Source organism: Sus scrofa, chromosome 14 (assembly GCF_000003025.6).
Source record: "Sus scrofa isolate TJ Tabasco breed Duroc chromosome 14, Sscrofa11.1, whole genome shotgun sequence".
In the NCBI taxonomy this organism is placed as follows: domain Eukaryota; kingdom Metazoa; phylum Chordata; class Mammalia; order Artiodactyla; family Suidae; genus Sus; species Sus scrofa.
In genome coordinates this window covers 32,974,598-33,218,390 of record NC_010456.5, presented here as the reverse complement: position 1 = coordinate 33,218,390, position 243,793 = coordinate 32,974,598, and the positions used below count along the sequence as shown (strand labels likewise).

The 243,793-nt window shown below is 44.5% G+C and overlaps 2 protein-coding genes, 1 long non-coding RNA gene and 1 pseudogene across 18 annotated transcripts; 3 read left to right on the top strand and 1 right to left on the bottom strand.

Moving 5' to 3' along the window:
* Positions 750 to 17,032, top strand: PRKAB1 (protein kinase AMP-activated non-catalytic subunit beta 1). 2 transcript variants are annotated; one of them, XM_005670662.3, is made up of 7 exons: positions 750 to 1,300; positions 3,678 to 3,841; positions 5,487 to 5,580; positions 5,865 to 5,979; positions 8,807 to 8,943; positions 14,357 to 14,425; positions 14,645 to 17,032. In XM_005670662.3, exons 1-7 carry the CDS (start codon positions 1,142 to 1,144, stop codon positions 14,720 to 14,722), a joined length of 816 nt encoding a protein of 271 aa, XP_005670719.1. In that variant the 5' UTR covers positions 750 to 1,141; the 3' UTR covers positions 14,723 to 17,032. The 2 variants fall into 2 exon arrangements, with proteins under 2 accessions (XP_005670719.1, NP_001230550.1); NM_001243621.1 differs by having other exon boundaries at positions 765 to 1,300; positions 8,810 to 8,943; positions 14,645 to 15,971.
* Positions 21,719 to 29,868, top strand: LOC110256794. The gene is made up of 2 exons (XR_002338792.1): positions 21,719 to 22,379; positions 24,669 to 29,868. It is a non-coding gene; the product is annotated as an uncharacterized LOC110256794 (long non-coding RNA).
* CIT (citron rho-interacting serine/threonine kinase) lies at positions 22,406 to 208,563 on the bottom strand. Of its 15 annotated transcripts, none has more exons than XM_021073540.1 (48): positions 208,422 to 208,563; positions 207,267 to 207,375; positions 198,953 to 199,094; positions 194,905 to 195,080; positions 189,167 to 189,268; positions 175,338 to 175,480; positions 174,100 to 174,193; positions 167,139 to 167,342; positions 165,510 to 165,663; positions 142,648 to 142,831; positions 121,389 to 121,494; positions 120,300 to 120,443; positions 118,939 to 119,058; positions 113,727 to 113,897; positions 113,415 to 113,465; positions 112,850 to 112,903; positions 108,709 to 108,849; positions 106,797 to 106,922; positions 103,091 to 103,186; positions 97,889 to 98,005; positions 96,871 to 96,980; positions 95,519 to 95,693; positions 91,600 to 91,797; positions 68,679 to 68,732; positions 60,912 to 61,109; positions 59,692 to 59,885; positions 56,785 to 56,920; positions 54,106 to 54,210; positions 49,056 to 49,196; positions 48,250 to 48,357; positions 46,408 to 46,525; positions 45,982 to 46,146; positions 42,852 to 42,989; positions 42,172 to 42,352; positions 40,870 to 40,961; positions 40,262 to 40,366; positions 39,888 to 40,057; positions 38,627 to 38,707; positions 38,346 to 38,481; positions 36,376 to 36,515; positions 35,901 to 35,993; positions 34,335 to 34,443; positions 34,121 to 34,249; positions 33,540 to 33,620; positions 31,888 to 31,966; positions 31,576 to 31,755; positions 25,199 to 25,499; positions 22,406 to 24,394 (listed from the first exon to the last, which is right to left on the bottom strand). In XM_021073540.1, exons 1-48 carry the CDS (start codon positions 208,502 to 208,504, stop codon positions 24,371 to 24,373), a joined length of 6,258 nt encoding a protein of 2,085 aa, XP_020929199.1. In that variant the 5' UTR covers positions 208,505 to 208,563; the 3' UTR covers positions 22,406 to 24,370. The 15 variants fall into 15 exon arrangements, with proteins under 15 accessions (XP_020929199.1, XP_020929200.1, XP_020929202.1 ...); XM_021073541.1 differs by having other exon boundaries at positions 25,199 to 25,502; positions 207,267 to 207,372; positions 208,422 to 208,508; XM_021073543.1 differs by having other exon boundaries at positions 25,199 to 25,502; positions 46,408 to 46,570; positions 208,422 to 208,496.
* LOC100738436 lies at positions 175,589 to 179,704 on the top strand (annotated as a pseudogene).

Below are 243,793 nucleotides of genomic sequence, written 5' to 3'. Positions count from 1 at the left end.
TCTCCTGATTCCCACTTTGATGACCAAGATTCCCCCAAAGTAAGAAGAATCCTGTCTCTTATCTGGAACCTTGTTTTTCTCCTTTTAGACTATAAAATTCCCTTCAATTTCCCCCCAAGGGATGGCACAGTCTTTAAGGGATTAGGCTGCTGTAGCTTCGTTTGCCTGGCAAAGCAATAAAAACTAGCTTTTTTCTCCTTTACTCTGTCTCCGTGTTTCTCCTGCCTTTTATGCACACACCCCCACCCACAAGATACTAGATGTGAGAAATTTCCAGAGAGCTTATGGTCTGTCATTATCTCAAACACCTGCAGGACTACTTGCATCAGAATCACCTGGTGTGCTTATTAAAATGCAGATCCCAGGCCAGAGCTTCAGAATCACAATTCCCAGGAATTAGGGGCAAGTGAATCTGCATCTTAAACAGGCACTCCAGGTGATTCTAACACACTCAAAGGTGTGAGAGCGAGCACATGAAAGATCTTTAAGGAATCGCTTAACTAAATATGCCTTTTAGAACGACCCCTTTGGCTGTAAAGGGAAGAATCAACTTTAAGTGGGCAAAGATAACCAGGGTATCTAACACCATCATTCATCCCAGCGTGGGGAGGACGTCCCACATGGCCGGCGCGCTTCAGCACCCCCTGCCGGCCCTCAGCAGCCTCGTCCCGGGCGGCCGGAGCGGTCAACTGCGACAGCGCTCCCCGAAACCCGCAGGGGCGGTCTGGGGCTAGTAAACGCACGGACGTAGACCGGAAGCGGAAGTGAGGTCCGTTTGCCTGGCGCTCTTCTCAGAGCGCAGCCACCCCCCACCCGGTGGCCCCCGCCGACTTGAGGAAGTGCCGGAAGCGGAAGTTCCTAAGAGGTGGGGGGAGTTGTTGGTTAAGTGTCGGCTTGTCTTTGGAGCTTGGTAGGTTCCCCTTCTCCCCTCGGCTGATTGAGCAGGTAAAGCGCGATTGTGAGACCTCGCCAGCCCTGCCGGCCAAATTCAGGCCGGATCCCAACTTCGAACCCTATTCTGAGGGGTGTGGTACCCGGTGCTCCGACTCTCCCGGGTCCTGGTGGAGGTCCCGGGAGTCCCCGGTCCCTTCTCTGGGCAGAGGCTCGGTCCGGCTTCCCGGTGTCCACGTAAACCCCCGCGATGGGTAATACGAGCAGTGAGCGCGCTGCGCTGGACCGGCAAGGGGGTCACAAGACTCCCCGAAGGGACAGTTCGGGGGGCTCCAAGGATGGGGACCGGCCCAAAATCTTGATGGACAGCCCTGAGGACGCTGACCTCTACCACTCCGAGGAAATTAAGGTAAGGTAATGGGGGTGGAGGGATCCGTTTCTCCTTAATTTCTTTTGAGAGCTACTAGATCCTCCCGCCATATTCCCCTAATGATCAGAAGTCAGAGAGCTGTGATACTTCACACTATGCACTTAAAATCCAGATGGCCCTTTTAGTAACCCAGGAACCTGTGTCGAATTATCGATAAGACAAAGTCACCCCGAGGGAGGAGGATTTCACTTCGTTTAACATCATTAAGGCAAAGGCAGCTCTGGGACAGGTTCAAATCCTTAATTAATTAAGATCGTGGAGTTAGCAGTAATTGAGCTCTAGTCGCTCCTTTTCTCTTAGGTATAATTAATTTCAGAGCTTTGAGAAATCTTTTACCACTTTCATGCACACGGGCGTTTTTTGTAATAGTTTTGCAGTTTATCCTCAATTTTGGAGATAAGGCAGAACACCTGTAAGGTGATAGTAGTGTTCACCAGCTGACCGCAGTTCCCAGAGATCTTTAGTGTTGCCTAAACTTGTGGTTCACGCTTTAGAGCAGGCATAGAAAAGTAATTTGACTTCTGGAGGTCAGTAAGTGAAGTATTAGTCTGAAGGAGGCAGCCAGTTGCTACTCAGCTTCTCTCTCCTGTTGTTTAAATATGACTTAAACTTAATGTTTAATGTTGATGTTTGCCAAAGCAAATGTTTTTGCAGGCCACATTTGGGCATCCTGCCTCAGTCGGCTTGTTAACTCTTAAAAAACTCTGAAGACAAAAATCTTCATTCCTGCTTCAGCTACTTTCCTGCTAAGCATCATGTGGTCTCTTTCTAGAAGGCAGGGCCCAGTCCAAGGACATTTAGTGATTCTAGCAGCTGATAGGTATATGTATACCCTTAAAAAAAAAAAAAAAAAAAAAAAAAATTCCTTAAAGGGCAGTGCAACAAAGTCAGTTTGAAAAAGATGACCCTCCTCCCCCACACACACGCATTCTGTTACCATCCGCTTGCTTGTTAATCATCACTGTCCATTAGGCTAATTGCCTGGTAACTCATCCCTTCTGTACTCAGATTTTTTTTCTCAAATGTTGGGCTGAGTCACGTTATTGTCTTTTGTCCTCACCTGGATCTTGGCTCTGAGGCTGACTCTAAAGAGTCTGCTTTTACTTGGCCCTCCAGCCCGTGGTTTCAACTTGCTTTCTGAATTTGTTGCATTCCATTGCTGTGTGCAAAGTGAACTTTGGGATCCTGTTTCTTCGATGACTAGACATCCCTTCCCCCAAAAGTAATTATGGCCCAAGGGCAGCCATTTAAGACACCCTAAGAATCAAACCATTTTCTTTAAGAAGCACTTGTTCTTCTGCTGTTTTAAAACCTTACAAGAAATGTTTGGCATACGGATACTCTGTAAAGAATGATTTCAAATAATTTCCATTACTACTTCCTCAGAAGTTATGAAATGATGAGGCAGACACATTGGATAGAATGCCGATTAAAAAAAAAAAAGTCATGGATTCTTTTAACTACACTAGTTCACCATTTTGGCTGTGATTAGTTATCACACCCTCAGTGTAAAGTGATTCCAGTCTGTTATTCTTTAATCTGTAGATCTTGTGAAAACTCAAAGAATGCAAGTATCTTCTGTGTGAGCTCAGGTCAGTATTTGAAGCGAAGATACTAGAAGCCTACTTGAGACCTATAAGAGTCTCTCTCAGCTCCTGCTCTCTTCATCTTTGTTTTTGGACTAGGAACAATGTAAGAGACCCAAAACCACATATACTTCACCCAGAGCTAAACAGGTTTATTTGTCTTGTTCCAGAATACCTCGGTTATACACTTCCCACACAAGCAGTTATTTTCTGTAATGAGGGCCAGTCTTTATCTTCTTTGTCCACTTCTCCCTGGTGCCTGGATGGCGCTCAGTGAATAGGTTTCTGCTTCCTTAGAGCCTGGATTTGCCAGTTTTCAAGTTGACAGCTCTGAAACGGTCGTGAGAAATTTTTGTGTACTTCAAAATTTTGCTTAAGGAAGGAAAATAACATTCATTAAGCTGGTCTTGAATTCATTGCTGTCTTCTTGCAAGTGAGTTTTATGATTTCTCCTAGAATGTTGCTGTCGATCTCTAACAACAGCAGTAACAACAGCTAATGATTACTAAGCATTTACCTGGGTCCCCCACTATGCAGAGCATGTTCCGTGAACTGTCTCACTCAGCCTTCACAATGGCCTTCAGAAATAATTATTTTATTATTTCCATTTTGGGGAAACCGAGGCACAGCTGGTCAGGTAATGAGTCAGAATAGGAACCTCAGCAGTGACAGTTTCCTTTCTAGACTGAATCGTCAGTGTTAAGGTAACTCTCTCTTGTAGGGCTATCACTAATGGTTTCCTGGTCCTGAGTAAACGCCTCTGTTTCTAGGCTCCAGAGAAGGAGGAGTTCCTGGCCTGGCAGCATGATCTGGAGGTTAATGATAAAGCCTCTGCCCAGGCTCGGCCAACTGTGTTTCGATGGACGGGGGGTGGAAAGGAAGTTTACTTATCCGGCTCCTTCAACAACTGGAGCAAACTTCCCCTCACACGCAGGTAACTCCCTGGAGCATCTTCATGTATTTGTCTTAACCCGGGATACTCTGATTTCTAAAGGAGCGCCGTGGATGAATAAAAGAAAAAGTTTTGATAAAATAGATGCTGAATGGAAAATAGTCGTGCTTAATAACTCCAGGGTTCAAATCTCACCCCCACAGAGTCTCTAGGTTTAGGGCACACTTAGAAGAAAACAGTGCCCAGTTACGAGCATTTCTGTCTCGCAAACGTCTTTCCCTTCAGATATTCCAGCTCTGTGTCTGTCCAGGCTAAGCGGAGCCTCAGTGTCCCTCTCTCTGAGAGAGGAGTGTTGGGCCAGACAGCTTCTGAGCTTCCTTCTGACTTGGACTCTGTGTATCACTTTTGTTTGAATGTCCTGTGGGCACCATTAGCAAGACTACAGTCAGACCCTTGATCGGGAACCCTGGTGTGGAGTTCCCTTGTGGCTCAGTGGGTTAAAGATGCCGCCTTGTCACTGCTGTGGCTTGGATTGCTGCCGTGGTGCAGGTTTGATCCCTGGCCCCGGAAACTTCCACATGCCTGGTTCCCGACAAGGAACCACCTGCTTTTCCAGGGCTGCCTTTGGTGTAGAAAGGGGCCCCTCAGCCTAGTCACAAGTCAGGGCCAGTAGGAACAAAACATGTTTCCTGGAACCTTTTCTTAGTAGTTAAACAAGTTGCTTTAGAGAATTGTTTGTGTACCCTGTTAAATCAGTCCCCTCTCTGGTGTTAAGCAAACCAACAAAGGGTGAAACTTGGCGGGCAGCCTGCTCTTGGTCCTGTGTTGCCATCTACCTGGGCATTCAGTCTGCCAGGTGGTACTTGGCACAGCAGTTGAAGATGAATGCCTGTGTGTTGACCTTCTGGTGGTAGGAATGTGGGTTCTTGGTATTGGAGCAGAGCGAGCTTTCAAGGAAACCACTTCCATTGCTGCTTCCTGGTAGCTTTTCTCGATTGAGATCATTATACCAAATTATCTAAATTGATTAAAAATGTGGGAGTTCCCGTCTTGGCTCAGTGGTTAACAAACCTGACTAGTAACCATGAGGTGGTGGGTTCGATCCCTGGCCTCGTTCAGTGGGTTAAGGATCAGGCGTTGCTGTGAGCTGTGGTGTAGGTTGCAGACACAGCTTGGATCCCCTGGGGCTGTGGCTGTGGTGTAGGCTGGTGGCTCCAGCTCTGATTCTACTCCTAGCCTGGGAACCTCCATATGCCAAGGGTGTGGCCCTAAAAAAAACAAACAAGAAAATGTTTATTTCTGGAGGGAGTGGGATGAACTGGGAATCTGGGGTTAGTAGATGCAAACTATTGCATTTGGAATGGATAAGCAATGAGATCCTGCTGTGTGGCACTGGGAACTGTATCTAGTCACTTGTGATGGAGCATGATGGAGGATAATGTGAGCAAAAGAATGTGTATGTATATGGGTGTGACTGGGTCACTTTGCTGTACAGTAGAAAATTGACAGCACTGTAAACCAACTATAATGGAAAAAATAAAAATCATTAAAAAAAAAGTTTATTTCTCCTGCAACTGAACTCTCAGTTTTTCATGGAAGTTTTATTTCATTCCAGGGCTGTTTTGGCAAATCAGCCAAGAGGGCAGCCCACTCCATTGACAGCCTCTGCTTCCTTTTTTTCTCACAGCCACAATAATTTTGTCGCCATCCTGGATCTGCCTGAAGGAGAGCATCAGTACAAATTCCTTGTGGATGGTCAGTGGACACACGACCCCTCTGAGGTACCCTCCTTCCCGCCCCCGGTCCTCCAGCTGCCCACATGGTCCCAACAGACCACTGTCCCCTAGAGACAGCTGCCAGGTCCCTTTGGCCTGTTGGTTGAGGTCCCTGCATATGGCTGAGCTAGATAGCTGTGCTAACTGTCAAACTGTTGGCATCCTCGACTGAGACGAGCAGGTCAGCTAGCCAGGAGATGGGACCTTCCAGCCAGGAATTCTCAGTCCCCTGAAGAACACCACCAGCGACCTTCCGTGTTATGATTTCTGCCTGTCTTGTCTCTTCCCAGCCAGTAGTAACCAGCCAGCTTGGCACAGTTAACAACATCATTCAAGTGAAGAAAACTGACTTTGAAGTATTTGATGCTTTAATGGTGGATTCCCAAAAGTGCTCCGATGTATCTGGTATGAACACAGTTATTTTATACCACATGTGTGCAGGTGGGGGCTGTGTAGTTTGGAAATAGGCTTGTTCCTCTTGCTTCTCCCTCTTGAGCTGAAGCTGCCCCACTGGTGAGCGTTCATTGTTCTCTGAAGAGCCACAGGACTAATGCCTAACTCTGTGTCAGGGCAGGGGAAGGGAAATCTAGCCCTGGGGAAGTTGTAAGTCATTCTTGGGTCATCTCCAGGGTTCAGTAGGTCTGCGTGGCCATAGAGAGCAGACAATGGAAATGGAACCAGGGCTTGGTCTCGTGCCAGGGGCAGGTCCATGAGGCTCTGGAGAGTCGCTTTGGACCAGTGAGCAGCCAGCCCTGTGGAAGCCTGCCAGCTCCTTGCCTGCTCTTGGCCAGCTCGGGGCGCCTGGAGAGTTTCCGCCTGACGGGTGGTAGACCTCTCAGTGACCTTGGCTGTCACCTGCATGGTCCCATAGCACCTTGTCAGAGTCCCTTCAGGGGAGAAAGAGGCTCAGCACAGGAAACAGGCTACATGGCCTGCCCTGTGCGATACAGTCCCAGGAAAACTTCCCAATCTTCTGAGCATCATCTTATCATCAAGCTCTCAGTAAATTGCTTTCCATTCAAACCCACAGGAAGAAACTGCTTGGAAACATAATATGGACAGCTCAAGGAGAGGGGTCAGTTGGCCTCTCGAGGGGCAACACCAGCTGCACTGCCCCCTCTTGCAGGGCTTCAAATAGTTCTGGGACCCCATGGGAGGCAGTGAAATGAGCCCCCAAGACTGTGTCTGACCCTTCAAGAAGATGAGTTGAGTTGAGTTCAGTTTACAGGGTGATCCTTCATTGTCACTACCTGGGCTTGGAGTTTCTGCCCCAGGATCTTACTCTCTATTAGCTCAGGAGTCACACCAGTAGATTGGTCACGGGGGTGACAAGTCAGGTTTCTGAACAGGAATTGGAAATCTGAAAACAGCTTTCCTTGCTCTGGATAGCTAAGTCATCTTTTAGAGAAATCATTTCCTTCTTACTCAGTTAGGTGGCAATTAGAGGTTGGAGGCAATGCCCAGACAGCTCTAGATAGCCCTAACTTGCTGCTAGGTAAAATTTTAGGCCTCATACCAAAGCTTTTGGTCAGTTCTCTGCAGCAGAGGTCACCTGGTGAAAGAAAGCTGGTAAACTACCTTCAGCCTCTCCATCCTCTTCTCATGTCTAGACTCCCTTTCTCAAGATACACATTTACTCTTTTTTTCTTTTTTGGCTGGTCTCATGGAATATGGAAGTTTCCAGGCCAGGAATTGAATCTGAGCCACAGCTTCAAACTATGCCACAGCTGTGGCAATGCTAGGTCCTTAACCCATTGTGCCATGGTGAGAACTCCCCATGTTTACTTTTTATTTTTTTTTTCCCCCATTTTTATGCTGCCCCGCAGTATATGGAGTTCCCCAGGCCAGTAATCAGATCCAAGTCACAGTTGCACCAACGCTGGACCCTTAACCCACATTGCCAGGCTGGGGATTGAACTGTGTCCTGGCACTGCAGAGACACTGGTGATCCTGTTGCGCCACAGTGGGAACTCTCCTATATTTACTCTTTTTTTTGCTTTCTAGGGCCGCGCCCACAGCATATGGAGCTTCCCAAACTAGGGGTCTAACTGGAGCCGTAGCCACCAGCCTACACCACAGCCACAGCAACGCTGGGTCTGAGCCACGTCTGCGATCTACACCACTGCTGACAGCAACACTGGATCCTTAACCCACTGAGCGAGGCCAGGGATCGAACCCGAAACCTTATGGTTCCTGGTCGGGTTCATTGACCACTGAGCCATGATGGGAACTCTTCCCATGTTTACTCTTAATGGCTCAGTTTTGAGCACTGAATGCCTTTCTCAGATTCCTTTTGTGTTGGGGCTATGTCATGAGAGGGGAGTCTGGCCCTCTAGAAAATGCCGCGGAAGGAACTGCCAGAGCTAGGCCATCTCTGCTTTATGTGGACAGCACAAATCTTGGGCGGCCAGTGCAGCCCAGGTGTCCTTGGAATAACAGCTTGGTCCCGGCCAGGTGGCCATACATCACTAAGTAAGCGGCTTCTAAGCTTACAAAACACTGCATTTAATATGTCTGTGTAATTGGGATACTCAAGCATGACTTCGAAAGGAGCCTGAGTGACGTTGATGGAAGCAGAAAATCTTCAGAGATCAGGTTTTCAACTTTGTGTTTTAGTTTTGAAATGTGCTTAAGGCCTCTGTAAAAATAGGCTGAGATTTTTTGTTTCGTGGCCACACCTGCATGTGGCAATGGAAGTTCCTGGGCCAGGAATTGAATCTGAACCTCTGGGCCATGGATCGAACCTTCTCCGCACTGACCTGAGCACTGTGCCACAGTGGGAACTCCTAAATAAGCTGTTTTATCTTTGGTTTTATTTTGGCTGGCGGTGCTCCCGACTTGGGCTTAGCCGTGGAAGCCTCACTTGAAGCCTTGAGCTCTTCTTTGCTGTGTTTGCCAGCCTGTTCTGCAGCAAGAGGGAAGCCTTTGCCTGCAGTGACTGTCAGGTCAGGTCGCTGTGAATAGCCTCCTGCGACTCTGACCCACTCCCACAGCTCCTATCTGCCACTAGGGCGTCTGAGTTGACAGCTGAGTTTTATGCCCATCATCCAGATTCCAAAAGGGTTTTCTCATTGCCCTTGCTCTTCACCCCTATAGGGCCAGTATATCTTTCAAGAGATTATAAATCTGTTTTAAGGGAACAAAAGACAAGGAAAGCTAAATGATGCCATAAATTAAGTGAGACAGCTTCTGGAACTCCCAATCTTCAAATTGTCCTGTCACCATCTTCCAGCAGAGCTGTCCAGTTCCCCGCCAGGACCCTACCATCAGGAGCCCTACGTCTGGAAACCAGAGGAGCGGTTTAAAGCCCCACCCATCCTCCCACCACACCTTCTCCAGGTCATCCTGAACAAGGACACAGGCATTTCTGTGAGTACAGACAGCTGCCCAGACTGCCCTCAGTCTTGCTCAGCTACTCCCTTCCGTCCACCTCCTGCAAAGCAGCTGGTGAGAACGTCGGGTGTCACCCATCAGTGTCACCACCTCTGACATGGGAACAGGTTGCCAGCAAGATGTTTCCGGGGTGTGGGTGCTGCCTCCCCCATCCCACAGAGCCTTCTGCACTCTTGTTGTGTTTCGTTCCCTCAGCCCGAGCCCCCTTCCTTTAAATGTCATGACGAACTATATAAGCATCCCATCTCAGAAAGCTGAGTAATGGGATTCCTTCTCTGGCCCCCAATTTTATTTTATTTTTGAGGGCTGCACCCATGTCATATGGAACTTTCCAGGCTAGGGGTCAAATCGGGGCTGCAGATGCCGGCCTATGCCACAGCCACAGCAGCGCGGGATCCAAGCCGTGTTTGCAACCTGCACCAAAGCTCAAAACCATGCTGGATCCTTAACTCACTGATCGAGGCCAGGGATCAAGACCCACGTCCTCATATACTAATCAGGTTTGTTAACCGCTGAGCCATGATGGGAACTCCTGGCCCCCCAATTTTACAACCTAATTTAATCACCAAATTGCCTTCAGAAACATGAGTGCTCCAGGATCAAAACTCAGGTTATCTGGGTAACACATGTTGCCTCTGGGAAACTGGTACTGCTCCTCAAAGGAATTGTGCCTCCTCCTCAATCCGGGCGAGCACCCTGTTACCCCTTGTGGTTCACTTCCCATCCCGTTGACCATGAATTGCCCAGTCCCCCAGCTCTGGGCTGTACGGTGTAACCGTAATTGTCAGAACCTAGATGTTCTTCAATTTTGTCCAAGCCTCCACCTAAAAGGCATGCTCTTAGAAGGTGAGAAAGTAACCACACTTCTGCCCTGGATGCCACACAGAAGTGGGTACACCTGTGCCGAGGCTGGGACCTGGAGGCATACATGGGCAGGCTTTCCCTACCACAGTCACTGTGTGTACCCTAGGGACTTGTGGTTCTTGGGGCACCAGTCCTCCCCCGTGCCCTGTTTTGAGAGTGTCCCCTAAAGACATGATTGACAGATGAGCCAGCTTTTGTCAGACCCTTTTCCTGTTTTGAACTAGCATTTATAAAATGGAGTGGGAGTTCCCATTGTGGCTCAGCAGGTTAAGAACCTGACGTGGTATCCATGAGGATGTGGGTTTTGATCCCTGGCCTCGGTCAGCGGGTTAAGGATTTGGTGTTGCCACAAGGTGCAGCACAGGTCACAGACACAGTTCATGTGGCTGTGGCGTAGGCCAGGAGCTGCAGCTCTGATTCAACCCCTAGCCCAGGAACTCTATATGCCGCAGGTGTGGCCATAAAAGAAGAAAAAATTGGGGAGTATACATTGTGGATTTTTGTGTTCTCGTAAAAAATAGGAAGGTGTGGCAGCACTTTGGCTCCTGTGTGAGCTTTTATGGGTTAATAGCGCCTCTCCCCCTCCCCCAGTTACCTGTTTTTTCTTTTTTCTTTTTTTTAATTTATTTTTTTATATTACTCAATGAATTTATTACATTTCGATCCCAAACCCCCAGCATATCTCCCCACCCCCCAATCTGTCTCATTTGGAAACCATAAGTTTTTCAAAGTCTGTGAGTCAGTATCTGTTCTGCAAAGAAGATCATTGTGTCCTTTTTTCAGATTCCATATGTAAGTGATAGCATTTGAGGTTGGTGTCTCATTGTCTGACTTCACTTAGCGTGATAATTTCTAGGTCCATCCATGTTGCTAAAAATGCCGGTATTTCCTTCCTTTTAATGGCTGAGTAATATTCCATTGTGTATAAGGACCACATCTTCTTGATCCACTTCTCTGTCGATGGACATTTAGGTTGCTTCCATGTCTTGGCTATTGCAAATAGCATTGCAATGAACGTTGGAGTACATGTGTCTTTTTGAGTCATTGGTTTCTCTGGTTAAATGCCCAGGAGTGGTATTGCTGGATCAAATGGTAGTTCTAGTTGTAGTTTTCTGAGGAATCTCCATACTGTTTTCCACAGTGATTGTACCAATTTACAATCCCACCAACAGTGTAATAGGGTTCCTTTTTCTCCACACCCTCTCCAGCACTTATTGACTTTTTGATGATGGCCATTCTGGCTGGTGTAACGCCAAACCTCAGAGTGGTTTTGATTTGCATTTCTCTAATGATGAGTAATGTTGAACATCTTTTCATGTGTTTTTTGGCCATCCGAATGTCTTCTTTGGAGAACTGTCTGTTTAGATCTTCTGCCCATTTTTTGATAGGATTGTTTGTTTTTTTGGTATGGAGCTGCAGACGGTATTTATAAATTTTGGAGATTAATTCCTTGTCAGTCGATTCATTTGCAAAGATTTTCTTCCATTCTATGGGTTGTCTTCTCGTTTTGTTTAGGGTTTACTTTGCTGTGCAGAAAATTTTAAGTTTAATTGAGTCCCATTTGTTTATTTTTGTTTTTATTGTCAATACTCTAAGAGGTGGATCTGAGAAGATGTTGCTGTTGTTTATGTCAGAGAGTGTTTGGCCTATGTTTCCCTCTAAGAGTTTTATAGTATCTGGTTGTAGATCTAGGTCTTTAATCCATTTTGAGGGTTTTTGTGTGTGTGTATGGTGTTAGGGAGTGTTCTAATTTCATTCTTTTCCATGTGGCTGTCCAGTTTTCCCAGCGCCACTTATTGAATAGGCTGTCTTTTCTCCACTGGGTATTCTTGCCTCCTCTGTCATAGATTAGTTGACTGTAGGTGCATGGGTTTAATCCTGGGTTTTCTATCCTGTTCCATTGATCTATATTTCTGTCTTTGTGCCAGTACCATATAGTTTTGATGATTGTTGATTTGTAGTATAGTCTAAAGTCAGGGAGCCTGATTTCTCCAGCTCCATTTTTCTTTTTCAGGATGTCTTTGGCTATTCTGGGTCTTTTGTGCTTCCAAACAAACTTTACAATATTTAATTCGAGGAGTTCCCGTTGTGGCTCAGTGGTTAACAAATCTGACTAGGAACCACGAGGTTGTGTGTTCGATCCCTGGCCTTGCTCAGTGGGTTAAGGATCTGGTGTTGCTGTGAGCTGTGGTGTAGGTTGCAGATGCAGCTTGGATCCCGAATTGCTGTGGCTCTGGCGTAGGCCAGCAGCTACAGCTCCAGTTAGACCCCTAGCCTGGGAACCTCCATATGCCATGGGAGTGGCTCTAGAAAAGGCAAAAAGACCAAAAAAAAAAAAAAAAAAAAAAAAAAATTTGTTTGAGTTCTGTGAAAAATGTCCTTAGTACTTTGATAGGGATTGCATTGAATCTATCGATTGCCTTGGGTAGTATAGTCATTTTGATAATATTGACTCTTCCAGTCCAAGAGCATGGTATATCTTTCCATGTATTGTCTTTGATTTCTTTCATTAGTGTTTTACAGTTTTCAGAACTCAGGTCTTTTGTCCCATTATGTAGGTTTACTCCTAGGTATTTTATTCTTTTGGATATGATGGTAAATGGTGTTGCTTCCCTAATTTCTCTTTCTGATCTTTGATTGTTAGTATATAGAAATGCCATTGATTTTGTATCCTGCAACTTTGCCATATTCTGGTAGAGCCTTCAGGATTCTCTAGGTATAGTATCATGTCATCTGCAAATAGTGATAGTTTTACTTCTTCCTTTCCAATTTGGACTCTTTTATCTCTTTTACTTCTCTGATTGCTGTGGCTAGGACTTCCAAAACTATGTTGAAGAGTAGTGGCAAGAGCAGACATCCTTGTCTTGTTCCTGCTCTCAGTGGGAATTCTTTCAGCTTTTCACCAGTGAGAATGAAGTTAGCTGTGGGTTTGTCATATATGGCCTTTATTGTGTTGAGGTAGATTCCCTCTATGCCCACATTCTGAAGGGTTTTTATCAGAAATGGGTATTCGGTTTTGTCAAAGCCTTTTTCCGCGTCTATTGAGAGGATCTTATGGTTTTTATTCTTCAGTTTGTTAATGTGGTGTATCACACTGATGGATTTGCGGATGTTCAAGAACCCTTGCATCCCTGGGATAAATCCCACTTGATCATGATGTACAATACAATCCTCTTATTGTTGGGTTAAGGTTGTGCTAGTATTTTGTTGGGGATTTTTGCATCTATGATCATAAGTGAAAGTGGCCTGTAATTTTCTTCTTTTGTAGTATCTTTGGTTTTGGTATCAGAGTGATTGATGGTGGCCTCATAGAATGAGTTTGGGAGTGTCCCTTCCTCTGCAATTTTTTGGAATAGTTTCAGAAGGATAGGTGGTAGCTCTTCTCTAAATGTTTGGTAGAATTCACCTGTGAGGCCATCTGGTCTTGGACTTTTGTTTGTTGGAAGTTTTTTAGTCACAGTTTCAATTTCAGTACTTGTGATTGGCCTGTTCATCTTTTCTATTTCATGTTGGTTTAGTCTTGGAAGATTGTATTTTTGTAAGAATTTGTCCATTGCTTCTAGGTTTTCTGTTTTATTGGCATATGGTTGTGTACCGTAGTCTCTCATGATCCTTTGTATTTCTGTGATGTCTGTTGTTACTCCTCCTTTTTCATTTCTAATTTTATTTGAGTCCTCTCTTTTTCTTGATAAGTGTGGCTAAGGGTTTATCAATTTTGTTGATCTTTTCCAACAACCAGCTTTTCATTTCATTGATCTTTTCTGTGGTTTTCTTTTTCTATTTCATTGATTTCTGCTCTGATCTTTATGATTTCTTTCCTTCTGCTAACTTTAGGTCTTGTCTGTTCTCTCTCGAGCTGCTTTAAATGTAAAGTTAGCTTGTTTATTTGAGCTTTTTCTTGTTTACTGAGGTGGGCTTGTATTGCTATCAACTTTCCTCTTAGAATGGCTTTTGCTACATCCCATAGGTTTTGGAGTGTCTTATCTTCGTTGTCATTTGCTTCTAGGTATTTTTTAATTTCCTCTTTGATTTCTTCATTGATCCATTGGTTGTTCAGTAGCATGTCGTTTAGTCTCCACGTTTGTGTTTTTTGCAGTCTTTTTTCTTGTTGTTCATTTCCAGCCAATTACCCATTTGATTCTTGAAGCTCCCCATCTGAGTCTTACAAACATGAACTTGCAGCCCTGCTCAGAAGTGTTGAGTATAGATTATATCATCCTGCTTTCTCTAAAAATGCTTTCATCGGGTGGCTCTTCCTGCCTCTCCAGTAAGAGCACAGAGCCATGGCCCATACCCTAGAGATCAAGATGAAGCCTGGCCAGAGTTGCACACTGGTGCACCCAGCAGGCACCCAAGGAACTCCCCTTAATTGGAGCACCAGGCACGAGCCCTTTCCCTGCCTGACTTAGGAAGAATGGGGCACAAGAGCCTGCCTCGTGTCCTGTGAAAGGCAGTGCTGTGAACCGAGAGTATCTTCCTGATGTCCAGATCCTAAGGGCACCCGTCTGCTTTTGTTGCCCCGCAGTGTGATCCAGCTTTGCTTCCTGAGCCCAACCACGTCATGTTGAACCACCTTTACGCACTATCCATCAAGGTAAGGACGCCTTTGTTGCAGCTGTTTCTTCACTGGTGCTCTGAGGCCCCCTAGCGGTGGGATCACCTGTGGTACTTACCAACCAGCAGCTTCCAGGCCCTGACCCAGACCCACAGGCAGGGCATCTGCTTTTACTAAGCCCTCTAGATGATTCTCATGCTCCCTGCGATTTGAGCCCCCTGACTTAGTCCCACCTTTGATTTCTACCTTCTTCCTCAGGATGGAGTGATGGTGCTCAGCGCGACCCACCGGTACAAGAAAAAATATGTCACTACCTTGTTGTACAAGCCCATATGAAGAGCTGGGAGCTACCCATGGGCTGCAGCCCCAGGCTCCACCCGTGCATGCTTCCCACTAGAAGGAATGGACTGCAGATTTCTCACTTCACACTCTTCATAAGACATTTCATACCCGCCCTTGTCCTACTTGAAGGTTTGTTCCAGACACAGCAGCTCCTGAAGCACCTCAGTCTATAACAGTCCTCTTAGTACCCAGTGCTGGGTCTGGGGACCCATCAAGGCTGAGAAGGGAGTGGGGGAAGCAGGTGCTCTGCAGCCCCCACACCGCAGGGCAGAGGGCAGCAGTGCACGTCTCAGTCAACAGCCTCTGAACTGGTTATGGAGATTTTTCTTAAGCCAAAAATGAACACTAGGCACTTTGCTAGTGAAAATCTGGGAAGCGGGAATGGAGGCCGCACAAAATTTGGGGTCGTATATGTTTGTATTGACTTGTCCCTGCTGAGGCCTGGCCGCAGACCTGGCAGCAAGTTCAGGGTTGGTCCTACCTGTCCTCTGAAATCAAAGCAATAGGCCGTCTTCCAGTTCCTGCTCCAGGGAGGCGTAATTTCTATAGAAATTAGAACCTGTCTGGTTTCCAGATGAAGTTTGACAATTATTTCCTACATTTACGTGCACTAAGTATTTTTGTTTCTGTTTTTAACCAGAGGTGGCTGTGACTATACAGCCTTAGGACAATTTTTAAGTCACCCTGACTAGACTACAGGTCACATGAACTATGCTCAGCAATAATCTGTTCTCAGAGCAGAGTTGGAAAACCACAGATGGATTTATTAAACTGGGAGTTTGTGTAGCTTTGTACTCAAATCATAATGAGGTGACAATGTTACCACGAAAACTTTGGAGGCACCTGATCCTAGCCTGTGCCACCCTGCTTGGGACCTCTGTCCCTTCTCAGCCAGGAAGGCTGTGGCAACTGCTGTTGTTTATTCTGGAAGAAAATTAGAACTGGCAGCAGCCTTCTGAATTTGTGCCAGGAAGACATCCTTTGGACCAAAGTGAATCTCTCCCCACGGCTTGGTTTCCAGGTTGATGCCAGAGACACAGCCATTAGCGAGGCTCCTGTCCCTGAGGGGGCGGAGGCTGCCATCATGCCCTGTGCTCCTGCTGGGAGACAGAGGAACAAGCCCCCTGGCTTCTGGTATTTATTTGGTAAACCTGCGTCCGGGATACCCCTTTTGTTACTGTTTTCAAAACACTGAATTACTGTCACTTTGATGTACAGGTTTCAATAAAGCTTATAAAGATAATGGACGTGCCCTTGGAGGAAGCTTTGATTTCATGCAGTCATTTGGAGAAGAGACCAGAATTCTCCCCAAGGTTTCTCAAGGGCAGTGCTTTGCAACCTTTGTCATGTCTCCACACACAGTGCAGATGGTGCCCTCCCTGTGGCACTCTGGGCTGAGTGCGCATGGCTGAGGGCCGGGCCCTGACCCACCTATTCTGCACACAGAGTTGAGGAGGCTGTAAAATTGAAAAGTGACACGGGAGCTGAGGAGAGGCAGCGGCGAAGGTCCTAGTGTGGGCAGATTGGCTGCAGCCCTGTGTCAGAGGTCTGGCTGCTGCTTGCTCACTGATAAGCACCACAGGGGAGCCTGGGATTCTGACACCCACTTGGATGACACCAGGATGTTTTGGAGTCAGCCTTTCTCACCAGGTAAAAGGGTCTGTCCCTTCTACCAAAAATTGGAAGTTATAATTGCTTCATCCCAGGCATCAGGAAACCTTTGAATAAAATTGAGAAGGAACCTCGAAGGCCTTCTGTCCACTTATGGTAAAGAGCAGCGTAGAAAGTGTTCCCAGCTGGGTAATTAGCCATCTTACCATGAAAACCCAAGTGTTGAGAGAACCCTAGATTTAGGGGCTGGAGGGATTATTTAAGTAGACTGAGGAACTATGTAAAAATCCTTTGCAAAACTGGATAAAACTTTTTTTTTAATGGAAAAAATACAGTTGATAAACAATATCATGTTTGTTTCAGGTGTACAGCATAGGGATTCAATATTTTTGTAGATTGTTTCATTATAGGATATTATAAGGTATTGGATGTAATTCCCTGAGCTATATAGTAAATCCTTGTTGCTCGTCTATTTTAGGTATGATAATTTGTGTCTGTTAATCCTATACCCCTTATTGGGCCCTCCCCCTCCCCTTTGGTAACCATAAGTATGTTTTCTGTGTCTGAATCTGTTTCTCTTTTGTATTTATATTCATTTATATTATCTTTAGATTCCACATATTAGTGATCATATGATAATTCTTTGACTTACCTAGTATAATAATCTCTTAAGTTCATCCATGTTGCTGCAAATGTGATTATTTCATTATTTTTATGGCTGAGTAATATTCTACTGTGTGTTTATGGACATGTGTGTGTGTATGTGTATATATATGTATATACACACACAACCCCCTTAAGGTAGTCACCTGTTGACGGACACTTGGGTTGCTCCCATCTCTTGGCTCTTGTACATAGTGCTGCTATGAACACTGGGTATGTATATCTTTTTGAATTGGTGTTTTCATTTTTCTGGATATATACCCAGTAATGGAATTGCTAGATCAAGTGGCAGTTTAGTTTTCTTGAGGAAACTCCATACTGTTTACCATAGTTGCTTCACCAATTTACAGCCCCAACAGTGCACAAAGCTTCCCTTTTCTCCATATCCTCTTCAACATTTTTTATTTGTAGATTTTTTGATGATGGCCTGTCTGACTAGTATGAGGTACCACCACATTGTGGTTTTGATTTTCATTTCTCTGATAGTGACGTCAAGCATCTTTTAATGTGCCTATTAGCCATCAGTATGTCACCTTTGGGAAAAAATGTCTACTTAAATCTGCCCATTTTAAAAAATTTTTTGGGGGAGGAGTGATGTTTAGGGTTACACCTGTGGCATTTGGACGTTCTCAGGCTAGGGGTCTAATCAGAGCTGCAGCTGCCAGCCTACACCACAGCCACAACAATGCTGGATCCTTAACCCACTGAGTGAGGCCAGGTTTTGAACCCGAGACCTTACAGATGCTAGTTGGGTTCATTACCACTGAACTCCTGGCCATTTTTTTATTGGATTTTTTTTTTTTTTTTGATAGCGGATTGTATGAGCTGTTTGTGTATTTTAGATATTAACCACTTGTTGGTTGCATCATTTGCAAATATTTTCTCCTGTCCTGTAGCATGTCTTCGTTTGTTGAATGGCTTTCTTTGCTGCGCAAAACCTTTTTAAGTTTAATTAGGTCCCATTTGTTTGGTTTTGCTTTCATTTCTTTTCCTTGGGAGAATGGTCAAACATATATTACTATGATTTATGTCAAAGTGTTTCCCCTATATTCTCCTTTAGAAGTTTTATGATATCGTGCTTATATTTAGGTCTTTAAACAATTTTGAATTTATTTTTGTGGATAAGATACTTTTTAGACACAATACACAGCTAAGCCCAAAAATATAGAAGGGGTATGTATATTCAAGCACCAGAATTGTGGAAACTAGGTGTTTTGGGGAGCTGCAGCATAGCCCCTAGCCCCATGGTGGCCTTTTCTGTAACGGGTTAGAGAATCTGGCTGCTGACCAGAGTGAGGGCTCAGAGGGTGCCATTAACCCCAGGCTGCAGCAGGAAACATTTGGAAGCTCTCTCCTGCAAGTGGGCTCCACTGATAAAGTTCAGAAAAAGCCAAGCTGAAAATCCAGTGTAAAAACTAATTTGGAGCCAGTAAACCCTGTAAGAGTCCTCCACAGCCAAGGAGCCATGGGGCACTTGTAAGGAGTTGACTGCCATGGTGGAGGAATGCAGGCAAAACCATGGAACATGTGAGTGTCAGCATTCTCCAAGCTGTCTGTGTGTCTAAAAGATTTGATTTCCTTGGCATTCCCTTTGTGGCTTAGCGGGTTACAAAACCGACGAGTACCGTGAGGATTCGGGTTCGATCCCTGGCCTGGATCAGTGGGTTAAGGATCCAGCATTGCTGTGAGCTGTGGTGTGGGCCAGCAGCTGCAGCTTGGCTGCGACCCCTAGCCAGGGAACTTCCATCCATATGCCACAGTGCAGCCCTAAAAAGCAAAAAAAAAAAAAAAAAAATCAAAAAAACCACCTTGATTTCCTTTAAAAAGCAAGTCCCCTGTGGTCCAGAAGACTGCTCACAGATCCAGGTGAGAGTATTCCCATGAAGCTAAAAATAATGGAGATTATTTCATGCACATGGAAGAGGAACCCTGCTTTGTGCACATTACAGGGGCAAAGGCCTATGTAGCAGTGAGGTGTCCTATGACCCAGGTACATGCTTTCTCGTGGTTGTGGACTGGTTCCATGGTTAAAGCTTAACTCAAATTGCTTTCGAATTTTTGATAAATTTTTCCCTATAGGAATGTATATACGAATGAATTTATGAAGCCAAAGGTAAGGTCTTTAAATTACTAATGTGTAAAATGGATAAATAGTACCATATATGAACATATTGAACCCAGTGATCTAAGGACCCAGGCAAGACCTCTCTCTTCCCTCTGATGCCACTTAAGGGTGCAGATGGTCTCTGTAACACCAGGCCAAAGCCTGGCTTCCTGCCAGAGTCGGCCACTCCCCGACCATCCCCTCTCCCAGAGTGTGGACACTGGACTGAAATTAGGGATGTTGACCCAGTTCAGTCACTCACTAGTGTGACTTTGGGCAAATTGTGTGGCCCCTCAGCCTGATTTCCTGTCCTAAGAAATGGAAAGGGGTCAGACTAACACTAGATGACCCCTAGGGCTCCGTTCATTTTACTTTGGGAGCCTCAAAGCCTTTTACAACATGAACGGGTTATAGCCACAAACAGTAAGGGGCCAGAAAAGGAAAAAGTGCCTGTACCTTAAGCTCAATTAGGAAGCCTCTAAGATGCTGAGGCTTTCAAGGCTGCACACCTAGAACATGAAGCTGCTTCTGTGCATGGCTGAGGTCAGAGATGAAACCATTTTAGGAAAAAGCAAATTACATTTTGCTTGGCTCAGTTCTAGATGAGCATGATTTCATTTCTGAGCATGAACTTGGTTCTCCTCATATGTTTACAAACGTTTTGAGTAAAGTGATGTAGACCCATGCCCTCGGGCCACTCAACCCTCCATCCAGCTTGTTAGCACCTTCTTTGATCGGCAGATTAGTGGAGAAAAGGAACTAGAGCCTTCTGCCCTGGAATGCCAGTTTCTTCAGGATACAGCTGGAAGCTGAACGTACATGCAAGTCACCCCCACTCGTTGTAAAAACATCCACCAGGGTCCTGCTGAGTCGTCACTGCCATGAGTCAAACCCTTGGAGAACCAGCACCCCATCTCTGAGATCAACCACTGGGCTCAACTCATACAACTACCTCTTCTCTTTTTTTGTCCTAAAGACAGATAATGGGCCTGTGCCTGCGTGAGGATGCCAGCCCCCTCTGCTGCCTGCTCTCCCTGCCAGGAGTGAATTTCCCCACTTTATCTGTAAAACTCAACAGCAAGTGAGAACAAAGAGACTGACCGCCCTGGATCAGCTACATTTCCTGTCTCTGCTTCTCTGAAAGGACAGCCTGAGTTGTGAATAGCAGTGAAGTCATTTCCAAAGTTCTTTCCTCCACCTCTCACAACCCCTCCCCTCCAGGCATACAGGAGCTTCACAAATCGACAGACTGGAGAGAAAGCCAAGCCAGATTCCCACTGCCCTGCCCTCCCAGCTTCAGAAAAGCCGCAACATTTGACCAGGCAAGTGATCAAACATTTTCTCACAGAAACACTGGGCCTAGAGCAAGTGTCTGTGCTTTGACATCATAGGCAATATTTAAACTGCCAAGAAAGAATTATGACTAGAACAGGCCAAGCAAGCTTCCTCAACCTTGGCACTGGTGACACTTTGGGCCTGTTATCTCTGTGGAAAGTGGGGTGGGGCTGCCCTCTGTATTATAGGGTATTTAGCAGTATCTCTGGCCTCTACCCACGAAGTGCCAGTTGTGACACAACTGTCGCAAAATGTCTCCAGTCAAGTGTCCTCGACAGAAGGGAGCAGAGTCACCCCTAGTTTAGTCCAATTTAACTGTTGTGTTGACACCAAAAAGCTTAGCTGGTCCCTACCAGTTGGCCTAGCATTATTGCTTCAGACTGAATCTGCATGAATGTTGTCTAAAGGAAACCACATTCAAGAGGCCCAATTCTGAAGACTAACGAGCTGGTCAGTTTTGGTAAACAAATCATCTCTTTCTGGCCCAAGTCTCCAAGTCCTAGTTTCATGATTATGAAATTTGTTTTGCAATCACAGCCTCTTTAGTCACATGAAAATTAAGTTGGAAGAGCAGAAAATGTCAAATTTTGTGCATAAGCAGGAATAGCAGCATGGAAGGTTGGGCCTCAGTTTATGGTGTGGCTGAATAATTTGTTACTGTTTTTGTTTTTGTTTTGAGGTCCTTCCTTAGGGTCCAAAGAACCTCTGTGGCATCTTCCTTTTGGAACCAAATCATATGTACGTTTGCTTTTGAAGTAGTGTGTGGCCACCACGAATCCTCAGAACAATAACTGAATAGTCGTTGGGCATTTAATGGACTTTTTCTAATTTTATAAGGAAAGAATGGTTCCAACATTTTCCTTGTTCATCTTCTGAATGATTTTCATTCTTACAGTTGGCAGATTTTTATCCCCAGTGGTGAAATAGAAAGGAACAGAACAGAATTGCTACAACAATTCCTGTCACAGGCCATGTCGGCCATGACCCTGTGGTCAGATTACATCACTGGAAAATAAAAACTGAAGACCGAAAGCAAAAGGAACCATGAGGAAAAAAATCACCATGAGCCAGAACTCATGTTTTTCTGGCTCAACAAAGTTTACGCCAACAAACTAAAACATCTTAGAAAGTTTACCTTGCAGACTGTAAAAATTCATCTAGTTCAAGAGTATTTACATTTTAAATTACCTCGGTCCAGACTCATCCCTCCAAGGAAATGTATGTCATGAAGTCGCCCTGGCTTGATCTACATGGATGAGAGGGATTTAAAGGTAAGATTTTTTTTTCATTTTCATTGGCTGCCTTACCTGGAGAGCTCGGTCACCTATTCTCCAATAATCCTTTCAGAGTAACCTGCCTTAAGCTTTCCAGTTCTGCAGCCCTGTATAAATTGACCTCAATCACCAGTTAGTTCCTGGTTCGATGGAAGAAAGGACCAAAATTCCACAAGGTTGCACTTGTGGAAGGGAACTGCCAGACCCAGGATTCCAGGAGAGCAGCCTGCCTCCCCTCCCGTGTGGCTCTCCATCCCTCACCCCAGAAAAAGCCCCCCTTCCCCAAAAAGTAAAGTCAGTCCCCATGGCATGCCCACAAGCGTAGGCTGACGATGGCGGTATTTTGGATTTTTATGCTCTTAAGAAGAGGTCATGGCACTAAAGCAGACACTTTTAGATCATTGCTTTATTTTGCTATTTGTTCAACAAAGTTCATTCCTCTCGAGGTGGATCTTGAGTCGTTCCTGGTGTTCCTCATTCCGAATAAAAAAGGTAATGAAGAAAAAGCCTGTACTTTTGGAGACCTAGAATTTTATTGATGCTAAGAAGCTTTTGACTGCAATTTCATGTTCGGATATTTCCTGCTGGCATCTCGGTGGTCACACGGAGCTCCCCACCCTCCAGTGAAGATGGCTGTCCACTACTACCACCGTTGAAACCAAAAGTAAGTGTTGAAAAATGCACCTTTTACGATAAAAAAGTAGAAACCAATTCAATTTCCTTTTTTTTTTTTTTTTTTTACGAATATAAAGTTTCTTGTAAATATGTACAGTCTTTGAGCTAGTTCTAGAGCAGGAAGCATTTCACAAATGAGACACACAATATACACTTTCAGGGCCAAGAAGCCCCTTTCTCATGGAGATCCTAAATGAAATGCCAAGACTGAAACACCAATTTTTAGTGACCTTTCCAAATACTTGTGGACCAAGAGACAGAAAAAACTTCAGCAAACATTCAGTCAGATCTGCCCTGGAGAAGGGAGGGGATGCAGTGTGACCCAAAGACCAAGCAACGCATGAAACACACAGCATGACACGGGTGAAGGGGCATGGGCGTTTCCAACAAGAAAGCACTTAGGTTAAGAGGACGAGCAGGAAGGAGCCAGGACTCGGGCCAGGTGGCAATCTGGAAAGTGATCCGAACGGTGGACACAGGGGGTTGGACCACGTTCACCTGCTGTGGTGGGAACAGGTCTACCTGTCAGCCTACCTAGGATGTGCCTCAGTGGAGCCCAAGAAGCGAGAGAGGCCTTGAAGGAGATTAAAGGCAGAAGTAAGGCCGCTAGGTAGCTTGCCAACTGCAAAGCCTCGGGTTGGTTCTTTCCCAGCTGCCAGGCCCGTGGTGCTGCTGAGGACAGAGGGAAGCAGCGAGGGCCGCGCTGCACCTGGGAGGGTGGCCCAGCCAGGAGAGCTGAGCAGCGGCTTCTTTCTCCAATGTCTGGTCTTAGTCTAGGCCTAGGGGAGGCTTGTTGGGGACATCACAGTTTCCGTGGGGTAGACCCGCCAGGCTGCGTAGGAACAGAGCCATCTGTGGGGAGTCGGCAGGGAAGCGTGCGAGAGGGAGGTGGTGGTTGCTGAAGTCCTTCTCAGGTCGTAAGGCTTGAGCGTTGGGTGGTTCTCTTCAGTGCTACACTGCAGCTTGTGGCCAGTGAGCTGGCAAGTGGTCAGAGGGTCTCGGTTCAGCAGGAGCTATGGGATGGAAGTAGGACAGCGGCAGAGCAGCCCAAAGTGCGGGGCAGCACATGCAGTGAACCGCCATGCAGGACTCCCGGGGTCTCTTCCATCCTGGGGAGGGGGCAGGGAACGGGAGCTGGGTGACCCCGGTCCCCCGGACCCGGAGACCCATGGGTGCTAGGCTCAGAGCGAGTCTATCATGCTTTCCTGGCCAAAGCTACATGGGAAGCAGGGACGGCAGGCTGGGGAGGAAAGCTCCTCACGGTCCCTTGGCCCCAAGTCACTGCCTCCGAGCTGAGGCCCGATGACCTCCATACATTCTCAGCTGGTGGGAGGGGAAGTTGTCAAGGCCATAAGAGGCAATGAGAACGGTAAACATTTGGCTAAGATGTTACCCTGGGTAAAACAGGGCCATCCACGAGGATGGACGGGAATGAGATGGACATTACGTGAGCGCAGGAGGTTCGCCAATCGGCAGGGGCTCTTCAACCATACGTTTCAGTAGCAAAGACCTGATGGTGTAACCTAGCTAAAAATGACTATGATGGGAAATACAGTGCTATTCAAATCTATTAAGAATTCTGTTTTTAAAAACAAAACAAACAAAAAACCCCCCAAAATAACAAAAAATCCAACCAACCCTAGGATCTTAAAGTAGCTATTAATTAGGATTCTAACCACACTGTAGTTAGCCCCCGGTTGGTTTCCTTTGATGAACTGGTACAGGCTCAAGCTAGGTACAAAAGTTTATGAATGCTTTGAAAGAGTAACAAAGTGCAAAGAGGATGACTGCAGGAAGGCGAGCCTCAGCCCCCTGCCCCTCCCGGCCACAGGGTGTCCGCGCTGAGGTGGCGCTGGTGCCTGCCTCGCGCCATGGGCTGGCTGAGCAGATCGGCGCTGGGGTCCCCGTCAGCCGAGTTCCATAGTGTGTTTGGCGTTTTCCTGCAGGTTAAGATGAGGAGTTGGTTTTTCTGGCTGAGATTTATACTGAAGACTGGTCCCAGACCTAGAAGCAAAGTAAGGAAGAAGGGGTTTAGCCATCAGAGGCCAGAACTCGTCATGCTCGCTTCACAGACAGGAAGCCCAGACTGGAGTTGCAGCAGCGGGTCTGGCCTTCCGGTGTTAACAGTGCATGAGTAGCAAAGCCACCCCTCAGGGCCTGCGAAATTCACCAGGAAGTCCCCAGTGCTCTAGAAGTGTTTCTACTGTTCCACACAGCATTTTATCCCTAAGTCAGGGGAGATAAAAAACACTTAAATGGCTTTTCCTTCTCTCTTCAGCAGCAGGGGTGCCAACAATGAAATGCAGATGGCTTTGGGAGAGAGCGATCCAGAACACCACACCCTGGAACCAGTACTGGGAACCTCCCCTCTCACATCCCTCCATCTCCCCAACTGCTACCCTAAAAATTACATAGGTAATACATGCCCAGGATTTAACATTTTCACAAGGTTCAGAGTTCTAGAAGGGAACCACTGGTACCAGTTTCTGAGTAGCCCTCCAGAGAAATTGTTGATGTATGTGTGTGTATTTGTATTTATGTTTGAAGGAGGTAAGGCAGAGAGCCTGGGGGATCGCATGTTAGCAGGTGCATTTGCTTGTACACATAGACCGTCTAGAAACTGTGAGCACCAGTTGCCTCTGGGGAAGGGAACTCTCCCCTTTGGGAGCTGTTGCATTTGGAGGTGCATATGTCATCCATCTGCAGAGGAAGCCTCTTAGGTACTACCTCTTCTTCCTAAACTTGTGAGTCCCCAAAGCCAAATGACAGTCGTAGAGCCCCTTCGTCGTGGCCCCGTGGGGACCTCACCTTGTTGACCTGGGACAGCGGGGTCCTCACAGCCCCCACAGGCAGCCGGCCCCTGCTGCTGTCCTCGAACAGCCGTCCCGGGGAGCGCTCCCGCCGCGTGCTGAGCATCCGGCCTGGGGACTTCTCCCGTTCCAGGGGGCGGCCCGGGGACTTGTCCCTGCGCAGCTCTGTCCGCCCCTCGCGATAGCGGTGGGGTGTGCTTGGCTCTCTTGGGTGGCTGGGGCCTTCGGGGGGCGCCGGGCTGGAGGCCACACGCTTGGTGATGTGCTCGTTGTAGGTCGGCGGGCCTCGCTTGTTAGGGCTGCTGGCAATGGGGGGGAGGGGGGAAAGAGCTGAGAAGTCACAACCCCAAAAGGGCATGTTCTTACCCTGATCCCACCCCTAGTTATGAGGCAAAGAAGGCAAAGGTGACAGCAAAGGGAAAGCACGCTTCCTGGCCTTGACACTGACTTTTTGCTGAGCACCCTCAGTGCTAAGCTCTCCATCACTGCAACCACACCACAAGCAAGGAACAAGCACGGCCCTTGAGGTACGGTCGAGATGCAGACACAGAAAGGCTGAGATTCCAGTACAGGTCACTCTGATGTCCTAGTCCCCAAACTATATCCCCTAGACCTAGGATCTTCCAGAGCCTAGAGGGCACATTTAGAGGTCAAGCTTATACTCATCACTGTCAGCTGCCAAATCCAGCCCATCCCTGGGCCTGTGTTGAGTCACCACTCCTTCCAGGTGGTTCTCCAAGAGCCTTAGTGGCATCCAACGCCCATGTGAGAGGTGTAGGTGTCAGGTCTGCTAGAACTCAGAGACAACGCAGACAAGACAGAGCTGGTTTGCCCCAAAGATTTATGGTTAAAGGCAGTAAGGCCTTTCTGTAGGATCCATCCAACCTTCCACCCAGCCCTGGCCTAGATATTTCAAATGGAGATTTCACCAGACATGGCCCCATCTACTCCTCTGAAGAAGAAAGACCTAGAAATACTAGCAGATCTGAAACACAGCCTTAGGAATCAGTTCCTTCCTACCCTCACCCACCAGGAGCAGAGAAAGTACTCGGGCCCTCGTTATCTGAGCATAATTAGTGCTGGGAATAGGCAGCCTACTTAATTAAAAGGGAAACATTTCATAGACAATGTTACTTGAAGACATATTTTGATTGGTTGGGCTTTATCTTTGAAAAATAGAAGAAATCAGGAAAATTTTATCCTAGATATTTAAAAAATCTAGATTACAATTGCAGTTGCATGCCAATTCTAAGAATGAACCAAGTATGAATCACATAATGATTTATTCTGCTCTAATTTTCTCACCAAAATTGTATGCTAACATGCTAGATGACATCTTTCACCATCAACGTTGGATTTTTTACAGTAAAATCATATAGTCATTTCTTAAATATTTGAGAGTGTTACTGGTTTTCCCAAAGGCCTCGCTCACTCTTTTTTTTTTTTTTTCTTTTTTTTTTTGCTTTTTAGGGCTGCATAGGGAAATTCCTAGGCTAGGGGTCAAATCAGAACTGCAACTGCCAGCCTACACCACAGCTTAGGGCAACGCGAGATCCTTAACCCACTAAGGGAGGACACGGATGGAATCTCCCATCCTCATGGATACTAGTCGGGTTCATTTCTGCTGAGCCACAATGGAAACTCCCCAAAGGCTTCTTTTTGATATTTAAGTCTTTTCCCTTTGGAAGAGACTAAACTTTTTCTTTAGAAGGGACTACAGTTTAAATTATTGCTCTAACTCTAGGGAACCTTTACTTTCTGTTTTCTTTTTTTTTTTTTTTTTTTTTTTTGCTGCACCCAAAGCATGTGGAAGTTCCAGGTCTGGGATTGAGTCCACACCTGCACCACAAAAGAACTTCAGACCCCTGTTTTTGCAGTGTCCATAATGAAAAAGTAAGTAAGCAGCAAAGATGCTGACTCCTCCTGCCCCGGGGCAGGCAGGGAGAGAGGGGGGACTCTCTAGTGCAAGCCTGAGGGCCAAATCCAGACTGGTGCCCGTCTTCATTAAATCCCCCTCTGGGATGCACCATGGCTGCTTTTGCAGTCCAAAAAGAAAGTTGAGAATTGAGCTAGAGACCATGTGACCTGCAACCCCCAAAATAGTTACTATTTACTATTTGAACCTTTACGGAAAAAGTTTGCCAATTCCTGCTGTACACTAAAAACAACTGGTGAGGAGTTCCCATCATGGCTCAGTGGTTAACGACTCCGACTAGGAACCATGAGGTTGTGGGTTCAATCCCTGGCCTCACTCAGTGGGTTAAGGATCTGGTGTTGCCGTGAGCTGTGGTGTGGGTCCCAGATGCGGCTCGGGTCCCGAGTTTCTGTGGCGTTGGCCGGCAGCTACAGCTCTGATTAGACCCCTAACCTGGGAACCTCCATATACCGCGGGTGCAGCACTAAAAAAAAAAAAAAAAATTGGTGAGCAGAGCAGAAATAATTGTCTTAAGTGGACAGTCCATTGTGTGAACAGCTTCCTGTCATACTCTTGCTTTCTCATGCAACCTGAAATGTGGAAATTCCAACAAATGCTCAGAAAGCCAGAACTCTCCTGTGTTGTGTGTGCAGGAGCAGAATTTGAAGTAACTCAAATTTCAACATCTTGAGATCAAGGTTTATCCTTCTCTAGTCAGGTGGCTTTGTGAGAAGAACACACCGACAAATGTCAAGAAGGAGAATTACATTACGCCTATTTGTACTGGAAGAAAAATATTAACTGTGTCCACAGGGGCTGATCATAAAGCAAATGAGAGAGTGCTCACTGCCCAAGGGAAGAAAGATGGTTCAAAGAAGGCCATTCGAGATGTCGGCTTAGATTAATGGGATGAAGGAAAACACTCAGCATTCTAGCCCGCGCGGGCAATCCTCCAGCCCCATTTCTGTTAATAACCAATGATCTACCACATCAACTTAATGCTTCTTGCAAAGAGTTACATTTCCTGCTTGGCTAAACAGACCAAGGCAAAGTGACCTGCAGTGAATCACATTCCACAAAGCTGGCCTTCTACATTCTGGACCTGCCCCAAGCAGTTAGCGGCAGAAAGACAGTTTTATAAGCCTGGAGCCCACTGCAGACTGACTGCTGACTTTCCAAACATGCCTGGCAACAGCATTATTTCTGTCCCTTGTTCATAGGAACTGGAATCATTTTCAACCCCAAAGTAACTCCTTACAAAAGACACCATATCATCTCAAAAGGCAAATGCCTGGCCATCTAACTAGAGAGTGATAAAGAGGAAAAAAATTATGTTCTTGGCATGACTTGGAAATTATTTAAGTAAAATCCAAACATCTTCAGGAGAGGACTTATAGCCCTTTGAGCAGTCACTCTCGAGGCAGGGTCAAGCCGAAAGAGGAGTAGCTGGTTATGAGGCACTTCTGGTTTTCCAGCAAGTTCCTGGGATTAAAATCACACTGACCATACATTTCATACTAGCATTTATATTTCAGCAAAAGAAAGAGTATTCGTAGGACACAGTCTCAGAGCTTAGAAAAGAGTCATCAATTTAATATTCTAAGCGTTTTGTAACATTAGAGTGGGTTCCTCAACTGTGAGGCCCTTGGGAATCAAAACAATGTCGTCTTCATCTGTGTATCTCCAGCCCAGACACAGTGTCTGGCACATGGTACAGAGTCTGCGTAGCTCTTTACAGGGTAGACATATGGGGTTTGTAAAACCAGTCCACAAAATTAAAATCCTAATTAAATATCCCCCTGGGTTAAAGAAGCTCATCTCCTTTGTGGACCGAGATCTTAAAATTACACATCTCAAACTGACACATCCAACAGGCTCCTAGCTCTAGGTGTCAAGACAAAGCCATTCCCACACGCAGCTGGTGGGATAAGAAAAGGGTACAGCCTCCAGGGAGGACACCTCAGCAACATTTGCCCAAATTACAAATGCATATCTGGAGTAGCCCATCAACTCCTTTTCTAGAAAGTTACCCTCCAGATAGATTCCTAAGCATGCAAAATGACCTAAGTACAAAGTCATTTACTATAGGAAAAGATAGGAAATGACCCAAACATCTTTTGATAAAGGAGCAGTTAAATAAGGTGAAGGAATGCTAGGCAGGCATTTCAAAAAGAAGAAGAAATACTTCATGTACTGACATGGACCAACTGGCAAGATACCTTAAGATACAGAAGAGCGTGTACAGGGTCTATCACCTGTATTAAAAAGAATAGGAATTCTTGGAGTTCCTGTCGTGGCCCAGCGGTAATGAATCTAACTAGGAACCATGAGGTTGTGGGTTTGATCCCTGGCCTTGCTCAGTGGGTTAAGGATCTGGTGTTGCTATGAGCTGTGGTATAGGTTGCAGACACGGCTCAGATCTGGCATTGCTGTGGCTGTGGTGTAGGCCGGCAGCTGTAGCTCCGATAAGACCCCTAGCCTGGGAATCTCCATATGCCTCGGGTATGGCCCTAAAAAACAAACAAAAAAAGGATAGGAATTCTCATTGTGGCTCATTGGGTTAAAAACCTGACAAGTATCCATGAGGACGTGGGGTTTGATCCCTGGCCTCACTTAGGTGTTGCTGCGAGCTACTGTGTAGGTCACAGATGCGGCTTGGATCTGGCATTGCTGCGGCTGTGGTGTAGGCCGGCAGCTACACCTCTGATTCCACCCTTAGCCTGGGAACTTCCATATACTGAGGATGTAGCCCTTAAAAGCCAAAAAAAAAAAAAAAAAAAAAAAGGCAAAATTGTCACCATCAACTTTTCAATACTCTGGAAATTAACCAGAATCTTGCAACAATTCAAATACTGTTTATGCAAGAAAGCAGTTCAATCTCAGAATAAGCTTTGTGTTATTTTAACTTGACCTATTCCCACCCCTCTCTCCCCACACCTACAGTGTAACAGCCTTGTAACCACAGTAGCTGTGAAAACCAGCAACCTGGCAGACACTGGAGGGAGCACATCAGGACTGGAGCTCTGCAAAAGCCCCTTCCTCAGAAAATTGTCACTACCTGACCCAAGTGGCTCCTCCTTGGAAAAGACCATGCCCGGGGTCTGTTTTTATTTGACCAGATTCAGGTCTTAAGAGAAAGGCCCTATCTATAGATGTTTATCAAAAAACAATCAGTGGCTGGGAGTTCCCATTGTGGCTCAGTGGAAACAATCTGACTAGTACCTATGACGATGTGGGTTTGATCCCTGACCTTACTCAGTGGGTGGGGGGTGCAGTGTTGTCATGAGCTGTGGCGTAGGTCCAAGCCAGGTCCGGCTGTGGTGTAGGCTGGCAGCTGCAGCTCTGGTTTGACTCCCTAGCCTGGGAACTTCCATATGCCATGGGTGTGGCCCTAAAACAAATAAATAAAAACATCAGTGGCAATTATTTAACAGGGCAAATGCCTGAGGCAGTGAGACCAGCTGGGGAAAACAAGAGGCTGGCCAAAAGACCCAGAAGGAAAACCTGGGAATGAGAGGTCCATGTGGGGTTTTGTTTTGACATGGTCTGGCATGTTCCTGTGGATCTATAAGACCACACCCACAGGTCAGGCTGCACACAAGCCAGCAGGAACCTGAGAACAGCTGATTCTGGGTGCTAAAGGTGTGCCCCCAAACACACACACAATCATTCAGCTAAGGGTGGGTTCAGTGCATTTAAGGAAACCTCTGTCCAGTCCTTTAGCTGAGCACTACCCTAACCAAGCGACACTTCAACAGCTGCACATAACGAAGGATACAGACTTACATAATGAGCCCAGAAGAGCCACTGAACAAAGAGCAACAGCAACATGCCCACCAAGGGGCAAGAGGATCTGATTTTCAGAGTTGCTATATTACATGATTTGAAATGCTCAGTTTTCAATAACAAAAACAATTATAAGACATTCAAAGAAAAAGTGAAGTATAGCCCACACTCCAGGCCTCATTTCTTCTGAAATCCTCCCTGGCCCCCAAGTTCAGGCCATGGGCCCTCCTCTGAGCTCCCACAGTGCCTTCGACTGCCCCAGTCCAGCCTCATCCTTCTGGGCGGAGCTGTAATCACCGGCTGCATGTCTGCCTCATCAGGGACGGGGACACGTCTGGCTTATTTGCAACTGTACCTGCCTCAGCAAGCCTGAGTAGCACAGAGGACCATCTGCTAAAGCAATGGATGCATAATTCACATGCCATTCCAAACACAGCCGCTGAAAATGCCCACCAGAGAAAGCCCAGACATTTCCTTCCACCTTTTATGAGAGGGCATTAAAAAGCTCTCCTAGTGCTTACAAAGGACTGTGTCATTTTAGTGTTATAGATCACAAAGAAATGAGTGGTTTGAGCTTGATGATGGAGAAACTTTCAACCAGTTTAGCAACACTTCCTTCTGCTCTGCCAAAAAGCACTTTGCCCCCTGTACTGAGGAAGACAAGAGTGCGGTACCTGCGGGAGGTGGACGGGCCCCGGTGGTGGTCAGTGCCAGACTCCTTCACGAGGTTTCCTTTGCAGCAAATGATCCTTAATTTATCCTGGTACGAGGATGCCAGGTAAATCGCTCCTGAGGAAATTGCAGGGCCCAGGTAGCGTGGGTTCGGGATTTCCAGATATGCTCGGGCAGGGGTCCTGCAGAGTTCCAGGTGAGAGTTTGCGCGGCTGGTTACCCGCGCTGCTGGGTGGGGTAGGGAGAGACACCGCCCGGCCCCAGCACCCAGCCCCAGCTGCTGAACCTTCTGCAGCCCAGAGAGCAAGGCTTACCCCAGAGAGGAGCGTGCCTGGATCTCAATTACTTCGAGTGAGTTGAAGTGGGTCACAAACAGATAGGGTTCTCTGTAGGCTTCGTGGCCACCATGGAGCGAGAGTGCGGGGCAAGAAAGAGTTAAAAGACAGAACATCAAAATTTGGCTGAAATGCAACCCTGGACCTAGCAACCCCACCTGAAGGACTTGGTCCTCCGTGTGCACCCATGTGCCAACGTAACGGGGCATTTTCAAGTGTACTGACTGCCACGCTGTTGGAGCAGAAGATGGGAACCAGCTAAAAGGTACTACATCGTGGCAGATCAGTTACATAAGTCACGGTGCCTCTGTGGAGTCCTACCCAGCTGTAAAAGGGTGGCAAGAAGCTCTCTACGCCATTGGTAGAAAAGGCGGAAAAACCCAAGGTGCACATTTTTAAATGCTGCAGAAAGTGTGCCCACACTGATTTTTAAAAAGGGAGGGGGTTAGACTATATATATTTTTTAATGTGTCTGTATTTGCATAAAGCACTGGAAGGGTAAGAAGCTCATAAAGGTTTTCTCCCCTCGGGGGCCTGGAGGTGAGACTTCCTAGTACACCTTCATAAACTGTTTAATTGGGTACATTTTCCCAAAGTTTAATTTTAAAAAAAACTGGACTCGGTAGGTCATGAAGTATTTCTGGTCTTTACATTTCTTTCTCTATCCCAGGGTCACTGAAACGCTAGGATATGAGAGTTGGTGTTGGTCTTAAAGGGACAGGAGATTATCATTACTACTCCTTGTGGCAAATGGCTGCTGTGCTGTTAGGCGTGACTCCCCCGGCTCAGGTCCTCGTGGCTTCTCCCTGCCTGGGATCTGGGCTGCCCCTGGAGCCTTACAGTGGGGAAGCCAGAAGGCTCGCTGGCGTTCGGCGTTCATTTTTGCACCCTTCGAGGAAGCCCACCTCCAGCCAGCAGTCCCCGCCAAGCTCCCCGCTGGTGGCTGGCTCCAACTGCCTGCCTTTTGTGAAGCCACTGGGGACTTTCTAGTTGTCCCAGTGCCCCTGCTGTCATCACATGAAGCAAAACTGTCCAGTCAAGCCACAGAATCTCGGGCAGTGATAAGTATTACATCACTAGGTTTTGGAACTTGTTAGGAAGCAACAGATAAATGAAATAGCCTTGAAGGGTATTTCAGCACATTCACTCCGTCACACGTGTGCCTAGTTGTATGTAGGTGTGTGTTTACCCACTGACCCAGCAGCTCCGTTTTTAGGACTTAGGAGCTATGGATGTTATTTAACAATGCACATGTGAATTGTTTATCCCAGCAATGCTTACACTCACAGAAGGAATGGGCAACCTAAGTGCTCTGCCTAATCAGAATCGGCTACAATGACCAGTGTTCAGCCATGCTTGTAGCCCTTGACGTGACCAGGAGCGGTCACCAGGAGCGGTCTCCCTTGTATCGTGACAGCCTAACACACACCTCACTGGGGGCTCTGGCTACACAGTTGTGCACCAAGCGTCAGGGTCTTCACCCTGAACATGTACTCTGGTGACGCTCCATACAGCACTGGGTATCTCGAGTCCCCAGGCACAACGCTGCCGCTCAAAGGACTTCCACCTGCTGTACTGGCCCGGACACCCACTACTGGCAGAGAAGAGTCCTCGCACCCCGCCTCACCTACCAAAGGCCAAAGGTAAGCGACTCCACTTGAGATCGTCTGTGCGGCTCCGTCTTCCATAAGAATCCACGAACACCCCGAATTCTGCAAGGAAGCAGAACCCAGGGCGTCAGCAGGCAGGGGTGGCAATGACACATGCACTGATGGAAGAATAAGGCATCACCCTGGGACCTCCAGCCAGGTGTCGCTGGATGGTAAAAATCAGGACCTCTGCCACATTGGGGGTTTATTAAAGAAAGAGGGTTTGGGGCATGCTGTAGAAAAGAAGGGAGAGCCTTAAGGAGGGAGGAAGGGGGAGAAAGACACCTAGAGATGTGGGAAAAAGAAAGGAAGGAAAAGGAGAGGGAGAAAAGAGAGTGAGGGAGGCCAGAGGAAAGAGCCAGCTGCTCTTGGAGAGGCTGCAACGCTGGACCAGGCTGGAGCCTGGTGGTGGTGGTGGGGAGAACTTGGGGGTCCTGGGGTACCAGACTGACGTCCTTTGTACTCCCAGCGCCAGGACTGGCCTTGCCCGAGGCACACTAGCCACCTCCCCTGACAACATCCAGGGCTTGGTACCAATGGCGCCCCCATCAGCCTCGACTCACCATGGAAGCAGAGCAGGAACTCCTCCCGCTGCCCTGGGCCGTTGACCTGCATGATGGACACGGGGAAACTGTTGGAAGAGGAGGCAAACACGGCAGGTGCCAAGGAGTGGTCATTCTTATCCAGGAATTCTGTAAAAGCAGGCGAGAGGCGGGGCCTCAGGACCAAGAGGGAGCCCGCAGTGGGGCCACGCAGGCGGGGGGACCCCAGCCCTACCCTCGAGGGTATACTGCTTCATGTCAATCTCGTAGAATTTATTGGTTCCGATGAGGATACTGTAGTTGGTGAAGTGGATGCAGCTGCAGGGCTCCGAGGTCTCGATCTCCTGAGGCAGAGGGCAGAGGGCAGATGTGAGTGCAGCTCTCCTGGCTACACCTCAGGCATCCAGCCAGGCCACTGACTTGTCCCTACTGTCCTCACACCAGGCACAGGCGGTCTCTGCACGCCCCTCACAGGGGCCCACCATTCCTTTCCTACCCCTGGGTCCTAGGCAACCTCAGGCTAAGAAGGTCAAGTTGTAGCCAAAAAGCATCAGAAACAGCATTTCAATGCAAAGGTAGCATTCAAAGATTGAGCTTTAAAAACAGGACATTCTACTCAGAGGGAACAGCCTGGAAAAATACAGCAACCATGGTGGGGAGAGGGAGTGCTTTTAGTTTCCTTTCCTTTGCAAGCTTCTGGGTTTCTATTCCTGTCATCCCTACTCGTCTCATCTACCTGAATTATCTGCTTTCCAATTATTTCCACTCATTTTCAGGCCAATCCTAATGGTTTAAGAAACCTAGACATGTTTACTCCAAATGATGACCAGGAATCACAAAGGAGCAGTGATTTCCGAGAATCTTCCCTGAAGCTAACAGTTCAAACTCTAATCAGCATGGTCACCACCACTAAATATTTACTCATCGCCTGCCTAAGTATGAAGAAACTAGTATAACCCAGGGAAACGGTAGGGAAAGTCAGACTTCAGTTCTCATCTCAACTTTGTCACTGAGGATCTCGGCCCCAGCCTGTCATCCTTCTGGAAAGCTGGGGGTGAGCAGCCCTTCCTCTCAGCACAGTTGTGCGTGTGAAACAGCCGCTCAGACTTGGTACCAGCAGGTACTCAGTAAACACACACACTAAGCTGACAACAGCCCACCCAGATGAAAGGGCTTCTCTAACAGGTTGGGACCCTTCTCTCTCCAAACCTCCTTTTACTTTTAAGACTAATCATGAAAGCACCTGAGATAAATCAGGCTTAGGACAGATAGGACATCCCTAGTCTAGGGACGGGACAACCTTCTCTGACAGGCAAATGCACTGATCTAATGGATCCCATCCAGATAGCAGGCAACAGCACAACCTCCTGGGCCCTGAGGAGGACCAGCTCCCCAACTACGTGTCAGAACACAGCCAGCGCTGGCCTTTCCAAAGGTTATTGACAGGAACGTCTTCAATCTCACAGAGATCTTGGTAGGTGCCACCAGGAGCTGCTAGCTCCTTGGAGACCCCCTTCCTTTCTTCTCCAGGTTCAAGTTCAGAAGACGTGCCTCCTCCATCAGCCTACTTCCTCTCTCCCTTTCACAGGAGGCTTGCTGGAGAGGTGACTCACACACGGGAGAGGGAACATGAGAGGAAAAACTAAGGCGGGCAGCCCTGGAGCTTCCTCCAGGAAGAATGGCGCTCTCTGGCTGTCTCTCTAAGGCGATCACAGGCCAAATGGGACCAGGCAATGCTCCTTCCCAAGATAGCACCTCCTCTCTGCTCGCGGAGGGGGAGCAGGCCCTGCCTGGGACTTACTTTCCGAATGCAGTACTTGCTGAGGTTTTCGTTGTAGCGGAGAATGACAACTTTGTTGGGCATGGCTGCGCAGATGCAGAGCCCGCTCTCAATCTGAAAAGCAATTGGGGGGTGGGGGGTGATGGAGAAAGAAAGAAAAAGAGTGTCACCAGGGTGCATACGGACTCCGTGGCCAGAGGAGGAAAAGAACATCAATTTCGAGCAGGGTCTCCCCAGGCTGGCACTCTGGACCCTCGGACAGACCATTCTCTGCGGCCGGGCCCTTCTGTGTGTGTAGGGTGTTTAGAGCATCCCTGGGCTCTCCGCCCCTTAGATGCGGTGGTACAACTGCCAGCTGGGTCTAAAAGCAGCAACAGAAATTTAACCCAGTTTGAGGACAAAACATTTTCAAGGTCGAATCAATGAGCCCCACAGACAGAGGAGTAGTGACTGTTTCAAGAACACTCGCCAGCTGAGGGCCGGTGGCCTCACTCACCTTGCCGGCAGCAAACAAGTGGCAGCCCTTGACAGCTTCGAAGATGTTGGGCGAGATGTCTGGCTGGGCGGGAAGGTGAGACTGTGCCAGGGACTGTTTCACTTTCTTCACGTCCACGAGACACAGGGCCCGCTCCTCTCCTGAGGGGAAAGGGGACAGCTTCGGGGATCAGCGTGAGGCCGCTGAGACAGGGATGGCGGCTCTCGTTCATCCCCAAATGAAAGTCATGCGAGGCCAGGCAGACGGACTGTTTTCCACAAAGTCCCATGAACAGAGATTAGGTCCAAGTTTTAAATCTAAAAGGAACACATCTGGCTTCTTGGTCGAGTCCAGAAGGAAGAAACAAATTCTATAGACAGCAGAGGACATGAACTGTACTTTCAAACATGCTCCCCACCAGGGTCAGGAGAGAATGCGTCGGGGGACAGTGAGGGGCCTCTTTACAAAACAATAGGCATGGACTGTTAGAGTATGTAAGACTGAGGTTCAAGGACACAAGGGAGACCTGAGCCGATGTGGTGCCCCATCCTGGACTTGATCGCAAGCTGGGAAAAAAGTCCTCTGAAGGACATAACCAGAGCCACAGGTAAAAGCCAACTATGGACAGTACATCAGAGAATCGAATTACAGCTACGATTCAATTCCCTGAATTAAAAAATCGTATGTAAAAAATGTATTCTGCATGAGGCTCTAATGGCAGATACTCATTCGTCCAAACGCACAGAATGTACGAGACCAAGAGTGAACCCAAAGGTCAACTGTGGACTTGGGGTGATCATGACAAGTCAGTGTAGGTTCATCACTTGTGACAAATGTCCCACTCTGGTCGGGGTGTCCATGACGGAGGAGGCAGGGGGATACATGGAAATTCTCTGTACCTGTACCTACTGTTCAAGTTTGCTGTGAACCTTAAACTGCTCTCAAGAATAATGTCAAGAGGAGCTCCCGTCATGGCTCAGCAGAAATGAATCTGACTAGCATCCACGAGGACGCAGGTTCAATCCCTGGTCTCACTCAGTGGGATAAGGATCTGGAGTTGCCATGAGCTGTGTAGGTCGAAGACACAGCTCAGATCCTGCATTGCTGTGGCTGTGGCGTAGGCTGGCAGCTGCAACTCCTATTAGACCCCTAGCCTGGGAACCTCCACATGCCACGGGTGCAGCCCGAAAGACAAAAAAAAAGAGAAAAACTCAAGAAGGAAAGAAAAGCAAGCAAGGAAAAAGAAACAGAACAAGCCAGCAGAGAAAAAGAGCTGAAAGACCACGAAAAGCCAGTTCCTGACCATATTATGTCAGCCCCTGAATCCATCGGCCCATGAATGAGAGCTGACCGTGGGTGTTTTGAACATAGAGCCAATGAATTATTGTTTTCCCCTTAAAAATATATATATAGTATCACCAATAGAGAGAGAGGAAAACCCTTTTGCCATGATTACATGAGATAATGTCCTTGTTCTCAAGTGATTTGCTGAAGAAACCAGAGTCACAGTTGTAGCTCTCAGGTAGTTCAAGTGAAAGAGAGAATGTGTGCATGTGTGTGTATGTGAGAGAGTGTGTGTGTGAGAGAGAGTGTATAGGAAGAGAGGGGGGAAACGTGTCAAATGTTAACAAGCAGTGCACGTGGTTGCAGGGTTGTGAGATGAGGGAGAGGTAGGAGGCAGGGGACAACACAGCACAGCAGGCTCTCAGAGGCCACAGCTCCCAGTGGCACTGCCTTGAGGAGACAACGGGTCTGACATGACGTTTCTAGGGCTCGCTCTTCTTCACCGGGCATGATGGAGATGTGGGCGGGGAGGCAGTGTCCCACTGCTATGCGGGACGAGGGAACCCACAGGGACGCAGAGCCAGCACCACCTCTGCTCCAGCCTGTCCCCAGGACGGCCTGCCTTTGTGTCGGACCAGCGTGACCCTCGGCTTTCAAATCATTTCCCTCACAGGTGAGGGAGGAGCCTGCACCCTCGGCCTTCCCACCTGCTATCATGAGGAGCTTCTCTAGGTCCTTGATGATATAAATTTGGAAGACTGCGCCGATTCCGGGGACGTGGGTGAGGGAGTTTTTCAAGACATTCAGCGCGTAGAGCCCCTCCTCTGTGCCCACCAGCACCACCTGCAAGGGCACAAGTCCAGAGGCAGAGTGTGAGCGGGGTCACATCCTTGAAACAGCCCCTGACGGTGAGAGCCACACGGCCGACGCACCCCTTTCTCTCTGGCCCGCAGGTGGTTGTGCCCCGACAGTGCCCCCAAAACATCACCTGGTCACTGAAGGGCAGTGTGCAGTTCATGTCCAGACGGTCATCGCCTTCCAGCTTCAGCAGTGAGTTTCCAAGCAATTTCTTTTCATATATTAAAAAAAACAAAAAAAAAGGGGGGGGGAAAGGGCAACATGGTGAGACAGAACCGTTCAGGCCTAGACTGTCCAGAGAGACAAAAGCAAAAACAGAAGTTTAGTTCCAGGAAAAAGGGACTCCTGGAAACCCTCAGAAGCACACATTAACCTGGCCCCATATATTGATCTGCGCTCAAAAGGCAAGACGTGAACATTGGTAACTCTGGGTCAGGCAGCTGTTCATTATTGTCAGTTGTAACTCAGGCTGGATGCAGAAATACGTGCGTGCAGGAGACAGAGAGATCCTGTGACATAAAACCACCGAAGTGAAGCGATGTCACCTGCCAAGGGTTAATAAGCCCCCAGGAGCTTCCTGCCCCTCCAGGCTGCAGCACAGGTGCAAAGCCCAGTGCCAGCCGCAAACCAACGAGCTCCGTCCCTTTACCTGAACCCACACAGGTGGAAGCTCGTAGAGGAGATAGCCATGGCCGTATTGTACACGTGCGGACATGGATTTCAGTAAAAGCCTCACCCGTGGGACAAGGAGACAGGTCATCAAAACAGGTCTCCTCTGTGAGCAGGAGGCTCATTGTTAGGGATGTTCTGGTTGCTAACACTTAAGAGTGTTTATCAGGAGCTAAGTGTTTGAAAAGAGCTATTGGGATGAGCGCTGTTTGTATCCTGGAATGTTCCAGGAGGAACGGTGCCAATCAAGGTACACCCATGTTTCTAACGTCGGCAGGCTAAGTAGGATTTTAAGCCTGCCTCTGGGAGAGCCAGTCATGTCAAAGCAATGAGCAGGTTATGAAAAGCCCTCCTGAAGTAGGCAGAGCCGTCGGCAGCCTTTTGTGCTGCTTCCTGGCTAACGTGCTTGGAACACAAGCCTTCAGACCAAATACACCCACCCGGGGAAGCAAGAGAGAGGCTTTCCTTGTAAAGACGTCTGCCACTGGGCTGCCATAACTGAGATCTCTCGTACCCCAAGAGCGGGCTACTGGGGCCAACACGCCAGCCCTAGAGAGCTGGGCAGGGAGGACTAGGGAGGCTGGACAAGCTGTCTCAGAGCCTGATCTCCACCAGCACAGAAGCCAGGGCAGGCCATCACCCCTCAGAGAAGGGGCCAGCAGGACTTCCAGCAAGTCAGCCCACTTGCCAAAGACAAGCTCCAGCACCATTTGCATACTCACAGCATCAGCTTCTGCCTTTTCCCTAGACACTCTCCCACCTGCGACAACCGATTCTAAGGCGGTGACCCAGCGCTGTTTGTCAGGAAAGCTGGGCGCTAGCAAGTAGAGGGTTCTCCCGGGCCAACAGGTGGTATGCGGGTGAGACTCCATCTTCAGTACGTATGGGACATCTAGGAGATTCCACAGGGGGCACAAGGTTGGCAGGGAGTTTGCCTGCCCCTTGTGACGGGGGTGATGGCTGAACCACATGAATCCCAGTTACTGCTAAGAAGGGGGAACCGGGTGGGGATCCTATGCCGCCCAATCAGCCCCATGCCCCCTACTGCCCCCCCAACCCCTGGGCGCGGGGGGGGGGGGCGCCTCCCACCACTCACCTGCTTTGGCTGTATTGGCAAGTTCAGAAGCACCAACGGCGCCATGAATAGACACGTCCCCGTCGGGAAGGCACAGCTCAAATTCTTCCACCGGCCTCTGTCCAGCTTGGTGCAAAGAGGAAGGGCAGAAAGAAAAACCAAAGAACAGGAGCAAGAACAAGGGGAGACGAGAGGGAAAGCAGGAGAGAAAGAGAGAGAGACGGAATATATGTGGCAAGAGGCACACGAGAACAGAGGAGGGGAGAGATGTGCAGAGAAGGCGGAGAGGGAAGATAAAAAAAAAAGTAAAGTGTGTCAGATGAGTAGCACAGTCAAATTTCTGATGACGATGCGGATTTATGGGTTAGTTGACTGAGGCAGAAGTTCTCGGAAGGTGTATTAGCAGGTGGAATCTTCAGGGCAGCACCCTGCAGGGTCTTCAGAGGGGAGACCTATAGACGTGAGTATCGTACCAATAACCTTTAGCGGCGTCACTGGGGTTTTAATTTTCACAAATGGAAAATCGTCGAAGGCTTGCAACGCAGTCTGGAAAACAGAGCCTTCACGCCAAGATTGGGAGACCTGGGCCAACCGCGTGCCATGCAGTTCCCCCTGGGTTATTAATTTACCTTCTCTGGCTTCGCTGTCGTAAATGAGGACTTTCGAGCCCTCCAGGACGATGTACTTCCTGTCCCAGCCCTGCTGCCCTCGTTTGTTATTCCTAAAAAGCAGAGACGGAAGAGGACTGTTTGAAGAGTCGAGCAGGAGGAAGGTGGGAGGAGAAGAAGGGGTCCCAGTGAGGAGGATTCTGTTATCAGGAAGGAGCAGCCAGGGAAAGGGAGAAACCCTTCCAGGCTACGGGGCTGGCCTAGGAGATCAACTGATATAAGACACATGAACATCTTATGTCATATGTACGTGGGCATCTCCACAGGAAAATAAAGACCCCAAAGCAGGAGTTCCCATCGTGGCGCAGCGGAAATGAATCCAACTAGGAACCATGGGGTTGCGGGATTGATCCCTGGCCTCGATCAGTGGGTTAAGGATCTGGCATTGCCGTGAGCTGTGGTGTAGGTCACAGACGCGGTTCAGATCCCAAGTTGCTGTGGCTGTGGTGTAGGCCTGTGGCTACAGCTCCGATTAGACCCCTAGCCTGGGAACCTCCATATGCCCCAGGTGTGGCCCTAAAAGGACAAAAGACACACACATATACATACACACACACAAAAAATAAAAACCCCAAAGCAGACAGGCACCAAGTGCTTAGACACTAGTTGAACAAAGAGCAGTAGTTGTGGGAAAGTGACTAAATGTAGGGGAGGCTGGGGGAGGGCAGGGGTTACAGTGTTAACGGGGTCTGTCTGCACAGGTTTCTCCCAGCTGCCCTTGACGTCCTGCTCTGGTGATAAGAACGTTTCTTTCCTTGGAGTTCCTGGCGTGGTGCAGCGGAAATGAATCTGACTAGGAGCCATGAGGTTGCGGGTTTGATCCCTGGCCTGCTCAGTGGGTTAAGGATCCAACATTGCCATGAGCTGTGGTGCAGGCCGAAGATGTGGCTCAGATCCTGTGTGGCTGTGGCTGTGGCGTAGGCCGGCGGCAACAGCTCCGATTCAACTCCTAGCCTGAGAACCTCCATATGCCGCAGGTGCAGCCCTAAAAAGAAAAGACAAAAAAAAAAAAAAAAAAAAAAAAAAAAAGAATGTTTCTTTCCTCCTGGTAGATAGAGGAAGAGCAGCTTTTACACAGCGAGTTTTAGCTGCCACTTTCAGTGAGAGAAAGGCAAGGGCAGAGCGTCCCTCTTGCACCTGCTGCTTTCCAAGTGCCTGTAGCTCAAAAAAGAATCTGTAGCCCATGGCGGCCTCTTCTGGGCTGGTACATTCTGCCACCCTCGGCTGGCCCCCACCCCAGTCCCAGCCACCCTGTGGCGATACCTGGGCACCTTCATCCACCCTTCCAGGTGCAAGCTGCTGCTGGGCTCCTTGGCCTGGAGACCTGGGGAGTTCATTTTGTCACGGCAGAAGGCCTCGGTGAAGTGCGTGGCATATTCGGCTGGCAGGCCACAGGTAGCTGGCAAGCACGTGGAGCACTTGGGGTGACACATGACCTGACATTCTAGGGAAAAGCATTGAACAACCTGAAAACTCATTCGGCTGATCCTGGACCAACCCCTGCCTCCACCAACAACCCCCTGATGGGCCAGTCAGTCTGGTCCTGCCACCCGGGTCATCTCGAACCTTTCCCAGGAGCCAGGGCCCTACAGAGAAGCAGCCAAGGCTTCTACCGGCAGGTGTGTAAAGGACACACGCACATGTTCCCCCTGCAGCAAGCACACAGCCTAAGGCAGGGAGAGACCCGCCCAAGGAAAGGGGGCTGAAGTTCACAAAGCCCGAGGCATTTGGCACTGAGGGTTGGAGACCTGAGCTAAAAATGTGTGTAAACACCCCCTTGAACTGGAGGAAAATAGTGTCCCCTCACTGAAACTAAAAGCTTGAAAGTGAATGCACTCTATGATGAGGAATTGTGAAAAGCAAATCAAACCACGTCCATCGTACAGAATTTTAGGCAGGGATGTGCAGGTGCCCCCCCACTAACGCCCAGCAGCCGTTCTTACCGAGGCACTTGGATGCCTGGCGTCCGAAGTGCACAGTATCCAGACACACAGCACACTTTGTGGCTCGCATGTTCAGTCCTACATTGAATCGGTGAGGAATGTTGTGGTGCATGCGCTCCTTGAGTCGCCGACTGAACTCTGGAGGAAAAGGTGTTTTGAATCATTAGAGTGCTGCAAATGGTGCCAGCCAGAAAGCAAACGAGAGAAACGTCTGCCAATTGTCTCTCTGACCAGGAGCTTGTAGAGAGACTACTGAGAGAACTCTCATGACGCAATGATGAAAACACAACCCAATTAAAAAATGGGCAAAGGATTTGAATAGATCTCTCTCTGAAGATTATAAACAGAGCCAAGAAGCACCGGAAAAGATGCCCAACGTCATTCATCATTAGGGAGACACCAATCAACACAACGACAAGATGCTAGTTCTTGCTCACTGGGTTGTCTAGAATGAAAAATATGGAAAATGTGTGCTGGTAAAGCTGTGGAGAAATGAAGGTCCTCGTGCCCTGCTGGCAGGAGGGCAAAATGGTGTGGCCACTTTGGAATCCAGTTTGGTCCTCCAAGTCAAACACTGAATTACCACATGACCCAGCAAATCCAATCCTAGGTCTATACCTAAGAGAACTGAAAACTTAGGCTGCCACAAAAATCTGTACACAGCTGTTCACAGCAGCACTGTTTATGACAGCCAAAAATCGGAACCAGCCCAAGTGTCCATCAGTGGATTAATACATAAACAAGATGTAATACATAGACAAGAGAAAATTTTTCAGCCATTTAAAAAAGTGAAGTATGCATAAATGCTACAACACAGAATGAATCTCAGAAACATTATACTCCATGAAAGAAACCAGACACAAAAGGTTGTTCTCTAAAAGGGGGAAAGTGGAAGTGACTGCCAATGGGTTTTTGGGGGGGGGGGTAGGACCAAAAATGTTTAAAAATTAGAATGTGATGGTTGCACAACCTTGTGAACCTACTAAAAAAACCCTGATTTATCTACTTCAAGTGAATTAATTGTGTGGTATGTGAATCATATCTCAATAAAGCTGTTAAAAAAACATTAGAGCACATTAGTAACAGATTGTGCAACTATTTTGACGCTGACAGATGTGTCTAGATTTATATGAATCAAATTAAAATTACCATTATCTGGTTATTAGGAATTAGTTTTTATTTAAGAACACATTACTGGTAGGGGATTGTCAATACGATGGCAGAGATGTTTGTGAGCATCAAGAAACATATGCTTCTAAATCAATTGTTTGTAAATATTTTGGTCATAAAAGGGTTGTTTTCCAGATGAGATCATGTATCTAGAGCTTTTCAGAATCCAGTTTAAAAATCACTATTTTGAATTACAGAATTTTCTATTAAATACATAAACTGAAGAATTCTCCATGTCCAGTTCTTTCATAAATAACCTCCTTTTTTAAAAGTCCAACTTTTGGAGTACCCTCATGGTGCAGCAAGTTAAGAATCCTGCATTGTCACTGCTGGGGCTCTGGTTACAGCTGTGGCTCGGGTTCAATCCCTGGCCCAGGAACTTCTGCATGCCACAGGCACAGCTAAACAAACAACCCAACTTTTGAGCCTCAGAGAACTGATTCTTAAATTTATATTCCAGTTAGTTAACATTAATGAGACTGATTTTTTACAAGTTATTTTTCTTTTCTGTGCCGGTGGCATGCAGAAGTTCCTGGGTCAGGGATCAAACCCGCACCCAGCAGTAACCAGGACCACAGCAGTGACAATGCCGGATTCTTAACCCTCTGAGCCACGAGGGAACTCCAAGATTTTTTTTTCCATTTAGAAGACCCCCTTCTCAAGAGTGACCTAACTAGTTAAAAGCAACTTTAAACAGAAAAGCTTAGGATCTAAATTCCTGAATCCAAATCGGATTCTCCATGTAACTCCATCCCTCTTCCTTTATCAGAGTCGCAAGGGATAAATAACATAAATGCACCTTGAAACTGCGAACATGCCACACACACGGAGGAGAGGCTTTGCGTGTTATGAACTACTGAGGAAGTTGCTCTACACAGCCTCACCACAGAACATGGGCCAGAAACAAATCTTTCTTCTGTTACCAGCACCATTTTGATGACTTTAAGGGTGATGCTCTTTGATTCAAAGTGTTATGTAAACACAGGAAACTGAGAGGATATTATCACTGAAGCAAAAAAAGTGACAACAAAATCCCTTGAAGATTTACAGCTAAAGTGGGTTAGATCATCATACCGCGAGGTTATTAAACCACAGCTCCACTCCACTCTCCCTATGACTTTCCCAACCACCTTTCTTGGCTTTTTTTTTTTTTTTTTTAAGCCCTTTCCATCTCTGGATGAACAGAATACTTTTGACACAAAAAAACTCTTCACATAGTTGGTAAACTGGTACAAATTACCAACCTTCAAATTGCGTATAACCTTTAACTGAACGATTCATTTCCCAAAAACTTATCCTACATTCATAGCACCCATAGAGGGGCAGGGTGTTCACTGCAGGGTGTACATAGAAACAAGGAATTAGAAATAATAAATATCCATCAATAAGGGTCTGGGTTAATGGGTGAATCATATACCCTCCCCCCTACCATGGAGTACCACACAGCCCTTTAAAAGTATGGGGCTGATGATCCATGTGTTAATATGAAAACCTCTAAGATCACATTATAACGAAATGAAGAAAGATCTTCTAGGGTGTATAGCATAGTGGGTTATGATACTTACCAAGAAAAAAAGACTGGGGAAAAAAATGTGTTATTTTTCTCATACCCCTTAAATCTATTTTTTTTTGGGGGGGTGGGGGTACTCAAAGCATGTGGACATTTCCCCCGGGCAGGGATTGAACTTGCGGCACAGTGGTGACAATGCCTGATCCTTAACCTGCTGAGCCACAAGGGGAACTCCACATATACCCCTTAAATCTAATTCTGTAAGATGCCTGAATAATACAGACATGCAGTTATGTGTAGTAGCTATGGCTGGAAGACCACACTGGTTGACTCTGAGTAAGGGAACTGGGACAGGAGAAGGCTTACTTCGTACTCTTTATCCCTCAGTATTGGATGACTTGTCATTTTACTCTCTACATTTCGGGACTCCAGCGGCCCTGGCGAACGTACCCTCTGGAGTTGAGGACTCCTTTCTGCGGCTGGACGGCGGGGCGAGCAGGCTCATGGCGCTGGGCTGGTGCTCGGGGGAGCGCACGATGGCGGACATGGCGATCTGCTGCCTGGCGGTGGCCGGAGTGGACGGGTGCGGGTGGTCCGTGGCCTTTCGGTGGGCAGCTGGGAAGAGACCAGCCCAACGCCTACAGGTGAGCGGGGGTTCCCAAGAGGCCCCAACCAAGTGGACCGCCCTGGGGCTGGCCCTTGAAGGCCTGAGACCAAAAGGACACACGTGGTGCCCAACCGGCAACGCGGAGGATGCTGCCACATGTTCAGACCCGGGCTGCCCGGGCCACCCGCGCACTGGCATCTAAGTCTCGCTGCGGGGCTCCGGGGAGCAGACCTGTCTCGCCCCCGCTTTTGTGTAGAGAGCACCCCTACCTTCCTCCCGGGCGGAGCGGAGCTCGATGCGTGTCTTCTGCAGGGCTTCCTCGAGCTCCGCACAGCGAGCTTTCTCCTTCTCCAGAGCCACCTTCAGCTCATTGTACTGCAGAGGAACCTGTGTGGGCAAAGCAGGGTCCTCTTTCCGTCGACTAAATAAACCCTAGCAATGGAAACAGAGATATCTCCTAACTCCTGGAAACTGGCACTGGAAACTAGCTACAGGAACGCTGCCTCGGGAGGAGCCGACCGTGGGAGCCGGGCGCATACTCACTGTAAGCGGACTGGGTAAAAATGGCATGTGAGGGGCAGGCGGGGGACCGGGCCACGGCCCATCCCCGCCGGCTGGAAAAAAAGGGGGGTGCTGGAGGTTTTCACCGAGAGGTTTAAAGATGCTTGAATTGCCACCACCTCTTCCTTTAGTATTCCCAAGGAGAGCCATTTCCTGAGTCTTTACCCTCAAAAAATGGAAGTGGAGGATGGAATCAGGAGAGATGGTTCAGAAATCACTCTTGCCTTGAATTTGTCTCATCATGATGCTTAGTTACAAGACACAGAGGTGAGTGAGTGGTTTAAAAAAAAAAAAAAAGAAGCAAAAAAACCACACAAAAAACCAAAAAACCAAACATGACAGGGGGGCCGGATATTTAGACGATGTCAACACAGGGCTTATGCCAAAAAAAAAAAAAAAAGAAAAAGAGGCAAATGGAACATGGATTATACATGGGAGACAAAAGTAAAACATAGGATGATGGGACTGAAAAAAATTAACAAACCAAAAAATAGACGGAAACACCCTAACTACACCAAGTGCCATAATCAGATAACAGTCCGCTGCTAAAATAAGAGATTCAACATCATCAGCACAAACACACTGAGTCTCAAGACATGCAACAACACCCCTCCCCCAGCCACAGCTTAGCGCCACGCTGCTTCTGACCGCCACCCTCGCCCCTTCCAGAAAGTGAACTTTGGGACTGATGGCCCCCTTCAGCCCTCTCTCTGGCACCCTGGCATCGGAGGCCTTCCATGCACCACTACCTCTGCCACAATGACATCTGAATGCCTTAGCAAGGAAGCTTCCAGCTCATTAGAGACTTTCTGGAACTGAGAACATGTGTCTAAATTACTATGAGGGCTTCGGTGGCTCAGGGAAGCACACTTTGGGCTTATTAAAACTCTTCCCATGGGTACCTGCATATCAGCCTGTCCATGTTTTTCTTTTGGTCATTGTTTTTAATTTGTTTGTTACCATTTTAAAGAGATGAAACAGCTCCCCATGGAGGGTACAGCTACTCAGACACTGGGGGCAGGTCGCTTCAGCTCTCTGGTCCCAGTCTTTTCATGAGCCAATCACAAGAACTGGGCAGATGATGTCTATACGTGACCCGGATACCTCTGACCTCATCCCATCCCCATGACCTCAGAACCTCTGTCTAGAATCCCATACATGTGACTTGTAATCTCTCCAAAGTCCCACATATGTGAGCAGAGAACCCTCTGGAGTCTGGGATGCTGATCTGGGTATAAACCGTTCTCTCTGGTCCCCACCCCAGCTGCGTAGGGGAAAAAAAAAATCACTCCCATCAGAGAGGAAGGCATGGTGGTTTCAAAGGCCGTGAACACAAAGTGGTGCATTACAGACTTGAGAGGGATAGATAACCTCTCTTGAAGAGTTGTTCTCATGATCTCAAAGCCTCTTTTCCAACCCAAAACAAAACAAGGAAATGTGCACTGTGTTTTCTCTGAGGTTCCTAAGATTTTCTATCCCAGTGATCTTTACACAATCCTCAGGACCGAGCAAAACTGCCAGCTCCCCGCTTTTCAAACCCTCTGACCCACCTTTTTCTTCTTAGCAGGTTGGTCCATTTTGGCTTGCAGAAAATCGATGAGTTTGGTTTGTTGAGAAATAGTGCCTTCCATTTTCACCTTTTCATGAGAATAGAGAACCTAAAATTTGTGAAAACAAAAAGCACCTCAGGCACCGAAAGAAGTATATTTTAAACTTGGTACTTTAGAAAAAAATAAAGTCATTAAAAAAAAAGTCATTACAATACTAACCTATGAAAAATTCAATTTAAGCCACAGTGGGTCAATATATATTTACTTAGTCCTAATTTTATTGCCCACCACCCCCCCCCAAAAAAAAGACAGACTGAAGTATGGATAGACATGTGAAAAAGTAAAAAGAGCAAATGATAAGGAACAGAATCTAGAGGGTGATCACTAAAGAAATCTTCCAGGAGTTCCTGTCGTGGCTCAGTGGTTAACGAATCTGACTAGGAACCATGAGGTTGCGGGTTCAATCCCTGGCCTTGGTTAAGGATCCGGCATTGCCGTGAGCTGTGGTGTAGGTCGCAGACACGGGCTCAGATCCTGTGTTGCTGTGGCTATAGTGTAGGCCAGCAGCTACAGCTCCGATTCGACCCCTAGCCTGGGAACCACTATATGCCACGGGAGTGGCCCTAGAAAAGGCAAAAAAAAAAATCTTCCAGCATCTCTGAATGTTTGAAAAATTTCATAATAAAATATTGAGGGGAAAAAAAAGCACAACAGGAAAATACAGCCCCTCTGACCAGGCAGCTCTTAGCCATCATGCACTACCACTGCAGACCGTTTTCCCATAAGTTCCCATTGCTGGTTCTCACCTGGATGTTTTCTAGCTGATATTCCAGATCACTCCTTTCTGTCTTCAGCAGGTCAGCCCGATCAAGAGCTTCTTGCAGCCCTTGAGTCAGACGGAAAATATGATTCTTCTGCAGGTCCATCTGCTGCTGCAGTTTGGCTTGCTGGTGGGGAGAGAGTGGAGAGAGGCTTCAGACCACACACCATGCAATGGGCTCCCACCTGGTCCCTGTTACAGACTCACTTTTCAGACATGGCAGCAAAAGCTCAGCTCATTCAAGAATGACCAATTGGGAGTTCTTGTTGTGGCTCAGAGGTAACAACCTCACTAGCATCCACGAGGACTCGTGTTCGAACCCTGACCTCGCTCAGTGAATTAAGGATCCAACATTGCTGGGAGCTGTGGTGTAGGTCACAGACACGGCTCAGACCTAGCGTTGTTGTAGCTGTGGTGTAGGCCAGTGGCTACTGCTCCGATTCCACCCCTATCCTAGGAACTTCCATATGCCTCAAGTGCAGCCCTAAAAAGCAAGAAAAAATAAAAATAAAAAAAAAAAGAAAGAGCAGCTGTCTTAATAAGACACTGCTTGCTTTCATCCAACCCCTGCGGTACAGTCTAACCACAACAGAAGTGATCCAAATACACCCCCACTGCTGGCCTACACCCTCTGCAGACTTAAGGACAGGAAGCTGGTACAGAACCATAAACATCACCATGGGAGTTTCCCACAAGGCTGGGGCCAACCTCAGTGCTCGATGTCCCAGCGGGTCGAAGCCTACTGAACACCTTGGAACCCGCTGAAACCTCGCCGTCTTATTTCTCTTCTCTCCATCTGGATTTGTCCTTCCATTTCTACTCCTCACCTGCCTTTCCTCTTGAGAGGCAGCTGATTCCCTGAGGCGTCATAGAGTCGTGGAAAAGAACCTGGGCTTTAGAAGGTTTCAGACCCTGGTTCCAAGCCTGACTTTAACCCTTGTCAGTCACATGACCGGGGGCAGTTCATACTGCCCTTCAGCCCCTCAGGCTCTTCATCGGTCAGTGGGGGTAGTGCCTCCCTTTGCCAGGTGAGAGACGAGCGTAGCGCCCAGCAGACAGCAGATGCTCGATGAATTTTGGCGCTCCCTTCATTGTGCTTCTTTCCTCCCTCAGTCCAGTTCAGGTGCGCCCCCCCTTCTCCATTTGCCTTTCCTGCCCAAACCTATTCCAACAGCCTCTCCCCATCCATCCTTCATAAAGTGAGAGATACTAACCTACCATCACCTGCCCTGTGTGCATGGCCTGGAATTTCTGAATCAAACCACAGAACCCTCGAAAATACAGAGAAAGAAAAAAAGAGAGGAAACAGCTAAGATAACCTCTTACAGGGAGCAACCCTTCCCCTGGAGCATGAGTGATTACTCCTGCAAATTACCCTCTTTAGTTTCCTTCTACTATTTTAGGACAACAGTAATTACTAGGCAGGAAGCAGAGAAACAAGTGCTAGGGACAAGAATCTGTTTGGTGACAGCCAGGCCCAAAATATTTCTCTAGAACAAACACATCAACTGTCCATTAGCTTTCCAAGAAATAGGCTGCTTATTTACTATAATAAAAAACAAGAGGGACATTTGTGCTCAATGAAATGTTTTACTTCCCAGAGAGCGATAAAGGGAGGCTATTCCCGGTCAGTATTAGACAGAAAGAAGGGCTCTAAACATGCACGTAGAGCCCAAATCCACCAATTTTATGAGGGTGACAGGAAACTGCGAGGAAGCACAGAACTAGATGACAGAACCAGAACATGAAACAACCCTGGTAGCTGGCTCAAAACCAACAAGAGGATAGTTGCTATATATATATATGTGTGTATATATATATATATATTTTTTTTTTTCCTAGCCACACCCAGGGCATGCGGAAGTTCCTGGGCCAGGGATTGAACCTGTGCCACATCAGCAACCCTGAGCCACTGCAGTGACAACACTGGATCCTCAACCCACTGAGCTACAAGGGAACTCCTGGTATATATTTTTTTTAAACTTCAACGAGCAGTTCCCGTCGTGGCTCAGCAGAAAGGAATGTGACTAGCATCCGTGAGGACTCGGATTTGCTCCCTGGCCTCGCTCAGTGGGTGAAGGATCCAGCATTGCTGTGAGCTGTGGTATAGGTCACAGATGGGGCTCGGATCCTGTGTTGCTGTGGCTGTGGTGTAGGCCGGCGGCTACAGCTCTAATTTGATCCCTAGTCTGGGAACCTCCATATGCCACAGGAGTGGCCATAAAAAGACAAAACAAAACAAAACAAAAAACAAACCTTCAACTAAATAAAGATTTTTAAAAAACCACACAGAAACTCAGAAGTTCCTGTCATGGCTCAGTGGTAACAAACCTGACCAGTATCCATGAGGATGCAGGTTCGATCCCTGGCCTTGCTCAGTGGGTTAAGGATCTGGCGTTGCCATGAACTGTGGTGTAGGTCGCAGAGGTGACTTGGATCCTGCATTGCTGTGGCTGTGATATAGGCCAGCAGCTACAGCTCCGATTGGACCCCTAGCCTGGGAACTTCCATATGCCAAGGGTGCAGCCCTAAAAAGATAATAATATCTCCCCACACACACATATATGTATATCTCCAATATTGGTTGGAAATATCAGACTACTCCCAGTTTTCAAGCGTTTTGATGGAAAAGAATCAATAAAAGAATCAATAGTTGGAAGTTACAGGCTTTGGTTCAAGATATGGAAGGGGGTTTTAAGAATTAGAGTTGCCAGAAAAATGAGCTGGGATTTCCAAAGTCACTGGTGAGTATTGGGGCTGGGGTTCAAAGAAGCTCATGGGTGAGGAATGTCAAGGAAGGGGTCTCTACCTTGGACAGGGGATTCCTGTGATAGGATTCCCAAATGGACTTTGGGCTCTAGCACTACTTCCAACAGACTAACCGTGCCTGTGAAGTGTTGAGTTGAAAAAGCTGCTGAGGCCATTTCAAGCCCGAGAGAAAAGACTTGGGGAGAAAGAGCTGCTAGTGAAGTCAGCCAGGGGCCGAGAGAGAGGGGACAGTGGTGGGGATGTGGACCAAGTGACACACAAGCATTCTTTCCAGCTCTGATAAGGCTCTGACTCTGGCCTCATTTCCAAGAACCTGTACCTCATGGGAGGGACTGGCGGGCTGAGCCCCCGTCACCGCCTATGACTGCCCACTGCCCACCACAAGCAAGGACCCCAGCCACGCTCTGGACCATAAAGGGCATTCTTTGTTTCCTAATGGTTTTGGCTGTCGGTGAGACTGGCCTTGAACTCCGGGTCAGCCAGACGTCTGTGCCCAAAAAGCCCTCTGTGGGGTGTAGACTGAGAAACTGGAGATGTTCCCAGGTAGTTTTAGAAGTGAGAACCGGGGTTGGGGGGGACTGAATCAGGACTCCAGCCTTCTATTCCTAGCCTGGCCGCTGACTCACCAGGTAACCTGGGACCAAAAGCTGGCAGGGCCAAATCCCCTTCCTGAGAAGGAAAAGAGGACAGGCCAGATCTCTGATTATTTCTGCTCTTCCTGTTCCTGATGTGGGCTTCAAGGGAGGGCACTGCCTATTCATTCTGGACGAAGGACCACTGTGCTCTATTTGACCACCAGGGAGATTTTAAAATTTCTATTATAATATTCTTAGTACCCCCTTTGGTCAACTTTCCACTCGTGTGTGTGTAATCGAATTTATTTTTTTAAAAAATTTTATTTCAGTTAGCTATACATAAATTTACCACTTTAATCATTGTTAATCAGATAGTTTAGTGGCATTAAGGACTTTCACATAGCAACACCACCATCCATCTCCAGAACTTTCCCAAACTCCCACCCATAACTTTCACTTATTTATTTTTTTAGGGCCAAACCCATGGCATATGGAGGTTCCCAGGCTAGGGGTTGAACTGGAGCTGCAGCTGCCAGCCTATACCACAGCCACAGCAATGCCATATCAGAGCTATGTCTGTGACCTACACCACAGCTCACAGCAATGCCAGATCCTTAACCCACTGAGCAAGGCCAGGGATCGAACCCACATCCTTATGGAAGCTAGTCAGATTCATTTCTGCTGAGCCACAATGGGAACTCCCACCCATATCTTTTTAAAGCCTCATTCTAGGAAATATTTTTCACCTGCAAAATTTTCACCACACTTTTCCAACTTAATAGCATAGAATAATATTTCTACTAGCAGAGACCCTTAGAAAGAGTTTGGTAAAACCTTAATTCACCAGAACAGATAATCTGGTTAATTCCACTGTGGGTTAGACAGAACCCTCTTTTGGAGTCCAACTTCTCGTTAAATATGTAAAGTGCATTTATCCTGAGAGGTTAATTCTCATGAACAATCACTGAATTATCGGTGATTCGATATCCAGGGCTTTGGCTGGCAGGGGGAAATGTACTAATATTTAGTACAGCAGAAATTAACACTGTAAATCAAGGATACTCCAATAAAAATAAAGTGGACTGAAACAGAATAAATAAATAAATAGAGATTTTCAGAACTCTGTTAAAAGGTACAGGAAATAACTAGGAATGGGTTGGTTCAGGAGATCAATGTGAGCTTTTCATTTTGTGTCTCCAAAGCCAGGCATAATTTTTTTTTAATTGAATTAACTGCATGTTTAAAAGTCTTCATGAGATTTGGCGCTCAGCTTAATCTGATCAGGTCTCTGCCCTGTGCCTGAAGCTCATTTGCAAGGATGTTCTATCAGCATGCAAACTTAATATCCTTTGGATATGAACTCTAAAAAACAATCTCACTCAATATCCATTGGCCCACACATTTCATAAATTTCTACGTGGCACACACACCTGCTTTGTGCCTGACACTCGAGCACCACAAGTGCTCAAGGCGGGGGGAACCCATAATAACAAATAGGCCCCCTGGTCTTCATGACACATTCTTGTAACGTGTTCAACACCTTCAAGGAAGTTCCAGTGACCGTCTTGCTCTCCCTTGAAAAGCCCCATTCTGAAATCTGAAAGTCTTAATCTGGACCTGCCCATGTGAACACAACAAATTTTCACTAACGTGCCACCACCTGGCTTAACTTACTGGGTGTTTTGCACTCACCTCTTCCAGAAGCCTTTGTTTGAGCTCTCGTTCCGTCTCCAGCTTCTGCTGTAAACTTCGGGCATTCATTTCAAGCATGGCGTGTTTCTTCTCCAGGTCATTGAGCTGGACATTTGGAAAAATTGGCCGTGATCCCACATTTAGGAATGTTAGATGCTGACGACTTTTGCAAATACCCACAAACTTTCACAGGTAAAGGAGAATCAAGTTCTAAAGGTCAGGACATAAACATTGGTTTGTAAATGGATATCACAAATGTCCATGTCACGGATAAGCCTTGTGTAGGTTATTCCATGAGGATAATATTTCTAAGGGGTGGGTCACATAGACAGCAGTGACAGATTCTAGGAGGATGACTTCAAGAATTTATTCATCTGGTGTACTTTGGCTGAATTAAATAATCATAGGCTGAATGCTTACTACTCGCACAGGATAATGTCAGGGGCTTTGGGATCAAAGGATAGAAAAGCCCCCTCAATGATCCAACAAGTCACAAAGGCAGAGGGTGGCCCATAACTAGACATGCACACGAATGGTGACGGCGTTGCCAGGTGACAATTTTGCTACGAGGTGTGGAGAAGAAAATATTCATCCTGAGTGACCAGTCATTAAAGAGATGAAGGGATGAGAAGGTCTGGAGTCTTAAAGGACTGGTAGAACTTGGGTATGGAGGACTGTAAGAACAGTCGGAAAAAAGGTATCATTCGAGCTAAACACAAAAGGGTTCATTCATCTCTAAGTAATATATTTATTTTCCTCATTTTTTTTTAACAACAAAAAAAAGTCAATCCCAAGAAATGCAGGAATATTCCTCTAGCCTTGAATCCGATAAGTTAATTTCTATGAAATTCTGGTAAGAAAATCATGCTGGCTGTCCATAAAGATTTATGTTCATCACAATGTTATTTATAATGGCAAAAAAAAAAAACTGGAAGAAGCTCAAAGCTGCAACACAAGTGGAATGATTAAAATAGATGCCGCTGTGTAATTGATGTTTCTAGAACTACATGTTCAAAATATATTCACTAATCTGAGAAAAGCCTCTGATTGTGTGATGTTTAAAGAAAAAGAGATGTAAAGCTGTTTATACAGTAAGAACCTAAGTTTATAAATAAATAAATATACACACACACATATATTTTTAAACCTATCATGCAAAGAAAAGACTACAAATACATTCACCAACATTAACAGTGATGACAGATTACCAGTCATTTTTTTCCTTTGCTTTTCTGTAGTTTCTCTGTCTTCCACAATGACTGCAAATAATCATTTTTATCATCACGACATTACAAAGAGCTACACAAAATTAAGAGGTCAGATTACTACTTTATATTATGTGTGTGTGAAAAAGCACGTAGGTTACTTATTTATTTTTTGCTTTTTAGGGCCGCACCCACAGCACATGGAGGTTCCCAGGCTAGGGGTACAATCGGAGCTAGAGCTGCCGGCCTATGCCACAGCCATGGCAACACCAGATCCAAGCCGCGTCTGCGACCTACATCACAGCTCACGGCAACACCAGATCCTTAACCTACTGAGCGAGGCCAGGGATCGAACCTGCAACCTCATAGTTTCTAGTTGGATTCATTTCTGCTGCACCGCAACGGGAACTCCAAAAAGCACGTGGGTTATGAGTCTGTGTGTACATACAAGGAATTTCTCTGATCTTCACTTCTGTTATCTATAACACTGAAGCACCTACTCTAAATCTCTTATAAGATTATTAGATACAAATCTCCCTAGGAGTTCCCTTGTGGCACAGCAGGATGAAGATCTGGCGTTGTCCCTGCAGCTGCTGGGGTTGATGCTGTGGTGCAGGTTCGATCCCTGGTCCAGCAACTTCCACATGCTCAGGTGCAGCCAAAACAAAACAAAACTCTCCCAACCCTGATGCATGGTTTTGTAAAGGTGGCGCAGCAAGCGGACAAGGACAGTAAGGGCATATATCTGGCGCAAGATGCTGAGGACCTGCACCTTCCTCAGATCCCATCCTGTGGACTGAAAACTCTAGAGGCTGAGGGGCTCCCTGTCACTGCAGCAGTGGAGCGAGCTTGGTCCTCACCACCCCGCACTTTCACAGATGCTCGACATTCACGAAAGCATCTGCATACCAAATGCCAGCAAGCAAGAGCCCCATGCACCCAGAGCTAAACGTGGACCTCAGGGCCAGTAGATGTTAAGAAATCACTGACCAGGAGGGAGGGGACATGGACAGAGGGTTTGGGGTGGGTAGATACAGACTGTTACATTTAGAACGGATGGGTGATGGGGCCCTGCTGTACAGCACAGGAAACTGTGTCCATTCTCTTGGGCTAGAACATCAGAAAGATGGAAAAAAAAAAAACAACAAAAAAAAAACCAACGTGTGTATGGGTGAGCGGCTGGGTCACTTTGCTGTACAGCAGAAATTGAAGGAACATTGTAAATTAACTATACTTTAATTTAAAAAAAAATTTTTTTTAAATCACTGACCAACTGTGAGACCCCAGGACCCACCACACACCACTGCCAACCAAAGGTGTCCCATGAGAAAGCACAGCTGTTGTGACTTGATGAGCAAATGCAGGTTTATGAAATGTGGTGACCACGGATCACATCTGAATCTGCATCAGGTGTACCTGTGAGAAAAAGGATGTACAAACGTTTACCTAAGAGGAGGAAGGGACAGGTGCTGACCTTGTCGGAGAGGCTCTCAGCTTTCAGCTTCTGTTCCTTGAGAGCCTGCTGCAGGGCCAGAATCTCGGCCTTGTGCTCCTTGACCGCCAGCTCCACCACCTGGCGAGACTCGGTGATCCGCTGATCAGCCCTCGCCCTGTAGGGAAGCACAGGCTGCTTTCAGAAGCCCCACCACACAGACCTGGATGAAGGGAGCTGGGCCGGTTCGGATCCCGAGCAACAGACTGTGGGCTGGAGAGAGGCCCAACCCTGGCTCTTTGTTCCAAATGACGTCCTGTTCTCTGACTGTGTACAGAGGGAAGATCTGACCCACTTTTGGCCCTGGGTAAAAATATGCTTAGCAGGTCAAGTTTCTGCATCTGTGGTCTTGGAAAGGCTGAAGGGGACAAGGCATTTCTCCAGATGCAGCTGGGCTGAATAGGCTGGGTCGAGACTGTTACAGCCCGTATGGGAGTGACGATGGAATGGAATCCCGCTGAAGGAACACGGGGTGCAGGGGACATGGGAGACCACCCTGAGCAAACACTTCCACTCCTTAAAGTATATACAAGAAGTGAAGGGAGTTACCACTGTGACTCAGCAGTAACGAACTCGACTAATATAATGAGGAGGCAGGTTTGATCCCTGGCCTCACTCAGTGGGTTAAGGATCTGATGTTGCCATGAGCTGTGGTGTAGGTTGCAGATGCAGCTTGGATCCTGCGTTGCTGTGGCTCTGGTGTAGGCCGGCAGCTACAGCTCCAATTCTACCCCTAGCCTGGGAACCTCCATGTGCCACAGATGTGGCGCTAAAAACCAAAAAATAAATAAAAGTGTTGGGGGGGGGTGCTCCTCGGGAAGTTCAAACTTCAGTGTGATGAATGAGCCTGCCAATAAGGCTAGAGAGTAGAAAATCTGGAAGCCAGCCAGAAGGCTCACTTCCCCTCCCCCACTGGGGCCATATGTTTTGCTGCTTCCAGCCCTGGGCTTGGGTGGTTTCCTCCACTGGCAACCCTCCCCTTCCTTATCCCACAAACCAACTCTTCCTCAGGCCAACAGAAAACCTGCCCCAATTTTCCCCTCAGAAGTAACCTCTCCTCATTCCACACCCAAAGCATAAATGTCCTTCCCGCCTGGCACAGCCCACTCATCTTAGGTGATAAATAGTTCAATGCATGGTTTCTCTCCTCTGCTAGACTCTTAGCCTCTTGAAGACGAGAATCAAGAATTATATTATTCTCATCTCAGACCCCACATACTACCCAAACAGAGGGGGTGGGGAGGGCACGACTGCTCCTGAAAGCATACCTGAAATGTCCCCCTGAGCACAGCCCATAATTACATGTTCCAAGTGGGGCTGTGTATTTCTTGATGCTACAGTGGATTCTGAGGGACTCAAGAAACAGCTGAAACAGGAGCTGGACTTGAGGGTGGGAGGGAGGGAGTCTGTGTCAAAGCAAAGCGGCCAGAACAGTGACTGAGAATGGGGGGGTGGGGAGGGGGCAAGAGCCCAGAAGGAAACGGCAACGGGAGGTCTGAAATCAGCAGCCCCCTCATGTTGCCAAATACCTGAATGGGAAAATGTGCCAAAGGGGAATATGTCTACCAGTTGCTCTTAAAATTTATAGGTTCTCTCTGCTTCCAGCCTTCTCTGGATTCACTGATTTAGCATAGATTCTATACCCAAGACAATAATGAGTGTCCTATGGTCAAGCCAATGAGGGAAATACCTAAATGAGCCTGCTAGAGTCCAGAAAATGACACATATTTCCACGTAGAGTTTGTCTTGCTTACGGAAGTCAGAGTATGGCAGGAAGGAAGGTTTCAGAGGAAGGTGTTATTAGCGGGGGTATGGACGATGGATAGGATTCAGCTGGGCAGACAAGAAGCCTTGGGGTATTACTAGCCCATAGGGTGGCTCTGCGTCAAACTAAGAAAGGCACGTGTTCATCAGGACCATTTACTTTTATCTGTCGTCAACTGCTGTCATAATAAACTGGTTCTGTTAGAACAAAACATTTTCCTGCCATGAGCTGTTCAACTGTCATAATAAATCTTCAACTCTCTGATGTCTTCTGTGTAAACAGCACCCCAGCGCTATGTGGTACACAACCTGCACGACTGTGACCCTGGCAGGAAGGGAATTCGATGCTAGAAGAGCTGGGAAAGGCAGAGGAAAGATGCACCTGAACTTGTGATTGTTATTTCCTACCAAGAAGGGGAAAAAAATTAAAAATAAACTATTCTTATAGAGCAGCTGTTCTCAACTGGGGGCAACTTTGCCCCACCCCAACCCAGGGGACACTGGGCAATATCTGGAGACATTTTTGGTTATCACAATGTGAGGAGGAAGCAGCTACTGGGATTTAGTGGGTCTAATCCAGGGATGCTGCTCAACCTCCTAAAATGAACAGATCAGACTGACAAGAAAGGACGATCCAGCCCGCACTGTCCATATGCCAAGTGGACCAGCCTGGTGTGGAGAGAAGACTTGCACCGCACATGACCAGGAGCAAAATGGTGATGGTTCTGCTATGTGGTCACAATAAGAAATTTGAGCAACGAGTGTCTCAAAGAAAGCACTGAGCAAAAACAAAAACCCAATAAACAATTAAACATTAGTTTAAAAAAAAAAAAAAAGAAAGAAAAGAAAAGAAAGCAAGCAGTGAGCTATTCACCCTACTGACTCCAAGGCCTCTTCTTGAGGTAATGGGTCACCATTCCTGCCAACTGGTGCTGTCTGTCTTTACAACAGGGATGACCAACCCATCCTGGTTTGCACAAGGGTCTCCCATTTTAACACTGGAAGTCTTATGGCCCACGACACTCCTGGACAAGCTGGGACAACTGGTCACCCCTGTTGGTGACTCTGGAGTGGCTCCTGCTGCCATCACCTGCCACTGGTTTTCCCATCAACAGGAAGTCCCACCTGCTCTGCTTCTCAGTGTCCAGCATCCTCTGCAGCTCTCGAACCCGACACTCAAACTGGGACTTCTCGTCACCAAGAACGCTCCTCCATGCCTCCCACTGCCTCTCCTTCTCCAGCAGCTCATCGTTCAGGGCCTCCAGATCCATGACCTGCTCCTCCAGCATCGTGCACGTGGTCTTCAGAGCCTCCATCGTCTGCAAATCAGGACCATTGAGCTGTGCCTCGCAGAGGACGAGGGCTTCCTGGATATTGCTTTTGTCTGACTGGTTTCCGAAAAGCACACGTTTCTAACTACAGTCTGAAACACAGATTATCTTTCTCTCTGACAGATTGAGAGGACCAGACAAGAAGAGATGAAAGGCCACCACCTTATAGAAAGAGCCCAGAGGAAGGCCAGGAAAAAAGAGACCACACTTAAAAATAAAGTGGCCCACAGAAGCATTCTATTCTATTTTGAATGGTTTTAAATCAAAATTAAGAATGACTACACAGGAGTTCCCTTCGTGGCTCAGCGGCTCAGCAGTTAACAAGCTGATTAGTATCCATGAGGACACGGGTTCGATCCCTGGCCTTGCTAGTGTGGTAAGGATCCGGCGTTGCCATGAGCTGTGGTGTAGGTCACAGATGTGGCTCGGATCTGGTGTTGCTGTGGTTGTGACATAGGCCGCAACTGTAGCTCTGATTAGATCCCTAGCCTGGGAACCTCCATATACCATAGGTGTGGCCCTTTAAAAACAAAAAAGAATGACTACACACTTCTAAAAACCATATTTAGGAATTCTCTGGTGGCGCAGCAGGTTAAGGGGTTGCCACTACACCAGCTGGGTCACTGCTGTGGTGTGGATTTGATACCTAGCCCAGGAACTTCTGCATGCTGTTGGCACGGCCTAAATAAAAACCATTTTTTTAAACACATAAGCCTTCGAAACACAGACAGGATTATAAAGAAGCGCCATTGTTCTGGACAGGCTCAGTCTTAGGAGAGAAGTAACAGACAACGCAAAAATCTAAAGAAGCAGAGTTCCCTTGTGGCTCAGTGAGTTAAGGAACTGGCACTCTCACTGCAGCAGCTTGGGTCGCTGCTGCAGCACAGGTTCAACCCCTGGCCTGGGAACTTCCATATGCTGCAGGTGCTGCAAAAAAAAAAAAAAAAAGAAAGAAAGAATCTAAAGGGGCTCCAGGTTTTTTGGGGGGGCTCTGACATGATTTACGATGCTTACTTGCTTCTGGCTGGTGAGCTGCATTTCCCTCTCTGTGATCTCGCGGCGGAGGTGGTCCACTTCACTTCTCAGCTGTACAATCTCGTCGTTGGCACCCGAGGCCTCGTCGAGTTGTTTGGACAAGTAGAAGTTTTGGTTGTTGAGCTCGGCATTGTCCTCCGTCAGCTGGTTGAGCTGCTCCTCCAGGTCTGTGATTACCTGACAGAGGATAGGAGTTGGTGACGACGTCCAGCACGGTGGTTCTCAAGGCGAAGTGGCTTCTAGAGCCATCAACAGCTGAACCCACAAGACACGGACAGTCATCATGCAGGTCCCATTGCCCATCCAACTCCCTGGAGTCAAACCCGAGCTCCCACACCCGCCCCCTCAGTGCTCAAACGCACATCTGCTGTGGGAGAAAAAAAGAAACATCTCTGGTTCTTTCTAACACAGGATTCATCAGGAAAATATGGCGAGAGCAAATCCATCAAAAGTGACTGCCACGTGGAAGGGGCAACTTTCTTTTTTATTACTGAATGAATTCATTACTTTTGTAGTTGTACAATGATCATCACAATCCAATTTTATAGGATTTCCATCCCACAACCCCAGCGCATCCCCCCACCCCCCAAACTGTCTCCTTTGGAGACCGTAAGTTTTTCAAAGTCTGGGAGTCAGTATCTGTTCTGCAAAGAAGTTCATTCTGTCCTTTTTGCAGATTCCACATGTCAGTGAAAGCATTTGATGTTGGTGTCTCATTGTATGCCTGAGAAAGGGGCAACTTTAAATGAGATCAAGTTCATGGACAATGACAGAAGGTGGAAAATGCAAACTGAGGAAAGAGGGACAGTAAAGAGACTGGCATCCCAATCAGCTAATTAAGCTAAAAATACTCAGCACACCGTCTATAAGACAGGATCATTAGAGATAGTCTTAGAAAGCCAAATAAAGTTCTTATCAAGGAAGACTGAGTGAAGGACACTAAGAGTTATTTTAATAGTATCTCGAGCAATCCATTTAATTTTGTGCAACAAAAGAGCAAAAAAAAAAAAAAATTTAAGGGATACTCAGAGTAATCCTCAACATATCATACTATATGAAGGCATCACTTTAAATGGCTCTTATTATACAGTCAAGCTATCAGAAAATGGGAAGGCATGTATAGGAAATTGTCGTTTTACTGAGAGATTTAATCTGGTTTGCTAAATTATTTCACTGCTCAATGGCAGAATGACTTCAATTTCAGTGCATTTAAGCTTTCCTGTTCTCTTTGCTGAGCTTTAGAACCAGCGCTGGCAGAGAGCTTTATATAGAATACTTTAGAAGTTTAAGGGCAATTTTCTAATAATAGTTGGAATGAGACACACAGGCAGTAAATTAAATTTTATGTAACAAAAAGGAGTAAATTAAAAGGCAATGCCTCTGAGCCTACAGTTACTAATTGTTTCCCATTTTTCAAACCAAGAGAAGACTGAGTTTCTGAAACATTGCCACTGTTTCCATGACTAATTCCCTATTTGAACCCCCTTTGATTATCAATTAAAAAAGAGAAATCTTCCGGGCACACAGAATTAAAGAACATCAATTAAGTAGATCTGTTCAATGTGGCTTAGAAAACACAGCTTTTCATTTTGTTAACTGAGCTGATGAGCTTTTAATGCAGTAAGTGGTCTAGTAATTTGTATTTTAATATCAAAAGCCATGGTAATTCCTAATGTACTTGTTTGAGGAATGCTCTCAACTACAGGACGGGGAATAAAGATTATCTGCTCAGGTTCTTGGCTAAAATTCCTTCTTGATCGGGGAGAAAAAAATAAAGGAAACAACTGCAAGTCCATCATTCCTAGCAGGCAGCTCTGCTTCATGGGGGTCCCTGTATGGTGACCTGGTTCAATCTCCTGAAAGCAGAAACAATAGATAACGATGCCCAGCAGTTCAAAGGGTCTCTTTCCTATAAGGAGTAAACCCATTTCTTTTTTAAAATTTTTTTAATTTTTATTTTTTGCTTTTTAGGGCTGCACCTGTGGCACATGGAGGTTCCCAGGCTAGGGGTCGAATCAGAGCTACAGCTACAGCTGCCGGCCTACACCCCAGCCACAGCAACACCTGATCCATCCTCATGGATACTAATCAGATTCTTAACCCGCTAAGCCGTAGTGGGAACTCCAGTAAACCCATTTCTTAGGACAGTTTACCTCCTGGACTGCACATGCCTCCACCTTCTACCTCTGCCCCAAAGGAAAACAAGACTTGATGAGGCAAACTGGCCCTGGAAGCCGTGCTATAAAAATGGGTTCTGGAATCCCAAATGAGCCTCCTGGAACTTTGCTGGGCTAGTCTCTCCATCTGTGACCTGAGGTAAATACTATATTGACCACTTCCCTTGATACTGTTTTCATGTTGTGGATTTTTCTTGCATGCTGTTCTATTTTAATGCATTGTGTGACATATAAGGGATAAAAAGTAGTGACCAAGATGTTGAGGCATCCATATTCTCTCTTGAAGAGCAAAAAGACCTCAGAAAATCTATCCACATAAGGCTACATACACCACCGAAATCATTTGCTTGCCATTCAAAGACATATGTAAGCCTTTGGGCTCCTACTCCTTTTCTTTGAATCATGAAGAAAAATGCAATTCGTGATAAGCCCATTTCTGCCACCTCATCTCCTCCCAAAATTAGATGATAAATTGCGAAAAAGGAAACGCGCAGAAAAAGCCAGTGAGGTGCCAAGATTATTACACTCCCTTCAGCTGAAATGGGGCCATTGGATTTGAAAGGGTCCTTCTGTTTCCTTGCTGTCATCCCGTTTTCAGGGGGTCTCCTGTCTCTGATTTCTATTTACAGGGTGTGACGTTTAGCTCTGTATTTTGCCATCATTTCTCTTTGCCTGTTTGACAAGAGGAGGATTGTGTGTTTGCATGAAGCATCCTAGGCCTCATTAAAGCAAGTTAACTCATTCAGACATTTTATATCTTCTTTCTGCCCAAGCCATAACTCGTTTAGCTTGTGACTGTTTCAAGTTGCTGGAAATGTGTATTATGTGTTAGACACACCCACCCACACACAGATATTGAACTGACTCGAGACACAGCCAGTAAATCAATGATCTCCATGGTTTGGAGGGGAAAAGTATAATAATGGGCAATCTGTGATTTGGCAGCAGGTTATAGGCAAGGAAAATCTTAGGTCTCCTTTGTGTTCAGGGACATATTCTCTTCACACGGAAGGCAAATGATTTGTTTTCTATCCTAGGAGTCTGTTAACCTTTCAACGGTAAGGAAAGAAGGTAGGAAAGATATACACTGAAAGGCTGATTCCATCTTAGTGGCAAAAAGATGAATGAGAGAGCTTCATAATGCAAGGGCCAGCAGAACTCTCACACATGCTGTTTTTCTAGATAAGAGATCTTGTTACAATTCTCACAGAAAAGAGGGATACAAAAAAATACCTACTCTCAGGGTCCAAAAAAAATTTTTTTTTAAAAAATCTCTTTTAGGGGCTATCTGTGGCTTTCCATGCAAACCTCATGGTTTGGAGATAGATAAATGTTACCTCTTACACCTGACTGGGAGGCCAGCAAAGGGAACATTACCTGGTAACTGGGGGTGAAGACACCAGCCAGACAGTGAGCATCAGGCTAAAAAGACATAGGGCTGCTGGCCTATTTTAATGCCTCATTCCTTCTTGAAGGCAGCTATTTGCATATTATTTATTTTTAATCTTATAGCTGACAGATTGATTCATAATTAAAACCGAGTCATATGTTTGCCTACCAACTTCTCTCCAAAACAGACTTAGGTAGGGTTGTAGGTGCCAGATTGAATCAAATCTTTTTTTAAAATCTCTTCAAAATAGAGAAATGGTCCGAGCTTGAAAATCTTACTGCTCGTGAGCTTTTGAAAAGCTGCGAACGGGGAGCCCCATCAATTGAGCTATTACAGGAGTTCCACCAGTAACGAAGATGACGTTTCTCAGCACCAATGAGAAAGGAACATCGATCACCTTCGTTGCAAGTGTCTGTAAAGCAGCCTTTGAACCTGAAAAGATATAACTGAGATCTGCTATTGCTGCCAAAAGCTGTTCTATGGATAAGCAATGAGGTCCTGTTGTAGAGCACAGAGAACTATATTCAATCTCTGGATAGACCATGATGGAAGATGATATGGGAAAAAGAATGTATGTATATGTATAACTGGATCACTTTGGTGTACAGCAGAAATTGGCACAACCATGTAAATCAAATATATTTTAATTTTTAAAAAAGTTGAAACTCTCATTTATAAAAAAAAAGTGGTACTTTCCCAACTTTTATAAGGAGCAGAACCATTTTCTAAACAAGATTCTGTTGTAAATCCAATATAATGAAATAAGAGTAGTAATCTAACACCATTTAGCACTTTCTATGGACCAGGCCCTGTATGAACACTGATGCATCATCTAATTCTTGCAGGAACCCATCATCAGGTAGGTATATATTACCAGTTTCTGATTCTATGACTCAGTGATTCCCGGGTTTTACTATTTCTGAAATCTGAGTGTGTACTAGAACTAAGCAGCCCCTTCTCTTCCCTCATCCAGCCCCCGAAGAGCATCTACGAAATGAATGATGCATTTTACAATCACTGGTGTACTGGAATTGAGGACACATGATGTTGCCCCCATTTTATAGGCAAAGAAATGGAGGCTCAGGAGTATGACATCACATATCGGGGCCAATTGAGAATCTGAACCCAGTCTACCTGACTACAGAGCACACGGTCTGGACCATCAAGCCACCCAGCTGCCCTCGCTGAAATGGGTGGGGATCACTTTCTTGGGCTCCCCTCCACTGGGAAAGGCCCCCAAAGGCTTCTCCATGGAATGCGAAAGTAAGTCAAGGAAGGATTAGAAGCCACTCTGTTCTAGAAAAAGCAAATTTGAGGGATAAAGGGAATATCAGAGCCACATAAATAAGTAACCAAATGGGAGTTCCATTGTGGCTAGCGGTAAAGAACTGACTAGGATCCATGAGAATGTGGGTTCGATCCCTGGCCTCGATCAGTGGGTTAAGGATCCAGCACTGCTCGAGGTCACTGACGTAGCTTGGATCTTGCATTGCTATGGCTACGGCTGTGACCGGCAGCTGTAGCTCTAATTCACCCCTAGCCTGGGAATTCCCATATGCCAAGGGTGAGGCCCTGACAAAGCAAAAAAAAAAAAAAAGAAAAGAAAGAAAGAAACCAATTTGTTCTACGCACTGGCATATTCTATTAACACTAAACTTCTGATTTTAAAAATGGGGGAAGAGTTCCTGCTGTGACACAGTGGGACTGGTAACATTTCTGCAGCACCAGGACTCAGGTTCGAGCGCCAGCCCAGCATAGTGGGTAAAAAGATCTGGCATTGCTGTGCCTGCAGCATAGTTTGCAACTGTGGCTTGGATCTGATTCTTGACCTGGAACTCCATATGCTACAGGGTGGCCAAAGAAGAAAAAAAAAGTATAAAAAATAAACCAAGGGAGTTCCCGTCGTGGTGCAGTGGGTTAACGAATCCAACTAGGAGCCATGAGGCTGCGGGTTCGATCCCTGCCCTTGCTCAGTGGGTTAACGATCCGGCGTTGCCGTGAGCTGTGGTGTAGGTCACAGATGCGGCTCGGATCCTGTGTCACTGTGGCTCTGGTGTAGGCCGGTGGCTACAGCTCCGATTAGACCCCTAGCCTGTGAACCTCCCATATGCCGCAGGAGTGGCCCAAGAAATGGCAAAAAGACAAAAAAAAAAGCCAAAATTAAAAAAGAAATGTGAGAAGGGTAGATTACAAAGGCACATAAGGAGCTCATGACGGTGATGACTATGTTATTTTGATTGTTTTGGTGGTTTCACAGATATGCACACAATTTCAAAATTCGCAAGGTTATATTATTATACTCCAATTATCCCTCAATAAAGCTGTTTAAAAAAAAAGACTTAAAAAAAAGCCTCCAGATGAATGGAACAGGATTGCTGATGTACACATTTAAAATGCATCCAAGTTTATTTTAGGAAAAACAGTAAAGTTAAAAAAAAAATCATACTGCTAAAATGATCTATATTTCATTCAGTGATCATTTAGGAGCATGTATGTAACATAAGCAAATAACTCTTGTGTAAAATAAGAAACCAAGACAATAAGAAACTGCTAAGTAAAGCAAGAGAGTGCATGAACAGAATACATCAATTCCTCAAGGAAGCGGGGGAGAGTGGAGGAAATCAACAGATACTCCTAAGGCAGGCTCACCCAGATCCAGCCATTGGCATCGGAAAATACGAACCTAAATTCCACCTGCCAGGTACTTCCTAGAGTCAAACAGAGGCACGTCCCAGGACCTAGCCACACCATATACACTGATGGTATATGCTCATCAGAGAAAAGGGTTTATAGCCGCCAAAGGATCTGCACGAGAGTCTATCTTAAGAGTTTTACTCCTACTAGAAACAATCCAAATGTCCATCAACAGGAGAATGGATAAATAAAGTTCGGTTCCATACATAGACTGGAAACACGACACCGTAAAAAAAAAAGAACAAAATCTTGACGGATGCGACAACATGGATGAACCTCCCAGACAATTTAAGGAACAAAAAGGCTAAACCCAAAGACTACATCCTCTATGATCCCATTTACATGAAGTTCAAGTACCCCTGGGCCAAGGATGCTGGCAGGAATAAGACAGGAGAGGGTCCTCTGGGAGCTGAACTGTTCTCTGTCTTGAGCTCTGCTATGGTTACACAAGTTGTCTCTACATGTACAAGTTCATTGAATTTTACCCTTCACATTAGTTACACTTCATGCACTTTATGCATTTCTACCTAAATGAAGTGGGGAGAGCATATGCCAGCAGGACTTAATGTCCCGGGTATAACGGGTCAAGAGGAAAGAAGGGTTCATTACAGAAAATAAAGTATGTATATAGGTGGTGGTGGGGGGTGTTTCTGGAAATTCACAGATGCACAGGATAGAAATGGAGCCCAGGTCACTGAGAAGTGACTAAGGAGCTAATAAAGCCATGAAAGGATCCGAGAAAGGAGGTAGAACTGTGAATAGGGACAACATCCCCACCTTCTGAAAGGGGTCTATTTTAATCCTTCACTCTGATCAAAATAGACTTTGAGTTTCCACTGATCTTACCCTATTACATAACCTCTGAAGAATCCTCCTAGAATTGACTTCTTTCAATATAAATAACGTCTCCCAGAGAGTCCCAGATTCTGAATTTGCATGATGGAAAGCCGGATTGTGCCTGTTACAAAGTTAACATTTCTAGATTTCCTGGGAGAAGAACTTGTTGGTCATCCCTCTCTGGAGAGGTAGCAGGCTGGAAACATCTCACACCTGCAACTGCCCTTATTGTCCTGGGCCACGCTTGGGCAGAACCTTCGATACTGGAGGAGGGGAGCTCCCTTGGGACTTTTGTTGTAGCTGCTGAGACCTATGAGTGGTTCCACAGTGAGGATTATTTTGACCATTCCAACAAGCCTTCCCCAAACATGAAGGAGGGTTAACTTTAAAAACAAAACAAAAACAAAAAAACAAAAAAAACAAAATAAATAAATAAATAAATAAAAACAAACAAACAAACAAAAACTGTCAGGAAACCAAGACCTTGTAGTTATCTGAGGCTCCAAAATGCCCAGTTTGATCACTTTAACTCTGCCTCAAGCTGAAAGTTGGTATCAGAAATCAGTTGAGGCTATTATAAAGAGATGTCCCTCTTTCCTTCTCAGTGTTAGTTTCACATTATTCTCATCAACTTTGGTTAATACTCACAGTACAGCTGTTACGAAGGGCATCAAATTTGCGCTGGATTTCATCTCTATGTGCCTAAAAGGGAAGAAGTTGATTATAAATTTTTCATAGGGTGGAATACAATTCTACGTGCTATGGGCCAAATAAAGAAACTGGCTGTTTGCCTTAAAAAGCCAAGGATGCTGGCTGCAGCTGCCCCACCATTTTTTTTCCCCAAAGAAAGAAATAATTAAGTCATACCCAACATGAGAAGTTATAGGAATGCACAATGCTATATTCACAACAATTAGGGTAGACAATACATCATACCTATACAAGTGTACTTAACATTCAGATTAAAACCTAAGGATGAGCAGAGGAAAAGAAAAAAAATGCAGGATGAAGTTTTTACTCTCCTTTATATGTCTTAATCCCCATTCTTAACCTTTTCCTCTTCCCTCCAACTGGTCACCCCCATCCCAGCCTACTCCCAAGACAGACAGACAGACACACACACACCACAGCAACAACAGCCAAGACAAAGTAGAGACTTTTTTTTTAATCCAAAGCTGCTGAGATTCAGAAACCCTGCGTAAATATTCAAGCAAATATAAAGGCTTTCTCCAAGGCAGAGGTGCATTAATTCAGTTGAAAAGGACAGTTTGAGTACCTACTACAAGGCAGACACATGGCAAGATATGGCATGTATGGTCTACACCTTTATTCTGGTGCAGCTGAACAGAAAATAAACAAGAGTGTGTGATTACACTATGAAGGAAAAGAAACAATGCCTGGCAAAAAAGAATAAGGGGGGAAAAAGGAACTTCCTTAGGTGGGGTAGTCAAGGAGGGCTTCTCTGAAGAGGTGACATTTAAACTGAAACTGGCAGGATGATGAGTAGACAGCATGCAAACAACAGAAAAGAGCAGAGGGAGCAGCATCTGCAAAAATTTTAAGGCAAGAAAGGGTTTGATGCATTTGGGGAACAAAAAAAGGACCTGAGTGGCTAGAACAGATTTTAACACTTCGAGCTGTGACCCAAGAGTGAAGATGCCAAGTAGGATTTCTTTGTTTTGTTTTGTTTGTTTCTTTGCTTTTTGCTTTTTAAGCAGCACCTGTGGCATATGGAGGTTCCCAGGCTAGGGGTTAAATTGGAGCTGTATCTGCCAGCCTACACCACAGCCAGAGCAATGTCAGATCAGAGCCATGTCTACAACCTACACCACAGCTATGGACAACACTGGATCTTTAACCCACTGAGTGAGGCCATGAATCGAACCCACATCCTCATGGATACTAGTCAGGTTCGTAACCTGCTGAGCCATAATGGAATTCCCTCTTTGGTTTATTTTGTCCAATGAAATTGAATAAAAAGGACGGATTAGAAAACATCAGAATGTACCTTAGATAGTAAAGGCAAGCACTGTTGTTGGAAACTCGTCTCAGATACATAATTGAACAAGTTTAAGTTGCTATCACTTGAAAGACTTAGCACAATTTTTAAACATTAAGAATAAAGGTACTGCTAATGACACAATGACATGTTTATGTCTATTTGATTCTGAAGTCATACATAGGCTATAAGATGCATCCTGATTAGCTACCCTAAAAATCAATAATAGGGAGACTGGGACAAGGTGGCAGAATAGAAGGGCTTAAGCTCACCTTCTCTCATGAAAACACCAAAATTACAACTAATTGTTGAACAACCATCAACAAAATAGACTAGAAACTATCAAAAAAAGATATCCTGCACCCAAGGGTTAAGAAGAAGCCACATCCAGATGGTAGGAGGGGTGCTTTCACAATATTGACAGTAAAGGTGATCCAAGATCTTAGGAAAATAACTGGAGGCAAAGATTGTTAAGTTACAAGAAATGTTATACAAAGAAATAGAGAAAATTTAAAGACTACACAAGCAGAGATTCAGAATACAATAACCAAAATAAAAAATTCACTTGAAGGAACCAATAGCAGATTACAGGAGACAGAAGACTAAGTAAGGTGGAAGACAAACTGGTGGAAATCAGTGATGTGGAAGAGAGTAAAGAAAAAAGAATGAAAAGAAATAATGACAGTCTAAGAAACTTCTGGGACAACTTAAAATGCACCAACATTCACATTATAGGGGTGCCAGAAGGAAAAAGAGGGAAAGGGCTAGAGAAAATATATGAAGAGCTAATAGTAGAAAACTTTCATAACATGGAGAAGGAATTACTCACTTAAATCCAGGAAGCACAACAAATACCATATAAAATAAACTCAAGGAGGAACACTGTGAGACACATATTAATCAAACTGACCAAAATTAAGGACAAAGAGAAAATACTGAAAGCAGCTAGGGAAAAGCAACAAATAACATACAAGGAAACCCCAAAAAGGTTATCAGCTGATCTTTCAGCAGAAACTCTGCAGCCCAGAAGGGAGTGGCATGATTAAAGTAATGAAAGGAAAAAACCACCAACCAAAAATACCCTAACCAGCAAGACACTCATTCAGATTTGAAGGAGAAATCAAAGCTTTGTAGACAAGCCCAAAGCTTAGAGAATTCAGCACCACAAAGCCAGTTTTACAACAAATGCTAAAGGAAGTTCTCTAGGTGGAAAAGAAATGGGCCACAACTAGGAAAAAGAAAATGACATATGAGAAGGCTCACTGGTAAAGGCAAACATACAGTAAATACAGGAAATCAAACATAAACAAATACAATACTGAAACCAGCAATCGTGAGAAGAGGAGGGTACAAATGCAGAATGCTGGAAATGCATTTGCAAGTAAGAGATCAGCAACTTAAAACAATCCTGTATATATATATACAGACTCCTACAACAAAACTTCATGGTAACTACAAACCAAAATAGATACACACACAAATAATAAAAAGCAATCCTAAAACAACTCTAAAGACAGTCATCAAACACAGGAGAAGAGAACAAGAGAAGGGAAGAAAAAAGACCAATAAAAACAAATCCAAAACAATTAATAAATGGCAATAAGAACAAACATATTAACAATAACCTTAAATGTAAATGGAATAAATGCTCCAACTAAAAGACATAGACTGGCTGGATGGATACCAAAAAAGACTCATATACATGTTGTCTATAAGAGACCTCCTTCAGTTCTAGAGACACATACAAAGTGAGAGGATGAAAGAAGATATTCCATGCAAACAGAAATAAAAAGAAAGCTGGAGTAGCAACACTCATATCAGACAAAATAGACTTTTAAAACAAATAATGTTACAAGAGACAAAGAAGGACATTACATAATAATCAAAGGATCAATCCAAGAAGAAGATTTAAAAACTGTAAATATACATGCACCCAACACAGGCACACCTCAGTATATAAAGCAACTGCTAACAGTCTTAAAAGGAGAATTGACAATAACACAGTAATGGTGGAGGACTTCAATATCCCACTTACAGCAATGTACAGGTCATCCAGACAGAAAATCAACCAAGAGTCAAGCCTGAAATGATGCATCAGACCAGATGGACTTAATAGATATTACAGAATATTCCATCCAAAAGCAGCGGAATACTCATTCTTCTCAAGGGCTCACAAAACATTCTCTAGAATAGATCACATTCTGGGCCACAAATCAAGACTTTGTAAATTTAAGAAAACTGAAATCTTATCAAACATCTTGTCCAACCACAAGCCTATAAGATTAGAAATCAATGACAAGAAAAAACTGCAAAAAACACAACACATGGAGACTAATCAACATGCTACTAAACAACCAATGGATCACTGAAGAAATCAAAGAGGAAATTAAAAATACTTAAAGACAAATGCTAACCAGGACACAATGATCCAAAACCTATCAGATGCAGCAAAAGCAGTTCTAAGAGGGAAATTTATAGCAATACAAGCCTACCTGAAGAGACAAGAAAAATCTCAAATAAACAATCTAATCTTACACCTAAAGCAACTAGAGAAAAAGAGGAAAAAAAAGTTAATAGAAGGAAAGAAATCGTAAAGATCAGCGCAGAAATAAATGGCAATATAAACAAAGAAAACAATAGAAAAGATCAATGAAACTAAAAGCTGGTTCTTTGAAAAGATCAGCAAATTGATAAACCCTTAGCCAGACTCATCAAGACAAAAAGAGAGAGGACTCAAATCAATAAAATTAGAAATGAAAAGAGGTTATAAAGGACATCATAGATATGCAAGGGATAAGAGACTACTTCAAGCAACTATATGCCAAGAAAATGACAACCTAGAAGAAATGGACAAATTCGTAGACAGGTACAATCTTCTAAGACTTAACCAGGAAGAAATAGAAAAGATGAATGGACCAATCACAAGTACTGAAATTGAAACTGTGACTTAAAAACTTCCAACAAACAGAAGTCCAGGCTTTGCAGGCAAATTCTACCAAACATTCAGAGAAAGGTCAACTCCTATGCTTCTGAAACTCTTCTAAAAAACTCCCAATCTCCCTCCATGAAACCACCATCACCCTGACACCAAAACCAGACAAAGATATCACCAAAAGAAAGAAAGAAAATTACAGCCCATATCAATGACGAACACAGACACAAAAATCCTCAATGAAATCTTTTAAACTTTTAATAAAGGATCATACATCATGATCAAATGGGATTTATCCCAGAGATGCAAGGATTCTTCAATATATGCAAATAAACCAGTGGGATACATCACATTCACAAATTAAAGAATAAAAACCACATGATCATATCATTTGATGCAGAAAAAGCTTTTGACAAAATCCAACACCTATTTCTGATTAAAAAAACAAACAAACAAACAAACAAAACCTCCAGAAAGTGGGCATAGAGGGAAACTACATCATCATAATAAAGGCCATATGTGACAAACCCAAGCTAAAATTATTCTCAGTGTTGAAAGCTGAAAGAATTCACAGTAAGATCAGGAACAAGACAAGGATGTCCACTTTTGCCACTTTAATTCAACATGGTTTGGAAGTCCTAGCCACAGAAATCAGAGAAGAAAAAGAAATAAAAGGAATCCAAATTGGAACGGAAGAATTAAAACTATCACGGTTTGCAGATGACATGATACTATACATAGAAAATTCTGCAGATGCTACCAGAAAACTGTTAGATCATCAGTGGAATTGGTAGAGCTACAGAATATAAAATTAATACACAGAAATCTATTTCATTTCTATATACTAACAATGAAAGATCAATAAGAAATTAGGAAGATATCAGAGTTCCCACTGTGGCTCAGTGGTTAGCAAATCCGACTAGGAACCATGAGGTTGAGGGATCGATCCCTGGCCTTGCTCAGTGGGTTAAGGATCTGGCATTACAGTGAGCTGTGATATAGGTCACAGACGCAGCTCAGATCCTGCATTGCTGTGGCTCTGGCATAGGCTGGCAGCTACAGCTCTGATTAGACCCCTAGCCTGGGAACCTCCATATGCCATGGGAGTGGCTCAAGAAATGGAAAAAAGACAAAAAAAAAAAAAAAAAAAGAAAGAAATTAGGGATACAATACTATTTACCATCACATCAAAAGGAATAAAACACCTAGGAATACACTTACGTAGAAAGAAACAAACAAAACCTGTACTCTGAAAACTATAAAACTCAATATTGTCAAAATGACTACCCAAGGCAATCTACAGATTCAATACAATCCCTATCAAATTACCAATAGCATTTTTTCACAGAACTAGAATACAAAATTTTAAAATTTGTTTGGAAACAAAAGACCTGAATAGTCAAAGCAATCCTGAGAAAGAAAAATGGAGCTTCAGGAATCAGGTTCCCTGACTTCAGACTAGACTACAAAGCTAAAGTCATCAAAACAGTATGGTACTGGCACAAAAAAAAACAGAAATACAGACCAATGGAACAGGACAGAAAGCCCAGAAACAAACCCATGCACCTATGTTCAACTAATCTATGACAAAGGAGGCAAGAATATACAATGGAGAAAAGACAGCCTCTTCAATATGTGGTGCTGGGAAAACTGGACAAGTACATGCAAAAGAATGAAATTAGAACATTCTGTAAAACCATACACAAAAATAAACTCAAAATGGATTAGAGACCTAAATGTAAGACCAGATACTATAAAACTCTTAGAGGAAAACACAGGCAGAACAGTCTCTGACATATACTGTAGCAATATCTTCTCAGATCTACCTCCTAAAGAAAATAAAAACAAATATAAAGAAATAGGACCTAATTAAACTTAAAAGTTTTTGCACAGCAAAAGAAACCATAAACAAAACAAAAAGACAACACACAGACTGGGAGAAAATATTATTTGCAAGTGAAGCAACTGACAAGGGATTAATCTCCAAAATATAGAAACACCTCCCAAAGCTCAATACCAAAAAAATAAGCAACCCAATCAAAAAATGGGCAGAAGGTCTAAACAGACATTTCTTGAAAGGAGACAAACAGATGGCCAAAAAAACACATAAAGCACATGAAAAGATGCTCAACATCACTAATAATTAGAAAAATGCATATCAAAACTACTATGACGAACCACCTTATACCAGTCAGAAGGGCCATCATCAAAAAGTCTACAAACAATAAATGCTGAAGAGGGTACAGAGAAAAGAGAATCCTCTTTCAATGTTGGTGGGAATCTAAATTGGTGTAACCACTATGGAAAACAGTATGGCAGTTCCTCAAAAATCTAAACACAAAACTACCATATGAGCCAGCAATCCCACTCCCCTGGGCATCTATCTGGAGAAAACCATAATTTGAAAAGATACATGCACCCCAATGTTTACTGCAGCAATTTAAAACAGACAAAACATGGAAGCACAAAACATGGAAGCATATGCATGGAAGTATATATATACAATGGAATATTAGCCATAAAAAGAATGAAATAATGCCATTTAGAGCAACATAGATGGACCTAGAAATTATCGTACTAAGTGAAGTTAGATAATGAAAGACAAATATCACATGGTATCACTTATATGTGGAATCTTTAAAAGGGATACAAATGAATTTATTTGCACAACAGAAACAAACTCACAGACTTTAAGAAACTTACGGTTACCAAAGGGAACAGGTTGTGGGGGAGGGCAGAATGGACTTGGGGTTTGGGATTGGCACATGTGCATTGGAATGACTGGCCAACAGGAACCTGCTGTACAGCACAGAGAACTCTACCCAATATTCTGTGATAATCTATTTGGGAAAAGAATCTAAAAGAGAATGTGCATATATGTATACCAGTCAGAATGGCCATCATCAAAAAGTCTACAAACAATAAGTGCTGAAGAGGGTGCAGAGAAAAGGGAATCCTCTTTCACTATTGGTGGGAATCTAAACTGGTGCAACCACTATGGAAAACAGTATGGAGGTTCCTCAAAAATCTAAACACACACCAAGTACCATATGATCTAGCAATCCCACTCCTGGGCATCTATCCTGAATCACCTTTTTATACAGCATAAATTATCACTCTCTTGTAAATCAACTATACTTCAATGAAACTTTTTTTTTTTTTTAACTTTTTAGGGCCACACTTGAGGCATATGGAAGTTCCCAGGCTAGGGGTCAAATTGGAGCTGCTGCTGCTGGCCTATGCCACAGTCACAGCACTATAGGATCCTTAACCCACTGAGTGGGACTGGTGATAGAACGTGAATCTTCATGAATACTAGTCTCATTCTTAACCCATTGCTCCACAACAGTAACTCCCAATAATAAAAGACTTTTTAATGAAAAAAAAAAAGAAAAAAACTCAATGAAATACAGTATAAATGTTCCCTTTCATTAGACTGCAAGGTAAAATGTATTCTTTTGTGGGTTGTTGCCACATGAATTTTGAACACCACTGGCTAAAGCACAGCCAAAGGGGGAAAATGATGATGCCCAGGATGATAATAAAGTGTCAGACCTGGAACAAGAAACTTGATGGCCCAGAAAAGAGTTTGGGTATCATTCAAAAATGCAATTAACTGAAGGCCAAAAGAGACTTTAAGATGCAGAGTGACATGATCTGGGTGTCATTTTGTGGATGCTGTAGGAAAAATAGATCAAAACAGGACAAATGTAGAAGGACATTAGAAGGACATGAGAAAACCACTGAGGAGGTTGTTGCTGTCCTTCAAGGAAGAGAGGATAGTGGCTTGTAGTAGGATGATGTTAAATGATGGAAGTGGATCAAGGTGGGATCTCTTTTGGAAGCAAAGTACTAAGACCTGATGATGGACAGGGGGGCTGAGAAACAGGATAAAATAGAAAAAAGTCAAAGAGAAAAGAAGGATGCATTAACGGACTTTTGATTTGAGAGAAAGTGGATTACAGCACCATTTGCTTAGCTATGAAAGCTCAAAGAAGAATGCAGTTTGGGGCAGAGGAAAGTGTCCTCTTTAAAAAAAAAAATTATACATGGATATTAGTCTCCAACAAAGGGCTATATGACAAGTTAAAAAATTCAGCACCTAATTTAGCTGTGATGTATTCTATAACATGTCTATTTTGCCATAAATTAATAGTATAAGTTTATAACAGCAGATTAGACACTGCAGGACAAAAAATGATTACAGAACTTGAAGTCATAGCAACAGATACTATTCAAAATGAAATAAAGGAAAAAAAAGACTTAAAAAATGAACAGAGCATCAATGGACCATGAGATAACTCAGAGGAGCCTGATATCATGTAATCAGAATCCCTGAAGGGGGGTAAGATTGAGAGAGGAAAAAACATTTGAAGAAATAATGACGACAAATTCTCCAAAGTCAATGAAAAAATAAATCCATAGATAACATAAAGTTCAATAAGCCCTTAGCATAGGAAACATGAAGGAAATTAAGCTAAATCACATCATAATCAAAGTGCTTGAAAACAATAATAAAGAGAAAAAGCTTAAAACCCAGCCAGAGAAAAAGACAAATTACATACAGAGAAAACAAAGAAAAGAAAGATTTCTCACTGGGGCATTTAGGGGAGAATAAGCTAGAAGACAATGGAGCAACATCTTTCCAGTACTAAAAGGAAAACAAAAACAAAAACTTGTCAACCTAGAATTCTATACCCAGCAGAAATATCTTTCAAAAATAAAGGTGAAATAAAGACCTTTTTCAGATACACAAAAGCTGAAGGAATTTGCCACCTGCACACCTGTACTATAAGTAATGTTAAAACAAGTCTTCACTGAATCACTTTGCTGTACAGCAGAAATTGGCAGAACACTATAAATCAAGTATACTTTAATAATAACAAAAAAGAAGTCTTTCAGATAGAAGAAAATGACAGCCAGAGACTTAAATCTACACAAAAGAATGAAGAGGACTGGAAAAAAATGGTAAAACAAAACAAAAATTGGCAACTGCATAGACTTACCAACAGGTTCATAAATCAAGAGCTCTCACTTAGGACAAGATGGCGGAGGAGTAGGGGGACACGCTCGCCCTCTCCCACAAACACAACAAAAAAAGCACATCTACAGAAGAAATGACTCGCACAGAACAACAACCAATCGCTGGCAGAGGAACCTAAACTCCAATAACGGCAAGAAGTTCGTGACATTATTGGGCAGAACGGGAGAAAAGAGGAGAGTGAGAGAAGGTGAATCCGAGCGGGACGGGCGCTCCCGAAAGGGAACTGCGGAGGAGAAAGGGATCCCGCACCCTGGAAAGTCTCCTACCGGGGGAAAGATCAAACGAACCGGAGGAATCTCCAGATGCAGAGAAGAGTGTAGCAGTAAGTCGGAGTACGGAAAAAAGATCAAGAACCCAACGGACCATCTGAACTACGGGCACAGTCAGCAAAAATTGAGACGCCTGGGTGGGGGCTGGGCACCGAATCCTCGGCTCCAGAGGTTAGTCCCCGGGAAAGGGCCGGGGGACGCCTGGGTGGGGGCTGGGCACCGAGACCTCAGCTCTGAAGGTTGGTCCCCGAGAGGGGGCCGGGGGACGCCTGGGTTGGGGCTGGGCACCGAGACCTCGCCTCCGAAGGTTAGTCCCCAAGAAAGGGCCGGGGGACGCCTGGTGGGGGGGGCTGGGCACCGAGACCTCAGCTCCAGAGATTAGTCCCTGGGCTAGGGGGGCGGGGAAGAGCGGAAACTGCTTGGGAGGTCTCTAAACCATTTGACGGGGCAGAGACTGCCTGGGAGACTAGAAAACAAAGCTGTCGCAGAGGAAGGGAGCAATACTCTAGGGGCGGGGAAGTGGAAAGCCGCCTCAGAGGGAACCTGGGAGAAGAGCCTGGTCTGCGCCCGTGCTGGGGAGGGGAGAGAAGAAGGGGTGGGTCCCCATAGAATCCCCCCCACGCCACAGCAAGCTTACAGGCCCGCTAGCTAGCAGAAAGCTGTGCTTCCCAGTGCATTCCCTCCCCCCACCCCCGCCACCCCCTATGCTCTCGCCGAACCTGGGGCTGCCTGCCATCCAGGAGGGCTGGCCTCAACAATTGCCTGAAGCCTACCACCGCAGGGGCTCTCCCTGCACAGGCCTGCTTGCCCTTTGGAGGGGCTACACTTCCACAGAGCAGCACCAAACACCACCAGCCCCCTAGAAAAGGCCTGCAGCCCAGAAAAGCTAGAACAAGCCTAGCCAGGCCGTGAATAGATCGACCTAATTCTCCCACGGTTTTTCTGAGACGGGCTCCCCCGGGGAGGAGCCTCTTGAGTCTCCAAGGGCCTTGCTACACGCCCAAGACCCCAGGGGGTGCTAAGACCTAGTGGACCAGCTGCATAGGACTGCCAGCTCCAGGCAGGACCCCCTGCAGCCCAGAAAAGCTGCAACAAGCCTGGCCGAATCGGGAAAAGATCTCAGACGGTCTTTCTGAGTCGGGCTGTCCTGGGGAGGAGCCTCTTGAGTCTCCAAGGGCCCTGCTACCCGCCCAAGACCCCAAGGGGTGCTGAGACCTAGTGGACCAGCTGCATAGGACTGCCAGCTCCAGTCAGGACCCCCTGCAGCCCAGAAAAGCTGCAACAAGCCTGGCCGAATTGGGAAAAGATCTCAGACGGTCTTTCTGAGTCGGGCTGTCCTGGGGAGGAGCCTCTTGAGTCTCCAAGGGCCCTGCTACCCGCCCAAGACCCCAGGGGGTGCTGAGACCTAGTGGACCAGCTGCATAGGACTGCCAGCTCCAGGCAGGACCCCCTGCAGCCCAGAAAAGCTGCAACAAGCCTGGCCGAATCGGGAAAAGATCTCAGACGGTCTTTCTGAGTCGGGCTGTCCTGGGAGGAGCCTCTTGAGTCTCCAAGGGCCCTGCTACCCGCCCAAGACCCCAGGGGGTGCTGAGACCTAGTGGACCAGCTGCATAGGACTGCCAGCTCCAGGCAGGACCCCCTGCAGCCCAGAAAAGCTGCAACAAGCCTGGCCGAATCGGGAAAAGATCTCAGACGGTCTTTCTGAGTCGGGCTGTCCTGGGGAGGAGCCTCTTGAGTCTCCAAGGGCCCTGCTACCCGCCCAAGACCCCAAGGGGTGCTGAGACCTAGTGGACCAGCTGCATAGGACTGCCAGCTCCAGTCAGGACCCCCTGCAGCCCAGAAAAGCTGCAACAAGCCTGGCCGAATTGGGAAAAGATCTCAGACGGTCTTTCTGAGTCGGGCTGTCCTGGGGAGGAGCCTCTTGAGTCTCCAAGGGCCCTGCTACCCGCCCAAGACCCCAGGGGGTGCTGAGACCTAGTGGACCAGCTGCATAGGACTGCCAGCTCCAGGCAGGACCCCCTGCAGCCCAGAAAAGCTGCAACAAGCCTGGCCGAATTGGGAAAAGATCTCAGACGGTCTTTCTGAGTCGGGCTGTTCTGGGGAGGAGCCTCTTGAGTCTCCAAAGGCCCTGCTACCCGCCCAAGACCCCAAGGGGTGCTGAGACCTAGTGGACCAGCTGCATAGGACTGCCAGCTCCAGGCAGGACCCCCTGCAGCCCAGAAAAGCTGCAACAAGCCTGGCCGAATCGGGAAAAGATCTCAGACGGTCTTTCTGAGTCGGGCTGCCCTGGGGAGGAGCCTCTTGAGTCTCCAAGGGCCCTGCTACCCGCCCAAGACCCCAGGGGGTGCTGAGAACCAAGTGAAATCTGCTACCATCGTGGGGTGGACCTCCCAGTCCTGTCTGCCCTCAGGAAGTCCTCCTTTGCTTCAAAGAAACACTGTTAGTCCCATCAACACTCCAGAAAAGCCACACTGCCTCAAAAAAAGATTGACCAACAAAGACAGCCCTCAGGAAATATTCCAGGGCAGTGACAAGGCAAACACTACCCGATAACGGAGAGTACAACTCCCTCAGGAGAAAGAAGACAACAAGCAAGATGAAGAAGCTGAGAAACCACCCCCAGTCAAACCAACAGGAGAACTCACCTAAAACAGTCAACAATGAAACTGATCTCTGCAGTCTGACAGACCTGGAGTTCAAAAGAGAAATAGTGAAAATACTGAAGGAATTAAGAGAAGATATGAACAGCAATGCAGATACCCTCAGAAAGGAGCTAGAAAATATAAGGAGGAGCCAAGAAAAACTAGAACATTCATTTGCAGAGATGCAAACTGAACTAGGGGCAGTAAAAACCAGAATGAATAATGCAGAAGAACGAATCAGTGATATGGAAGATAGAATAATGGAAATCACTCAATCTGGTCAACAGACAGAAAACCGAATCAAAAAACTGGAAAGCAATATAAGAGACCTATGGGATAATATAAAACGGGCCAATCTACGCATAATAGGAATTCCAGAAGGAGTAGAAAAAGATAAAGGAATGGAAAATATATTTGAAGAAATTATCGCTGGAAACTTCCCAAATCTAAAGGATACTGGATTCAAGATACAAGAAGCACAGAGGGCCCCAAACAAACTGAACCCAAACAGACCCACACCAAGACACATCATAATAAAAATGGCAAAAGTTAGTGATAAAGAGAGGATCCTAAAGGCAGCAAGAGAAAAACAGAATGTTACCTACAAGGGAACCCCCATAAGAATATCAGCTGATTTCTCTACAGAAACACTACAGGCCAGGAGGGAATGGCAAGAGATATTTAAAGTGCTCAAAGGAAAAAATATGCAACCTAGAATACTTTATCCAGCAAGAATATCATTTAAAATAGAAGGGGAAATAAAAATTTTTCCCAACAAACAAAAACTTAAAGAATACAGCAACACAAAACCCAGGTTAAAGGAAATATTGAAAGGGCTTCTCTAAACCAAAAAGAAAGGAAGGAAAGGGAAGAAAAAAGAAAAGAAAAAAAAAAAAAAAAGAAGAAGAAGAAGAAGAGGAAGAACTAGGACTGAGGAAGATACAATCAGAGAGCAGTCACTCAAATAAGCCAGCATACAGATTTAATCATGAACATGCTTCAAACAAAATAAAATTAAAAAGAAAAAAATAAAAGAGTCATCAAAACCATAAAATGTGGGCAAGGGATGTTAGGAGGTAAATAATCCTTTTTGTTTGTATGTATGTCTCTCTTCTTAATTTTAATATAATAATGAAGTGTTTGAACTTACAGGACCATCAGGCTAAAACACACAATTATGGGAAGGGGTTAGCATACTTAAAAAACAGGGCAACCACAAGCCAAAACCAAATATTGCATTTGCAAAAAATGAAAAAAAAAAAATACACTCAAGCAGATAATAACAGGAGACCATCCAACCAAAAAAAAAAAGAAAAAAAAAAAAGAAGAATGGAGAACCATAGAATCAACTGGAACACGAGGATCAAATGGCAATAAATAATCATCTATCAATTATCACCTTAAATGTCAATGGACTGAATGCCCCAATCAAAAGACACAGAGTGGCTGAGTGGATAAAACGGCAAAAACCTTCAATATGCTGCCTACAAGAAACTCACCTTAGGACAAAAGATACATATAGATTGAAAGTGAAAGGCTGGGGAAAAGTATTTCATGCCAATAGACATGACAGAAAAGCAGGAGTTGCAACGCTCATATCAGACAAAATAGACTTTAAAACAAAAGACATAAAGAAAGACAAAGAAGGACACTATTTAATGATTAAGGGATCCATCCAAGGAGAGGATGTTACTATCATCAACATATATGCCCCAAACATAGGAGCACCCAGATACATACAACAAATATTAACAGACATAAAGGGAGATATTGATGAGAATACAATCATAGTAGGAGACCTAAATACCCCCCTCACATCAATGGACAGATCCTCTAGACAGAAAACCAATAAAGCAACAGAGATCCTAAAGGAAACAATAGAAAAGTTAGACTTAATTGATATCTTCAGGACACTACATCCAAAAAAATCAGAATACACATTCTTCTCAAATGCTCATGGAACATTCTCAAGAATCGACCACATATTGGGACATAAAGCGAATCTCAATAAATTTAGGAGCATAGAAATTATCTCAAGTATCTTCTCTGACCACAATGCCATGAAATTAGAAATCAACCATGGGAAAAGGAAAGAGAAAAAACCTACTCCATGGAGACTAAACAACATGCTACTAAAAAACCAATGGGTCAATGAGGAAATCAAGAAGGAAATTAAAAACTATCTTGAAACAAATGATAATGAAGACACAACCTCTCAAAATCTATGGGATGCTGCGAAAGCAGTGCTCAGAGGGAAATTTATAGCAATCCAGGCCTTTCTCAAAAAAGAAGAAAGATCCCAAATTGACAACTTAACCCTCCACCTAAATGAATTAGAAAAAGAAGAACAAAGAAGTCCTAAAGTCAGCAGAAGGAAGGAAATTGTAAAGATCAAAGAAGAAATCAATAAAATAGAGACTCAAAAAACAATAGAGAAAATTAATAAAACCAAGAGCTGGTTCTTTGAAAAGGTGAACAAAATTGATAAACCCCTGGCCAGACTCACTAAAAAGAGGAGAGAAAGAACCCAAATCACCAAAATTATAAATGAAAAAGGAGAAATCACAACGGATACAGCAGAAATTCAAAAAACCATAAGAGAATACTATGAACAACTATATGGCAATAAGTTTGACAATCTGGAAGAAATGGACAATTTTCTAGAATCTTACAGCCTGCCAAAACTGAATCAAGCAGAAGCAGACCAACTGAACAGACCAATCACTAGAAATGAAATTGAAGAGGTCATAAAATCACTCCCTACAAATAAAAGCCCAGGACCAGATGGCTTCACAGGTGAATTCTATCAAACATATAAAGAGGAATTGGTGCCCATCCTCCTTAAACTCTTTCAAAAGGTTGAAGAAGAAGGAATACTCCCAAAGACATTCTATGAGGCCACCATCACCCTCATTCCAAAACCAGGCAGAGATACCACCAAAAAAGAAAACTATCGCCCAATATCATTGATGAATATAGATGCAAAACTTCTCAACAAAATCTTAGCCAACCGAATCCAACAACATATCAAAAAAATTATACACCATGACCAGGTTGGGTTCATCCCAGGTTCACAAGGATGGTTCAACATACGCAAATCAATCAACATCATACACCACATTAACAAGAAAAAAGTCAAAAATCATATGATCATCTCAATAGATGCAGAAAAAGCATTTGACAAAGTTCAACATCCATTCATGATCAAGACCCTCGCCAAAGTGGGTATAGAGGGAACATTCCTGAATATAATCAAAGCCATTTATGATAAACCCACAGCAAATATAATCCTCAATGGGGAAAAACTGAAAGCCTTCTCACTCAAATCTGGAACAAGACAGGGATGCCCACTCTCACCACTGCTCTTCAACATAGTTTTGGAAGTCTTAGCCACAGCAATTAGACAAACAAAAGAAATCAAAGGCATCCATATAGGAAGAGAAGAGATCAAACTGTCACTGTATGCAGATGACATGATTCTATACCTAGAAAACCCTAAGGACTCAACCCCAAAACTCCTTGAACTGATTAATAAATTCAGCAAAGTGGCAGGATATAAGATTAACATTCAGAAGTCAGTTGCATTTCTGTATACCAGCAATGAAGCATTAGAAAAGGAATACAAAAATACGATACCTTTTAAAATTGTACCTCACAAAATCAAATACCTCGGAATACACCTAACCAAAGAGGTAAAGGACCTATATGCCGAGAACTATAAAACCTTAATCAAAGAAATCAAAGAAGATGTAAAAAAATGGAAAGATATTCCATGTTCCTGGATTGGAAAAATCAATATTGTGAAAATGGCCATCCTACCCAAAGCAATCTACAGATTCAATGCAATCCCTATCAAATTACCCATGACATTTTTCACAGAACTAGAACAAACAATCCAAACATTTATATGGAACAACAAAAGACCCAGAATCGCCAAAGCAATCCTGAGAAACAAAAACCAAGCAGGAGGCATAACTCTCCCAGACTTCAAGAAATACTACAAAGCCACAGTCATCAAAACAGTGTGGTACTGGTATCAAAACAGACAGACAGACCAATGGAACAGAATAGAGAATCTGGAAATTAACCCTGACACCTATGGTCAATTAATCTTTGACAAGGGAGGCAAGAACATCAAATGGGAAAAGGAAACTCTATTCAGCAAGCATTGCTGGGAAACCTGGACAGCTGCATGCAAAGCAATGAAACTAGAACACACCCTCACACCATGCACAAAAATAAACTCCAAATGGCTGAAAGACTTAAATATACGACAGGACACCATCAAACTCCTAGAAGAAAACATAGGCAAAACACTCTCTGACATCAACATCATGAATATTTTCTCAGGTCAGTCTCCCAAAGCAATAGAAATTAGAGCAAAAATAAACCCATGGGACCTCATCAAACTGAAAAGCTTTTGCACAGCAAAGGAAACCCAAAAGAAAACAAAAAGACAACTTACAGAATGGGAGAAAATAGTTTCAAATGATGCAACTGACAAGGGCTTAATCTCTAGAATATACAAGCAACTTATACAACTCAACAGCAAAAAAACCAATCAATCAATGGAAAAATGGGCAAAAGACCTGAATAGACATTTCTCCAAAGAAGATATACAGATGGCCAACAAACACATGAAAAAATGCTCAACATCGCTGATTATAAGAGAAATGCAAATCAAAACTACCATGAGATACCACCTCACACCAGTCAGAATGGCCATCATTCATAAATCCACAAATAACAAGTGCTGGAGGGGCTGTGGAGAAAAGGGAACCCTCCTGCACTGCTGGTGGGAATGTAAACTGGTACAGCCACTATGGAGAACAGTTTGGAGATACCTTAGAAATCTATACATAGAACTTCCATATGACCCTGCAATCCCACTCTTGGGCATCTATCCGGACAAAGCTCTACTTAAAAGAGACACGTGCACCCGCATGTTCATTGCAGCACTATTCACAATAGCCAGGACATGGAAACAATCCAAATGTCCATCGACAGAGGATTGGATTCGGAAGATGTGGTATATATACACGATGGAATACTACTCAGCCATAAAAAAGGATGACATCATGCCATTTGCAGCAACATGGATGGAACTAGAGAATCTCATACTGAGTGAAATGAGCCAGAAAGACAAAGACAAATACCATATGACATCACTTATAACTGGAATCTAATATCCAGCACAAATGAACATCTCCTCAGAAAAGAAAATCAATCATGGACTTGGAGAAGAGACTTGTGGTTGCCTGATGGGAGGGGGAGGGAGTGGGAGGGATCGGGAGCTTGGGCTTATCAGTCACAACGTAGAATAGATTTATAAGGAGATCCCGCTGAATAGCATTGAGAACTATGTCTAGATACTCATGTTGCAACAGAAGAAATGGTGGGGGAAAAACTGTAATTGCAATGTATACATGTAAGGATAACCTGACCCCCTTGCTGTACAGTGGGAAAATAAAATTAAAAAAAAAAAAAAAAAAAAAAAAAAAAAAAAAAAAAAAAAAAGAGCTCTCACTTAGAATCAACTTCTCAAACAATTAGCCCCTATTTTCACGGACTAATATAATTTTTCCCCAAACTCAATCTGCTTTTTGCCTAACAACAATATAAGAGATTTATTAATTTAATGGGGTGAGAATACTATTTATCCAAAGTTGGAATGTAGCTCTTTGCACTACTGGTGAACCTCCTCTGTTAGCAATCTAGAGGAAGAATACAGAATTGTAATATATAAAGGTAAAAAAACAAATAAGACAAGCTTTGGAGTCTATCAAGTAGTAATTAGGTACAGAAGCCACAGGGAATAAATATTTACACCTTTATTTATTGAGGACCCCAAAGGGTTTCTGTTTATGTGAATTATATCTATCTGTATTGACCACATTACAAATTAAAACATCTTTTCAAATATTTTCTTTATTTTTAAATGAAAGTATTGCAGAGTCCAGTTATGGCACAGCAGGTTAAGGATACAGTGCTGTTACTGCAGCAGTTCCTGGTGGCTGCTGTAGCTCAGGTTTGATCCCTGGCCCAGAAACTTCTACATGCTGCAGATGTGGCCAATCAATCAATCAATCAATGCACTGCTTTTGCACAATCGGTGCAAATGTTAACACAATGAAAAAGGCCACACGACAGCTAAATATTATTATGAAAATAATCTTGGGGACCCCCATGGAGCCAGAGACCCCAACCTGAGAATCACTGACCTAGGGACTGGGTGGCAAGAGGCAGAATGGACGGACTGCAGCCCAGAAACCAGAGAGGTGTGCTCTTTTGGGGGTACTTGTCTTCTTTAATTTTAAGGAAAGTTGTAAGAGGAGAAGAAAAGAAAATTATTGCACAGCCTTAGTAAGAGAAAATACCTGGAGAGGTAAGAAGAGGAAACCAGTATTTGCGTGTCTGACCCCCTTCTGGGATTCTAGGACACAGGCTTCTGCACATGCATCCCTTTCCCCTGGAAGGCAGGTACTAAGCAGACTTCACCTGAGGGGACCCAGTTTCACATCCTGCCTATCATGCCAGCGGCTTACTAATTAAATACGACAATTGATGTTTCTATAAAAGAAAAAAAGGAGAGTGTGTGTGTTTGTCCACAAGCGCGCATGCACATTTACTGATGAGTTTATTAACAAATCAAAGAGGATCCCATCATCTTTGCTATGCTGGGAGACTCCCTTTCATGAGTCTCTGGCTTCTGACTCTTGATTCTTCAGCTTTAGTCATTTAACCACATGGGTAAAAGAACGTAAGGGTAGGAACACACATGTTCGTGGGGCCACGCCTCTACCTGATGGCCCCATTCAGAGTAACGCTCCCATCCTACCACACATCTATGTGCAGTCAAGTGTGCAAGTTCAGATCTTCTTCCTGAGATGATGGGATTGTGTGGAGCCTTAAATTTCAAGTCCAGGGGGAAAATTCTCTCTTCCGCCAATTAGCCCTGAAGCCTTTTAAAGCGTGGCTTTTTGTTTAAATTTGACTATCCAGTAGTTCTCTACCTTGATTCAATCTCAGCTTTCAATGGCCAGTGAATTTCAATGCAAATGCAATCCACAGGATGGGTAAATGGAGCATGGAAAATAAAGAAAGTCCAGCTAGGTGGTGGCCAGAGGTGGCCCCTGCCACACTCCTTCAATGGAGAGACTCCATTAAACTGCGTGGCTTCTAGTTTGGCCCAGGGGCAGAAGCCAAACAGGATAACTGCTCCCTTCCCAGGTGAGAAAATGGCCACCTCTTAGAACTAAAGCAGTAATAATGGAGCTCCCTGGGGGCTCAGCAGATTAAGGCTCCAGCATTAATGTGTGGCCTAGGTTCAATCCCAGGCTCAGGAATTTCCACAGGCCATGGATGGGGCCACAATAAATAAAGCAGTAATAGCCCATAGCCCATGTGACTACTGCCTTTTATTGTTAAAAACAGCCTGCTGTGAAGCACACAAACCTCCTCGGAAATCATTTTAGATCCAGCTGAATGAATTTGATTGACGCTTAAATTGTTCTGAACTTGGGCCAGAACAATGAGAGAGGGAGGGTCAGAGTCCTGCATCTGTGACAATTTTCTCCCCCCACCCCCGACCCCACCCTGTTCTGTCTCTCAGAAAACACATCCTTCAGAACAAATTCAACAAAGCCATTCAGGCAACAGCCACCTGTGGTCCATCACCAAGTTTATGGGACATAATCAAGAGGAGGGGAGAGAAAAAACCCACAGTTTTCAAACTGAGCTGAAGCACATGATTCGGGGTTTGGAATCCTGCATGATGGGCTTACAAACAGTTGGGTTTTTAAATTTTTACTTATTTATTTTTATGGCCGCACCTGGGGCACATGGAAGTTCCTGGGCCAGGGATCGAATCCAAGCAGCAACTGCAACCTTTGCCAAAGCTGTGGCAATGCCAGATCCTTTAACCCACTGCCCCAGGCCTGGGATCGAACCCAAGCCTCTGTAGCAGACCACGCCACCGCCGTGAGATTCTTAACCCACCGCACCACAGCAAGAACGCCACAGTTGTTTGACCAGGGGTACTATTCTACCACCATTATGAACAAGCTCGATATCCCAAGTAATCTTCATCGCTGAGACTGTAGAGGCCTAGTTTCAAGACCTAGAGAGATTTGTTTCTTTCTTTCTTTTTTTAAGAAGATGCTCAGAGGCAGTGATCTCATCCGACTAAATTAAGTCGTGACTTGCTGCTGAGCAGGCGGCCAGCAGCCATTAGGTACATCACATTCCCACCAGCAGCAAGGCAGCACTTAAAGACTCATTTCCTCACAGATAAACAGCAGTAACACACGCTCTATTGTATACCTTCCTCCTTCCAAACGGCACGGTGAGAAGCACGGCCACCACCTCCCTCCCTCCCAATTCCAGCAGAGCAGAGAGAATACCACGTCCTTCCCCTCCACTCCAAAGTACAAAGATTTGAGCAATTACAGGCCAAGCCCCTGGGGGAGAAAAAGCTAAAGACACAGCACTAGGCGCCTGGCGAGGGCTCATTAAGTATGGATTAAGTGACTGACGTTTCCTCTTTCCTTCAGAGCTGGGGTGGTTGGGGGGTGGGGATGTTAACAGACAATGCATTAAATATAATAAGTGGCTGGATTGTGGGTGTCTTCTAGCAGCTAAGAAATGCTGTCTGGCCAGCTTTCTCCCCATCCACCCAACTCCAGAAAGCCTATGAGCTTTCTTGGCTTGTACTCTCACATATTCATTTTATTCCTACTCCATTTTCTTCTGCTATGGCTTCTTTTAACTTGCTATTTTATCCTGTTACATTGTTTTGTATTTTTCCAAACTGTTTCCAAGCGATTTTGAAACAAGGCAGAATATAAACAAAGACTTAACGTAACTATTTTTTTTCCATACCAGCTATTGTGGGCACGTGGCATCCTTTAATGAGCGTTTTCATAGAGAAAACAACGGAAACTAAGGTTGCAATCTATATCTGAACTTGGCATAAGTCCTGGAAAATCTAGGATGTGCAAGCATCTTCTTCATAGGAGTTAATCTGTATCCCCAGCATCCTGGAAGCCCCTGCATCCTGGACTGGTCCAGAAGGACACTGGCATTCTCAAATCATGTTCCCAATTTGGTCCCCAAACCCAACAATGAGAAATAACCTCTAAGAAAGAAATTAGTCTGAAAAAATATATACACATATGTATACATAGATACATACACACACACACACACACGTGCACATGCATCACCTTTAAACAGGGTGAGCCATAAGAACAAACATGCATGATCATCTGCAGAAGTAACCCTATTCTAAGAGATGTTCAGTGTTTAGAGATATTCACTGATGGAAATGGGGACAACATCCAAAATGAATCAGAATAAATGCGGTACCCACTTAGGTACCTTATTCGAAGAGGCTCTGAACCCAATCAGCTGCATTGTGCCCTGCCCACGGAAGAGGGTACCCTGACCAGCAGGCCTGAGTGTGCCCATCCGCTTGGCAGGTACGGTATGTTACCATTAGAATGTACGCAATTGGTTTATACTGGCCATTAAACTCATTCAGCTTTCTATCCCTAGAGTCCAGGCCACAGCACAGCCTTCCAAGAGAAATGGGATTTCTAAGTAGTCTTCTCTGAAGGGGGAGAAATGTCAAGATTAGCCACCCAGAGTATCCTGGTGTACCTGGAGGTTTCATTTCCTAGTGGAAAGCCAGTACACTGGCATTTTATTTGTAAAATCCATGTAGTTCTGTTAGCCTGGGTCAGTCCCCATGAGAAGATTCGATTGTGGGAAACTGCCAAACAAATTCACCTGTTTAGACTTGCAGAAAGAACTAAGGTCTCAACCCAGGGGACACCCACCACCAACGATCTACCTTTGGAGAACACTCTTTCACTTGAGTAAACCAGTCTCTCTCAAGCTAGACTCCCTTTAGAGAAACTAGCTCTCATTCAAGTAGGAGCACTTGCACCCAGAACCTACCAAATATATACACAAGACCTGAAACAGAGTCTATTGCTACATTAAAAAAAAAAAAAAAAAAAAAAAAGTAGTTCAAAAAAAAAGGAGGAGTTCCCGTTGTGGTGAAGCAGAAACAAATCCAACTAGGAACCATGAGGTTGCGGGTTCAATCCCTAGCCTCGCTCAGTGTGCGGATCCAGTGTGAGGATCCAGTGTGCCGTGAGCTGTGGTATAGGTCGCAGACTCAGCTTGGATCTGGCACTGCTGTGGCTGTGGCATAGGTCAGCAGCTGTAGCTCAGATTCGACCCCTAGCCTGGGAACCTCCATATGCCACAGGTGTGGCCCTAAAAAAAGACAAAAGACAGAAGAAAAAAAAAAGGAGCACAAATGAACTTAACCAAAACAAAAATATGGCAGAAAGATTACTGCAAGATATAAGATCATAATTTTTTTTAAATCATCATTGAAAACTAAAATAGAAGACCCAGGTAAATGGACTTCATTTAAGCTGAAATTTACAATATAATTTACAATATAATGATGATTATTATAAATAAAGGAGGAACTTTTCAAGATCCTTACAAACACTCAGCTATTACCCGGGTGATCTAGTTTACTAATTCCAGTGAAGCAGTGGCCTGTATAAGCCACCTGTCTGCCCATTAAGCATCTCTATGGCTAGTTTTTTTCCTCTGGGCATTTCTGAGAGTGAGCAGATGCCCTCAGGTCCACACTTATCCTACCGTGAGCGCCTGGATCTCTTCTTCTGCTTCCGCTGTTGTCTCTTCCAGCTCTGTCTTTGCCTGGCGTAGCTGGCTCTCCAGGGCTGCCCGGGCTGCCTGTAGGGCTGTCAGCTGGGACTCACGTTCTTGCAGGGAGAGCTGCAGCTCTGTGAGCTGGCGCTTGAGCTCCAGCTTCTGCTCTTCATGCTCCAGACTGACCTGAGGGAGAGAGAGAGAGAGATGCCTGAAGACCTTAACTAAAGAGAAAGCCAAGACTCAACCTGCCCTGCAACCTGTGTCTTTTTTGTTTTTCTCCTTTTTATAGCCATACTGCGGTATACAGAAGTTCTCAGGCTAGGGGTCAAATCGGAGCTGCAGCTGAGGCCTATGCCACAGCCACGGCAACTGGGCTCCAAGCTGCATCTGCAATCCACACCACAACTTGTGGCAACACCAGATCCTTATCCCACTGAGTGAGGCCAGGGATCGAACCCAAATCCTCATGGATACCAGTCAGGTTCTTAACTTGCTGAGCCACAACAGGAACTCCCTCAATCTGTCTCTTAAATTTGGTCGTGGAATCAAATTCTCAGTGCTCAGCTGAGAAGGCAAAGACTGCAGTAAAATAGCTCTGGCTTCTACAAATTTCAAAAATCAACAGGAGTGAGAACATGTAAGCATATATACGATGTATATTCAAACCATACCTTCCTTTCGTATATTCAAATGCTTGGGAAAGCGTGGAAGAAAAACCACACAGCAAGAATCCCCTATGAAAACTATGACAATTATTCTTATTAAAAGAACATGTAAAAGTAAACAGATAAATAATGTATTTGTAACCAGGAAACTTTTACAGTGGGAACACAAATGGAACAAGACACTGAATTCTACTTATTCTAAAAGTCTTGCTCTGACTTGTTCTCATTAGATAACCTGAATTAATGTCACATTGTGAACGAAGTATTCTTCCCTCCGTCAGCCCATCAATCCACCTATCTACTCAACATTTTCATCCATTCAAGAGAAATTTACTTGGCAAATTCTGTGTGAAAAGAAACACGGATACAAAAGAGAGTTTCTGCCTTCAAGGTGGGGAGAAAAATAACAACCGACCATCACATTGTGGTCAAGTGCAATGGCCAGGATGCACAGGGACAAAGTGGGAACACAGCAGAGGTCGAGGGGGTCACTGTGGATCTGTGTAGTGAAGAATCCAGATACCAAACAAGCAGATAAAGAGGGGAAAGAAAACCCCAAGCAGAGGAAGCCAGATGCCCAAGGTGTGGAGATGTGGGAGATAGTGCCATACCTGCCAATAGAGCCAACACTGACAAGCTGTCCTGGGGAACAGACCTCGTGTCAGATGCAGGGATACCAACCAAGCAAGGAAGAGATGCTCGCTGCCCTTGGAACGTTGTCCACAGGGAAAGCCAAGGGATATGAGCTAAACACGAAAGGCCACAAGGGCCAAAGATGATACCTGTCCAGCTACAGGTGGTCAGAGTAGGCTCCCTAGCAAAGGTGACACCCAAGTCCCAAAGGCCACAGGCATGAAGATGACAAAGACTTACAAGAGATTTAGCCTAGAGAAACACCAGGATGTAGTGGTTACTCAAAGTGGGGTGGGAAACAGAGGACAGAGAGGAGTCCTGTGTTTCTGGGCAAGTGAGTTTCACAGAGAGAGAGACCACTGGCCACGACCAGGAGCACGAGGGGCAGGGCCAGTCTGAGGGGAAGAATAAGCAGTTCAGTGTGGACATGCTGAACTGGAGCTGCAAGGGCAACAGCCAAGCGGGGATGTCTAACGCCTCCGGGGACCACAGGTCAGGAACTCAAGGCACAGGTCAGGGCTGGAATTCAAGGGACAGGTCAAGGACTCAAGGGACAGTCCTAGGCAGCTGAGGCCAAGGCTGTGATCTCTCCCTAGTGAGGATGATGATAGCGACGAGGGCTGTGACAGTGGTGACGGTGACGATGTGACAGCAGCAGATAGAACACTCACATACAGCATGCCAGGCCCTGTTCTCACTCATTTCATTTCCCCAGCAACCCAACAAGGATGGTACGACTGTGACCTCCACCTTACAGACAAGCCATTCGGGAACTACGCGGATATCACTGAGCTACAAAGTGACAGGGCTTACTACTTATTAAGCTGTACACCTGAAACTAACACAACATTGTAAATTAAGCATCTTATTAAAACGCCAGCAGTCAGAGCAGGCTGTGACTCTGCCAGCAGGCTTTGACAACGCCCAGTGCCACTTGGCAAAATCGTGAGAGGCCAGTGGCATCACCATCATGTGTCAGGCGGAAGGTGGGGAGCAAGATGCCGTTCAACACAAGGAGAACCCAGGAGCCCACCCCGCACACTCTGCTAGAAGAGAGCTAACCCTGCACGTGGGGCGGGGTGGGGGCAGAGGGGAAGCCCAGGACCCTTGTGGGTGAATCAAATCAGAGGCTGAGGCCTCTCTCCTCAACCTCAATAGCAGCAGGTGGCAAAGAGAAGGCAGATCTGCCTGGTTGGATTTAAAGTCCTGGAACATGCATAGCCCTGAGCCTCTATGGTAGTAGCATCCTAAATTTTTCCCACCACCCCTGCGGGTTGGGGGAGCAGGGGGAGCTGGATATACTGACTGCAGAACAAAGCATCATGCTTTCCCTGGGGCAGATTAATGCCCAGATAAGCTCCAGCTGCAGGGCAGACGCGGTAAGAGAGACATTTCTGCGAAGGCAAAGCAAAAGACAGCCAGCCAATGTTCCCACGCTCAAAGAAATCTGAGTTATTTACACTTGCACTCGCAAGGCTGACACTAGGGGAGGTGCTGTTAAACTTACCAACAAGTAAAAATATAGCCTGGATAATTAAAGTTCAACTGCCACCGAAGGCTTCTGGACAATCTAGAAACACTGGTCATCAAACTCCAGAAGTATAAGCATCACCCAGGGCACTTATTAAAAATAAAAATCCCTGCTCCTCACCTCCCCACCCCCACCCAACACCACTCAAAAAAGCTGAGGGGCTGGAGTTCCCATCGTGGCACAGTGGTTAATGAATCCGACTAGGAACCATGAGGTTGTGGGTTCTATCCCTGCCCTTGCTCAGTGGGTTAACGATCCGGCGTTGCCATGAGTTGTGGTGTAGGTCGCAGTCATGGCTCAGATATGGCGTTGCTGTGGTTCTGGCGTAGGCTGGTGGCTACAGCTCCGACTGGACCCCTAGCCTGGGAACCTCCGTGTGCTGCGGGAGCAGCCCAAGAAATGGCAAAAAGACAAAAAAAAAAAAAAAAAAAAAAAAAAGCTGAGGGGTAACAAGAACCTGCTGTATACCGCTGGGAACCCTAGTCAGTATTCTATAGTAACCTGAAAAAGAATGCATATGTGTATATGTATAACCAAGTCCCCTGGCTGTACACCTGAAACTAACACAACATTGTAAAGCAACCATACTCCAATTAAAAAAAAAACAAAAACAAACAAACAAAAAAAACTCTGAGGGAGGAAGTCGCCCAACAAACTGCATTTCAATACACAGGTCGGGTGGTCCTAACAGAAGGGTCCAAGCCCTGGCAACTCCAGTCCTTTGCAGAAGTGGCCTCATTTTAATGCTCTAGTACAAACTAAGCCAAACCTAAACGTCAGAATTGCCAGGGTTTAGTCCTCAGACTGCTGTCTGCTTAACAGTCTTTGCCTGAAGAGAGACCACCGGCTCTTGGAAGAATCCATCACAAACATTTGAGCCCTGTGTCTCCACACCCAGCCCAGAAGTCTCACTTCCACCGACCACTGTCCTGAACTCTGGTCCAGCCTGCACTCTTCACCGCCACACACCACAGCTCTTGCGTGAGTACTGGTCTGTGTTTGACTCCCGGCTGGTTTGGGGTCCTGGGGTCTTCCAACAAACACCCTCGCGAGGTCACCCCCACCCCATGCTCACCTCCCTCAGCCGGGTCTCCAGCTCCAGCAGGCGGTTCTTGTCGCTGTGGTCCTGGTGGCTGATTTTTTCCAGCTGCTCCTCCAGCTTCCGGTTCTGGGCCTCCAACTTCCCAGCCTGCGTCTCCAGGTAAAACTTCTGTTGCCTGAGTTCTGAGATCATCTCTTCCTGGGCCTTCCTGGTGGGGGTGGTGGGAGGAGGCAAGCAAAATCACAGTCTCATTAGAAGTGAGCACACTCCCCACCCCCACCACAAAAGACAGGCAGAAACAGGACGAGAGGCGTGACTTAGGGAGTGAACCACACACATTCCCAGGTTAGTGCTGTCCTGACCCAGCCTCGGGTGGGTGACCTCACTGCTCAAAGCCCTTCGACAATGGGATTAAGGATGGTCAAGGGGGATGCACAAGATACTGTCATTTCATTCCTTTGGCAGACCTTTTCATTTTTTACTGTATAGGAGACCAGAGTGGGGCCTCCTGAGAGTACAAGAGATGGGCCCTGGGGGAGAGACGATGACGGGGAGGAAGAAAGCTTTTCCTTCTCCTTCTCTGTTGACTTTGCTCTGCTCTCCACCAGACAGCTCAGAAGTATCAACAACTGGAATGAATCAGACTGAAAAGCAGCCTACCCAGCTGGTTTAAACTAAAATGGGAAGAGTTCCCGTTGTAGCTGGGCAGGTTAAGAACCCAACATAATCGATATGAGGATGCAGATTCAAACCCTGACCTCGCTCAGTGGGTTAAGGATCAAGCATTGCTGCAGCTGTGGCTTAGGTTGCAACTGTAGCTTGAATCTGATCCCTGGCCCGGGAACTCCATATGCCGCGAGGCAACTCCAAAAAAGGGAAAAAATAAATAAATAAACTTAGATGGGAATGTTTAAGATGATCTCTGTGGGGGCACATTCAAGGGAAAAAAATCTTGGAGACTGTCATTCTTTGGGGGTAAAGAATAAGATCAAAGTGCTCCTGGAATATGGGAGAGTTCTTGCTGAACCCCAAAACTCACCCTTAGGACCTAACTTAACTGCAAAAGGGACGGGCTGATTGCGGGAGGCGAGGCTGGGGACTGAGGAAGGCAATTCTCCAAAAGCAAACTATAAATAACCTCATTAGAGAGAGCAAAACACTCTGTAATCTGATGGTAATTGGAAGCCTTTAAGAAAAGCCAGCACAGAAGACACGGCAGAGTGAGACCACTTCAGAGAGGGCAGAATTAAATAAGTATACAGGGGCTGGGCCAAACTAACCAAGTTACAAAACCCGCTGCAGCTCCATCAGATAAAGAACAGAATTCATGCCCCAGGAGAGAAGATAAATCTAAATGGGCACTCAGTTAGCTTCTTAACACTTACATGTTCCTCTGGGTGAAGAGGCTGCTGTTGGCTGCCAGTTTATTGGCTTCTGACAATTCCACTATCCTCTGCTCCAGGGATCTGATCTTGGAATCCATGGCATTGATCATCTGTAACAGGGGATTTTTGATGAAAACTCGCACACAGATAGTTCTACCAGAATGAGAGTGATGTGGGCCACAGGGGCTGGGGTAAGGGGGAGTGGCACCGTCTGGCCAGAGACTCAACTAGCCAGCACCCTGAGAATCATAGACCTTCCTGCTCCACAGACAGCACCCGTTTGTTTTCTCCAATGGAGACGGCACATCCCCACACTAGCCAAGTGGCCTGTGGGAATATCCTGTGGCAATATTCTATGAGTAAACAGGTCTTGTCAAGCCTCCAAGTCATCTGCCTGTGACATGGTCCTGCAGCAGCCTGTAAAACTTGAATCTGCAAGTTGGCTTTTTCTCATCACCCACGGGCTGTGGTTTTTGAGTGATTCCTGCTCACCCAGCCAGTCCTGTCCTGGATTCTCCACATCAAAGCTTCTCCAACTTAATGAATCTTAAGAATTGGCTGGGAGGGGGAAGGCATTGCTGCTTAAAAATATCACTTCCCAGGACCCTCCTTTAGAGATTCTAATGGGAAAAGTCTCAGTAGGGACTGAGATAACAAGCAGATTAACAAGCATGAGAGGGCAAACTTTCAAGTTGCAAGTGTCTGAAACATCTGCCTATGTGGATTAGAAAGGAAATGAGATTCATGGGGCAGGCTGGGGCCACTGGGCATTTTGAAAGCCAGTGTTCTAGCTGACGGCAGATGGCAGATCAGCACAAGTCCTAAAAGAAGGTGATGAAAGGTAAAAGCAGCCACCTCGAGTTGCTTTTAGGAGAGGAAGGGGTTCCAGAGAGAGCTTTCTGCTGGCAATAAACTCCAAAGGATAAAACAGAACATTGGATACATCTCCCATGTGTGAGTCCTGGCCTGCTGCACAGACCCTCTGCTGAAAACGGGCTTTGTGATGCCTTCTACCTACCGCCTTCTGCTCGCTGAGAATTTTGCCCTTCTCGTGGGCCTCCTCTTCGTGTCTCTGCATCAGATTCTCCAGAGTCTCCTTATCGGCGAGGTCTTTCTTTATCTGGTTGTCCAACACCTGCATGAAACAAAAGAAGTTAGTGCCCTGAGTGTAGAAGATGACCCACTGGGAAAATATAGGAGAGAAGGGAAAAGGCAGTGGGGAAGCCAAGCTCTCCCAACTTGGGGGCAAAGAGAGGGAGTGGGAGTCTTTCTGTGTGCCCGGATGAGATTGAGACGTCAAGTATGACCATCAAATGGCAAGTAAGCTGGTACACTTGAACTAAGAACTTATTTTAAAATCAGCAGCCAAAAAGACCCTAGAGGTATATCCAAAGTGGAGGTGGACTCCGAAATGAGAGGGAGGGAAAAAGATCTCTAAAGATCTCATAATTTGCAGCTATTACCTAGGGGCAATGTTATTGCAGTCAATGCTCCAGTAGTTTTCAAAACATCGCTTGCTCTTTAATTTGTACAAGATTAATCTCGTTATCTCCGGGTGGTGCGTGGAGAGACAGACACTGAAGACCGAGGAAATCTATGTGACCAAGGCTGATGTTGAGAAACAGCCAGGGACGAGAGGATGCTGCCCACCAATAAAATAGGTGGGGAGTCAATAGATTGAAAAGACAGCATAAAGGAAAGAAAAAAATAAACTGCTTCTTTCCTCTGTTCTTTCCTCTGATCCAGCTGGAAAAAAAGTAGCTGGGAAGAGAACCCTTTCCCAGGGGAAGAGAAATCATGTGTTCTCCGTGCTGAGAATGCCACCGTGAGCACCTACTGTTCCCAAGAGGAAAAAATAAACCAGTATTGGTGTCACCATCCACCAGCTTGATCTAATGTTCTGCAAGGGACACACACAAGCCCGACCAGTTGCCAAAACAGCCAGCAAAAAAGGGAGGAAGGAAGGAGAGGCAACACTATAACTTGCCAAGACTTTGACCACAACCCTGTGTTTCTCATCGCTCTGCTTCTCTGAATGACACCGCCTGCACCCAATACTGGGGACAGAGCACAAAGAATTGGGGTCACAGATGGGAACTGAAACCTCCTCTCCCACACTGTCTATTGTGAAAGGCCCTGTGTAGCTCTTGGAGACATCGTCCCTGAAAAGAGCTGGTCAGCAGGGTGGGGGTCCACATGATAAAGAAAGGAAAAAGTGCATTTCAAAGAGGGCTTTAAACTAGAACTGACTGATGAAAAAGAGAAAAAAAAAAAACAAAACAGGGCAAGAGTTGGTGGAAAAGAATAAGAGGTGGAAGACAGGGTCACAGGAGGAGGGAAGAACCTCAACAGGGTAAATGGCTCATTCTCCTGGACGCCAGGGCGCAATTCTAAAATTATGAGCAAGCAAAGGACAGAATCTGGGGTATGACCACAATTATCAAAAAGACCTTACAGAGGATGGAACAGGAACACAAAGCAGAGGAGACTAAAAAGAAATGGTTTCATAAAGACACCAGGAGGGAGGGCAGAAGAAAACAGATTTCTCCCTAACATTCTCTAATCTATAAAGCCAAGCTCTTTCCATCTAGAAGGTAGCAGAGACCACATGATGTCTAGACTAGGAATGCTTTACTTTTATGAGATGCTAAAGCAATGAAGCATGTTTTCAGGATGACTTTGCGCAAAACAAGACCTCCACTTTGACAGTGATGGCTACCAACATGGGTGAGTGTGAGCCAGAAGGAAAAAGCCTTTATCAAGAAAGTATGCATCTCAAGGGAGTTCCCTTGATGGCTCAGCAGTTAACAAACCTGACTAGGATCCATGAGGATTGCTGGTTTGATCCCCGGCCTCGCTTAGTAGGTTAAGGATCCAATGTTGCTATGAGTTATGGTGTAGTTCACAGACACAGCTTGGATCCTGCAATGCTGTGGCATAGGCCAGCAGCTGTAGCTTCAATTCAACCCCTAGGCTGGGAACTTCCATATGCCACGGGTGCGGCCCTAAAAAGCAAAACAAACAAACAAAAAGTATGCATCTCAGAGTTCAGTGGGTTAAGGATCCAGCATTGCCACTGCTGTGGCTCAGGTTTGATCGCTAGCCTGGGAACTTCTACATGTCATGGACGTGGCCAAAAAAAAAAAAAAGAGAGAGAGAGAGAACATAGCCATCTTCACTTTGTGTTAAAATGGCAGAAAGATGAATGAGAAAATGCATGGGAAGGAAGTAAGAAATTTATCTGAGAGATTCTGCTGTAGATATTTATATCAATTTAAGATAAAACATAGCTTTTTAACAGCAAAATCAGTATAGTCACCCAAATTACAGAATTAATCCGCAAGGGTTATTTTCATCATGCAAAGGGGCCAGTGAACTATAGTATACATTCTCATAATTTTCTGAAAGTTAGTTTATTTCAAAGATAAAAGTCTGGAAGCCAGTAAGAACTCAAACCAAAAGGATTAGTAGGTAAAGATTAAAATGCACTAAAATAGGAGATCATGCTAAAACATTGTGAGGTCCCTTCTGGGTTATTTTAATGTGTTTCTTCTTTCTTTCTTTGGCCACATCACGGCATACAGAAGTTCCTGGGCCAGGGACTAAACTCAAGCCACAGCAGTGACAATGCCAGATCCTTAACCTGCTGAGCCACCAGAGAACTCCTTTCTTATATTTCTTTCAACGAAAAAATAACAAAAGTAACACCAGGGTAAAAGAAAGAGGGTGCCAGGGTAGTGGTGGAGCTGATACTGTGGGAACACATACATGTGTGTTCTCCAAAAAGAAGAGCCAACTCTTTGAGAATAACAACCAAACCAATAACACGATCTTCACAAAAATTAAAAGCCTCCTTCAATGTTTGACTTGGAAGGGAAAAAGACAATACTTGTGATCTAATGACCCATATCTGATTCTCAAGAACATTAAGAATGAGTTAAAGATTTTGTCCAAAACTAGAATAAAATGTATCATGATTTTAAAAGAAATACTTAGGCTGGCAGTCATTTCTGATCACCAAACATATTACAATAACTTAAATGAAATAATAATTTTAATAAGTGAAATAATAATTTATTATTTTGTATTGTGGGCTGGATTATTTACGCTAGCCTGTCTATGAAAAATGATGTAAAATGCTGGTTAGAATATGGAAAACATTTTCCCAAAAGCACCTAAAAGTTGGCAAGAGAGTAAGAAATAACAGGCTAAAATCTAGGTGAGGGCGGAAACCCAAAGAGATAAGGGCAAAAAACTGTTCTGAACTTGAGCCATTGCTGAACCAAATAAACTTGAGCTTTATTTTTAATCACCTCAAAGAGTAAGAAGACAGAGAAGTCAAAGCCCAGGGCCACCCCAAGGTGGGCACATATATTCAAGGCCTCAAAATATTCATGTTATTAATTTGCCAAGGAAAATGGGCAGCTGACCAGGTACACACAAAAGAGAGATACCATGAAAAAAAACCAAGAGAAACAACAGAGCTGAAACAGACAAGCAGATACTTCAGATATTGGAGTCATCAGATATAGATCATAAAACAACTATATTAATGTGTTTAAAGAAGCAGAAGAAAAGTTTCAAATGAATGCATGTAATAGAAAGTTATTGTCCTAAACAATCTAGTAAATTTAGGAAAGAACCAAATAGAATTTAAAGAAATAAATAAATACAGTAACTGAAACTTAAAACTCAGTGGATGGGTTTAACAGATGACACAGGTAAAAGTAGTACACTGAAAAATCAGTCAGGTGAGTTCCCATTGTGGCACGGCATAAACGAATCCAACTAGGAACCATGAGATTGTGAATTCAATCCCTGGTCTCACTCAGTGGGTTAAGGATCCGGTGTTGCCGTGAGCTGTGGTTTAGGTCGCAGACGCAGCTCAGATCTGGCATTGCTGTGGCTCTGGCGTAGGCCAGCAACAACAGCTCTGATTAGACCCCTAGCCTGGGAACCCCCATATGCCTCAGGTGCTGCCCTATAAAGACAAAAGACAAACAAATTAAAAAAATTAAAAAATTAAAAATCAATCAGAACTTTGCCAGAACATAGCATCAAAAGACAAGGAAATGGAAAATACAGAACAGATTTGTGGTAATCTAAAACATGCCTAATCAAATTCTCACAAAGCAAGGAAAGACAGAAGGGGAAGAGACAATATTCGAGATAGAATGACCAATAATTTTCAAGAAGAGTTTAAAAAATATATACATATTCAAAAGTCCAATGTATCTCAAGTAGGATAAATAAAAATAACTCCACAACTAGACACATTACAGTAAAGCCAGAAACTTAAAGACAAAACGAAGTTTTAAAAGGAGTCAAAGAAAAAAGAAAGCTTGCTTTCGGAGTTCCACAGTTCGTGGCGCAGTGGTTAACGAATCCAACTAGGAACCATGAGGTTGTGGGTTCGATCCCTGGCCTTGCTCAGTGGGTTAAGGATCCAGTGTTGCCATGAGCTGTGGTGTAGGTTGCAGACGTGGCTCGGAACCTGCATTGCTGTGGCTGTGGCATAGGCCGGTGACTATAGCTCTGATTAGACCCCTTAGCCTGGGAACCTCCATATGCTGTGGGAAGCAGCCCTAGAAAAGGCAAAAAGACAAAAAAAGAAAAAAAGAAAGTTTGCTTTCAAAGAAAGCAACAGTTAGACTGACAGCTGAGCATCAACAGCAATAATAAAAGCCAAACGTCAATGGAATATCTTCAAGGAGTGCTATAGAAATAACCACTAACCTAGAATTCTATCCCCAGTCAAAATATCTTTCAAGAATGAAGATGAAATAGAGACATTTTCAGACACACAAAACACAGAGCCTGGCAGCAGCAGATCTTCACTAAAGAGAGTCCTCAAGGAAATACTTTAAACAAAGGAAAAGAATCCCAGGTCTGAGATGCAGGAAAGAAATTAAAGGCAAAGAAAGTGGTCAATCTGTCTCAGTCTAAATTATCATGGACTGAATGATAGCAGATCAAAAATTGATTGATGGAACTGAGATACATGATGACCTAATTTTTAAAAATAAACTATTTTTGAACTTCTGATATCCCACTCACCACCATGAATAACACCTCAAAACCTCCCAATCTGGCCTTTGGACAGCATTTATCCCAGACAGTCCTTCATTCTAACAAGAAGTGGCCCTAAGGGTCCAGGAGGAGAGAGGAGCTATGTGGTACTGTAGGAGGAAGGGCAGGGAAGATTACAAAGTGTCTTTACTTTAATTTTTTCCTCATAGTGCTGTTCTTTCTGTTTCAGGTGCACCTCCAGGTGCTGGGCTGAGACCTGAGCTTCCCGGTGCTTCTCCTCCAGCTCCTAGATGCAAAAGAGCAGATGGTCAGGTGCACAAGGGAGGGACAAAGGCAACACGTGTAAGACATTCACAGGAAACATGACTCTGGCACAGGCACCACAGGCGACTAGCCCTTAAGGCTCTTGGGAAAGAAACCACCCCAGAGCCTTGGCCCTGGGCTTTCCAAGTTCCAAGTATTCACACTCATGCACACACAGCTGGTGGGCTGGGATCAGAAATCTGTCAGTGTGACAGGCCAAACAAAGGCAGCTCTTCATTTCTGCCTAGAGAAAGAAGAGTAGCCAGGCAATGCAATTTGGAAATTCAGTACAGCACAAAGCCCTGGACAACTGTCATGAGCCTCAGGCCATTTCCACAGCTATGACAGCCTTAAATGAGGAAAGTAATTTCAATTCATTTTAAGTTTAAAGTTAATTTCTTCTCCTTTTCCTTTTTTTCTTTTTAGCGCCACATCTGCAGCATATGGAAGTTCCCAGGCTAAGGGTCAAATTGAAGTTGCAGCTGCCGGCCTATCCCCATAGCCACAGCAATGAGGGATCTAAGCCACATCTGCGACCTGCACCACAGCTCACGGCAAAGCCAGATCCTTAACCTACTGAGCGAGGCCAGGGATCAACCCACATTCTCATGGATACTAGCTGGGTTCTTAACCCACTGAGCCACCATGGGAACTCCTAAAATTAATATATTAAATGATAAATATTTTTTAATATTTTCCCCATGAACAAAATGATTGCTCAAGAACCCTAGCTAAGAAGGAAAACTAACATAACAATTCAAACACTTTGAGTTTTGAATGATTATTTTAACTGACTGGTGGTAAGATGGAGGATATGAATATCTGGAGATGTTCATATGATGTCATGTTTATAAGATATAAATCTAATGGGAACACAGCAAAACACAAAATTCACTAAAAATGACATAAATATGGATACATACATATGGAAGACAGAAAGAGAATTTGGAGTAATATAAATAGCTCAAAGGTAATGTTCTTTTCGTTCTCTTATTAAGATTTCTGCCTTTAAAACCAAATTGTAATTCACTTGAAAATTATACCAAATCATTTGCCAAAATGTTATAAAACTGATCTTATAAAAGGCACCGTTCACCTCGCGGAAACTGTCTCGAAGTGCAGATATCCGCATCTGTATTAATTCTTATGAATCTGGACCCATTAGTTAATTACTAATATCAAAATTCATTACTCCAAGTTTTCATCTCATCACACTGTCATGAAATTTTTCTTTGTGATGGAAGTGATTATGAGAATTTTGAAGAATGAGGAAATTATATAGGATATGTGCCTAAAATGGGGAAAAATACTTTGAGATTCACAGGCACATAAAATGCTACTGACTAAGCTTTTGAAATTCTCAAGTCTGCAAGCACTGACTTCGCTTTGGGGGCCGGTAAAGTATTCAATGCTAAGACCAGGTGCACAAGATCTAGTGCAGTCTAACAGATGTGATCTGGAAAAGTTGAATATAAACAGGATTTTAATTGATAAAAACATACTTAAGGCCTGGATGTACATTAAACGATCCCCGGCAATGAGTTCTCTTATCAAAGCAAAAGACTCTGTTACAATGAGAATCCAATTATCTGTTTTGAAAGTTCTTCTCCGAAAAGCAAATATTTTAATGCAAATGACATTTTGGGATCTGTTTCCAAGCATCATCATCACAGGATGGTATTAAGGATCCCTCTTTGCCCCCAGATATGTCACAGCCTAAGCAAAAGGTTCTTGAGCAAAAGGCACCTTCCAATAAATGCAGTCACAACCACAAAGGTGCTCGGAGAGAGGGGGCAAGATACAATCCTGGACAAATCGGCCTACTTTTTCCCTTTATGTGAGAAAGCAGTTGATAATCATCTTTTCTTTTCCGTCCTCCCAAGATAGCACAGGAATGGAAATCAATCGCAAAACAAGTCAAAACCTCAGATATCTGAAATTGACAACTTTAAGACCAAATTTCCGGTCTAAATATTCGAGTGGGAGTTCACAACATATGGAACAGAGAACTCTACGCTCCCATGTTTTAATTGCAAGTGAACCTTTGGAAGCAGACCTTCTAAAACCTTACTGCTAGGCAGTTTGGCATTTTTTGTTGTTGTTGTCATTTTTTAAAACGTTATCTTTTCTGTACATGTTGGATCAGACTCTCGAGTCCTGTGATGCAAACACTGCTCTTCGCTGCTCTCTTTCCAGCTCCTAGAACAGTGCCTGGCACATAGTAGAAGCTCATTAAATATTTGTTGAATGAATGAATGAACACATCACCATTAAACAGAGAAACACTTTGCAACCACAAGAGACTTAACCACGTCGTTTGCACCGAGCAAGTGGGGAGCGGTGGTGGGATTCTCGGCGGGGATTCGTTTTACTCACGGTAAAATTCACACACTTGACAATCGCCAAGAGAAACTTGGATGATGGAACAAGAGGACAGAAAAGACTAACAGTCACATTTGCCTTTGACTGCAGACGTAGGTATGAGGACTGTGTGTCAAAGCAAAACAAGTTAACCGATTTCTCTTTTCACCTGTTGGTTCAAGAGTATCCATATGCTTATCAATCTATACAAATGTAGAAATGTAAAGTTTTGAAGGGTTGAGGTGGTTTTTTTTTTTTTTTTTTTTTTTGGTATTAAGTATAGGCCTCTAAGCTGGGCACTATTAGGTTTGCATCGTTGCTGGTGACTCATTTTGCAGAAGTGATGCAGAGAGAGAGAGCAAGAGAGAGAGAGCAAGATAATGGGAGCTGGGAAGTGCCTCACTCACCACCTCGCCTCCTTCTGGTGGAGAGAGACTGCCGACTACCCCTGAGTCTCTCCTGGGGCTGAGGAAGGAAGGCGCTATGAGCCAGCTCCCCAAAGCGGTATCCAGTTCTTGGCTTTGGGAATGAAATCCTTTAGAGGGTCATTTGCCTTCCACCCTGGCAGGGGCAAAACTTCCCCACATCTGCAAGTACCACCCAACCTTCCTTGATGAGGTTACTTTGGTCATCAGAGCCAAAAACAGAAGCACTGTGATTACAAACCCAAAAAAATGTCCATCTGCTACATCTAAGGAAACTGAAAATAATAATAATAATAACCAACTGTAGCAGAGAAAGTGAGTGGGTGAACATGGATTGATGACAAATACTACTCTGAGAAAAACAACTCTGCGTGACTAATTCCTTTCCTCAGCAAAAGTAAGAAGCTAAGTGTCAGTCTTAGGGCCTGAATCCCTACCCCTTTTTTGAATGGGCATTTGCAAAGTTAAGCGGCTATACAGAACTCTGCTGATGGAAGTACCTAAATGTTCCCGTAAAAATGTATCGAAAATGACAGAGTGTGCGCGTTTGTATTTTAAAAAGTCAGGCAGACGCAAACAGAGCAAAAAAATTATACTGATGGATCTGTTACCAGTGCCAAAATGTCCAACCTTTGGTTCTTCGGGCTAGTCTCTGCTGTGATGTCCACTAAAACCACTTCCTCTTAATTCACCTGCTCGGCGAGGACCTCCCCTGTGACAGTGGTGGATGCTTTTTTTTTTGACCCCCTTCCCTCTGCCACCTCTAACCTGTTGTCTTTGAACTTGTCAACTGTGGTTCCTGCTCACCAGAATTTTATCAGCCATCTGCTGGATCTGTTGGGACTTTGTCTGGATGTCATCCTTCAGTCTGTTTTCTCTACGCTCCATGGTCTCTAGCCTCTTTACCTTGTTCTCCAGAGAATGGCGGCGTTCCTGCAGATCGTGAATCAATCAGAGAGTTTTAATGGGGTAACTGCTACGGGCACAGCGCCTGCACCGAGGGAAGGCACCCTCAGGAGGCGGAGGCTCGAGGCGGGAAGAGGCACCCAAAGCAATAGCGAGGAAAAGACGGTTCTATACTCCAAGTCGGGCTCGCTTGTGTAGGTTACAAGAGTGCATTCATTCATTCAAATATTTACCAAGCGCCTACTATCTGCAAAGTACCACACTAGGCATCACGGAAAATACAGAGAGGAAGCCGAGAATCCCTGCTCTTGGAAAAGGTAAGAGAAACACAAGTGAACATAATCTAGGTTAAGAGGGGGCAGAGCCGTGAAGCCAGCAGACACAGAGGGCAGTGGGAGGCTGAGGACAGGAAGGGCAGGTGACAGGAGGAGTCATAGGGAGGTGAGCTTGGGAGGGGTCGGGGAGGGCAGGAGAGGAGGGCGGGAGGCCTTTCAAACCACAGCAGGGGCATTACCAGCAACTGAGAGGTGGTCAAGACAGTTTAGGCCCCATGTGGAACACTGAGGGGCAACAGGGTAAGGTACATCGGGGGAGGAGCAGGGGAAAAGTGGAAAGAGGAGCACGTGGGGGTCAAATGGCTGAGAGGCTCAGGCTGGGGTGGGGGTCCCTAAGTATAGGGATGCCCTGGCAGGTTTGAGATGAGGAGCCTGCAGTTGAGGTCCACGAGTCTGACATGGTTTGAGCGAGGAGGAGGAGACCAGAAGCAGAAATCCAAGAAACTACTCCATGTGCTCAGCTTAGAGGAAGAGGCCTTAACTATGGGGAGGCCCTCAAAAGTGGCCAGCAGGGGATGAATGCGAGACAGCTTGAGTATATTCACAGGGCTGAGTGACTCGTGGAAGGGCACGGACCAAGGAGAAGCAGGTGACATAGAGGCTGCAGGCCTGGGGTGAGGAGATGAAGGACAGTGGCCCTGACTGGCATAAGGGGAAGATATTGAGTTCATTCTAGATCTGACACAACCATTTGGACACCCAGTCAAGATGTCAGGAGATTGTGGGTGAGTGCGGCCCCAAAGAGACATGGGCAGGTAGGTTCAATGCCAGCACGGTGACAGGGAGAAGCAGAAGGCCTGGGACAGGGGGATGGGTAAGTCAACTATGGCACATCCAGTCCATGGAACAGTCACCCAACCATCAGGGGGAGGCGGAGAGGAGTAAAGGCAAAACATCACTTTTTATTCTAGATGCTTCAGTGCTAAGTTTTTTTGGTTTTGTTTGGTTTTGTTTTTTTTGCAGTGAGAAGACACTCGTGTGTTTCCTGTATAATTATATAACTGTTTCAACAACAACAACAACAAAGAATTGGAGGGAGAGAAGAGGCCCCAAAATATCCATCTGGGAGTTATCCACATGCACAGGTCACAGCTGAAGCCTTGAAAATTAACACGTTATTAACACTGTGGGGGGAAAGGCAAGGAAAAACAAGGGGACAGACAGAAGAACAAGGAAACCTCAGGGATGGCGTCACAGTTCATCGAGATGAACAGGAATCCTTCCACAGCAGTGAGCAGGACGGAGGAAAACAAACAGGAAGGAAAGGTCTTTATCCAAAAAGCATCTTTCTACTCGGAGCTGCTGTGACAAATCTTTCTCCCCTTTGGGGAAAACGTTCCTGAGCCTCTCGGGTTTCAAAGGGATTTGCGGAAGGGAAGGCGGTTTGGTCAAACGCGAGCAGAGGGTGGTTCCGTAGTTTCTGCCCCTCGGCATCGCCACCAGGGTCTGTCCGCCGGGGCCAGAGGGCCCCTGCTCACCTCGGCTTCCACCAGCTTCTTTCTGATGCCTTCGGACGAGTCCTCGCGGTTATGCAGCTTCTCCAGCTCCCGCTCCGCCCGTTCCTTTGCCTGGCGGATGTTCTGCAGTAGCTCAGTGGCCTCGGTGCTGGCTTTCACGGCCTGAGGGAGAAGGATTGGGGGACAGCAGGCCAAGTTTATCCATGGAAAATGATGGGGACCGTCTCCCAGATAGAAAAAAATTGGGTCATGATGCATGGACAGATTATATCCATTTCCAAAATATATAAACATTCATTTTATTCTGTATTTTGTCTGTTCTAAGGTGCACTTACTTTTTCAACATCACTGAATTTGGAAAGCATCCTTCAATTAAAATTGACAGTGCTGGAGTTCCCGTGGTAGCTCAGTGGAAATGAACCCAACTAGTATCCACCAGGATGTGGGTTCAATCCTGGGCCTCGCTGAGTGGGTTAAGAATCCAGCATTACCGCAAGTTGCAGTGTGGGTTGCAGACGTGGCTCAGATCTGGTGTTGCTGTGGCTGGGGTGTAGGCCAGCAGCTGCAGCTCCAATTTAGCCCCTATCCTGGGTACTTCCATATGCCACAGGTGCAACCATTAAAAAAACAAACCAAAAAACCCCTGAGTTCTCTTGAGGGCAATGGGTTCAGGATCCAGTGCTATCCCTGGAGTGGCTTGGGTCACTGATATGGCTCAGGTACAATCCCTGGCCCAGGAACTTTCATACGCCATGGGCACAGCAAAAAAACAAAAAGCAAAAGACACCAAAAACCAAAAAACAGTGAACACTTTTTACGTTCATTTTTTTTTGTGTGTCTTAACTATACTGCAGCTTCTAGCATCACAAGAAAGATGTGAATGTAAGAAACCAACAACCTTACATTTGTTTGCTTTAAATTATATATATATATATACACACACACACACACACACACATATATATATATATATATATATATCTTCTTTGGCTGCACCTGCAGCATGCAGAAATTCCCAGGATAGGAATAGAACCTGTGCTACAGCTTCAACATGAGCCACAGCAGTGACAATGCTAGGTCCTTAACCTGCTGTGCCAGCAGGAAACTCTAGCAGATTTTGGTGGTTTTTGTTTTTTGGTTTTTTTTTTTTTTTTTGGTAAATATTAATTTAAAAAGTAAAAACTGCAAGGGAACCCCAACTTCAAGACCTGCACTGTCCAACATGGGAGCCATTCACCACCATATGTGCCCAGGGAGCAGCTTGAAATGTGGCTGGTGTGAGTGGGGAATTTTTAACTTTATTTAAGTTTATTCCTTTAAAAACAAGCAGTGAAATGTTTTCCTATCAAGACATGCTGCAACGCTATTTTGTAAATACTGAACTAATTATCATTCAGAGAATTTCACGTTTTTTGCCTTTTTTAATGTGGCTACTAGAAAACTTAAAATGACATCTGTGGCTGAGATGCGTGGGTTGGATCCCTCTTCTTTTGGAGAGCATAGCTCTAGATGAAGACATGAATCCTCACCTAAACTGCTAGCTGAAAGAGGGCAGTGGAGGCTTTCAGTAGTGAGCTCAACAACAGGAAAGAAGTGGACAGATGAATGGATACAGAAAATGTGGAATATACATGCAATGGAATATTATGCAGCCTCTGAAAAGGAAATCCTGTCACACCCTACAATGTGGATGAACCTCAAGCACATTATGCTAAGGCAGTCACAAAAGAACAAATACTCCCTGATTCTATCCACGAGAAGAATCTAAAGCAGTCAAAAACACAGAAACAAAGTAGATCAGCAGGGGCAGATCTATTACAAATAGGATGGATAAACAACAAGGTCCTACTGTATAGCACAGGAAATTCAAATCCTGTGATAGTTCATTGAAAAAGACACATGCACCCCTATGTTCCTCGCAGCACTATTCACAATAGCCAAGACATGGAAACAACCTAAATGTCCATTGACAGATTAATGGATTAAGAAGAGGTTGTATATATACAAAATGGAATACTACTCAGCCATAAAAAAGAACACAATAATGCCATTTGCAGCAACATGGATGGAACTAGAGACTCTCATACTAAGTGAAGTAAGTCAGAAAGAGAAAGACAAATACCATGATATCACTTATGCCTGGAATCTAATATATGGCACAAATGAACCTATCTACAGAAAAGAAACAAATTCATGGACATGGAGAACAGACTTGTGGTTACCGAAGGGGAGGGGGAAAGTGGGATGAACTGGAAGTTTGGGGTTAGTAGACGCAAACTATTGCATTCGGAGTGGATAAGCAATGAGATCCTACTGTATAGCATGGGGAATTGTAACTAATCACTTATGGTGGAACATGACAGAGGATAATCTGAGAAAAAGAGAGTGTGTGTGTATGTGTGTGTGTGTGTATGAATGACTGGGTCGCTTTGCTGTACAGCAGAAATTGACAGAACAATGTAAATTAACTATACCAGAAAAAATAAAACCCTAAAAATCCTGTGATAAACCATAATGGAAAGAATGTATGTAGAGCGTTCCCGTCATGGTGCAGCGGCAATGAATCTGACCAGGAACCATGAGGTTGCAGGTTTGATCCCTGGCCTCGCTCAGTGGGTTAAGGATCTGGCGTTGCCATGAGCTGTGGTGTAGGTCATAGACACAGCTCGGATCCTGCATTGCTGTGGCTGTGGTGTAGGCTGGCAGCGGTAGTTCCAATTTAACCCCTAGCCTGGGGTCACCCATATGCTGAGGGTGTGGCCCTAAAAAGCCAAAAAAAAAAAAAAACAATGTTATGTATATATGTATGCGTGTATGTGTGTGTGTGTATATGTATATATATGAAACACTTTGCTATACAGCAGAAATTAACACAACACTGTAACTCAACTATACCTGCATAAAGTAAATTTAAAAAAAAAAAGAAAGGCAGTTACCAAGGGCAGGGGTTGGGGAGAGGAATTAGTGTTTAGCACGTTTTGAGGGATGACCAAAGTTCCAGAGATCTGTCTACACAACAACATGAATATACCTGACACTAAGCAACAGGACACTCAAAATAGTGAAGACGGTAAATTCCATGTTAACAGTAATCTCATGTTTTTAATACCACAATTTTAAAAAGAATAAGGAGAAGGAAGAAGGAGCTCTACTAAACACATTAACAAACATTCTTTTTTTTTTTGTCTTTTTTTGGGGAGAGGGTACCTGTGGCATATGGAGGTTCCCAGGCTAGGGGTTGAATCGTAGCTATGGCTTCCAGCCTATGCCACAGTCACAGCAATGCAGCATCCGAGCCGCATCCGCGAGCTATACCACAGTTCACAGCAATGCCGGATCCTTAACCCACTTAGCAAGGCCAGGGATTGAACCTGAAACCTCATGGTTCCTGGTCAGATTTGTTTTCGCAGCGCCACGACGGGAACTCCCCATTCACAAACATTCTTGACATGAAAGGCATGTCTCAGAACCACACTCATTCTGGCCTTTTTTTTTTTTTTTTTGGCTGTGTCCCTGGCATATAAAAGTTCCCAGGCCAGGGATCAAACTCGAACAACACCTGTAGCCAGAGCCACAGCAGTGACAACACCGGATCCTTAACCTACTAAGCCACCAGAGATCTCCTCATTCTGGCCCTTTCTTTAGCGTTTCCCTGTTCACCTAAAGGAAGGGCCAGTAGCACAAACCCTGCAGGATGCTCTAAACCCACCCTACCCCACCCCACAACCACCTGAGGACTCCTGGCTCCTCCAGGCTCCCAATGCACAGGTTCTTAACTGAAAGCCTCCTGGGTCGTGACCAACACAGGCTTCTCCTGTGCAAAGTGAAGCCAGCCTCGTGGGTTCTGTCATATCACGATTAGAACTTTGACTAGAGAGGCTCACACAGCTCTCTCTCTCTCTTTTTTTTTTTTTTTTTTTAAACAAACACCACTGAGACATCTCAGAAGGAGAAAGCATATTCAGAACGCTGATGTTTTCAGGTAATAGCTCACTCCCCTTCATTTTCCTCGGTGCTGGGGGACTAATTCTGTTTCTCTGATCTTTCAAGCTCCAGGACAAGGCAAGGTAAAGTATTTGGAAATGGGAGGTAAAGTCCCGCACCATCACTTCCCCCCATCACCATCCCACCCCCGTGCCGCAAAAACCACCCTCGGGCTTACCTTTTCCAGCTTCTCTTGGAGCTCTTGAATTTTTAGCTGCTGCTCTGCATTGATCTATAATTAAAATCCCAGAAAATAAAGCAAAAGGCAAATTGGCATTAAGGTCTTGCTGTATTAACTGCAGTGCTATTTTCTTGAGGTTTCTGTGGCATCTTTTTGTTTTGTTTCCCAGTACCTACTGAAGGAGAGGAAGAACAGTAGCCTATCAGAGAAGTCTCTCACTGTCTCACTGACCTGGGCAAATCTCCACGTGGACTGTTTCTCTAGAACCAGCAACACATATACAGAGGGCAGAAAGTTACCCACCTAATACCTTTGAACAATAACAATTTCCACATGTGTTTTACTAAGTATCTGGATTTATGTATTACTGTGAGCAGGCATGACTGAAAAAATAAGGTGTTCTTTTATTACTTTTAGAACCATAGCTGAAGCTAAGGTGGTCATTTAGAGATTGACCATCAACAGAGTGTTCTCTCTGTATTGCAAGAATATTCTTCACCCAACGAGAGGACCATTTAAGGGACTGTCTACCAAAAATCATGATACCAATCATAGAAAATACCTTTTCCAGTTTGGAATATTCTCCCACTTCAGGCTTCCCTTGATCTTTAGCCTGTAATTTAAAAGATACAACATTATTTGGAAAATTTCCAGAACCTCCAAATCTTTTGAGACAGCACTAGCGGCTGTACTTTCTGTGGGCAAAATAATGAGGATGATGATCAAACTTATCTTCTCTAACCAAGACCAGGAGCCTGGCAGGGCCCCCCATTATCTCCCAAATATATATTCATGAAGTTAGTGTTTCCTTTACTACTGCTAAGATTATCCATGATTCTACCTCCAAAACCCCCTCCCAACGGGGGCTGGCTACCTTCATCAGTTTATGCTGGCATTCCGTTGCTTTGCGCTTGAACTCTTCAGCCGCCAGCCGGGACTCTCTCAGCTCCGATTCGTAGAGATCACTCCGTCTTCTTGCAGAAACGAGGTCCTCTTCCAACTGATTCATCATCAACCTCATTTCTTCCACTTGAGCCTGGTACTCCTGAAGAGTAGCCAACGGGAGGAAGGGTGACCCTTAGAACTCCAGAAAGGGAAGACGGGAAGGGAAGATGGAAAAACATGGACCACAGAGGGAAGACACATGGGAGAGAGATGGGCAGAGACTAGACCTAGAGAAAAGGCAAGTGGAAAGATGGGGATACGGGAGAGGTGTGTGGAGGACAAGGAGGGGAGAAAAGACTATTCAATCTTTACACTGTTTTCATGTAGATCATACCTCACTAGCAACACCACCTGGAACACAGGTGCCTAGGTACAGCAAGACCCTCTGGGAGAATAATGCTGGACAAGAAGCACAGAACCGTAAGGCCTTTCTAACACAAGAGAGCTGGAAGGGATGTACTTTCAACAACCCGGATAAACTGCTTACACATAGCTTTCCTCCAAGGGTAATCATTTATATGGATTTGTCCTTTAGAAGTCATGTGCGCCTAACACAATTAGATATGGTACTAGTTTTAAAATTAACCTTTCAGACGGCACAAGGGGGTAATTGGAAAGCTCAGTGGAGAGACTCTTGGAAGGTGAAACTCATCATGTCAGTTTCTCACCATTAATTTTTCTGGGCCCCAAAGTGAATGATGAACTTAATGTTGCTCTTGAGATGCAAGTCACCCTGAAATTTGGAAGAGTCAGAAAACACTGTCTCTGGTCAAAACAACTTGTGAGAAAGACTCCAAAGGAAGAATTAGCTTGTTTCCTTGAGCAAAGCCTTTAAAGTGATCCAATACAGCCCAACTTTTTCCAAAGTAAATTTCTAAAATATTTGCAATGAGGTGTTCCAAAAGTGTATTTACCAGAGGAAATGGGCAAGGGTTCTGAGAACTTTGGGGCCAAGTATGAAAATATTCTGTTAGCAAAAGTAGAGCTTATGCATATGGAGGATTATGAATAAGCAAAGTGTAACCAATCCAAGCTGGTGGGGATGGGTGGCGGATATAAAAGGAAAAGAATAAAGAGCTGAATCAAGACAGTCTCTGAACGTCACAACATACATTGAACATCTTTAACATCTGTTCTCCTAGGAAATGACTAAAGAGGGACCAACTGAGCAAGGAGATGTGTTTAACCAATAAAAAGTCTTTTTTTTTTTTGTATTTTTAGGGCCACACCCGAGGCACATGGAGGTTCCCAGGCTAGGGGTCTAATCGGAGCTGTAGCCACCGGTCTACGCCACAGACACACGGGATCCCGAGCCTCGTGTGCGACCTACACCACAGCTCACGGCAATGCCGGATCCTTAACCCACTGAGCAAAGCCAGGGATAGAACCGGCAACCTCAAGGTTTCTAGTTGGATTTGTTTCCACTGTGCCACAATGGGAATTCTTTTTTTTTTTTTTTTTTTAAGTAATAGAGTGTAAAGTAAGCCTTTCGTGCCATGGTAACAGGCAATCCCCCACCCCCACCCCATGCACATTAAAGGGGAAGTGATGTTCATTTGAAAATGGATAGTTTTCATGGAAGCACATCTCACTCTGTATCACTGGTAGAGAGAAAGGGAGAAAAAATGACCACAGAAGACAGCATGGTCTCATTCCACTCCCTCCTGCCCCAAAGCACGCAGGGGTCCCTTGGTATCCACAGGGGATTGGTTCCAGGACCAAATTCATCCTGCAGTTGGTGGAATCCACGGATTCACAACCCGTGGATACAGACGGAGAGCCAGCTATCTTGTTATTGAAGGTCAATCCTACAAGTCACGGGGCACCAGGTTTTTCAGGATGATGCGCACTAAGTGGGTGGCGCTGGATTATATAGCCAAAGGTCTTTAGAACCTACTCAACAATTATCTGAGCTCACAGAGTGGAACATGAGCTGATTATCTGAATTGGTATATCCTTTACCTGGGGTTTTTCTAGACCCCTCGGTCAGGGTTGTATTATGACTTATTATGACTTTCATGATTCTGGGTGTTGCGCCTTCCTGAGCCCCTTCCTCCATAAAAATAATAATAATAATAATAATGATAACATATATATATTTACACATTAAAAATTGTTTTACAACAGCACTCATAAAAAGATAGAAACACTATGTAGAAAGACAGTTTCCTTTACCTAAAAGCTCCATTTCTTGTCTTCTGATTTTATAGTTTAAAAAAAAATCCCAAGTACCATGGGCACCCCCCCTCCCCCGCACAAACACCAAACTGTGGAGGAAGCAAAGAGGTGGGAGGAAATCTTGGTCGTCTTTAATCCTCGAGCTCCCTCTTCTGACTTTAACTTGTGTTGGTGAGAAGGGGATGTAATTTTTGTATTTTGTCAAGAGCACCCAGGAAGAGGAAGCAGAGAATCAGGTGACATCTCCGACAGCAATATGAACTCCGGGGGTGGGGGGGGCACCCCGCCTGCTGTGAGCATCAAAGAGAATTCTACCTCATTTGTTGACCCCTGTTACTATGCTGAATAATTTGAGGAAATCCTATATATCCAAGAGCTCAAATCCCTGCTTCAGGAAGAATCTGAGAGAAGGTAATCACATCTGTTTCTAAGGATGGCTAAGAAGGAGCTGTTCCCATCTCAGTGGGAGCGACCTGTGGATTAGAGCTGACTAGGATCAGAATGGGAAACCGTGAACAGCTCTTCAGTCACACCCCAAGTCATGCTTCCAAAAGCAGCTTCAAGATTTTCTGGGAAGGAGGTATCAGACATGGTGCTGTTCAGTCAGAAATCCTGAATCAAAGACGTCTTCTGTGTTACCCCAATGTCTATTTCCCATCCTGGGGGGCGCGTAGGGGAGGGGAATCGGCCACTGCTACCAAGGGCTCAGGAATCAAGCCATCCTGTGAATCTCTTAGGTATTTATCTTAAACCAAATCCAAACATACCATGTGGGGTTAGCAAAGTAGAAGCAAAATGTTTAAAATAAATCAAGAAATATCAGTCCAGAAATTTGCTTTGAGGAAGAGTGGAGGAATGAATGGCAAAACTGGGAGGAACTGAGGGGCTACAAAAACCACAATAAGAGTTTGCTGCAAGTATTAAATGCTTTTTCCTGGACTTCGAACATTCTGCTCTCATCAGACCTACCGAGAGTCGCTTCAATAAACGCTTCTTCCAATGAGAAATAAAATTTCTGAAACAGAGAAATTTTCTACCCCCCCCCCCAATGGAACTTGGAGTGGTCACTAAATCTGAAACTCCACAAGGATGCCAACTGTGGGATGAATCATAAAGGACATTTCTTTGAACTCAACCACCAGCAAATACCTTTTCAAAATGTTCTGATAATTCTGTTTCTATGGAATTTCATGGACACCAGCTGCTCCCTCTGGTGGCCAAGCAGAGCTTTCATTTCCCCAGCATGTCACCAAACGCCAATTTCCAAACACACTCAACTAATGGGAGAGAAAGAATCCTACTTCTTGAAACTTTTAGGTTGAACAACTGTGTTGATAAAAGGGGCAATGAGTCAACTGTCAAAAAAGATTTTTCAAATGGTAGGTGTGACCTCCAAAAATCTCTAAGTTAGCATGATTGTCCAGAAACCTGACAACTGGATTGCACCATTTCCTAAACACGTTTATTTAGGACATTTTGATCGAGCCCGAGGATACTAATCAATGATTTTTAAAAATATTAAGGCAATAATGAGATTATGTCAACAAAACATCCAAAACAACCATTCTCTTCTTTAAAGAATAACTAACGAATCAAATTATTTGCTGCAGTTTCTTGCATCAGCACCACCCAGATGGCTAAGTTTGGTGCTACTCAGAGATAAAAATGTTCATTTCCATCACTGTTTCCATTAGATTTTCTGAAGTGAATGAGAGTTGCCTGGCAGCTGCTAATTCAGCTCTCCAATTGCTCATTGCATTCTCTTCATTAAAGTTCTATTTACAGTTTCTTCAAAGTACAAAAAAAAAAAAAAAAAAATCCAGGCTAAAAAGGAAACAATGAATCGAAATAAAAATGAACCATCTAGAAAGAAAACCCTTTTAGAAAGAGGATTTTTAAAAAAAGAGAGAGAGTAGGCTTTTTAAAGGTCCGGATTCTCTTTTCAGAACATGCAGGGGACAGCTTTCTGTTAGTCAGATTTGCCATGTTAATTCTGACTGAGCCTTAACTGCTCAGACCCTTCTCCTAGAATATTCCTTTAGAGAATTAAAACCATGAATTATCCTGGCATCTCCCAAAAACTTCAAGTGCATCTGAAAAGCTATGAAAACATTAAAATTGTTTTATTTACTTTTTCTTTTTAGGGCTACACTTGCAGCATATGAAAGTTCCCAGGCTAGGGGTCAAATCGGAGCTGCAGCTGCCAGCCTACACCACAGCCACAGCAACATGGAATCCAAGCTGTGTCTGTGACCTACACCACAGTTCACGGCAACACTGGATCCTTAACTCACTGAGTGAGGCCAGGGATCAAACCCACATCCTCATGGATACTAGTCAGGTTCGTTACTGCTGAGCCACGATGGGAACTCCCTAATATTGTTTTTTTAAATGGTCTGAAGCAGAGGTTGGCAAATCGTGGAAAGCCAGAGAAGAAGCAATTTCCACCTTGCAGGTCCTACGGTCTCTGTCATATGTACTTACCTCTGCCATTGCAGCATGACAAGCAACCAACGACAAGACCTAAATGAATGGCATGGCTGTGTTCTACTAAAATTTTATTTATAAACACTGAAAATCAAATTCTATGTAACTTCTCACACATCATGAAATCTTCTTTTGCATTTCCCCCCAACCATTTAAATATGCAAAAACCATTCTGAGCTTGTGGCCACAGAAAACAGGTGGCTGGCCCCCACAGGCTGCAGTGTGCCCACCCTGGCCCTAAACCCACACCTGAAATTGAAAAGAGTTGTCGTTATAAGGTGCAGGCTTCAAAAGGAGCTAGAACAAGGACTCTGCCATTTATATAAATCATGGGGAATCTAAAAGTTCCAAATGACCTACATACCTCTCTCTCGCACTCTCTCTCCTCACCATCCCCCTCTCTCCATCCCTCAAATATACCTCTCCTAAAACGAGAGGTCCGAGCTGGTTCCCTGCTCCTGGGCAGGGAGTCCTACCTGCTCTTTGATTTCTTGGAGCTTCCGGCTCTGCTCTCTGATATCGTGGAGAAGCTGCAGTGCTTTGTCGTCCTCCTGGGACACCTCCATCCGAGCTTGCTCCAAACTTCGCTTTAAGCTCTGTGGAAAGCAAAAATTTTAATAGGAATGCCCTGTGGACCCTGCTCTGTCTGAAAAGATTCGTTAAGGGAGCCACAAGCCGTTTCGAAGACACCAAGGCAGTTTCGGGTGACGGACCAAAGTCGACAACTTCCGGTGGGTCGAAGATGCCGGTTTTCTTCCTGTAAAACCCCCCCATTGGGTTCAAGAAACATCATCTCAAACCTTGTGACCTTACGGATCCAGCCTGAAACTGCATCCACCTGTTTCCTAACTACCCGAACAGATACTTACTTGTATGTTCAGGACTAAAACTAGTTAAGATCCCTTATCCATTAAACCACCCTTGTGGTGGCTACAACATCTTTTCTGGAATATCAGTTATTTGAGAACTGTCAAGTATACATGCCCCTTTCAAAGGAGCAATGACTTCATTCTCTGCCCTGCTATCACTTAAGACTCCAAACCATCTATTTCCACCTCCTGGCTTAAGTTTCCTGGACACCTTTCATCCATAAGGTTCCCTCAACGCTTCAGTGGCACTGAAATCTATATCTGAAATACATAGCTGAATAACTTCACCCACCACTGAAAGGCAGCCAAATCTGGAATGGAAACATAGCAGTTATTCTTAATCAGCCACGTTCTATAGATCTCCTCTCCTTTGTGAAGGAAAAAAAAAAAAAACCTTGAAAAATGTGTGATTCAACTTCTTAAGACTGCTTAAGTGGGTACATTAAAAAACACCTGAATGAAAGTTTTGAACAAGACAATGGAGAAGACAGTCTACTCTTGTGAGAGAAAAAAAACAAAAAAACAAAAACGGCACACAGTAAATAATGACAGGGGGTCTGGGTTTCCACGGCTGAGTTTTCTTGTTGCTACGCTAGCTCTAGGCAGTGGAAAATTGATTTGGGGCTGATTCAAAAGACATTTTCTTGCGCTTATCAGGGAGCTGGGTTCTGGAGGCTGAATGTGTTGGATACGATGGAGACCAGAGAGGTTGGGATGGGAGAGGCTGGGAGCCCTTTGAGACTCTCTGCCCAGCCCCAGGCTCTGCAGCCTACCTGGGGCCCACTCTCATTCCTGGGCCCTGTGGCCAGGCTCACACTACTCTGCCAATCACAGACCGTGCCTCCGCTTGCTCCCTGTATGCTCTTGCCCTAGCTGTGACGTGCCTCATGACGCTGTCATGGAACAGGATGAGACACACACGACAGGAAGTGCCACCTCCGAGGGAAGGGGACTTGGGGAAGGCTCACACTGCATTCTGTGATGTAGGTAGCAAGGTCCTGCTCCAGGAGGGATCTCTGAGTCTCAGAGGCCTTCAGCTCCACCTCCTTCTGACTAAGCACAGCCTCCACCTCTGACACTCTCCGATGTAACCGGGTCATTTCCTGCTCCATCTGAAATAAACACATCGACACGTTAAAAAGGCCCGGGGTGGGGGTGGGGAGGGGGGTGTTTCTTTAGGAGCAGTCAAATCTCAGGAGGCCTCCGAGACCATCTGGTGGCCCGGGCTGGCACTAAGTCGCCACAGGTTGGGGTGGAAATACCATGGTTTCTTCGCCCGGGAGCACACAGGTCTTCTTAAGGACAGTCACCAATGCTAAGTCACTCCTCTCATACAAGGCTGGGTTCACACTCGATCACTTCTCTAACCCAGTGAGCAAGGAAGCCACCATCATCTTTTTTTTTTTTTCACCTGTTTGCTTTTTTTGTTTGTTTTTTTGGTTGGGTTGGGTTTTTTTTTTTTTTTTTTTTTGCAGACGTCACTTTAATTTTATCCCAAATCCATCTTGATCCCCCCCATCTCCTTGCAAAGAGCTAGCAGACAAATCCAGGACAGGGCAAGGAGATAAAGTATTCGTCTGCACTCTTAGGAGTCCCAGGCAAGTAGTGGCTCTTGGGAGCTTCCAGAGAGCTGCCCCTGGGCAGGAACAGTGAGCGTTAAGAGACGTTGAGCATAATCAACACAGTGGCCGCAGAGACATAAGCAGGAGTTTTTAAAGGACTAGGAAGAGAGACTTCACATCACTCAGAGCAGGTGGGCTGCATCTGGGCCACAGGTGAGGACCAGTGCCACCTGCCGGAAGACGCAGACGTCTGACTGGGTCATGCTGAGGAACGGGCCGTTTTACATCCAGGGCCTCCTCTGGTTAAGATTTAAAGGATTTACGGCAGCATCAAGGCCCGAATTCATCTCCCTCTGAGCTGCCGGAGGAGGCGCGACTTCGGCGAGGGAAGGTTCAGGTGGCTGGACGCCAGCAGCGGCCCCGGGTGGATCCCTTGGCATATATTGACGGGAGGATCCTGCAGCAAGGAAGGATGCCGGCTGTGGAAATAAATACCTTGTGACACTTGTCCTGGGAGTCTTGCAGCTCTTTGCTTTTGATGAGAAGTTTCTTTTCCATGGAGCTAGTCTTGGCAGGGGAGTCCAGACTTGACACAACAGACCTGGAAGGGAGAAAACCAATGTCAGGGTGACCGATGGGCATGCCCGAAAAGCTGCATTCGGAAATGGCGGCAGAGACCACGGACCTGCTGAAGTCCCTGGCCGTCAACAGAGCTGGACCCAGCAGCTCCTAAAGACATAAAGGCCACAAGGCAGAGGCAGAGAGGACCAAGAACTGTGGGAGCGGGTTGACCAGGGCACTGATTCAGCCCTCTGAGCTTCAGTTTCCATTTCTAAGGATAGAAGGATAATCTAGGGGCCCATGAGGACAGGAGTGCATAAGCATTAAACACAGGGCATGGTGCCTAAGAGGCTTTGTTCACTTACTCAATGGATGTGTACGTGTGCCTACTCTGTTCCAGAAACTGTTCCAGGCACTGGAACACTGGTGGTCCAGAGAGATGTGGTCCCTGCCCTCCTGGAGCTGACATTCACAGATACACAGAATGCAACAGGCAGACACATAAACTAACAGGTTACAGACGATGCCAAAGAAGGAAAGCAAGCGACCTGCTGAAGGAAGATGGAACAGGGTCTGCTTCCAGCTCAGGCAATGGGGGAGGGCGTCTCTGAGTGGTGCCAGCTGAGCTGTCACCTGAAGGATGAGCAGGTGCTGGCCCTCCAAAGTTCTGAAAAGAAACCAGCTCCAGGGAGGGGGAAATAAGGGATACCTGTCCTGATGCAGGACGGCACTAACAGAGCAAGTGCCCAGCCGCTGTTACTAGTTAACGAGACTGACCAAAATGTTGTTTATTCCATCCCCGAGCTGGCCAGTTTGGCTCTATTTCATTTTTACAAAAACAGATAACGCTTATTATGTCAGCCAAATGAGGTCCCTCTCTCAGAATGTCCACGTCCTCCTCTCTGGAACCCGTTGATCTGCTACCTGACCTGGCACAGGGAACTTTTTAGACGTGATTAAGGATTCTGAGATGGAGCACTTCTCCTGGATTACCTAGGTCAGCCCCATGTAACTACAAGGGTCCTTTTTAAGAAGGAAGCGGAGGAAGGGAGGAGATAAAGTGACAGAGGTGGGGTTGGAGTCGGAGAGAGAGATTTAACGACATAGGAAAGGGCCAGGAGCCAAGGAAATGGGGGCAGCTTCCAGAAGCAGGAAAAGGCAAGGAAACTTATTCTCCCAGAGGCTCCTAGGAGTGCAGCCTCATTCACCTTGCTTTCAGCCCAGTAAGACCCATCTTGGACATGTGACCTCCACAGCTCTAAGGCAATAAGTTTGTGTCGTTGTGAGCCACTAAATTTGTGGTCACTTGTTACAGCAGTCATAGGAAACAGCCATCAAAGGTCCTTATGCATGGAGGTCCCACTGCTGCCCCACTGTCTGTCTCCATTGCCTTGATAACAGGTTGCAGAAGCTGGTTGTCAAAGAGCACTGGTGTCTTACCAAGAAGGCAAAGTTCTACTTCCCGCTGCCCCAAACGACTTCCCTGCCTAAAAGAAGTCAGTTCCCTGCAGCAACTCAGAAGATCTCTCTCCCCGCAGCTTCCAGCCCAGTGACAAGGGCTGGGGTGACAGTGCTGGCTCGCTATACCCCCAGTGATAGCCCCCTCCACACACACATTAGGGCAGCCAAGTAAGTCGACATCCAGACTCCTACAGCTCTATTCAAAATCTGACTCTGCCACTCATTCGACCTGAGAACTCTTGGAACCCCGGTTTCCTCATCTGTAAAATGGAGATTTCCTGTTGTGGCTCAGCAGAAACAAACAGGGCTAGTACCCATGAGGATGCAGGTTCGATCCCTGGCCTTGCTCAGTGGGTTAAGGATCAGGCATTGCTGCAAGCTGGGCAAAGGCCAGCAGCCATGGCGCTGATTCAACCCCTGGTCTGGGAACTTCCATACACTGCAGGTACAGCCCTAAAAAGACAAAAACAAAACAAACCAAAAAACGGGGATAATTCTCAATCTACTTTTAAGAGTTCTTCTGAGGATTTAGTAAGATAATCTATGGAAAGCCCTGATATCGCAGTGCCCGGCACATCTTGCAGGTTCATCAATGTGGTTTTTATCATCACTACCCTTGCAACAGCATGAACAGCACATGCCTCAAAAGGCTAAAGCATTTGATTATAAGAGTAAAACTCCAGGGACTGAATTTGCTCCATGCTGTTATTCACATTAGAACAAATGTTGATTATTCAAAGAAATGGGCCATGGGGATTGAAATCCATAAATTATTTTTTTTAATAGCTGCACCTGGGGCATATGGAAGTTCCCAGGCTAGGGGTCAAATCGGAGCTACAGCTGCTGGCTTATGCCACAGCTATGCCAGATCCAAGCTGCATCTGCTGCCTATAGAGCAATGCTGGATCCTTAACCTGCTTAGCGAGACCAGGGATCGAACCTGTGTCCTCATGGATACTAGTCGGGTTGATTACTGCTGAGCCACGAAGGGAATATCTCAACTTTTTTTTTAATCTCACTTTGGGCTAAGAATTTTAACAAAATTCTACATCTCTCACTAGTCTGTTTTATACCTCAGTTTAGTCAAAACACAAACACGTGCTTTTTCAAAAAACTAGAGATGAAATGGGTTGCTTGGCATGGCCGTCATTATTCCCTTTATTCCTGACATCACTTGGGGGAGATGGGTGGTGTAGAGAAGACCAGACCCCTCCCCCCAACCAGGGTCCTCGGTCCTTCAGGAATCAGGAGTCACCTGCAGTGACATGAGTCAGGGGTGACAAGCTGGGCCTTGTCTCTCCAGGCTCAGGCACAGAATGGGCACCCTTAGGGGAGAAGGGTTATGTGTATGCATGACAACGGATGTGGCTCCAAAATTTGATGACATGGGAGGGCAGGCTCCAGAGGTGCCTGAAGTGAGTTCCTGTGTACAAAGCTGATTGCTCATTCACCTCCAAAAGTCATTTCTAGGTCACCTGTTAATGGGGCCCAGAATCAGGGAGATGTGCAGCCCCAACCTGCAGGCACTTGCAGGAGACCATACTCCAGCCCCTCCCCCTCCTCCCAGGTCTGACTCCCTCATTCTGCTATTCTGATACTCAACTAATGCTCACTGTTTGGAAGTTCTAACTACAGCGACTAAGGGCTCTTCAGAATAAAGGTGCTAAAGAAATCTTTAATAAAAATGACATCTTAAACAAAAACTATGATGGAGTTCCCATTGTGGCTCAGCGGTAACGAATCCAACTAGTATCCATGAGGACTCGGTTCAATCTCTGGCCCCGCACAGTGGGTTAAGGATCTGGCATTGCCGTGAGCTCTGGTGTAGGTCACAGACATGGCTCAGATCTGGCATTGCTGTGGCTGTGGTGTAGGCTAGTGGCTACAGATCCGATTCAACCCCTAGCCTGGGAACCTCCATATGCTGCAGGTGCAGCCCCAAAAAAGTCAAAAAAAAAAAAAGAAAGAAAAAAAGAGAGAGAAAGGGAGCACAAAAAACCCTGTAACCGGCTGTAACAATAAAGCTGTAGGTGATTAGCAGGAGTCACAGTAAAGAATATTTCTGTTGACCCTGAAATGGGACAGAGTGTACTCACTAAAGAAAGAGTTGCCAGAATTTTCTTTGTTCTTAAAATTCACACACTTCAACAAATACAGGTAAATTTTGTTATATGGTGTTTTACTTTATTACATTTCACAGATACTGGGTTGTTTTTTGTTGTTGTTGTTTCTAACAGACAGCAGGTTTGTGGCAACCCTTCGTCAAACAAGTCTATTGGCGCCATTTTTCTGATAGTATTTGCTCACTTCCGGTCTCTGTATCACATGTTAGCAACCCTCACAATACTCCAAACTTTTTGATGATTACTTTGTAGTTGTTTGGTGGCACCACAAACTGCACCCATATAATACAGTGAACTTAATAAACAGTGTATGTGTTCTGACGGCTCCTCCTCCTACCATTCCCTCTCTCTCTCCCTCTCCCTAGGCCTCACAACAATACTGAAATGAGGCTAATTAATAACTATATAATAGCCGCTAAGTGTTCAAGTCAAAAGAAGAGTCACAGGTCGATCACTTTAAACCAAAAGCTAGAAAGGATTAAGCTCAGTGAGGAAGGAATGTTAAAAGCCCAGAAAGGCTTAAAGCTAGGCTTCTTGGGCCAGATAGCCGAGTTGTGAATGCAAAGGAAGAGTTCTTAAAGGAAATTAAAAGTGCTACTTCAGTAAACACATGAATGATAAAAGAAAGCAAAACAAACCTAACGCTGATCTGAAGCAAGTTTGAGTGGTCTGGATAGATGAAACCAGCCATAACACTCCCTTCAGCCAAAACCTAATCCAGAGCAAGGCCCTACCTCTCTTCAATTCTATGAAGGCAGGTGCAGAAGCTGCACAAGAAAAGTTTGAAGTTAGGAGAGGTTGGTTTGTGAGGTTTAAGCAAGGAAGTCATGTCTCCATGATATAAAGGTATAAGCTGCAGCAATTTATCCAGAAATCCAAGATAATTAAGTTAAAATAATTAAGCAACAGATCTTTAATGTAGACAAAACAGCCTTATACTGGAAGAAGATATCATCCAGGACCTTCATAACTAGAGTAAAGAAGCCAATGTCTGGCTTCCAAGGACAGGCTGACTCTCTTGTTAGGGGCTAACGCAGTTGGTGAAGCTGCTGATGAAGCTAATGCAGCTGGTGACTAAGCTGAAGCCAATGCTCATGTCCCATTCCCAAAATCCTAGGGTGCTAAAGAATTATGCTAAATCTACTCTGCTGTGCTCTATAAATGGAAGAGCAAAGCCTGCATGATAGCACATGTGTTTACAACATGGTTTTCTGCATATTTAAACATACTGTTGAGAGAGACCTACTGCTCAGAAAAAGATTCCTTTCAAGTTCTCACTGCACCTGGTCACCTAAAAGCTCCTGATGGAGATGGACAACAAACTTAATGTTTGCATGCCTGCTAACACAACATCCATTCTGCAGGAGTCATTTCTACTTTCAAGTCTTACAATTGAAAGGGAAAAAAAAAAAATTTCCTAAAGCTATAGCTGCCACAGAGAGTGACTCCCCTGATGGATCTGGGCAAAGTCAACTGAAAAATCTTCTGGAAAAGATTCACCATTCTAGATGCCATTACGAACATTTCATGGGAAGATTTAACGGGAGTTTGGAAGAAGCTGATTCCAAGTTTCACGGATGACAGGAAGGGGTTCGAGACTTCAGTGGAGGAAATAACCACAGATGTGAGGAAACAGCAAGAGAACTAGAGTGGAGCCTGGAGTTGTGACTGAGTTGCTCCAATCTCATGATAAAACTTTAACGGATGAGGAGTTGCTTCTTATGGATGAGCAAAAAAAGTGGTTTCCTGAGGTGGAATCTACTCTTGGTGAAGATGCTCTAAAGACTATTGAGATGACAACGGTGAGATGGCAACACAGGATTTAGAACATTACATTAACTTAGTCCATAAAGGAGCAGCAGGGTGTGAGTGGATTGACTCCAGTTTTGAAAGAAGTTCTATTGTGGGTAAAACACCACCAAATAGCATTGCCTGCTACAGAGAAATTGGTTGTGAAAGAAGAGTCAATCAATGTAGAAAGCTTCTTTGGGGAGTTCTCACTGTGGCTCAGTGGAAATGAATCTGACTAGCATCCATGAAGACACAGGTTCAATCCCTGGCCTTGCTCAGTGGGTTGAGGATCTGGCATTGCTGAGAGCTGTGCTGTAGGTCACAGACACAGCTTAGATCTGGCATTGCTGAGGCTGTGGCGTAGGCCAGTGGCTACAGTTTCAATTCAACCCCTAGCCTAGCAACCTCCATATGCTGCAGGTTCGGCCCTAAAAAAAAGAAAGCAAGCTTCATTGTTGTCTTATTTTAAGAAATTGCCACAGCCACCCCAACCTTCAACAGTCAACAGCTATCAGTACAGAGGCAAGACCCTCCACCAGCAAAAACACTACAACTCACCGAAGGTTCAGACAATGGTCAGCATTTTTTAGCAATAAAGTCTTTTTTATATATTTTTTTCCTTTTTAACGGCCATACCTATGGCTTATGGAAGTTCCTGGGCTGGGGGTCAAATCAGAGGTGCTGCTGCCACCCTATGCCACAGCCACACTGGATCTGAGATGCAGTTCTGAGCTGTGTCACAGCTTGGGGCAACACGGGATCCTTAACCCACTGAGCAAGGCCAGGGATCGAACCCACATCCTCAGGGAGACTGCATCAGGTTCTTAACCCATTGAACCACAATGGGAACTCTGATGAAGTATTTTTTAATTAAGGAATGTACACTGTTGAGAATAATGCTGTTGCACACTTAACAGACTGTGGTATAGCATGAACATAACTTTTATATGGCACTGGGAAACCAAAAATTTTGTGTGACTTGCTTTACTGCAATAGTCACCTTACTGCAGCGAATACTACAGTATCTCTAAGGTATGCCTATAATGTTTGACCCACTCCTACAAATAAGTTTAAGATGGATGGGCATGTAGGAAGGAAGACAGACATTTATCCCTTATTTATATATATAGAAGAACATAAAAGCCCTGTGATCCCATGAGAGGTACTTGTAAACCAGTGGTCCTGGACCAGGGGCAATTTTGGCAATGTCGGAAGACTTTTTTGATTTTCATGGGAGTGCTATTAACATCTGGTGGGTAAAGGCCCGAGATTCTGCTCAACAATCCTACATCCACAGGACAATCCCCCATGAAAAGAATTATCCAGCCCAACATGTCAATAGCACCAAGTTACAAAACTCCACTGTGGAGGCTATAAAGTTAAGGAAGCCACAATTTGTTTCCTCAAAGAAGTAGCAAGGTAGGAGAGAGAATTAATGCCAACACCTCTGTCATAAATAATAGTACGATGATAATTTACTGAGCACCAGGTCAGGCACCGTGCCAGGTACTTCAGGGGTTACCTCATTGACCGCCCACCAGCCCAGCCCAGCCATCTCTGAGGTGGGTGTGTTACTCTCCTGTAGCACTGAGGCCAAGGAAGAGCTTACTTACCCTATGGCCTCAGCATTCCCTACCCAACCGCATCATGATGACCAGGGTGCAGGTGTGGGGAGCAGAGCTGGGCTTTGCTTCCAAGTTGGGCTCCGCAACTGTGGGAATCCCAATTCTGCTAGTTCTTGGCTGGACGGCCTCAGACAAACCCAAGAAAAGTGCCACAGACACTCGGAGAAACAAAGTCAAAGAGAACTGGCAAAAAGGATGGTACAGGGAAAGGGAGCTTCTATCTAGGACTAGCTGCTTGCAACACCGGGTGTTGGACTCCAAGCCCAAGCTGGGGACAGCCTGGGTACCCAAGAACATCCACACACCAGGTCAGTCCACAGCTACCCCCAGAAACAGCTCGACCCACACCCAAGAGCAACTCTTCCTCCATCGCTTGGTGACTTGGGGGGAGGGGGGTGCTATATTAAAAGAGGAAACAGTACAGATTTTAGAGGCCCAGGCTGGTTCACACTCTGGGCTCGATGAGATGCAGTACAATGAGGATGCTAATAAAAGAACATGCAGCCTGCCCACACATTGCTTGCCTACTCCTCCTGGCCACATCTCTGACACACAGCCAGTTGTCCCCATGGAGAGAAAAGGCACTTGTGAGCAGCGGGTGCATGCAGCCACCCACCCACACACAGCAGTGCTGTCTCTTCTAGCATGAAGCCAAGTTTGGGTTTTCCTTTTTTCCCCTAGCTTCTATTTTCCTGAAAAATTTACTCTGAAATTCAACATCTCTTCCCCATACACACATCTGCTTTATAATTAGAGAGGCCCAGAGAGTATTAATAGAGGTAATGGCAGAGGACACAGAGGGAGGGCTGGGCTGGGTCATTACCCCTGCAGCAGAAAGAAGGTTTTCTTAAAACGTGTTAGATGTGACCTAAAAACTGTTTTACCTGTACCTTCAACATTTAAGGGAAAATGACAGAACGCGGTTTTCTTGATGGCTATAAATAAATCCCCTAACTGGGAAAAAAATTTTTCCTTAATAGCGCTGTCAATAGAACACTTTGGATCAAAAGAGAATACAGTCTACTTCCAACCTAAAGAAAGTGTCTGTGTGTGGTGGTCTCTCTGATCACTACTGCAGTAATCAAGATCATGCTTAAGCATCAAGCCATTCATTTGTTTCCTGAGGAAAGGGATCCCAAGTGTGCAAGACTTGCCTCCAAATTGCTGATCACACAGATCACAAATCACAAATATTCTTGAGATAACCAAGAACGGATACTGAAGGCTAAAAATGATGGAATCAAAATTAGCTCAGCTGAGGGCTCTACCTCCAATTGTGGCCAACGGCACTAAAAATACACGCAAGTGCAAGATGTAATATGGTGCAAAAAATAAAACACTCATCAGCATTCTGCTCCAAAAATATATTGGCTTTTAAGATTGAGCACTCTGAAATTTATGAACTAACTTGATAAGCCTGTTTAAAGACACACGTCAGTGTCCATTACGAACACCTGGAAATGCAGTTGTCCTCCCAACCCTTTCTCCACAGTTTCACTTTCTGTGGTTTCAGTTACCCACGGTCAACAGTGGCCCAAAAATATTAAATGGAAAATTCTACAGGTAAACCACTTAGAAGTTTTCAACTGAGCCCTGTTCTGGATAGTGGGACGAAATCTCGCGCCACCCCGATCTGTTCCACCTGGGGCCTGATTCATCTCTTTATCCCGAGTACCTACACGTTGCACACCACCTGCTAGCCGCCTCAGTTGTCGAAATATACTTTGTAACAGCCCCAAAGCCCAAAAGTAGTGATGCAGCAATTCTGTTTGCCTCTTACGATACCTTTTTTTTTTTTTTTTTTTTTTTTTTTGCTTTTTAGGGCCAAACCCACACCATATGGAGGTTCCCAGGCTAGGGGTCAAATCAGGCATAGCAACACAGAATCCAAACTGTGTCTGTGACCTACACCACAGCTCATGGCAATGCCAGATCTTTAACCCACTGAGTGAGGCCATGGTCCTAGTCGGATCTATTTCCACAGCACCACAACGGGAACTCCTACACCTAATTTATAAATTAAGCTTTATTGTAGGTTGTATATAGGTATAAGAAAAATGTATATAGAGAGAGTTCGGTACCATAGGCAGTTTCGGGCATCCATTGAGGGTCTTGGAAAGTACCCCCAGCGGGTAAGGGGGTCCACTGCATCAAAAGACCACTCTCCTGGAGTTCCCTGGTAGCTCAGAGGGTTAAGGAGCCAACGTTGCTGCTGCTGTGACTCAAGTCACTGTGGTGGCACGGGTTTGACCTCTGGCCTGGGAACTTTGACATGCTGCAGGCAAAGCCAAAAAAAAAAAAAAAAAAAATACCGCTCTCCTAAAAAGCTTCCAAATCTAGCTAGCTTTGGGGCAGCCCCTCGCCAATCGACATCAACACTATGTTCTCTCCCTCACACACACAGAGCAGTGGTCTTCAGCTGGATTTGAGCATTTGCTTTGGAATGAGTCAAGAATCATTTTCAAAAAAAATTTTTTATTGTTATTTCTCCAATACAATTTTTTGTCTACTGTACAGCATGGTGACCCAGTTACACATATATGTATACATTCTTTTTTCTCCCATTATCATGCTCCATCATAAGTGACTAGAAGAATCTCTTTTTTTTTTTTTTTTTCTTTGCCTTTTAGGGCTATACCCGCTGCCTATGAAGTTATCAGGCTAATGGTTGAATCAGAGCTACAGCTGCTGGCCTACACCACAGCCACAGCACTGCAGGATCCAAGCCAAGTCTTCGACCTACACTGCAGTTCATGGCAACCACATCCTTAACCCATTGAGTGAGGCCAGGGATTGAACCTGCATCCTCATGAATACTAGTTGGGTTAGTTTCTACCGTGCCACAACAGGAACTCCAAGAATCATTTCTTAAAAATCGCACTATCCTGGGTCACTTTGCTGTACAGCAGAAATTGACAGACCATTGACTATAACAAAAATTTTTTTTTTAATTTGAGCTCTAAAAATAAATGAAAATAAAAATCATGTTACCAAAGTATAGTTATGTGATTTCTAATACAGCCCCACCTCTAAGGCAGTGCTAGCTTTGCAGGTCCATTGCATTGACAGACCTCTGCCTCCTACCTGGATGGCTGCAGTGACCTGACTTATCTTCCTGAATCCAACTCTCAACATCCTGCTCGTCACCACACAATGCTCAGTGGGCCTCTCTGTACCATGAGAACCAGACCAGCCACGTCCCTAACTCAAAATCCTGCAAAGGCTTCCTGCTCATTGCAGAAAAGAGCAGAATCCAAGACTAAAGCCCCTGCCGACCTGCTCTTGGATGACGTTCCCTGTACAACCCAGAGCTTGGGCTACTCCAACATGCTCTCTGTTTACTAGACACCCAAGGGCTAGTCATTACCAGCCACTCCCCACCCGGATTCTGATTTTTCTTTCTTTCTTTCTTTCTTTTTTTTTTTTTTTTTTTTTTTGCTTTATAGGACCGCATGCTTGGGAAATAGAAGTTCCTGGGCTAGGGGTTGAATCAGAGCTACAGCTGCCGGCCTACGCCACAGCCACAGCGATGCCAGATTCGAGCCACGTCTGTGACCTACACCACAGCTGAAGGTAATGCCCGATCCTTAACCCAGGAATCAAACCCACAACCTCATGGATCCTGGTTGGGTTCGTTAACTGCTGCACCACGATGGGAATTCCTGGGTTCTGATTTCTTCAGAGTCCTTCTTACCATCTGAAAAATTCTTACCCATGAACTTACTTTCCTGTCTCCCTGCACAGAATGCTAGCTCCTTGAGAGCAGGGACCTTACCAGTCTCACTCAGTTATGCCATAAGGCCTAGGACTACATGTTTGTTGAACAAACGACTGAATGAAGTGCGGAGCAATTCTGTGCCCTAGTCAGTCTCAGTTAAAAGGCCACAGTGGGACAAAGACACCCAAAATGAGAAGCACACTCGGAGTTCCCATTGTGGCTCAGTAGTTAGCTAACCCAACTAGGAGGTGGGTTTGATTCCTGGCCTCGCTCAGTGGGTTAAGGATCCGGCGTTGCCGTGAGCTGTGGTGTAGGTCGCAGACGAGGCATGGATCCCAAGTTGCTGTGGCTGTGGCATAGGCCAGAGGCTACAGTTCCAATTGGACCCCTAGCCTGGGAACATCCATAGGCCACAGGTGCGGCCCTAAAAAGAAAAACAAAAAAATCAACAGTGCACTGAATTAATGCTGGCTTGAGAAAGCCCTCTAGTCCTTGAGCGGGAGGTACCCAACATTGGTTTTGGGATGGCCATGTCACAGTAACACACATGCAGTCCCATACACGGGATGCTCCAGCGCTGGAGGGTGGGTGGGAGGGTGTGACCTCCAGGGCAAACACAGTGCACGTCCTCCTCCCTCAGCACCGATTCCGGATCCCGCAGGGGCTGAGTCCTACTTGGGGTGTGTTTTATGGAAGGTGCAGGTTTAATCAACACATCACAGACTCCACTCTAAGTAGTAAGACTGGATGGAGAGAGAAGGACCTGTGTCAGGGGCCTGATTCTCTCAATGGGTAGAAACCAGCAGGATGTCTTTACAGAGTAGAGCAGGGAAGAAAGGAGACTCAAAAGCAGCCCAAGGCCCATCTTCATCCCTAAACAACAATAATAGGAAATGAGTACTCACTCTGTTCCAGGCACGAACAACCCATGCTCCATGTGTCCCCACAGCAAACCCAGCAGGTAGGCACAAACAACCCCCACTTCATACATTACAGAACTGATGCCAAGAAGTTAAATACCTGTTCAAAGAGGGGGGGGGAGGGGAGTAGCCTAGATTTCAAACTACATCAACCTGATCCCAAGGCCTAGACTTGCCATGAGTGTACAACAGTCCATCCCCAAAATTAAGAGTGCTTCCATATGCCGTGCGAGTGGCCCTAGAAAAGGCAAAAAGACCGAAAAAAAAAAAAAAAAAAAAACAGTGCTTCTATTGGAGTTCCTGTTGGATTGGTAGGTTAAGAACCCGACGTAGTCTCCATGAGGATGCGGGTTCAATCCTTGGCCTTGCTCAGTGAGTAAAGGATCCAGCATTGCCGCAAGCTGCAGCATAAGTAACAGGTGCAGTTTGGATCTGGTGTTGCTGGGGCTGTGGCATAGGCCTCAGCTGCAACTCCGATTCAACCCCTAGCCTGGGAACTTCCATATGCATCAGGTTGAAAAAAAAAAAAAAATGCATCTAGCAGCTCTAAAGTCAAAAGCTGGAAAAGTTGGCCATCCTCTGCCATGTATGGCGTGTGAATTTAAGAAGATAAACCAAGCTTCTTGACTGGTTACCTTGATCAGTTTCCTTAATGGTACTACTGTGGGTTACCCCTGGGATAAACGAGCATGTTTGTCAAGCCCTTATAATGTTCCCAGTACCACGAATTCACCTTTGTTATTGGGTTAGTGTGTCAATTCTGCAGAGTCTGGTAAAGGCAGGACTGTTAGATGCAGGGTGGTATAGTGGTCCTGGAGGCAGCCTATGGGTCTAAGACAGACCTGTTATGACCTGCAAAACCTCAGGAAAATGACTTGCCCTTGCTGAGCCTCAGTGTCCTCCTCTATAAAATGGGGAGAAGAGCAGCCGCCTCAGAGAGTTATGGTGAGAGTGAGGACTGAAGGAGAATGCATGAGATGAGGCATTCGGCACAGCTCTGGGCACAGCGGAAGTGCTCAAAGATGACAGCCTCCATTAGAAGCTGTAAACTGCAGGAGAACTGGCATAACCCATGGCCACTTCTGTCTAATTCAATTTGACAAATGTTCGCTGAAGACCTGCCAGAGGCAAGGGTACTGTTTAACGTACAAGGTCCCCTTCTCCTCGATGAGCACTAGGCAGCCTGGCCAGGTATAGAGGACAAGCAGGAGGGATGAGTGAAAAGGTAGGCTGGGGTCCCAGCATACCAGGCTTGAATGCCAAGCTCGGAAGTGGTCATTAATTCCATGCACGTCGTGATGCTATTAAAGGTCTGAGCAGGAGAATGACATCATCCAACTTGTGCTTTGGAAGAATTCCACTCTCTGTGGAGAATGGATGAGACTGGGGAAAACCGGAGGCATATGCATCAGTCAGGAGGCTACTGCAATAGTCCAAGCAAAACTCAATGAGGGGTGGCAGAGAAGACAGAGAAACGGGCAGAGGTGCAAGGGTCATCCTAGAGGCAAGACTTAGAAAACTTGGTAACAGCTGAGAGGGTGGGGGAGATGAAAAAGAGTTTAAGATGACTCCGTTTTCTTGCCTAGAAAGGTGGACAGAGGGGTGGTTTCTTAAGTGAACTGAGGAAAACAAAACTGGCACCCAGTGGCTAAGAGAAGGGAGTGTGCCTATGCTAGAACAAGGGACAGGGATGGTGAGAACTGGTAGGATATTCTGGTGAGGATGAACCAGGCACACTGGGAGGAAGGCCTTGGGCAAATGAGAGTTAAAGTCCAGGGACTGAAAGAGATCACCCAGAAGAGGCTAAAAAGGCAATGAGGGAGTTCCCATTGTGGCTCAGTGGTTATGAACCTGACTCGTATCCACAAGGACGCAGGTTCCATACCTGGCCTCACTCAGTGGGTTAAGGATCCAGCACTGCTATGAGCTGTGGTGTAGGTTGCAGATGTGGCTTGGATCCCAAGTTGCTGTGGCTATAGTGTATGCTGGCAGCTGCAGCTCCAATTTGATCCCTAGCCTGGGAACCTCCACATGGTGCAGCTGCAGCCTTAAAAGGAAAAAAAAAAAAAGAGAGAGAGACAATTAGGGTGGAACTGCAGGGGATGGTGCAACATCTCAACACTTCAAGGGCCTGAAACAGAAGAGAACAGCCATAGGAGAGAGAGAACTGCAGTCACAGAGGGAGGATGGAAAACCAAGTTCCCACAATGTAGAAAGAAGGAAAGTAGAAAGTTTCAAGACAAATATGGTGACTCATGGGGTCATGTGTCAAGACGGAGACCACTCAACTCAGTGGTGGGGTGGAATCCATGGCTTCTGAGTCAGCACTTTCAATAGAGTTGGAGAGGTTGAAAAAGAAGCACTGAATGTAGGCTCTTCTTTCATGAAGTTCGTCAGAGAAAGGAAGGCGAGAGAGAGGTCAGGAGATGCAAGACAAGTCAGACAGAGAGAACGGGGAGAAATTCACTTAGGGGAAGGACAGGTGCCAAACTGGCACCGAGATTGGGAACATACAGCACCATTTAGTCAATTACTGTCTTCTTAAGGGATCCGAGGCAACCATGCAAATCAGCATGTGTAGGCCAGCAAAATACGCACTTGACAGATCTTTTGGAGCCGATTCTTCGGGATTGGGCTGGGATGGTTTGGATCAGATTTCCTCAAGGTATCTTTAAAGACGAATGAGAAGGCGGCAGAATGGGCCTGCCAGGCCCGAGAGGCAAGCACGCACAGTCTAAATAGAGAACAGAATGAGGCAAGAACAAGATGTGCTTGACTAAGAGAAGGGAGAAGCTAAGCAAGAAAAGAAAACACAACGCACAGAGGCGAGTGTTAGGTGCCTGGTCAGCATGACCATGGAGTGGAAACAGCACGGAGTACTTGAGGGCAGGGACCAGGGGCAGGAGCTGGTGACAGTTTGGGAACTTACTTGGGAGGTACAGAGAACCAGAGTAGCCTCTGCTACTGCTCAGACTGTCAAAACACAGGTGAGGCTGTTTGCCATAGGGATCTGGAGGTGTATGTGTAATGACAAATAGCCTTGGGATGGAGGTGGAAAGGAAAGGAGTTTTTAAGGGACGACTCCCCCCCGCCACCTCCACAAGTATTTCAACATCTCATGCAGCTTTACATTAAAAAACAAAACAAAATCCAATCCAAAAAAATGGCCTGAAGATCTAAATAAACATTTCTCCCAAGACACACAGATGGCCACGAAACACATGAAAAGATGCTCCACATCACTAATTATTAGAGAAATGCAAAGCAAAACTACCATGAAGTACCACCTCATACCAGACAGAATGGCCATCATCAAAAAGTCTACAAACAATAAATGCTAGAGAGGATGTAGAGTAAATGGAACCCTCCGGTACTGCTGGTGGGAACGTAAGTTGGTGCAACCACTATGAAGGACATCACAGAGGTTCCTCAAAAAACCGAAACTAGAACTACCATGTGATCCAGCAATCCCACTCCTGGGCATCCATCCAGAGAAAACCATAATTCGAAAAGACACAGGCACCCCAGTGTGCACTGCAGCGCTATTCACAATAGCCAAGACATGGAAGCAACCTAAATGTTCATTGACAGAAGAACAAGAAGATGTAGTCCACATATAAAAGGAATACTACTCAGCCATAAAAAAGGACAAAAATAATGTCATTGTCAACTACATGGACCTAGAGATTATAATACAGAGTGAAGTCAGACAAATATTGTATGATATCACTTATATGTGAAACCTAATAAAAATGATACACAAGAACTTATTTATAAAACAGAAACAAACTCAAGAGATTTCAAAACCAATCTTATGGTTACCATAGGAGAAACCGTTGTGGTGGGGGGAGAAGAACTAGGAGGATGGGAATAACATAAGCACTACTGTATAAAATAGATAATTAACAAGAACCTACTGTGCAGCACAGGGAAACCTACTCAATAGTTTGTACTCACCTATATGGGAAAATAAGAATGGAAATGTGTATAACTGATTTGTTCTGCTACACACTTGAAACTAATACAACATTATAAATCAACTATATGCCAATAAAAATTTTTTAAAAGAAGTGGGGGAGTTCCTGCTGTGGCACAGCAGAAACAAATCTGACTAGGAACCATGAGGTCGTGGGTTCAATCCCTGGCCTGGACCAGTGGGTAATGCCATGAGCTGTAGTGTAGGCTGGCAGCTGTACCTCTGATTAGGCCCCTAGCCTGGGAACCTCCATATGCCACGGGTGCAGCCCTAAAAAGCAAAAAAAAACAACAACAACAACAACAAAAAAAAGTGGGACTGATTAGAGAGTTCAGGCCATCGTCCACCAGAATAAACCCTCTTAGAATGGATGGAGGGAGGCAGCTGAACTACAAAACCTAGATGCAAACACACACAGATCACAGTCTGGTCAACCAACTGGGAGCTGTAGCCATAAAAACGATTTGGATTGATTTACCCAATGCTTATTGAGCAGCTTGTCTAAGATCGGCTTGAAGGGAGAGTGGAGAGCAAGGTCATTGCAACCCCTGTCCTTGCCAAGCTTCCACTCAAGCACATAAGAACTCTCAGGGACAGAGTGTGCAGGCATGTGTTAATGTGTGTAGGTACACGCACACAAAGGTGAGAATCGCTAAACAGAGGAAAGAGGGAGGAGTCAGAAACACCCAAGAGCTACTCAATAAACTGGCAGAGACTGAAGATAAAAAACCCAGCTTTTCCACCGCCCATCAGCCTAGCTCACCACGGCCCACAACGCGCCTCTGCTTCTGACAAAGCACCTCTGCTTCTGACATAGCACAAGAACCTAGGGGATCCACATAAATGTCCCCATCTCGCCCATCTGTGGCACAGCACAGTGGCTAAGAGACCCTGGAGCACCCCCCCTCCCCCCCCCGCCCAGGCCCCAGGTTCAAGAACCAGCTGAACCTCTGGAAGCTGTGTGACCTTGGGCCAGTTGCTTCCTTTCTCTGCATCTGAGTTTGCTCACATGCAAAATGGAAACGAGGACAGGACCCTCCTTGTGGGCTGTTGTGCAGTTTAAATGAGTTAACTTGTAATAAAATGACTGCAACAGAGCCTGGTGCAGAGTTAACCTGTAATAAAATGACTGCAACAGAGCCTGGTGCTGAGTCGGTACCCTGGAAGGATAAGCATGTGCCTCTCCATTGACCCGAATCTACTTTTACGAAGCCAGGGCAAATATTCGACTTTCCATTAGTCCTCTTATAAGCTCAGTTCCAACACAAGTATTTTCTGAGGGTCTCCAATGTCTCGTGCTCCAGGAGAGCCAGCCAGGATGAGTAAGACCTAGTCCTGCCTCTGAGATCACAGAGGTTCCAAACAAGATCATCCCTGTACTTGGCAAGAACTGGGAATTGGCATTACCCATGAAGTGGCCCCACAGTAGATTTTTTGCCTTTACTCTCCCGGCTCTCCCAAAGCAGTTGGATAACCAGTGTGTACGTGATATTCTGCAGTCAAGGAAGGTGTTTGCTTTGGGTCCCATGAAGTATTTCACATCTAAGGCTTTGACTCTTTCAGCTTGATGGGAATGGAACCCATTCTGGGACTGGGCCTTCTAATTCTGCCCCCCCCCCCCGCCCGAGTCCATTCCACCCCAACCTTTCACCTCCAGGTATTTGGCAACTGCAATATTAATGTGGGGGGGATCAAGGTGTTCAAGCATCTCTAGCAGAAAATGCGCAAGGTCTGGGAAGCTGGGTTTCTGGTCTCGAATGACTTTGGACTATTTAATTATTACCGAGTTATTTCCCTATCTTCTTCACACATACAGAAGGACACCATGTGTATAGAGACCAGTGTATCAGTAATAACAAAAACAATAATAGTGGATATTCAGTGCAACTTTTCCATGTGCCCGGGATTAGATCAAGTGTGTTGCATATTTCGCATAATCCTCCCAAAGCCCTAAGAGGGAAGTATCATCATACCTCACTTTGCATATGAGGAAACTGACATGCAAAGAGGCCCCAGTGGAGCAAGGAAGAGGCACCAGAAACTTGTTCTCTAAAAATCTGGAAAGGCATTGGCAGAGCCATTTTTTACTCTTCCACAGTGTTTGGATGGCTGGCTCCAAAAATAAATTTTTAGATCCACCCAAAAGGAAAGGAAAAAGCCCTGAGTCAAAAGAGAAAGCCCCCATCCTAAAAATAGCCTATTCAGACACTGTCATCCCACAGATGCCAGGCTCGATGAGATCCTATTGGTCCTCTAAGATTCTCAACTTCTCCAAAAGCATAACACCAGCACGTGTAAAAAAGAACACAAAATATAAAGCCTACCGGCTTTTTCCTTATAGAGTTTATACTGAAGGTCTGCAGAAAGGCAGTGCTTCTAGGAAGGACCTAGAAAAATGTACCCCCTGCTGACAGAGGGAGGGCTGGGATCCATTCTATCTTTAACACACTGATTTCTGTAACTACCCCACCACTGTAAAATTCAAGTAGAGAGAGGCTCATAGAAACACCCAGGGATTCAGAGGTTGGGGATATGGTTTGGGTTGCTGTTGGTTAAAAAGAAATAGGTACAAGATACACATTCTCCAGCACTGACTTTGTAGTAATTCTACCCCAAAGATAACCAAAACCTCTTCTGTAGACTCTCTTAGGCTTCAACGCAGGCTGCAAATCCCACTGCACCTCAGACATAGAATCCTGAGTTCAAGATTCTCGTTCAACCTAAAGCAATGATGCATTCAATAGCTGGCTTAAAAATAGTCTGGGGTCCCCAAAGAAGGGTGCCCAAAAGTGTTAAGTGATGGTAAAATTCAAATTATCCTCACTGCCAGAGTCTCTGTGAAAATGCCTCTTTCATTCAGCTCCCTCTCTGAACATTTCATTCAATTGACTGGTAACAGATCTGGGGTCAATTTTTCCCAATGCAGTATAGCAGCGCCTGCAGTTTCCTCAGTGATGTGAAGAGTGAGTAACAGCACAAGCAATCAACGTGTGTAAATAAAAACCTGTGATGGTGAAACAGGGAGGGGAAAAGGAGAAAACTCAGGAAGAAATGCCAGGTCCCTGGTGGCAGTGGTGACACCCTCAGAAAAGGCCTCCCCACACACCTCCAAATGAATTTGCCAACTATAGGTGACAAAACTGCAGGGACTTCTGAGTAATTTATCACTGTCTTTTCTATGGCATTTCTAAATGATGATGATCCAGGGTCACCTACATCCAACAGGTAGGGTGAATTTCTAAAATGATGCTTTAAGTTTCACCTGTAGTGCTTGCCCCTGGCAGAATAAACCAATCCAACAGCAAGTTCATGTTATAAAATATGAAATGAAAGATCTTTCAGATTCCAACCCCAAATTATCATGGGAAGGGCATGAAAGTGCCCCCCTCCCCGAGAAAAAACAGGAATACTTCAATTCCATCTTCCAGATAAGAATTATACAGTTTTGCTTGGGCATGCACTTTTTAAAATTGAGAATCTTATTAAGCATTCTGTGGGGGCATGAAGAGAAGCTCATTTCATGCTCTAGAGATCTATTTTGAACTACCAAAGGTGATATAGCATAGCTTCAACTACAGTGAGCAATATAAACACAATCTGGGGGAAACAATCAGGTGTAAATTAAATCAACAAATATTTATCGAGTGCCTGGGCCTCGGTACAGAGATGGCCCTGTCAGAGAGCTCCCTTCACTGAGCTTTCTGTGAGGAACAGAAAGAGGCAATTACAGTCTTCCTGAAAAATAAGCAATTAATGGCACGCTGCTTCAGATTAATTGCAATCCCCGAGATCCCCCACATCATTCTGCCTTGGCCTCTGAAATCTAAACCCCCTCAAGTCTTTCCTGGTTTTTCAGATCACTGATCAGAACCCCAAGCAAGCTTTCATTCTGACCCAGCGAGCCCACTACGAACCAGGACTAGAACTCTCCATGCACCTCCATCCGGTCCAATGGGTGACCTTCAGTGTGCTGTGTGTGTCAAGGTTAAGCTGCCCACTAACCATACACCCTTTCCCATCAGGCCTCCAATCCTGCCCAGCTCGTCAATGCCAGTGCCAAACCTCCCAGCCCTGCTGGGCCATTTCAAACCCATCCGATGGCACATTCAACAGCTAGGTAGCTTTCTGCCTCTCCTCCCATCATCCAGATTGCTTTGGGGTTGCAGGACCAATGAGCCAGAGAGGTATAGCCAAGGTTACCCAAATCCAACCCCTGATTTTAATCCCAGCCCCCAGGAGGGAGGAAAGAAGGGTCACCTCAGTATCTTCCATCATCATCAGCTCTCTCAAATTCTACTGCAGCCCACAACCATCCCTCTGATTAAGTGCCCAGTTGCCCACAATAGTCTGCAATCTTTTCAGGAACATTACTGTCAAAATAGCACCCATGGGGAGGCACCATCCAAGAACCCAGATGACATCCCTTTAAATCGATGTCTGAGCTACCAGCACAACAAATCAGGAATAAATGCTGCCAAGGAGAAAATCCAATTTTGATTGTTGTCTAAGTGGGCAGCGACTAATCACCCACCATTAACCCAAGAGCCTCTAAGGAAGGAAGCTGGGGCATCAGGGGAGTAACACGGCCAGTCTAAACCTTCCCAGGGAACTCACACCTCCAAACGCAGAATGTCACCCGATCGTGACAAGAAGCAAGACACTGAGCTCCTGTATCCACGGAGGCTACTGCATTTCAGAGAAATTCCAGGAGGCTGGAAGCCAGTACCCCCAACCCCCATCAAGTCCCAAGTGCCATAGCAAGGCGTTCTTCATTAGCTTTTTCAAGAATCGAGAAAGACCGAGCATGGGAAGGGGTTTACAGTCATGTTTATACTTCCATTTTCCAGTATCCTGGTTTGTTTGCTTTTTCCCTGTGAAGCTCAGTTTCTGTGAATCAATGACTCGGTTACATCACACTCCCTCCCGGTGGCTCACGGTAACGGGGCTCTCTCTGGCCGCCAGCGCTTCGCCAGCTCAGAAGCTCCGCTGCCAGATCCCCGGTCTTGCAGCCGACTTCCAGCCAAGCCGGGTACCATCTCTTGGTTAGAGCTCTGGTGCCGCCACTTGCAGCTCAGCTAATCCCATGGGGAATCTTTAGCAGATGAAGAACGGATTTTAGGCTTCTTTTAATACTGCCAAGATAGCAACCTTCATCCACCCACCTGAGCGATGGATGGATATATAGATGGGTAAATAGACTGACAGCTCATCTCAACCCTGCATATCTCTCCTTTCACCAAGGATCTGCACTGCAAGGTATCCCCCACTACCTTCTCCCTGATAAAGAAGACCAAAGACTGAAAAACTAACCCAAAGTACCTGATTGACAATTATGACGCTACAGACGGGAAGAGGGACATTCAACACAGCAAAATGAGAATATGAGCACTCTACCCCACCAGAGCCCAATCAGGTAAATTGCTTTCCGAATGAGAGCTGATTAACAGCGTCCCTCCACCACACACCCCCCACCCCCACCCCACGCCACCCCACCACCACCACCACCACCACCACCACCTTTGGGCTCTGTATGCTTTGCATCAATGCAGGTCCCCCAGAAAAGTCAAATTTTCACTTACTCAGATCTACCAAGAATTCCCAGTGCCTTGCTATAGGAAAACCCCACAAACGGCAGTTCTTCGCCCGAGAAACCCGAGGGGTTCAGCTGGCACGGAGAGGATGAAACCCACGAATTCTTCTCTGGTTCATCAAAATTGGAGGTGTCATCATCAGACTTGAGGGTGGGAACGAAGGGGGGAGGAGCTGGTTAAAGAAAAACAAGAAGAAGGGGTGGGGGGTTGGGGGGGAGAGAGAAAAAAATTCAGACGGATTCCACACTGTTGCGGAGAAGAAAATCGTCTCACTCCTTCAGCGTTCCCGATGGCACTGCAGCGCTTGCTTTCAATCTAGCTCACACACAGGCAGACCCAGCCTCGCTCGGGCTCTTCCAGCAACAAGAGATTAACCCCTTCTCTGCCAACATGGCCACCAACCTGCAGACCGGCTTGCCTTCCCAGCTGGGGTAAACTGAAGGGTCAACTCAAACAGGTCACTTGGTAGAACGAGAGAGCACTTGGGGACTCATTCTAGCAAGCCACCCCTTCCTGATATTTCCAGAACACTGCTACAGAGCACCAGCGGGCTCGTGCCAGCATGCTTGATGACCTAAACCTATTTATTTCCTCTTCCTGATGAGTGCAAATTACTAATGTGTAGTGCTCATCATTGGGACAAGGTGGTATTTCTACATTTCGTGGATTAATGGGAGGGAGAAGGAGCCGGTCAGAAGATTCAGGAGGCATGTAACTCGTGTTAGGACAGCACTGCAGTCTAGCCCATTCATCTCTGGATGAGTATACTTGGAGCTCTTATGAACCACTTTTTTTTTTTTCAGTTCATCATCCCTCCTCCCCACCTCTATCATGCCCCCTGAATCCACCGCAGTTTAATCAGCATAATGAAACACCGGCCAGATAAAGTTCTTCCCGATGATGTACGGCACCCCTGCGTGCTGATGGTGTAGATGGCCAGCTGCGTCCTACCTCATTAAGGCATGACTCCGGCCAGGGACGCCTTACATCTTCTCCACTTCCTGCGGACCTACTAAGCTCTCTTGCTCAGGGAGGTGGACACCTGCCCAGCAGTCACCAGGAGGCTGCCCATTGTGGTGGGCTCCCGGGGGTTTAGCCGGCCAGAAGCGTTACCATGGCTGCGGGCTGAGGCGTCTGTGGCGGGCGGCCGGGGGTGAGCGGGCCAGCTGGGCATCACATCCCCCGCAGTGCAGGCTTCATGCTCCCCACTTTGTGTGTGCGTGCTCTGGCTCTAACCCCACCTGGCCGCCTGCGTGGCAGGGGCCAATGCTGATCTGAGTGACAGAGCAGCATGAGTCACGGCCAGAGCCCTCCTGAGCGCCCCCTAGGCCCACTGTCACAGCCCTTCTCAGCCCAGGCTTCCTTTTAACTCCTTGTGTGCCAGACCGAGCTATGTGCCAGCTTAGGAGCAGCAGTTTGTTTTCAGCTTACAGACTCCAAAGAATCTGGCTGTTTCCAAAGTTCCCCAATGACAACAACAACATCGGAAGCAGCAGGCAGCTTTGGGAAGGAAATGGAGCGGTGAAGGGATGCGGTGCGGGGAGGAGATGAAGCCAGAATAAGGAGGTCTGGCAGCTCCCAGGAAAATGCAAAAAGAACATTCTCAGAGCTTCAGGTGCACCGAGATGTGGCACAAGGTTGAAAATGTAAAATATGCACTTCCAGAAAATTATCAAACACCTCCAAGATTTTAAGAGAATTTGTATCTTCCCCGTTAACTATCAGAATCTACTTGCTTAAACACTTTAAAAATTAGTTGATGGAAAGAAAAATTACCTTGACTGTTTCAGCCCACCTCTCATGTGTACTTCCATTAACACGGGCTCAAATCCAATCAGATTTCAATTACCCAATACCTTTATTTCAGAAGGAAAACAAAAAACAACAACAAAAAAAACAGCCTACTTCTTAGTGGAAATTACTTTTCTTAAGGATAAAAAAGAGGTTTTCCATCCCCAAATAAGGAAACTCAGATACTGAGGAAATATATGGAGAGAACTTTGCAGATGAGATTCATATGGACACACCACGCTTAGGTGCACATACTTGGACTAAGTGGGTTCAAATCCCAGCTCCACCACTTACTAGCACTGTGACCTTGGGAAAGTTCCTTAACCTCTCTGAGCCTCAGTTTCAGGAGATTTGTTTAAAGCTCCCAGCATCCCTTTCAGAGATAATCTCCTCAAAGGGATGCTGGGAGGTTTAAATGAAAAAGCATGTATATACATTGTTTATTAGCATAGTTCTTAGTATAGAGCAAACACTCCCTAAAGACTACCTGCTATTATTAATGCTCACATGAGACAGATGTTTACAGCAGACCCTGTAGGTAGAAGGCTAGTGAGATGCAACAGAATCTGTGGTGAGTATTCTACTTTCCCACACAAGGCACAGACACACTCACGTGGATATTTGTGTTAATCATACCATTTCATTCCTAGCAGAAGTTTAATTCCCTTTCCACTATACACTAATTTATCTTTAGGAGACTGAAATAGAATTCCATGTCTGAGAGAGGAGTGTGATTAATACAGGGGCAGGAGCCACCCTCTGTAAAATAATTACGACTGAGAAATTCCGTACTATAAAATAAGATCCCTCTTTAAAATTCCCTCACGCTGTAGGCTAGCTTGTGTGGTCGAGATTAGAAAAGGGGCCAGGTCATCTTCAATAAGAGGGAGGAGAAGTCAACATGAAATACCCCACCTGGTAATGGGTAGGAGAGTCACTGGACAGATGAAAAGCTGGGAATGCCAGCCTCTAGACAGGTAGTTGGGTACAAAAGAAGGGCTTCTTAGGGCCACACCTGGGCAAGGAAAAGAGCCACAGCCTCAAGTCTAAGAGAAGAAGGGGAACTGGAAATAGGCAACCCACCAGAAAGTGATGGATGCTCATCCTTGCCTCAAGCCCTTTAGGAAGAAAGAAATACGGTAGCTATTAAAACTGTGGCCTCGGAGTTCTCTTGTGGTACAGCAGGTTAAGGATCTGGCATTGATAGTATGGTGGCTTAGGTCACAGCCATGGTGTAGGTTTGATTCCTGGCCCTCAAACCTTCATAAGCCCTAGGCTTGGCAAAAAAAAAAACAAAACAAAAACAAACCAGCTGTAGCTTCAGGGAGTTCCTTGGGGGCTCAGTGGGTTAAGAATCTGGCATTATCACTGCTGTAGCTCTGGTTACAGCTGTGGTATAGGTTTGATCCCTGGCCAAGAGCTTCCCTATGCCACAGATAGAGCCAAAAGAAAGGAAGAAAGAAAGAAAATAAATGAATAACTGTAGCCCAGAGCACAAAAGATTCTTTCTCTCCCTCCCTACCTCTCTCTCTCTCATACATACATACATACACTCCCAGCTAGAAATAAGTTCACAATTTTAAAAAGTAGGAGTTCCCGTCGTGGCACAGTGGTTAACGAATCCGACTAGGAACCATGAGGTTTCAGGTTCGGTCCCTGCCCTTGCTCAGTGGGTTAACGATCCGGTGTTGCTGTGAGCTGTGGTGTAGGTTGCAGACACGGCTCAGATCCCGCATTGCTGTGGCTCTGGCGTAGGCCGGTGGCTACAGCTCCGATTCAACCCCTAGCCTGCGAACCTCCATATGCCGCGGGAGCGGCCCAAGAAATAGCAACAACAACAACAACAAAAGACAAAAAGACAAAAAAAAAAAAAAAATTACAATTTAAAAAAGTAAAAACCAACAACTACACGTAACAAGGCAAAAGAAACCACCCAAACTACCATGAAAGAACATCAGTAGATACAAGAAGTGGGAGAATGAGCCTCCCCAAAAAAACTGCAGATAGGAGAACAATCTAAAGTGGATGGAGTTCCCATTGTGGCTCAGTGGTAACAAATGCAACTAGAATCTATGAGGACATGGGTTCAAATCCTGTCCTTGCTCAGTGGGTTAAGGATCCAGGATTGCCATGAACTGTGGTGTAGACTGCAGATGTGGCTTGGATCCCGTGTTGCTGTGGCTGTGGAGTAGGCCAGCAGTTACAGCCCCAATTTGTCCCCCAGCATGGAAACTTCCACATGCCCTGAGTGCGGATCTAAAAAACAAAAAAATTAAATAAAATGGACCGTGAGATAAATTTTCACTTATTATCAAGATAAATGAGTAGAAATTCTAATAAAAGAACAAGATATTCTGAAGAAAAGACAAAGCACCGAACTGAAACAAAGTGAAATTTTAAAAATGAAAAGTATGGGAGTTCCCATAGCGGCACAGCGAAACAAATACAACTAGCATCCATGAGGATGTGGGTTTGATCCCTGGCCTCACTCAGTGGGTCGGGAATCCAGTGCTGCCATGAGCTGGGGTATAGGTCGCAGACGAGGCTTAGATCCTGAGTTGCTGTGGCTGTGGCGTAGGCTGGCAACCATAGCTCCAATTTGACCCCTAGCCTGGGAACTTCCATTTGCCGAGGGTGTGGCCCTTAATAAAAAAGCAAAAAATAAAATAAAAATGAAAAGTATGACGGCTGAATTTATAAGTCAAAACTCACTGGAAGAGTTAAATAGATTAGACACATCTGAAGAGAAAACTAGTGAACTAGCAGTTAAGACCAGAGGAAATCACATAGAAGAAAGCTTTACAAGGTGTGATCTGTAGACTGGTAGCATTAGCATAACTAGGGAGTTGGTTAGAAATGCAGACTCTTAGGCTCTACACCATGCTCACGGAATAGCACCTGCATTCTGACAAGATGCCCAGTGTTTGTCAGCATCAGTTGGAGAAGGGCTCATGAAGAATGCAGTACACGCAAAGAGGAGACAAAGGATGAGAATGTCCAATGCACATCTAGTAGGAGTACCAGAAAGAGAAGAGAAAACTAGTTCAAAATCTGGATGCCACATTTTATTTTATTTATTTATTTATTTTTTGCTTTTTAAGGCCACACCTGAGGCATATTGGAAGCTCCTAGGCTAGGGGTTAAATCAGAGCTACAGCTGCCAGCCTACACCACAACCACAGCAACTGAGGATCCGAGCCACGTCTGTGGCCTACACCACAGCTCACGGCAATGCAGGATCCTTAACCCACTGAATGAGACCAGTGATCAAACCTGCGTGCTCATGGACACTAGTCAGATTTGTTTCTGCTGCGCCACAATGGGAACTCACCAGATGCCGCATTTTGAAGGAACTCACTGTATAATCTAAAAACTACCAAATACGTGACCACACCTGTCTTGAGGGATTAATTCTTTTTCTTGTACCATATGGAAAAAGTTTCTCTCTGTCTGACCTTTTTTTTCTTTTTTGTTTTGGCCACTCCCACAGCATGCAGAAGTTCCAGGGACAGGGATCGAACCCAAGTCACAGCAGTGACAATTCCAAATCCTTAGCCATTAGGCCACTAGGGAACTCCAAAAAGTCCCTTTTTTGATCCTCATAAATACACACACTCACACGTTTGCTTTAAAAAGGTATTAGCAGGTCACTGAAATCATAGGATTTGTATCTATGGTGATAAGAGGTACACACTGCACCTAAGAACATAGTATAGGGCCAAGTACATAGTAGGTGCATAATAAACATGTGCTGAATAGACAGATGAGTGATTGACTAGAAAATGGCTCTTGCAAAGAAAGCACCTGGCATGACAGAGGCTACCAAGAAGTTCCTGGATGTTTGAGTTAAATGGAGATTGTTCTGTCTGAAAAATATGTTAATGAGTGCCTATATTAATATTTTCTGATAGAGCGTAATGAAATCACCATCTCACCACCCCCCACATCCCCATTACATTCAATAACAACAAATGAGAAGTCATACATTATGATCTCTTCATTGGTAAAAGCTACTAAAAACAACAACAATAAAAACACCTTTCCCTATACATATTTTAAATAAATGTAGCCTATGCTTGAGGTCACATCAGTGCATATTCTCCTTATGGCAGGGACTACACAAGTATGTTCTGGAGGGCTTTTCTCCTCCGCCCCTTCTAAGATCAATGGCAGAACAAGGCTTTCAGAAACAAAGAACTATTTTAAGAACTGTAGTTAATCTTGCTCCCATAAATTCTCTCCTTGTTTTAATTCTGACATTCATTAGAAGCTTTTTTAGGGGGGAAAATGTATTGCCTTTAAAAATATTCACACAAAAAAGAAAAAAAAAGAAAAACAAGGGAAGGAAAGGCAAATGGATTCGTCCTCTCAGCTCTACTTCTAGCACGCTTCACTGAGTCCCATTTATCCTATTCAAACCTTTAACTTTTCAGCTTGCCAGACAAACATTAATATTAAAAACACCAAAGATTCTAATTTTGGTCTCATGTTTATCATCTGCTTTCCACACTGGAGGAGAAGCTCCAGGAGGCGAAAGACGATGCTGTATCCACCTAACACCTGGAATAGTACCTGTCTGTCCTGATTCAAGGTTTCCTATCTATTTTGTGAAAGGAACAAATGAAGAGCAAGCAGCTGATTTCTTAGACCTAATGGGCTATTTCGTGCCATATACCACTTTAGGAAACTCGGAGTACCCCATTTAGTCATGAAGAATGGGAACATTAAAAACCAAAACAAAAACCTGAATAGAGATGGGGCTCATAAAACTCCTATGACTTTTCATCATCACTATGGAATATGGACACTGAGGCTGAGTAGTGTGTGGCCCAGGGAGAAGGTAAGTAACAGACAACATAGAGTCAGAAAGGGCAAAGGCACATAAATTTTGTGTAATGATATCATGAATCAGGACGGTGCCTGGAACATAGTGGGCATTCAATGATATTAAATTAAAAGGATTTTCAACTTCAATCTATCTACCATGATGTCCCATGCCTTAAAAAAAAAAAAAAAAAAATACAAAAAAAAGTACTCTAATGATTAGAAGCTATGTTCAAATCTAAAACTACCCCAAAATTAGCTGTCTACCAGTTCCTCAAGATCTGAGGCACCAGTGGGATCCCACTTATCTACATGATGAAGACAGAACAGCAAAATAAGTGAAGAGGAGGCTCTTTGTGTCTTTTAGAGACAAGATGAGGGTGTGAAAAGTGGAGAGTACATCAATAGAGTGATGGCCGTCATGGGGATTCAGTGGGTTTTGTGTGTGTTCCTGTAGGAAAAGCGTCATGGAGGTGATTGACTCTCAAGAGTTAGTTAAAACGTGTCTTTGTGGACTGGAGTGGGCATGAGTGGTCCTTTAGGGAAGCCAGGGAATGGCAGCCCAAGAAAGCTGTGAGTAACGAGGCTGGGAAGCAAACGACACTGAAAACCTGGCTGGACCTTGAAGTGGGGGCATTGACAGAGGATTATTAGAGAGAGTTTTAGAGTGCTGGGCTGGTGTCCGTGCCAGAGACAGATAACGATCGCTTCAACGGTGATGGCTGGAAGAGGTTGATGCTAGAAACCTCTAACAGACAAGTCTATAATAGTTAACATGACAAATTCTATACTAAGAAAGTGATAACAGAAACACAGAGGATGTGGATTAACAGGAGACATGGCAAAAACCTGACAACTGACACAAGAGTAGAGATTTTAGGAATATCAATGACCAACTCTTATGATAAGAACAACTCTGAGAAAAAAAGGTTGTGGTAAAAGAAGAGCAAGATAGCCAATATCAGAGACCTCATGGGAATGAACCAAGAAATAAATTAGGGGATAGGCAAGTAGAGCTAGCTACTAAATACACATAAATAATTCATTCCATGTGAATAGATTATATCCTCCAGAGACTCAAGGAAGTTCCCTACTTTCTCCCCTCCAAGTAGGAAAGGATCGATTGTAACTTGTCCACACAACACACTGTATACAAAATGCAAAAAGAAGACAAATCAGATCCAGTTTTCAATTTACTTAAGTAAATAAAAAAATTATCCATCTTTGCTTCCCAAAAGAGGTCATAAAAAGACTTTAAGGGAATGTCATTTGGCTGGTGATCAATTTTTACAATGGTGTCTTCAAAGTAAATGCATAAGGCAGTTAGCGTTACTGAAGGATGCTTCAATCAATCAATTTCAAGGATGCTGGGACCTGACTGCCAAAAGCTACGGAGATTTCCTCTCTGGTGGCAGATACAAGATCTCCATGGAGTTGTGTGCTCCACCTGAGCCTCACCATTCTCAAAAGCCATGTTCCTACAGGCTGCTTAGTATCAAGTTTTTTGGAAACCACCAGACCAGAAAATAGGAGAAGATCTCAATAGATCTTTTTCCAAAGATGACATACAAATAGCCAAGAGGCACATGAAAAGATGCTCCCCATCACTGATTATTAAAGAAATGCAAATCAAAACTACAGTGAGGTACCACCTCACACCAGTCAGAATGGCCATCACAAAGTCTACAAATAACAAATGCTGGAGAGGATCTGGAGAAAATGGAACCTTCCCTCACTATTGGTGGGAATGCAAAATGGTGTAGCCACTATGGAGAACAGAAGTAGAGGGTTCTGAGGAAACTAAAAACAGAACTACCATATGATCCAGCAATCCCACTCCTGGACATCTATCTGAATAAAACTACAATTCAAAAAGAGATATGCACCCCAATGTTCACAGCAGCACTATTCACAACAGCCAAGACTCAGAGACAACCTAAATGGCTATCGACAAGTGAACAGATAAAGAAGATGTGGTATGTATATACAATGGAATATTACTTGGCCATAAAAAGAACAATGGATGCTCATTACCTCAAAGTGTGGTGATGCTTTCCCAGGCATACACATATGTCAAAACTTAAAGTGGACACTTGAAATGTATGTGCTTATTGCAGATCTATTACTTCTCAAGAAAGCTGCTTCTAACCAACATTTTACCCCCAGTCTTTTCTTCTTTTCTAAGAAGCTTTCACTCAGGCTCCTTCATTCCATGAATGAAAACATCTAGTCTCACCCCTTGACTCACTCCTCACCCAGGAAGAAGGAGTTAGATAATCTGAGTCATCAAAGTGGGACATTCATCTGGCTGTTATACTAGAAGACAGGGTCACCATGCCCTGAAAGCAAGAACTGGCTTCAGCGTTCCCTATGTTACTGTCTACATCCAGACTCAGGAGGCACTCGGCCAGCTGACAGCTCTTGTCCTCCTTATCCATCAAGCCTAATGCGGCAAGGCCCCCCCATCCATGAGAGAAGGCCCACCATTTTCCTTGGGTGAATAAATTCACTGGGGCCCCACGTTAAAAGGTTTTTGAAGAGTTCCCGTCATGGCTCAGCAGTTAGAGAACCCAACTAACATCCATGAAGACATGGGTTCAATCCCTGGCCTTGCTCAGTGGGTTAAGGATCCATTGTTGCCAAGAGCTGTGGTATAGGTTGCAGATGCAGCTCAGATCCAGTGTGGCTGTGGCTGTGGTGTAGGCTGGTAGATGTAGCTCTGATTCGATCCCTAGCCTGGGAACCTCCATATACCACAGGTGTGGCCCTAAAAGACAAAAGACCAAAATTAAATTAATTAATTAATTAATTAACTTAAAAAATGGTTTTTGAGCGCTCCCCCTGCCAAGAGTAAAGTGGCTATTTGGGTCTCTCTGTGGCTATGGGTTCTTTGTGTGTTGTTAGAATTTTTTTTTTTTTTGCCATTTCTTGGGCTGCTCCAGTGGCATATGGAGGTTCCCAGGCTAGGGGTCAAATCGGAGCTGTAGCTGCCAGCCTACGCCAGAGCCACAGCAACGCAGGATCCGAGCCACGTCTGCAACCTACACCACAGCTCACGGCAATGCCGGATCGTTAACCCACTGAGCAAGGGCAGGGACCAAACCCGCAACCTCATGGTTCCCAGTCGGATTCGTTAACCACTGCGCCACGACAGGAACTCCCTGTTGTTAGAATTTTGAAGGACAGGAGCGGCAGGTCTCGGCCCCCAACTTGCCGATGTTGTGGTTCAATGTCATCATTTTCTTTCAATCCCCAGGGACCAGTGGAGTCGGCCACACTTCTTTTCTGAAGTGAAGACGCTGAAATTCACTTCCAAACCCTCGGTCACCTGGACCCCTACTCTTCATCCTTCAGCTCTCCATCTCTTGTGAATCCTGCCATTTGCCTTCTTTAGTTCTACCCAAGCCTTGCCCTCAGAAAATGAGCCTAAGTGCAATCGCCGCCCTTCACAGAACTGACTAGAAAGGCCACTGCTGAATGGAGTCCCAGATGTTTAACCTAATTGCGAATCTTTGGCCAAATCATTTCCATGTTTGCTGGAAAACCTTCCAAACAAGTGAGAATCGAAAGGTTGAGGACTCCAATTCATGGGCTCTCTGACAAACCCCTTCCCTATTTCCCATCTTCTCCCAGGAAAGGCATGAATGTGCTTCACTTAGAAATGATTTTCTGGGGGTTCCCTGGTGGCTTAGTGGGTTAATGATTCAGCATTTCACTGCTGTAGCGCTGGTTACTGTTGTGGTGCAGGTTCAATCCCTGGCCTGGGAACTTTTGCATGCCTCTGATGAGGCCAAAAAAAAAGGAAGGAAAGAAAAGAAAGACAATCTTCTGAAACGGGATTTAGCACTGCACCATTGACTTATGCTGACACACCGCAAGAAGCAGTCAACCAGAGACCTTCAGGACACAAATTAGAGCGGTGTGGCCCACCACAATACAAGGGGTCTCACTGGGGGGAACCCACCCTTGAAATTCCTCAGGGCTCAGTACCAGAAAATTGAGTCTTTTCTGAGCACACCACTCTGGATTTTTTTTTTTTTTTTTTTTCTTCATGGAATTGTAGTTCTTAAAACTGTTCATATTCTCCTTTTGCTTTGGCCAGTAGGAGGCTGAGGATCCTCAATCGTCCCCATCTAGCAATTTAACAGGAACATGTTCATTTTCACCTTTAGACCTGATTATTTCCTGACTCTGATACTCCCTTCACCCAGATTCCTCCATTTATTTGTTTTTATCATTTGAATATTGCAATTATCTCCTACGAAAGCTACCTCAATTTATCTTGGAGTAAAATAGACTATCACATATTTTTAAAGTCTCTGGAGGTGGCTTCTAAATTCAAACTAGAGAGGGAATCCTGTAATCCTAATCCATAAGTATTTAGCTCTTTTTATCCTATTTTCTCCTTCCCATAACTTACTCTTAAAAAACAAACAGGATTTCTTGTGGTGGCTCAGCAGACTAAGAACCTGACTAATATCCATGAGGATGTGGGGTTCGATTCTTGGCCTTGGCTCAGTGGGTTAAGGATCCAGCACTGCCCGTAAGCTGTGGTATAAATCGCAGACATGGCTCAGATCCAGCATTGCTGTGGCTGTGGTATAGGCTGGCAGCTGCAGCTCTGATACAACCCCTAGCCCAGGAACATCCATATACCACAGGTGTGGCTGTAAAAAGAAAAAAACAAACAAACAAACAAAAAACCCAAACAACAACAACGAAAAGGAGCAACCTTCAACAGACACATAAATGTTTACGTGGGTATCTCTTAGACTGTAAGAGCTACTGATGACATGTCTTCATTATTCCTCTTTGAGGTTTCAGCAGGTGATGCCCACATGCTCTTGGTCTAGTCAGTCAAGTTTCTGCCATCACTATACCACCCCTCTGCCCTTCTACCTTCTTCTCCCCTATGCTGATCCCCCAAACACCCCAAGCTCCCCTTCTTCACTTACTCCAGCCCCTATAGTGACTGGATGGGTGTCCAACAAGGAGATACACTTAAAGGCCAACCAATGCTCATGGAGAAGTACATCCACCATCTTCCTCGAACCAGCTAAGAAAATAAAACCTGGCCAGGTACCTGCTCAAATAATAGACAGCCCCAAAAATGCAGACATTAAAAAGGCCCCCAAACCAAAACACACACACAGACACAAATGTGCAAGTTACTAAGATAATGCTTTCTCAAAGCAGAACACCAAAATAAATAAAATATTCATGTCAAAACCATAAGGGGTTTTCTATTGAGTACAGAGAACTGCTCATCAGAAATCAATGTCAGGACAGCCAATTCAAAGCATAAACATGGTGCAGTTGTACAAAGACTTCTTCTTCATTTATTTCAGTGATGCAGGAAACCAGCCCGACAATAAAAACTCCTGAATTCTTGGGAGGCAGTATAATGATGCCATTACCAGCACCGACTATGCTAGTATTTATGTCAGTGTATAGAATATTCTGGAAAGTTATACAAGAAACTGACAAGAACGATTTACTTTAAGGAGAGACACTGGGCATGAGGTGGGAAGGGGACATTTTTCACTGTTTAACCTTCTGTGTTGCTTAAACTTTTTTTTTTTAAACCACAGACTGTACTGACTGCTTTTTCAAATAAATTTGAAAAAGCCAAGTGAACTTGGAGTCAGGCAGGCCCAAGTTAGCCTCCTGCCACCACTGCCACCTACTGTGTCCATGACCTCTGCCAAGTGGCTTCACCTCTTAAGCCTCAGTATCCTCCTCTGTACTGTGAGACCAAATACAGTATCTGCCTCACAGTGGTTTTCAGAGGTGTAAATAAGACAATAATATGCATACTGTGCCTTGCAGAGCCCCAGGCACACAGTAGGTACTCAATAAAGGGCACTGTCATATAATAAACACCTCAAAAGTGTTAGTGAAGGAAATGTAATCCATCCTTAATTAAAAGTAAATACAGTTATATGCATTATCTTATAATAACCTATAATGGAATATCATCTGCAAAAATACTCAGTCACTATGCTGGACACCTGAAACCAATACCACTATAGTATACATCCACTATACTTCAATTTTATTTTATTTTATTTTATTTGTCTTTTTGCCATTCTTGGGCCACTCCTGTGGCATATGGAGGTTCCCAGGCAAGGGGTCGAATCAGCTGTAGCCACCGGCCTACACCACAGCTCACAGCAACATCGGATCCTTAACCCAATGAGCAAGGCCAGGGATTGAACCCACAACCTTGTGGTTCCTAGTCAGATTTGTTAACCACTGAGCCACGACGGGAACTCTCCTACACTTCAATTTTAAAAAGTGAATATGAAGTTCCCGTTGTGGCTCAGTGGTAATGAACCCGACTAGCATCCAGGAGGAAGAGGGTTGGATCCCTGGCCTCGATAAGTTGACTAAGGATCCAGCGTTGCTGTGAGCTACAGTGTAGGTCACAGATATGGCCTGGATCTGTAGTTGCTGGGGCTGGGGTGTAGGTTGGCAGCTGCAGCTCCAATTCGAGCCCTAGCCTGGTAACTTCCCTATGCTGCATATGTGGCCGTAAAAAGTAAAAAAAAAAAAAAAAAAAAAAAAAAAAAGTACATATGGGACGGGTTGGTGGGCTGGGTATGGGGGATAGGGGAGAAGTCACATAAAGGCCTTTTTTTTACAACTACCTGTGTGCTCTCAGCAGGTAAGAGATTAACTTGAACTACCCCCCCCCTTTTTTTTTTCTTTTTAGGGTCGCACCTGCAACATATGGAGGTTCCCAGGCTGGGGGTAGAATCAGAGCTGTAGCTGCTGGCCTACAACACAGCCACAGCAAGGCCAGATCCTTAACCCACTGAGTGGGGCCGGGAATCAACCCCCCATCCTCATGGACACTGGTGGGGTTCATTACCCCTGAGCTACAATGGGAACTCCTAAATCACCATCTTGAAAGATATGAATGAGCTAAAGTCCATCTGAAAGAAATGCTTACAATTTCTCAAAAGCGGAGCCAGCAATCTAGCATTTCCAGGCAGTTGCATCTCCCCATGGAAGTCCTTAGCCAGAAAGCTGTCTCTCCTGACCCTGAGCCCAGAGGACCAAACAAGGAGGGCCATACAAAGTCGAGCGAGAAACTCTTAGGCTGACAGACCTCATTTTCTCCTCTTACAGGACGTCACAAATGCTACACACAGGCGTCTTCTTCCTAGGGATCTTATTAGAGTGCAGCTTCTGACTCAGGTCTGGGGCGGAGGGTGGGGGGAGCCTGTATCTCTGCATCTCTAACAAGGTCTCAAGTGATGTCGATGATGCTGATGCTGTTGGTCCATGGACCACACCTGACGCAGCAAGGTCCCACCCACCCCAGACCTTGGTTCCACTGCTTGTTAGCAAGGGCAGTCCTGAGGGACTCTGGTTATTCTAATCTCCTCTCTCCTGGCAACAATCTGACCAGTTCTCCTAAAACAAGTTCTCAACTAGGAGCAGCTATGCCTCCCCCTCCCAAGGGACCCTGGGCAAATGTCTAGAGACATTTGGGGTTGTCACAGGGGAAAGAGTGCTACTGGCATCTGTGGGCAAAGGCCAGGGGTGCTGCTAAACATCCTGTAATTCACACAGCAGTCCTCAAGCAAGTAATAAGTCAATCCTAAATGTCAATGGTGCCAAGGCTGAGAAACCACGTAACCTCGAATAAACAAAACATGAATCAGGTCCTCTCAATTCACCTTAGGACTATAAATCATGATTTTGGAAATGGGTCATTGATCCAACAGCACCCTTTCGCAAGCTAGATCTGAGGCAGGGGAGGGGGATAAATCAATGGAAGGAACGGGATGCTGCATATGGAGAAGGGGTCACTGGGTCATGGCCCACCTTCTGTTTAAGATTAAGCATATGTGAGAAAAACTATGGCTACCCAAGGGAAAGGGGGTGGGGAAGGGATAAATTAGGAGTTTGGGATTAGCAGATACACACTATATAAAATAGGTAAACAACAAGTCCTACTGTACAACACAGGGAACTATATTCACTATCCTGTAATAAACTATAACGAAAAAGAATATGTATAACCAAATCACTTTGCTGTACACCAGAAACTAACACGACGCTGTACATTAAGTATACGTCAACCAAAAAAAATTGCTTAGAAGACAACTATAAAAAGATCAAGTATATGTGGTTAAGTGGCCAGTGGCTAACTTACTAAGCATTAAACTTTCTACCATTTTGAGGTATGGCAATTCAAAGAGGACTACAGCTCTACATAAGCAAGGGACCGAGAGCTTAGACTGTAGGTTTTTCCCTGAAGGCAGGGTTGGGTCCAAATTTGCTCATCAAGAGAGCTTCAGCACCTAACACAGCACTTAGCATTTTGTATATACTCAAATATCATGATGAATCTTAAAGACTCAAAACGACCCCCAGGGAATTCCCGTTGTGGCAGAGCGGAAACAAATCCAACTAGTATCCATGAGAATAAGAGTTCGATCCCCGGCCTCACTCAGTGAGTTAAGGATCCAACATTGCCATGAGCTGTGGTGTAGGTCACAGACAAGGCTTGGATCCCACATTGCTGTGGCTGTGGTGTAGGCCGGCAGCTGCAGCTCCAATCTGACCCCAAGCCAGGGAAAATTCCATGTGCCTCAGGTATGGCCCTAGAAAGACAAAAAAAACAAAACAAAAACCTCCAATTCCAAATGTGCTTGAATAGACAAAGAGATGCAGAGATTAAGCAGTGGTTTGCTACTTGTCAGCATCACAGACATTATGGACAACAATTACTTATGCTGAGGTGTGCATGGTATTGTAGAGAGAGCATGAGCTCTAGGAATCACCCAGACCTCAACCCAAATCTAGACTCTCTCTCTCACGTGCTGAAACAAGTTACCTCAGTGCCCTTCTCTGTAGAATGGGTACAATAATCCTTACTCTGAATTGTTTTGAAGTAACATAGAGTAATAAACTTAAATATCTGGTGGTCGGAACAGATATATCCTATGAGACTACGGGACTAGAGCAAAGAGTCACTGAGTCTCGTGGTGCTGATTTCTACACACAATAATGTGTAAAAATTTCACCTGAGGCTAGGAAGCCAAAGAATCCCTTCCCTTTTTTTTAAATTTTATTTTTATTAGAGTATGGTTGATTTACAGTGTTGTGTCAATTTTTGCTGTACAGCATAGTGACCAAGTCTTACGCACACACACACATATATATATCTATGTTCTTTTTCTCATACTATCTTCCATCATGTTCTACCCCAAGAGATTGGATATAGTTCCCTGTGCTATAGGACCTCACTGCTTATCCATTCTGAATTTAACAGTTTGCATCTCATTGCAGCACTATTCACAATAGCCAAGACATGCAAACAACCTAAATGTCCACTGACAGATGAATGGATTAAGAAGATGTGGTAGGAGTTCCTGTTGTGGCGCAGTGGTTAACAAATCCAACTAGGAACCATGAGGTTGCGTGTTCGGTCCCTGCCCTTGCTCAGTGGGTTAACGATCCGGCGTTGCCGTGAGCTGTGGTGTAGGTTGCAGACGCGGCTCGGATCCCGCGTTGCTGTGGCTCTGGCGTAGGCCGGTGGCTACAGCTCCGATTCGACCCCTAGCCTGGGAACCTCCATATGCCGCAGGAGCGGCCCAAGAAACAGCAACAACAACAACAAAGACAAAAAGACCAAAAAAAAAAAAAAAAAGAAGATGTGGTACATATGTACAATGGAATACTACTCAGCCATAAAAAAGGACAAAATAATGTCATTTGCAGCAACTAGAGATTCTCCTGGTAAGTGAAGAAAGGCAGAAAGAGAAAGGCAAATGCCATATGACATCATTTATATGTGGAATCTAAAATATGGCACAAATGCGAGTTTCCATGGTGGTTCAGTGGTTAACGAATCCGACTAGGAACCATAAGGTTTCAGGTTTGACCCGTGGCCTTGCTCAGTGAGTTAAGGATCTGGTGTTGCCATGAGCTGTGGTGTAGGTTGCAGACGTGGTTCGGATCCCCCGTTGCTGTGGCTCTGGCGTAGGCTGGTGGCTACAGTTATGATAGACCCCTAGCCTGGGAACCTCCATATACCACAAGTACAGCCCTAGAAAAGACAAATAAAAATAAAAAAATAAAATATGGCACAAATGATCCTATTTACAAAAGAGAACCCCTTTCCTTTAAACCAAAGGCTAGCATCCCTCAGGTTTATGGAGCAGTCACAGGACTGTGCAACTGTGGATTCACCATCAGGGCCAAATAGTGCACAATGATCAATGACAGAGACCTTTTGGCAGGGGGCTATTTCAGGGCTGAGGGGCATGGGACCACCACTGAGTCACGACCAGATCGAAATGAAATGTACTCTCTGCCAACAAATGCCGAGGACCTGGACACTGAGGATAACTTTGAAAGAACCATGCCTTTCTGAGAAGAGTAAAAGGAAGACGATTCAAGAGGAGATGCCCTGTCATGAGCAAGAGACAAAATTCTCTAGAGCATTAGCCACAGATGTTCTACGAAACAGTTCCTAATGGAGCACTCTCATTATGCATTTCTCACTGTTAAGACATGGCAGTCTTGGATGAGAGGGGCATGCATGCTGGTTCTGGTGACATCCCTGTGCCTTCAGGGTAAGTTGTTTTACAAGATGTGAGTAGAAGGGCATAGCAAACAGTAAAACTGTCCCATTTACAGGACCAGGTTTGTAATGCCAGGAAATGTAGGCCTAATCCCAAAGGCATGAAAGAGGAGGGTGTGGACTAGCTTCAGCTTTCCAGAAGCCCAGATAATCAGGCGGGCAGGGGGTGAGCATGGGGGGTACGATCAGACTCCTGCCCAGTATCTGAAACACCACTAGAATCACATAGTCCAGGGCAGCTAGTACACTTAAGAAGCCCCCTGCTGGGAAGAACCCAACTAGTATCCATGAGGATACAGTCTGATCCCTGGCCTCACTCAGTGGGTTAAAGGATCTGGCATTGCTGTGGCTGTGGTGTAGGCTGGTAGCCGCAGGTCCAATTTGACTCCTAGGCCATGAACTTCCATATGCCATGGGTGCAGCCATAAAAAATAAAAGTAAAAAGAAGCCCCCTACTGAAACTTGGGAAGCAGCCTTGAAATAATGACAGTAAGAAGCAGCTAAAAATTCAAACTTCTTTCTGATCATGTGAGGCTGGTAATCAGGGTGAAAGGTACACGGTGACCCATGAGTGTGGCAGGAACTCAGCAGAGAGCTCTTGATTTGCTGGGAGAATCAACATTCCTGAACCAGGTCAGATTCCTGGGTCGTGGGGTGTTGCTCACAGCAGCTCCCAGGGGCAGGATCCAGGAAGGCACAGATGCTCCATCTGACTTCAGGGGTCAAAGCCAAGGCATGTCCCAGTTTCTCTCCCAATTCTGTCACTTATAAATTTGTTCAGACCCTTCTTAAATTACATGTAGATTCTGCCAGGCCAACCTCTTGAGATAATGAGTTTCAGAAGATTATTACCTGCTGTGTTAAGGAGTATTTCCTTTCATGGGTTACAACAAGAAAAAAGAAGAATGAGGGGTGAAATAGCAGAAAGACTAACAGTGCTTTCATCAAGGGACAATCCTATGCATAGAAAGTGGAAATATTCAATAGCTTGGAACCACAAGGCATTTGAGCAGCAACCATGAACTTGGGAAACCTAATGACTTCAAGTGCTTTGGTTGATGAAAATCACTCAATGTGTATTTATGAAGAACAGGACTGGACAAAGGCATAATTTCTGTTAGCATTACCTAGTTAGAAAATAGCTCAAATAGCATGGAGCCCAGCAATGTTTTCAATCACAGAATCCAGAGTTGATTGCAAATACACAGGGATCAGAGGTTGGTGAAAAAGAGGAAAATCTGCTAGGAGCCACTGAGGTTAACACCATAGCTCCCTATGTAGTCGAGGACACCTTGGAGCCTTGAGGAAAAAGCCCTACTAGTCCTCAGTGGAGATCCCACCCACTGTCTGAGCTACACCAGGGGTCTGGGTCATGATTAGACCCCTCAAAGACAAACATTCTAATTGCAGTGTGGTATCCTGGATTGATTCCTGGAACAGAAAAGGGACCTGAGTGGAGAAACTGGTGAAATCAGAATAAAGTATGAAGTTTAATTAATAGCAATGCACCAATACTCTCCTTATTTTGACAAGTGCGACACTGTTATGTAAGATGCTAACATTCAAGGAAACTGGAAGAAGGATAAATGGGAACTCTCTGTCCTATTTTTGCAACTTTTCTACAAATCTGCTATTATTCCAAAGTAAGATGTTTATGAAAATTAAAAGAAAAAAGAATTTTTTAGGCAAATGTATTTCATGACTCTTCAGAACCTCTCCATTGGGAGTTGGAAAATAAAAAGCATCAAGAGTTTCTGTTAGTTTTAGAATCAGGATTCAGGACAAAAGATATGAAAAGACAAAGACATACAAATGACCAACAGGGGTATGAAAAAGTGCTCAACATCACTAATCATGAAAATGAAAAATCAGAACCACCTCGAGCTATCACCTCACACCTGTTAGGATGGCTATCATCAAAAAGACAAAGTCGTCAGTGTTGGTGAAGATATGGAGAAAAGAGTATCTTTGTCCATGGTTGGTAAGAAGATAAATTGGTCCAGCCACTATGGAAAAGCACAGAGGTTGCTCAAAAAACTAAAAATGGAACTACCATGTGATCTAGGAATCCCTCTTCTGGGTATACACCCGAAGAAAATAAAATCAGTACCTCCAAGAGCCATCTGTGCTCCCACATTCATGGCAGCTTTATCCGCAGTAGCAAAGACATGGAAAAAACCTAAGTTCTGTCAATGGATGAATGGATATTTATACATATGTGATGGAGTATCACTCAGACTTAAAAAAAAAAGAGTAAAAATTCTGCCATTTGCAACAATGTGGAGGAAGCTGGAGGTCATGCTGCTAAGGAAAATAGGATGGGCACGGAAAGAAAAAAATGACATGACCTCACTTACATGTGGAATCTCAAATACAAAGAAGCACAGAATAGAAAATGGTAACCAGGGATGGGGAGATGGGAGGAAATGGGGAGATGCTGCTCAAAGAGGAAAAGTGGGATGATGAGTAAGTCCTAGAGATCTAATGTACAGTATGGTGACTATGCCTAATACTGTATGGAGCACTGAAAATACGTTAAGAGAGTAGATTTCAGGTGCTCTCACGAAAGAAGGAAAGAAAAAACTGTAATTGCAATGTATACATGTAAGGATAACCTGACCCCCTTGCTGTACAGTGGGAAAATAAAAAAAATTAAAAAAAAAAAAGGTAGGAATGAAAGGAAGAGAGGGAGGAAGAAAGCAGGGAGGAAAGAAGGAAGGAGGGAGGAAACTCTGTGAGATGAAGGTGTTAATTAGTTTGTCTATAGTAGTCATTCCCCCATGTGTATCAAATCATCACAGTATACACCTTAAATATATACAATTTTCTTTTCTTTTCTTTTTGCTTTTTTTAGGGCCACACCTGCAGCACATGGAGGTTCCCAGGCTAGGGGTATAAGCAGAGCTGTTGCTGCCGGCCTATGCCGAGCCGCGTCTTCGACCTACACCATAGCTCACCGCAACACCAGATCCTTAACCCACTCAGGGAGGCCAGAGATAGAACCTGCAACTTCATGGTTCCTAGTCGCATTCATTTCCACTGTGCCACAATGGGAACTCCTGTACAACTTTCATTTTAAAAAATAAATTTAAAAAAGGAATCAGGGAGTTCCCGTCGTGGCGCAGTGGTTAACGAATCCGACTAGGAACCATGAGGTTGTGGGTTCGGTCCCTGCCCTTGCTCAGTGGGTTAACGATCCGGCGTTGCCGTGAGCTGTGGTGTAGGTTGCAGACGCGGCTCGGATCCCGCGTTGCTGTGGCTCTGGCGTAGGCCGGTGGCTACAGCTCCGATTCAACCCCTAGCCTGGGAACCTCCATATGCCGCAGGAGCGGCCCAAGAAATAGCAACAACAACAACAAAAAAAAAGACAAAAAAAGACAAAAAAAAAAAAAAGGAATCAGGATTCAGCTAGGTGAGTAGAATTCCCTGCTATGACTTGGGTGTGGGAGGGGAGAAACATGTTAAAAATAAGGAAAAACTAAGTGGATATTTATTAGCATACAGAAAAGTTAAGCAGAGGCGCCGAAGACGCAGCGAGTCAAGGGTGAAGGCAGCAAGTATGAAGATGACCAAGGATGTAGTAACCCATCACAGGGTCATCTCATCCCCAGGATAAACATGACCTTCCAAAACACCAGCCTCGGGATGGACAGCACAGGCCACAGTCTACCCCAACATGTACCCTCCCCGGGCAGTACGTGATTTACACAACAGTACTTAGCCTTGGAAGCTCAATAAGCCTAAAACTTACAAACTGCCTGAGAAGAAAAGACTAAAACAAAAATCTGGGAATTCTGACACAAGACCAAAAGCAACATCAAGTTTTACCAAAACACAAAATAAAGTTACTCGGGCAATTAACCACCATTCACTGACTGACCTGAGTAGAGATATCTTGTTACATGTAATCAGCAAGGGCACACATAAAAAAATTCATTATTCAAGATGATCACAGAGATAAAAAGGTAATGCAAGAAAAGATTCAGTATTTGAGCAGCACTGAAAAGAAATTGTACAAATCTTTCCAAAACTAAAAAAGGAAGGAGTTCCCTTTGTGGCTCAGTGGAAATGCATCTGACTAGTATCCATGAGGAGGCAGGTTCTATCCCTGGCTTTGCTCAGTGGGTTCAGGATCCAGTGTTGCTGTGAGCTGTGGTGGTCACAAATGCACCTCGGATCTGGACTAGCTGTGGCTGTGGCACAGATTGGCAGCTACAGCTCCAAATCGACCCTTAGCTTGGGAACTTCCACATGCCACTGGTGTGGTCCCAAAAAGAGGAAAAAGAAAAAAAAAAAAAAAAAAGGCAAAAAAAGAAAACCACACTAAAAACATATTGTTGGTTAAAAGCTCTGAACTTTAGAGTTCCCATACTGGCTCAGTGCTAACGAAGCCAACTTTTATCCACAAGGACGCAGGTTGGATCCCTGGCCTTACTCAGTGGCTTAAGGATCTGGTGTTGCCTTGAGCTCTGGTGTAGGTCACAGATGAGGCTCAGATCCAGCATTACCCTGGCTGTGGTATAGCTCAGCAGCTGCAGCTCCAATTTGACTCCTAGCCTGGGAACTTCCATGCCATGTGTGCGAACACACACTCACATACTCAAAGTTCTAAACCTTGGAGGTTTGGGGGTTGATACCTAAAGATTTGAAAAACAGTAATCTGGCGCTGAGAAGAAAAACATTAACTGCTAGGAGAGATTTAAGGAAATACGGCTTCCTTAAATATTTTGGCAGGGGCTTAGAGGAAACCCTCGAAATGGCTTTGAGCTGGAAATACTGGATCTTAATCCAACCTGTACATTCCAACGGAAGGTGCAAGAGGTTATAATTACAAGACTGCTCCAACTAGAACTCTGGTTTGGACACCCAGAAATGGATACCATTTCCCTACCTCACCTCATCACCAAAAATAAAGCATACACTCGACCAGGCCAAATGGCTCAAATCTACACTTAAAATCACTCAGTCAGGTCATCAGACCACATTCAATCAACAACGCATCCAAGAATAAAAAAGGTTAAAAGAAAAAAAAAAAATCACCAATTTGTAAAAAACCAAGCATTTTGGTTTTGCTGATAATAAATCAGGGCTTTGTTTTCTAATGAATTTAGTTCACACTAATTGATAACAAAGCCATGTCTGGGCACATGCATTATAGATTTTACAAGCTTGTGAGCAAAGACAAATATCTTAGAGGGAAACAAACAAATGCAGCAAGGCATTTACGGCTTTAGCGCAGGCTTGGTCATTAGCAGAGGAAGCCTGGCACTTCGCCTAATATCTGAGTCTTTTTCCTCATCTGTGAATGAAATACCTGGGCCTACTTTTCTACTGACAAGAAATTCTGTCAAATCAAGTGACAAGTTTCAAACTCTATCCACCTGTACCTCTATTGTACAGAGAGATAATATTCCAAAGGCCACACACAGTGTTTGATAGATGACCCAGTTCCATGCAAACAATGTTGAAGTACAAATATTACTAGAAACATTACCCTTTTCTAGTCCTATAGGTAATTAAAACCCTTATTTACATAATTTATACCAGCTCCTGTGAGCCAGGATACTTTCAGATCATTCTCAAGTGTTTCTTAATCCCAACACCAGAACCGAAGGCACACGGCTCTACTTACAGTTACGAATGTTATTCCAGTCGATTTTAGAGAAGAAAGGATGACAGCAAAGGCCTTCAAACTTCAGTCTCTCTTTCTGGCCACACAATAAACTTTGGATCAGATCAAGCAATTCACTGCTAACTTTGGGGTCATCTGGAAACTTCAAAAACCGCTATTCCAAAAAATAAAAGGGAATAAAATAAAATAATTATTCCCTTAACAAATTCAGCTTCTCCTGTCTCAAAGTTAAAAGAGGATTTTTCTCATATATAAGATTTTGGTGGGTTTTTTTTGTTGTTTTTTTTTTCCAAGAAGGACGTTTTGTGCACTTTTAACTTTGGACCAAAGGCATGTTCCCAAAATAAAGGGCCTGTTCACATCAATAGGCCTAGCTCGGTTGCAAGGGTTCAATATCCTTCATGACCTGATCCCTGCTCCTCTCTTCCATCTCATCCAGCTCTGCTCCCCACCTCGCCGATCTCTGCTATCCAACAATGATGAGCTATTTAAAGCTTCCTGAACAAATCACACTGTTCTCTCTGCCCAGATGGCCCTTCTCAACCCAATCCCCTCTTCCCTCCCTTCCTCTCAGACCCTCCTTCATGCTCCCTCTGCACCCTGCTTTTGCACGTACATGGTGTATTTTGATTTCCACGTGATGATGGAGAAAGAAGGCAGAAAGGGTCTTTCTCCTCCTTGCCCATTATTCCAAACCTGGTACCTAACAGTGCCTGAGATTGGCTCATTACTGAATGAATGGATGGAAATAAAGGAGACAAGTGAGCCACAGGCATTATCTCAGGGGAAACTTGAACTCAGAAAGAGATGCAAGAATAACAAATAATCTAGATATGTATTAAGACTATAAAATACGTATTATACATAGAAAAATGCATGTTAAGCATCCCAGGAAGATGAAATTGGGTAAGATACAAAAACTTGTGAAATAAATTCTTTCCTTCTGGTTGAAACTAAAACATGGGTATTTATCATGCCCTTAAGAAATGGGCTTAATGTAGTGGCAAATATAGCTATTAGAAAATAAGTTTCACTCTATGTATCTATTACTCTATTTCTAATCCATAACATCACTGAATTTTACTACCACTTAGTGCCACTAGCTGTGGCACTAAGTGGTAGTAAGAAGCAGTACAGCATAGTATTAAGAGAACAGATTTCAAAGCCAAATTGCCTGTGCTATTTTGGGTAAGTTACTTAACCACTCTGTGCTTTGGTTTCCTCATCTGCAAAATGAAAATAATAATGTCCAACTCACAAGACTGAGGATTAGCCAAGTTAATGAACTATTTTCATCAGTTCTAAGACTCTCATTTTACTCACATTTAACAGCACTGAAATCAAAACATATTTTATAATCAATGAAATACTGTTAATTGGCAGCAGTTTCTCCTTTTTAATGGTACATAAAGGTGATGGAATGGGCTTACAATTACTGGCAGCTGGGAGTCAATATAATACAATTAATAAAGCATTTAGAAGCATTTTTTTGGCACAAAGTGAGTGCTATAGAAAGTATTTGCTATTGTTATGCCCCAGAATTGCTGGTTTACATTACAAACGTCCATTCACACAATTTTTAAATGACATTTCCCAATGTTACTTCAAAATCTAATAATGGCTCCTTACCTGGAAATTCATGATGTTATTGAAGGTTCTGGCTGAGGTTCCCTCAGTGAATGGGGACCTTCCATAAACCATCTCATAAGCAATAACTCCCACTGACCACCAATCACAGTCTAGGCCATAGGCACCTTTTCCATCCCCATTCATCACAGTCAGCACTTCAGGGGCCATGTAATCTGGGGTCCCAACCGGGAGTTTGGCATTCACCTGGAAACCCATAAATAAAAGGAGCAAATTTTCAATTATCCTCAAATAGATTGCCAAGAACCACAATTCAGACATAAGCTGATTTGCCACTGATTACTATTCTCCCAGGCACTTGAACCTTCTGTCAAGTGGCACAGCATCAGGAAATGCAAATGATTTACTAAAAAAAAAAAAAAAAGCACATAATATAATTCAAAGGCAAAGAGGCCAGAGTTGTTGATGTAGACCATTTGGCTACACAAATGAGAGCTGGATATATTCCTGGAACAGAAGGGGTCTGTCCTGATAAACCTTACTGACATGAAAACTGGACTTGTCTTAGGAAAACAGCAAAATGATAACAATATCTAACAATGAATCTAAAAGATCAATCTACCCCTTATTTAAAAAAACTGAGAGTTAGCTGGCAACACAATATTGCAAACATGTGTCGAGGTATCTGCAGTTTAAACATCTGGAGTCAACATCCCTGCTTTGGCCCACCCACAGGGCAACAAGTGCTAAGTAACTTCTACCATAGATCAAATGTTGATGAGTTCACTTTCCTCACTCCAACTCCTGTTCCTGTGGGTGTGTCCCACACACACACTGTTCAGGAACAAAGAGCCCTCCAATCCTATGATGCGTAAGCACCTGACCTTGACAAAGAAGGATCAGGACAAAGTAGGAGGTCTTTTCATAAAGCTAGATATATTCCCGTTAAAAAACTGTCCTTATTTCTGAGAATTTGTCCTTCTGACTGGTTTAGTGTTTAAACATCCTTTGTTTCTTGAAATGAGGCTGATGAAAGAGGTATGTTTTTTGCCCCTCACCTCCATTCCTTACTCCATAGTAAGCTGGCAAACTTGGTCTTCAACATTGTCTTGAAGTTTTATTGAGCTATGAAATTTGAAGTCTAAGGATCACCTCTGTAACCTTTTTCCCATCAAAACAAAGACAGCCTGAGGCTAGTCACTTACTGGGTTGATCAGTTGTCCAAAGAGCCTACATCTCAAAAGGCTTCCCTTACATCAGGAGCCACATGGTACAAAAGAACACTCCCTCTCCATTAAAGAGTACTAAGTGCCCATAAGTGAACTGAGAGATTTTACATGCATGGCCGCCCATCTTTAAGCCTGGGCTTTATAACAAAAAGTCAGTTTGCTTTGCTTTGATTTGATTGGAGACTGAGAAGAAAGTGCATGTTTAGAAGATGCTAGGAGGTCTTCTTTCCCCAGAGATAAAAACCCAAGCTCTTCCAGCCTGTCATTTCAATATTGTTAGAGGAAACTAACTCATTCTCCCTACTCCCTCTCTTTTCATCCCTTCCCTCATGTCCGCCACAGGCTTTTCTCCATCCCTAAACCCAGAAAGCAGCGCGATCCTGTTACCCTTAACACCAGCCATCGCTTTGGGCAACAGGACTTCCACTGCAGCACACACTTGGGAAAGCTAGATGGTCACACCACCCAAGAAACCCAGAGTACTTATTGATGGACAAAAGTGAGGAGAATGGAGAGCATATCTGGTGTCAGTCAGGACATCTTAAGCTTGAGGAACTAATAATAGCTTACGTCAAGGGGGAGGGAGCCTTGATGTTGGGAAGCCTGAGCCAAGACTTCTGTCTTTTAATGTGTGTGCAAAAAAACAAAAACTCAATACTAACAATGAATAATAAATATTTTTTAAATATCAGAAGAAGAAAAACTGTAGCATGTTGGTTTGCCTACGTATTAGTAATGCCAACTGGATCGATGATTAAATATTTACCTTTTATGTCTAGTTATTTTGCAGAACCATTAATACACAATCCTCAAAATGCATGGTTGGTGCTTAATGGGTTTTATTTTATCATCACACTAGATTGTTCGGGAATATTCAGTTCTCCTTCCTGGCAGTTCCCAGGGCTTGGTCACTTAGTCATGTTTATCAGCATGACCCAGCAAAAGACATCAACTGTCAATGCCTCATTTTTCAAACTAATGATTAGACTTAGCCCAGAGAATCAGATAGCTCCCCAACTAATTTTTGCCAACTAATTTTAGCAGGTAATTGCCCATATTTATGTCTAATAGTGTTTTTAAAGGGGCCCGTACATTATTTATTTATTTATTTTTGTCTTTTTAGTGCCACATCCACAGCATATGGAGGTTCCCAGGCTAGGAGTCAAATCAGAGCTGTAGCCACTGGCCTACGCCACAGCCACTGCAATGCAGGATCTGAGCTTCGTCTGCGACCTACACCACAGCTCATGGCAATGCCAGATCCTTAACCCACTGAGCGAGGCCAGGGATCGAACCAGCATCCTCATGGATACTAATCAGGTTTGTTAGCGCTGAGCCAAAATAGGAACTCCAACAAAGACATTTAATGACAATTAATGACTACCAAGTTTCTATTAGCTACTGACCTCTAAGTACATTTAAACTTGTTCAACACGCAATCTCGCACATCTTGATAAGGATCTTACAAGAGACCTGTATTCTCCTCTGAATTCTCCAAGAAACAATTCACAGCCAGCTAATCTGGGTAAGATATTAAAAGTGGGAACATGTACTAGAGGTGCCCAGCCTGCCTGCAAAACACAACCTAACAAGGCCCCAATTTTACTAAACTTGAGTTAATCTTCACTGTATTGACAGGGAAGAAAATATACCAGTTCAGGTGGACACAAAAATAAAATGACTAGGCGACAGAGAAGACGGTCACATCTGGGGAGAAAGAGGGTTTAAAAAAAAAAAAAAAGAAAGAAAGAAAAGGATTAACTAGCAGATTCCTTTACAAAATCTAATCGATTCTTTTATAAACAGATGAGAAGGTAAGAAAACCAGCCTTCCTTCTCCCAACATCCTTCCCATAAAATGCTTATACATAAAACTATTTCAACCTAACTTTCCTGCCTAGCCGCCCAAGGCATAAACATACAGTTGCAGAAACAAGAGGGAAAAAATATTCACTACGTTCTTGTTGGAAAAGTAATAAAATCTTTTCACTCCTACATAAATCTCAAAAAGGGTTATCTCCTATGGGTCTCCAACTGGTAAATGGTAGTGATTATCACTTAACATGCTATAATGCTCTTCATTTATAATCTCCTTACAAATGCTTTCATGAGAGCTGAGTGAGACAGGTTGGAACTGTTAACTGTTTGCCATTCTTTGAGATTTTAACAAGGTAAAGTGGATGAAACCTCAGCTCAACATGCAAACCCCCAAACAGTATGGTCCACCTGTGTTTCTTGGTGCAAACACTCCAAAGCAACATTCTAGCTAACAAGCTTCAGTAAAGACAATGGAGGATGGAAAACTCGGCAGATCTAAGCTTCACAAATACACAAAATACACAGACAATATGTGGCAGTGGTATGGAAAGGGATGAATGGATTGGGGGTAACATACAATAATTTCAGCAAGTGTGAATTATATTTTATATACTATACTATATATACAGTATATTTATAATATGTGTATATATATCCACATTATATTTTTGAGTACAAAAAACTTTTAAAACCTACTTTAGACCTATAAAATATTCTTTTTACAGAAAACACATTTCACCTACCACCGCTGATCAAAAAATCCAAAAAAAAAAAAAAAAAAGGTAATTTTATATTCATACTTGACTTGATCTAGACTGCCAAGTATTGCTCTTTTTATAACAAAAGGGCCTTTGCTTAAATTCCTTCTCATCTATTTGTCACATTCTGGCCCTAAGAGCCCAAGGTTGGTGGTGGTGGTGGGGGAACAATTTCTCCAGGGGGTAGGACTGAGTGCCATTGCTTACCTGACCAAAATAATCAGGGGTGACCACTGAGCTGCAAATTAACCCGAGTGCCTCCAGGAGGTTCCCCGCCTGAAGTGAAGGTTGCTACAATTAGAAGAACTGAAAAGGGCAAGTTGCAGCAAGGGAAGAAATTTGAAATGAATGGAAGTCCTGTGTCTCCAGCAAGGACTCTGAAGGTGACTCCAGAGGCAGAGGTAGGGCCTTCCTCTTCATTCCCATTTATTTACCAAGCAGCGACTTTGGATGTTATTGAGCTTTCCAAGTAGATTTTCTTATCGAAAACACATATTGCCGGCTTTAATAAACAGGTTTTCCAACACTTCTCAATCTATGGCACTGGTTCTCCCCCAGGGGTGATTCTGTTCCCCAGGGAAGAGTTAGCCCTGAATGGAGATGATTTTTGGCTGTCACCACTGGAGAGGAGGGTGCTACTGGAATCTAGTGGGTAGAGGCCAGGGATGCAGCTAAACTTTCCCCAACACACAGGACAGCCCTCCACCACAAAAAATTCTCTGGACCAAAATGTCAATGGCGCTATGTATCCTGCTTCATTTTATTTCTAGATGCCTGAGTTTGTTAAGGTCGCTAATGAAATGTATAGGTTTTTGAAGCCTAGATGATAAAACTTCGCATGATTTGACTTTTCCTGTGCTTTATTCCATTAAATTCAATACCTAAGTTTTGAGAGTTCCCGTCGTGGCGCAGTGGTTAACGAATCCAACTAAGAACCATGAGGTTGTGGGTTCGATCCCTGGCCTTGCTCAGGGGGTTAAGGATCCAGTGTTGCCATGAGCCGTGGAGTAGGCTGCAGACATGGCTCGGATCCAGCATTGCTGTGGCTCTGGCATAGGCCGGTGGCTACAGCTCTGACTCGACCCCTGGCCTGGGAACCTCCATATGCTGTGGGAGCAGCCCAAGAAATGGCAAAAAAGACAAAAAAAAAAATTTCAATACCTAAGTTTTCATGCTGAATTGTACATCATTTTTAAGACATAAAATGGTTTGATGCTGAGAGTTCCCGTTGTGGTGCCGTGGAAACAAATCTGACTAGTGACCATGAGGTTGCGAGTTCAATCCCTGGCCTTGCTCAGTGGGTTAAGGATCTGGCGTTGCTGTGAGCTATGGTATAGGTCGCAGATGCAGCTTGGATCCTACATTGCTGTGGCTGTGGTGTGGGCCAGCAGCTGCAGCTCTGATTCAACCCCTAGCCAGGGAACTTCCATAAGCTGCAAGTGCAGCCCTAAAAAGCAAAAAAAAACACCCCAAAACTTTTGATTCTATGATCTAATTACTAATATCAATGATCAAATGGAATAGATTATAAGAACATAATGGGGTGCAGGGGCCAGGGGTAAGGCTGGAAAACTCTGGACTTAGATAACATAGGCAGCCTGTTTTTTCCAAAAGCCTGAACTCCAATCCAAGTAAGTTGTCACAGGGAGGCCAAACGCTAGAATGCAAAAAGTTAACACAACCTCGAGCCTTTTCCTAGCATCAACCTAGTAATACCCACCTTTCTTCCAAGAAACTTAATGGCAAAAATAAATAAATAATAAAGCAATTTATAAATTGCTCTTTTTTTTTTTTTTGGTCTTTTTGCCATTTCTTGGGCCGCTCCCGCAGCATATGGAGTTTCCCAGGCTAGGGGTTGAACCGGAGCTGTAGCCACCGGCATACACCAGAGCCACAGCAACATGGGATCCGAGACACGTCTGCAACCTACACCACGGCTCACGGCAACGCCAGATCCCAACCCACTGAGCAAGGCCAGGGATTGAACCTGCAACCTCATGGTTCTTAGTCGGATTCATTAACCACTGCGCCACAACGGGAACTCCTATGTATTGCTCTTTATGAGGACTAAACTCTCAGAGCAAGGAAGCATTCTGAAGATCAACCCCTCTAACCTCTCAATTTGTGCATTTTAACTAAAATCAGTATTTTCTAGAGAAAGAATGAAAGGCCAAGTTCCTAAGGATATGTCCAGGTCACCAAGTGATTTAGCTGATAAATGAGTCTCAAAATCTACGTTGATTATTTTCTAAGACCTACCATTTTTTGCATAGTTGACTTGAAAATTTACATTTTAGCACGTACCAACTTTATTAGATTTTGGAATCTAATTTTCTTTTACTTTGTCATCATTTTCCTCAAGTATTCCCACTCTCGATCTCAATAGCTACCCTCTTGCCTTCCTATTAGCATGGGGAATACAGCTTAATTTTTACCAAAGGTCCAGGACTTAGAATTGACATTTTGAGCACTTGGTTCTTAATGCTTAATGCTTCATTCAAATGCTCTGGTGATTACTTTCAATTTCACTGCATGGGAAATAGAGAATTTGGGATAAATAAGGTTACATTTCATCGAAATACTTAAAGTAAAAAAGACAATGTAATAGAATACAATCTATAACAAGCCAGGAAAATGAAGGGAAACACAAAAATAAGCATTGTTCCCTTATTTTTAACCAAACAATAAGAATGTTCCTAAAAATGTTTTGTACGGTATCAACAGGTATTTAACATAAAAGGGTACCAGGTCAAGTAAGTCTGGAAAATAGTTCTGTCACCATCACCACCCAAGCCACAGAGAAATCACTGCACATCCTGGCAGATGAAGGCTACAAAACATCATTCAACTTTTATCCCATACTTTCCAAACTTATCTTGCTTTTTGGTGGAGGGGGCCGTACCCATGGCATATGGAAGTTCCCAAGCTAGGGGTGGAATCGGAGATGCAGCTGCCAACCTACACCACAGCCACAGCAATGCAGGATCTGAGCCACATCTGTGACCTACACCAAAGCTCGTGGCAATACTGGATCCTCAATTCACTGAGCGAGGCCAGGGATTGAACCCAAGTCCTCCTGGATTCTAGTCAGGTTTCTAACCCACTGACCCACACAGGAGCTCCATACTTTCCAAACTTGAGGACCACAGAACACTCTGCAGTATAACCTCTATTAAGCTCTCTTATTCTATTTTGTTACCATCTTATTTGAGTTCATCTTAGCAGCTGATCCAAAGTCCACCAGCTTGATGTGTCCCGTTCGGTCGATGAGAATGTTCTCAGGCTTGATGTCTCTGTAAGAAAATCCAGTCCACAAATCAGTGTCGTCAGCTCTGCATCAATCATCAAGCAGCTGCTAACCTACGATATTGATTCAGCCAAAAATCTTAGGGGCTGTAGTTCTGCTATATAGACCTCCCTACCAATAGACCCACATAATAAGCATTTTGCAAAACGAATTTCAGTAAAAGGAGGAAAGAGGAAGAAAAGAAGGGAGGGAGGGGAGAGAGGAAGAGAGAGGAAAGAAGGAAGGATGAAAGGAAGGAAGGGAGGGGGGGAAGGGAAGCAGATAAGGAAATGGAATGAATACATGTTATCAGATGGATTATTTCTCCTAGAGACACACATTAGCATTAGGAAAACAAAGGCCAAAAGCAGCTAGGAGATTTGCCCAAAGTCATCCATCTAGTCAATGGAAAAACTTAGATGCCATTCGGGATTTTGGGGTTCCCAGTCTAACCATCATTCCATTCCCACAACATTCCCAGATGTGCATAAAACACCAGATGAGTAAAGATGTAAAGAAACACTTTTCAGCAGAGGATTTGGGGGAACATCGTTGTAAATTACCAATGGCCGGGGTCAGAGGTTCAACTGCATGGTTTTCTGTTCCTACTTGGGGTTATGCCATTTCCTCACACATATCACAGTCAGCTTTCTACCACAGCATCCAAAGAATCCAGGCAAGAGTTCCCGGTCTTGTTAACTACATTAACAGATCTTACTAGGCAACTTGAGACCATTACAGTTTTAGATCTGTTTCACTGTTGAATAGGTTAGCTGAAATATCTGCCATTTTAGAAAATTTGCTTTCAGCCAATTATGGTGAAGACTGATTAAAAACTGGATAAAATGGAGTTCCTGCTGTGGTACAACATGATCAGTGGCATTTCTGGAACCCTGGGACGCAGGTTTGATCCCTGGCACAGCACAGTGGGTTAAAGGATCTGGCATTGCTGCAGCTGTGATGTACGTCAAAACTGTGGCTTGGATCTGACCCCTGGCCCAGGAGCTCCACGTGCCACCAGGCGGAAAAAAAAAAAAAAAAAAAAAAAAAAATTGAATGAAGCATTATTTTGATGCCAAAATCAGTTATTTTAGGAAACTTGAGATGAGAACATATAAATTCTGAGTAAACTACCAAAGATTCTCACTTACCGATGTACATATCCCATCTGATGAACGCTGTGAACAGCCAAAATCATTTCAGCTAGGTAAAACTGTATCATATTTTCATCTAATTGGTCCTCATATCTATTCAAAAGTGACAGCAAATCCCCTCCAGGCTGATATTCCATGACCTGTATAGAAATGCCAAAGCCATTAATTCTTCATACACCCAAAAAAGGGGAATATTTTCAATTAGATTCTCGAACACTGTGTTATAATTACGATGTCTCCACAAAGCGATGAAGATGTGCAAGATGTATTGTAAGTCATGTAGGATAAGGTCCCTGCCCTAAGGAAATGACATCCGTTACCCAAGAGAGCCAGTGTCATGAAACATGAATCTCAGACGCCATGTGCAATGTTCACGAGGCAAGCTTGAAAAGGTGAATTAAATCCACCCACTCGCCCACCCACCCAAGTTGACACCCCAGCCACTCCCTAGGATTAGGTAGAGAGCAGAGATGGAAATTCCTAGAGGGCAACAAACCCTCTTGCATCCTTTCTGCATTTCCCTCAGCACCCAGCAGAATACAGGAGCTGGGCAATAAAGGAGATACAATCTTTCCCTTTATTAGTCAGCCTGGAGGATGCGACTAGAGATTCTCATACTAAGTGAAGTCGAAAAGAAAAAGACAAGTACCATATGATATCACTTATATGTAGAATCTAAAATTTGACACAAATGACCCTATCTACAAAACAGAAACAGATTCACAGACATAGAGAACAGACCTGTGGTTGCCAAGGGAGAAGGGAATGGACTTAGAGTTTAGGGTTACTAGATGCAAACTATTCCATTTAGAATGAATAAGCAATGAGGTCCTGCTGTATAACACAGGGAACTATATCCCATCTCCTGGGATAGAACATGATGGAAAATAATATGAGAAGAAGAATGTATGTATATGTATGACTAGGTCACTATGCTGTACAACAGAAATTGACACAACACTGTAAATCAACTCAACTCTAATAAAAATTCAAAATTCAAAAAAAATAGTCAATGTGGAAGGCAACCTGACCATCTCTGTTAAAAATGTCACTATGTAGAGTTCCCTGGTAGCTCAGCAGGTTAAGGATCCTGAGTTGTCACTCATGTGGCATCAGTTCGATACCTGGCCCTGGAACTTCCACCTGCCTTGAGGGTGGCCAAAAATAAAGCCTCAGGTTAAATGTCTGATTAGCCAAAGACATTTTTCACCCAAGAAACTGAAATCCTTCCTCCTTCTGATAATAACCAGCTCTTATAGTCCTGAGTCAACACGGGGCTTCAAGGCTTCAAACCTCAGCCTGGTGACCTCCCCTCTCTGCCTTTCCGTTCACCCTCTGTAACATGGGGAGAAGATCATCTCAGAAGGTCCTCCTTTCCCTTCTCTGCCTTCACTACACAATCCTTTCCACTCTGGCAGAGAGAAGCTAGGGTCGATTTTGATCATCTTTGCAACCATGTGAACCCTTTCTGAGCTCCCCTCCTGTCCTTTGCTCTGACTTCCAATTTTATGAGATGCACTATAAATGCCTTTTAAGTTGTCTCAAACTCTTTCTGAAAAAAAGCTAAGATCCAATTTTTGTTTTAAAGTCTTTTACATAGAAAAGAAACCTGTGGTTGCCAAGGGGGAAGAGGGAAGGAGTGGAGTTTGGGGTTAATAGATGCAACTATTACATTTCGAATGGTAAGCAATGAGGTCCTGCTGTACAGCACAGGGAACTATATCCAATCACTTGTGATAGAACATAATGGAAGATAATATGAGAAAGGGAATGTGCATATATATATGTATGTAAACATATACATATTTATAGGTGTGTATATTTATATATGTATATATATGTATGACTAGATCACTTTGCCGTACAGCAGAAATTGATACAACATTGTAAATCAACTATGTTCTAATAAAAGTTTAAAAATCTAAAAAAAAGTATATCTTCTAAAAAATTATAAATCTCAGCATTCCTGCTGTGGTACAATGGGAGCAGCGGTATCTCTGCTGACAGGATGCAGGTTTGATCCCCAGCCCAGCACAGTGGGTTAAGGATCCATTGTTGCCCCAGCTGCTGCATAGGTCACAACTGTAGCTCAGATTTGAAACCTGGCCCAGGAACTCCATATACTGTGGGGCAACCAAAGAAAGAAAAGAAAAAAGAAAAAAAAAAAAAAAACTAAATCTCTCAAACCACTGCATTCCAAAAGCCAATTCTGGGATGAGAATTCTCTCCATCCTCCTCCAAACTCCTGTTTGCTTTCAGTCCAGAATTAGAACGCCCTAGTCAAGTCAGACATGGAGTATCTACACATATCCCTAGAGGCCCCAGACTTCCAGAAAGACTCTGCCCAGCACCAGGTCAACCCCCACACCAGGGACCCCAGGAGGGACCGGTGACCAGCATGTCCTTCCCAAGGGTCCTTTATCACCTGGCATCTTATATGTAGCAGATACTCAGCCAGATACTGGATAAAGGGAAGACTAAGGTTCCATTTGCACTGCAATTGCTGGGGAAAAGAAAAAAAACTGATCTATGAACAAGAAGAGCAACACTTAAAAGGGGCAGCAGCTAAAATGCAGGCTTTATTTCCCCAAAATTCTGGGCAGCTACTTGTCCCAGTCCTTGAAGAGCCTACAGGAGCCACCTGGTTGCCTGTAGCTTACTCCCACATCACAACCTGGTTCTCCACAGGCCCTGGGTACGTGGGTGAATGCTTATTTTTTTACATTCTGTTTTAAATATCTGTTACCATTAAAAAGGTCCTAAATATCCACATCCAAAAAAATTTCTCAGGTAATAACAGAAGTATTCACGCTTTTCAAACTGAAAAGCCTTGAAATAAGAACAATGCATATTTATGATGACACATTGCAGTTATAAATTTTCTAATTGGGCTCTATTTTAAAAAATGTGAAAAAATAAATGGCTTGCAAGTTTAAGGCTGAGAAAGTCAAACAAAGACCAGCTGCTGGCAACCTGTTAAGCGCTCACAAATGGACCACTATTTAGTACTCAACAGCGACTCCTAAATATTCTATTTGTAATGACCAGTAAAAAATTGTTCAGAAAATAAGAACCATCTCTTAGAAAGGCAGAAAGATGGGTCGTCTTTGCTCCTATTCAAAAGACACAAATTCCCGAGCTGAAAATCCCTGCCCAAACTAGATTAGACTTTTCTACTGATCAAACATTCTTCAAAGGACCTGATTAAGAAAATAAGCAAGGTCCACCCCAGAAGGTAAGGCGGCTCTCAGGGTCTCTTTCTCCTCTTTCGGCTGCGCTCAGCAACAGACCGCCACCCTGGGCTGGGTGATCCATGAGCAGAGGAAGGGGGCCTGCTTTGTGTTCCATGCACACATGAAGCACCAAAAAGGCAGCACGCATCTGCGTGAGGTAGACTTCGCCAAGCAATGCAGCTACATCAAGGGCATCGTGAAGGACATCATCCACGACCCAAGCTGCAGCGCACCTCTAGCCAAGGTGGTCTTCTGGAACCCGTACTTTTTAAGAAGTAGATGGAGCTATTCATCGCTGCCGAGGGGATCCACACCTGCCAGTTCGTGGCAAGAAGGCCCAGCTCAACATCGGCAATGTGCTCCCAGTGGGCACCATGCCCAAGGGCACCATGGTGTGTTGTCTGGAGGAGAAGCCTGGTGATGGGGGAAAGCTGGCCAGGGCCTCCAGGAACTATGCCACCATCATCTCCCACAGCCCAGAGACAAAGAAGACCTGTGTGAAGCTGACCTCAAGCTCTAAGAAGGTCATCTCCTTGGACTGTGGTCGATGTGGTGGCTGGAGGTGGCCGCATTGACAAGTCCACCTGAAGGCCGGCCATGCCTACAAGTATAAGGCCAAGAGGAATTGCTGGCCATGCGTGCAGGGTGTGGCCATGAGACCTGTGGACCATCCCTTTGGAGGTGGCAACCACCAGCACATTGGTAAACCTTCTACCATCCTCAGAGATGCCCCTGCTGGCCGGAAAGTGGGTCTCAGTGCTGCCCTCTGGACCGAGCATCCAAAGATCTAAATAAATATAAAGAACCAAGAGACTTTCAAAACACACTTTTGGATTTTTAAAAATGGTACCAAATCAAGAGGCTCCAAAAGCATCATCAAGTCACAAACTAAGAGTTTTCAAGTTTTTGTACCAGATGACATGCTGTAAACCAAAGACCAGGGTCCGCAGAATAGGATGAACAAATGAGACCAAAGTCACCACCCAGACTAGGCCAGATATTCACAGCATGTGGATTTGCCCAAAACAGTGACTCCACCATGGTCAACTCATCTACAAAAAGGAGGCAGGAATATACAGGAAGAAAAGACAGTCTCTTAAATAAGTGGTGCTGGGAAAGCTGAACAGTTACGTGTAAAGGAATGAAATCAGAACACTCTCGGAGTTGCACTGTGGCACAATGGAGAGGAATCCAACCAGTATCCATGAGGATATGGGTTTGATCCCTGGCCTCATTCAGTGGGTTAAGTATCCGGCATTGTCATGAGCTGTGGTGTAGGTCACAGATGTGGCTCAGATCTGGCATTGCTGTGGCTGAGGCATAGGCCTGTAGCTGCAGCTCCAATTCAACCCCTAGCCTGGGAACTTCCATATGCTGTGGGTACAGCCCTAAAGAGGAAAAAAACGAAAACACAAACAAAAAAAACCTAACACCATACCCAAAAAGAAACTCAAAATAGATTAAAGACCTAAAATACAAGACCAGGTACTATAAAACTCTTAGAGAAAAACACAGGCTGAACATTCCCTGACAAACCGTGGCTATGTTGTCTCAGATCAATCTCCCAGATTAATGAATGATAAAAACAAAAATAAACAAGGGGACCAAATTAAACTGAAAATTTTTTGCACAGCAAAGGAAACCATAAACAAAATGAAAAGACAACCCACAGAATGGGAGAAAATATTTGCAAATGAATTGACAAACAAGTGCTTAATCTCCAAAATATACAAACAACTCTTACAGCTCAATATCAAAAAGAAATGGGCAGAAGATCTAAATAGACATTTCTTAAAAGGAGACATAGAGATGGCCAACAAACATGTAAAACACATTAAAAGATGCTCAACATCACCAATAATTAGAGAAATGCAATCAAAACTACTATGAAGTACCACCTTAACACCAGCCAGAACAGCCATCATCAAAAACTCTACTAACAGGAGTTCCCATCATGGCTCAGTGGTTAACGAACCTGACTAGTATCCATGAGCACATGGTTCAATCCCTGGCCTTGCTCAGTGGGTTGGGGATCCAGCGTCGCCATGAGCTGTGGTGTAGGTAGAAGACGTGGCTTGAATCCTGAGTTGCTGTGGCTGTGGTGTAGGCTGGCAACTACAGCTCCAATTTGACCCCTAACCTGGGAACCTCCATGTGCTGTAGGTACAGCCCTAAAAAGACAAAAGACAAAAACAAACAAACAAATAAAACCACCTCTACTAACAATAAAAGCTGGAGAGGGTATGGAGAAAAAAGGGAACCCTCTTACACTGTTGGTGGGAATGTAAATTGGTGCAATCACTATGAAAAACAGTATGGAGGTTACTCGAAAAAACTAAACTCAGAACTACCATATGATCCAACAATCCCACTCCAGGGCATCTATTCAGAGAAAACTATAATTCAAAAATATATATGGGAGTTCCCGTCGTGGCACAGTGGTTAACGAATCCGACTAGGAACCATGAGGTTGTGGGTTCGGTCCCTGCCCTTGCTCAGTGGGTTAACGATCCGGCGTTGCCGTGAGCTGTGGTGTAGGTCGCAGACGCGGCTCGGATCCCGCGTTGCTGTGGCTCTGTCGTAGGCCGGTGGCTATAGCTCCGATTCAACCCCTAGCCTGGGAACCTCCATGTGCCGCGGGAGCGGCCCAAGAAATGGCAACAACAGCAACAACGACAGACAAAAAGACAAAAAGACAAAAAAAAAAAAAAAAAAAAATATATATATATATATATATATATATATATATATGTACCCTGATGTTCACTGCAGCACTATTTACAATAGCCAAGACATAGAAGCCACCTAAATGTCCATCAACAAAGGAATGGATAAAGAAGATGTGGTACATATACATAATGGGATATTACTCAGCCATAAAAAAGAATGAAATAATACCATTTGCAGCAATATGGATGGAAATAGAAATGATCATACTATGAAGTTAGTCCCATTGTGGCACATCGGCAACAAATTCGACTAGTTTCCATGAGGTTGTGGGTTCAATTCCTGGCCTCCCTCAGTGGGTCAGGTATCCAGCGTTGCTGTTAACTGTGGTATAGGTTGCAGACGTGGCTTGGACCCTGGCATTGCTATGGCTGTGGTATAGGCCAGGAGCTGCAGCTCCAATTTGACGCTAGCTTGGGAATACGCCTCGGGTAAGGCCTTAAAAAGCAAAAACTAAAATTAAATATAAAAAAAAAGATAAATATTATGTGATATCACTTTTATGTGGAATCTAAAAAAATAATAATAAGGATACAAATGAACTTATTTGCAAAACAGAATCATAGAGTTTGAAAACAAATGTATGGTTACCAAAAGGGACAGGTGGGCAGGAGGGACAGACTGGGGGTTTGGGATTGGCATATGCAAACTGTTCTATATGGCGAATGGGGACCTGCTTTATACTACAGAGAACTCTATCCAATATACTGTGATAATCTATGTGGGAAAAAAATCTGAAAGAGAACAGATATGTGTATATGCATACCTGAATTACTTTGTTGTACAGGAGATATCATCACAACATTGTAAATTAACTCTACTTCAGTAAGAATTGAAATGAAAGCAAAAAAAAGTGATTCCATCCCTGACTTTCTCTATTCAGAGATGCCCCGGCACTGATTCCCCCTGGAAATGTGGCTTCTCACCAAGAAGACTGCCAAGTCCTCTAAGGCAGGGCTTCTCTAATCTGTCTGTACCCTACCATCACCTAGGGAAGCATTTTTTGTAATGGATAAAACACATTCATCCATATAAATATTTGAGTGCCTATTATGTGCCAGGTACTAGTCTAGTTACTAGGAAAAGAGCAGTGACTAAAACAAAGATCCCGCCTTCATGGAACTCTAAATTCTAGCAGAATGAAAAAGAAATGGAGGGAGTTCCCATCATGGCGCAGTGGTTAACAAATCCGGAGAGTTCCCATCGTGGCGCAGTGGTTAACGAATCCGACTAGGAACCATGAGGTTGCGGGTTCGATCCTGCCCTTGCTCAGTGGGTTAACGATTAAGCATTGCCGTGAGCTGTGGTGTAGGTCGCAGACACGGCTCGGATCCTGCGTTGCTGTGGCTCTGGCGTAGGCTGGCAGTTACAGCTCCTATTAGACCCCTAGCCTGGGAACCCCCATATGCCGCAGAAGCGGCCCAAGAAATGGCAAAAAAAAAAAAGACAAAAAAAAGAAAAAGAAATGGCAAAAAAAAAAAAAAAAAAGTTTAGCAGTAGGAAAGGATAAAGTACATCTCCTTCTCATCCCAACCATTCAGAGCTTTGCTAAAAAGGTGGATTCCAGGAGTTCCCTAGTGGCACAGTGGGTTAAGGATCTGGCCTTGTCACTGCAACAACTTGGGTCCTGCTATAATGCAGTTCCATCCTTGGTCTGTGAACTTCCACATGCCATGGGCACAGCAAGAAAAAAAAAAAAAAGAAGTGGATTCCAGGGACCAACCTCAGACTTCATGGATCAAGCTCCATGGGTAGGATCCAGGAATATGCATTTTTAAGGAGCTGCTGGGGCAATTCTGATGCAGCCAACCCAGCACTGAATTGAGACCTGATGCTGATGAGGGTAGGGGGTGCAGCATGGGGTCCCTGCTCAAACCAAATGAAAACTTTCTTCAGCAGTGCCACCCTGGTCTGAAACCTGGCTTTAAGACAGTCCTCCCGTCTGCTGCTTACATTTTTCTAATGACGACCTTTCTGCCTATCAAACATCACTGACGACAAAGGGCTGGAGCATAACCCGTCCATCAGCACTGAAGCAGTGATGTTCCTTCCATCCTTGCAAGGACGGACGGGAGATGTCCCTGCAGGTCACCCAGAGAGTGATCACTACAGCATGATAATCAGAGGCCAGGGAGAAAGAGGGACAGAAAGAGCCCTACAGTGAAACAGCCCTAAACAATGTGACAACCCTGCGGATGGCAGAGAAAGCACAGCAGCTGACAGACAAGCCTGGCTTGGAGCTATAACGGACTTGCTCTTTTAAAGCAAAGATGTTCCGGCCAACAGAGACAGACCCTTCTGATGGCAGCAGCTGCAGATGCTAATTAAAGGGCAAATCTTACATGTGTTCGGTTGGGAAGGAGCAGCAGCTTCTCCGTTGGTGTTTGCATCTATACCCCAAGGGCTGGGATGGCAAGTCCCATCAGTTGTGTTGTGTTTGAAACAAAGGACAAACGTGGGGGGGGGCGGTGTATGCAAGTGTATGTACATACATAGACATGCATGTTTCTGTGTACATGTATGCATGTGGGGGTAGATATGCAATAGTTCTTTATTTAGCATTCTATTCCAATTTGCATACCAGTGTCATTAGAGGCGTACTATTCTCGCCATCTCTTAGAAATGTGTCCTTGAAATGCTCAGCATGACTGCAAAGTGCCATGACAACATAAGGATGCTACTGGCATTGTCACCCACTCTGCCCAGTGTCCTTGATCTTTGGCACAGGGGAGGGGAAGAAGGGGATGGATGGTCTGAGCAGAGTGGCCCCTGGCAGAAACCTTAAATTCTTCTTCCTCAAGGGTAAGATGACCAAGAGAAAAAGAGGGAAGGCCCCTTCTTTCAGAAAATTTGAATCCCAGTCTGATTCATCGTTCTATTCAAAAAAATCCTCTCTGAGTATCCAATCACCCAGAGTCTTGACAAGAAACAGCACACTCAAACAAGGGAAGTGAGGACAATAATTGAGGAAAAGGCTATCTGCAGAGGTGTGGGCGAGGTTAAACACATGAATGCAGGGCGGTGACGTCCCCCAGAGCTAGTAACAGCAGGGGAGTTGGTACCATTCATTGGCCTGGGAGGGCAAGGAAAGGAGTCTCAGAGTGTACACAATTACTGGAGAAATAAACAGAAGAGCAGTAACCAGAACCAGCCACAGCTACGGGCAGTGGTTCTCAAAGACGGGTCTGCAGACCCACAAGAGCAGCATCACCTGGAAACAGGTTAGAAATGCAAATTCTTGGGACCCACCCCAGGCCTACCGGATCAGCCACTCTGAAAGCAGGGCCAGGCCAAGCGGGACCATCTAACTTAACTGTAGCCCCTAAAATGGTGAAACTCTCAATGTACTCACTTGAAATAGAGCTCAAAAGACCAACACACAAAACAACTACTTCAAGGCACCGAGAATTCAAAAGAAACCCCTGAGGCGATAGCACATTCAGCAACTGAATTGGGGTCAACAAGACATATGAATATCTCATTTCACCAATGAGGAAACTGAAGCCAGAAAAGTCCAATGACTTCAAAAAGACCAGGCAAGGGAACAGGAATAAAACAAGAACCTGTATTCTAAGTAACAGCTCCCTTCTGATGGGCAGCTGGCTTGTGAGGCAGCAACGCCGGTGAGTTTTGAAACGCGCCTGCAAACTAGATCATCTTACCCAAGGGATCCAAACAGCACATGTCTCGCTGTCACAATGCTCATAAGCTGCCATATTTCACTAAAGTAAAACAAACAATGACTTGGTACCCGTTAACTCTCTCCCACTCCCAACAACAATGTAGGCCGCTGATCACACAGGCTACGAGGTCTCTACCTGCAAACAGTCCACCTCCAAATTGCTCCAACAGGGAAAGGGAACTGGCCACCAAATTGCCCAACTGTGAGTTGAAAGCCAGACAGGAAATACAAAGAACTAATCCCAAGCAGGACATGAGAACAAACCTTGGCCATGTTGGAGATGGTTTTAGGTCTGACAGTATAAACATAGTAAAGGAGAGGAGAGGTGGAGCTGGGGGGACCTGGCTTCTAGCCCCCTCTATTCCCTACAAAACTAGCTGTTTTCACCTCTCTGCCAGACTTGAACTGGTCCCCCAAATCCCATCTTCCCTTCTCTCATGGGAGTAAGAATTCTAGCTGTGGAGTTCCTGCCATGGTGCAGTGAGTTAAGAATTCAACTGCTGCAGCTCAGGTCACTACAGAGGCAAGGGTTCAATCCCTGGCCCAGAGCAGTGAGTCAAGGGATCTGGCGTTGCTGCAGTTGCACTGTAAGGTCACAGCTGCGGCTCAGATTCAGTCCCAGGCATGGGAACTTCCATATGCCGCAGGTGTGGACAAAAAAAGCAAAACAAAATGAATTCTCCCTGCATACAGGCCACACAGCTGAATGATACAGATGTGGACGAACGTGACGAAGCTCAGAGCAACAAGATGTGAGAGGAAGTGATGTGTCCCACTTCCACAGCACTGTGTGAATTTGCTTGCTCTGCCTTCCCACTCTTCTCTCCTCCCAGCCATGCAGAACCAAGATGAGAAATGGCCCAACTTTAGGCATGTCAAATGGGACAATGGCCTCAGCTATGGAAAGCCACAGGATGGACATAGCACATACAATAGGGTTGCCCCGCCAGCCTGAACTGCATTTGGGGGTCTCTATGTTACGTGACCTAAGCCTGTACCTTAACTACTATACATTCCTGTGTAACTGGGGGAAAAAACAATGGGAATGAACAGAGGGAAGCCCAGGTGAAGTCACAGAAGGGAAAGGAGACTCGTGGGTCAGTAACAGGCTCGGGGTAAGGGCAGGCTGAAAAGATCCACAGTCTGAAAAACATCAACACAATGCCAGGAAGCTTTAAGAAATCTCACAAAGAAGTTAGACGCACAAATACTACAAGCGGCAAGCTGTAGGATAAAGTCTTCTTTATAGAGATCAGCTCCTTCATGGAGGGACACTAGTGAAGCCATATGTTAAAAAGAACTGAACAGATTTCATTGTGAACCAGATCAGCAAAGCAGGGCTTCCATGGGCTACCTGCCAGAATATGGTACCTGACTCGCCTTGTTATATAGAACCAGATGTTAAGACGAAGTTCGCTGCAATTTTCTGTAGCAAAAAAACTCATTGGTATGTAACTATGAAGGGGAAATTTTTAACCATCAAAACTCTAAAGGAGGAGTTCCCATCATGGCTCAACAGGCTAAGAACCCAACATAGTATCCACAAGGACAATTATTCAATCCCTGGAGCCACTCAGTATTAAGGACACAGCATTGCTGCAAGCTGCAGCATACGGCGCAGATGTGGCTCAAACCCAGCATTGCTTGTTGTTGTGGTGTAGGCCTACAACTGCAGCTCCGATTTAACCCCTAGCCTGGGAACTTCCATACGCCACAGGTGGAGCCCTAAAATATATAGATAGATAGATAGATATTCAAAAGGATTCAACTTCAATTTCCTGGCACTAAAATCTAAATTTTAAAAATCTCACTGGTTCTATCTTCAATTATATACTTTGGAAAGTGAAACTCACACTGTTAATATAATACGCATCCATTAACACAATAAGCCCTAGTATATGCAAACCCAGTTCCTATGGAATTAATCATGCAATCACTCAATCAATGTTTCTTAAGCACTAACCTGGGGAGGCTCTACTGGAAGCAAGGGAGACATAACCGCGCCCTCATGGAGGGAGTAGCCTGGGGGAGGGCACCACACCTACTGGAGAAAAGGGACATGCTGCCAGGAACACACCACAGAGGGGCGCCCCTCCCACGAGCAGAGGGGTCCAGGAGGGGATTCTGTAAGAAATAACATGGGACCCAAGCCAGAAGGAGAAAAGGGAGCTATCCAGGTAAACAGGGGAGGGTGTGGAGAAAGGTTGGAAGCAAGTTCGGAGAACCAAAGCTAGTGCACCACGGATGTGAAGTGAAAGGAGAGCCAGGGTGAGCAGCCAGGCTGGGGGCATGGGAGCAAGAGGCCTGGTGAACCACATGGAAGAGTCTGGACTTCATCCAGGGGGCAGCACGAAGTCCTGGAGGGTTTTAGCAGCAGGATGATCCCTGGGGGGAAAGCAAGAGAGGCGGCAGGGAGGACACTTAGAAGGTTATTGCAGGGCTGAGTGCAAAGGAAGATGGCAGCCTGAACCGACACAGTCTAAACAGGACTGGAGACAAAGGAGCACTTTGAGAAACATACAGGAAAAGTCTCTCTTTTTTTAAAGAGAGACTTTTAATTTTCATTTATTCATTTTTGTTTTTTTAGGGCCACTCCTGCAGCATATGGAGGTTCCCAGTCTGGGGGTCGAATTGGAGGCACAGCCATTGGCCTACGCCACAGCCACCGACAATGCCAGATCCGAGCCACATCCTCAACCTACACCACAACTTGTGGCAGTGGCCAGTAGAAATTCAGGACAAATAGGAATCCGTCCCTCGCTTATCCTTTTCTCTTCCATGAGCCTCTCTAAAAGTTTTTCAAGGTAAGAGGACAGTCTTGTTTCAAAGGCTGAATCTGGAACGGAAATTGTTTCTAAGATACCTTTATTTTGCATTTTTTCTTTTTCTTTTTATGCCACACCTGCGGCATATGGAAGTTCCTAGGCTAGGGGTCAAATTGCAGCTCAGCTGCCGGCCTATGCCACCCACAGCCACAGCAACTCAGGGTCCAAGCCACATCTTCGACCTACATGGCAACTCACAGCAACTCTTTATTCTTAACCCACTGAGTGAGGCCAAGGATCGAACCCACATCCTCACAGACACTGTGTCAGGTTCTTAACCCACTGAGCCACAATGGGAACTCCTACCTTTTTTTTTTTTTTCCAACTTTAGGAATTGAAACCCCCAAGAACCTAAATAAGGCCTCTAAATGCATGTTAGCATCCTATAAGTTAAGCTAGACACAGCCTAAGGGAAACCATGGCACCGCTCGAAAGAATAAGGTGAATCTGCATGCACGGACGTGGAACGGTATCAGGGACAAATCACTGAAAGACAAAAAGCAAGCAGAAGAGCAGAGCAGACAATGATACACCGTATTTCTAAAACAAACTGTATACATATGTTACACGAATAGACAGAGGAATGTTTTTCCCCACAAGGCGTGGTTAAGGGTCAAAAAGGACATACCTAACCACTAACATTTGTTTCCCTGGGGAAAGGATTAGAAAGAAAGGCAGAGAATCTTCCATTCTATTGCATACCATTTCTGCAATGTGTGCAGTATCTCACTTTTTAAAATTTAAAACATGATGCTGTTCAAGGTACTATCAGACTATTCCCAAATAAGTGACTTTTCCTTATTGCCCTTTGATCCACCACATCCAGCCATAAATGGGGTTGTTTCTAAACAGATGAGCCCTTCCATCTTTAGGACAAGGACACGCAGACACGTGAGCATCAGGAAAGCATGAGGATGAATGAAAGGGGTCAGGCTGCATGGACAAGAACCACATTCATGGGAGTTCCCGTTGTGGCGCAGTGGTTAACGAATCCGACTAGGAACCATGAGGTTGCGGGTTCGGTCCCTGCCCTTGCTCAGTGGGTTAACGATCCGGCGTTGCCGTGAGCTGTGGTGTAGGTTGCAGACGCGGCTCGGATCCCGCATTGCTGTGGCTCTGGCGTAGGCCGGTGGCTACAGCTCCGATTCGACCCCTAGCCTGGGAACCTCCATATGCCGTGGGAGCGGCCCAAGAAATAGCAACAACAACAACAAAAGACAAAAAAAAAAAAAAAAAAAAAAAGAATGGCAACAAAAAAAAAAAAAAAAAAAAAAAAAGAACCACATTCAATTCTACCGCCGTGCTACCCGAGTCACACAACATCACACTGATTCTAGAAAGATGGATAGAAAGACTCACCAGATAAAGGTTATGTTTGTCCTGAAAGGCATACTGTAACTGGGGGATCCAAGGGCTTGTGCTCCGGGATAAGATGTTCTGTTCTTCCTCAAAAAATGAAACCTGGGGGAGGGGGGGAGAAATAAACAGTTTAGACAATTATAACATAAAGAACTAAATGTGAGGGGGAGCAATGCCCTTTGCTCTCTCTTTAAGCCTCAACTGATAATTTCTAGTTTGGTTTTTTTTTTTTAAGCCATCATTTAGCCCCACATCCCACCAATTTCACACGTACACCTACTTCACTCACCATTTTTTCCAGATCCATATATTCTGTGTCTGGTTATTTGCTTACTATCTTCCTTTAAAGTCAACTTACTTCTTTCAAATCTATCTATCTTTCTCTTCACCTTTCTTTCCTCAACATTTCAGTCCTCAAGCCATTAGATGGAGAAGAACCCTAGAGCAGGGCATCTGAGTCCACTAAGGGGAGGGGGCAAAAGCAAAGACTGTAGCTTGGATGCACATGGGTGCATAAAATAAGCAAAAAAAAATTATTAAGGGTGATAGAGGAGAAAGTTACAAACATGATGTGAAAAGTAGAATGAACCCTGTGAGGCTGGATTGGACTTGAAGGCGGTGGTGTGAAGACACAGTGTGAACATGTAGAGATAAATACAGAAAGAAAGATTTAACTATGTGTGTGTAGGTATACTGCATACATGTACAAGTATTCTCTGGCTCTGGCCACTGAAAGGGCCAACAACAACTGAAAGGGAGCAACAACATCCCAATACCAATGAGAGCACCTAGTACCCTGATCTTGGCCTCTAAATACCATTTTCCACTTTAAAAAAAACAAAAACAAAAACAAAAAAACAACCCACAGGGTTCCATGGAGAAATGATTGATTGCAGGGCTGGGGCAGGTCATGTACAAGAGCCTGAACATCTTATTGTATCAAAAAGCAACACAGAACTCAGAGGAGGAATATCCCCTGCCCCGAAAAAAAGGCAACCTAAAGAGGTTCTCATTGGCCAAATTAAGGACAATCTGAGATCTGAGTATAAAAATATATAAAGACGGGAATGGACTGTAACTGACAGGAAAATGCAAGTCAATACAGATATAAATAAATGAATGGATTGCAAGTTTTATGAGAAACAGATATTTCCATAGTTTGAAAATAGCTTCTTCCAAGATGTTTGTAGTTACAAAGGAGAGAGGAGTAATTCCATAATGGAAAAGCATGGCAAATACCAAAGTGACATCCTCAGGAATGTGACAATCTGAAATTGAGACTCACCTGTTGGAATGCAGTGAGAGGAATAGAGCATCTTATCTGTGATGTTCTGGCCTGAACCTGAATCGCAGCATGAGCAACATCAGACAAATCTATACCTTACAAAATAAATGGCTTACAACCTTCAGAATCGCCAAGGTCATAAGAGTCCACAAAAAACTAAGAGACTGTTTCAGATTGAAAAAGAGCAAAGGGGAGTTCCCATCGTGGCACAGCAGAAACAAATCTGACTAGGAACTATGAGGTTGCAGGTTCGGTCCCTGGCCTCGCTCAGTGGGTTAAGGATCCAGTGTTGCCATGAGCTGTGGTGTAGGTCGCAGACGAGGCTCGGATCTGGCATTGCTGTGGTTGTGGTGTAGGCCGGCAGCTATAGTTCCCATTAGACCCTAGCCTGGGAACCTCCATATGCCGCGGGTATGGCCCTAAAAATGAAAAAGAGCAAAGGGACAGGACAACTAAATGCCATGTGTGATTCTGAAATGCATCCTGTTGCTCTAAGACCATGGAACCAATGGTGAACATTGAGTGGGGCTGAGGATTAGATGGTGGCAATTTATCATGGTTAATTTTCTGACTTTTATTTTCTTTTTCAGGGCCACACCTGTGGCATATGGGAGCCCCCAGGCTAGGGGTCGAATCAGAGCTGCAACTGTCAGCCTACACCATAGCCATACCAGATCAGAGCCACATCTGTGACCTACACTGCAGCTTGCAGCAACGCCAGATCCTTAACCCACTGAGCAAGACCAGGGATCAAACCCATGTCCTCATGGATACTAGTCAGTTCCCGCAGTGGCTCAGCAAGTTAAGGACTCGATGTTGTCTCTGTGAGGATGCAGACTTGATTCCTGGCCTCGTTCAATAGCTTAAGGATCTGGTGTTGCCATAAGCTGTGGCATGGGTCACAGCTGCAGCCCCAATTGGACCACTGGCTTGGGAACATCCATACACCACAAGTGTGGCCATAAAAAGAATGAATGAATAAATCAATCAATCAATAAATCTTCCATTTAGTTCCAACAACACCATCCTATGTTTTGATATATCAGTTAATATTAAACTATAAAAGGTTTTCTTTTGTTCTTTTTTCTTTTCTTTTTTTTTTTTGTCTTTTTGCCATTTCTTGGGCCACTCCTGCGGCATATGGAGGTTCCCAGGCCAGGGGTTGAATCGGATCTGTAGCTGCCGGCCTACACCAGGGCCACAGCAATGCGGGATCCGAGCCACATCTACATCCTACACCACAGCTCACGGCAACGCCAGATCCCCAACCCACTGAGCAAGGCCAGGGGTCAAACCCACAACCTCATCGTTCCTAGTTGGATTTGTTAACCACTGAGCCACGACAGGAACTCCTAAACTATAAAATGTTTTAAAAGAGTTCTGTCCAGGAATTCCCTAGTAGTCTAGCCATTAAGGAGCCAGTGTCGTCATTGTTGTTATTCAGGTCACTGCTGTGTTGCAAGTTCAGTCCCTGGCCCAGGGAACTTCAACATGCCTCAGGTGTAGCCAAAAATAAAAAAATAACAACAAAAAAAAAATTCTGTCTATATTACTACTTAAAATCATCATGTACACTGCCAGTTAAATATCTAACACGTTTTGGGAAACACCAACCCACCATCCGTAATCCACTGCACCAGATCCACTGATCCTTCTCTTTTCCTGGAGCGTAAAAAGTGTCCCATGAAGGCTGGCTGAACTAAAGGGTCTACACCTTCACCTGCTTACCATAGACTCCTCGTCTGAACTCTGAAGCTCCCATTAAAACATACGGTCCCTGGGGACCTCTTCTGGTTCTCACAGAGCTCTGGGAGGGTGTGCTGACTCCTCTTGGGTGGTAGATCCTGTTTGTAGGATGCTACCTCTTCTCACCTCCACTATGGCACTTTCTTCTACTCATTCCCTGTGCTGACTTCTCTCTCCTCATGCCCTTAAATTCCCAAGCTTCACCGTGCCTGTTAAGGAGTAGGTGGGTGGCTTTAATTAGTTCCTGAGTGTGTGTGTGTGTGTGTGTGTGTGTGTGTGTGTGTGTGTGTGTGTGTGTGTGTGTGTGTGATTTTTAAAACCCTCCCCACCTCCAGTCACACAGGGGTCACCTCAAGTCACTCCCCTGGAGGAGGGCACACCTTTGAGTGTCTCTGCTGCTTGCCTGCAGTATGGCATATGTTGGATTAGCTTCCTTTTTTTTTTTTTAATTTTTACCGCCACACTCACAGCATAAGGCAGTTCCTGGGCCAGGAATTGAATCTGAGCCACAGCTAGGGCAATGCTGGGTCCTTTAAACCAATGTGCCACACCAGGGATCGAACCCACACCTCCACAGCAACCTGAGCCACTGCACCACAGTGGGGACTCCTAGATTAGTTTCTTTTTATATGCACCATTTTCCACCTGAAACATAAGCAGCAAGAGGCTACATCTAATGCCTCTTCCGAGGACCTAGAAACTCCACAGATGCAACAGGAGCTCAGCAGGTATGGTCTGATGACAGGTGGTTCTCAGGGGTTGGGAGGCTGAGTGAGCCTCTTCCACCTGCTCCTCTGAATGGTCTGCCACGTCTTGGCCTTTATCATCTCTGGGAAGTTGCTCACATTTCCTTCCTGGATGCAGGCCTCAGTGTTCTTGGATTCTGACAAGCAGCTTCCTGCCCCTGGCTGCTTCTCTGACTGAAGGCCACGGCAATTCACTGAAGTGCTCAGACTCTGACCCCGACCTCCTCCTTCCAAAAGCCCACATGACCCCTCACCGTCACACAGACTAAACCTCGATGCCAAACAACAGTTCTTGGGGGAAGTGGGGACTTACTCTTGAATGGGTACAGGGCTTCTGCTTGGAAAGATGAAAAAGTTCTGAAGGCAGACAGTGGTGGTGGTGGCACAGCATTGTGAATATACTTCATGCCACTGAACCAACACACTTAAAAGTGGTCAGGATGTATTCCTTACCACACTAACCAAAACAGGAGTCTTTTGGTTTACGGGGTTTTATTTTTGGTCACACCTGTGGCATGCAGATGTTCCTAGACCAGGGATCAAACCTGTGCCACAGCAGTGACCCGAGCCACAGCAGTGACAATGCTGGATCCCTAACCTCTAGGCCACCAGGAAACTCCCAAAAAGGGTTCTTGAGGTTGAGGGTCACCAATCACCCCCTTGCCATTCAAATATCACCTTTCTCCCCATTTCCCAGCCTTTCCGTCCTAAAACGTTAAAAAAAAAACAAAAAAAAAAAATCCGCAAACAAACAAAACCACATCTGCATAGCATTCCCAGTTTCAAACCTCGAGAATGGGCCACATTTTCACCTGGCACATTCTCTTCACTCCTCTCTGCTCTGAACCCACATTCCCTCTCAGCAGCATGAACCTTCCCTAACTGCCTTGGGCTCACCCACTCCATCATCCACAAACTTGCTAACTGCTCCCTCTTCTGTGATGCTAAACAGATAAGCGTCTGCTTTATGGATCTGCATCCCTCCTCCACTTTCCAAGCTTATTGTGAATCCCTGAAACAACAGCCACAGAGATTTGATTTCCTGTACAGGCTTCCCACGGAGCAGGCTGCAAGGCCGAGCACATGATGTGCACTCCCACTTGGGTAACTAACGAACTGCTCTCTGAAAGCCCAGGCTGACGGCAGTCACTCTAGAAACACAGACAATGAATCAATACGTCTGTAGCAACAGCCTTGTTTCAAAGGGAGAAAAACACCACAGACAGAAAGGTAACTTCTCACCTGCTCTCAAACCAGCGGCTCCCTAGCCACAGAACCATCTCATTTCTCCAGAAGCCTGGTGTAAAATCAAATACATGGGCCCCCAACACAAATATGTAAGACAGGTGCCGGAGTTCCCACTGTGGCTCAGAGCTAACAAACCCCACTAATATCCGTGAGGATGTGGGTTCGATCCCTGGCCTCACCCAGTGGGTTAAGGATCCAGCGTTACTATGAACTGCAGTGTAGGTCGCAGAAGCAGCTTGGATCTGGTGCTGCTGTTGCATAGGCCTGCAGCTACAGCTCCGATTTGACCCTTAGCCTGGGAACTTCCATATGTCGCAGCTACAGCCCTAAAAAGAAAAAAGGAAAAAAAAAAAAAAAAAAAGATGGGTGCCAAAGCAAAGGCTATTTAACTCAGCCCCCTCCCCCCACACACACACATCTCTGAAGCCCTAGCCAATGGTTATGAAAGATCATCTCAGATTCATCAGCGAAAAGGCCAAGCTGGTACTGGATAATACACAACTATCGAATCATGACCGAGCAACCAAAGGGAGCTTGTCAATCTTCAAAATTAGTCAAAATCAGTTCAAGACCTTCCAGGCTGTGCCATCAGAATTAGCCAGAGACACGGAGGAAGACTGGCTCCATCCCAGAGGTCGGGTCCGCAAATGATCATCTCGACAGTGAACATGCTGGTGCACAAAGGGAAAAGCCGTGATGGTAAATGCTCCTACCTGCTCCTGGGCCAACAAGGCCTTCTTCTTCATGACTTTCATGGCATAGATGTCCCCGGTCGCCTTCTCTCGGACCACTTGCACTTCGGCAAAGTGACCGCAACCCACGAGACTTCTCACTTCGAAGTCCTTTGCTGAAGGCTGGAGCTCCTGCAACTCAGCTATGACATCAGCATCTGCAAAAGACATTGAGAGTGACCCCTCTGGATCAATAATGTGCTTCAAACACACGCACCTGTATGAAGGTGAAGAGGAAGGAGGAAAGGAGTGCTGTTATGTCTTCCCTCACTGTCAAGAGACATGTAGTCCCTTTCTTCTTGTCGTGAATAATTATAAAATCAGCACAAAAGTGTTTTTCTATGTTAAGTTAAAATTAAGGGCTCCAGAAATTCGAGAGCACAGTTTCCATGGCAGCTATGATTTGAATCCTGTAGACGTAGCAAAGAGGGAAAGGAGAACAGAAATCATGCTTGTCGTCCTCCTCTCTGAAGGCTGCCGGGCAGTGTTTGGTCCAACGTGCTTATTGGCGTGTAGATGGGTTTATAACAGGACGTGGGCAACAGGATCCCCATCTCAGCTGACTTTGGAGCTGACATCCAGATCATTCCATTCTGACTACGTGTGTCCTGCTCAGTTTAATCCCACTAGCCCAGGTCTTATCTCCCTTGGATGGTGTCAGTCAATACCTTCCTTTCCTCATTCTGTAGCACCACAAAAGGGAAAAAAAAAGAAAAGCCTGAGCCCAAGGAACCAAATACAGCCTCGACCTTGGCCCTGAAAAGGTGACATTCACTCATCTGGATGGGCTTGCAACTATCTTCTTCTCTCAGCAAACAGTCTCATTCCTTTTCCAAGTGCAATTTCTTGGGTCATGGCTTCACGTGTTCTGACTGCTTTAACAAAATACCATCAACCAAGTGGCTTTAAACCACAGGCATTTATTTCTCAAAGTTCTGGAGGCTGGGAAGGCCAGTAGACCAAGATCTGGTGAGAACCTGCCTCCTGGCTGACAGGCAGCCACCTTCTCCCTGCGTCCTCATGTGGCAGAAGGAAAGGGAGCCCTGGTCACTCTTCCTCTTCTCCTAAAGGCACTAATTCCATCAGGGGGGCCCATCTTTAGGGATTCATCTAAATCGAGTTATCGGAAGTCCCTGGTGGTTCCGCAGGTTAAGGATCCAATGTTGTCACTGCTGGGGCTCAGGTTCAATCCCTGGCCCAGAAACTCACATGCCATGGGCACTTAGAAACTCTTTTTAAAAATTGAATTATCTCGCAAAAGGTCCACCTTCAAACACCACCACACTGGGAGTTAGAGCCTGCACATATGAATTCGGGGAATTGGGAGGAGATACAAACATTTAGTTCACAAATCTTCAGTGTTTAAAGTACGGACTAAATGGATGGCGAATTTGGAATCCAACATTCATTTATTAATAACACTAAGCTGGGGCACCACTGGATGTGCAACGACTCTAATGATCTAAAGGAAAGAGGGGAACATCCATGACTGACCCACCGACTGAAACTGTGAGTCATCAGGAAACTGCATCATATATGGGGTCACACTCCAAAGGGAGACGAGGGAAACACATCATCAAAATTACCCTGGAGGAGTTCTTGCTGTGGGGTAACGGGATCAGTGGCATCTCTGAAATGCCAGGCTCAGGTTCCATCCCCAGCCTGGCCCAGAGGGTTAAAGGATCCAGAGTTGCCGAACCTACAGCACAGGTTGCAACCATGACTTGGATCTGATCCCTGGCCTGGGAACTCCATATGCTGTGGGGTGGTCAGGAAAAAAAACAAAAAACAAAACAAACAAACAAACAAAAAACCTGGAAAAGCCCTCAGAAAGTGCCATGTTTAAGATCAAAACATGTGAAATCCCACATGTTGGAGCAATCACTGTCTCTGTGACTGGGCACCAGATAAAGGTGGGAGCAACAGTCTAGAGTTACATTTGCTTGGCAAGTTCTTCACACGGTGAGAGGAACAGAGTCAGGGAAAGGCCATTTCACAACTGCAGTCATTTAGTAGCCAATCGATGAATTAGCCAACGCGGTCTTAATTGCTGTCACCTATACCCTTTGTTGCGCAGGTGAAGTTGAATTCACCTGCATCAAAAGCACATACGATGAATTCCACTGCACTGACTGCACTGCTTACTTCAACTACTCATCCTAAAAGCCCCTGCTTTTGGTGCCTTGGGAAATCAGGCAAGAGTGGTACGTGGATCTGCATGAATTCATCGTGGCCAATGCAAAGAACAAAATAAATCTAGAGTGCCTTCACAGAGAATTCCATGCAAAAGCAAAATGGAAAGCTGCACGGTATTTCCCCTGTGCCCTGACATCACAGTGCCAACCCCAGTCTTTCTTTCCTGTCCTCTTCCAAGCTTCTTTCAGATCAAGTACTTGGGTTTTGAATTATTAATTCCCCAAACATGCTGGCTTGCAACTTTCAGGGTTGAGCCTGATTTTATTACTGCTGGCACACAAGGCCATTCTCTCCTGGTTCTGTGAGGCCTTGGGCCCCCACGCTGCTTACAGCATTCTCCAGCTTAATAATTCTGGGTCTGTCACTGGCAACCACAGGGCATCTCAATCATAAAACAGAACCACTTGCAGGCAAAAACACCACGATGCTCTCAGAATCCTAAGAGACCATTCCACATCACCATGTTGTACAATATACATTGACGTATATTGGGACTTCCTGTTGTGGCTCAGTGGGTTAAGAACCCAACTAGTATCCATGAGGATTTGAGTTTGATCACTGGCATCACTCAGCAGGTCAAGGATCTGGTATTAGTCACAAGCTGAGGCACAGGTTGTAGATCTGGCTTGGATCTTGCGTTGCTATGGCTATGGTGTAGGCCAGCAGCTGCAGCTCCGATTCAACCCCTACCCTGGGAACTTTCAAATGTCCCAGGTGCCACCCTAAAAAAAAAAAAAAAGACAATGACGTATATTGGTTTTATCTACTCAAAACTTCCAGCTCCTTTGGGCAACTGCACATCCCCTATTCCATGCTGTCCTGGTGACCACAGTGCCCTGGACCTCTAGGCACCAAGATAAGGCCAGTCACAATACTTCACACCCTTGCCCTGTGACTGGTCAAGGGTGGGCAAATGACCTAAAGCAGAGCCAATGAGAACCTCCCCTGGGACTGCATGAATACAGACAGTGGAGGACGCATACCAGGCAGAATAGTGTGCCAGTCTCCAAAGATGGTGCCCAATTCAAGCCCTTTGCAGTTGCCTGGCACATGGAATCTGGGGAGCTGTGACAACCAAAATGCCTCCAGATACAGCCAAATGTCACTGGGGGACAAAATCACGATTGCTAGAAAATCACTGGTGTAAGGTTAAAAAATATGAAACTGGAGAACCAGCAGCCAACTTCCCACCATGAAGTCAAGCAGAGTCAAGAACAAGGTGCAGGCAGGGCCAATGTACCGCTCTCACAGTCCTAAGGCACTTTGCTTTGCCAGCGTCTTGCTCCATAAAACAAATGGCCACTTGGTATAAAGATGAATACAATGCAGAATCATTATACATTATTATTATTATACCCACATTTTTCTTATGATTTTAAAATAAATAAAAATCAAGTTCAGCTATGTATAATAAATTCAAATCAAATTAAATATGGTGGGCGCTATGCACTGCATTTACAATGCCTAATGAATAAGCAGCCTTGAGTGAGGGTAAGGATGGGAGCAGACGTTATTTAAGACCCTGGACAAGCCAGGCCTAAAGTTTGGCCCATCCCTGGACTTTCACAGTTTCATGACCTCGCCCAAAAAAAATGCACCTTCTGGCCTAAGCTAGTATGACTTGAGTTTCTGGCACTGGCAACCAAGAAGCCTTGACTTACCCCATCTCCCAACAACAAGTGGAACTTGACCTTACAGTTGCATCTGTCTAAGAGCAGGCTTCTTACCCACTCCCACCAAACATGAACACATCATCCGACCCTCCCCACTGGAAGTCCTGTATTCTTCCAATTCTAAGCCAGACAGTTTTCAAAAAAAAGTTCCACACACTTACACTTCTGGACAAAGCTGCTCACGTGCTTAATCTTCATCAGAGCCGGCTGACTGCATTCTTTAAAGAGAACAAAGAGGGCATCTAATATCCCTTCTCGGGAAAGAGGAGACATCTGTTGTTGAGTCATGAAGGGTGGTTTCCCCTAAAAACAGCAAACAGCAGATGGAGACATTGTCAATAATGAAAAGCTTTGATCAATAACATCCACGCAGAGCAAATTGCAAGCCACCAGCTCAACTAACTGCTCACGACACATGCTAACAGCACAATTTGGTGGCTTCATTGTCTAAAGTGACATCCACTGAGCTGTCACGTGTATGATGCCATCACTGTGGGCTTCTTCTCCTGGCACCTGGGGAGAACTTCGCTGGCACATGCTGAGTAAGAAAAGGTCCTTCTTTCTGTATGGTCTGAGGCTCGAAGGAACATATACTCTCGACCCTGCTGGTCTGGACAAGTCTCAGTGTCCTTGCAGCAGGACATGAGAACCGCTTCCTTCCTCTGGTCCCAGAGATTTGCTAACATAATTTCAGTGTCTTTCATTCACTCAAACAACCTAGGGTCGTGTGAATGGAGCGACTGCACTAAGCTGAATTTATTCATGCTCTCCAGCAACAGCTGCAAACTGGCAGACTGTCTCTAGCCCACAGACATGTTATGTTTGGCCTGTGGTATTTAAAATAATTTGAGTTATCTGCCAATATTGAAAAATCAGGAGATTTCACACACAAAAAAATGTGGAGGATGGGGGGGTGGGGGGATTTCTGGCTTCTCATGAAACACTGGCAGATCTGGCAACACTGCCTCCACGTTCCAGCCTGGAGATGCTGAGCAGAGCTGGGAAACACTGCCCCTCGGGGTAGTGAGTGTGTTCTGCACTGCACTGCAGATCTGACTCGTAGCTCTTCCACCTGGCCCACTTTATTCCTTTCACTTGCTGCCTGGCCCTCAAAGATGAGTTTGCTACCCCCTGTCTAGAGCAATGATTCCCATGTGCCAGGCCGTGGATTGTGCGGAGGTCTCTCTGCAAAGCTGGCCGCCAATGGTTCCTCCAACTCTGAAGGTACTTGCCACTGCACCCTTCAAGAGCTTCAATCTATTTGCTCTCTCCGTGAATCTGTGCTGTTGCAGTGACTCATTTCCACCAACAGAACATGACATGACTGACCCTCTGTCAGGTTAAGTTAGAGCCCTTAAGTAGTCTGGCAGCTTCTACTTCCACCTTTTTTTTTTGGCTGGCCCACTGCCTGTTTTTACAAATAAAACTTTATTGGCACACAGCCACACCTATTGCCACACTGTCTATGGCTGCTTTTGTGCTACAATGGCAGAGTTGAGTAGTTGCAGCAGAAACATAGAGCCTATGGAGTCTAAGATACTTACGATTTATGGGAAAAAAATCACAAAGCCAGGGTTACATTGAATGAATACTGAAAGACCTTATAAAGTGAGGTCAGTGAAAGAACTCTGAGGTGTCCCAGCCAGCAGTCAGCACCCAGATGTTCCAGGCCCAGCCAAGCTCCCAACTCAATATGGCCCCTTGGGTGATTCCAGCTAATGTCACAGGGTGGACCAGAACCAACACCTAGGTGAACTCAGCCAACCCACAGAATCATAAAAAATAAATCACTGTTGCTTTTAACTGTGTGAGTGATTCCTTACCCAACACTGGATAACAGAAACAGACTAGCTACATGTGAATACCCTGGAGAACTTAAAAAAACAAAAACAAAAACAGGTTCTCAACTTTACACTAGTCAGAATGGCCATCATTAATAAGTCTACAAATAACAAATGCTGGAGAGGGTGTGGAGAAAAGGGAACCCTCCTACAGTGGGATGGGAATGTAAATTGGTACAAACCACTATGGGAAACAGTATGGAGGTACCTCAGAAAACCAAATATAGAACTACAACATGATCCAGCAATTCCATTCCTGGACATTCATCCAGACAGAACTTCCATTAAAAAAGATACATGCAGAGTTCCCATCATGGCTCAGCAGTTAATGAACCCGACTAGCATCCATGAGGACACAGGTTCGATCCCTGGCCTCACTCAGTGGGTTATGAGCTGTGGTGTAGGTCGCAGACGCGGCTCAGATCTGGCGTTGCTGCGGCTGTGGCATAGGCTGGCTCCAATTTGACCCCTAGCATGGGAACCTCCATATGCCATGGGTGTGGCCCTAAAAAAAAAAAAAAAAAATACATGCACCCCTATGTTCATTGCAGCACTAGTCACAATAGCCAAGATATAGAAACAACCTCAATGTCCATGGATAGATGCATAGATTAAGAAGATGTAGTATATATACACAATGGAATACTATGCAGCCATAAAAAAGAACAAAATAATGTCATTTGCAGCAATATGGGTGGAAACTAGAGACTCTCATACTAAGTGAAGTCAGTCAGAAAGAGAAAGATAAATACCGTATGCTACCACTTATGTCTGGAATCTAATATATGGCACAAATGAACCTATCTATAGAAAATAAACAAACTCACGGACATGGAGAACAGATTTGTGCTGGCCAAGGCGGAGGGGAAAGGAAGGAGATGGACTGGGAGTTTGGAGTTGGTAGATGCAAACTATTGCATTTGGAGTGGATAAGAAATGAGATCCTGCTGTGTAGCTCAGGGAACTATAACTAATCACTTGTGATGGAACATGATGGAGGATAATGTGAGAATAAGAATGTACACATGTATAACTGGGTCACTTTGCTCCACAGCAGAAACTTTCTTTTTTTTTTTAGGGCCACACTCACAGCCTATGGAAGCTCCCAGGCCAGGGGTTGAATTAGAGCCGTAGCTGCCAGCCTACACCATAGCCACAGCAATGCAGAATCTGAGTCTCATCTGAGATCTACACCACAGTTCAAGGCAATGCCCGATCCGTAACCCAGTGAGTGAGGCCAGGGATCAAACCTGTGTCCTTATGGATACTGCACCACAATAGGAACTCCCTTGCACAGCAGAAATTGACAGAACATTGTAAATCAACTATACTTGAAAAAAAATAATAATAAACAGGTTCTCGGGCTCTAACCCCAATCTACTGAATTAGAATTCCCCGGTTTCTAGCTTAGAATATGTTTTACTGGAGTTCCCATTGTGGCGCAGTGGTTAACAAATCCGACTGGGAACCATGAGGTTGCGGGTTCGATCCCTGCCCTTGCTCAGTGGGTTAAGGATCTGGCATTGCCGTGAGTTGTGGTATAGGTTGCAGACATGGCTCGGATCCCGCGTTGCTGTGGATCTGGTGTAGGCCAGCAGCTACAGCTCCGATTAGACCCCTAGCCTGGGAACCTCCATGCGCTGTGGATGCGGCCCTAAAATGGCAAAAAGACAAAAAAAATAAAATAAAATAAAAAAGGCGTACTTTAAAAAAAAAAAAAAAAAAAGAATATGTTTTACTAACAAGGCGCCCAAGAGAGTCAAACCTCAACCAGGCTTGTAAAGCACTGGGTCAAAAAAGGCCATCATATCTGTCACTTTAGAGTTCTGCCATTAGCTGGAAAAATAAGATTTTTTGTTTCTTCTGTTCTTTGATGAATTTAGTGCACACAGCAGTTCCCAAATACAGTACTGAGTCTTAACAAAGTTTTCAAGGCTGCCATGAAATGGGAAAAAAAATGACCATCACATGATGACACTTTTACAAAGCTAAGAGTATTCAAATTGTCAAATGATCCTTTATCCTGAAAAGATGTCCTTCCTCTCACGGTGTTTCTTAAAATGTCCTTTGTTTATGAAATCAAAGGACCATAAGATAATAGTTTTCACTTTTTTTCCTTCTTGTTTTTTTATATCCCTTACTTGGCAAAAGATAAATCTGGCAAACCTAGGTTGGCCCAGCAAGTTTGTAAAACTTTGCTGGCTTGAAAGTCTAAAGGCCTGCCAACCACTCACGGGAAACACGGTTAAATAGAAACGAAGACCCTGTCCAAAGTACTTACCTGAATGGAAAACAAAAATCACTCCTCTCTATTTAAACTTCATTAAAATGACATTGGGTGAGGAAAAAATCAGTATCCTTACCTGTTCATATAAGGCAAATGTTAGGTGTATGCTATGCTTGTAACTAATAGCCTTCCTAGGGGTTGGGAGGAGCTCATTAGTAAAATAAAGATGAACTCAGGATTTACCCACAATCCTTGCTATTATAATGACATTTAAACATAAAATACACTTAATAAACTCTGACACATTCTGGCAATGTCACCCAGCAGTTACATGTCCACAGAGCAAAAATGGAATGTGGCTTTGCCATTTACAAGCTGCATGTTTCTGACCTATCTTTGCCTTGCTCCCTATCCACACATTATAAACCCTTAATAAAGTTATTAGTTGGAAGGGTTTTGGTGTAAAATGATAAAGGGGCTAAAAAGTGGTAGCACTCCAGTCATCTGAGGTGGAAAAGAGATTACTCATTAGTAAAAATATCCTATGACTTAAAACGGTGACATTTAAGCTTTCAGTCCATCTCCATTCTGTTCTGTTTGAACATCTCCAATACCAGCATCTTGGGAAAAATGTCCTCAAGAACATATTAGTAATGAAACTAACACAACACTGTAAGTCGACTGTACTTCAATTTAAAAAAAAAAAAAAAAAAAAAAGAGTTCCCGTTGTGGCTCAGCAGGTTAAGAACCCAACTAGTATCCATGAGGATGCAGATTCAATCCCTGGCCTCGATCAGTGAGTTAAAAGGTCCAGCATTGCCATGAGCTGTGGTGTAGGTCACAACTATGGCTCAAATCCCATGTTGCTGTGGCTGTGGTATAAGACAGCAGCTACAGCTCCAATTAGACCCCTAGCCTGGGAACTTACGTATGCCGCAGATGCAGCCATAAAAGTAAAAAAAAAAAAAAGAATGTATTAGCATTTACCATCATACAGGTATTCTACAAAAATATTTTCTTAAATATAACTACTGCTAAGTGAACATAAATGCCTTATTACTCTAATACTATTTCTACACTTATTATCAGTAACAGTAACCATTTATAAAGGGCTTACCAAGAACTGGGCAAAGAACTAAGTACTTTACAGGGATTATCTCATTTAATTCTTGCAATTCTGTAAATTAGGTGCCATAACTTCTATTATAAAGAATGACGAATGGTTTCAGAGAGGGCAACTGACTCACCCAAGGTAACACAGCAAGTGCTGGGATCAGGATGCAAACCTTAATCCTCACCACTATCTACACTGTCCCTTTGACTTGTGAATACATAAAGTCAAACAAGAATTTCTGTATCAACGGTGTTCCATCTACATCAGAAACAAAAGAATTAAAAAGCTACTTGGAAATAATCTCACAACATTAAGTTTTAATATTCTTGGGGTGATGGAAATGTCCTTTATTTTGAGAGGAATGTGGGTTTCACAGATGTGGTATTTATCAAAACTTTTTTTTTTTTTTTTAATTTAAAACATCCTTTCAAGTTCCTGTTGTGGCGCTGGGGAAACTTACCTGACTAGTATCCATGAAGACACAGGTTCAATCCCTGGCCTCGCTCAGTGGGTTAAGGATCTGGCATTGGAGATCCCGTCGTGGCGCAGTGGTTAACGAATCCGACTAGGAACCATGAGGTTGCGGGTTCGGTCCCTGCCCTTGCTCAGTGGGTTAACGATCCGGCGTTGCCGTGAGCTGTGGTGTAGGTTGCAGACGCAGCTCGGATCCCACGTTGCTGTGGCTCTGGCGTAGGCCGGTGGCTACAGCTCTGATTCAACCCCTAGCCTGGGAACCTCCATATGCCGCAGGAGCGGCCCAAGAAATAGCAACAACAACAACAACAAAAAAAAGACAAAAGACAAAAAAAAAAAAAAAGGATCTGGCATTGCCACGAGCTGTGGCGTAGGCTGGCAACTGCAGTTCCAATTCAACCCCTAGCCTGGGAACTTCCATATACCCATCCATGGCCCTAAAAAGCAATAAATAAATAAAACAAACAAACATGGCTTGAATGAAAAAGAAATAGGATTACACCTACAGAAATTCTGGTCCATACAGTAGTCTTTGTTCATTTACTTTCTTTTCTTTAATAAAAGAACAAACTTTATACTGAAGTGTAAAGTGTGTGAAATCATAAAAACGGGTCTCCCTGCAGGAGGAAGGGATAAAGGGGAGTCTGGAATTAACACATACACACTACCACATACAATTCCCACTATGTCTCAGCATGTTAAGGATCCAGCATTGTCCCTGAAGCAGCTCAGGTCCAATCCTAGCCTGGTGCAGTATGCAAAGCATCCAGCATTGCCATAGCTGTGGCATAAGTCACAGCTGTGACCCAGAATCAATCCCTGGCTATATGCCACAGGTGCAGCCCGGTGTGGGCGGAGATTATCAATAAGGACTCACTCTATAGCACAGGGAACTATACCCAATATTTTGTAATAACCTATATGGGACAAAAATCTGCAAAAGAATATATATGTATTATTTCAGCAAGTGGTGCTGGGAAAACTGGACAGCTGCACGTAAATCAATGAAACTGGAACACGCCCTCACACCATGCACAAAAACTCAAAAATGGCTTAAAGACTTAAATATAAGACAAAACACCATCAAACTCCTAGAAGAGAACATAGGCAAAACATTCTCTCACATCAACCTTACAAATGGTTTCTCAGGTCAGTCTCCCAAAGCAACAGAAATAAAAGCAAAAATAAAACAATGGGACCTAATCAAACTGACAAGCTTTTGCACAGCAAAGGAAACCGTAAAAAAAAAAAAAAAAAAAGACAACTTACAGAATGGGAGAAAATAGTTTCAAAGGATGCAAATGACAAGGGCTTCATCTCTAAAATATACAAACAACTTAGACAACTCAACAGCAAAAAAGCCAACAACCCAATTGAAAAATGGGCAAAAGACCTGAATAGACATTTCTCCAAAGAAGATATACACATGGCCAACAAGCATATGAAAAAATGCTCAACGTCACTTATTATTAGAGAAATGCAAATCAAAACCACTATGAGGTACCACCTCACACTAGTCAAAATGGCCGTCATTAGTAGGTCCACAAATAACAAATGCTGGAGAGGGTGTAGGGAAAAGAGAACCCTCCTGCACTGTTGGTGGGAATGTAAATTGGTACCACCACTATGGAGAACAGTATGGAGGTACCTTAGAAAACTATACACAGAACTACCATATGACCCAGCAATCCCACTCTTGGGCATACATCTGGACAAAATTTCCCTTGAAAAAGACACATGCACCCACATGTTCATTGCAGCACTATTCACAATAGCCAGGACATAGAGACAACCCAAATGTCCATCGACAGATGACTGGATCAGGAAGATGTGGATACACAATGGATACACAATGGAACACTACTCGGTCATAAAAAAGAATGAAATAATGCCATTTGCAGCAACGTGGTTGAAGCTAGAGACTCTCATACTGAGTGGAGTTAAGTCAGAAAGAGAACGACAAATACCATATGATATCACTCATATCTGGAATCTAATATACGGCACAAATGAACCTTTCCACAGTAGAGAAAATCAGGGACATGGAGAACAGACTTGGGGTTGCCAAGGGGGAGAGGGAGGGAGTGGGATGGACTGGGAATTTGGGGTTAATAGATGCAAACTACTGCCTTTGGAACAGATAAGCAATGAGATCCTGCTGTATAGCACTGGGAACTATATCTAGTCACTTATGATAGAGCATGATAATGTCAAAATAAAGAATGTATACATCTATGTGTGACTAGGTCACCTTGCTGTACAGTAGAAAATTGAAAGAACACTGTAAACCAGCTATAATGGAAAAAATTAAAACCATTATTAAAAAAAGAATATATGTGTTAGATATATGATATATATGTATGACTGAATCACTCTGTTGTACATCCGAAATTACTACAACATTATAAACCGACTATAACTCAATAAAATAAATTAATAAGGAAATTTTTTTTAAAAAGTTTTAAAGGAATTCCCCAGTGGCACAACTGGTTAAGAATCTGGTATTATCACCACTGTGGCTCGGGTCGCTGCTATAGTGTGAGTTCAATCCCTGGCCCTGGGAACTGACCCATGTCATGGGCATGCCCCCCCCCAAAAAAAATTTTTGTTTTTAAAAAGTCTCCCTTCAAGGGCAAGTTTAGCTACCTACTCCTGTCTGCACAATAGCTCCTTTTACCAATACTATCATTGCATCTAAAACACCAAAAAGGGATTTCACCTAGATTAGCTTCAGTCCTATAATAAAAGCAAAGCTGAGTAACAAAGAGGTTCCAAGGAAACACACACGGGTGAGCAAAGTTAGCAAGCCAGCCTGTTACCTGGAAGAAAAGATTCAGCCTGGAGGCCCTGCTGGCAATGGGTTCAGCAGCTCCGGCATCCAGCGGATTCCGTGCTCCATACTTGAACTTCAACATCTCCCCACTGCTGCTGAAGGGAGATAAGAGGTTAATTGCACTACCACTGTGTGCAGAAGCGTGAGCAATCCTGGTCTCCTGGGAGAAAGCAGGAAGAGGGAGGTGAAAAATCAGCCACCACTTGGGTCTGAAGAAGCTCAGTCTAGACATTGAGTTTAAAAATCAGATGTTTATTCACTGTAACAAGAGTGAAGCTGTAACACTTCCAGCAAAGTGCATTTATTATCCGCCCCCCTCAGAACGTAAGCTCCACCAGAGCACGGACATTTACCCTCATAGAGTGGGGACATACAGAACGCTGCACATAGACGCTGGCAAATAGTTACTAAATAAATGACTGAGAAATAAGCAAATTACGTAATACAGGTATGTTGAAAGGTGTTAAGTACTACGGGGCTCAAAAAAACAAATGAGTAAGATGAGGTTCCTGACGCCTGGGTGTGTTTTTAACAGTGTAGTCAAGGTAACCACTGAGAAGGTAACACCTGAGCCAAAACCTGAAGAGAGTAAGCAGCAAGCCTTACGCTATCCGGGGTAAGAAAAGCATCCCAAGCAGAGGAACCACCATAAGGACCTGGCCTTCTCCAACAATAGCTGGGAGACCAGACGAGCTGGAGCGGAGTGAGCGAGGCGGGAAGAAGGAGGTAATGAACGAAGAGCATGAAGACACTAAAGTAAATTTAGGTCACACATTGTAAGGAGCTGCGGGCCTCCATTAGTAGTACTGCCAGGAGGCAGGGCAGAACCAACACAGGACCCCATCCAGCTGAAGAAAGGAAAAATTCTGGCCCCAGGTCTGCCTGGACGACCCTTCCGGCTGGGTGGAGGTGAAAGCGTACACCGCCAGCCAGGAAAGATCCTCCGGGCCCCCGGCAGCACCCCTCCCCCCACCCGCTCCCACTCCTCCCCCGGCAGCCCTGGGAGGGCGGGACCGCCACCCTTCCTGCTCCGAGAGGCAAAGCCGAGTCTGGGTGGGTGGAGGAGACCCTTCTCCTGTTATTGCCGAGCGGGGTGGGGGGGGAATTGGACGTTGAGGGGAGGGTGGGAAACCAGACTCACGCTCCGCGAACCCCGCCAGTCTGCTCTGCACAGCACTCAGCCCTGCGCCTCCCGCCGCTGAGTTTAAACCCGGGGAACCGCATGGGCGGGCCCCAAGCATTTCCAGACCAATCAGCGTTTCCGCTCCTATGATGGACAGTGGTACCTCAAGCAGGCCCTGCCCAAGTCCTGAAAAGGACTAAGGAAGTGAAAGGGAGAGCCAATCAAATTGTTCCTTCCTTTGACTCATGACCAATAGGAAACGGGGTGGGAAAACCCGGCAGGGCAGGTCTTGGAAGTTTGAAATTGGCGGTTAAGCAGAAGGATGCAAGGTTTGGGGTTGCTTCTGTTTGTTCCTGGGATCTCCGGGGAGCTCGCCGGCGCTGCTTTCGTGAACACTCGCGAGGAGAAAGCAGCCAGGTCGCTCCGTCCGGTCGTTTTGGTCCTCATCCTGGCTAAAGTACTTGTTACTTTGGTAAACCAACTGGTTTTCTGCTACAGCTGAAGCAGCAGATGTTTTGAGTTTGACATTCCTCCTGCCTCAATGACTGGCTGTCCTGCAACAAACACGTGAAAGTATTGAGACTGATAGGACATTTAAAAATAAAAACTAGGAGTTCCCTTGTGAAGAAGCAGGTAAGAATCCAACGTTGTCACTGCAGGGGCTCCTGTCGATGCTGTGGCACGGGTTGGATCCCTGGCCTGACAACTTCCACATGCAGTGGGCACAGCTAAATAAATAAATTAATTTTAAAAATAAAATAAAGACTAGACTTAAACAGTCGGTTCACTATAGAGGAAATCCAAAAGACCAACCAACTTATGAAGATGTACTCAACATCATTTGTAATCAGGAAATAAGAAAAATAAAACCACGAAGAGATACAGTAACAGATTGGGGTGGAGGTCTGACAGTGTTTGCAAAGATGTGGAGCTACCCCCATTCGTACATAGCTGATGGGAGTATAAATCACTACAGCCTCCAGAGAAATTCTCCTGGGTTCCTCCATCCTGCTGCTCTCTGCCTAGGTGCCCCTTCCTAATAGTCTCTTGTTTTGTCAGAAAAAAAAAAGAAAAAATCAGTGCAGCCTCTTTGAAAAAGAGTTTGCCACTATTTGCTAAAGTTAATGATATGCACATTCTATGACACTCTTGGGTGTACACCTTAGAGAAACTCCTAGTTATGTACACCAGAGACGTTTATGAGTATGTACAAATAGTACTGTACAACATTGTAGAAAAAAGCTGGAACACAAATATCCACTAGCAAAAAAAGGATAATTTTTTATATTGCAGTGTTTTCAAATAGCAATGAAAGGGGACCAACTACGGCTGAACACAATAACAAAATGAGTTTCCAAAACAATGCTGAGTGAGGGAAGCAAAACAATAGAATAAAGTATGTTTTCAGTAATATAAATTTCAAAAGCAGACAATGCAAAAGAACATATTTAGAGAAGGATGTACATACAGGTGATAAAATCATAAAGAAAGCAAAAATCAAGATAGTGGTTACCTAGAGTTGGAATGGCAACCTTTCAGGATACTGCTATGATCTAATTCTTAGCTTGGCTGGTAATGATCTGCTTTTTTTGTTTGTTTGTTTGTTTTATAAATAGTAAATTTTGTGTATATTCTATTTATGCGCATGTTTTAAATTTGAAAAATTTGAAAGGGAGGTGGTCCTTTCTATACTTGTGGCCCATGGAAGTTCCCAGGCTGGGAGTAGAATCATAACTACAGCTGCCAGCCTACACCACAGCCACAGTGATGTGGGATCTGAACCAAGTCTGCAACCTACACCAGAGCTCTTGGCAATGCCGGATCCCTGACCCACTGATCTAGGCCAGGGATCAATCCCGCATGCTCATCGATACTAGCTGGATTCATTTCCGCTGTGCCACAGCAGGAATCCTTATACTTTTCTAATGCCTGCACTAGATATAACTGGAAATGCGTTATCACATGCAGAACTCGCATGTGCACATCAGTACAAAACCAAAGCCACAGCCTTGCTTAATATACTTCTTTTTTTCCCCAAAAACACAACTTGCTATTCATTCCTAGGACACAAATGATAGCTACTATTTATCAAGCTTCTCCCCCCGCCTTTTGATAGGCAAGAAACAGATTTATTAATAGGACGCTTGCGAGAGATGCAAATGGGCAGGCAAAGAAGGCTCTGCCCCCAGGATCCAGTGGGCTACAGTTTTATTATCTAAGGAGCTCCCCCCCTTTTTTTAAATCAAGAACTTATCTCAATCTTTACCTTAAAGCTGAGAGGCAAGAACTATAATTCACATTTTACAGACAGGAAAACAGCCTGAGAGAGAGGGAATAATCTTGAGTTGCTCAGCTCTAAGTGGTGAAGCTGGGTTTGGAACTTCTGGACTACCTGACTCCATATCCTTTCCCCTGTACAAAACCTGCTTTCTCAGAAAATGTTATAAATTCCCCCAGCATCTGCTTTTGTCACGGTGGAAGGGCTCACCCAGTCTAGGAAAATGTATAAAAATAAATACTTCAAATGTCATGAGAGGGTTAACCAAAGGTTGGGGATGGCAAGATGATTGTAGCCGCTGTTGACCTGATATAAAAAACCTCAGGGAGTTCCCACTGTGGCTCAGTGGATTAAGAACCCAACTAGTATCCATGACGATGCAAGTTTTCTCCCTGACCTTACTCAGTGGGTTAAGGATCCGATGATGCTGTAAGCTGTGGTTTTAGGTCACAGATAAGGCTTGGATCTGGCTGTGGTGTAGACTAGCAGCTGTAGCTCCGATTCAACCCCTAGCCTGGGAACTTCCACATGCTGCAGGTGCTGCCCTAAAAAGACAAAAAAAAAAAAAAAAAAAAAAGAATCTCAGAAAGGTGTACATGTGGATCTAGTCAATGCTTCTGGACTAGACTTTTCTAGTCCAGCCAAACCTATTAGTTCCCAGGTATCAGAAAGAGAAGTCTTTACCAGAACCCTGGGAATCGTTCATCCGAAATTAGAATACAGTGTTAACAGCACCATTTTGCAGTGCCCTGAAGCCTGCCTACTAATTTCCCATTAGAACAATTGCTAGCTTCTGCAAATCCTTTGTGAGACAGAAACAGGGAATACGCAATTAATAAAATGAATGAAGAAACATAAAGCAAAAATCACATTCACTCCACCAATTTTCTTTCAGAAGTAGTAACTGCACAAAAGTGTATGAGGAAAGAGGATCAGGAGGGACCAAGAGCAATGTGCCTATACTAAAAAGATAAGACACTGCCAAATAGGAATTCCCGCTGTGGCGCAGTGGGCTAATGATCCATCTTGTTTCCGTGGCTTTGCCTGTTCCATCCCTGGCCCAGCACAGTGGGTTAAGGGAATGACGTTGCCAGAGCTGTAGCTTAGGTCCCAGCTCCAGCTCAGATTCAGTCTCTGGCCCAGGAGTATACCACAGGTGCGTACAAAAAAGGAAAAAAAAAAAAAAAAAAAAGAGGAGACTGCCAAATAGGATTAACTGTGGTTAAATCTAGGCTGACAGGAAAGCTGAGACCTTCTGTCTGTTCTTGCACAAAATTAAACCATTACCAGTTCTATGCAGAACATGAATCAATGATGATTATTGTGTTGGAGATGCTGGAAGAACAGCCTCATAACTGAGTCATAATGAAGGATATTATGATGTTTTTTGCATTCAATCATTCATTTATTCAAAAAAAAGGGAAAAAACAAACCATGTTTTGTGCCAAGCACTGAAGGTACCAAAAAGAAAAGGACACCCTCCTTGTCTGTTTTTGAAAAGCCCATGACAGTGGAGAGGTGGGGCTGCAGGCAAATGACTATGAAACTCTGTGATAAATTCCTGCAGCAATGGAGACTATAGTGGGCTGTGGCAACCAAGACAGAGGCTGACAAGTGGTATGTCACCGCAAATACCCAAATTGTGAAGATGAAAGCAATGTGATTGCCCTCAGAGTGTTCAATTGGGAGAAAACACAAGCAGAGATCAAGGCACCATAAAGAGACAGGAGGGATGACTGCAAGACTCCAATTAGACTTAGTGGAACATCAAGAATTGTAATAAACAAGGTGCTACTGTAGAACAGAGGGAACTATATTTAATATTCTTTAATAATCCATAATGGAAAAGCATATGAAAAAGAATGTACATATAGGTATAACTGAATCCCTTTTCTGTACACCAGAAACTAAGATGACATTGGAAATGACATTGTATACTTCAATAAAATAAATTTTAAAAAGAATTGTACATACCATCCCCCAGAAGGACAGAAAAAGCATCTGAGAAGCTAACCCCATTCTAGATATAAAGGGACAAAGTTATTTTGGTCTCTCTGACAAGAAAGAGTTCCTCAAGCTATTTTGGCTGTGGGTAACTTCTAAGTAATGCTTCTAGAAAGCACCATTAGCTGAGTGCTTTCTAAGAGCAAGCAATCCCATATTATCTGTTTCCCAGAGATGCGTGCCCATCACTGGTAGGAGAGACACTTTCAGGTCACAAACAAATGTCATTTATTTTTTAAATTATGCACGTTCCTGTGTTTTAGGAAGAAGTGTAGCTAGTCTATCACACCGGGAGTTGTAGGATATTTAGCAGTATCTTGGCTCACAGCCAATAGATGCCCCACCCATTAGCATACGCTCCCAGTGATGACACCCAAAAACGTCTCCAGACATTGCCAAATGACCCCTGGAAAGCAAAGCTGCCCTGAATTGAGAACCACCTGTTAGAAATTTATGATGTGAAAACGTCCATTGAATACATGAAATATATTTTATTTAAACAGAGCTCCCAAACAAGTCAAAACACATCCTAAATGTTTTGAAAATTTTAACTGATTGTCCGTACTTTTATTCTGACACCATTACGTTCCAGAAGTTTTCTCCAAGTCTGAATGAATGAGTTCTTTTCTATGGGATTTCCCCCCTCTTCTTTGACCTTAGACAAAGCATCTAACAAGGAAAGAATACATTTTCAAAATTCAATTAAATGGCAATTAGCCTTTCTGTCATTTAATCCTAGACATTTTTCTACAATGCTAGGGCTTCTCAGTTCATTGTGTTTCTTCAAAAATGTCATAAACTGTAAAATATACCTCTAATCCTTCAGCCCACTGATTTCAGGAGTGTTTTATAACCTCCACTCCACTTATAATACAAAAATTCAGACACATTATTCACAACAACTGCTTTCTAAGGACAGCTAGGAAAAAAATGTCATTAAATCCCTACAGTGCGCAAGGGAATTAAAATAAAAACCACAGACTAGGAGAAAATATCTGGAAAAGATATATCTGAAAAAAGATTATTCAAAATATGGAAAGAACTCTTAAAACTCAGCAGTAAGCAAACGAACAATTTGATCTAAAAAAGGGCCAAAGATGAGTTCCCATCGTGGCTCAGCGGAAACTAATCTGACTAGCATCCATGAGGACGCAGGTTCGATCTCTGGCCTTGCTCAGTGCCTTAAGGATCCCAAGTTGCTGTGGCTGTGGTATAGGCTGGCAGATGTTGCTCCAATTTGACCCCTAGCCTGGGAAACTCAATATGCTGCGGGTACAGCCCAAAAAGACAAAATAAAATAAAATAAAATAGAAGTGGGCCAAAGAGGAGTTCCTATTGTGGCTCAGCAGTAACAAACCCAACTATCCATGAGGATGCGGGTTCAATATCTGGCCCTGCTCAGTGGGTTAAGGATCCAGTGTTGTCCTGAGATGCAGTGTAGGTCACAGATGCGGCTTGGATCTTGTGTTGCTATGGCTCTTGCTGTGGCTGTGGCTCTTGCTGTGGCTGTGACCAGCAGCTGCAGCTCTGATTCAACCCCTAGTCTAGGACCTCCCATATGCTGTGGGTGTGACCCTAAAAAGACAAAAAAAAAAAAAAAAAATGGGCCAAAGATCTTCAGAGACAGCTCATCAAAGAAGATATATGAGCAGGAAATAGGTATATGAAAAGACACTCCACATCACACATCTTCAGGAAAATGCAATGCAAATTAGAATGAGATATCACTACACATCCATTAGAATGGCCAAAACCCAGAACACAGACAACATCAAATGCTGATAAGGATGTGGAGAAATAGGAATTCTTCTTCCTCGCTGGTGGGAATGCAAAATGGTACATCTACTTTGCAAGATAGTTTGAAGGTTTCTTACAGAACTAAACATATACCATATGATCCATCAATCACAGTCCCTAGTATTTACTCAAAGAATCCGAACACTTATGTCCATACAATGAATGTCAATCTCTCAAAATTAATGCAAGCATATACTTATTAGATAAACTGTCTCACAACTTGACTGAGCTACAAGAAGACAAGTACCTGGTTCTAGAAATATAATTAAATACATCCCATATCTTTCATCTGGGTTTTTCTTAGGTCTCCACATAATAATAATCTTATTATTTTATTTGACTCTCTACCTTTTTTGTCAACCTAATACTTATTTTTTAATTCATCGCATATGCACACATCTCAGGCACATCTCTAGCTGTGTGGGGGCAATCTTCAGTATCTTGCATTGTGCCTGGTCCTTGGGAGGCCTTTGAGAAATTTATATTCTCTGAATTAATGTGTGAATACATGAATAAATACATGTATACATTTGGTAAAGTGCTAGATTTAAAGTTCAGGTGAAAAAGACACTCATGTAAGTTTTACCTTTAAAAATTTACTTTTTTTTTTTTAATGGCCACATCCATGGTATATGGAAGTTCCCAGACCAAGGATAGAATCCAAGTCACAGCTGCTGCAACATGGAAACTTTAACCCACTGCCCCTGGCCAGTGATTAAGCCTGCTCCTTCACAACAACCCCAGCTGCTGCAGTCGGATTTTTAACCCACTGTGCCACAGCAGAACGCCTACCCTTAAAGGTTTTGACTGTGGATGGCTTTGAATCAGGTTGAACATGAAATGATTATCTAAAATCAACCATCATGGAAGAAGAATAAGAAAACACTGGAAGTCAATAAAAGCCATTTTAGAAACAAATAGAAAATATAGGAATTAAAGTGATTTGATTTATATGTTACAAACTATTGTATTTAGAATGGATAAGCAATGAGGTCCTGCTGTACAGCACAGGGAATTATATCCAATCCCTTGTGATAGAACATGATAGAAGATAATAAGAGAAAAAGAATGTCATATATATATATGACTTGGGTCACTGTGCTGTACCACTGAAATTGACAGAACATTGCAAATCAACTATACTTTAATTTAAAAAATTGAAAAAAAATCTGTCTCCTGATTTATACGTCAATTCTATCCCAAAAAATTAAGTTGAGAGTAATTTGATTATTTCTTTAGGAGGAGGACTAGAAAGGCCTCACCAGACTTCATTCATTCAGTCAACAAATATTTTTACTGAGTACCTACTGTATGTGGTGCTATTTTAGGTGTTGGGGAGACACCCAAAAATCCTTGACCTCAGGGAGTTCATGTTCCAGTAGGCAGAGAAAGACATAAGCAAGATGTGCTATGGAGAAAAATAACCCAGAAAAGGGAAGAGTTGCAATTTTAATGTGCTCAGAAACAACTTTATTGAGAGGGCAACATTCAAATAAAGACTCCAAATTTGGGAGAAATCCAAGCAAACAACTGGGGTAAGAGCATTCCAGGCAGCAGGATCAGCGAGGACAAAGGCCCCTGGCTGAGAGGGCGTTTGGAGCATTGGAGAAACAGTAAGGAGGCCATTGTATGAGTTTCCTGTTGCTGCTATAACAAATGACTACAAACTTAGTAGCTTAAAAACAATACAAATTTATTATCTTACAGTTCCGGGGGTCAGAAAGATGACAGAGGTCTCACAGTACTAAGATCAAGGTCTTGGCAGGTCTGACTATTTCTGGAGGCTGCCTGGAAGAATTCTTACTTCGCCTTTTTCAGCTTTTCAAAGCTAGCTATATACTTTGATCCATGGCTCTTTTCTCCATCTTCAAAGCCAGCAATGTAGACGTAGCATCTTCTCAAATCTTCTGCTCTCTCCCTCCCTCTCTCCTTTATTTGTCATATTTCTGTCTCCCTCTCTACCTCCTGCTTCCCTTTTATAAGGGCCTTGAACTTACATTGGACTCACCCAAATAACTCCTCCAGCGCAAAAGCCTTAATTTAATCACATCTGCAAGTCCCTCTGGCAATGTAAGATAACACCCACAAGTTGGATGGATGAGAATTAGCCTGTGGATCTCTTTTGGGGCCCACTATTGGGCTTACCAGAACCAGCCAGGTTGCAGAAGAATTCAGGCAGGCAAGGAGAGTAGGAAATGAGGCCAAAGATGTTCCTTTTTTATTTCTTATTTTTATTTATTTTTTTTTAGGGCCACACCCTCAGCACATGGAGGTTCCCAGGCTAGGGGTCCAATTGGAGCTATAGCTGCTGGCCTATGCCACAGCCACAGTGATGAGGGATCCAAGCCGCATTTGCAATCTATAGCACAGCTCACGGCAACACCAATCCCTAACCCACTGAGTGAGGCCAGGGATCGAACCTGCAACCCCATGGTTCCTAGTGGGATTCATTTCTGCTCTGCCACAACGGGAACTCTAAAGATGCTCCTTTTTAATGCCTAAAGCTTATTCATTAAAAAGAACTGTCTTTGCAATTTCATTCTTTAAAACTCACTGGGTTGGCCTTTTCCACAGACTAATACTGGGTTGCACTTTTCTACTCCTTCTGCTGTCAGAGTGCTTTGTGATGTTCTCTTTATTTCTCAAATTCTATTAATGTAAAAACACTTGGGGAGACCGCAATATAAATTATGTCAGCTCTCCATGTGTGGGTGCTGAAGAAGCCTGTCCAATTCTGAAGAGTGAACCCAGCTGGGAAGACTTTGGGAAAAAAGGAAACACAGAACATGAGATGAGGAGAAAGGGGTGTATTTTGTTGTTCCTTAGCATCGCTGTTCAGAAAAGCCCAAGATCTCAATTTCAGGCTTGTGTCCATTGGGGAAGACACTGTTCAGTCTTGCCCCTGGTATCCACTGCCTTTTTTTTTTTTTTCCTTCTTCTTCTTTTTTTTTTTTTTTTTCTTTTTTCACAGCTGCACCTGTAGCACATAGAAGTTCGCAGACTAGGGGTTGAATTGGAGCTGCCACTGCAGGCCTATACCTCGGCCACAGCAATGCAAGATCTGAGCCACCTCTGCTACCTACACCACAACTGCAGCAATGCTGGATCCTTAAGCCACTGAGCGAGGCCAGGGACTGAACCCATATCCTCATGGATACTAGTCAGGTTCTTAACCTACGGAGCCACAATGGAAACTCCACCACTGTCCTTTATGTCTTAATGGATTTGCCTACTCTAATACCTCATATAAGTGGAATTATGCAGTATTTATCCTTTTGTGTCTGGTTATTTCTCTTAGCATGATGCATTCAAGGTTCATCCATGTTGTTATATGAACCAGCATTTCATTCATTTTTTTGTGGCTGAATAATAATCCATGGTATGGATAGACCAACAAAATGTGGTCCATTCATCTGCTGATGGTCCTTTGGGTTATTTCCATCTTTTGGCTATTATGAATACTGCTGCTATGAACGTTGGTGTACACATAGCTGTTTGAGTCCTTGCTTTCAGTTCTTTTGTGTATATACCTAGGAGAGGAATTGCTGGATCATGTCATAATTCTATATTGAAGTTTTTGAAAAAACTTGCGTAATTGTTTTCCACAGCAGTTACTCCATTTTACATTCCCACCAACAATGTATCAGGACTCCAATTTCTCCACATCTTCACCAGCACTTGTTATTTTCTGTGCTTTTTTTAAATTTTATTTTATTTTATTTTATTTTATTTTTTGCCATTTCTTGGGCTGCTCCTGTGGCATATGGAATTTCCCAGGCTAGGGGTCTAATCAGAGCTGTAGCTGCCAGCCTATGCCACAGCCACAGCAACACCAGATCCGAGCTGCGTCTGCGACCTACACCACAGCTTACGGCAACGCCGGATCGTTAACCCACTGAGCAAGGGCAGGGACCGAACCCGCAACCTCATGGTTCCTAGTCGGATTCGTTAACCACTGCGCCACAACGGGAACTCCATGTGCTTTTTTTTTTTTTTTTTTTTTTTTTTTTTATATAAGAGCCATTTATGGGCATGAAGTGGTATCTCATTGGGCCTATTTATATTTATTTAGCAATAGAAAATGTTCATATGAAACTCAGGCATTTCTCCAAGTCACATTCATTCCACGCAATCTAGTAAACACCTATACTTCGTTTCCAATAACCTTTAGCCTCTCACCTTGGGGACTACCTCCTTCCATCAGTGGATTCCTCATCTTTCAAGCCCCTAAGGCACCACTGAGCTCTGCACTTGCCGCTCCGAAGCCAAAGCGCCATCTACTGGTAGAATTAGTCATTGTTCGGTGCAGCCCCCATTTTCACGCTTGTCTGTCTTAAGGCAACACTGCTTGATTATATTTTATATACCTGTTGATGTCTATTTGGTATTACCATGAAAGCAGAAAGCCAAAAACGATTCATAAAAGGATGCTTTTACAAAAATTGTATAGATGGGCTTTCTCCTCAAAAGACAATGCCTTCTCCAGTGTCCTCTTAATTGCACCCCTTCCTAAAATAGGAACAATAGAAAGGCAGCTGACATTTTAAATGCAAATGGTTTGTTGAATAATCTGTCCAAAAAAGAAACAAGTTTATTTTTTTCCAATCTCTTCCATCAAGCATTCTCTATCAAAACTCTGTTTTCCACCCTTGAGAGGCATCCCTAGCAAACACCATAACTTTCCATTTTCTTCAAGTTTTCACAGTTTCTAATCCTTCACCTCCATCCTCCCCAGAATAGGTGGGGCTTTGGAGTGGGGGAGGGAGAGTGGTCTGCTCCTTGGGCTGTTCCCTTTCCCTCCTTCTTCCTTTGAAACTCTTCTGCTGTTCAGAACAGAGACTAGAATTTAGGGGGAAAGTTTCCACCCCTACACAATTTTCTGACATAGAAAGTGGGTCCCTACTTGGATTTTTCCAACTACTTTCCCCCAGCTTACACCCTAGTGAAGTTCTAAGGTGTCTACTGACTTCATATGTACATACCCCACCCAACATCAAGAGTTCAAGCTGCTTCATTATGACCCTCTCTCTGCATTTCCACCTTCATACCCAAGCCATCTCCCTCCCATTTTTCTCCCTTTCCTTAGAGATCATAAGAAGTATTTCTAAGAAGTCTTGCTCTTAGAAAAGGAGATAATGTTATCATTAGACATAACTGAAAACCTAAAAAAACTGAGACTCAACTAAGAAACCATTAGAGCCAACAAGAATGCCGAAAAATAGCCCAATATAAGATGAACATTCAGAAAAATCAATAGCTTTCCATTAAACCAGCAGCAACCATTGAGCTAATGTTAAGAAGAAAAGGATCAATTCCAGTAACAACAAAATATCAAGTTCCTAGAAATAAGCTGAGAAAGAAAGAGCAGAGGCCAGACAAACTACAATGCTTGATTACAGACATAAAAATAATACTTAAGAAAATGAAGAACGGAGTTCCTGTTGTGGCTCAGCAGAAACGAAACCAACTAGTATCCATAAGGACATGGGTTCAATCCCTGGCCTCACTCAGTGGGTCTAGGATCCAGCATTTCTATGAGCTGCGGTATAGGTCCCAGACAGGGCTCAGATCCTGTTTTGCTGTGGCTGTGGTGTAGGCTGGCAGCTGCAGCTCCAGTTGGACCCCTAACCTGGGAAATTCCATATGCCACCAAAGCAGCCCTAAAAAGCAAAAGAAAGAAAGGTTAGAAAGAAAGAGAGAAAGAGAGAGAAAGAAGGAGAGAGAGAAAGAAAGAGAGAAAAAGAAAGAAAGAGAGAGAGAAAGAAAAAGAAAGAAAGAGAAAGAAAGGAAGGAAGGAAGGAAGGAAGAAAGAAAGAAAGAAAGAAAGAAAGAAAGAAAGAAAGACAGACAGACAGACAGACAGACAGACAGACAGGCAGGCATGGTGCATTCCCAAATTGGAAGCATCAACGTTATAAGAATTCCTTTTCTTCGCAAATTAAACATAAAATGCAGGACAAATAAATTGCAGTCTATTCACACCATGAACTCCTACCCAACAATAAGAATGAATGAACAGGAGTTCCCGTCGTGGCGCAGTGGTTAATGAATCCAACTAGGAACCTTGAGGTTGTGGGTTCAATCCCTGGCCTTGCTCAGTGGGTTAAGGATCTGGTGTTGCCGTGAGCTGTGGTGTAGGTTGCAGATGCGGCTGGGATCCCAAGCTGCTGTGGTTCTGGCGTAGGCCAGCGGCTACAGCTCCGATTAGACCCCTAGCCTGGGAACCTCCATATCCTGCAGGAACAGCCCTAGAAAAGGCAAAAAAAAAAAAAAAGAATGAATGAACAATTGATATAGCAACATGGAGAAATCCTAAAACCATTATGCTGAGTGAAGGAAACCAGAGTTAAGCACATACCTTATGACTGTATTTATGTAAAATTCTAGAAAGAGGAAACATTGATGGCAGATGGAATTGGGAATGGGGGGGGGTGAGGATTAATTGCAAAAGGGCATGAGGGACTTTTCCAAGGCTATAAAGAATGTTCTATATCATGATGGCACTGGTGGTTACATGGTGTATGCATTTGTCAAAACTCATTTAAACGTATTCTGAAATTAGGTATATTTATTGTGTGAAAATTATACCCCAATAAATTTGAAAAAGATGAAATGCAATTCTAATTGAAATGCAATTTTTAAAAACCCAACTTTAAGGTTTTGGGGAGAGGTGTGGCAGAGGCCCAAGACACTGAAAGTAAAATTCTTTGGAAAAAATAAATGCATGAGGCCAGCTAAGAAAAAAGCTTAAGTTCAGAGAGCCCATCAGCAAATCAACTGACCATCCTGGTCACCATGGGAACAAGATGCCTCCAACTCCTCCACATTACCCTCCATCATTAAGAAAGCTTCCTCCATGGGAAAGAAAAGGAAGAGTCTCAGCCATTGCTTTATCTCCACTTCTCCCCCCACACAACCTAGAGTGAGGCTACAGATAGCATAGGAGTCGGTTCCCTTTTACAGATGAGGAGGACCCCAATTGTTTTCTTCTGTCTTTGGAACAGGCTAGTCCATGAAGCTTTTTTTTTTTTCTTTTTTGTCTTCAGCTTTGAGTCCTAGATGTCTCTTCCAGAGTCATCCTATTACAAAGAATCATCCTATTACAAAGGGCCAGCAAGAGGTTCAAATCCCTTTAACTTTGTTTTTCTTTTTTAGCCACCCTGCAGCATATGGAGCTCCCGGGCCAGGGATCAGATGGGAGCCACAGTTGTAGCAATGCTGGATCCCTTATCCAACTCTGAGACCAGGCCAGGGATCCAACCTGCTTTCTGGCACTGCAGAGATGCTGACGATCCTGTTGCACCACAGCGGGAACTCCTCCAATCCCTTTAGAATGCTCCCTTTATCATGGAGGGCTCCAAGAATATATTATTTCATGGCACAAAAACGAGGACACCTATAAACCAAAATAAATTCTAGGGTTTTAAGAGGGGACATGTGCAAACATCAGATGGTAGATGCCAGTACACACTAAGCAGGAGAAGGAGAACAGTGATGAATTGATTTTGCCAACTCCCACGGTTTGCTGTTATTTAGGATAAAACACTTGAGAGAGGAAAACAACGGATTAATGCATCAACATCCTTTGTGTTCACTGCAGATGAAAGTATGACAGTGCTTTAATGTGACCAATTTTCCTGAGCATGAAGATTTTCCACGACCATTAAAACATTTCTCTTTCGATTGGTATGCTTGGTGGTTTATTTTTAGAAATGAAATTTCTCGTTAAGAGGTGATGTGGTTTGAAGATGATCACTCTTCCGAGCTAGTTTTCTCTCTGCTCCCCATTAGAAGGGTCTAAAAAGCTGACTTTGGAAATAAAGGCTTTGTGCCTCCAGGAGCACGTTTCCCAGCTCACTTCCCTTTGCCAAGTAAAAAGCATTTCTAGCACTAATAAAAAGGTGATATGCCTGAGATTCTCTATTGGATTTAACTCTGTGTAGCTAAGATTCTGGGAGGAATAAGAAATCATTACCATGTGAGATTTATTGGAAATATTCATGGCAGCCAATCAATGACAAATTGACTCAATATTTCCATGGTAACTGATGTATAGTTTTTTTGTTTTGTTTTGTTTTGTTTTCTGAATCATTGCAGTGTCTCTCTATTCATTGTTAGTCAATAAAATGAGACCAACACTATTAGGTGCCTTCCACACCTGGTGCAAATTAAGTGGAGCATATCACTCAGGTCTGTCTTATTAGTTGCCTAATGCTGTGTAACACTATTGCCACAAACTTAGTGGCACCAAACAACACAGACTTGTTATTTCAGGGTTTATGAGTCAGGTGTCCAGGCACACTGACCCAGATCCTCTCCAAAGCTACAATTGAGATTTTGGTGGGGGGAAGTGGTCTCACATCAAGGTCTGACTGGGGAGGGATTTGCATTTAAATTCATGTAGTTGCTGGCAGTATTCAATTCCTTCAAGCTGTAGCTACAACTTCTTGTTGGCTGTCAGTGAAGGTCACCTTCAGTTTCTTGTCATGTCCATAGAACTCACATGATGGTAGCTTGCTTCCTCAGTGCTAGCAAGGGAGAGGGTCTCAGAGCAAGACAGATTATAATTCCACGTAACAATTGCAGACATGACAGCCCATCACTTTTTAAAAAAAGTTTTATTGAAGTATAGTTGATTTAGAGTATTTTTATAATTTCTGCTATACAACAAAGTGATTCAGTTATACACACATCCATTCTTTTTTGGAAGATTAGGCAAAGTTCCCAGTGCTGTACAGTAGGTCCCCACTGGCCAACCATTCTACAAACCCATTGCTTTTGCCATATTCAAGTCACAGGTCCCATCCACACTCAAGGATAGGGGATCATAGTAGGACATGAACACCAGGAAGCCCAGGTCATAGGAGTGACCTTAGAGTCTGTCTTCCACATTGTCCAAATTGGCTGCCAACATCACCTTATGGATGACTTGGTTTAAATGGGGACGGCTCCATTGCCGTGACTGACAGTTGGACCATCTTCTGCCATAACTCTTTTAATTCAAGAATAGCCTTCACTGGAGTTCCCGTCATAGCTCAGTGTTTAATGAATCCGACTAGGAACCATGAGGCTGTGGGTTTGATCCCTGGCCTTGCTCAGTGGGTTAAGGATCCCGAGTTGCCATGAACTGTGGTGTAGGTTACAGACGTGGTGTAGGTTACAGACGTGGCTCGGGTCCTGCGTTGCTGTGGCTCTGGCGTAGGCCAGTGGCTACAGCTCTGATTCAACCCCTAGCCTAGGAACCTCCATATGCTGTGAGAGCAGCCCAATAAATGGCAAAAGACAAAAAAAAAAAAAAAAGAATAGCCTTCACCAAATCAAACTATAATGAGGTACCACTTCACATCTGTCAGAATGGCCATCATGAAAAAGTCTGCAAATAAGTGCTGGAGAGGGCGTGGGAAAAAGGGAACCCTCCTATACTGTTGGTGGGAATGTAAATTGGTACAGCCCCTGTGGAAAACAGTATGGAGGTTGCTTAAAAGACTAAAAATAGAGATGATCCATGTGATGCAGCAATCCCACTCCTGGGCATATATCTGGAGAAAACTATAATTTGAAAAAATACATTCACCCCCCAATGTTTACAGCAGCACTATTCACAATAGCCAAGACATGGAGGCAACCTGAATGTCCACTGACAGATAATGGATAAAGAAAATGTGGTATATATCTATACAATTGAATATTAGCCATAAAAAAGAATGAAATAATGCCATTTGCTGCAACATGGATGGACCTAGGGATTGTCATACTGAATGATGTTAAGTCAGACAAAGACAAATAAATGATATCACTTAGATGTGAAATCTAATAAAAATGATACAAAGAACTTATTTATGAAATAGAATTTATTTGTGAATAGAACTTTACAGACATAGGAAACAAACTTATGGTTACCAAAGGGAAAGGGGGTGGGGAAGAGATAAATTAGGAATTTGGGATATATACAAACTACTATATATAAAATAGATAAACAACAAGGCCCTACTGTATAGCACAGGGAACTATATTTACCATCCTATAATAAACCATAGTGGAAAAGAATATATATATATATGTGCATGTGTATATATTTCTGAATATATATAACTGGATATATATGTGTATGTATACATACATGTATATATAAACTGAGTCACTTTGCCATACACGAGAAACTAATACAACATTGTAAATCAACTATACTTCAAGTTAAAAAAAAAAGAATAGCATTTATCACACAAATGAAGGCAATCTCAGGTGATTCCTCATCTTCTTACCTGCTCCTTCTTTTCCCTTCTCTTGTCTACCTCCCCTCCAAATACTGAGACCCCACACGGCTACTCTCCTGGGCCCATTTCCTTGAGTGCCCTGCTTGGATAGCCCCCAGTGAGGACACACCTATCTGAGAATGTAACTCTGTGTACATGGAAGTCTCCACCATCAGCACTATTATTGACACAGTTGCTCAGTGCCTCAACCACGCAAAGCACAGTGTCAGCCATGAAAGATATGCAAAGAATAAGGAGGCATGGCCTCCGGTGGGGACCTGCTGTACAGCATAGAAAACTCTACCTAATATTCTGTGATAACCTGTGTGGGAGAAGAATCTGAAAGAGAATGGATATGTGTATCTGTACGACTGAATCACTTTGTCATACTGCAGAAATTATCACAACCTTGTAAATCAACTATACTTCCATAAAACTTAAAAAAAAGAGAGAGCGAGAAGGAGTTCCTATTGTGGCTCAGTGGTAATGAACCTGACTAGTATCCATGAGGACATAGGTTCGATCCCTGGCCTTGTTCAGTGGGTTAAGGATCTGGTGCTGCCGTGAGCTGCAGTGTAGCTCACAGATGTGGCTTGGATCTGGCACTGCTGTCGTTGCGGCGTAAGCCAGCAGCTGCAGCTCCAATTCAGCCCCTACCCTGGGAACTTCCATATGCTACAGGTGGAGCCCTAAAAAGAAAAAAAAAAAGAAAGAGACAGGAAAAAAAAGAGGCATAGCCTCAAGATGTAAGGCATAGGCTTACAATCCAGATGTAATCTCACCTACGAATTTACCCAAGAGTGGCTAAGGGACCACAAACCTAAAGGGCAGAGCGGATGGCTCTTGTCCACTGTGTCTGAGTCACTAAACAATGAGCATGAGGTATTTGTGTCATCAAGAATGACAACAAATTTACAAGTTGTCTCCAACTCAGAGCATAGCTAGGAGTCGAGAGTAAATCTCTGTTATCCTACAGAATAAGTATCCCAAGTATCCTTTGTGAAACCCCATTCCTTGCACATCTTCTCAACCAGAAGTTTTAGACAAGAATGCCCTGGAGTTCCCTGGTGACTTAGCGGGCTAAGGATCCAGTGTTGTCACTGTTGTAGCTTGGATTGCTCATGTGGCAAGTGTGCCATCCCTGGGCCAGGAACTTGCGCATACTGGAGACAAGACCAAAAAAAAAAAAAAAATTCTCCAAGCTTTCCTTCAGGGTTGCATTTGTACATGGTATCAGCCAATCAGTTTATCCCATACCTTTCCCTAGAGTGATCAGTAGGGGCAACCCCAACAAAGCCAATGACACATAAGGAGAGGTTTATTTATGGTCTCTAGGAAAGAAAATGCCCTCTCTCTCACTCTTTCTTTAAAATTTTTTTTTATTAGAGTATAGTTGATTTACAATGTTGTGCCAATTTCTGCTGTACAGGAAATCTTTTTTTTATTTGAAATATAGTGATTTACAATGTGTTAATTTCTGCTATACAGCAAAGTAATTCAGCTATATATATATATATATATATATACATACACATATACACCCACACATTCTTTTGTTGTTGTTGTTCCAACTTTTAATTTTCCATAATTGGTCCTTACAAATGCCAACATTGATACGCCTGTTAAATTTTTCATCACAAATATCAGCTACCTTTTCAAAAGAACTAAAGAGATGTGACTGATTTTTTTTTTTTTTGGCTGCACCCTGGCATAAGGAAGTTCCCAAGCTAGGGGTCGAATCGGAGCTGCAGCTGCCGGCCTAAGCCACAGCCACAGCAATGCCAGATCTAGGTTGCCTCTACGACCTACACCACAGCTCATGACAATGCTGGATCCTTAACCCACTGAGCAGGACCCTGGATCGAAACTGCATCCTCATGGATACTAGCTGAGTTTGTTACTGCTGAGCCACGACGGGAAATCCCTACATATTCTTTTTTATATTCTTTTCCATTATGGTTTATGTCAGGATATTGAATATAGTTCCCTGTACTATACATTAGGACCTTGTTGTCTGTCCATGCTATATGTGAAAATGCTTCTCTTGAGGAAGTTTCCAGAAGAGTCTCTTCCCTTGTAACAGTGCTATCCAATAGGAATAGAATGTGAGATTTATGTATAATTTTCAACATTCTAGTAGCCACATTTTAAAAATTAAAAAGAAAAAAGTGAAATTAACTTTAATGATACACCTCCATTTAACCCAACATATCAAAAATATTATCATTTCAATATGTAATCCATCTACAATTTACTGATATTTTACATTTTTTTCATTCCAGATCTTTAAAACTGATGAATTTACATTTATGGCCCATTTCAGTGTGTGCTAGCTGCCATTCTCAAGAGCCATACGTGCCTAGTGGCTACTGGTCAGTGTCACCTTGGACAGGACAATGTGAGGGTGTGAAATCATTATTTTTTTTTCCCAGGCCAGGGGTCAAATCAGAGCTACAGCTGCCAGCCTAGCCACAGCCATAGCAATGTGGGATTTGAGCCAAATTGTTTGCAACCTACACCACAGCTCACAGCAATGCTGGATCCTTAGCCTGCGGAGGGAGGCCGGGGATCAAACCTTCATCCACACAGATACCAGTCGGATTTGGTTCCACTGAGCCGCAACAGGAACTCCCAAGGATGTGAAATTAGATCTGTGCCTATTTTGATATCGTAGGTTGAGCTTAGGCTAAAACTGATAACAGCAAAGGAAGAGAATTGGAAATAAACTGGGACCTTGGTGACCTCCTTGTAGTCACCAGAGCAAGCATCACTGGAAATCAGCATGACCTCAGACGTTTCAGTTCTGTGAGCCAATAAGTTTCCTTCAGTAGTGAAATGAATTCAAGCTGAACTTTCTGTCACTTCTCAGCAAATGCATCTCAACAGAGGGTAATAAAATAAACGATCTACTTTGTGCCAACATGGAAGCATGGACAGGAAGCATAAAGTTTTCGAAGGTTTCTCCCTTTTAGCAGCTTGGCCACAGCAGGGTTTCTCAGCCTTGGCACTTTGACCCATGGGATTGGATAATTCTTTTTTTAAATTTTTTTCCCTTTTTGGCCATACTCACGGCATAGGAAAGTTCCCAGGTCAGAGGTCAGCCCTGCATCACAGGGGTTCCTGTTGTGGCTCAGCCAGTTATGAACATGACTAGCATCCATAAGGATGTGGGTTTGATCCCTGGCCTCACTCAGTGGGTTAAGAATCTAGCACTGCCATGAGCTTCGGTGTAGGTCGAAGACTTGGCTCAGATCTGGCATTGCTGTGCCTGTGGCATAGGCCAGCAGCTGCAGCTTCAATTCCATCCCAAGCCTGGGAACTTCCATATGCCACAGGTATGCCTGTAAAAGGAAAAAAACAAAACAAAACAAAACAACAACAACAACAACAACAAAAAACCCTACATCACCGCAGTGACCTGAGCCACAGGAGTGAAAATGCTGGACTCTTAACTCACTGAGCTACAAGGGAACTCCTGGCTAATTCTTTATTATGAGGATCTGTAGGATGCTTACCAACATCCCTGGCCTCTACTCCCTAGATGACAGCAGAACCCTCTACCTTCAGTTGTGACAAATGAAAATGTCTCCAATTATTGCCATATGTCCTCAGTTGAGAGCTACAGAGCTAGAGAGGGGATTTGTCATAAATCTGGAAGAAGTGGGATGTATTTATGTGGGAAAAGCATTTCTGGTGGTGGTAATGACATGAATAAAGGAACCAGGGAGAGAAAACAAAAGGCTCACGAAGAAATCAATCAAGTCATCACTGCTGAGTCCCAGCTGTGGCTGCCAACAACAATCAGAGCATTAAATTTTATCTGGAAAGTCATTTTTTAAAAAAATCTATCATACATTGTTAGCAGAAGCCTAAAACAGCACAAACCTTTTCGGAGGGCAATTTGGCGATATCCATAAAAATGAAAAATGTTTTTACCCTTTGTCCCAGCAATTCTTCCTTTAGGAATTTATTCTACAGAAAAAAAAAAAACCTTTATCTAATAGAAGACAACAATAATAATAATAACTGAAAAAGACAAATGACCATTAATTGGTACATGGCTAATTTAATTATGGTAGAGCCACACAGTTGAATACTATGTATCCTTTTTTTGGGGGGGGGTGTCTCACCTGCAGCATATGGAAGTTCCCAGGCTGGGGGCTGAATCGGAGCTGCAGCTGCTTGTCTAAGCCACAACTATAGCAATCGGAGATCCACGCTGCATCTGCAATCTACACCACAGCTCAGGACACAGCTGGATCCTTAACCTACTGAGCAAGGTCAGGAATCAAACCTGCATCCTCATGGATACTAGTAGGTTTCGTAACCCTCTGAGCCACAAGGGGAACTCCCCTATGCATCCATCTTTAAGAACTGATTCTATATGCACAAAGAAAAATGTCCAAGATCCCTTGCTAGATTAAAAAAACAAAACAAAACAAAACAAAAAAAAAACCTAGGATAGAAATCAGGAGTTCCTGTAGTGGCTCAGAGAGTTAATAACCTGGCATAGTGTTTGTGAGGATGCAGGTTCAATCCCTGGCCTCACTCAGTGGGTTAAGGATCCAGTGTTGCCGCAAGTTGTGGCATAGGTCACGGATGCAGCTCCTATCTGGCATTCATGTAGCTGTGGCATAGCTGGTGGCTACATCTCCAACAAAACCCCTAGCCCGGGAACTTCCGTATGACTCAGGTGAAGCTGTAAAAAGAAAAAAGAAAGAAACAGTATGTATAGATAATCCCATACAAATAACAAGAGTATCTCAGCTGCTTGGGAAAAATGAGGAAAATACATACAAACCTTAACAGTGCTTATTATGGGGAGAACGCATTCTGTGAGAGGGGAAAGAAGTGACAGTTATACCTTCAGTATTGTTTTTTAAAAAAAGTTCGGGGAGTTCCCCTGGTGGCTCAACAGGTTATGAACCCGACAGGTATCCATGAAGACTCGGGTTAGGTCCCTGACCTCGCTCAGTGGGTTAAGGACCCAGTGTTGCTGTGAGCTGTATTGTAGGCTGGCAGCTGCAGCTCTGATTCATCCCCTAGCCTGGGAACCTCCATATGCTGAGGGTTCAGCCCTAAAAAGAAAAAAAAATTCAACCACGTGAATTTGAAGATCTAATTGGCTGGTTTCAACAACTCAGGAATCAGACAGCATCCCACTTAGCAACTAGAAGGGCTCTCCTAGCAGTTGTACAAGTTCAACATGGAAGGTTTTATAGAAAGAAAGGTGGGGCAAGGTAGCTATTAGCAGCAGAAAATAAAGGATTATTTTCAGGCCAGGATATCTTTTTGGAGACAGCTAAGGACATTAGCATACTGATTGCCTCCTCAGCCTCCGGGGTGGGGGTAGGGGAATGGAGAGGGATCAAGTGACCAATTACCTCATTGGGGCTGACCAGAAAGTTCCAAATGGGTTAAGATTGCAGATCTGATGAGGGTCAAAACTGCAGTCAGATCAGGTATTAAATCTATGTTTGGTTAGCACAGGCTTAAGCACACGTGATGCCATTTAGGGCCAGTGCTTTTCTCTTTAACTATATGTATTCTATTTGTAATAATATGGAGAAATCTTTTTTATACTTAATGTCAAAAATTATCTTCCACCCCAATCCCAGCCCCTGGCACTGCTTCCATAAAATAAGACCTAATTTTCTTTGGTAAAAACCTTTAGACTTTTTTTTTTTTTTTTTTTTTTTTTGCTGTTTAGCACAAAACATAAAACATACCCACAGTATATGGAAGTTCCCAGGCTAGGGGTCCAATCAGAGCTGCAGCTGCCAGCCTACACCACAGCCACAACACCACCAGATCTGAGTCATGTCTACGACCTAAACTGTGGCTCACAGCAATGCCAGATCCTTAACCCACTGAGCAGGGCCAGGCATTGAACCCATATCCTCATGGATACTAGTTAGGTGCATTTCCACTGAGCCACCAAGGGAACTCCTAGATGCATCTTGTAGGATGGGTCCAGTTGTGTGCTGGTAAATGTTTAAGAACTAGCTAGAGCAGGGAGTGTGTTGATTTACAGTGTTAGCCAATTTCTGTGGTGTAAATACTACAATCGCTGCCCATCTCAAGCTACCACGATTTCACTGAAAGTGCAACTTAAAAAAAAGTATGCAATTATGTCTTTGAAGCCTGAGAAAACCAGCTCTAGTGCCTACTCCAGCCATTCTTGGCAAATAATTGGATATCGGGCTGCTTTCTCTTTTAAGAGTCAGAGCACTATCAGCCATCCACTGAGCTTTTATCTTTTTGAGTGGGATAGACAAGTTGAGAGCCAGAACTGAGTTATTCCAGACTGTTGAGGGGAATTTATGTTGTGATGAGGAACTAAGGCAGACTAAGGAAGGAGGAATGGGATGGAGGAGAGGAGGCTGATATTTAGAGAGGAAATTCTAGCAGAACTAAGATGTTTGAAGGGAATTGCTGTGAAGTTTGCCACATGCTCTGCAATGTCACCTTCTTCCACACCTTCTCCAAAAAACCTTCAGTACAACTTGATCACTCTTTCCTATATGGCAGACTGGAACTAGTTTCCTAGGATTGCATTTAAGTTCTGAATGCTGCCTCAGAGTGGGCCCAGGGTGAGAGCTGTGGTTATGTTGTGGGCCTTGCCACATCTAGGTTATACATTTCCTGGTCATGCTTGATTATTTTTAATAATAAGCATGCATTATTCGAGTTGTGAGCAAAAATATTTTTTCAAATTACCTGCACCTGAGAATGTGGAGTTAAGAGTTATTTTCTTACCTGACTCAGTAGAACATGACGTAGAGACCTTTGCCCATGCAGGAGAGAATCGGATCCTGGAATGGAATAGGAACCAGTTGGGCCTATTTAGAGGAGTGTTTTGTTGTAGAAAATAATCTCCCTAAAACTTCTTGTGTCCTTCCATTGTGCTTTTATTACAACCCTTTGGCAGGACCTCAAACATGCTAATAAGCCTCCCAAACAGCTCTATAAAGAGAAGACATCTGTGCAAATTTGCCCCATGGCCCACGTTCCTGAGATCATGCTGATCCTGTGGACGAGAAGCCTGGATGGAAGGCAATCAAGTCTCTGGCATGTTCCTCCAATGAGGTGCAAATACGGATTCCTATTATTGGCAAGATCCAGGGCCTGGACGAAGAAACTGATAGAGAGAGAGACAGAAAAAGAGGAGAAAAGCACATCTTGATACCTAGCTATAGGTATACATTTGCTGGCTTTGGGCACTTGCTTTCTTTGTCTTACCTCTCAAGTCCACCGTCTTATCTGCTCCCAGTGATGGAAACTCCTGGGGCTGGCACTCACCAAACCCCTGGAAGAGAGGGTGCCCAAGTTTGCTGCAAAGGCACAGGACTTTTGCTGTCTGCCCCATCAGTGTATTTTCTAGCTTCCAATCAGCACCCAGTCGTGACCACTTCCCTTCTTTTTGGCTTCTGAACTTTCTGCCCTTCTAGCCTCTGCATGCCAGGCTAGGTGGACACACAGCCTTGCTTGGGTCCCCAGCTGCAGCTGCAGGGTTCCATCTAATGCTTGCCACCCAGTTCACAACCCTGGCCTAAGCTCCCTGCCTGTGACTTCCAACACTCCAGATCCCCAGCCCAGCACTAAAGGCAAGGTCACTGCCAAGGCTAAGCCATTAATATGTATCCCCTAACTCTCAAATTTTCTGTTGACCTAATTTGTTCATTGAAAAGGGGCAGTTGAAGTCAGTAATTAGGAGTGAAAAAGCACAAGCTTGGCTTGCATGGACACATAGAATGCAATGTGACTTGTGCCCCCTGGAGGAAAATTCCAGCACTGCAGCCCATGTGAATGATTTCCCCCTCCCTTTCCTCAGGGTTGTGCAGCAGGGGGGCTCTTACAAGCTATGTGGCTCTGAACAAGTCAGTGCATTTCTTAGTGTCTCAGTTTCAGCATCTATAAAATATAGCTAATAGGACTGTTGTCGGGGACATGAAATGCTATGTAAAGGCAGCAGAGTGCCTGGGTACTACGTTCTGTGTGCATTAGTGGTTGCTATTTTCCAAGTATAAGCACAGTGGTCAACCTCCTTTAGCCCAAGTTTAAGATGCAACAGAGATGCTTTCTACACTTTGATGGGACTGGCAAGCATTACTCCTGGATGGTTTCAGTATACAGACTACAGGGTTTTTTTTCTTTCTCCCCTCCCAACCCCTTCAAATGATGTGCTTCGATAGGTTTGGGTTCTGCACATTTTGGCCAAGTCCCAGTGTAAAAGCAGTGTTTCTCAAACTTTAATGTGCATCTGAGGATCTTAAGAATGTAATCTTTGAATCAGCAAGTCTGTCTGGGACCTAAGACTTTGCTTTTCTAAACAGCTCCCAGGTAATGCTAATGCTGCTGGTCCATGGACCTTGAATACCAAGGTTTTATTGAGATGTGATTATGGCTCATATAATTCACGCCATTCTAAGTGTACAGTTCAATACTTTTTGGTAAGTTTGTCAAATTGTACAGCCATCATTATAACCCAGTTTTGGAACATTTTCATCACTCCAACATTATCATCTGTGCCCATTTACAGTTAATCCCCATTCCTACCCCGTCCCCGGGCAACCACTCATCTACTTTCTGGCTTTATAATTCACCCTTTCTGGCGTTTCCTATAAATGGAACTCTACAATACACTGTCTTTGTGTCTGGCTTCTTTCAGCGGGCATAATAATGTGAGGTTTCGTCCACATTGTAGCATGTGTCATTATGACATTTCTGTGCCTTGCTAAGTAGTATGAATAGACCACATTTTGTGTATCCATATACCAGTACTAGGTTGCTTCCATGTTTGGGCTATTATGAATAATGCTGCTTGGAGCATTCACATGCAAGTCTTTGTGTGGAGGTATGTTTTCATTTCTCTTGGGTAAATACCTAGGGATGAGATTGCTGGTGAGCAGAAGGCTTTCAGAGTATGGTAAAATGTCAGAGTTGTGTTCAATAACAGGGCTTTGTTGTTATTTATGACTATTCTAGGGCCCACAGATGTGCTTACAACTCCTGGACTATCTGACAGTTGTATTGCCCTTAAATCTGTGTTTTACAACCTTGGCACTATGGCTCTTCTAGGCCAGATAATTCTTTGTTGTGCTGGAGGGAGGGTGTCCTGTGCATTGTAGGATTTTGAGTCGCATCCCTGGCCTCCACCCACTAGATGCCGCTAGTGTGCCCACAACTGGCCCCAGTCCTGATTGTGGAAATTATCTCTAGACATCGCCAAGAGTCCCCTGAGAGGTAAAATCGCCCTGGGTGAGAATAAACATACTGAAGCTTACTTAATAAATGGAAATTTTTCCAACCCTATTCCTGACCTGGGGGTATTTAGTGGTTGAACACATGGCCAGTCCTGTCCTCCACACTCAGGGAAGGTGTGTGGGTCCTGTCTTGGAGCTCTCAGCATTGACATCCTACACGTTGCTTTATTTAATTTGTTCTAAATCAGTAGTTCTCTTGAGGTTCGGTGTGTATGCATTTGTTCTCAAACTGGGCCAAGAGAAGAAATAAAGGATTGCAGATGGTATAGGCTGTAGTCTCTATTTAATTCAGAACAGTCCATCCTGATGGAATTTATCCCAAAAGTATGAGTTTGACACAACATGTAATAGGTATTTTAAGTGTTTATACAGCTCTGCTTGTAAGAAGCACAAAAGGAAAGAGAATGGATATTTGTTTTTTTGACTCCCAGGTATATATTTCTTGCATTTTGAAGAACTTCTTCCTAACTAAGCACTTGGTGAGGCAGAAAATCCAGGGTGTAGCCCTTACACTAAGGAAGACGAAGGGGTTCCTGGAGTCCCTTCCTCAAGATCCTTCCCCTCAGCTCCAAGGGGGTAGGTGTGTGTTTCAGTTTTCTATTGCTATGAAGCAAACAACCCCTACCTTAAAGGTTTAAAACAACAGTGATTTGTAATTTATTGTGATTCTGTGGGTTAGCCATCTGGACAGATCTGCTGGGCTCACCTGGGCTCATCCACACAGCTACCTTCAGCTAGAAGCTTGGCTTGGCTGGGCTAGAAGACCCAAGAGGGTCTCACTCAATATTTGGCAGTGGGTGCTTATTGTCATCTGAGGAGCCTCAGTTCTCTCACACATTACCTCTCACCCTCCATTTGGCTAGCCTCACACCAGGACTCATGTAAGAGATAGCAGAAGATCTATTTTTTCCTCCCCTGAATGATAGGGCATAAAGATATGAGAGGCACTAAAAGCAGAATCCAGAGAAACCATAGGGTCACTGAATAGACTCTGGAGATGATGCCAATACTTTAGAAGTTAGAATGGAGAGGAAGAAAAAAATATATGCTTGGTGAGTTTCTGTAAGCCACTGGATCAAGCCTTACCTGAGGGAGCCCTACTGATAGACTTTCAGTTATGTGAGCAAATACATAGTACATTCCCTGTATTTTTTAAGCCATATGGAGTTGGGTTGCAATCAAAAGAATTCTGACAACTATCTCTTATAAGAATAATCTGCTACTTCTTTAGGGGATAACAGATGGAGGAACTTCAGGCCATGTGCCATTGAAGAGGACCAACTCCCAAAGCAAGCTCTGCAGTTTCCCTTGGCACTTTAAGGAGTATTCACAGATCCTGCTTGAGCCCCATTCAGTTATAGAAACCATATGTCTGAGTCCTCTAATAGAAGCTTTTAGAGTGTCCTACATAAGCAGGAAAATCAATTTGCAATTGATTGGAAATTTTCATTGTGATTTACTTAATCTTTGAAAATCATTCTTATACTTTGGGTCTCTTTAAATGTGAAGAAGTAGGCAAGAACAAACAGAGCAAGTTTGAGTTTGGGGGCTCATTCTGGGTTCTTACAACCTACATAAATCTCAGAAAACCATTACTTTGCATCTCTGGCCACTGACAAACACAACTTTCCACTGTGTGATGTTGACCCAAAGGCTCAACCTGCAGGATTCAGAAATGTTCTGGGATTTCCCAAAGTGATGAGAGAAGTGGCTGAGCTTGTGAGAGCCTACCCAATAATTCACTTTGTTCCCTTACTGCTACTAACTTACGAAATGCAAGTGTGAACTCCATTTTATGGGTAAAGCGGATTGAGGCATATGGTGAAAATTGACTCATCAATTGCCTCATCAATCACCATTGACTATGGCTTAACAAGAGAAGCACTAGCAAGGGCACTCACATTTGATGCTGGGCAGAGCTTGTAAATGACCTTTTTAGATTGTGTGTTATCCACCTGCCTAGATGCCTAAGAATAGAGCTGGAGTTCTCCTGAAGGGCCAGGAGGAGCAGCTTCCTCACCCACCCCCCAAAAAGGCTGGGGACATTTAAAAATTATAAATCTAGTTTAAATGAGCAGGACATGCATTACAGTGACTCAGTGCAGGGACCTCATTAGTGACTGACTTTTAAGGAGTTGTTAGAATTATCCAAAAATGAATACTGATCCTTTCAGTTCCTTGGGTAGAATCAAATACCATGAGTAAGTATGCAAATAAACTGATGCCCACATGCCCAGAGTCTAAAGAAAATAAATCAAAAAGCTATCTACGGACCTCCCGCTATGGCACAGTGAGTTAAGGATCTAACTGCAGTCGACTAGGTCATTGTAGAAGCATGGATTCAATCCCTAGCACAGTGGGTTAAAGCATTGCCACAGCTGCAGCTTGGATTCAATTCCTGGCCTGAGAACTTCCACATGCCACAGGTGAGGCCATGAAATAAAAAAATAATAAAGTCATCATAGGAAAAAAACTTTTTCCCCTTTATTAGCATGTGGTTCAGTTAATTCAACAGGCATTTATGCATTTGATTGCCTACTCCTTGCCAACCACTGAAGATTTTGTTTCCATCCATATGATGGTCAGCTGTCACCTCGTTTTCCTCATCAAGCTCTTCTAAATGGAACATTGTATTCATTTCCTAAGGCTGCCATAACAACTACCACAAACTGAGTTTACACAGTGGAATTTTATTCCATCTCAGTTCTGGGGGTTAGAAATCGAGGTGTCTGCAGAGCATGTTCTCTCTGAAGGGTCCAGGGGAGAATTCTTCCTGGCCTCTTCCAGGGTCTGCTAGTGTCAGGTGTTCCTTGGCTTGTGGCCACATCACCTTAATCTCAGCCTCTGTCTTCAGTGACTTCTCTCTGTGACCTCCCGCATCCTCTTCTTTCTTAAAGATGCCAGTCCTTGGTCAAGGAGCCCAGTCCAAAACCCAAGGATTTCATCTTGAGATCCGTAGTTAGTTATATCTGCAAAGACCCTATTTCCAAGTAATGGTCACCTTTCTGAGGTTCCAGCTAGGCATAAAAAAATTTAGGGGGTGGAAGGAGGACACCACTGAACCTGCTATAAATGCTGTCTCCCAAAAGCACAAGTGAGAAATGCCAATTTCACTAAAGCTCTTGAAAGGGAAAGGAGAAACTTTAGATTACTTACCGTAATGGGGACCATTGACTGAAAACTGCCCATCTCAGCCAAGCACGATAATAGCTGCTTGCTTGAGTTGTCTCTCAGCAGGAGATCCTTATAAGGAACAAGGTGTTGCCCTGAAGACTAAACAGGAGGACTTGGGAGGGGCCAAGGGAGAGAGGAGACGACCAACTTCCCAAGATCCTTGGCGCTGGAATCCATCTTGGCTGAGAGATGCGTGCGCCACCAGGAAGGACCCTGGGCCAGACCAAGTATGGGCCAAGCAAGATGATTGGCCAGAGACAACCCAGAAACGAATCAACTTCCCATAAAACCAGAGACTGCGAGCCACGTGGCAGAGCAGTTTTCCTGGGTTCACTCACCCTTCTGCTTTCTGCCTGGGCGCCCCTTCCCAGTACAATCTCTTGCTTTGTCAACACATTTGTCTCCTCACACAATTCTCTCTTTTTTTTTTTTTTTTTTTTTGCTATATAGGGCTGCACCTGCGGCATATGGAGGTTCCCACGCTAGGGGTCAAATTGGAGCTACAGCTGCTGGCATATGCAACACCAGATCTGAGCCGCGTGTGTGACCTACACCACAGCTCACAGCAACGCCAGATCCTTAACCCACTGAGAGAGGCCAGGGATCGAACCCTCAACCTCATGGTTCCTAGTCAGATTCATTTCTGCTGTGCCACCACGGGAACTCCACAATTCATTTCCAAGTATTAGACAAGAGTCCATTCTCAGGCCCTAGAAGGGGTCCCCCTTCCTGCAACAACCCCTCATCAGACACCTTGAAACCCCTGTTTCAGGTTGGGTTGCTAAGAAGCAGACTCTGAGATGAGAATTAGCATGGAGGCTGTTTATTAAAGTGTGCTTTTGGGATCCCAACCCTTGGGAAGGGAGGGAAAGGAAGCAGGACTGGGAAACGTCGAGCTGTGATTCACCCACACCAAGGGCTGACCCCATAAGGAACTCCGGAGTTTGGGTGGCCCTTCGGAGCCTTTCTGTCTCCCATCAGTGATCAAGTGTGGGATTCTCAGGAATGGGGTGTGACCTTGGTGAAGTGGCTCCCTCTAGGAAGGACAGTCCCATAGGGGGCTGAGAACTGAGGCCTGGCAGCCAGCAATACTCTGAGCAGCTGGGGCAGTAAGTCCTTCATCCATGAAGGGGGATCTGGGCAGCACAACACAATGTCTGATGCATTTCCTTAGTCACCTCTCTTTCTGCAGCTGCCTTCAGGTTCCCTTTTTCTCCCGTCTCCTCACAGTGCTGAGGGCCCCTCTCATGCCTCACCTGCACTGAAGCTGCTTTCTCCAAACTTGCAAGTGCAAACGCATGCACAAAGAGAACCTGAGAATTACCTGTAAGAGTTAATCTCCTTTCAAGATACTGAAGGGAGGAATAATAATAGCAGCCAAAGTGTTTGTCAATGTTGCTGATGGCATAAGAGAATACATACTGGATTTTGAGTAGGAAGGCACAGACTCACCTGCTACCTCCACCACTGGCTGTGTGACCTTGAGCCAATTACTAGTTGATGAGACCAGAGGGCAAGGACTGTGTCTGCTTTGTTTGTTAGTGATTATGCAAAACCTGGGATAGTGCCTTGCACCCAGTAGATTTTCAGGAAATATTCCCTGAGTTCTTAATGGAAGGAACAAGCCTCCCCTGGGCTTTGGTTTCCTTAGGATAATATTGAATTGGTGGAGTTCCCATTGCAACTCAGCAGGCAATGACCCTGTTTAGTATCGATAAGGATGTGGATTCAAACCTTTGTCTCGCTCAGTGGGTTAAAGATCTGGCATTGCCATGAGCTCTGATGTAGGTCGTGGGTGCGGCTTGGATCTGGTGTTGCTGTGGCTGTGGTGTAGACTGGCAGCTACAGCTCCGAGTAGACCCCTAGTCTGGGAAACTCCATATGCCGAGGGTGGGGCCCTAAAAATATAGATATATTGAATTGGTAAGGAGAGGAGAAGTAATAATTCCCAAATTGTTGTCCTCACACCATCAGCAGCCGCACTGCCTGGGAACTTGTTAGAACTGCAAACTATCAGGTTCCATCCCAGATCAGCTGAATCAGAACCTCTAGAGGAGGGGCTGACAAGTCCTCCATGGATTCTGATGCATGTCCAAGTTCAAGAACCACTGGGCCAGGTTATACGGTGGCAACAAACTCAACATCTCCATAGCTTAATATGCAAAGATTTGTTTCTTGCTCACACTAAGTGCTCATCTTCTGTTGATAAGAGGCTCTGTCACAGAACTGTAGCTCAGGGATTTGAGCTGGTGGAGCAGTCATCATCCTGAAAGCCATTGAGGGAAAAGAGGGAAGAGTTGGGGTGAGTTATGAATTGGCCCTTCAGAGCCCCACCAAGATGTGCTGCCATTTCTGCTCACAATTCGTTGTCCAAAGCAGGTCACACAGGCACATCCACCTGAAAAACAGCAGGGAAGAGCATCACCTTTACTCTGTAGGGTTGTCCAGAGGATCAAGCAGAATAGCAGATGGGGAAGATTTTTGAGAGCAGTTAAAAGCTATGGAGGCTCAGTGGTGAAGAATCCGGCATTGTCACTGCTACGGCTCAGGTCGATGCTGAAGTTCTTCCGTACATGGGAACTTCCACATGTCATGGGTGCAGTCAAAAAAAAAAAAAAAAAGTTATACGAATTTAAGAGATTTTTTTTTTCTTTTTAGGGCTGCACCTGTAGCATATGGAAGTTCCCAGGCTAGGGGTGCAATTGGAGCTACAGCTGCTGGCATATGACACAGCCACAGCAATGCCAGATCTGAGCCACGTCTTCAACCTATACACGAGGTCAGGAATCGAACCCATGTTATTGTGGGTACTAGTCAGGTTCTTAACCAACTGAGCCACACTGGGAACTCACGGAGTGTGTGTATATGATGCTGATTTGGCAATATATAACAAAATTTTAGGTGCATGTCTCCTCCGACTTATAAATTCTGTATACTTTGCAAATCTATACATTCTTAGGTATAGGATCAAAAACACGTTTTAAATTTTGTAAAATACTGCCAAATTACACTCCAAAAGGATGTGCCAACTTCTACTTTCACTGAGTTTATGAAAGTATCTATTTTTCTGCACTTTCCCCATCCTTTTGCCAACATTAGAATAGTATCAATTTTCTTTTTCTTTTTTTTTTTGTTTTTGTTTTTTGTTTTAGGGACACTCCCACGGCATATAGAGATTCCCAGGCTACGGGTTGAATCGGAGCTACAGCTGCTGGCCTACACCACAGCCACAGCAACATGAGATCCAAGCCGCGTCTGTGACCACAGCTCATGGCAACGCCGGATTGTTAACCCACTAAGCAAGGCCAGAGATTGAACCCAAAACCTCATGGCTCCTAGTCGGATTTGTTTCTGCTGCGCCATAATGGGAACTCCTAGAATAGTATCAATTTTCAAAAAATTTGTTAAACCGTAAGTGAAAATTTCATTTCATGGTTTTTTTGTTTTTTGTTTTTTTTTTTTTTTTTGGTGGTGTAAAGGAGAAAATGATAGCTTTATTGCTTTGCCAGGCAAAGGGGGCCACAGCAGATTAATGCCTAAACACTGTGTCCCTTCACGGTTTTGGGTTTTTTTTTTTTTTTTTTTCTTTTAATAGGGCCATACCCGTGGCATATGGAGGTTCCCAGGCTAGAGGTCTAATCAGAGCTATAGCTGCCGGCCTACATCACATCCACAGCGACACAGGATCCAAACCCCATCTGCGACCTACACCACAGCTCACAGCAACACCGGATCCTTAACCCACTGAGCAAGGCCAGGGATCAAACCTGCGTCCTCATGGATGCCTGCGTCCTCATGGATGCCAGTCAGATTCCTTAACCGCTGAGCCACGACAGGAACTCCTTCATGATTGTTTTTAATTTGTGTTTCTCCAATCCTTAGTAAGCTTGTTCTATCTATATATAATATACATATTATAGATGTGTCTATACACACACACAGAGGTAGATGTAGATATATATATTTATTGTTTGCTTGTTTTCCCTAAGAATTGCCTTTTCATGTCCTTTGTCCATGTGCAGTTTTCTAGTGTTTCTCTTTTTCTTATTAATGTCTAATTTCATGAAGAAGGGGATCCTATGTTACCAGGAAGGTATCACATTTCTGTAATGAGTCATTAATTATACGTTATTTCCAGTTTCTTGAAAATTAATATGGGAAGTTCTCAGCACTGGTCGCACAACCTGAGAAGTTGTGTTTTTGTTTCGATACTGATGCTCTCCCCCAAGAGATCTTGGTGTGATTGGTCTGAGAAGGAGCCCAGACATCACGATACCACAGGGTTGCTTAGTCTTAACACCATGGACATTTTGGACCAGGAAAGTCTTTGTTGCAGGGACAAAAGTTTTCCATGCTCTGTAGGATGTTTATCAGCATTTCCGGCCTCTACCTATTCAAAGTCAAGAGCACACTCCTTCCCAGCTGTGACAACCAAAAATGTTTGCAGACACTGACAAATGTCCGCTGGGTACAAATGCTCCTTTCCCTCCTTGACAGCATCCCCTGGTTAGAAACCACTGTGCACTGGTCTTAACGCTCCAGTGAATGTAAAAAGCAACTAGAGTTGAGAATCACTGGTGAAAACGTTGCATTGAACATTTTTAAAGCCTATGATGATGGAGTTCCTGTTGTGGCCCAGCAGGTTAAGAACCTGACATGAGTTCCCGTTGTGGTGAAATGGGATTGGTGGCCTCTTGGGAGTGCTGGGACACAGGTTCGATCCCCAGCCCAGCACAGTGGGTTAAAGATCCACTGTTTGCCTCACCTGCGGCTGAGGTCACAACTATGGCTCAGATCTGATCCCTGGCCCTGGGAACTCCATATGCCTCGGGGCAGCCAAAAAAGAAAAAAAAAAAAAAAAAAAGTGGGAAAATCTATTTTAAAAAAAGAGGGAAAATCTATTTAAAAAATAAAAATAAAAGAGGGAAAATATACTAAAAAATAAAAAAACAAAAAACAAAAAACAAAACCCAACATAGTGTCCTTGAGAATGAGGGTTTGATCCCTAGCCTTGCTCAGTGGGTTAAGGATCTGACATTGCTGCAAGCTGCAGTGTAGGTCGCAGTGCAGTGTGGCTCGGATCTGGTGATGTTGAGACTGTGGCTTAGGCCAGCAGCTATACTTCTGATTTGACCCCTAGCTTGGGAACTTCCATACGCTGCAGGTTTGACCCTAAAAAGGAAAATAAATTGTATGTTGATGCCTACATCTTTCATTATTTTCTTAGGATAACCTCAAGACATTGGCGCATCTGAAGGCTTTGGACACAATCCGGTCCATTGCCCTTCAAAAGGATCATAACAGGTATTTACTCTCCCATCACCCGTGCCTGATGGTCCTCTCCCTCTCACCTTTGCCCATTCCACGTATTATCATCACCCTTCTTAACCAATCCGATAGGCGAGAAAAGTTGTCCCATTTAGAAGCTGACATTTTGTAGGCTGGATGAAAAAGAAACCTAATGAGGATTGTACTAACAGTGACACCCCAATCAGTCCTTTTCATCATGTTGGCTGGTCACTTATACCACCTGGGACAGCCTGAAGCTTTGGATAATTTTCTAAGCTGAACTAGCACTGGTGGTATCTTCGTAAACGCTTTAACAACTGGCTTTCCAGAGGTTAAAAATGAAAAGCAAAAAATAACAACAACAACAAAAAACCCACCCCCCAGCTGATTTTTTATACTTGCCAATTTCTATGATGTGAATATACCCACTGTGGCCAATTTCAAGTTATCAATGTGATGTCCGTGAACATGGAGATAGGAAGAGATGAACGCTGTTGGTGGTTGGTGGCTGGTGGCTGGTAGGGTCTGGCTCCGGCTCACCACAGCCTCGTACAGTTGTTTAAATGACTGTATAATTCAGTTCTAGGTCCTATATCTAAGAGTAAGAACTTAGCCTATTCCTGTTGGACTGGGTCTATACTAGTAAAGCGGACAAGCAAATAAGTGATGGATTCGGCTCATGAGTTCAGCTTGTATAATGAAAAACTTGAGATGGAACAAGGATGACAGGTGACGATGAGGGCCTGTGTCACCCAAAGTACTTCTTGTAAATGCCCAGTGGCCTAGAATATTATCAGCTCCACTTTGTCTAGTGTAACCTGACTTCGGAGATTCTATCCTTGACTTTGACACTTGTAAGCTATCCAGCCTTGAGCAGTTCCCTTACATTTCTGTGCCTTATTTTTATCCTGTGAACTGAGGAGGAAAAGAGGTATATTGTTTCACAGGAGGACCGTGCAAAGCAGTCCACAGACGTCAGGGATTACAGTAAAGCCGTCTGCCCCAGTGATTAACGTGAAGCCTCGGAATGACAAGTCGGCTGACTTCAGCTGTGCCCACACTCAAGACAATTTCGGAACCCTAGTAATCTTCATGCCCAGCATGGAATAGAAATGCATGACTTGACTTGTTAAGCAGTTTCCCACTGACAACAGTGAAAATAAGAATGAGTTTTCCTTCTTCCCAACATAAAAAAAAAGCAACATATAAGATCAGATTCCAGGGAGAAAATGACTTATTAACATCAGCAAACATTCAACTCCACTGTTCAGGAACCAATTGAAGAATTTCCTAAACTAGCAGTTCTCAATCCTGATGGCAAACCAGAAT

What these genes read in the sequence shown, in the direction of transcription:
- PRKAB1 (XM_005670662.3), top strand. Translation starts at nt 1,142, where the DNA reads ATGGGTAATACGAGCAGTGAGCGCGCTGCGCTGGACCGGCAAGGGGGT. An exon ending in AAACTTCCCCTCACACGCAG is followed by an intron (nt 3,842 to 5,486) that starts GTAACTCCCTGG and finishes TTTTTCTCACAG; the next exon opens with CCACAATAATTTTGTCGCCA. An exon ending in TTTACGCACTATCCATCAAG is followed by an intron (nt 14,426 to 14,644) that starts GTAAGGACGCCT and finishes CTTCTTCCTCAG; the next exon opens with GATGGAGTGATGGTGCTCAG.
- CIT (XM_021073540.1), bottom strand. Translation starts at nt 208,504, where the DNA reads ATGCGGTTCCCCGGGTTTAAACTCAGCGGCGGGAGGCGCAGGGCTGAG. An exon ending in AGCTCACCAGCCAGAAGCAA is followed by an intron (nt 59,886 to 60,911) that starts GTAAGCATCGTA and finishes CCTGATTTGCAG; the next exon opens with ACGATGGAGGCTCTGAAGAC. An exon ending in ACTTGTTTGCTGCCGGCAAG is followed by an intron (nt 35,994 to 36,375) that starts GTGAGTGAGGCC and finishes ATTGCTTTTCAG; the next exon opens with ATTGAGAGCGGGCTCTGCAT.